Source organism: Podarcis cretensis (genome assembly GCF_951804945.1).
Source record: "Podarcis cretensis genome assembly, chromosome: 5".
NCBI lineage: Eukaryota > Metazoa > Chordata > Lepidosauria > Squamata > Lacertidae > Podarcis > Podarcis cretensis.
The window spans coordinates 60065326-60299931 of NC_137174.1; the positions used below are offsets into that span (position 1 = coordinate 60065326).

The 234606-nt window shown below is 46.8% G+C and overlaps 10 protein-coding genes and 2 long non-coding RNA genes across 20 annotated transcripts; 5 read left to right on the forward strand and 7 right to left on the reverse strand.

The window, feature by feature from the left end:
• Positions 1-38044: 38044 nt before the first annotated feature.
• Positions 38045-39267, reverse strand: LOC307216198. Its single transcript, XR_013838991.1, has 2 exons — positions 39039-39267; positions 38045-38201 (listed from the first exon to the last, which is right to left on the reverse strand). It is a non-coding gene; the product is annotated as an uncharacterized lncRNA (long non-coding RNA).
• A 60-nt stretch (positions 39268-39327) lies between these two features.
• NKX2-3 (NK2 homeobox 3) lies at positions 39328-42823 on the forward strand. The gene is made up of 2 exons (XM_079976163.1): positions 39328-39817; positions 41632-42823. The coding sequence occupies exons 1-2, from the start codon at positions 39484-39486 to the stop codon at positions 42252-42254; spliced, it is 957 nt and encodes a 318-aa protein (XP_079832289.1). The 5' UTR covers positions 39328-39483; the 3' UTR covers positions 42255-42823.
• A 5476-nt stretch (positions 42824-48299) lies between these two features.
• On the reverse strand, positions 48300-52466 carry SLC25A28 (solute carrier family 25 member 28). Its single transcript, XM_079977095.1, has 4 exons — positions 52011-52466; positions 51058-51286; positions 49822-49878; positions 48300-49253 (listed from the first exon to the last, which is right to left on the reverse strand). The coding sequence occupies exons 1-4, from the start codon at positions 52449-52451 to the stop codon at positions 48736-48738; spliced, it is 1245 nt and encodes a 414-aa protein (XP_079833221.1). The 5' UTR covers positions 52452-52466; the 3' UTR covers positions 48300-48735.
• A 129-nt stretch (positions 52467-52595) lies between these two features.
• Positions 52596-65372, forward strand: ENTPD7 (ectonucleoside triphosphate diphosphohydrolase 7). Of its 2 annotated transcripts, XM_079977093.1 has the most exons (13): positions 52596-53195; positions 53453-53554; positions 54826-55005; positions 58998-59203; positions 59330-59480; positions 60828-60931; positions 61414-61470; positions 61882-62030; positions 62137-62303; positions 62583-62907; positions 62989-63074; positions 63237-63398; positions 64105-65372. In XM_079977093.1, the coding sequence occupies exons 2-13, from the start codon at positions 53547-53549 to the stop codon at positions 64331-64333; spliced, it is 1824 nt and encodes a 607-aa protein (XP_079833219.1). In that variant the 5' UTR covers positions 52596-53195; positions 53453-53546; the 3' UTR covers positions 64334-65372. The 2 variants fall into 2 exon arrangements, with proteins under 2 accessions (XP_079833219.1, XP_079833220.1); XM_079977094.1 differs by lacking the exons at positions 52596-53195; positions 53453-53554; positions 54826-55005 and adding an exon at positions 56646-56867.
• A 523-nt stretch (positions 65373-65895) lies between these two features.
• On the reverse strand, positions 65896-68789 carry ATP6V0E2 (ATPase H+ transporting V0 subunit e2). Its single transcript, XM_079977096.1, has 4 exons — positions 68547-68789; positions 67722-67769; positions 66911-67032; positions 65896-66417 (listed from the first exon to the last, which is right to left on the reverse strand). Exons 1-3 carry the CDS (start codon positions 68648-68650, stop codon positions 66939-66941), a joined length of 246 nt encoding a protein of 81 aa, XP_079833222.1. The 5' UTR covers positions 68651-68789; the 3' UTR covers positions 65896-66417; positions 66911-66938.
• A 1739-nt stretch (positions 68790-70528) lies between these two features.
• On the reverse strand, positions 70529-76886 carry COX15 (cytochrome c oxidase assembly homolog COX15). Its single transcript, XM_079977246.1, has 9 exons — positions 76727-76886; positions 75344-75531; positions 74773-74895; positions 74367-74553; positions 73911-74078; positions 72783-72864; positions 72340-72494; positions 71762-71875; positions 70529-71212 (listed from the first exon to the last, which is right to left on the reverse strand). The coding sequence occupies exons 1-9, from the start codon at positions 76796-76798 to the stop codon at positions 71081-71083; spliced, it is 1221 nt and encodes a 406-aa protein (XP_079833372.1). The 5' UTR covers positions 76799-76886; the 3' UTR covers positions 70529-71080.
• Positions 76887-76916: 30 nt separating this feature from the next.
• CUTC (cutC copper transporter) lies at positions 76917-85174 on the forward strand. 4 transcript variants are annotated; one of them, XM_079977247.1, is made up of 9 exons: positions 76923-77106; positions 79097-79168; positions 80048-80107; positions 80748-80957; positions 82295-82330; positions 82652-82788; positions 83560-83587; positions 84319-84424; positions 84761-85174. In XM_079977247.1, exons 1-9 carry the CDS (start codon positions 77061-77063, stop codon positions 84870-84872), a joined length of 807 nt encoding a protein of 268 aa, XP_079833373.1. In that variant the 5' UTR covers positions 76923-77060; the 3' UTR covers positions 84873-85174. The 4 variants fall into 4 exon arrangements, with proteins under 4 accessions (XP_079833375.1, XP_079833373.1, XP_079833374.1 ...); XM_079977248.1 differs by having other exon boundaries at positions 82655-82788; XM_079977250.1 differs by lacking the exon at positions 76923-77106 and adding an exon at positions 77347-77418.
• Positions 85175-87269: 2095 nt separating this feature from the next.
• On the forward strand, positions 87270-123841 carry ABCC2 (ATP binding cassette subfamily C member 2). Its single transcript, XM_079977239.1, has 32 exons — positions 87270-88052; positions 92069-92242; positions 92899-93045; positions 96571-96705; positions 97009-97131; positions 97603-97658; positions 98972-99206; positions 101581-101756; positions 102583-102760; positions 103278-103532; positions 104138-104203; positions 104619-104756; positions 104842-104988; positions 105528-105612; positions 105781-105847; positions 106121-106247; positions 106366-106542; positions 107378-107545; positions 108764-108950; positions 109726-109852; positions 110780-110903; positions 111491-111710; positions 112328-112482; positions 114424-114579; positions 116458-116657; positions 117442-117568; positions 118388-118489; positions 118600-118743; positions 119086-119244; positions 120784-120950; positions 121094-121288; positions 122918-123841. Exons 1-32 carry the CDS (start codon positions 88011-88013, stop codon positions 123045-123047), a joined length of 4689 nt encoding a protein of 1562 aa, XP_079833365.1. The 5' UTR covers positions 87270-88010; the 3' UTR covers positions 123048-123841.
• On the forward strand, positions 114590-116451 carry LOC307216735. Its single transcript, XR_013839286.1, has 3 exons — positions 114590-115430; positions 115522-115758; positions 115986-116451. It is a non-coding gene; the product is annotated as an uncharacterized lncRNA (long non-coding RNA).
• Positions 123842-124205: 364 nt separating the features above from the next.
• Positions 124206-174321, reverse strand: DNMBP (dynamin binding protein). 2 transcript variants are annotated; one of them, XM_079977240.1, is made up of 17 exons: positions 174201-174321; positions 158636-158789; positions 155093-155215; positions 152851-154716; positions 134279-134472; positions 133202-133301; positions 131554-131701; positions 131088-131105; positions 130146-130345; positions 129449-129579; positions 129254-129358; positions 128916-129044; positions 128090-128422; positions 127073-127255; positions 126709-126907; positions 125767-126197; positions 124206-125361 (listed from the first exon to the last, which is right to left on the reverse strand). In XM_079977240.1, exons 2-17 carry the CDS (start codon positions 158781-158783, stop codon positions 125176-125178), a joined length of 4494 nt encoding a protein of 1497 aa, XP_079833366.1. In that variant the 5' UTR covers positions 158784-158789; positions 174201-174321; the 3' UTR covers positions 124206-125175. The 2 variants fall into 2 exon arrangements, with proteins under 2 accessions (XP_079833366.1, XP_079833367.1); XM_079977241.1 differs by lacking the exons at positions 152851-154716; positions 155093-155215; positions 158636-158789; positions 174201-174321 and adding an exon at positions 149079-150152.
• Positions 174322-179341: 5020 nt separating this feature from the next.
• CPN1 (carboxypeptidase N subunit 1) lies at positions 179342-192346 on the reverse strand. 3 transcript variants are annotated; one of them, XM_079977242.1, is made up of 9 exons: positions 191890-192346; positions 189318-189514; positions 187536-187691; positions 185977-186159; positions 185637-185748; positions 184702-184841; positions 183618-183717; positions 182429-182547; positions 179342-179631 (listed from the first exon to the last, which is right to left on the reverse strand). In XM_079977242.1, the coding sequence occupies exons 1-9, from the start codon at positions 192131-192133 to the stop codon at positions 179500-179502; spliced, it is 1383 nt and encodes a 460-aa protein (XP_079833368.1). In that variant the 5' UTR covers positions 192134-192346; the 3' UTR covers positions 179342-179499. The 3 variants fall into 3 exon arrangements, with proteins under 3 accessions (XP_079833368.1, XP_079833370.1, XP_079833369.1); XM_079977244.1 differs by lacking the exon at positions 191890-192346 and adding an exon at positions 191570-191704; XM_079977243.1 differs by lacking the exon at positions 191890-192346 and adding an exon at positions 191557-191694.
• A 2290-nt stretch (positions 192347-194636) lies between these two features.
• ENTPD1 (ectonucleoside triphosphate diphosphohydrolase 1) lies at positions 194637-226845 on the reverse strand. 2 transcript variants are annotated; one of them, XM_079978664.1, is made up of 10 exons: positions 226699-226845; positions 204907-205031; positions 203653-203770; positions 203371-203521; positions 201867-202026; positions 200861-201097; positions 199604-199864; positions 197757-197864; positions 196672-196809; positions 194637-195816 (listed from the first exon to the last, which is right to left on the reverse strand). In XM_079978664.1, the coding sequence occupies exons 1-10, from the start codon at positions 226712-226714 to the stop codon at positions 195610-195612; spliced, it is 1521 nt and encodes a 506-aa protein (XP_079834790.1). In that variant the 5' UTR covers positions 226715-226845; the 3' UTR covers positions 194637-195609. The 2 variants fall into 2 exon arrangements, with proteins under 2 accessions (XP_079834790.1, XP_079834791.1); XM_079978665.1 differs by lacking the exon at positions 226699-226845 and adding an exon at positions 205709-205877.
• Positions 226846-234606: the final 7761 nt, after the last annotated feature.

Genomic DNA, 234606 nt, shown 5'->3' on the forward strand with positions numbered 1-234606 from the left:
CATGAACTATGAGGCTTTGACATCTGTTTGGGTAGAAGGCCACATCATGAAGAATTTGTATCTGGTATCTGGGTTACGGTCAGAGCTCAGTGGTAGAGCACCTGCCTGGCATGTAGAAGGTCCCAGGTTCAAATCTAGGGTTGTCATATTTCAAGAAGTATAAATCCAGACACAGTTGCTGAGCTTTTTTCCAGTGATCATCGAAAGTTGTTAATCAACTCCTAGTGCTGTCTCAATACAGTTGCATGCTTCCATTGTGGGGCTCCATTGAAAACAGCTTCTGCACATCAACCAGGAAATGATCTCTCCAGACAAGGGAACAACTCTTCTTACCTGTGCTGCTGCGATCTGCTGGGTGATGCAGACGCCAATAGGCAGTAGAATGAGCGTGCATACTCTTTCCATTTCCCTCCCTCCCACCCCCTTTGCATGGCCCGGGGTACTGGCAACCCACACTACACCACTGCACTGAGACGGCTGTGCTTTTGAACATTGCCACCACGTGAGCAAAATATCAGCTGCATGTGGGAAGTTCTTCTCAGCTGTGCCACCCCTGCGGGTCACTTGCTGCAAGCCAGCTGACAACTAGCACGCTAGCTAACCTTGATGTATTTCACCCCACACTTGTTAACCCAGACTTTTAGCAACAAAATTACTTGTGCACAAGGATAACCATGATTTTTGTGTGTGCTTAAGGAGGGAATTATATATTAGATCAAAGAGGGGAGAGTTAAAATGAGGAGCAAAAGTGCCGCTCTCAAGCAGCTGAATAGTGGCACACTTTAAGAATTCTCCGGCAAGAACTCATTTTATGGTCTCAGACAAGTCACTTACTTGGCAGCTTTCATAGAATCATAGAATCATAGAGTTGGAAGAGACCACAAGGGCCATCGAGTCCAACCCCCTGCCAAGCAGGAAACACCATCAGAGCACTCCTGACATATGGTTGTCAAGCCTCTGCTTAAAGACCTCCAAAGAAGGAGACTCCACCACACTCCTTGGCAGCAAATTCCACTGTTGAACAGCTCTTACTGTCAGGAAGTTTTTCCTAATGTTTAGGTGGAATCTTCTTTCTTGTAGTTTGGATCAATTGCTCCGTGTCCGCTTCTCTGGAGCAGCAGAAAACAACCTTTCTCCGTCCTCTATGTGACATCCTTTTATATATTTGAACATGGCTATCATATCACCCCTTAACCTCCTCTTCTCCAGGCTAAACATGTCCAGCTCCCTTAGCCATTCCTCATAAGGCATCGTTTCCAGGCCTTTGACCATTTTGGTTGCCCTCCTCTGGACACATTCCAGTTTGTCAGTGTCCTTCTTGAACTGTGGTGCCCAGAACTGGACACAGTACTCCAGGTGAGGTCTGACCAGAGCAGAATACAGTGGCACTATTACTTCCCTTGATCTAGATGCAATACTCCTATTGATGCAGCCCAGAATTGCATTGGCTTTTTTAGCTGCCGCGTCACACTGTTGGCTCATGTCAAGTTTGTGGTCAACCAAGACTCCTAGATCCTTTTCACATGTACTGCTCTCAAGCCAGGTGTCACCCATCTTGAATTTGTGCCTCTCATTTTTTTTGCCCAAGTGCAATACTTTACATTTCTCCCTGTTAAAATTCATCTTGTTTGTTTTGGCCCAGTTCTCTAATCTGTCAAGGTCGTTTTGAAGTGTGATCCTGTCCTCTGGGGTGTTAGCCACCCCTCCCAGTTTGGTGTCATCTGCAAATTTGATCAGGATGCCCTTGAGTCCATCATCCAAGTCGTTGATAAAGATGTTGAATAAGACCGGGCCCAAGACAGAACCCTGTGGCACCCCACTAGTGACTCTGCCCCAGGATGAAGAGGAACCATTGATGAGCACCCTTTGGGTTCGGTCAGTCAGCCAGTTACAAATCCACTGAGTGGTAGCATAGTCAAGACTGCATTTTACCAGCTTCTTTACAAGAATATCATGGGGCACCTTGTCAAATGCCTTGCTGAAATCAAGGTAGGCTACATCCACTGCGTTCCCTTCATCTACCAGGCTTGTAATTCTGTCAAAAAACAAGATCAGGTTAGTCTGACATGACTTATTTTTCAGAAATCCATGCTGACTATTGGTGATCACAGCATTCCTTTCTAGGTGCTCACAGACTGTTTGCTTAATGATCTGCTCCAGAATCTTCCCTGGTATTGATGTCAGACTGACTGGGCGGTAATTATTTGGGTCCTCTCTTTTCCCCTTTTTGAAAATAGGGACAACATTTGCCCTCCTCCAGTCTGCCAGGACTTCGCCTGTTCTCCAGGAATTCTCAATATGACTGCCAGTGGTTCTGAGATCACACCTGCCAGTTCTTTTAATACTCTTGGATGCAGTTCATCTGGCCCTGGAGACTTGAATACATCTAAACTAGCCAAGTATTCTTGTACTATCTCCTTAGTTATTCTGGGCTGTGTTTCCTCTGCTGAATCATTTGCTCCAAATTCTTCAGGTCGGGCACTGTTTTCTTTATCGGAGAAGACTGAGGCAAAGAAGGCATTGAGGAGTTCAGCCCTTTCTGTGTCCCCTGTTTGCATTTCACCATCTTCTCCTCTGAGTGACCCCACTGTTTCTTTGTTCTTCCTTTTGCTACGAACATACCCATAAAAGCCTTTTTTGTTGCTTTTAACCTCTCTAGCAAGCCTGAGTTCATTCTGTGCTTTAGCTTTTCTGACTTTGTGTCTACACGTGCTGGCTATTTGTTTGAATTCCTCTTTGGTGGTTTCCCCCCTTTTCCATTTTTTGTACACATCCTTTTTTAATCTTAACTCAGTTAAAAGTTCTTTAGATAGCCACCCTGGCTTCTTTAGGCACCTTCCATGTTTCCGTCTCATTGGTATTGCCTGAAGTTGTGCTTTTACTATCTCCCTCTTAACAAACTCCCAGCCATCATGAACTCCCTTTCCTTTTAGTATTACTGTCCATGGGATCTCACCCAGCACTTCCCTAAGTTTTATGAAGTTGGCTTTCTTAAAGTCAAGAAATTGAGTCTTAGTATGCTTGGCTGCTTCTTTCCGCTGTATAGTAAACTTCAGAAGAGCATGATCACTCGCGCCTAATGATCCTTCCACTTCTACCCCACTAACCAGGTCATCAACATTGGTTAGGACCAGATCTAAAATGGCTGTTCCTCTTGTTGCTTCTCCCACTTTCTGGACAATGAAGTTGTCTGCAAGGCCAGTGAGGAATCTGTTTGACCTTATGCTCTTGGCTGAGTTTGACATCCAACAAATATTTGGGTAATTGAAGTCCCCCATTACTACTATCTCCCTTCCTTTTGCATGCTTGGCCATCTGTTCCAGGAAGGCATTATCTATGTCCTCCATTTAGCTTGGGGATCTATAGTAAACTCCCACAATGAGGTCACTGTTATTCTTCTCTCCCTTAATTTTGACCCAAATGCTCTCACTTTGGCTTTGAGGTTCTAAATCTTGGATCTCTTCACAGGTATACACATCCCTGACATATAACGCCACTCCTCCTCCTTTCTTGTCTGGTCTGTTTCTCTGAAATAGATTGTATCCCTCCATTATTACATTCCAATCGTGGGACTTATCCCACCAGGTTTCAGTGATGCCTATTATGTCATATTTAGTTTGCTGTACCAAGAGCTCAAGCTCATCTTGTTTATTTCCCATGCTTTGCGCATTAGTGTACAGACATTGAAGTCCATTAATCATTCCCCCGTGTCTCTTATTTAAGGATTTTTTCCTCCCACCACTAGGTCTGCGTGCTGTTTGCTCCATTTGGTCTATGACATTTGGATGATCAACTTCATCAATTGATAGACTCCTACCTTCAGGAGCACTGTCTCCCTCCCCCACATTAGTCAGTTTAAAGCCCTCCTGATGAGGTTTCTGAGATTTTTGGCAAAAACATTCCTCCCAACCGTTGTGAGGTGCAGCCATCGCTTGCCAGAAGTCCATCTTCAAGAAACTGCAGTCCGTGATCTAAGAATCCAAACCGTTCCTGTTTACACCATTTGCGAAGCCAGCTGTTCACTTCCACTATTTTTCCCTCTCTCCCTGGGCCACGTCGTTCAACTGGGAGGACAGATGAGATGACAATTTGTGCATTTAATTGCTTCAATTTCCTGCCCAGAGCCTCATAGTCTCTTTTGATCTTCTGGAGGCTATTGCTTGCAGTGTCATTGGTTCCCACATGAACCAAGAGGAAGGGGTATTTGTCAGTGGGTTTTATGATTCCTTGCAGTCGCTCAGTTACATCTTGGATCTTATCCCCGGGGAGACAGCACACTTCCCAAGACATCTTGTCAGGCCCACAGATCACTGCTTCTGTTCCCCTCAGTAGGGAATCCCCTATCACCACTACACACCTCCTCTTAGGTTTGGTTGGGGTTCTTCCGTGAGCTGTCCATTCCAAGGTCGCCTGCACATTCCCTGAGGACTGACTTTGCTGCTCGTCTTCATATACCTGATCGACTGTAATGAGGGAGAGATCCTCAAATGGAGTCTGCTCTTCGTCTTCCATGCTAGGGGAGAGGACCTCAAAGCGATTGTGTATTTCTAAACAATCAGAGTGAACCCTGGGCCTCCTACTTCTTTGAGTCATGTTTCTCCATATATCTGGCTCCTGTGTTGGTAAACTAGCCTCCTTCTCAGGGGAGTCCCCTGTCTCCTCCTTGGTGGAGACAGTGTGCTCTGTTGCTTCCAAGAAGAGCTCCACGTCTCTAATTCTTTGGAGCGTAGCTACATGTTCCTCCAGTTGCTGGACTTTGTCTTCTAAGAGGGCAATCAACATGCAATTGCTGCAGGTAAAGCTGCCTGCAACCTTTGGCAAGATGGCAAACATTGCACAGGAACCGCAGGCGACTGCAGCTGTTCCCTCACCCTCCATCTTGAGAACGTGTCGTTGGGGATGACTACAGCAGTCTTCCATCATAAAAAGCGTGAAGACAGGACAAATAATTCCCCCACCAAAAAAACCTAGGTCTCCCCCAACAAACATTTGAGACTAGCTCCCCTAAATCTAAAAGATGGATCAAACGCCGTGCCAGACGAGGACAGCAAACAAGATGCATGTCCTGCCATCCAAGTTGGCCATAAATATGTTACAAAGCACAGAGCTGCCTCAATTTTTGAGCATACGTGACATTCTCATTTGTCATGAGCTCTATATAAATAAGCAAATAACTTAGATGCATGGAGAGTTATGTCTGCTGTGTAAATAGTTACTTACATCATAATTGTTTCCTGTTTTATGATAATGACTATGATAAAAACTGTTCTGATGTTAATACCATTAATTCAGCGGTGGGCAGAAGATACACTGGGATCTACTGGTAGATGTCTGCATGATTTGCAGTAGATGTTTCTGACTCCCAGCTGTCATCCCCACCCCCCACCCCGCGCAAATAATTCTGGGCCCTGTGGTTTGTTAAGGGTTGCTGTGAGGAATAAACTACAGTATTCATAATTCTTTGAGGTGGGAAATGTGCTTTAAATGTGCTTTAAAGGTATAGTGTGTATGCAGCCTAGCAAATGATAGTCCACTGCCTTCTGAAACAATCTGTTGGACTACCACACGTGTTGTATCATCAGGACATTATTCTTATCATTTAGTCAAAATCCCCTCTCTTCTAATTTGAACCCATTGGTTCAGGCCCTACTCACACCTGAGCAGCAGAAAACAAATTTGCTTCACCATCTTCATCCTTTCAGATATTTGAAGATGGCCATCATATTGACTCATAACTGACTCTTCTCCACGTTAAACATACCCAACTCCTTCAAACTTACCTCAACTGATTTGTTCTGCAAGAATGCATCTCTCAAACTTATTCCTGGTTCCTTTTCCTTAACTTTGATGCCATGGTGGCATTCTCTTTATACTGTGGCTGCAGTAGGACTCCAATGCTCAATGAAGACCAAACTTTGAACCAAACAGATGCCCACTCAGATTGGAGCTCTTAAGTTCTTATGCCAATGGAGGCCTGTGCCATAAGCTCTTTTAGCTCTCCTTCTTGGAAACTCATGACATAGAAGAAGGCTACGGGTCCCTCACTCCTGATGAGTTTATTGGGGAAGAGACCTTCCCCATCCTCAAGGATTATTGTGTTTGAAGTAGGAAATGGCTAGGTAGGTTTCTAACAAGGTGAGCACGAGCACCTCTAACAAGGTGGCAGCAAGGATTTGCAGAAGGATGCCCTTAGCAGACTAGGCCAATCTCCACAGCTGTCTTTCCTCAGAACTAGCAGTCCAAAGGCAGGCCAAGGCAGGCCATGCTTGGGATAGAAATGGAGGAGCGAGAGCTCCATTGTCCAGGATTCCTCATTTGTATATGCCTGCTCCAGGACAAGAACCAGAGACTCAAAGAGAGCAAAGCTCCAATGTGTTTACATTCCTCTGCCTGCAAGTACTTTCTCTGTGAAAAGGGAAGGGTGGGGAGAGATGGAAGCCACTTCTGTGGAAAATGATCATTCAGGATAAAAGAACCCCCTGATCTGGGAATGCAGCAGCCTTGTGGTTTTGCGTGCAATGGCAAAAGATTTCAGTAGTGGCTGCATACACCATTATATCGGTGGAAATTATTCCCCCAATATGAGCCCATGGCCAGCCCCACTCTTAAACTAAGTGAAACGCCTGTGTCAGGTGACAGATATAGGCCATCATTTCTTAAGTTGTTGTTGTTAATTCACAAATATGTTACATATAAAAACTACTAGAATTTTTTTTTTAATAATGTTTTAACACTTTTTCGAATGCATTGCTTTGGATTTGTTTGCAAACCTGGACTCCTTCAGGAGGAAGGGCAGTATGTAAATTCATCAATAATAAAATAAGTAAATATGTGTGATATTCAAATTTGCAGTTCAGAGCCTCCCTTCATTTTATCATTTACTTCTTCCTCTATCTAACTAACTAGAGTTATATAATGCTTATTCCACAGAAACTGCCAATTAATTTACATAAAACAACATAAGACATTCATTAAAATATACTGAGAAAACCAAGCATTAAAAACAAGTTGACCATAAAATTTGTAAATAAAATTAGCAGGGGTTTAAAAAAACACCCCAAAGTTACATTAAAAACTACATCCTCTAGTTAAAAACAAACAAACCTGAAGTTATAAATTGCCAGACAAAAAAATTCCAAGTTTTAAAAATCATTTTAAAACCCTTCTGTTTTGCCCGTGATTTCATAGGTTTCTATTTGAATGCTGTATTTGAAAGGTTCAAAAGAATGTTCAAACTTGATTCATAAGTGAGAAGCTTTATTCAAACTTTTTTGTCTTCTGCTAGTGACTGGACTGTGTCTACAGTTAACACATAAGAAACAGGAGGAGGAAAAACAGACAAGCAGAGAATTGAGATGATTAGATAGCTGAGTGTATCAGCAGGGGGATAGACAGTGACTGGAAATATGAGCATATAACAAGCCAATGAAGAAAACTGGCGGATAAGGAAGAATCAGGAGTTTCCAGGCCAAGGCTGCACTGGATCCCAGGATTTGTCTGTCATCGCTTGAGGGTGATGATAGCTCAAAGGGTTTACAGAAGCTGCAAGACTTGGAGGCAGTGACTAGAGCTGAAACAATAAGCAATCTTGTGTGTTTTTTCTCTATCTCTGTTTCAGCCACTGCAGGAACCTAACCAACTGGCTCTTTGGCTTTTCCATACTGAAAGTTGAATCCACTTGAATGGAGTACTCAGAAGATCACCCAATGTTAATGGTATTTTTTCCAGCACTGCAGAGTTAAACTTGATCTGATGTGATAAAGGTAAAGGTAAAGGTACCCCTGCCCGTACGGGCCAGTCTTGACAGACTCTGGGGTTGTGCGCCCATCTCACTTAAGAGGCCAGGGGCCAGCGCTGTCCGGAGACACTTCCGGGTCACGTGGCCAGCGTGACATCGCTGCTCTGGCGAGCCAGAGCCGCACACGGAAACGCCGTTTACCTTCCCGCTAGTAAGCGGTCCCTATTTATCTACTTGCACCCGGAGGTGCTTTCGAACTGCTAGGTTGGCAGGCGCTGGGACCGAGCAGCGGGAGCGCACCCCGCCGCAGGGATTCGAACCGCCGACCTTTCGATTGGCAAGCCCTAGGTGCTGAGGCTTTAACCCACAGCGCCACCTGCGTCCCTTCTGATGTGATAGATACTGGTAAATAAAATGGCTGCGAATCAGAAGTGAGGAAAGTGCTGTTACACTCATGTCCTGCATGCAAGTTTCCCCATGGCATCTGATTGGTCACAGTGAGAACTGGTTGCTGGACTAGATGGGCCTTTAGTCTGACGAAGCAGGGCTTTTCTTATGCTTCTGTGAAGCTGACGTCTTCCTGGAATCTCCTGATGGAAAAGAACAAGCAATGTTGACTTAAGGGCAAAGAGAAAGGTCAGGATCTATTGCAAACAATTTTCTTTCCCATGCACCTGGAATCAAGGGTCAGAAGACTGGGTGGGGGTTACATGTTTTCTCAATTTTTCTGGGGGTGTTTTCCTCATCTTTTTGAGACAAATAAGGAAAAATTGGAACCAAATTAGTTTCCTCCAGTGTTTCCATTTCCTCACATCTCTAGTGTGGGTGAGGTAGAGTTTTGATGCACTAAAGCTACAGGTGCTTTAATCCACTTTAATTGTGCATTTCTAAATTTCCTTGTATATGCTGGAATCTCTGCCGCAAAATACTGACAGACTGGAGGCACCCTATGCATTCCTAAAAATATTAATCTGATCCTAAGGTGAGCATTATAACCAAGCACTGCCTTGGATGCACAGACAATAGCAGCTGCTGAAAATTACCCCCACTTTATCCAATAGCCCATTCCTCCTTTGTCACAACCTTGCTGCCCAGTCTCCCATGTGAGGTCTGACATCGTCTGTGGATGATCCCTGAATAGCACACCCAAATCCTTATAGATAGAGCAGGCAAGAGAGGGAGCAGAAAAAACGACCAGGGAAGGAACTGGCGGCAGAAGCTGCAGCTGCCTCATGTTCGACATCCTTGGTAGTTTCAAAGCTTCAGTGCGGTTCTCTGGCGTGAAACCTGCAAACATTAGAGAGACCAATATATGGACTGGGGGGGGGGGAATCTCTGAAGGGTCCAGGAGAAAACTGGGGGTTCTTTCAGAAGCTCAGCTGAGGATTCCAGAGCTGGTGCTGGGAAAAGAGATGTTGAGACCTTACTGAAACTAAGACTGCACATGGTTTATATAGTATTAAAAATAAAATACCCACATCCCCTTGTTTGGGCAGAATCAGCCCAAGCATTTAGTCATCCAGGAATTCAAACAAAAGTAGCCTTGCCCTTCTAGGGGGTCGGGCAGTGGGTGGCCATGTCCATCCCAGGCTCACAAGCCACACTGGGGTCATTCACAGGCCTCATGACATGGCGTCACCAATTATTTACCAGAAATGTTGGAGCAGGACATACAAAGCGTTTTGACATGCAGAGGCATCTGGGGAAATAGCAATCACTCTGAGACTAAGGGATGGGGCCCTCCACAGACTTTGAATATTCCCATTTCTTGGACTGGACACAAGGTATATATTGAGGTCTAGAGGCAACCTGTGGCTTCATTCCCTTAATAGGAACTGGAATGGTGGAAAGCATTTGATGCTAGAATGATTCCATTGCACATCACAACGATGTTTTTTATGTGTTGGTGGTTTATAAATACATTTATAAACAAAAATTAATTTAGAATAAAATAAAATGTATTTTGCTTATTCTGGTCCTGGCACAAAGCTGGCACCACGCTAGTTTGGATGACCCCTAGCTTTGCATTAAAGCATCGGGGAAACGCATCATAGCTCCAGATCAATGGATTCCTGCTGAGCTCTATTTTATCTGGAGATATTCTGCAGCCTACTTTGCCACAAAGAGAACACACTTAGTGATCTTAGGAGCAATGGGAAGCCATCTGCAAGTGAAGATTCCTCATCCTATAGCTACTGCCAGTTCCAGGGGGTCCTTTGGCAAGATGTTCTCAGTAGGCACCCCTCACCTGCTCTTCCTTGCCACTGCTGTCACAGCACATTCCCTTCCTTCCCTCTCTCTCTCTCTGGCCCAACTGGCACCACCAGTGGGAGGTTCCTGTTCTACCTCCTCACTCCTCTTATTGCTCACTAGGAAAGGCAAGTGAACCAGCAATAGAAGCAAGGATATGGGCACAGCAGAGCCAAGAGGCTCTGGGGACTGGCAGCGCCCCCCCCCCCAAAATGAGCACTTTCTGATGTGTCCAGCAATTCCACTCCCTGATGCAGGCCCTGCCTAAAATTATTCTCCTGGGCAGTGCTGGGGGGGGGCACTCTGGCTACCCAATATGAAGAAATACTGCCTGCTGAAAAGTGAAGGAACCCTGCAATTGAGACAGTGCTGGTGTGGAACTGGAAATGCATGAAGGAAACAGATGAATTTCAGCCTCCCTCCCCTCTCCCCCCAGCCCAGTCTCATATTCCCTTATGGGTGGGGGGTGGGACTGCATTGTGTGCTGTTGCCACTGCATGGAGGTTGACAAGTCTGAGTGCCGCTTGGCTCTGGAGAAGCCTGTTCCTGTGTTTTCAGAAAACAAAGAGGTGTAGCATGACCCAGGAAACCTGGTGAGATCCCATGAGATAAACTCCTGCTGGAATACAAAAGCACTGACATGTCCCTCCCTCTGAGGCTGCCACATTCCCACAAACACAGCAATGCTTTGCTGGCAGGAAAGTGCAGTCCATGTTCCCAAAAGCCAAGGACTAGTTATCTCCACAAACACCTGCCATGCACTGCCTAGATGCCAAACTGATCCTTGACATTCATCTCTAGTCAGGAGGTTTGCTATGTCTGGATTATTTTTTTTTAAATTCCCAGCACGAGCTGAGAGCCTCAGAACATGTGAAGAGTTCCTTTCCTTAATAAAAAGAAACCTGATTGTTTGAGTGGACCAGGTGTGTGCGATGAGGTTTCTCAGCAGAGGGGAGAATGCACAAAATACTTTAAAGACAGAAAATTATTGACACCATCAATAGAAATGTATAAAACCTACAAGCACAATATTTGGCAAAGTGTTTTACACATTGCAGACTGTAGCTTGCCTTCCAGTCCTTCAGCCATATTCACAGGATTTTAAAATGTGGTAGTTAAGCACTTTTCTGACTCCCATTGGTTTGGACGAGTGAATAAAAAGCACAGGCTAAAATCCCTCCCATTTAAATACATGGGATTAGAAAGTGCTTATCTTTGACTAGGTTATCCTCAAAGATGTAGAACTAAATGATTAACAAAGCTATAATTATGATAGTCAAATTGGAAAAGGTAGGAACTTTTGCAAGTTAAGGATTTGTTTAGGCCAATTCATGTTTCGGAGAAATTGTCTTCTGAAACACCCTAGAATCATGGTTTTACAATATCACAGCATTGGAGAATGGGAAGGTGCATGTAACAATTACCGTAAGCTTTAAATTATTTATTTTTTAAGCTATGTTCCTGCTCAGTCTGCTGCCCAAGTGCTAAGTATTTCTGGGCAACTCCAAAAACCCTGTCCTCCCTTCTTAGGGTTCTTTATCTTCACCCCAAATTTGGACCTAGACAGACTTTCAAATAGAAGATGCCTTCAAATAGAGGACAGCCCTCTATAAAGTAGGACACATAGCCTACTGCGTGTGTGTGAAACAAAAAGAGGTTGACAATTTGGAATATGAGAGTCGGCTGAAGGTCTCTCTGGGGACCTTATGGAGAATAGAAGCTTCTGCCTTGAAGGAGCCCCTCTTTGCCTTCACTTATGCTTGTTGGTTTCTAAACAAAGCAATTGTTACAAGCAGGGCTTTTTTCAGCCATAGCTCAGCTCTGGCATCTCTCAGGTGGATGCCATTGTCATTCTAAGAGAATAAAAAAGTTCATTGTGAGCTCTGGCACCTCTTCTTTTAGAAGATTAGCACTGATTACAAGCACATCTTAATTCTCCAATGCTGTCTTCCATCCAATGGGAAATTACCCCAGTAGCCCTGCCCCTAGAACTTCTCACCAGATGGGAAAGTGGGGCACATGTAACAATAGGCATGGTAGCCATGAGCCTAACTGATGGGTGTAGGACTGTGAATCCTTCACAAGCTTTGCCTGAGATCCTAGGGGGAGAGGATGAGCCAGATGGTGAGTGTCTGACATCTCTCCCATGTCCCCTAATAAAATCACGTCACAAATACTCGGGAAAGATCTCAGTAAACACCAGAAGAAAAATGAAACCATGAACCATAAGCAGGATGGGGACTGTAAATAACAGACCAGGCCAAAGAAAACAAGCAACAACTGTTTGGGAGATAATGTCAAGATTATTGAGGGAAGGGGACCCACCAGCTGTCTGGGAGGCAGCCCAGTGCACACATACACCCCTGACTGCTCTGCATCACACATGGATTCTGAGGAGCACATTCTGGAAGATGCTTGACTCATTAGCTAGAAACTGAGCCGCTGCTTCCAAGAACACCTTCCCTTCAGGGACCATGCATAGGTGCTTCTGAAGCTCTCCCCCGACCAACCATTATACAGTGGTACCTCTGGTTACAAACTTAAGTCATTCCGGAGGTCCATTCTTAACCTGTTCTCATCCTGAAGTAAAGTTCTTAAGCCGAGGTACTACCTCTGGGTTAGCGGAGTCTGTAACCTAAAGTGTTTGTAACCCGAGGTATCACTGTACCCTACACAGGCTGTTTTTATGAGATTGCAAAGAGGAAACATGATCGTTCCACCATGCCGAGCTGTTAGAGCTGCAATGTGCAAATTTTGTAGGGAGAAGAATATGGGAACGTAACGACCTTAGCACTTGGAGATAATTCAAAACATGTTTTAAGATCTATTGTTATTCTCCATAATAATAGACTTGCTGAGAGCAGAAGGGGCTATCTCATTGCATGTAAAGCACAGCATATTTCTGTTAATTCTTGGATTACCACCATTTGTCACAACTGTTTGGAAGAACTACTTTGAAACTAGCCCTCTCCAGATGTCCTTTTCTAAACATGTAAAGGAGTCAGTGGGAACGTTTGGAGTTAGCCCCACCTCTTTGATGATGGTGATGATGATGAAGAAGATGACGCACATGCCAGCAATGCTCCACAGTCAATGCAACATAGGCTTGATCAGAACAAGGCCACTTCAATATGTGTAGGGTTTTCTCCATTGAGACAGAAACCCTGACCAGTTAGGGTTCACATTCTCATGTGAGAAACCCTACATGTGTAGAAGATGTCCAGCTTCAGGCTAAGTCAACTGCACACCTTTCATTTTTATGCTTTTAAAATTTTATTAAATTTTATTTTATTTTTATTGTTGTAAGTCTTCCTGGGTGATGCCAATGCATTAAGAAAGAAAGGGGTATCCTAAGTAAGTAGCCAGAAAATTGAGAAGCTTGCTTCAAAACACATCCTCAGTTCTCTGAAGGAGAAGCATCAGAAAAGCAAAATATTCTTATCTTTTTCTGAATGTGAATCTTTCAGAGAACTGTAGGTAGGACCAGGGAGTCATCTTTTCCTAAAACATGGATGATGCACAAGTCCTCTGGAACTCTTTGGTCCACATCCCTCTTTCTGCACTGGGCAATGAGGAATGAAGAACCCTGCCTTAGGAAGGGACTGATCTAGCCCAAGTGGATTAGTTCTGTGTCTATCCTGCCCTTCATCTAAGGAGTTTGAGGCAGCAAAGTCACCAATGAGAGGAGTTTGAGGCAGCAAAGTCACCAATGAGAGTAGGGAATTAAACCTGGGCCTTTCCAATCATTTATTTGACATCCTGATTACTACACTAGTTTGATGTCCTCTGTTCTCTTCTCAGTCTGTGATTTGATGTTTTTTATTAACTAAATCAAGTATTCAGGATAAATAAGGATCTTCTGCAGACTCTAACACAACGTTGGTCATTACCCACATTCTGTGTAACAAATTGACCACCTTGTAGCTATAAATATTCAGGCAAGCGTGGCAATATAATCTCCATTAACAACACAGAGAGATAGGCAATGAAATTGCCTCTTAGATGTACAAGCATGAAATTCCAGAGGAGAACAAGATAAAGAAACAAGTGTCAATGTAATTATGAAGAAGACCTCCAACTAATGGCTGTGAAGGGCACATTAGCAGTACACAATGAGGAAGTAATACGGTGCCAAGGGGCTTTCTATAGCCCTAGTCATTTGGTACATTAAATGTATGTCTCTCCAGTGGCTAGAGTAACAGAAAGATGCCAAGAAGCAGAAAATCCCAAATACAATGAGAATTTGAACTGAATACACTATCAGGGCTGGCGTTTGTTTGCTTTGCTTGTTTACTCTTCATTGTATCATACAGCAAAGCAGTATACCTGGTGAAAAGTTCTACAATTCATTAGCAAAAGAAGAAGAAAAACACTCTCTGATGTGAGTTTCATATTTTCCAAAGTCAAAGTATTTGAAACAAGTTGTTTTTGTTAAAAACAACATGACTGAATTTGTTTAAAACCAGCCAAATGGGAATGTTAAAGGCTGCCTACACAATATACCGTTAAAGTACATTCAAAACACATTCTTTCCCCCAAAGGATCCTGAGCGCTACAGTTTACCTCTCATAGAGTTACAATTCCCAGCAGCTCTTTAAATAACTACAGTGACCAGAGTTTTTTTGAGGAATGTCTTAAATGTGATTTAAAAGTATAGTATGTACCCAGCCAGAGTAAGGCCTGACTTCGCACATTGTTAAGACTGTCACTGCTGCTGATGGCATGAATAAGTGGTCATTCCTTAAAGCCCAGTGTAAATGATATATTTTCACTAATCCTAAAATATCTGAAGGAACAGCTTACTATCCTTATAAAAACTGAGACAAATGTGGCCTTCAGCACATCCTTCTCCAAAAGATGGTGCCAGCAAGGAGGGAGAGAGCATCTGAACATCTCATACAAACACACACACACACACACACACACACACACACTTCTCCATCCATTGTTCAGGAAACCATTGTCACTGTCCAAGGACATTCCAGCCAGGCAAATGCACTCAAGGAGGTTGCAGAGCAGGAGTGCAGCCTGGGGAGAGAGTGTGGCTTTGAGAGAGTCCTGAGGGCCAGACATCAGATCTAAGGTTCCACAGCCCTGTTCTCAGCAGCTTATTTTACAGTTTAGGCCAGGGGTCAGCAAACTTTTTCAGCAGGGGGCTGGTCCACTGTCCCTCATACCTTGTGGGGGGGCCAGACTATATACTGGAAAAAAAGAATGAATTCCTATGCCCCACAAATAACCCAGAGATGCGTTTTAAATAAAAGCACACATCCCACTCATGTAAAAACACCAGGCAGGCCCCACAAATAACCCAGAGATGCATTTTAAATAAAAGCACACATTCTACTCATGTAAAAACACACTGATTCCCGGACCGTCTGCGGGCCGGATTTAGGAGGTGATTGGGCCAAATCCGGCCCCCAGGCCTTAGTTTGCCTACCCATGGTTTAGGCAGCTTCCTATTCACCTTGCCTGAAGCCTCTTTTGACTTTGGCAGAGCAAGCCCAGGCTCTTAATGCAGGGCCTGCATCTCCATCAGCTGAGTGACTCAGTCTCATTCCTAGAGCTTCACTCAGCGCTCCTCAGCCTCCTTGAAGGAAACACCCATGTCTTCCCTTTGTCTGATGAGACGAGATGCTGCATTTGGCCAATTGCTGGCAGAGATTGACAAGAGAATGTCAGCAAGCCCAACTTCTCATTCAGCCACAGGAGAGAGGCCCCCAGGCTATCATCCCAGACAAGCAGAGTCATGCCCTGCTCCTACCACAAAGTGGGAACGCTCTGCTCACTGGCATATATATATATATATATATATATATATATATATATATATACCATGCTCGGAGGAATATCCCTGCCTACCATTCAGGGGAGAAGACATACCCTTTCCATTGGCAACCTAGATCATTCAGAGGGGGGAAGCTGGGCAAGCAGGAAGCGGTTGAAAATAGCAGCTCTCCCTCTCAGAACTTTGCTATTCAAACTCTCCCATGTTAACTGCATGAAGGGACAGAGGAGAAAGCAGAGGAAAAACCCCAAACTGCTATGAATCTGAACTCTGATACATCTGATTTCAACTTGGGGAATGGAATAACAGAGGCTGCACACAGCAGAAGTTAAAATATCATCCTGGATAGCAAAGCAATTTGTGAAGAAGAAGTGGTTGTTGAGAGGTGTCTAGTGGGCATTGGAAAGGACAAATACAAGGTATGTTTCATTCAGATCAGACCTATAAACCCCTGGGGAACATGGAAACAAACAGGAAACAAGGCCTACAGTATTTTAAAAACAAACTGTATTTTTAAAACCAGAATGAATGTGGAAACAGCTGTGTACAAACAGTGAATTCTTGCACAGATTCAAAGGTGGAAAGTTGGTAGATAGCCATTGACTGAACAAGATGCAGATGACTAGCTTGTTTAGGAAGCATCTGCTAAGCAAGAACACTGTAGCATGGGATTAAATTAAATGTTCAGATGCCTGACAGATGGGTCCTACACTAGAGACAGGCATCATACACACAGGTAGGGATATAAGAAGCTGCTATTTTCTGTTCTGTCTGAATTCATCTCATGAAGCACTGTTTCTATTCCACTGCAGTTCATCTTCCACCACAAATGACATTATTCATCTCCCTGTCCACAGCGGTGAAATTTTGTAACCTATGTAAATTACATAACTTATTTAATTTACATTGCTCTTACATTCTTCCACCCCATTCATTTCAATGCAAAGGAAATGCAATGCAAATAGAGGGGCATAATAAATTGTATATATCATTTGCAGACTGAAAGCAATAGCAGCAGCTAGTCGTGATCATATTTTCTGGATTGATTTCCATTCTGGACATGGGACAAAGAAGTGAACACCAGCAATTTCTACCCCTGTTTTCATCGGAATTCTCTGACATCCCTAACCACAGATGCATGCAAGTGTCAGAGATGCAACTGTTATGCTCTTATCCTACTCAAGCTGAGATAGTATAATCATTTATCATTACGCAGAAAGGCATTGGCAGGTGCAGGGAAATTCAAAATGAGCCAGAAGGCAGGTTACAGAGGTAAGGAGCCTCTCCATATGCTGTTGGAATACAATCCCCATCACCCCTAACCATTGACCATGCCAGGTGGAGCTGATGGGAGCTGGTTTTCAACAACAACAGGTGGACCACAAGTTCCCCATCCCTGGCTGAACTCAGTTGGATTGTGACGTAAACATGCACAGAACTGGGCTATTAGGCAGATAAATATTTAGTAGAATGAAACTGAATTCAGTGAGTGAATCACAGAAGGTTAGCCTCTAAAGAGAAGGTCTGTAAATCTGAGATTGCCAAATCAGACTCTGGGTCCAGGAACTGACAGTTCTGTTAGTCTCTGTGAAGATATATAGTGAAGTAAAACAAAGGGCATGCCCATAAATATTAATTCTTAAACTGACAGGGCTGTATGGAAGGAGGAAATCATTCTGACTGCCATTCACCAGAGTCTTGAATATTAAAGTTATACGTTTAATCTACATAAAATGCTGTGTTTGAATGCATTGTATTTAAAATGCTGTAATTGAAGTTTATCTTAGGCCAGGCATGGCCACTGGTGGAGGAAGAGGAGTGCAGGGGGAGCATACCGCCCCCGACAGCGCAACCCCGGTGGGGTGCCATCGCGGCTGCCCACCCCTGTCCTGGGTGCCACGCCCCCAGGATGTGCGCCAGCCCCGCCTCCGCCTGCTTTCCACCCCCCGGTCCCAGAGCATGAAGCTCTGCCACTGGGCATGGCCAAACTTGGCCCTCCAGATGTTTTGGGACTACAATTCCCATCATCCCTGACCACTGGTCCTGTTAGCTAAGGATGATGGGAGTTGTCATCCCAAAACATCTGGAGGGCCAAGTTTGGCCATGCCTGCCTTAGGCAAAAAGGTTCCACTCTGGCAAATGCATCAGAGAAAGCATTTTCCCATTAGAGTGAGATAAGCTACCTGATGACTCATCTCCAGAGACAGGAGCTGCAGTGCGCTCACAGCAGGAAGCTTGAGAAACTGTGTGTGTGGTTGCTTGGAGATGGCAGGTAGAAGCAGTGGGTTGCAGAGATGTTCTGCAATGATGAACAAGCTTAGGATTTCCCTCTGGGACCCGAAAGAGGAAAATTTACTGAACCTCATAAAGGACAACCTCATTGCTTGCTTGCTGTGGATTGCTTTGTTATTTCGTAACATGTATCACATTGTAAATAGTATTTAAGACTGTTTTGCAGTAAAGCTTGGAAGCGCATTCTTGCAGTGGAAAGAATTCCAGATCAGGGATTTCACTGAACAACTCTAACATTGAGCTGCTACCGTGAGTGCTCATCATTCCAGATGCCCAGCAGAATTTCATTCTACTCACCTGCCAGATCCCAGTGGCTGGGGAAAGAAAAGAACTGAGCTGGTTCTGCTCATTGTACCTGAACAGAGGTGAGGAACTTCAATCCTGGGGGCCAGATGTGACCCTCCACACCTTTCTATCTGGCTCTTGAGGCTCAAACTCCACCTGAGACACATCACCTCTATCCAGGCATCATCCCTCACCAGCCCTACGTTTTGCCTGACTAAAATGTCCCCTTGAACTCTTGGTTGCCTCTTGATGATGCCTCTTGGTTGCCTTGAGGCAGGGTAGAGAGGGGTGTGTGAAGAAGCTGCCCTACTTTACAAAGGTAAAATTTGCATTAGTTACTTTGCTCATTTTTGCCACACATGGGCCCTGGAAGGCTGCTGCAATGAGAATGTGGCCCTAAGTTTGAAAAAGGGTCCTCACCCCAGTGCTGGAGCTACAACTTCTTGTCTTTTCTTCCCAAGACACAGACACCCTAAGAGAACTTTCCATCTTAACTGGCAGACATCTCAACTTTCTAAAGGTTCTCAAACAGCAACAAAATGCAGCTTGCAGTAGAATTGCAGAGGAAAAAAGCAACACACGAAGAAGAAACATTGAGCATCAGAGCAGAAAAGCAAAGGGTGGGCAGTGTTAATTTGCAACAGAAGGAATTTTTGCATTATATGAATTGTTGTGAGCTGTTCATGGAAGCCACCTTGAGGCTTTGTTAGAAAAGCAGGGTGAGATTTGGTTTCACTTAATCATCTTGAAACAAGAATGGGAAACGCATCTCCATCACCATATGCCACGCCTACCATGCGGTCTATTATTCTGTGTAAAGGGATGGAGTAGTGCTGCAATCTGTCCTGGCATTGTAAAATGGTATATAGCTGTTGTAGCTGAGACTGGCCCTCATTTCTACCAGCACCAACTCCTGGAGTGCTTTTGCAGGGGAAAAGATTAAATTTAAGGGGAAATGGCTTTATGGTCTCAGATAAAGTCCGTATGAATGCATGACCCTTTCATAATTACAGCATGTTGTGGGAAACCCATTTAATGTACAGCTGCGCTATAAGGTGCACAGGGTGATAAAGGAACTGAGGACCCTGTTTCCTCTGTTTGGGCTGATGGATTGGACTCCCTGCCTCCAGGGCTGACTCAGCCAAAGTAAAGGCAGGGGAGGATAAGGGCATGGCAGCGCACTGTTCCATTGGGAGCAAAATTCATCTTGCAGTTTCCTTGACAGATGAACTCTGTCCACGATACCAGGACTCAGAGACCGGCGCTCCCTGTTCAACAGAAGACCGCTGCACCAGGGAGGGATTGTCATTGACAGCCATTAAACAATAGAGAGTATTGGTTATTTATTTTCTAAATAAATCAGCACACCCTGGAAAGAGGTAATTTAGAGCAGCCCTTCCCGAATCTTGGCTGTTCCTTCAGCTGCCATCAGGCTCCAGAGAAACAGCAGCAAACTCTCACGCAAACAGCCTATTAAAAAGGCCTGTCAGAGGCACCTTGACCTGCAGACTCGCTCTGGTCCTCAGCTCCCCAGCAGCCCTCCCCTCACATGATGTATTTCCCTTGCCATTTTTAGAGCTGCATTATGTTCGCTGCAGGAAACAGCCTCTTCCTTCTTATAAACACAGGCCTGGGTAACTGACCAGCAGCTCTGCCACTCCACAGCCACTCTCCGCCCATCCATCACATCTTGCTGTCACCCTGGCAACATTTCTCTCGGATCGGTCCAGCTCCAGAGATGGCGGGGGGGGGGGAGCAGCCCGATTCCAGCCTGCTGACTAATTCCTTGGAAACTCCTAGATAATACAATGAGAAATTCTTTCCAGTGGCTTCTAGAATGTCCCTGGAAGGTCACCCAAAGGTTGGTGCAAGGACACGGTGGCTGATTTCCATTCTGTCAGCAGGATTTGGGCAAAGTGCATTCATGGGTAAAACCATGTTTGTTTCCTTTTGTACAGGGGTGCCATGCTATGTTCCCAATTAGCTAATTTCTGAGGACCCCCTGTTTTTCAAAAGCCAAGCCATGGACCTCCTGGACTTTTGAAAATTTTGATAACTTTATGGGAGTTACCTCTGCAAAGCAATGTTTTGAACAAAATGTGGGGTGGCCCCTAATAAGCAACGGATTTTAGGTATACAGTGGCACCTTGGGTTAAGTACTTAATTCGTTCCGGAGGTCCGTTCTTAACCTGAAACTGTTCTGAACCTGAGGTGCCACTTTAGTTAATGGGGCCTCCTGCTGCTGCCACCGATTTCTGTTCTCATCCTGAAGCAAAGTTCTTAACCTGAGGTACTATTTCTGGGTTAGTGGAGTCTGTAACCTGAAGCGTATGTAACCTGAAGTGTATGTAACCCAAGGTACCACTGGACTAAAAAAACAGACTAGGGCTGAGCGATACCTGGTTTTCAACATTGTGATGTATCAGCAGCTAAACATGGTATTCTGATATATCACGATGCCTGAAATTGGAGATCAGGTGTGGGGATGAGGTAAGCAGCAGCCGCAGAGATCGGATGGGTGCGGGGAGAAGAGGAAGTGGAATCACCTCCATCACATGGATTGTGTGGGAGGGACAGCCAGTGCTGGCAGTCAGGGCCGTAGCTAGGGGGTGGTGAGGTGGGGCCCTGCCAGGGGCACAGGCGAGGGGTGTGTGCAAAATCGGCTTTAAAATATGCCTATAAATAAAAATATTGATTATTGCCTCATAAGAAAAGGTTTTAAATGGAGGGTGAATTGAATGGGGGGGGTTGGAAGAGAGGCGGAAAGAAGAGCTAATTTGTCAGTGGCTGGGGGCGCAATCTGCACAGTTCTGCCAGGGGCGCAAGATCACCTCGCTACTGCTCTGGTGGCAGCTGGTGAAGGTGCAGATCCACAGTGGCTGCTGCTGCTTTCCTGTGGACTGAGAAAAGGTGCTTCACCTCCATGCCAGGGGAAGGTAGTGCCATGGTGACTTAAAGTGAGGGTGATCAGCTGCCATGTTCTCCCTCATCATGAGGGGAAGGGAGCGCCTCACAATTGGCTGCCCTGTTTTCCCTCAGTGTGAGGGAAGGCAGCTCAGATCAGCAGCGTTATCAGCTGAGATAATACTGCGATATCAGCGATGCCTTGAAACTGGCTGCGCTGCTCTCTCATACGAGGAGCAATATATCGCTGCATGTTGCCTGGTCAAAATCATTATCATTGTGTGATTTCAAAACAGATTTTGGCCCAGTATATTGAAAAATTGCAAGGCGCTAAAACAGACCATAAAATTTGTGATATTACCATGCAGAAATGACAAAAAACTAGTTGGGGGGAGGCAAGGGATGGGGCCGCAGACTCCCTGGGTGCATTCTGCAGACTCCCAGAGGTCCCCGGACCCCTAATTGGGCACCACTGGTGTACACAACCAAACAGCCAGTGACTTTCACACAAGGATTTGTCCTTGTAGTGCAGGTTTCTGATTTCTGAAAAAATACAAGATTTTAAATTGCCATGGCATAAAGCGGGGTGGATGGGTGCGGGGGATAGAGACTACTGACTAGTTACAGAAGCACCTTGAGCTCATGGAGAGGTGAGATGTACCAGTATTTGAGCTCAAGGAGAAACAAAGTGGGGGTGCAGTAGGAAAAACTGAGAGAAATAAAGCAGAATGGGATGAGAAGTTAATGGTATAAATAAGAGCAAAGCCACTTTAAAAAGAGAAAGGCCATAACTCTGTACCATGTTTTGTTCCAAGAAGTTGGTTGTGAGCAAAAATGTTTTTTGCTGATATTCTAGGGCAGCGATAGCCAATGTGGGGTCCCACAGATGTTCCTAGATTGCAGCTCTTGTCAGCCCCATCCAGCATGGCCAATGGGCAGGGTAATGGGAGTTCTAGTTCACAGCAGCTGGAGGGTACCATGTTGACTACATCTGTCCAAGGGCCACCGATCAAAATGTCTACTTTATGGGAGTTTGCTCTTGTAACCAACACATTTAAAGTGACATGGAAAGCTACTGGTGTCTTCTTCACCACTGAAAACTACTTTGTATGGCAGGAAAGCATAAATATTATATGCAGTTATTCAGAAGGTGATGAAAACAGAGAACAGCGAGCTGCAAGTTTCTCAGAAACACGTATTTCCTCTTACCTTTGTCCTTTATATTGTCTGCAGGGATCCTTCACATCCACAATGTATCCGAAACGATTCCCAGGAAGTGGCACGTAATGTTGGTCTGTTTATACTGCAAATTAAATTTAGCTACCTTCTCTTCTGCATGACAAACAATTCCTTGGGCTTTCGAGCTTCACAGCCTGGGAGCCAAACCATGACTAGGATCTCCCACTCTTAAAAAAAGATATTAATAGTAGCTTCTCTCTGCACTGTTTTCTCAGTGTTCAAAATACAGCCGTTACTCCAGGTCATGCTCGTACATGACTTGAGCGGGTGGATGTACACAGAGCAGAAGGGTTGCCTCCTTGTTTCTGGTAGGGCTCCTGTGCATTTTACAGCTGCATGACATTCTGCAGGTGAAGCCTTCCCCATCATGCTCCCTAGTGAGGATGGCTGGACATGTTGACCTTCCTTGTGTTGGCTGGGGATGATGGGAGTTGTAGTCCAATGCCATCTGGAGGACAGCAGGTTGGTGAAGGCCGCTGTAGAGCAACAGAGCCCTTCAGTTGTAGAAACTTAAATTTCCAGTATGCAACGGAATCCCTTTCAGAAAATAGTGATGATTGAGAGGTTGCCTCCTTGTTGTTTTTGCTGCAAGAAACTAGCCCAGGTATGCCCCTGGAAATAAATAAATATGCCACTGAGTTACAGCCCTTTCCCAATCATAGGGACCACCTTCTTTCACTCTTGGTAGTCACCTGAGGCAACACTCTTGGTAGTCACCTGAGGTCCTTCTCTGGATCTCCTGCACCCCGACAATTTAGGCAAGTGGGTACACAGACCAGGGACTTTTCCAGCCATTGCCTCTGGCCTTTTAACTTACGCAGGTCTGGCCTTCCAGCATTATGTCAAAACATTTTTGTTGTTGTTCAGGAAATTTTTCTTTTTGTCTGCTGCATTATTTACTGCTTAGCATTCTTTCTTTCCTTCTTCCTGCTGTTGATTTTATTTTTATGATTATTTTTATTGTGTTTCATTGTCTCATTGTTTTTACATCTGGTTTTGTGTATGTGTGTGTGATTGTGTGAGCCTGTTTAGATAAATAAATAATGGGCCAAAACAGCCACTTACAAGCCTGATTTGTCCGTAGACTTTTCATATGCCCTTCTTAAGCATCTGGAGCCAACCATAGACTGTGTATTATATTGCTGCTACTTAAACGGCCCTTTCCTTCACACTTACCTGTGCTATTTTCACCTGGGATTCAACCACATACCATCAAATCCAGGTTGCACAATTAAAGCCAATTGGGGGTCTTGCGCAACAAACATGCTTCACCGAAAGATAGGATGTCTTGTAATAAGGAAAGTGATGGGAAAATGCACTGGAAAACGCTTTGAAGCAACATCATTTTAACTCCTTGCAAACAAATCAGAGTGAATCCTCTTTAAATAGCCAACATCATCTACCCTTCCTGCAAACAAATCAAGATGGATGCTCAATAGACAGGATATCTGGAAGCACCAGCTAGAGGAATCAGGACTATAGTTGCCTCGTGAGAAAGAATGATGGGCAGAAGGACCATGGAGGCAGAAAATACTCTCCAGCCATCTCCAACTTCTTCAAGAGAAGAGAAAGGTGGAGTCTCTGAAGCAGCATCTGGCAGAGAACCCACCAACTACTGTACACACAGCAAACTAAGCTGTGCATTTTATTGAACAATAAAACACTCACCAGGTCATTTACATTTTTATTGGCTGAAATTCCCATCCTTCCTCCCCCCCACTCTGACACATGCAGACACTGTTCTTCCAGTGCTTTCAACAAACTGGTGCCAAATTCAGCCTAGTTCAGTTTACTGCTTCCATGCAAATTGCAGGGTTCCCCTTGCTCCCCCTAGGGCTGCTGCTGTGTACCTATTAGCCCACCACCACCACTGGGTTCCTGTACAACTGAATGAATGGCATAAATTCTGTGAATGCTGCCTTGCCAGGCAAGAGAGATGCAGCAATGGGGAAAACTGACTCTGTTGCCTGCTATGCAGCTGTTGAAAGCACAGAGTCCTTACGTTGGCTGCTGTCACTCAACTCACATCAACCATTTCTCATAGGCCTCCTAACTTCAACCACTTGGTTGAGGCCGGTGAATGCTGAGTGAGCAGCAGGCAGCTGGGTCCTCATGTACTGTAGTGTGCTTTATGGGAACTGAGCCTCCGACACTGGAGAGCTGTGATCTAACAAGCTGCTCAGATGTGATTTACGAGCAACCCTCTTTCAGAAGAGGAATAGTCTTAACGGGCTTTTAACAGTCTGTAACTGGGAGGTTGCATGGAGCTTGCATATACAACTGGCATGAAATATTCCATATAAAATCAGCCAGCAGCGGCTCCCTGGTGCAGGCATTTCCTACCCTGCTTTGACTCAACGACAACGTGACCTTTTCGCACTCCTGTAATTGGATTTTGACGACAGCTTTTACACATCAGCTCTGCCCACCGTCACTAATGTTATTGCAAGCACCCTTAAAAAGCTCTCTGCCCTAAGCCCTATTCAAAAATTTCTAAAAATAAACCCTTAAAAATAAGGACATTCCCAGCCACCACAAATAAATCGGATTCAACCTGACATGCATTTTCCCCTACAAGCTTCTTATTGCATTTTCCAGTTTGCACAGTCCAAGGTGAGCAAAGAATCTGTCAAACGAGGAACTGAGAGGGTTGATGAAACATATCTACTGCTTCATCCTTTAAGTGAACAACTGGGAGACTCTCTTCCTTAAACAAAGTCTCTCTCTGCCCCCCCCACCCCAACTTGGCTTTCTTTCTCCTTTCTTTTCTCTTCCCTTTTCTCTGGGATGTGGTTTGAGGGTGGGTGGGATGCCGGTTTATCCTCTTCTGGAAAGGATATTGGATGTATGCTTATTTTTTATTTATTGTATTTATATTTCACCTTTTCCTCCAAGGAACTCAATGCGGCCTTCATTGTTCTTCCCTCTCCCCATTTAATCTCCACAACCGCCCTGTGAGATAGGTTAGGGCTGAAAGGCTAAAAGGGGATTCTATATTTATACTTGTTTTCACTCAGGCCTTGAGTTTACCTGTCTTAGTCCACACCTTGCACTCTGCCAATCAAAGTTTTGAACTTTTTTGAATCTGGGCTTATATTCTCTCCAAGCTCAGCATGGAAGATGCATCGGGGGCAAAGATAACTCAGTAGAAGATGCAGTTGTGCCATGTGGATTTTAAAAGATAGCACAGCAGTGCCAGTGGATTCTGGTACTGAGGAATTTTCTACCCAGTTGCCTGCTCTGCAGAAAGTGATATTTCCTTATCCATCAAGGAACTGATATGCTTGGAGACACCCTGATTTGCCTCTCCTGGCCTTGCTGTTCCTGTGCTTTTTCACTAATGGCCAAAGTAGGTGAGCCAGAACTACCAGATGGAAGAATTAGAAGTGGTGTAAAGCTGAGCCAAATGTTGAAGGAAGAATATTAACCCCATTTCCCAACCAGTAAACCTCATAAGCCATTTCTGTGGTGAAATGCTCTCCTCAGAGAGTCTTGCCTGGTACCTTCCTTACATATCTTTGGACGCCAGGTAGAAACATTCCTCTTCTCCCAGGCCTTTGGCTAATTAAACCATATATGACCTTTTAAACTGTGGTGTGGGGTACTGTTTTTGTTTGTTACTATGTTATGTATTTTTGTGTTTTTATATTGTAAACTGCCCTGTGATCCTTGGTTGAAGGGTGGTATAGGAATTTACTAAATAATGATAATAATTTGCCTGACCAGTAACATTAGTTTAGGAACAAAATGGATAAGGATTATTAGTATGTAAATTTGGTCTGATTTTTTAATTACCAGGAGCCAACATAAAGCAAATAAAGCTACTAGTAGTATGTAAATTTGGTCTGATTTTTTAATTACCAGGAGCCAACATAAAGCAAATAAAGCCACTAGTAGCCATCTTAATTTCTGCTGGCTGAGAATTGACTGAGCCAGTGTGAGGGATTTACACTGCTGTATCTACAGCTGGGTCGGGGTGAGAGACTTCTACCAGCATAGCCCCAGCTGAGCCCTGGCTCAGCGTGGTGGGGTGGGGGTGAGGGGGTGGGAAACAAGACCGACCAAATCCAAACTGTCATCCTGACAGATCTTGGGTTTGGACTGTGCTGTTATTATCCTCAGTACTCAACAGATACACCTTCCTTTGTATAGGAACGAAATCAGTTTTATTTATTGTTTTACAACTGCTGAATGAGCTAAAGAAAGAGCCACAGTAATGAATCAAAGAATGGGCTTCTTCTCCCAAGACAGCTCGGTTTAAGAAGCAGCTTCTTGGACTGTAACTCCAGAGAAAGCAAGATCTCCAAAATGCAAGGAGAGATCATCTCAGGGGGGCTAGACAGGCTTGGGCATGTGCAACTGCTGCTTATCCCAAAGCCTTTAAAAGGCTGGGCCTTACGAAAGAGCTCATCTCACTTAACTCATCATATTGTACATTTCTAACATTTTCTAGAAGACTGCAGTGGCCTGAAATGTTTGGTGGTTACCCTGAATAATTCTGCCGTTTGTGATCTCCATCCAGATCCAGGCAAGAGAAAGGCCACTTGGTGTCATCTCTCAGGAAGGGATTTCCCATGTCATTGACTGTCCCTTCCCCAATGATGTGTTAAGAAATGTCCAAATTTGAATGCTGTCAATAAATTTCAGAAAACTTGAGAGTGATTTTTCCAGAACTGATATACTTCCAATTAGCATGAAGAACTGGCTAAGCATTTGGGCTGGGCTAGATATGCCTCAGTGTTCATTGAGTGGCCGTTCATGAGAAACGTGCGGGCTGCCTTAGGAGACCAAGGTACCACACATAAACACATTGTATGAGCTAAAGAGTCTATAGCAGGGGTTGGCAAGGTTTACCTCACCTGGGCCGGTTCACTCCAGTGGAGATCCCTCCGGCGTCTGTGCAGACACAATTTACAGTGTCTGCACATGCACAGACACAATTTTCAGTGCTGCGGAAGCAAGTCGCCATGCCATGCTGCACCGTTTTAGTGCAGCGCATGGGAACTCGCCGAGCGAGCGGCTCAGTTTGGGGGCGACTCGTGGGCTGATTAAACGACCCCTGTGGGCCTCTTGTGGCCCATGGGCCTTAGGTTGCCTACCCCTGGTCTATAGCAGCAGAAAACCTCAGGCTTATACAGGTTTTTCTTTCTTTAGTACTAAAATTGAACTGTCCTGGGTCCAGCAGTCATAACCCCAAAGCAATGGGACAGTGGGAATAGCCTTGCCATGTTGCACGTGTAAGTTGTTTTAAATGTTTTAAACACTGTGTTTTAATAGTTGTAATCTGCCATGGGACTTTAGGATGAAGGGCAGGCAGATGATGGTGGTGGTGGTGGTAATAATAATGATGATGGTTATGATGATGCAATGGGTTTACATATTTTCCCTGTCTTGTTAGTATTGCTTAGAATTGCTAAGGAAAAGAGTATGATCCACTGACTTTTGTTGCTGCTGCTGCTGCTGCTGCTGTTCAGATGAGTGTATCCATAGGAATGATAGAACAAGTAATGTTTGGCTCCTTTAAAAAGGTCAGTTCTTTTCATTAAAAAAATTAATGCAGAAAGTTATAACACAGAGTCTCCCTCTCTCTCTCTGTCTGTGTGTGTGTGTGTGTGTGTGTATGCATGGTTGTGTGTGTATGTGTTGTTTCTTATCTGTGATAACACAAAAATGAATAAACAGGTGATCCTGACATGCGACTATAGTTCAAACTGCATAAACTATTGCAATAAAGGGCCTCATTTAGGAAATCATTTTTCTAATTCAACACTGGGTAAATGAGATTTCTCTGCAAAAGAAAGCAGTTGAACAAAACAACTGAGTTGACTTGGAAATGGTTCTTAATCTTCTTACTGGTGCCAGGATCTGGATAGCATGAAACTGGGGTAGTGGGCTCAGTAGAATATGGAACATAGTAATATTGCCTAAATTAATATAGTACAGAAGAATGAGTAATGACAAGCAACTGAATATTTTTGTGGAAAGGCGGATTTTATCTGTGATGTTTTGGAATAAAACGTTTCAGGACCATCTTCAATCTTGTCACTCCTTTGCTTTATTTTAATCACAAACATAGATAACTTCTGCATAAATACAGACATGTACGATTCCTTTTTAAAATAACAATGCAGAATGTTATGGTGCAGACTGCGTGTGAATTCTTCATTATCTGTAATGATAATGCAAAAACTGGTCAGCAGATGATCATGACATGTGACTCCACTTCGGACTAAACTACTGCAGTAAGTGGGCTGGTTTGGGAAATCAGGTTTCTTGTTGGGAGGAATCAGATTTCACTGTAAAAGGTACCAGTTGGGGAAACTACATTTTCGTCTTCTGCAATAGCTAGGACAGAGTGAGGCAGCAGGTGATGTGAGGTAGGAAGCAGTGGCAGGAAGGTGTTGGGGAATCAGCTGGTGTGTGCCATGCGATCTGCTCTGTCTCAAAGAATTATGAGCATTGTAGTTTGTTAAAGGGACGCGGGTGGCCCTGTGGGTTAAACCACAGAGCCTAGGGCTTGCAGATCAGAAGGTCAGCGGTTTGAATCCCCGTGACGGGGTGAGCTCCCATTGTTCGGTCCCTGCTCCTGCCCACCTAGCAGTTCGAAAGCACTCCATTGCAAGTAGATAAATAGGTACCGCTCAGGCGGGAAGATAAACAGTGTTTCCATGCACTGCTCTGGTTCGCCAGAAGCAGCTTAGTCATGCTGGCCACATGACCCGGAAGCTGTACGCCGGCTCCCTCGGCCAGTAAAGTGAGATGAGCGCCGCAACCCCAGAGTCGGTCACGACTGGACCTAATGGTCAGGGGTCCCTTTACCTTTAGTTTGTTAAAGGCTGCTAGGATTGTAACTCTGTGAGGGGTAAACGACAGTGTTCATAATTCATTGAAGGTGGGGAATGTGTTTTAAGGGCATATATTTTTATTTATTAGTGTTACACCCCACCTTTCTCTTCCAAGGATTTCAAGGTGGTTCTACATGGTTCTCCTCCACCCCATTTCATCCTCACAACCTGTGAGGCAGGTTAACCTAAAGGATGGTGATTGGCCCAAGGTCACCCAGTCCTAGGTCACTCCCAGGTCATAGTCCAACGCTCTAACCATTATGCCACACTGGCTGCCCCCCTCCAGATCCTGCGGTCGGTCCACATGACCAGTGTTCTCTGCGGAGATGGCTGCCAGAGGGGCTGGACTGCCTGGCAGCGAAGGCGCCCACCCGAGGGCCTCCCTGGGCTTCGCAGCAGTTGCTGCTGCTGCTGCCCCCCGTGGGCGCGTCCGTCCACATTCCCTCGTGAGGTTCCCACATAAATCAGCGCGGGCGGAGCGCCGGGAAGGGCACTTTCTCATCGGGCGCTGCTGACAGGCAACGACAAACAGACCGGCCTGAGAATAACCACGGCCCGGGCCGAGTTTACACAAGGGCAGGCGCTGTGTAAATATGGAGCCGGGATGGGAGGGAGGGAGGGAGAGCCAGCGCCGCCGCCCGCTCCAGGCGAGGTCCTTAGACCCACTGGACGGGATGGGGGGAAAGAGGGGGCACGGGAAGGGAGGGGACGCTCCAATTTATCTCCTCGGGGGGCTGGGGGAGACAATGCCCCGACGGCTGTGGCCACGGAAGTGCAATGCATTAAAATCCAATGGGGCTCACAGGCCGTGGGGACACGATCCAGCCCAAAGCAAAGGGCTTCAATCCGGCCTGGTCCATGGTCAGGGGTGATGAGAGTTGTGACTCTCCAGACGTTGCTGGACTCCAAGGCTGCCCAACCACTGCTGCGCTTTCAGGGTGCGATGCTGTGCACGTTTACCTAGGAGTAAGCCCCTCTGAACTGAAGGTCCGGTGAGGTGGTAGACCAGGCATAGGCAAACTCGGCCCTCCAGATGTTTTGGGACTACAATACCCACCATCCCTGGCTAGGGGTCATGGGAGTTGTAGTTCCAAAACATCTGGAGGGTCGAGTTTGCCTATGCCTGTCATAGACTCCTTCTTTGAAGGTTTTTGAACACAGGTTGGATGGCCATCTGCCATGGATGCTTTTAGTTGAGATTCCTGCATCGCAGAGGGTTAGACTAGATGCCCTGGGGGGTCCCTTCCAACTGTGCAGTTCTATGATGCTATGATTCTATGAGCTGTGGAATGCCCTCAGGCGACAACAGGTGGAAATGTGCCTTGTTGGTGGTGGCCCCTGCCCTCTGGAGCGCCCCCGCGCTCCTCGACTGGGAAAGCGCTGGGTGCTTCCGAAGTCCATTAAACACCTCCTCTCTGATTCTACAGCCCTCTACTAATGTTGATATACGTTGTTGTTGTTATTGTTGAATAGCCGGATTATTCTCCCTTGGTATAACACGGTCCTTGTTTTGTAACCTTGTCTTATCTAACGATTATGTTTTAATCGCTACTTTCCACGCAGCCACATACCCGTGGTTTATTTAATGTTGGTTTTGTTTCATGCCTGCTGTTATTGTTATTGTTGTTATTATTATTATTAAAAATGGAACGATTTAAATGTTTCAATGTGCTTTTATTTCTTCCTTCGTAAACCGCTTCTTTTATTTATTTGTAATGGTAAGCGGTATATAAAATATAAATAAATAAACTGACTGTCTACAACCTACTTTTGAGTAAACGCGCGTCAGTTCCCGCTTTCAGGGGCAAAGGCTTTTTAAGTATCTGCTTAATTTCCCAATGAAATCAATGGAAATTCAAAACTCTTCCCTTTGGCCAATGTCTTGCCAACCCTCTGAGTGAATTTTAGTGAGGAACAGTTAAGCCAGTATCAAACCGGGGGCTACGCCTGTGTTTCAATCCGCGTCGCCTGCCTTAACTGCTCCAGGGATGCCCGCTAGCAATTGCTCGGACCTCACGTGGAAGTCTTTTAAATGCAAGGAGAGAGCAGACTAAGCCAAACGAAATTCGCCAAAGGAAATGCTGCCCTATTCGCTTTTTAAAAACTAACCAAATGAACCAGCTCTGCTCTGGGTTCCAAGGTGAACAATGCCGGCTGCGAAATCGAGAAGCTAAAGCCCATTAGGCAACCGCTGTCCCGAAAATACAGATACCTGTAATTTAAAAATGATTCTCTTTTGCCTTCCAGCTTGCATGAACAACATTCACACGTCTACGCACACAATCCGAGAGCGAAGGAGAAAGAGATGGGTGTCCCTTTCCCATAGGAATCTAGTTGCTTCCAAACCACCAGATTTTCCCGTACCTATTTGCTTGCATGGGAAATCACATTTTGCTGTGGGATACAATCACTGCAACGTTTTAGCATTCCTGCTTAGATATCTGAAGCAAACACCTAGTGAGAAGTTGTTCCTCCCCAGATAAAGAGTTTAGGTTCGGGTTATAAAAAGTCAAAGGGTCCTGATAAAGCAGCGACCCGATCTAATCGGTGTTAAGCATGGTGAAGTCTCACTGTTTTCAACAGGCAATCTTTAAACCTCTTTAAACTGTCGCTTTTGAATCAGTAGGACAAGAAAGCGCTTAATTTTCTCTCTTCTGGATCGCGCGGATTGTATCGCTCTGACCATTTCTATGCCTTAGTTTATTAATTTCTTCCGCCTTTCCATACCATGTGCTGAAGGAGGTTTGCAATGAATGTCAGTGGCGCAAATACTAACCAATAAAATAATAAAAATAAAACTAATAAGATTCGTGGACCGGATTTGGAAGGGGGAAGGAGCTGGAAGATTGAGCGGTCTCTGAAGGTGCGCATGGCTGCATTAGATACGTGGGGCTGTGGGCGCAGAGGTCCCGGGACTGATGGTGGGCGGGGGGCGCTCAGTCTTCCAAAGGGCGCCCATTTCAGAATTCAGATGACTTGACAGGGCTAAGTCACCCGAACAACTTTTCCAGACCCTGCGTTACTCACAGTTTGCGCGCCTTAGACAGCAATCCCATGCATACTGACCCAGGGCGAGACTCGAGTCAACACCGAACCCCGTGGGACTTTCTTTCGAGAAAGCATAACATAGGATTGCAGACACAGAATTAATTTTCCCGCCCTTCCAATTAGGAGGGAAGTTCGAATTCTCGCGGAAGATTTTTGTGAATGGGTAGCAGTTATTTTTAATTAAGTACCCCTAGGGCTGCAACGGTAGTCCGGCAAATTAATCCACTGAGAATATTTTGATGAACTAAAAAAATGCCTCAGATTAATTGGTCTACGTCGCGTTTGTTTTAATGTATCATTACCATAAGACTGCAGGAGGCAAGCGCTATTTTGAAAGAGGCGCTGCCTCCTGCGTGTCAACGAATAAGGGGTGCCTCTTTTTAGGAGAGAGGTCTGCTCCACACACGTTGGCACATCTAAACAGAAATATAACATATATGTATATATTATATAATGGAAAAATATGACCAGTCGAAAAAACGCCGTCAGTTTCAAGGGAACTTTTGGCTTCCAAGAAACCCTGCTTAAGATCTACCTTGCCGTCTGCTGGAGAGAAATCGGGGCGACCCTCTGTGCAGCCCTCCAAGATCGGCTGTTCTCCCCAGATTGTTAGACGGGGAGGGCCGAAAGAATCCTAGCTTTTCTAAGGCCACCTAGTGAGATGCCTCGTCTCGCGTTCCTGGCTTCCAGGTTTACAGACCCGCGGAAGCTTCCCGAAGCTGATCAAAGGCGCCGAGCTCGCTAAAATGGGGGGACTTGGATGTTGTTTGTTTATTTGCTTGTTTGTTTCGGGGCCATTAGCAGCCGGACGTGTCGGCTCTGCCGGGTCTTCTCCCCGGCCTGCGGGGCTGATGGAGCCATTAGAGGCCACGAGGGTGGGGGATCCCTTCTGCGGCGACAGGGCTTCCTGCTCCGGCCGCGGCTCCAACCAACATCCCCCTCGCTTGGGCGGACTCCGGCTCCATCCATTACCTTAATCCCTTGTCTAAACAGTGCGCAGCGCGGCTGGGACAACAGGCAGCGCTCAAACCAGGAGCGGGCAGCGAAAAAAAGCTAATGGGCTCGAGACAATAACCATTAAGAGCAGCGCCCTCCGTGTGTTCCCCCACCCCACCCCCCCAAAAAAACCCCGACCCACACCTAGCGCGAGGAGGCGCGCAAAGAGGGAGGCTTGGAGACAAGGGGAGCGTGGCTTCTTCCACACCCCTCCCCGTTCAGCCTCAAGAGTTCGGCAAAATGATAGGGTTTTGTTTTTGAAGCAATTTTAAAAGTAGTACGGTTTAAAGGTTTGAGATCCGAGGTGGAAGAAAGTCGGCGACGCGCATAGATGGGATCCAACAACAAACTCTCCAAGTCCTGGCGAAGAAAACAGAGAGCCTCGTGGCGCAGATTGGTGCCATTCAAACCAGTGAGAGTGAAGCAGCTGTATTTTAAAAGATGCAACCGATGTGCGCAAGAAGGTCAGAGATATCCGGTGGGATTCAGTTTCTTTTTATTTAAAAATAAAATATAATTATTAGAATCTCATATATACGTTTTCCTGAAACTCAAAATGCGAGCGTTAATGTCATCTGACTCTCCAAAGATGTTCAGAATTTCCAAACAGCATTGAATTTCTAATGCTAGCGTCCTAAGCGGGCCTACAAGGGAGTCGACGTAATGAATCCAAATGCAAACCTCGGTTTCCTTTGGGACTTCCTTCGAGTATGATCTGGGTCAGGGCGCAAAACAGAAGGGAATATATTACGCAGGCCGTTCAAGTCAGTGCAAATAATAACAGCAACGTTTACACAGCACTTTTAAAGCGCGATCCTACGCATGTTTGCTACATGAAAGTGATTGCGCTTTATCACTGAAGTACGCTTCCGTGACTCCTACTCCCTAGCTCTTTAACATGCATGGATCCTTACTGACAGCTGGATATTATTGTCCCCATTTTGCAGATGCGAGACTGACGCTGGGAGAGGGCAGCTGTAAAAAGCCACCCAGTTAGTTCCTAGCATAGGTGAGAGATGTGCACCAAGGACTTACCTGTTCAACAAATACCAGGCGCGGGTGATCAGAGCTCTGTATTCTTTCAATATCTGGTTTGTTTGAGAGAGTTTTCGCAAAAAGCCCGAGGTGCTCGACTTGTTTCCCGCTCATTTATCCCTTCAAAACATTTATCCAGGCCTACACGAAACAGCAGGAGGAACCCAGCGCAGGGCCTAGCGCGCAAAGAACACCATCTGAAGGGCCAGGATAGCCCCCCGGGCCTGTGGAAAGAGAAACTTTGCCAGGAAGAAGAAACAGCTCTTCTCAAAGATGAAGGGAGTGGTTACAGCCGAGCCTTGGTTTGGAAAGAGCCTGGAGGTGCCGAGGAGAAGGGTAAGCGGAGGAGAAGGAAAGGGGGCCCGGGGGCGCAAACTCCAGCCCAAACCACCCGAGCAGGGTGCTGTCCTTTCTGCAGCCTGGGCTTACTCTCTGCAGTCCTCGACGGAAACCATCCAAGTTTCCACAACCCCCCCGCCCCCCTCTCCAGATTGTCCCAGGCGAGAAAGACGCATTATTAATTTTACGAGTACTTTCAAAATACCTCCTCTGCACGTCTCCTCGCTGCGGTCGACGGCGCGGTTACAAAGGACGTTTGCCGGGCCAGGGCGGTTGTTTTGTTGTTGCCGTCGTTGCTCTCCAAAGGCAATGCAGGATTTCTGCTTCAGGCTGCCCGTAGGCAAGCCCCAAGGGGCCCGGCGGGAGAACGCGGCCTGCCCCGCGCGAGTCTCTGCCCAACTGCCTGGGAGCGCGCAAATCCTCCTGCCCAGATACGGGCCTTTCCGACTGCGTTATGCTGGCCTGGCCCGGCGGAGCTGAACAATCCGGCTGTTCCAGCAACATTTCAAGAAACCTTTTCCCCCAACTGTGTGGTGGCAGTCAGAGACAGCAAGCCCACCATAACGGGGTCCTGCGTTCGGTTGGGAAAGACCCACTGGCCAGACCTTCTTTCCCCATCCCATGGCGGGCTGCTTGGCTTGGACGCCTTCCTCCACCCTGTCCCCAGACCCCGGCAAATGAGGACCAGGTAGCCCTGAGCAAGACGGCCTCCCTCAGCAAGCAGGAGGAGAACCAGCGGGATCTGGGCTGGAGTAGGTTAGTCTTGGCCGAGGACGGAACCAGGAGGGGCCAAACCGCGAGCCTTTGTGCGGCGATAAAGTGCACATTTTAGGTCTCCCCAGGAGATGCTATCTGGATGGATATACTCCAGTGAAAGAGAAACAACAAAGAAACTCGCGGCACCGGATTAAAGGCTAACGCATTTATTGAAGTCTAAATCTCCTTGGGCCAGAACCCACTTCCTTAGATGCACAAAGTGGTTTCCTAAGTGGATAAGTATATATAGGCTGAACGCAGAGAAAGGCGCGGGGGCAGGGAGAGATTGTCGCGGGGAGTTGAGCTTAGATTTTTTGGAAAGGGAGACCAGAAGGTCAAGCAAGAAGCAGTGGTAAGTGGGTCACGGTCCTATCCAGAATACAGATGACTGCCGTGCGCCAGCCCGTATTAACTCGGGCAACGCTCTTCGGGGACCAAACAACAGTAGCCGTGCCCGCCATGGATCCTTGCTCTGCGCCGCCTTCTAACGCGATGCCTTCTGTCGTCTGCCAACAATGCCCCGCTGCTATTGGCTTGAGCCAGATGGGTCAGTCTTCGCGCAAGAGAACGAACGGACACAATCCAGATACTAAAAAAGGGGAATATCCTCAAACCAGGGAGAGCGTTTAAATCCCCACGAAAATGCTGCGGAAAACCTCAAGGATCTCCACATACTGAGGACGACGCTTCAAATGTTGTTCCCGGCATAAAGCTGCAATAATCGAAATTAATTAGCTAATTTGACGCTGTGGACCATCTCGGAAGTGGTCAGTTGGCTTCAGAAGTTAATTAGATGCTCTAAATGAGGTGTCAATTGATAGAGTAAAATCATTTTACACCATCGATCTCCAAATGACTATTCATCACCAGGCACAAGCTGCTTGGATAGGGTATTCATTTGACCAAGTCCTGATGCCCAGGGACGGCTAACCTTATCCGGCCCGCGGGCCGCATTGACGACCAGGCCTCCCTCCGAAGGCTACATGCCAACGATGTATTCGCTGTGCTTGCTTTGACACATCTGCTGCTGTTTTGCATTGCCACGTCTTTTGTTGTGTGCCTGTAGGTTAATAAAAAAACAACCACAGCATTTATTTATTTTTGCATACACCCCCCCCCATCGGCTTCTTGGGCGTCTCGGCGTCTCCGTGGTGAAGACCCAAGTCCCAGAAAGTTTTTGGCCACAATGAAAGTATTCCCGCGTTCAAGGTCCACGGGGTACTTTTGCGTTTGTTGCAACCAGTTAAAAGGGCTTTATAACTTGTCCCGCGAACTAGGCTGTTTTCTCACTCAATCTGCTGCTGTAGATTTTCAGCCGATCCTAGGCCTGTTTACTGAAAAGGAAATAGCGCTGTTGTTCAACTGAACTTTAAGTATTCTTCGGGCTGCCGCCCAAGCAGCAAATCTAAATTGTCAGGAAATATCTGGCTCGAGAGTTGATCGCGTTGGCTTCCACAATAATGCGCTGCGGACAAAAGGTAGGTGCAGATTGCTGTGCCCGTGTCTCCTGGTTAGTTCGTCTACTCCATTGAGTTCAGTTAGGAGACATTCCCGGTCGAGTGTGTGCAGAATTGCAGACACGTAAATGCTAAAGTTTTTCCTTATCCGATGGTAATATCTACAAGTTTTGCAATAAACGTTTATATTGCAATAAACGTTTATATTGAAGAAATAATAGAATATCATGCAACCTTGCAGTAAACTAATTTCACCGTGAACTAATCGCACTGCAAGCTTATCGTTATTTATTTGCATCAAATCTATTTAGAGGAATTGTTTAGTCAACGTTCCATTTTTATTTTTTATTTTTAGCCTTGAAAAATCTGTTCCACACCTTCACCTCTAATCTTTCAGTCCTTAAAGGAAGGAGGGTCTTCGGCGTTTCTTGGGCTCCATCAAAACACACAAATGGAGGGGCTGTGAAGCCTCCTTGCCTCATAACAAAATTTCTTGACAGGCCGGCAAAAACCGAGGCAGTCGCAAACCTCGTACAATAAAAGAGTGTCTTCCGTTTATATTGCACAGACACCGAATATGAATGCTACATCGATGGTTGGATTGACTAAGCGATCACCGCCTGATAACAAGCGGGCACATAAAAATCCGTTGGTTTCAACGGGAACATTAACTTTTTCGGATTGAAACCTCGTAGCTTATCCGAGCCGAGGCCACCCTCGAGGGGAAACCCCTTGCCCAAGAGTCCCCTAATAAAAGATAAAAGCCTTCTTTAATCTGTTATTGAGTGGAAAGGGAACTTCCACTGGGTTACCGCACTACTTACAGTGGTCAGCAGTCCCCGTCCCCCCCGCCCAAGAAATCAGGAGCAGTGACTTGATGGCTTCTTATATTTGTTTGGGGGGGGACCGGGGCCTGGGAACAATCCACCCCCCTTACCGGGCTCTCCGGCAGAGCCTCCCTAAGCTGCCCTTTGCCACCCCTGTTACTATTCCCCAGAGAGGACGGAGGGACCGGCGCTTAGGGACAGTGAAGGAGTTTCGCACGAATTTCAGAAATGGTCATTGATACTAATCACGAAACCCTTTTGATCGCTTTTATTTTAAGAGAGCTCCCCGGAAGAGCCAGAGTGGTCTACCTTCTTTTGGGTTCCCTGAAAGACAGACAGAAGCGCTCGCCGGAGCCCAACAAAAACGCACACCTTTTCCTCGCGAATGTCCCCGGGGAGCCACTATAAGAAGAAATAAAGAAAATTAAGATGCAGGAGGAAAAAACGAAACTCAAGAGCCATTTTAACTAACCACAGACACATAATAGGAGCAAGAAATAAATAATAATAATAATAATAATAATAATAATAATAATAATAATATCCCAGTACGTAAGATCACGAGCTTAGCTTTGAAATGCCGCTTTCGCAGACTGTTTTATATCCATGTTATACAAGCCATCCAAGGTGGTGGCCATAACCACACATTGCAATAATACTCGCCTCTGGATATTACCTGGATAATATTACTGCAACCTATTACTACTATTATTGCTACCTATTATTACTACTTCTACTAAACTCATGCATATCTCGTCCTAGGCCCACATTGGTAATGCTGCGTCCTAGGGTTTGTCTTGCCAAAGGTATGTGAAAGACCTGCTTCTCCTCTCGGGCAGGTGACCGCCGGAAGAGACTTGGTGCTCCCTCCACAGGCCAGTTGCCAAGCGGATGTTGAATGTTATATTGGACAGATTATCTTGGCCCTGTCCCTATATTTACTGCGCCCCGCGACAGGACATCTCACCCCACGCACCCCGCGCGCACACCTTCCCGCGTTTCCTTGGTCCCATTTGCCCCAAGAAAGGCGAGTTTCCTCTTGGGCCCTTTCCCCAAGGAGTTCCTTTTCTTTCAATTCCTCCGAAGTTTAAAAAAAGAAAAACCGCGAGTGGTAAGTCCCCAAGGGACGAGATGGAGGTAGATCCGGAACCAGAGGAAGGGAAGGCATTGTCAGCGCTGTTGTCCAGGGAAAGGCGGAGCGGGGGGGTTGTCTAGCCATGGGGAGGGGTTGTGGGCTACCTCGGTTCGGACTCCCCCGTGGCGCGGATTTTTCTCCGCCTCCTCTCGCCCCCGACGGCTGTGCGCCAACCTGTGTGACCCGACGGCGTGGGCGCCTCGCGTAGCCTGCCTGTGCAGCCCAGCCTGCAGATTTCTCTTTCCGGCAGGGTCTCTCTGTGTGTGTGTCACTTAGGGGGCCGGCTCTAGGCTCCCCCGCCTTCCAATGGGGGCGCAGCCCGCGCCCCAGCCCGGCCCCTCCTCGCCGTGACGCGCCCGCCCTGGCCGCAGAGGCGGCTCCGAGTCCAGAGGCTGCAGCTGGTCGGCGCAGAGGCTGCGACTGCAAAGGCGGAGCGGCAGCCTTCCCTTCGCATGGACGCCCCTTAGCCGGGCTTGGCTGGCAGGGCGCGGCGCTCCTGCACCCAAGCCGGCTCGCTCCCCTCTTTCCCACGCACCCGCCCCCCTCCCAATGATGCTCCCCAGCCCCGCCACCTCCACCCCCTTCTCGGTCAAGGATATTCTGAAACTGGAGCAGCAGAGTCTCGGGGGCTCCCTCGAGCCGCCCTTCCCCGTCGCCGCCGCCGCCGCCTCCTGCCTGCTGGGGTGCCGCAGCTTCTCCGACGGGGAGGACGACGACGAAGACGACGAGAAGCTGCCCTTCCTCAGCTCCATGGCGGCGACGGGGAAGAGCGCCGCGGATGGGGGGCTTTCCCCAGGGAGCTACGTGCAGGCGGTGCTGCGGGGCACCTGCGAGCCCAAGGCCCTGGCGGGAGAGGGAGAACCGGTGCTGGATTCCGGAGCCGGTGAGTACCAGCGAGAGCGGGATCAGGACCCCAAAAGGGAGGCATTATTGGGGAATCGTAGGGCCAGGCGGGCGCCCAAGTCCCTCTCGGAACGCGGAGCGATTCCCAATCTTTCACATTGCCAGGATAACTAATTCCGAAAGTTTCTCCTTCTGGATCGCAGCGTGGTTGCGCGTGTGTGGCTTGGAACCACCGTTTCTCCAGCCAGATGGGATGCTGAAAGTGGGACACGCGACATCCGCGTCTCCAGGAGCACGTCGGTAACGGTCCAGCGCTGCTCAGAAGTGCTTGGGCACCGCCAAACCCAAGTCGCTTAGGCGGACGCCTCTTCCCTCCGCTGCAAAATATTTGTGGCTCCAACTAACAAAGAATAAGAGGATAAGTCCCTTGGAACTTTGAAAGACTTACTTCCGAGTAAACGTGCTTAGGCTGCTGTCCGCTCTACGCGTCTCTGAGCCTAAGCCTCCCTGAACACAACGGGACTTGCCATTGGGTAAAATGCACCGGACTGGGTGGTCACACTGCAGCCCTCTTCGTCTCGGATGTAAAATCTTGCTCAGTTAGTCCCGCTTCCCCATTGCAAGTTTGCCTCGGAGTGCCTCCTAATGCCCCTTACTTGAGAGCAGGTCCTGTGGACCTGGCTTACAAGAAAGCGTCCTCGGTTCAGCCGGAGACTTAGGCAGAAAGGGGACGACACGTTTGGCCACGCCGAGCCATCCACATCCCCAAACAGGCAAGGAACCGCTCTGAGGCCCAGCCTCGCAGCCTTGGTGGTCTGGCGGCCAGGAGAGCCGCCTTGGTGGAATGATGGTGCCGCTGGCTCCAGGCCCCCCTTAGGAAAGCCCCCAGGGTGAGGTGGAGCGGAGTGGGGCGGTCAAAGCGCGAGGGGATCTAGTTGGGGACCCTTCGCACCAAGGTTTTGTCCGAGGCGCGGCAAGCAAAGCTCTTGCTTGCGCTGTCAATCAGTAACGGGCCTGGCCTGGCTTCCCTCCCTCCCTGGAAGGGAGGAGATCGTGTTCGCACTGCGGGATCTTTGGGGGCATAAAGACTACCGTCTGCTTCCTAAATGGGCATAAATCCATTTCCCAAGTCCTTGCTTCCTTCCGGCTGCCGTAAGCAGTCCTGGTGGCACAAGGGGAAAACACACACACTTCGCTCCCGCAAGTTTTTCTCGAGTTGGCTGAGCTCCTGCAGAATGCCAGGCGGCGCTGGCTCCTTCGTTTGCAAGGCCGGGAAGCAGCGGCCATATTCCGTTGCGGAAGACTCAACTTTCTATATAATAATAGTAATACTATTACTATTAAAAATACTTGGCAAACCGTGTTTCTAACTTGCTCCGCCTTTCGAATTACAGGCGCGCTTTTCTGCTGCAGGCTTATTTTGCGGAAGAATAGTTTTGGGGTTGTTGCAGCTGTGTCTTTATGCCCTTTAAGGCTGCGGTTATACGCAGCCTTAACCTTAACCTGGGCGTAAGTCCCACTGAACAGAGCGGGACACTTCTGGGTTACCCTGCCTAGGAGTGCCCTGTAAGACACCGACGGAATTATCTTGTGACCTAGCATTCGGTGCATCAAAAAAGAAAACGAAAACAGATGTCGGCCCTTCCAGGTGCCCGCGCAGCGTGTTCTCTCCTCTCCCTTTAAATAATGTATTAATCTGTCTTGAGAAATGCGTAAATGAGAGGTTTCTGCAAGGTGATAAGGGGTGTGGGGGTGTCAATGTGTTGTACCGGTCCCTTGTACCACGAGCGAGCGCAGCACGCAGCTCCCCGGTTCTTGACTGGAGCATCTCTCTCCGTTCCCCGTCCTCTGCAGGGAAGGAGCCCACGGAGGAGTCGTCGGAGCGGCCCAAGGCGCGCGGCCGGAGGAAGCCTCGGGTGCTCTTCTCGCAAGCGCAGGTCTTCGAGCTGGAGCGGCGCTTCCAGCAGCAGCGCTACCTGTCGGCCCCCGAGCGCGAGTTGCTGGCCAGCAGCCTCAAGCTCACGTCCACGCAGGTGAAGATCTGGTTCCAGAACCGACGCTACAAGTGCAAGCGGCAGCGGCAGGACAAGGCCCTCGACCTGGGCGGCCCGACGGCGGGGATGCCTCCGCCCTCGCAGCAGCCTCCGCCTCCGCCGCGCAGGGTGGCCGTGCCCGTGCTGGTGAGGGACGGCAAGCCCTGCCTGGGCGGCTCGCAGGCCTACAGCGCGCCCTACAACGCCGCCGCCGCCGCCGCCTATCCTTATAATGGATTCCCCAACTACGCCTACGGCGGTTCCCCCGCGGCTGCTTACGGGGCCGGCTACGGCTGCAGCTACCCGGCGGCCAACAGCGGGGGCCCGTCGGTGCCGCCGCCTGCGGGGCCCTACATGAACATGGGCGGCTTCGCGGGCGGCGCGCAGCCCTTGCACCAGGGTCCCGCGGGGCCTTCCTGTAGTCAGGGCATCCGAGCTTGGTAGCCCCGGCCCGGCCGACGGAGAGATCGAGCAGCGAGCGCGGTTCAGAGCCACGAGCCAAGTCCCCGGTAGCTGGCTGGGGCCCGGCGAGGCAGGCGGGCAGCCGGAGAAGCGGCGCTTCCTCGGACGGGGAGACCCGGCGACCACGCAAGAAAGTGCGCCGCGCTAGCACAGGGAGCGGCTCCATCCTCCACCCTCAGTACCTTGCCAGCCGACAGCCAGCCGGGCTGCAGTCCACGCTGCTAAACGGCCTCGATCGCCACGCGGCGGCACTGGCTCTGCTGGACACTCTTCCCATTCATTTAGACTCTCTTCCCTCACTCCCGGCGGAGTGCCCGCAGCCCAAGCTCTCCTGGGGAAAGGGGCGCGGCGGGAGACTCCGCGCCAAGGCCGAGCAGGGACGGGGACGGGGGGAGGCCAGGCTCGGCCAGAAAGCAGCTTCGCTTGTACAAAGCCAAAGCCGGGGGGGAGGCCGCCGAGAGCCACCCCTTGTTGTTGTTGTTGTTGTTGTTGTATCTTAAAAGTGTATCGATGTAGCCACCGCTGCAAGGAAGTTAAACGATCCAATAAACCAGGTGCAATATCCATCGCAGGCTTCGCGCTGGCGGGGCGGGAAAGACAGGCGAAAGAGCGAGCGAGATCTGGGTTCCTCCTCTGGCCTAAGCGTCCCTTCCAGGTAGAGCTCCTCTCCTGTTGCGCAGGTTCTAAACAAACCACGCTGCGCACCTCAAATGCGCAAGTGTTGCAGGAAAAGTCGAAGCCACAGAGCCGCTTTGCCATCATAGACGGCTGTCTCTGAAGCTTCTCCCTCCTTCCTCCTCTCTTCCTTCGACGGCACCCATTTCCCCCTGCGGTGCAACAGAGTCCACCTCAGATCCATGCAGCTTCTAACTGTGGGACAGTTATTCCTCCTAACCCAGCAGCCGAGGTAGATTCATGCCGCCTCCAGCAACCTGGAGGCACGGAAAGTGGGGGGTGTAATCCGGCCTATCTTAATCCGGAGTCAGTTCCTCCGGAGGGCAGGCAAGCCCAAAGGAAACCCGCCCTGTCAGGACCCGGAGCTGCTTCAAGTAGCTCGAAGGCCGCGAGGGCTGCGGAGCGTGCGGCTCTCCAGACGCGGCTGGACTACAACTCCGAGCACGATGGGAGTTGGAGTCCTGCAACCTCCGTAGCCCGCAGGCTCCCGCTTCCTGAAGGGAGAAGGCAGGCCCGTTAGCCCGTCGACGGGCGTTGGAAGAGTCGCCCAAGGTCCCCCCTCCGCCTCCCTCCGCCTCCAGCACCTCCGTGGCCTCGGCTCTCCTAGCATTTGGAGGCGCCGCGAGAGGGCGGGCTGCGCGGCCGGGTACCTGCCCGCGGCCGGAGGTGCCTCCTTCCCTCGGGCCTTTAATAGGTGGCCAGCCGGCCGCTGTAATCCCCTTGTCCCGGGCGGGCGGGCGGGCGGGCGGGGAGAGGGTGCCAAGGGGCTGAATGGGGCAGCGCGCGGCGCCGAGAGGCCCATTGTGGCGGCCGGGCCGGCTCTGAAAGGAAGCGCCTGGAAGCGGCGCTTACTGGATTGGGGGACAAAAGGCGGGCCGAGGGGGGCTCCGGACAAAGGGCGAGATTGACGGCCCGCGCTGCCTCCCCCGCTGCGCCCGGGAGGGCGGGGGAGCTGCGGTTTTGTTCCCCTTTTTTATCCCGGGGGGCGAGCGGGGGATTAGGAGGCGCAGTTCAATGTCGGATCCGCCCCCGCCCTGAGTCGGGGTCGAGGAAGGTGGGGAAGCGGGGCAGAAGCAGACAGAGAGTGTCTATTCCCCCCCCCCCCCCCAGGAAAGGAAAAGCGCTGCTGTGTGACTCAGGCCTGACGTGAAGAAATGTGCCTGGGTTACTTAGTGGTTGGGAAAAGGTACTCTGCACATGCTTGAAAGACGCCTCGCCGTCAGTTGTGCTTTGGCCCCGCCCCTCCGCGATGCCCTCGAGTCATCTTTACCTCCCTTGCTGCGGGATAGATGGGGTAGCCTTCACCAAAGGCACCGCCGAGGACCTCCCCTCTCGGTCTGCCCGTGCTGGGGACCCAGCTCACTGGGACGGGCAAGGCACGTGGGGAGTGTGTGCCCGCCCATTCCTTGCTTCAAAGCGGGGTTGTCTTTTCCCACGTGAACAGGGGTGCCACATTGAATAAAGTATGGGGAGGGAGTAAGCCCCGCCCCGCATAACCGATCACATGATGTGGTGCACGCACACATTTGAATGGCAATGCCCATCCATTGGGGGAGGGAGCCTCCTCAAGTATTTTAGGGGGGGGCCGAATACCCCCTCGGCCCCTAGGAGTTGGCTCCTATGCACATGAATGGCCGCGAAGAGATTTCTTACTGCTTAGAATAGCCGGACGCAACTGCTGCGCAAAGGGGAGCTGCTTCGAACCTGCGCGAGCTGGGGCGCCTTGCCCCGCAAGAGACCCTGCGGACTGTAGCCCCGGCGGGGACCGCGAACCAACGGCAGCCGCCGGAGGTGAGCCCTTGGCGGTTAAAATGGTCTGGAACAAGAGCCTAGCGCCGAAGGTGCCAGGTTAGCTAGAGGCGGCGGCTCCATTAAGGGTCAATGGGGCGCTGCCTCCACACTTGCAACCGGTCCAGAGCGTACAGGTTTGTGGGTTTTTTTTTGCTTCGGTTCTGTCTACTGTCTGGGCTTCCTGCTTTCTTCCCTGCCTGCTGTAGATGGGCACCACCATCCGCCCGCCACTGAATTAGTTGGCCAGGAAGACAGAATGAAAAAAGTACAGTAAGTTTGGTGAACATGGAAGAAACCACCAGGGGGCGCACCCAAATAGACCTCCCGGATACTGTACCAGCAGTTTGCTTAATGCTGCCCACGATATTAACTGAAGGAATGAAGGGGCTGGGCGGGGCGGGGGGAGCCATATAATCACAGAGTTGGAAGGGATCCTGAGGTAAAAAGTCCAATGGGTAAAAAGAGATTGCATTTGCTGCCCACCAGAGGGAAAACTTTTAAGGATCTGCTTATCACTCCGTTGGTGGTGGGGTTACTGTAGGAGTCGCTTTGCCTCCTTTCTTTAGGTCTTGGCGATCCTGAGGAAGTTGGGGTGATGGGAAAAGAGGCGGTTGTCACTCCCATAACCCTGAATCACAGTCTGAGTGTGCTGTGAGGCAGTGACACACATCCCTTTGACCAGATTTTAAACCTCTGTGATGCAATTGATCAGTGCCTCTGGCTATTAACCAAAAGTTGGTGGTTCCAGCCAACCCAGGAACAGCTGTGGGTGAGATTCTTGCATTGAGGACATTGGACTAGATGACACTCAGGATCCCTTCCAACGCTACTCTATGATTCTATGATTCTACCCCCTAAAGACGTTGTTAAATAAATAAATAAATTTTTATTTATACCCTGCCCTTCCTGGTTCTGAAAACTGGGCTCAGGGCGGCTAACAACAAAATTTAAAACACTTAAGTGATGCAACAAAACAGCATAAAATACTGTACAAAACGTGAATAACAGTAAATTCAGAATTCAAAATCAATTTAGGGGGAAATCCATCCAATAAACATTAGATGATCACTAGGGCTAGCTGGCTAAATTAGTCCTATTTGGGCCAGCGAGGAGACCAGGGGAGAATTAGACATAAAATTTTAAGGAGGAAGGGGACAGAGGAGAGGTAAGGAAGGTTTCTCCTTGAAGGGAGAGGACCAGAAGAGGTGTTGAAGGAAATCAGAAAGTGAGACAAAAGTTTACTACTGTATTTATTATTAATACATAAACCTGGAATAGAATGGAAGGGAAATAAGGCTGCACTAATTATAATAGAATATGATCCAGATAACAGATCCTATTCAGCTCATTTCTTCTGCTTTAAGGCAGGGTAGGGAACCTCAGGCCCAGGGGGCAAATGCAGCCCTCCGGGCCTCGCTGTCTTGTCCTCAGAATACATCATACCCGGCTTTGCTCTCCAGATGTTGTCTGTATTGAACTGCTCTGACTTGCAGCTGCTCTCTGGAGTTTTGGATGGCTGACATCCTCAATCCCATCTAGCGATGTTGAGGACTGAACCTGGAGCTTTTACCTGGCACTGCTCTTCTGTCTTTTGCAGCAGCCTGTCAGTAATTAAGCAGGTAAAGTCCTCCCCACCATTTACCTTAGTCCCAGGGAAAGAGGGGACAGGGAGACTCCCATTGCCAACCAAATATCTGTCAAGGGGTGCCAACTTGAATAAAATACCCTCATAATCGATCACATGACATGCACACACACCATTTGAATGGCAATGGCCATTAACTGGGGGGGGGGGGGAGTTGGTGCCTCTGTTAAGTCACTACTGCAGGATGAGGGACTTGGAAGTTATGTACAAATTCCAAGCCACGTCCATAGTTTTCCTGAAAGAATTAGCAAAAGCCATATGCCAGGAATTCCACTAGTGTGCAGGTACTCTGTTTTTCCTGTTGCCCTGCTACCCAGATCTAAGCCATGGCTTGACTTAGCATTATGTCCATACTGAGGTTCATGGTTTGTCTTGCTCCTGACAATGCACAAACTGCAACTAGGGGTTGTTCTTGGCTTACAAATTGTGGTTTTCTTGCAGAAGACAAGCCACAAGGCCAGGCTTGGATAGAACACTAAGCCAAACCATGGCTTAGTTTCAGGAGTGTGGCAGCAGGATTTCCCACCTGTACCTGCATGCTTATGCATTCTTGTTTATTCATGGTTTGAATTACATGTGAACTGGGCCACAGAGAAAATTTTCCGCAAAATTAATGTTTACACCACCTCAAAGATTGAGGGGAAATGCCAGTCAGGGAGCACCAGGCTCTTCTCTGCATTGCTGCAACAGGTGAGCCTTCTTGTCAACTTTTCTTTCCCAGGAAGACAAGAATTTCCTGTCAAAGTCTACCCTTCCAAGACAGGTCAAGTCAGCAAGAAGCACAGCTAGCAAAACCATATATGAACAGGCATTTCGAACATAAGATCTATTTGCCCTTTTGGTTCAACTTCACAGCTCTAAAACATCAATTATCTCTTCATCACTCACATAACCCTAATGCAACAGAAAGTATGCATTAGGAAATCTAAAATTTGGCTACATCCATCATAAGCCAATGAAGACAGATGTATTGTTTTGAGGTTTCACTTTCCTTGCTGCAAAAGGCAAAAGGCACACGTAGGAAGCAGACAGGCTTTTCAGTAAGACACTGGCTCAGTCAGAGATTTATATTTGCCTCATTTGTGTATTCTTCCTTTTCCTAAATGACACATTCCAAATCTTGGGATCAAGAGAAGGAGGAAAGATTGCCACACTTCCCCCCTAAGAAGTAAGATGAAGCCCATTAACACAGTCATCTTTGTTGCCCATTCAAAGTTAAAAGTTACCTGGAACCTAAGTGCCGTACTTTTGGAGTTCCTGAAACATGGAGGGGCCAGCATCATACGACAAGGTAAACAGAGAATGCATGCTTTATAACTGCAGATGGTTAAATGGTATTCCCCAATATCACCTGTCTGCCTGTTCTCAAACTACAGCCTGACTCTACTCTTTCACATTGCTACTCTGTCTGGTGTGATAGAGGATAATAGGAACAAGAACTATTTTTTTTACATATGTACACACATGCACCTGTGTCTTTTCCATCACAGTATATATATTACTGGAGGACACTGCAAGCCAGTTGAAAGAACACCCGACTGAGGCAGACACTGCATCTTTTCCCCTGCTACTATAAGAATGTGTGTTTGAGCTATGTTGGTAGGTAAGAATACTGCTGAAATATATATGGGAGGAACAAGAATCACCTAAAGCTGTCAGTTGTCTGGTGCCGGTATCCTGTAGGAACATAAATGCTCTCCAAATATAATGACAATAGAAAGCTGGTTCTTCATGGATATTACTCATACAAGATGCGGCATTATATGATACTAATCTCACTTCTACTCTCCCACCTACCACAAGAGGAAACAATTTAGACCATCCTGCTATAGGTTGGGCTAACTTACCTGTAACAAAGCCCTATAGCTGCTAAAAAGAGAGCAAGAGATAAGGAGAATAATAGCAAACAAGGGCTGTGACGATAAAGCAGACTTTATTGGAGGTGCCAAGGGCCACAACAATCAAAGCCTTCCCAGAGAGCATGAGGTTTGTGTGTGTGCTACTAGACAACAGCTCAGCTAACACTTCCCCTGCCTCCATCACCACGTTGTCGTAACAGCAACCCGTTCAGGGTATGCAGGTCATCACCCCAAGTTCCAGTGTGCTCACGGTAGCTCATGGTAGTCTCCACCTCTTTTAAGGGAATACAACTTTTGGGGCAAGGGAGATGCTTGTTAGGTGACAGGCTGGAAAAGGGCAGGCCAAGCTGCTGCTCATTGTGTACTATCCATTTGGGAGAAGGATGATGGGCTGTGCAAAATGCAGCAGCAGGCAAGAGGCGGCATCGTTATTCCAAAGGCTTGCTTGTCATCTGAGTCTGGCACCAGCCAATCCAGCGGGTGGAGTCATATTTCACTTCCCGGCCAAGCGTTCCTCCTTTCGCTTGGTAAGGATGTATTTGAAGAACTCATACACAGACCAGGCAATGGCTGTGGAGGGCATCTGGTAAATGACACGTGCTTGTACCCCTCGAAAATAGGCAGTCAGCCCACCCACGCGGTACACCGTCCTGAATGCATGAGCCATGCCTGTAATGTGCCCACTGATGTTGGTATTCAGTGCCAGGGCCTCCTGGGTATTCAGCAGTGTCTTGCAAACGTCCAATGGGGTGGTGGCAGCAGCAGCAATGGCCCCTGCACAGGCCCCTGCCACCATATGGGAACTAGGGTTGTACTGTCTGTGAGGATTGAGGTGTTCCTGCAAAGATTCATATGCCATGAAGTGGATGGCCTGGAAGGGGATGTTCATAGTCAGCTGAGTGGTGTAGCTTCGGTAGAAAGCTCCTGGCCCTTCATTGCACCATACAGCACGTACACAGTCTGTTGCTCGCTGGTATGGAGAGTTGTACATCTGCATTCTCTGCTTTACCACTGATCACAAGATGACAGCAGCAGCCCAGCCATGGAGACGAGAGAAGGGCAGGGAGGAGCAAAGAAAAAATGTATAAGTAAGTGCAGTGATCTGAACAGTGTGCATTCTACATAAACACTTTAATAGATTCAGGGGCCCCTGCATCCCTCAAACTTGCCTCAGTGTGATCTATCTACCCACCCAACAAATCCTGCAGAACTCCACAACTCATGAAAAAACAGTAATGCCCCAATTCTGGAATTGTGAGACACCAAGTAAAACGGGGGTTACTGAAATGTGATCTGATTATGCCTACACAATGTAGGGAACACAAATATGAAAGACAAGTTGCAATATTGTTTTTATGTCATTTTTCAACACCAAGAGCAAGGGCAGACACACAAATACCTTCTTTGCTTCAGCCAAAGTTTTGTCCACCACCCACCCGCTGCATCCAAAGAACCCTTGTAGCAGGTAAGGCTGCATGTCTGAACTGTATCACAAGCAACATGAAAGCACCCCCTGGTGACAAGAAGGGAGCAGCACAAGCTGCATGAAAGTTGCAGGACTGCTGGGAAGCAACATTACCTTCTGCTGGGTTCATGGCTGCATCATGAAGCAATGTTGCCACACAGCCTGCTGCGCCTGCAAAACAAGGACTATTACATGTGAAAAGTGGGAAGAAGACCTAAGGAGCTCTCACAATGTGCCACCGGAGGAGTGTATGCGAGCAAATAGGGACACCCCCCTCCCCAAGAGAGAATGAAAGTTCATTGAGAAGTTAGCATCAGTTTTCAGAAAGGGAATATCAGAAATATTCAAGGCTTCAGTGCAGGCAATATTTATCATATTAATCTCGACCCACATTGGAAGGATTGGGGGGGGGGTCAGAAGACTAAGACTGCAATCCTAACTCCACTTACCTGGGAGTAAGTCCACTGAATTAAATAGGACTTACTTCTGAGTAAACATGGTTAGGATTGCACTGTAAATTATCTATCATCTTTAATTCCTAGAGCAGAGAAGAGCCAAGACCGTCTTGCAGCTATTTAGGATTCTTGCAGCTATTTAGGATTCTTCCGCCATCCTGCTACACATCCAACAAGCTTCAGTCAGGTGAGTTAGTTCCAAAATTCTAGGATCTCCAGCTAATTGGGTCTTCCTATTATCTGTCCAGACTATCAGAGATGAAGGAGCCTCAGAAGCATGCTAGTGTGAAAAAGTAAATATAAGCAGACCAGACTCTACAACACGTTACAGCAAGCTTGGGGTTCTCCCCACTCAAAAATGAGGATGCTAAAAGGACAAATGTAAGAGCAGATACGAACATGAACATATCTGGGACAGCTGCTTCAAAGGAAGAGCACTATATAAAGTCAAAATGAAATACAAACAGCAACACACCCATTCTTCTATCATATTTCAAACTATCTTCACAATACAGAAAGTTTGTCTGCTCTGGTGGAAACTGCAGCTATCTGCCCCATATTCCCACAATCCCTTCTCATTCACGAATTCCTTTCAAAAGTCAATGAGAAATCCTACATTCCTAATTATCATAGTTAGATAATGCTTGGAGTGAAGCAGAACACAGCATCAGGGAAGAATGTCAATAGTAAATAGGATTCAGAAGTTAGCAATATTACAGCAGTAAGAAAGAAGACAGGAGTGCCTGGCGTGCTCTGGTCCATGGGGTCACGGACACGACTAAACAAGAAGAAGAAGAAGAAAGAACCAGGCATCCAGTTCTTCATTTCACTAACAGTCCTAGCTGGGAACATAGGGACCCTCAGGGTGGGGCAAGGAGGCAAGAAGGGACAATACCGTTGGCCACGTGACTATTGCCCCCAGCATGGATAATGTCGGTAAGTGTCTTTTTCAACTTTTCGTAGCAGGCGAAATACAAGGCATGAGCAGGGCCTGCCCCTGTGGCTGTGATGTTCAATCCACGCATGGGTCGCCAGATCCCTTCAGTCCGCACGATCCGCCACAGGGCCTCCAGCACATTCCGGTAGCGAGCAGCAGGTTCCGGTTGCAGGCTCTGCATCCTTGTCTGCCAGCGCAGGGAGGGGAGCAGGTTAGATATGCCAAGGGACTTAGCCTAGTAAGCGCTCCACACCCAGCTCTCCCAACCCAGGACACTCCTTCCTTTCAGAGCCATTCAGCTGCATTTGATGGCTGCACACAAATGAGTGCTCGCAGGCGACCTTTGTAGGTGTCTGCAGATCACCAGAGGGCCTTCGCGTCTGCCAGGACTCTACCGTATGTACAACACCCCCACACACACCTTACCCCTTTCTCCCAACCCCATGACTGAGACCAAATATTTCTGGAACCAGGTCGGTCGCTTTGGCGGCAAAAGTGAAGGCCTGAAACGTGATCAAGGAAACCGATCTTGCTTCTTGTCAACTAGTGGCGGCAACACATAACTCTCCTGTCAAGTGATCGTTCGTTGGCACCTCTGCCATTAGCCAGCAAAAGAGCCGAGAACGTGTTTGATCCATCCCTCCCCGAAGTCGTTAGCTCCATCGCATTCATCGGGGGACACATCCTTCGCCTTTCTGTCAACTCTGCCCCCCCCCTTTTTGCTAAATTCGGATCTAGTCGGACCGTCCGGTGATGCGGATTAAAGTGCAACACTAATGAAGATCGTGTGCCGGTTAAACGCTCTCAGGTCCTGCCCAGGGAGCCCCGCGTCTCGTCTCGTCTCCCCCCGACTCCCGCCAGCACCCGCCCTGCTCCCGGAGGCGCGAGAGCAGCTCGGCGCCCGTGCTCACCTTGACACAGTCCACCGGGTACATGAGGCTGTGCTCCAGCACCCCCGCCACAGCCCCTGCGAGCATGTGGGTGGAGGCGGCGGAGCCCCGCGGGAGGGCCTCGTAGTCCGGCTCCGGGCCGGCCTCCGTGTCCGTGCCAGTCCCTCCCGCCCCGCCACCCCCCGCGGGCCACGCCCAACCCGCCCCTCCACCGTCGCCCCCGCCCAGCAGCAGGAGGAGCTGGCGGCCCGGCTCTGCCCCACCGCGCTGCCCGGGCCCCGCCGCGCCGCCCGCCCCGAGCTCCATGGCACCGCCGTCGAGTCCGTTGCGGGCTGCACACTCGGTCCTGCGGCTCCCGCTCTGTCCGTCCCGCCCATGGATGTCACTCATTGGCCGCGGACGGTTTTCGCGCCGCCCCGAGCCAATGTCCATTGGTAGGCTGCGACTCACGCTCTCTTCCATTGGCTAACGTCCGTCCTGTCTCCCGCCTATCCAGAGAGGATATTGGGCAATACCTCTTTGACCTTTCGTTCGTTCCTCACCCGATTGGCTACTTTTCCGCTTTATTCGAGATACGTGAGGAAAAGGAGAAAGGTATTGGCTACGATGCCTGCCGTTCAAACTGACAGGCTTGTAATAAGGCTGCGCAGTTTTCTATGGTGCGTGGGGTTTGTTTGTGGATGTTGGTTGGCTTGCTTTCAGTGATGACGTTGCCGTGGGAAGAATATGCCTGTACATTGGTGGACCAAACATGCAGTGTGAGAGTTGACTGGGGGCTGCGAATGGGCAACAGGGCGCCTGCGCGTTCCGGCGAAGACGAGGCCCACAAAAAAAAAAAGGAGGTGTACGTTGAAAAGCCACCCTTGGGCCTACGAATTGGGCAATATACGCATGACGTAACGAAAACCCGCCCGAATAGCCCTCGCCGGGTTGGCCCAGAGCTTGTGACGTGTTGGAAATTACTGAATGACACTTGAGGAGAGTATCGGGTCCCGTCCTGGAAAGCGCGGCGTGCCCTTCGGAAAGCGCAGCTGGTTGGCTGCCCGCCGCGGGAGGCGGAGCCCAGGCCGACTCGGTTCCGTTGCGTCAACCTTACCCGAGCTCTGCCATTGGCTGCCGCCCAGCCCGGTCGCCCTGGGGACGTGGCTGGAGCAAAGGGCCGACGAAGTCGTGGCGCCGGACGGCGAGCGCGGGGCGAAGGAAGCGGTAAGTCGGGCTCTCCGGGGAAGCGGGGGGAATGAGCGCTGCCTGTGTGGAAGGGGAACCGCGGCACTGCCGGGCGGAGGAGCCTGCTCTGCGGCCAGAGGCGCGCCTCTCTCTCTGTGAAGCTGATCTCAGCATGGGATGAAATGTGGAGCATTAATTGACGGACCAATTTTGTGGCCCTTTCAGGGGGTAGAGGCGGGAAGGTCGTCGGCGCTGATCCCTGGTTTAACCACTCCGTCTCTTCCTTCCTTTTTCAGGGTCCAGGATCATCCCGCAACTTGGAGGAGCCGAAAGAGATGCTACTTCCTCCTGGGACCCGCACTGGAAGCTGACAGACTGCGGGGCGAGCACATGGCCAGGTGAGGTGATGGGATCGCGGGTCCCACTACGAATTGCCCACACGGTCTCCTTTGCCAGCTTCCTCCTCCTCCTCCTCCTCCTCCTCGTCGTACCCCGTGGGCGTGGGCTGCTTCCCGGCTGCTAGGCAGGGCGGTGGCGACCTTGATGCCACTGGAAGAGCAGGTGCGCTGTGGGAGCCTTGGGGCCTGGAGTTTGAGACCCCTGACCCACAAGCGCAGGGGGAGACCAACAAAGAAATGGAAGGATCTCAACAAAGAACTCTTGATCTGAAAACCAGATATAGCCCAGCACTGATCTGGGTTCGAGGTTGCTTGTTGATTGGCATGGCTTTGGGACAGGGGTTTTGCATTTAGAACAGCTTTGCTGCAGGGATTCTTCCTGAAAGCTTTGGCGTTGCCTTTTGATTTGTGCTCATGGCACGATCTTCTCTTGCCGCTCAGAGATTGGGATACACACAGCGTTATCTACCCTTCTCTTCTGCTCCCTTTCCCCTGATGACCCTAGTTACAGTGACGCTGTCAGCCTCTTCCCTTGCTCCCTCTGTGAGGCTGGTATGTCTTAAAAACCTCTGCTGTTACAGCCAACCTGGCTAGCAGCCACTTAAGTTCAAAGATCACAGCTTGGTGCTAATCGGTGCAGGGTAGAAGGGCAGCCTGAGTGTTTCCACGTGGTCTCTGCAGAGTATCTGTGATTGTTTCCCAGCACTTTAACCCCATTATTATTCAAGTCCCAAATGAATGGTTGGGAAAGGGGAAGTGGGAACGAAGAACAGAGTAGCAGAGGCTCACCTGCAAGTTAGGAAAGATTGAAAATGTGCAATGCACCCATCGTGTGTGCCCTTCCACAAAGATGTGTTAATGATTATGGCTGCAATCCCAGGGAGTAAGCCCAGTGAATATAGTAGGATGTACTTCTGAATGAACATGCATAGGCTTGCATTGTTGGTGATTAATTGCAAACTATTGCTAGCTGACTCTGTTGGCTTGTTTAGATGCAAGGTTGCCAATGCCGTTAAAATGTCCTTTTAAGACTGCAGTACTCCGTACTCACATGGGTCCCATCTGCTCCTTGTTACATTCCCAGCTGCTTTAGAAGAAGGATCCTCCTGTACCAAACTTCCAGCTGTAGGCTATGCTGGTTTAGCTGTGTATGTTGGAAGCTTCAGCACTTGGATTTCTAAGATCATTTTGTTGGCAAGGACCTGTGGATGACTGATGAGGCTTTGCTAGACGTTTAACAACTGTTTAATCTGATTTTCCCCTTCTTCCAGGATCAGTTTTTCCTGTCTGTGTCCAGCATCTTGGCACTTCACAGTGCCTTCAGTGAGCCTTTGTCTCCGTCAGCGGCTGGGCCTGCTGGGCCTCTTAGTTGCAGCCAGTATTTTGCTGTTTGTGGGAATCACAAATCTATGGCATTGGAAAACTAGTTCTCGGGACTGGAAGTCTGAAAGGTGGGTGAATGTGACTGCACTGGCATGAAGCATGCTGGGATAAGACAAAAAGATGCTTTCAAAGGAGTCAGTCAACTTCCATTGCTTGTATTTCCAAGTTAGCTAAGCTTTAGCAAAGCATTCTAAATTAATTGCTTCTGAAATGGCTTGTTCATATAGGCGAAAAGGCCACTTTGTACCCTACAAAACGCTTAGAGAGATTAGTTAAGAATACGGCACAGTACTGCTCTGAGACAGCTAGGGCAGCCAACAGACTTCTGAAAAACAGTATGTTCTAAAGTAAGGTACAGCAGCACAAAATACCTTTTTTGCACATCTTTGTGAGATAAAGCCAGATATAATTATTTTTTTTCCTGCTCTAAAATAGAGGAGAGCTGCAGGAAATGAAATGGGTTTAAGGAAGCAATTGTCCAGCAAGACAAATTAGTTTATGCATGAAATAAAACCAACCCTAAAGGAAAGTGCTACGCTGTATGGCGTATATTAGGTGTCTTCAGGGTCAGAAAGTACTGTGTGCCTTTTAATCAAAGCTAAGATTATTCTGTACTTTGGGTGTTGTTGGACTCCCAGATCCCATCATGCCTAGCCAACATGACCAATAGCTGGGGATGATGGGAACTGAAGTTCATCAACATATGGAGAGCCAAGGGTAGCTACCCCTGCTCTAGATGTTGGACTACAAGGCTCATTGTTCCTGACAATTTACAATGGTCACTGTTACTAACAGGAGCTGGGAGTCCTAACACCACCTGGTGGGGGGGGACAGGTTCCTCACCCTTGCTATACATGCTACACATAATGTAGAATCTGGTTTCCTGGGGAAAGGGGGGGGGAGGGGAGAGTTAGTGGCACCAAACAAGGTGGCAGTTTCTATGGCACACAAAGTCCTTCTATCCCCCTCCTTTCCCCTCTGTTCTTCTACGATCTTGGTCTTGGGTTACAAAATTGGGCATATATTTCTGCATTTTTTGTGTAACACAAATATAGCAGTAGAAAGGGAGATGCTTGATGGAAAAAACTGCAGAGGAAATGGCAGGGCGTATTTCACAGTTCCCATCCAACAACAAAATGGGAGTGATGGGAAGAAGCCACATGGACTGAGTTCAGCTGGCATTTCCCCACCAACAAAGGCTGAAGCCCTTTTAAGCTGGAGGGGGAGGAGGAAGATGCTGTGCTAGTCCTGCTGGGCAGTGCTTTCACAGGGCTTCTGTTGGCGCTCTTCATTTAGTGAAATGTTGGGAATGAAGGACTGTCAGCGTGTCAACATAGGAACCCAAGGTTTAACTGCTGGGAAGTCCCAAATTTTGCCCTTAAATGATTCCCAACCCACACATATAATGCTCTTCAGTATGTTTGCACAGGGACTGGCAATTCTGCTGCCAATTGGTGTTCTGCAATTGGAAAGTGTGAGGTATCTGGCACAGAAGCAGTTGCTTGAACTGGTTTGCCCACCACCTTTTACACAGTCCCTCTTTGGGTATTCAGGCTTCACATGTAAGCAAAAATGTGAGGAGAAGCTGGAGAACTGTGCTGCCAACCCCTCTCCACAGCATCATCTGTACAAAGTTCAGAGCTTTCTCTCTCTCTCTCTTTCTCTCTCTGTGTGTGAAGTCCTGATTTAGCAGACTTCTAAATCGCACAAGGAACTGCCATGAGGAGAAGAGGCTTCCCACTTCAGACACCTCACTTTTCCCTATACCCACTCCTCTTAAGATGAGTAAAATTTCAAAATGACTAGATGTGTGAGTTGAAGTATTAACACCAGTCTGCTGTTCCTAAAGAAAGGAAGTTGTCAATAAATATAACACCAGAGAGATAGGAAAGCATAAAAGACAACAAGCAACTCGTAAAGAAAACAAAAGGTAAAAACAACAACAACAAAACTTCTTAACATTACTAACTGGTTCTTCATTGGTGCTAAATATGCTGGGCAGATTACTAAGAATTAAAAATTACTAAACTAGGAAGTAATTATTTACATTTCTGTTCATAAGATGACAAGGAACAGTTCTTTAAGTCAAGGATGAAAGCTGATGATTTTCCATAGGCAATACTGCCTGTCCCCCAGATGTATCTTAAGAAATGAGGGGATAGTTTTAAGATTCTAAGTTAGGATCCCCCAATCTGAACCAGACTTCTCATGGTCTGCTGGAAAATGACAGTACTTCTTCTGAAGCCATAATTTTATTTGATATGCTAAAGAGGGTCTCTCCAGCTGCGGTTCTTTATAAGATTAACAAGTCTAGACTTGTTGATGTTATCACTTTAAAATGGGCCATTAAGATAAAGGTAGGGTAAATGTTTTGGCAAAAGCCAGCTATTTGCATTTGACAACCACCTTAAACAAGTCATTTTCAGACCAAAGGAGAGATTGGTAATTACTTTTAAATTCACATTTCCTCTAAACTATACATTCACATTGTATACATTCTCTCAGCTTCCCTTATGGCTGGTAGCAACTTGCCTTTAATTTTAAAAGGGCATTTCTGCTGCAGCTTTTGTTTGCATAATATCCAGTAACATCCAGCATTTATTTGCATAACATCCTGCAGTAATTATATTTATTAATTATGGAATGTATATCCTGCTTTTCTTTCATCGTGGAACTCAAGGTGGCATATATAGGAATCCAAGGTGAGCCCATCCTGGCAATAATAATAATAATAATAATAATAATAATAATAATAATAATAATAATGCCCTGCTCATCTGGCTGGGTTACCCCAGCCATTCATCAGATGCACACCAGCTTACCTTCAGCAGGTTCATTGCTGGACTTGGGACCAATGCTTGTGCCTCTTCTTTCAAGAGCAGAGCTGATCCTACAAGATGCATTTAGCTGCATGGCTTTTATTTTTTCAATGTGATGTGGATTGGACAGAACTTTCTTGTTGGGACAGACTACCAATTACTGTACTCAAATAATGTGACATTCAATGGCTCCTCTAGAACTCAGACCCTGATAAACTTCTTGTCCCACCTGACACAGTTCAGAGGGCCTGGCACTGCCTCAGCCATGGTAGTCCTACCACATGGCAGGCCTTGGGTCTTCCTGCTTCTCCTCTTCCTTTGCCCTTTCCTCCTTCCATGAATGCTGATTAACAGATGTAAACAAAGACTGATATAGTGGCTTATGCCTCAACTTTTGTGACCTGACCTGTCTGTGATAGGTCTGGCTTCTCCTCCCTCTTGGATTAGATGCAATTGTATCTGTGCATCTCTTGGCTCCTGTGTCCATGGGGAAATCCAACTGGAATACTTGGGGTGGTGCGTGGCATTTGTGAGAGCTGCTGCTCTAGCTGAGTGCCCAGGGAATCTATGCCCTCTTCTGCAAAAGTCAGGATGTTGGAACATTTGGCCCTGTGGCAGTTGGCCGTGGGATGGCCTTCTTCAAACCCTTGCTTTGTTCCACCGCTGCTGCTGCTGGGTGGGGGAAGCAGCAGAGGCTGTGCTGACTGAGCCAGAATTTCCTTCAGTGCAAGAAAGGGGAGCAGGATCAATAAAAACTGTGGTGGCATGAATTCTCTGTCTAATGGATCTGCAAAACCCACTAATTTGGTTAGCTTTCTTCTTAATGGCTGGACATGGTGTGGTCTCTCAGTCCTGTTTTCTGATTGCACCGATGAAATGGCACAAAGTGGGTAGGTTGGGATGTCTGCTTCAGTTCTCTGGTTCCTGGGGAGCTGAATCCAGTGCCTAAGGGGATTCCAATAACTTTCATCTGGTTTCTAGAAGGGGGAACGAGAGCCTCCGCAGGGACTAGATGCACATGCTGGGTCAGCATCGCTTGAAGCATTTATGGAGAAGTGATATAGGCATTTTGTGTTCCTGTAATTCCTGTTATTGCTGTAGTGCAATAATAGACAGCCTCTGAAAGAGCAGAGCAGGCGTTTTATGGAATGCTGGATCTGCCTTTTTATTTTCTTTTAGGGGTGTGAAGACTGGTCTGGTCTCTAACTCTTAACTCCAAATCTTCCTCATTCCCCTTGCAGGTACCTGGAACGGTTTCATACCTTGGAGGCAACGGACACAAATAACCCATCTCTGAATTACGGGGTGGTTATTGATTGCGGGAGCAGCGGGTCCCGAGTCTTTGTATACTTTTGGCCACCACACAATGGGAATCCGCACGACCTGCTGGACATCCGGCAGATGCGAGACCGTAACGGCCAGCCTGTTGTCAAGAAGATCAAGCCAGGTTTGGATATTTCCAAATGCCTTTTTTGTTGGTGGCTGTGAACCCACAAGCACCAAGCACCTGGAGGTGGGCAGAGTTGTTCTGTAGAGATGGCAGCTGAGGGAATATTCCCTTTTCATTGTACAGGGATCTCTACTCTGGCAGCCACTCCAGACAAAGCTAGTGACTACATCAGGCCGCTGCTCAGCTTTGCTGCTGCCTATGTGCCCAGTACCAAGCACAAGGAGACTCCCCTCTACATTTTGTGTACTGCAGGAATGAGACTGCTGCCTGACTGGTGAGTGAGCTATATTTTTCCAAGACCTGAGCAGAGTAGGCTTGGGACTGGGGAGCAGGAAGTGCCGGGCCTCTTGGAGCTACAGATGGACTTGCATCCTGAAGTGGAAAGGGACAGGGTGTGGGGTGTATCTTCACTGTAGCAGTCAAATACAACATTTCCTGTTTCCTAGAGTGGACACACAGGGGAATGTTGCTCCAGACAGGGAGGATTTCCTGTCATACCTGCTCTGGAGCATCCTCCCCCTGTGTGCGACCAGGTAGATGGGTGTGACCCTAGCAGACCCTATAAAAGGGCCAGTCACGCAGCCATCTTCCTCTTTTGCTGCTCTTTTGCGACTCCTCTGCTGGCTCTTAGCCAGCAGCACATGGCTCATTCTTACAGAGGATGGAAGCCACAAGGTAGAAAGTCTGAGGCCTAGCTCAGACTTCTTTTCTCTACAACTGTAACTGTGACTACAAAATAAAGCCTGCCTTCAGGACAATACTGTGAACTGAATGTAAGTAAACTTTATCATTACTTTTAAAAGAAGACTGTCATGTCATTATTCTTTTTATGAGGGAACTAAAGGGGAAATTTACCAGGAACAATCCAATCTGGACAAGCCAGACTGGATTGCTCAATTCAAATGATTCTAACAAATCCATCAACTAGCTTACAGCAATGTGCAAGGGAATGTGCTCTGCTACTACTACTAATAGTAATAATTTATTATTTCTACCCGCCCATCTGGCTGGGTTTCCCCACCCACTCTGGGTGGCTTTCAACAGAACATTAAAAACAGAATAAAACTTCAGACATTAAAAACTTCCCTAAACAGGGCTGCCTTCAGATGTCAAGGTGTTCCACTGGGTGGGCACCACTACCGAGAAGGCCCTCTTCCTGGTTCCCTGTAACCTCACTTCTTGCAGTGAGGGAACCGCCAGAAGGCCCTCGGCGCTGGACCTCATTGTCCGGGCTGAACGATGGGGGTGGAGACTAGCTCACTAACGTGAGTGAGGAAGGATAATATTTAATCAATATATCCTCTCCTACTATCCACAACATTCCCACACAGGGTTCCCTAACTTGATAGTGAGCAATGGGTCATCTCCACCCCAGGTGGACTAAAAATTAAGTCCTGCTTTTGAAGTTGTTGTGGGTGTTGGCAAATTTGTGGCAGGAAAGAGACCAAGTGAAAAGGGTGACTTGCACAGGGAGACAAAAGGATGGGATTTTGAAATGAGGTCAAGTCTGCTGTTTAGACATCTTGACCATTCGGCAAAGGAGCAGTGGAGAGGGGGGTCATTATATTTCAGTACAAAGAAAGGGAAGTTGCTCAGTTTGTCTGCTTGTGGATCTTCACAGGCAGCAGACGGCCATCCTGGCAGACCTGGTGAAGGATGTGCCCTTGGAATTTGATTTCCTCTTCTCAGAATCACAGGCAGAAGTGATCTCTGGGAAGCAAGAAGGTAGGTGTTGGGCCAGAAAGGCTCGCTCACTCCATCATCACTGTGATGAGGCTGCATTTTAATGTTTCAATATTTTAATGCTGTATTTTAATCTTGTTTTTAAGTTGTATTCATTCAACTTGTTTTTATTATTGCTTGTTAGCTGCCCTGAGCCCGGCCTTGGCTGGGGCGGGCGATGTATAAATAAATAAATAAATTATTATTATCATCATCATCATCATCATCATCATCATCATCTTAGGGAGTTTGGCAAAGGGTGAAGGGAGAGAGGGGGGAAGGTAGGTAGTGAGGCAGCACTGCGCAGGATCTGGGGGCTTAGCTAGCTGTTACACCAGCTTAACTTGCTGTTGGCGGTGCCTGTCCCTTGGGGTTGTTCCCTCCCCTCAAACTTCACAGGGTGCTACTCAAGTCCTGTACCTTCAAGGAACCCAAAACTGCTTTTGATTCTCTTTCTCCCCCACCCCCACCCCCCAATTTCCCAGGAGTCTATTCTTGGATAGGCATCAACTTTGTATTGGGAAGATTTGACCACGAAGAAGGTGAGACTGCGGGAAAGGGACAGTGGAGTTGAATGGGTAGGTAGAAGTTTTCTCTTTTGGCTCAGTTCCCTCTTGAGGGAGGGAATCTCCAGCACAGTTTGCTCGATTCCCAGCAGGAATGGAGATTTGGCTTTCCCACATGACCTGAACTAAGGCCCCTTCCCATTCTGCAGTTTAGCAGGAGTGAAGGTGAGCAAGAGAGACTAGAGCGGATCCCCACTTCTTCCCTAACTTCTGCCCCCCCCCCGCCCCCCAAACCCTAGACATTTCTAGTGTTCAGCCTAAGAAGTATGGGGATGTGCCATCTTCCATCTCCATTGCTTTGGAAACTCACTCTTTCTCTTTCTCTTTCTCTTTCTCTTTCTCTTTCTCTTTCTCTTTCTCTTTCTCTCCCTCCCTCTGGGATTGTAGAGGAAGATGCAGTGATTTCTGTGACCCTGGCTGGCCAGGAAGAAACCCTGGTGCGAAAGAGGACTGTTGGGATCCTTGACATGGGAGGTGCCTCTCTGCAAATCGCCTATGAGGTGCCGACTTCCACGTCCTTCTCTTCCCCGCAGGAGGTGTGTAGTTTGGGAAGGAAATATGTGCTATGGTCCAGGTTGGGCACTGTTTCTTACTCCTGCTCTCCCCCCCCCCCCCCGCCACTCTCCCCTCTGCTACCGACAGGAGGAAGCTGCCAAGAGCCTGCTTGCTGATTTCAACCTTGGCTGTGACATGCAACACACGAAGCACGTGTACCGAGTCTACGTCAGCACCTTCCTGGGCTTTGGGGGCAACTACGCCCGGCAGCGCTATGAAGAGCTGGTGCTGAATCAGACCACCACCCGCAACAGGTGATGTCCTCATGCTGCCAGGTTTCAAAAGGTCTGGCTAAAGGCAGCTCTGGATTCCACTGCCCCCAGGAGTTCAAGGTGTGGCATCCTGGGAGAGGGTGTGTGTTTATTTGTAGGAGGCAGGCTCCCTGAGTGATGAGATCAATGGGAGAAGTTTTTGATGGTCCGTATGCATACCTCTAGCCTGTTTCGGGGTGGCACAGAAGAACTCACTGATCATAACTTGCCGCTGGGGATGTCTGTGTTTTCCCAACCCTGAAGCTTACGCTCTCGTTGCAGGTTGCAGGGTGAGCAGCTTGGCGCAAATGCTGGGGTGCCCGTCTTGGACCCCTGCCTGCCTGTGGGACTGGAGGATGTTGTGGAGCATGGCGGACAGACCCTGCACATCAAGGGCCAGGGGGACTGGCAGTCGTGCGCGAAGCAAGTGCGCCTCCTGCTGGCGGGAGACAACAGAACCACGGTGTCTCTGCGCAACACCTATCAGGCACCAATTGACTTTGTTAACAGCGAATTCTATGGGTTCTCTGAATTCTACTACTGCACCGAAGATGTGCTGCGCCTGGGAGGACTGTACCACATGCCCACGTTCACACGCGCTGCCCAGGTGACTCTAGAATATGTGATCACTTTGCCAGGATAGGGGGTGTTGTTTCTGTGCCCACTCATGTCTTTTGCCTCCTTCCAGGATTTTTGCAGCCTGAGCTGGTCCTTATTGACCCAGAGGTTCCGAGACCACCTATACTCAGCACATGCAGATCTGCACCGTGTCAAGTAAGAATACATTCTTCCTTTTCACAGAGAATGTGCTTGGTCCTCAACTCTTCTTCCATGGACGGTGAAGGGGTGGGGGTAAGATTGCCCCCCAGCAGTCTTCTCAACTGATGAGCCTCAGTCCAGCGTATTTGTGATTGAGTCTCTATGCTCTGCTTGCAGGTACCAGTGCTTTAAATCAGCATGGATGCACCAAGTCCTACACGAAGGCTTTCATTTCCCCAAGGATTATTCTGGTCTGCGCACAGCCCAGTTGGTGTATGATCGTGAGGTACAATGGACACTGGGAGCCATTCTCTATAAAACTCGCTTTCTGCCACTCAGGTAACCTAAATTGCTGCCCACTACATGTTTTCTCATCTTAAGAGTGGTAGAGTTCTTTTGCTTACTTCAGAATCAGTCTTTCAAACAAGGTCTTCAGTAAAGAACTGGACCATGGCACTTGACTAGGAGTAAAATGCCTGTTTTCTAGCCCTAATTAGAGTGTTCAGTCATCTTAATATGTGAACTTGGGAGTAAGCCTCACAGAGTTCAACATGAGGAGGGCTTACTCTCAATAAGTATGCATAGGATTGAGCTTGAAACATGGAGGAGTTGAGTACTCTGTGTTTAGTCTGAAGTTGCATTTTTTTAAACTTGAGAAAGCAAGTGATCTGCCAGCAGTGCTTTTCTGAAAAAAAACAGAGGAGAAAGCAGAGGCATGCAGAGACCTGGTATGTTTTTAAGAGGTACCTAAAGGAGAGACATTAAATGCACCCTCAATGAAGCACAGAGCCTGCGTGAAAAGGAAGTTGATCCTTTATCAGTAGGCAACATGCTGTCTTAAACCGTTAAAAAACTAAACCTATGTTTTTGACACCTCTCATCTATTTACAAATGGTCTGTAGGGCATAGGCCTGAGAAAAGCCAGGTATTTGGGAATCATACTTAACTGCAGTATCTGGAATGCTTCTGTCTGCTAGTTGCAAGAGATTCAAGCTTAGCGCAGCTTCACATTTTAACTTCAGACTGATTTTTCTTTGTTTTTCAGGGATCTCCGCCAGGAGAGCATCCACCAACCTCGCAGCCCTTGGCTCCGTCTCTCCTTTGTTTATAACCACTACCTTTTCTTTGTGTGCATTCTTGTGGTGATGCTTGCAATTGGACTCTACCTCTTCCGTCTGCGCCGCATCCACCAGAAGCAGTTGCACGTGGCACAGCTGGACCTGCTGTGGCTAGCAGAAGTGGTGCCGCTGCCAGCACAGGAGGCAGCCTCCTGACAAAAGAACTACCTCTCAGTGAACTCTCTCCATGTCTGCCCTATTGGCAGTGGCTTTTAATGGGCCAGAAGCTGTGATTCGCTTGCGGGCTAGTCCAGAATTCTGCAGGACTCCAGTCCAACCCCAGGGCCTAAACAGTGTCTGCTCAGACTTGCCCCTAACCCAAGCCGCTCAGCCCTAATGGACTCTAAATTTTCCTCCATGGCTGAAATCCCCAGCCACTGTGGGAGAATCACGCTGCAGGTGCTGTGAGGCAAGGGAAGCTGATCTCTGTTACCCTTGACAGTGGGCAAAAGGCAGCATAGCTGAAAGTGACCAAAGAAACTTGATTTACTCAGGAAGGGAGGGAGAAGAACCTTGTGTGGCCAAGAACTGGACAGCTCTCCTGCAAAAGGAAAGAAAGTGGTTCTTTCTGGTGCTTTACTATGAGCACGCCCCCCCCCCTACTTCTGTTGATGTCTGTGAAAGGACCAAAAAAGGAGTCGTGCAAACAGGATTCCTTGAGGGTAAGAAATAACCTTTTTAAAAAACCAAGGCAGATATTTTGCTGCCTTCCTTCACACTCCTCCCCACAAATACATTTTGCACAAACTCCTTTCAAATCCCACATTTACCCATCATTCAGTGTGTCTCAGTGCTGTTGTCCCAGCACTGGGGCTTCCAGCAGTTCCAAGTTTCACAGAAGACCACCTTGAACTGTGGAACGCTGTCTCTGGTACTTGTTTTAACAACACCTAGCCCATAAACTCAATCAACTATGGGCTAAGTTAAATTATGAATTTGTTTTCATACTTGAACTCGTTACTGTAGCAATAAATTATGCTGAACTGTGTAAGCAGAGTTTCTTGATGCTAGTTGTGCTGGAAGCTTTTTGGTTGGTGTAGCTGGTTGGTTTTACTAGCTGTAAAAACCATAATTTCTCACCTGTGCTCAAGAATGAGAACCAATCTACAATTGTAGGCCAAAGGAAAAGAACTTGCTTTATTGCTGTATCATCCTGAACACAATAGGGTTACTATCATAAATCCTAGTCTGGAAATTTGCAGTGGCTTAGTTGCTTACACCAGTGTTTTTCAACCTTTTTTGGGCAAAGGCACACTTGTTTCATGAAAAAAATTACGAGGCACACCACCATTAGAAAATGTTAAAAAATTTAACTCTGTGCCTATATTGACTATATATAAAGTAATTCTCTTGAATAGGAATCAAATAAACACAAAGAAAGTATTTTATAATTACTTTATTATGAAATAGTAAACAGAAATATGAAAAATTATAAAATACTTTATTTTAAAATCTTTCGAAATTTTCAATTTTTCCCACGGCACACCAGGCAACATCTCGCGGCACACTAGTGGGCCGCGGAACAGTGGTTGAAAAACACTGGCTTACACCACCTGGATAGTTTACTGAAGTGCTCCTTGTCAGGAAACACAGACCACTTTTGATTTTAGCCCAATACCAATTAGATGCTATGGATAGAGGCTGGAGTATTACCCTGGCTGAATTTCAAGCACTTCTGGGCCCCATATCAGATGCCTTTAACAAAAGACAAAGAAAGATCACATACTAAAAAAATTTATTTTCACGATACCAGTTTACACTCAATAAATACAAATACACAACATTATAAATAATAGTGGAAGGGGGAATTCTAGGCAAATGCATCCTAGTGCAGCAGCCTCACTGCTAATGGACAAAGATAGGGAGAGAACAGATTTATTGGGTGAGCATCACCATGTAAAAGTAAGGAAGGTGTCTTGTATCTTGCCCAAGAGGGTGTTCCAGAGCTCCATCAGCAATTATTCAATCTTAGCGTTTATTACAGGACTTTCAAAATGCAAACATTTTCCCTAACTGCCAAGAGAGGAATATTTAGTTACAACATCAAACCCAAGAGCAGATGCCACCAAGATGCATCAATTAAAACAGGTGGGAGATGGTTAAACAAGTGAAATGGTCCCTTCATATGTTTGGGTCTTAGCCCTATGCTGTGGGGAAATTTAGAGTGCAAACAAAAGATCCATTGAGTTAGTACTGGAAAGGACAAGGGGTGGAGCTGTTATCTAGCATCAGAAGGAAGCCTAGGAAAAAGAGAAAAAGATTTCTTAGTATTGACCTTACCCCAGCAGGATAGAAGATATCTGGGAACAATCAACCTGTTGCCCTTTCAGTGAGATTTACCATAGCTACCTTTTACATACAATGAGAAAGTGACCTGTCCTATAGAACCACAGAGTGGCAACACTATTGGAGACAGATTACAGGTACCTTTCTGGTTCTATTGGTTAAGCCAGGGATGGGACCTGTGATTCTCATGTGGCTGGACTATGATCCCTGACTGGCTATACTGGCTTGGGCTAATAGGAGTTAGAATCCAATAATATCTAGAGAACCATAAGTTCCCCATCCCTGGGCAATGCCGTTGACATGTGAGTCAGGCAAGGAACCCGGGATGGGAATCTTTGTAAACTGGAAGCAAATAGATTCCTTGTTCTTACAAGCAATTAATGAGTTGCATCTAATTTATTTGTGTGTTAGTAAGGTAGGTTAGGTAGCGCTAGATAGAGAAAGTACCTGTTGAATTGGTTGATAGTGGTGCAGTTCACTCCCACAGGAAGCGCACATACCAGATGGTCTCATTCTTCAGCTGGGGTCCAAACAGCGGGTTGGCCTGGGCCAGGAGTGCTATAAGCCAGCTGCAAGGGAAAGATAGGAAGGAGACATATAAACTGGATCACAACTCCTTTTGCACTAGTGCTGAAATACAAAAAGTCATATTTTGCAAGTAACTGCTAGGTCATTTTTGCAAGTAACAGTTATTCATATAAAGAGGACAGTGTCACTGTAGGAGGGATATACAATCTAGGGAGCAAGGTCTTCTAGTTCTTTAAAGGAGATAAGATCTGCCCTGGTGCATTATGCCTGAGAGTGTGTAGCTTAGCATAACAGCTGAGCCAGACAGGATGTTAGGGCAGCTAGAACAGTCTAGTGCTTTGGTGTATGATCAGAGATGGTCTAAGGCTTGTTATGGGATGCAAAATCCACTACTTGTTCATATATGGGGTCCTGGGAGCATCATGCATGAATGATGCTAGGACATATTGGAAGAGACAGTGTACCATGATCCAAGATTACCCAAAAGCTTATGAAAGAGAGGCAGGCTGTTATATGCACCTATGCGTAGAATAAGGACCTGGCAACTGTGAAGCAACTTGAGTATCTCCAAGGTGGTATATACAGGAGAGCTGCTTCTATTTGGGATTCCTACCTAGATTCCCAATATTCATGAAGCAGCCACTTAGATAAAGTTATGAGGGTGGTTGGTTTCCTGCTGGGTACAACCCAGCCCTACACCCACAACCCATCTCCCCTATGCAATACTCACAAGAGATAGCAGGAAATGGCTGTAGTCACCAACATGGTAATAATTACTCTGTGAAGTGAAAAAATGAAAAAGAAAAAAGATTGAGTAAAGCTGCAAGCCTAACCCTACTTACCTGAGAGTAAACCCCACTGAATATATTAGGAATTACTTCTGAGTAGACATGGATAGGATTGTGCTGAAACAGTCAAGCAGGTCACACAGGAGAAAGGATTCCCAGATCAGGCACTCCTCAACGCTCTTCCTCCCTGCTCCCACACCTGGACTCCTATATACCATGTTCATAAGAGAAAAATACCCTAGCCCAGCCCTTTGGCTGCTATACTAGTTTGCAGCCAGGGTCGCTGGTGTTTCCAACGCGAGGTAGCACTCATAAATGTGATTCCCCCCCACTTGGCAGTCTGAAGCGATGCAGAGTCCCCTGTTCACAGCATCCGTAGATCAGGCCTCCTTCAAGGCCAAAGGCGGCTGCGGAGAAGGAAAGCCTGCGAGTGTCGCACCTGCGGGGGAAGCGGGTGCTGGTCCCTGCTAAGATTTTGTGTGTGTCATGTCATCTCCCAATATATCAATATCTCTATATAGTGATCTTTTTGGATATATAGGTCATTCTCACATTATCTATCTATCTATCTATCTATCTATCTGTCAATCAATCAATCAATCAATCAATCATCTATCTAGATATATTCTCAAAGCCTTTAGCAAGGACCACCATCACCCTTCCCTCGCAATTATAGATCACAATGCATATATTGATCTATTTGGCGATGACCGAGAGACCTGGCGACGGATCGGGCGGGCGGAGGCTGCGCGGGCGGGGAGCCTCACCCGCGGTTGGGCCCCTTGGGCACGAGCCACGGCCCGGCGATTCCCACGAGCCCCCAGAAGACGGAGAAGAGGATGATCGGCAGCGCGAAGCTGTGCGCCGTCATAGCGAGGCGGGTTGGGAGCGACCGACGGGATGAAGGACAAGAGGCCGCCGTCGAAACCGCAAGAAGAGTGAGTCTCCGCTCCTCCCCCTGTCTCTTCCTTCGCTTCTGGTCCGGTCCGCAACCAATCAGAACTCCGTGCGCCCCCCCTGGTGTTTCCCCCCCCCCCTTCGCCACCCCGTATTTTGGAGCCTCGGTTCCGAATGGAGCTGCCTGTGTCATACCGCCCCCTGCTGCCTCGGAGGGTGTATTGCGAGGAGCGGAGAAGGCAGGTCGAATCCTACTAGAGCTGTTGCAGGCATAGGCATCGTATAGGCGTCCACTGGGGTTGGGGTAGTTGCTCCCTCTAATGATCCATGATCACCAGATTTACAGGTTTCTACTCCCCACCCCCACCCCCGCTCTACAGAAAGGTTATAAAATTTGTAGACCCAGATATGAACAAAAATGTGCAGGCACCAATCTTCACCTCTATTTTGTGAGAAAACTTACCCCTCCAACCTTTCAGGGTTTCTATCCATTTTAGACCATTTCTATACTACTTAAAATATACAAAAAATCCTCTAAGTGGTGTACAGAAAACAAGCTGATCAGAAAATTTTATGAATATGATGTTATGTATAAAAATGTTGCATTAGTGCAACTTTACTAATACACAGAAACCAGTATCAGTTCCTTCTCCTTCTGTCACCCATTCCCTCTCAGTATCCTGGCTCTCACTAAGCTCATTCATTGGTTTCTAGCTAATGAATGAAGCAATGGATGACATTAAAGAAACTAGATCTAGCCAATTTAATACTTGAGTGAAACACCTGTGTCTCCGCTCTTGGTTTGGTTTAAAGCATCTTAAGCCGGTCTTCACTGCTGGTGAAGTGAATGCTACCCCACTGAAAACAAGTCAGGTATCCAATACTGGCAAGTAATGTATAAAAGAAAAATGTAGCAGTAAAGACAGTAAGTAGTCCATCATCTTTCAAAGTCACATTTCATAGCAAAAAATGTCCCCCCACTCCCCCGCATCTGCAAACACTTTAAAAGATACTCTGCTGACAACCTGCCATAATTATACCAATATTGAAGCAGGCCGGGCTGGGGCTGATTTCATGTTAGGCTCATTTTGCTGAGAGGCAGCGGTAGGGAACTGCAGTAGTGTAGTACAACTCTGAATTGTAGGGTACATGATAGGGCCTTTTAGGGAAATGAAGCAAAGTGGGAGACTGTGATGTTGAGTGCAGCAGCACTGCCCAGGAAAGAATTAAGGGCTTCAGCAATGAGTGAAAAGCCATCTACCCATTGTAGCAGGTCAACCCACTGAGAAGGAAAGGGATAGATGTGTAATACAGTGGTACCTCGGGTTAAGTACTTAATTCGTTTCAGAGGTCTGTTCTTAACCTGAAACTGTTCTTAACCTGAAGCACCAGTTTAGCTAATGGGGCTTCCCGCTGCTGCCGTGCCACTGGAACACGATTTCTGTTCTTATCATGAAGCACTATTTTTGGCTTAGTGGAGTGTGTAACCTGAAGCGTATGTAACCCGAGGTACCACTGTACAAGTTTCTCAGGGGTCTACCCAAGTTTAGGAAGTCACCTGATCCACCAGAATTGTTATATATGTTCTCTGCTGCTAGTTATGTTTATTTACTCATTTGCAACATTTACTCTCCCCCTTCCCTCCCCGGAAAAAGTCCTTTGTGGATGGTGATGTTAATGAAACATGTTCCAAATCAACCCACTCATGTGCCTGCTTGAAAGCTGCCACAGGCAACTGGTTGGCCACTGAGAACAAGATGATGGACTCGATGGGGCCTTTGGTTTGCTGCAGCAGCTTCTTATAAAGGTACACTGCATAGGGACGTTGTAAGAACAGTCAATTTTAAAATACTTATTGAGAAACTTTTTTATTAAATAAGGAAAGGACTGTGGGTCTTCTGCATGGTTAAATTACAGTGCACATTTCAATATTCTAATGCAAAAAATTGCACTCAAACCCCATTCTGCTAAAGAAAATCCACCAACTATGCCACCCATCACCCTTATAATACAGTTTTGAAATGCCTTCATTTGCTGTTCATCCAAATTTCTAGGCCCACTCACCCCATAATCCATTGTCTATAGCGAGCCTACACAAAATGTAAAAGGCTCATGGCTGTAGCCTCATACAGACAGCTCAGCAGGAAGCAAGACACACCTCAAACGACCATCATTCTTGCCAGAGCCCACCTTGTCAACATCACACCTTAAGCAAAGAATGGTGATTCATGTTCACCAAGTTTTGCAACAAAGCACTTCAACTCATGATGTCAAGGTGCTGCTCAGCCTCGCCTTCTGTTTAAATTAAGGCTTTCAGGAAGAGGAGCATACAACACATGGGGCAAAGGCAGCAACCGTGAACCTTCAGCACTAGCAAAGAGGCTGGCTAAATAGGGAAGCAGGGTTATTTCGGGATCCGCTTCAGTTCATGCATCAGCCACAATGCCACACTGAGCAATACCAGGGAACCTGATTGATGAGTGGCTGCTAAAGGAGTTGGGACATACAGGAGAAGTGTGCTGATGCCCAGGGTAACCTGCAGAGGAGCAAGAATAAAAGGAAGTTTCAGATGTAAGCAAAGTTTGCTTATCAATGAAATGTAGAAGTACAGTATGTGCAACTACATTGTATTCCAATCGCACAGAATTATACACAAGAAGCTTCATAAGCAATTGGTACGGGGATTTTTATATGTTTTGTCTCTCTCCCACTGTAAATAACTTGCTACAGGATGAGGTAGCTGTCACAGTGCTTCATGATACAATGCTTCCCCATTTGCCATCTCAGTTTAAACCCAGAAGGCAGAGAAGGGCAGTGACCATAGCACTGTTCAATATTTCCAAAGAAGAGCATGACTGCAGCTCTATTTCCCCCCCCCCTTTGTTCTTCAAAGCCAAATAAATAAATAAATAAAAATTGGTCCCCACCAATTTCAGTTTTAACTGCCTGAGACCAGCAACCAAGATAGCATTATCAGTGACAAGAAGGCAGGCACCTACCTGGAAGGAAGGGGAAACTTGCCATTCCATCAGAGGACACTACTAAGTGACAATTAAAAGGGTGTTTTAAAGGGCATAGTTAATACCTGGAGGTATGCCACAGCCAGTAAGGAAGCAACTGCCATCCTTGTCCTCCGTGGGAGAGGAATCTTCCTGGAAAACAGGTACAGACCTGTAATGGCTGCAACAGAGGAAACTCCCTAAAGGGAAAAGAGTAAATATCCAGTGAGGGAACCAGAGAAGCTTTGCAATGACAACAAAGAAAGGGCTTAGAAGTGGAGTTGGAAGGGATCTTAAAAGGTCATCTAGTCCAAAGGCAATGCAGGAACCTCACTACTACAGCATCCCTGACCATCCAGCCTCTGAAAAAGAGTCGATCACTTCTGGGGCAGTCTGCTCCTCTTTCAAACAACTCATGTCATCATAATGTTGTCCTTAATGTTTAGACTAACCCCGCCCCCTTTTGTAACTTGCACCCTTTAATTAGAGACAGTGGAGATGGAAACCAGTACTTTAGGCATGTAAGCAAGTGCTCTACTCTGAGTTAAGAGTGTGCCTTCCCACACTCCCAGTTACACTGCCACCTGGAATGAACACAAACCCAAGAACAGCAAACCAATTAAAAAGAGGTGTTATCTAAGAGCATAAAGAGGAAGAAACATACCAGAATCCTGTGATCAAACTGCACGGTTGTGGGATTCTCAAATATGTTCTTCAACTTTGGGGAAAAGGCAAGGAGGTCATCAGGGATCCAGCGTTCCCCCATCTTGGGAAATGAATTGTATACAAGACCAGCATCCAGTCCTGCCACAAATGCCCCTAGAGTTCCAGAGAAGAGAGTCTGTCACACCTGGAAGTATGAATGTAATAGAACAAGCCACCTAAAAACCATCACGGTGAGTGTTTCAGGTTCTTCCCTCAAGGCCACAAAACAGTTCCCAGTGATGTTGTCTGACCAGCATGAAGAGGAAGCATTTCAGTAACCTGGAACTGAAAAAGTCTAGACCCTCCCAATGGGAAATGAAGCAAGAAACACACATCCCTGACCATGCTGCCTATTGCTTCTCAAAAGAAAGAGATTGGTGCAAAAGTGACAGGGACTTTTACCTGAGAGGGCAGTGAGAAAGATCAGGCCTGATGTTCCATGAGCAAACCTTCTTAGGCGCAGGAGTTGACGGGTTTCTGGTAACTGTCAAAACAGGAGGAGGATCACAAGAATATGTAATGGCCTTTTTATATATTCTAAAGGGAGTATGTGCAAAGGAAACTAGTGTTCCATAGGGTCAGCATATATACACATTTCCAATAAGATGCCTGACTGAAGAGGAACTTATTTATTTCTCTCTCAATGGCTAATGCAGCAAGGACTTCTGCTCTTCTCACTCAGCTGTTATGCTGCACGGCCCTTAATGGACATGGCTTACATCCAATTATATCTATGAACCCAAATCTACCAAATTTTATAGAAATCACCAGGCGTTCTTGGAAGCAGTCAGATAGCATCTGCATGCTTGATTTAATCCTGCTGTCAAGTCACCATACCCAAGACCAGATCCACAGGCCCCAGAAGCATCTACTGCCTGGATGTGTAGGGCAAAAGTGCATGGCAATATCTTCTGTGGCAGGGATGCGGCCTTGCTAGAACTGGGAAAGTTGTGGCAGACTGCACTGTAAGAAATGGAATAGCTCATGCCAGGCTGAATTCTTCTCAGTCTGCATTTCTCCTGCTATGCTTTCTTAAATAACTACCCTCTTAAGAGGCCATCCTACCAAGTGAACTATGAGAGTGCAGTGTTGTGTGGGCTCTCCTTTCTTCCCTTTTCGTGTGATGCTCCGAAGCAGTGGCTGTGATCACCATAAAGGGATTTGAAACCCTACCTGAGAAGTGAAACCCTACCTAATATGAGAATTGGCAACAGGCGCTAGTTTTGCATGTGATGCAGGAGTGTGTGCCTCCCACTGCAACTTCATTGGCTCCCTCTATGCATGGGAGTGTCAGTGCTAACAGAGTTCTTGACTGGTAAGCTTTGGTGGTGTTTCCAGGAACGTTATCTCTTTGACATTTCCCAAGATTTGTAATTTTCCTCTTCCAGGCTGAGCACATGTAGGATACAGTGGCAGTTTGGTCTGCACAGTGGCAGTGCGCCTCCCTCCAAAGGCGCAATTGGTGTACAGGCTTTCTTGGCCCAACTGGGACTCCATACATGCCCCCGGTCTGCCTCACTTTTCACTTACCTTGTGCTGCGGCAGCAGTAATGAAAGTCCAGTCCACAGGCTGTAGCAGTAAAGAACAAGTGCAGAGCCCAGGTGTGCGGCTAGACGGTACTGACTGACCCGTGGGATATCATGAGAGTCTGGCTTTTCCTCTAATCCACTTTTTACCATATACCAGCCCAATAGGCCCTGCCAAAACAAAGAAAAAGTACCATAGAGGCATGAAACTAAGACCACTTTTGCTCCTGCCAATATCATGTACATTCTCTTCCAAGGAACTAAGATCTAACAACACTCCAAGCACCATGATCTGAAGCTTCTGCTGGGCTTCTGTGCACCAGAGACCTAAGATCACATACAAATCAGCTCCTGAAGCGTGCAAAGGATCAATGCCTTTCATGTTCTATCTCAGTTATCTTGGGCAGAGTAATTTAATGAGTCATTTAACAATTTCAAGGTCCCAGTGATCTTTCCCACCTGGAAGCAGACAAGTCCACAGAGGGCAACGACACGACCCTTCAGGGACCGGTTGAGGTAACCCTTCCTCCAGAAGTAAGCTGCTGGAAGGATGTAAGCCAGTCCAACAAGCCGTCCCCACATTCGGTGTGAATACTCCATGTACCAGATGAATTTGAACTCTGTCAGCGTCATGTTGTGGTTCAGGCTGTTAAGATTCAGAGAGAAGGTTTATAAAACAACAACAAACCCTGCAGTAAGGTGTAGTTGCCCATTCCCCTCTTTCCTTGACAAGTTCTATCAAGAAGTAGCATTTAAGATACTCTTTTTTTCTCATTTCCCTTTTGCTGGGATAGAAGACTAGGCTCCCCCCACGACCACCAATTTAAATTTAGTCTCTAGGAACTTTAGCTCAACCCATGCCTACATTTTAAATTCTGGGAATTGCTGGTAGTTTTGGAATTCTGCTTCCCACTCCTGCTGTGTCCGAGGAGGCTTCATCTCCCGCACGAGATGCCAGTCAACCATTGAAAGCCCAGACTCTGTCAGCCTGAAAAGGAAAGAACAGCAATGACATACCACTGGGGGAAGGTGCTATCAATGTGGGATATAATGGTGTGTGCATGTGTATCCATCTATCTAGAAAAGCAGAATGAAGACACAATGGGAAAATTTAGACACTGGGGGCAATGCAGATGCAAATTCTGACTACACACAAAACATACCGCAAAACATACCGGTCATCAATTTGATGCAAATATATATTGTTTATCTACAATGCATTTATAAAATAAGGGTAGACACAGGCATTCAAAGGGCAGAGAGATACCAGAAGTTAGGTTAGGCCCAAACACTGGCATGACCAAGAGGAAGCAATGCACTTAGGAAGATCTCTGCTGGTTGCAGAAAGATACAATCTATGACAGCTGGAGAACCATAGTGTCAAGGGTAAATAAAATATAGTAAAGGCTTGAAGAGGAGGTGATAATTTTCCTTACCTAGTGACTCCACCCAACACCACAGCTCCGGCCACAGTCCCACTGCATATTAGAAGCCAGCGCCCTACAGCCCGGTTGGTCACAGCATTGGGGACAGGTGGTACCACCACTCTGGGATGGGAAGCAACTTCTGACACTACGCTGTGTTGTGACCGTCTCTGTGGGAGCTGCCACCACCGTTGACATTGCTGAAGACAGAGAAGGTAGTGAGGAGGCTGTTTGTAATTATGCCACCCCACTAAACATACATTTGCAATTCAAGATATGGAAGAGGAGAATTACTCAAGATGAATGAACTCTCTTTACTGTAAAGAGTTCACACCTGTGTTCACTACATCAGAAAGGTTGTATTCAGTGCCAGACATTATTCTACAAAATGCAAGGACAAGGATAAAGGACCAGATCATCAATGGTGCAAGCACAGAAAAACTGGACAACAGGAATTCACTGAGATGCTCAGCAAAACTTATTTTTATTTTCAATATGTTCATATGTGTCCTGCTTGTGGAATATGCAGAAGCATTTGGCTGGCCACCATTAGCAGGTTTTCATATGTTATTAAAACGCTGAAAGCATATGGAGGGGAAAGTGTTCATGTTTTTACAGGGCCTGTGTCCATGTAATAAAATGTGATGTTATATTCATAACTGTTATTTTATTTGTTTAAAACATGTATACACTACTCTTCATCTAGGTGGGACCAGAGTAGTTCATGGTATAGAACCTTAAAAAAAAATCCTTTGAAACATTATACCTCTTGTTAAAGTTATAAATAAAGAGAGAGAAAGCCTGCAACTTACACATTTAACTGGTGCACATTTAGCTATACACGCTTGGCAATTAAAAAAATAATTAAAAAGAGACCAAGTGTCCAAGGAAAAAGACTTTGGCAATCCCAACTGCCATTGAACCTAATGTGTTTTGACTATCTGTGAATTATGATTTCGGCATGATTCCCAGAATGTAACCCACATAGGTTGAGGGCTTACTGTAGGTATACAAGTGAAATATTTTGGCAGTCACCGAAGCTCCTAGAGAAACAAGTTTTCAGTCTGCTCCCTTTAACTGTCTGGTTGTGACAGGTGCAGACAATAGAGTCTGTAGTTTTCTTGAATATCCACCCATAATTAGTGTTCCCCACGTGGAAATGAGGTAGCATTGATTAGCACCTCCCACAGTGCAAAGGATACATAAAGGCGGAAACTCCTGGCATTTTCCCCAGCAGCGTCTCTTAGCGAGCGTGATAGCAGGTACGCAGCCTGCTCGCAAGGCTAAGAAACGAGGAGCCGCGGGGGGTCGCTTCGTTTTGCAACCATCGGCCGACAGAGGCATCTTTGACCTGGTCCCCGTTGCTATGGAAACCAAGCGCCGCCCCTGGAGTACCTGGCCGGGGGACCCCGTTCCTCGTGGGGCCAGCAGCAGCCGGGACCCTCTTAGTGCCGCCCGCAAGAGCATCACTCCTTAAGCTGCAACCCGGAAGCGACTCGCTCTTGACACGGAAAGGAATCCGAGCTATTTCCGGAAACTCCGCGACCGCGCACTCGGTGACCGCGACGCCACGTGACAGGTAGGACGGCGCCTCCTCTCGCGTGTGCGCCGCCGCCGCCGCGCGGGAGCCGAGGCCCCAGGGGTGGGCGGGGCTTCCTCCTCAGCTCAGGGGTGGTTTGGCGCAGAACTGCCGACATCCGCCGCGCCTCCGGAGCGGCCCCGAGGCGGAATGAGGAGATGGGACCGGAAGCAGGGCCTGGCAGAAGGGTGTGAGGGTGAGTGGGCGGAGGGACGGCCGGAAGAAAGCGCCAGGGATCCCGAGGAATCCCGAGGGCGGGGCCGGGGCCGGGGCCGGAAATCCGGGCGGCTTCAAGGCCTCCCTTTTCCCCCTCCACAGAAGCAAGAGGAGCCAGAAATTTTAATACTGTTGTCCCTGGGGGGGGGGGGGGGTGCCTTGTGCACACTCACGGCCGCTATGTGCATTCAGCAAAACCAAGTGGGATAGATTTTATTGTCATTTTTACATATCAGTCCTTTGTGTTTAAAACGTAAAACCCAATTGAGTCCAAAGGGGTCCTTATTCTCAGGTGAGCGTCTGCAGGGTTGTAGCTATAGGCCTGAGGACTGCAATCTTGCCTGCACTCAGTTGGGCTTGCTTGCTCGTTTGCGTATTTATTTATTTAATTTCTATATTTTTAAGGGGGGAGTTGAAGCGCTTTACAAGCTACATTGAAGCATCAACTAAAGCAATCCTGAATAAAATATAACGGAATAAAAACAAATATAAAGTGTACCTTCAAAGCGACAGAGTTAATAGGAAACTAAAACATTACCTTAAAATATTTCAAAACAAAACATAACAAAGGAGGTCAACTACAGAATGCACATTTAATGCACTATGTTACTGGCCAAAGTTCCATCTGTTGTTAGAGTTTCTAGAGTAAGTTCTGCATTTGCCTAAGGGAGACTCAGCAGGTTACAGGCTGGCCTTGCTGTCAGCTGTTCCCACGCATCTCAACTTCATCTTCCTGCTGGAGAACCTGAATCCTCTGAAATATCTGGAGAAAGGTGGAAGGGAAGTCAGACCTGCTCAATTTAGTATTCTGAAAGGAGGAAAAATCTGGATCACCAGCACAGACTTTTTATTCAGAATGTAGAGTGCTACTTTAAAGTGAGTCAGACCATAGAGCCATCTAGTTAAGTATTGTTTGCACTGACTTGACAGCAGTTCTCCAGGGTTTCAAACGGAACAACCTAGCCCTACTTGGACTTACTGGGAATTGAACCTGCGGCCTTCTGAATACAAGGCACTACCACTGAGCTGTGACCCATCCTTGAATTCTCCAAATTGGAGGCCCCTCCCCAAACCCTTATTCCACTTAGATTTGTGCTAATCTGCAGAAATCAGGTTCAAAAGTCTCTTCTAATGATGCAGTTACATTAAGGATCACCTACTGAATAAACTTGCCAGTGTATTAATTTCTCCTGTGCCCCTGTAAGTAATGAAGCTGATGAAGAGTTGGGATAGCGGAGGTTTATAATTCTCTTTATTGGAAGGTTCGCCTAGTGCTGTTTTTTGTTTTTTGTTGGTTTTTTTTTGGTGCCAGATAAACATTTTTTAATTGCACAGGTCTTTTAAAATATTTTAGAATTTTCAGGTTTTTAAGTCTTCTGATTTTTTGTATGTGCCACTTTCACAGTTGCTTTTTTGTTAATTATTTGGTATTCTATATTTATTATTTAATTTTGTATACTACTCTGGGAGACCAGGCTGAAAAGTGACTTATTTGGTAATAAACAAACAAACATATAAACACACACACAGACAGATCTGTTCAGACAATGCAACACAGAGAACAAGATCCAGGGAGAACAAGAAGGCAAGGGGATCAGGAGTTACAGCAAAAGTAGCGTTCAACTTCCCATGTGTTTTTTCTGTACCTATTTTGAGCTGATGCAGATCAAGCTTGATTTCTTTAAATTCGCATGGTGATACAAGTTTTCTGTTCTTATTGTGTGTACCCTTTAAAGCAGCTGCTGACAGGTTAAGGCTTTGTAAGGTTACTGGTGATGGGGAATCTATGAAGCTTTTATTTCTGAGAGCTGGATGTGCTTGGGTGAGCAAGATGAAGGAAGCCAGTTAAAAGACAAAACAAGCGCTGGAGCTTGAGGTGGAAGGAATCGCCTCTCTCAATCACTGTCTGTCACTTTTCTCTGAGACAGAGCCTGATTGCCCCATAACCTCTGGTTGTGTTTCTCTTCTAGGAATGGCCAATGGCTTTCTCATGGAAGTATGTGTTGATTCTGTGGAGTCTGCTGTGAATGCAGAGAGAGGAGGTAATCCCATAAAAAAGATGGAAGATGAAATACTTAAGGATCATTGAGGGGTCTTTCTAGGCCAGGACACCTCTGGGTACACATGCTATATGTATTGAAAAGAGAGGCACACTTACTTCCCCAAGCAGTGTGAAACTCTTTCATGAACCCTTTTAGGCTTGAAAGGTAGGATATTAAATGTTATAAATTGTTCAGTAAGTAAAGACTTCCAAAGTTCTGATCTAGGTTAGTGACACATAGATTCAGGATATGCATTTATATATTTTAATTGAGTAATTAATTTTTAATTACTCTAGCCTTTGAGAGTAGGGCAAACTGCAAATTTAAATGAATAAATGTTAATTGCCTTTTCTTCAGCTGCTTTAACTACTTAAGTTGTCCTGCTCTGTTTTGCTGCAGTGCATTATAAAACATGGGCTGAGATACTCAAATCACCTATTAATTGATTTTCTTTCTTAGTTACTGCCTGAGTAGGGGTTGAAGTCTATGTGGTGACCAATCTCACTCTTGGCTCAAAAATTTCCAGCACTCCTACCCATTGGTTTATTTTATTTATTACTTAAATTTGTTAGTTGCTACTTACAAACAAACAGCATCCCCATACCTTAACACACCCAACATAGATACATTAAAACCAAGGGGGGGAGGGAGGGAATACTTTAAAAAACACTTCTAAATGGCTGCAGATAGTTAAAGGCCAAAGGCCTGCTTATAGAGGAAGGTTTTTGCCTGGCAGCTAAAGACATATAATGATGGAGCCAGGCGAACTTCCCTTGTTGGATTATAGCAAGGACCACATGGTTTCTTCATTATGTAGATCTCTGTTAAAATCTTGCAAACCACTTATATTCAGAGGTTTAATGTGTGACCCTGTTGCAGGTGCTGGCCGCCTTGAACTGTGTGCCAACCTCATGGAAGGAGGAACAACACCTACTATAGGTGAGTTGGCACATACAAGCCAAGATCTAATCCACCATTTCCCTGCAAGATGTAGCACTACTGAGCAGCCAAGCAATGTGGAGAAATGTGTGGACCTCTGCCCTCTAGGCCCTCTGCTCCTGGAACAGAAAGAAAATACCTGTTGCTCTGCTTGCTCTTTTTGTGTTCTTCTGTGTCATCAGCACCTCCTGGTCTTTTTTGCAAGACAGGCTGTTATTTAATCACCCTATTTCACCTTCCCTTCTTCAGCAGCCCCTTCTCCTAAATTTTGCAAAAAGCGTTTGACATCTGTCCTGTTCTCTTCTCACTTGCTTCTCTTAGACCCAGTGCTGATGGTCTAGCTCTGGGATGGGGAACGTGTAGCTCTCCAGGTGTTGTTGGACTCCCAACTCGCCTCAGCCTAAACGGTCAGTGGTCAGTTGATTGGAGTTGTAGTTCACCAACATCTGGAGGGCATCTTCTTGGCTACTCCAGACATAGGCAGAACTGACCTAGATGGCTCAGTGGTCTCCCTTTGTATAAGGCATCATGCTATGTTCCTAAGCTCCTCCGTACCATGTTCTAGGTTTCACTTCTTGTCCATCTCATAGAACAATCCAGTACATAACTGACACCATGTCCTAAACCTGTTTGACTGCAGGCCTTTTGCAAGTGGTGAAGCAGTGTACAAGGGTGCCTGTATTTGTGATGATCCGCCCCCGTGGTGGGGATTTCCTCTATTCTGACCGAGAAGTGGAGGTGATGAAGGCAGACATCCGACTTGCCAAGCAACATGGGGCTGATGGGTTGGTGTTTGGAGCCTTGACTGAGGATGGACGTGTGGATACAGAGCTCTGCACAGCACTGCTGGGTGAGCAGGCTTTACTTTTCATAGGGCTTATTTGGTGCTTGAGTAGTGATTGTTGTACAGTGCCACCAGCTAATAATTCCTTGGTTCAAATTAAGAAATATTTCCTACAGGCAAGAGGCAAGATCCATGAGATACTAGTGCCTGCCTCACTATATTGAGCTATTCATTCATTCCTTTACAGTATAAGAGAACATCTAATCCACCCTTCATCATGTGAAGGGTGGGTTACAGTGGAATAAAAACAATGCAGCACTATTTATAAAAACATATATAAATGGAGCTTATTGCGGGGAAATGGCCATGGTGCTACAGTCTCTTCAGTTGCAGAAGTCACGGAACTTCTGACTCCCCACTCCAAAAAAAAAGAGGCTGGGGAAATATTGAAGTTTCACCTGATGCCAAAATGACAACAGCGCTTTAGCACCAGTCGTGCTCCTAGGGCAGTCTTCACCAAGCTGGTATCCTCCAGGTGTTTGGGGCTATAGCTCCCATTAGTCCCAGCTAATTTGACAAAGGCTGCTCTAGAGGGAGGACATTTCATAGGTCATTCCATAAATGAATGGATTATTCAGATAAAGCAGGAGCCAAATGCTGTGATGGTTGGGATGAGTGACCTTTGTTTGTAAGAAGGGGCACTGTGCAGATCTGATGGAGAGAGTGATAGGTAGCCATAACTTCTGCACAGAAGGAAGAATTATCCAGAAGAATAGGAAACTTTATTGAAAGAATGATAATTGTATGGTTTTTCTGGACCCTCAAAAATGCAAAAAAAATAATTACTAGCTATTTTCTCTATTTAACTGAAACTGACAGTATATCTTCTGATGAAGAATTAGTCTTGCTAGGGGAAGCCTGTCCTCTTCCTACATGTCCCCCCCCCCCCCCGGGAACAGCACACAGGAGGAGGAAAGGTGGGGAAAGTTCTGTGAGGCAAGCTGAAATACAGCAGCTAAACTATTTTAACCAGAAGCCAATATCCATTCACTCCATGGTTGATTATTCCACAGGCTACCTAGGGAAGAGTGGATACATCTTCAGTCTACTCCAGGATTGCTTTTTTAAATAAGTACATAAGCCCAACATGTGTGAGGGGTTTGATACACAAAATGTGAAAAGAAATGCCATTCAAAGAGCTAGCTAGTGGGCAGTCTTGGTGGAAATGAGAAAGGATTATGAATCCATATTGCAGAAATGGTGTCAGATGACTACAGCCACCTTGGTTGAACCATCTGGAGAACTTTCCTTTTATTCCAGGGCCAGTAGCAGAAGCATTGCCTTCACAAAGACAACCCCTAAGCAAAGGTATACTAACCATCTGGGATCTGTTCTTTTTGCAGCTGCTTCCCGCCCTCTGCCAGTCACCTTCCACAGAGGTGAGTTTCTGCTTGCTGGTTTCCCACAGACATCTGCTTGGCCACTGTGAGAACATGATGCTGGACTGGATAGGCCATTGGACAGGTCCAGCAGACTCTTCTTACAGAGCTTGGAGTGGGGAATGAAAGCCTGACTGCCTAATTGCAGGATGTAGACTCAGGCACAATGGCCTTACCTTGGTGAGGTGGGGGGACTATGAGAATGTACTCTGGGAATTGCACATATTAGAACTGTCTACCAGGGATTTGGGACTAGGCTAAAGCCTGGAATATGCCAGTAGAGATTTGGCAGTAAAGACTGACATGCTCCATTTTTATCAGCAGCTTTTGACATGGTCTATGACCCTTCGGCAGCCTTGGAAACGCTAATATCGATGGGCTTTGAACGGGTCCTGACTAGTGGCTGTGATAGCTCTGTTCTAGAGGGGCTGCCCTTGATAAAACGACTGACAGAACAGGTGAGGTGTCATCTCTACCAAATTTGTAACTCTGATACACTTTTCTTGCCTACTTAAGAGTGGGTTATCCAAGGAACTGGACAGAGTGTGGTGGGGCAGAGAAATGCCAGCTAGCAGTCTTTCATGGTCTTCAGATGGGTGAGGGTTTCTCAACGATTAAGGGTAAAAACTGGCCTCCCCATTGAATATACAGAAACTGTGCCTTGCACCTTCTGATACAATAGCTTCTTTCAGTATTGCATGAATTCCCATAGGCTACCGCAATAAATTAGCTCCCATCTTCTCTTTTAAGTATACAATATGTGCATGGCACACCCATATCTCACACCTGTCCAGCAGAATGCACAACAGTCAAAAAAGTCTACGAAGGAGTCACTCGGTTATTTTAAAGTTGCTTCCAGTCTCTAACACTGGGGTGAAGTTGAAGCAGTCCTGCTGATACTGATATGACAGCATATAGTTTCTGAAGTTCAACCATCCCAGGATGGGGGTGAAACTTGGTAGATCCTCAGTTGTTTGACTTTGCAGAGGTGAAATATACACAATGATAGACGGAGTGTGGGAGCATACTTTCCTAGAGGAGCATGTAAGAAACTCAACGTGACAGTATTACTTGGAGCAAACCCTTTGAAAAGCAGCATTAAAAAAATGAAATTAAATATTGCAAATAAATACATTCTACATCTTCCTTAACAGAATATTTGTGCTACCCATTTGGTGTGTTTTCTCCTATAAGCAAGACCACTAAACCCATTTTCTCTTCCTTTTCAGGCTAAGGGCAGGATTGTTGTAGTGCCAGGTAAGACTTTGCAGTGAGTACCACTTGTTGGCATAGATCAGAACTCTAGCACCAACCAAGCATGTTGTTAGGCAGCCCCACTTGCCCAGGTGGCAAGAAGTCCAGGAACAGAGCTTTAGGGTGCAATTCCCTTTGGATGAGAGTGCACGAAAGACTTAATCTTCATAATATTTACTTATTTGCAGATATAAAAACAGACAGAGCGTAGTAGAAATAGATGGATGTCACAACTGCTTGAAACTGCATTAGGTTAAAGGAATAGTGTGGACACCCATGCACAACCCCTACCTGCTTAACTTGCTGCTGTAGACTCTTTGCCTCTGTCAATCCAAATTCAATTTGCTTCTAGCTATCTGTCCCTTCCTTAAACTCTTATAGGTGTGGCATTATGAAGGCAAAGATTTCCAGGCATCAAGGAACATTAACCAATGTTCCCTTATGTGTTCCTGAGTGATCACTAACTGTCAGGCAAAACAAAAGCAGTGGGCCATTTGCTAATCAGCAGCTAAACTGATAAGATAATACCTGATGGTCATCTGCTCCCTTCCAGAGGCATATTTAGGAGCTCTACCTGCTTCAGAGCTGTGAGTGCAGCCTGCATTGACCCTAAAGATTAGCCCCTGGTTCAGAGCAAAGGGATTTCCCCCATCTATTTAATGACCCAGAATGTAGCTCTGTCTATTCCTGCTTAACTTCATGTTTGTGACTGAGTGATGGGTTCTCTCCACCAGGGGGAGGCATAACCGAGAGAAACCTGCAGAGAATCTTAGAAGGCTCTGGCGCCTCTGAGTTTCACTGCTCGGCGCGCTCACTCAAAGACTCAGGAATGAAGTTCAGGTAACTGAGCAAGTTTCTATCCTGACTTACTGAGGGGCCCAAGCCTTGCTTCCATCTCCTGATGCAGCTCCACTGTTTGGGGTAGTAACTTGACTAAGAACATCTGGGGCATTGGAACCTGACAGGTGCATTTAGCTGGGAGCAAGGCATCGTTGCATTAGGGATGGACTTGTGTCTGTAGTTCATAGTTGCAGATGCAATGGGTTAAGGTAGCACCCAAAAGGCAACATGACAGCAGATTATGGCCCAGTGGGTAGGACTTAGGATGGTTCTTTTTCCGGCTCTTCTAGGCCCAGGTTCCAGACAGTAACCAAAGACTTGTTGGTATTCTTTTAGAAACCCTTACATTACCATGGGGGCCTCCCTCTCCACACCTGAATATTCCATCAAGGTGGCCGATGTGGCTAAAGTGAGGACCCTGAATGCAATTGCAAAGAATATCCTGTAGAACAAGCTACTGTGGGCCAGGAAGACCCAGAGCCCTGTGACCTGCGCAATCCATAGACTTAGACATTTCAACCGCATCCTTGCCAGCGCTTAAAGGACATGGGTCAATCAAATGAAGAAGCCTCTGCTTGTTTTTCTCCTATTCCCACTTGCTCCACAGCGTTTTTTCCTCAGATGTCGTAATGCCGTTTTGTCTGTGGGGAGCAAATGACGGGGAGGGGCTTAATTAAAGGGGTACTCGCCATCGGGCAACACTCTCCCTGTTAAGGTCTCTTCTCAAATAAACCCTGAAGCCACTCCGTATCACTGTGGCTTTTCTTCCTGTAGAGGCCATGGCAAGACTTTGAACTGCTCCCAAAGGAAATGGGCGGGGGGGGGGGGGAGAGAGAGCACATTGGGTGTTGCAGGCTTCCTTCATCCCACCTCAGTTTGATTGGAGTGGAAGACTACTTCTTTGAAGTACATAGAGGAAAGTGGTAAAGCACTACAGTGGTGCCTCGCAAGACGAAATTAATCCGTTCCGCGAGTCTCTTCGTCTAGTGGTTTTTTCGTCTTGCGAAGCAAGCCCATTGACGGATTAGCGCTATTAGCGGCTTTTAGCGGCTTAGCGGATAAGCAGATAAGCGGCTTAGCGGCTTAGAAAAAGGGGGGGGAGGGAAAAAAAACTGTGGGAACTCGCAAGACATTTTCGTCTTGCGAAGCAAGCCCATAGGAAATTCGTTTTGCGAAGCACCTCCAAAACGGAAAACCCTTTCGTCTAGCGGGTTTTCCGTCTTGCGAGGCATTCGTCTTGCGGGGCACCACTGTATTGCAATTGCGGGAGGAGGAATCTCTCTGAGAGGGTTAGAGAGCAATCACAAGGTGACCAAGCACTGCAATTCCGTACACCTGACAGCAAAATTTCATTGTTGTCTGGTTCTGGATTCTGTCCTACAGAAGTCATTAGAGAGGGTGAAGTTTCTATGTAATTTATATAAAAAAATTATATACCACTATTCATAAAAATGCCAGAGTAGTTTGCAACAATTATACATAAAACCACACAACAAAAACCATATTGAAAAGTTAAAATCAGAAATGAGGTAGCTTTTACAGAAAGATGTATTCTTGATTTCCTGCATGAACCTGTTAATCCTTATTGGCAGAACATTCCACAGTGCTGGACTGATGATGCTAAAGGCTTGGATGCTTATTGTCAGATTTCCACCAATTTGGGGAATGACCAACGACGCTCCTGCAAATGATATTAGTGACTGAGCTGGGATATAAGGGTTCAGGCGGAATGAGGCCAAGGGAAGCCCCACACAGAGCACATTGCAGTAATCCAACCTCACATTTATCAACACATGGACTACAGTGGCCAGGCTGCAAGGTTGCCCTAAGGGCTTCATTTTCTTGCCCTTATGGCATTTGCCTCCATTTGCATAGCTTCATGACAAGCAGGGCTAGCTCCTCAGGTAAGTTAACCTTCCAGAATAATCAAGTATCTTGAGGAGGAGCAGAAGTTCAGAAAACGTTTGAGGTTTTATCTGACTCTGGTAAGGGGAGTTTAGAGATTCATAGATTGTGTAAGAGATAGTCATGTGGTTTCTGCTGCTAAAGGCCATTGTGGATCTCACACAATGACTCACAAGTAAAGCTAAGCCAAATCATGACTTGGCACAAATTCTCTGGCATACGGAAGAGGAGAGATTGTGATTGCTCCTCTGGGCCTGCTGCTTCAAGCTAAGCCTGGGTCCATGTCTGAAGCAAGACAAACTATGGTCTTGGGCTTACTTTACAACAGCAGGACTAGAGAAGGAGCAAAGCAGATGTGAATTTTGAGAACCTGTGTGTGTCTGATCTATGAAATTCAACTCTGTGTGTCTGATCTATGAAATTCAACTCTGCCCCCCTCCACCTTTACAAATAAAAGTACCCTGAGAAAGGGGAACACCGTTGCAACAGCCTGCCATTAACACCAATTTGTAGGAAAGGAATTATTTCACCCTGTGGTAGAACCACACATTGGTCCTTCCCTGTGTCTCAGCTTAAGACAGAATTGGGAGTTAGAAAGTTGTCCATTATGGAAAGGTGGTCTTCACTTCCCATTTCCTAAGGTTGTGTTGTGTGCTCCTGAATTTTAACAGACTGCTGCCATATAGATAGGGACACTGTTTATAATATGATGAGATTTGATTAACTATCTAATAATTAACCACGAGGGATTTAAATTGCTTGTTCCATGGACATTGGACCTTTTAGTCAGGACTATGAATCGCAGTCGGTTTGGGGTTTATTGATTGTATAAAGAATGAGACAGCAGAATCTCTCTTGGCTTTTTTCAGTTCGTTTCAGAAGCACTTTGGGCAAGGGGGGGGACACAAAATGAGGTCAGTATTACTGCTGGTGGTTTTTGTCTTTTATCCCGAGTAGTATTTTCATAGTTCCCGGCCCCCCACCCCCCTCCAACCTGGTTTGCTCACTCTCAGACCACTTTTTGTGATTCAGTACTTCCCAGTTGAGATCTATGGATCCCCCAGTGCGGTACCAATCTGATGGGACACTAGAACACTCCGTGATGCTTAACTGGCTGTGTAGAATTACACAATGGGGATACCTAGCTGCTGGAATGGGGAAGACTCTGCTGCATACTTTCAGAAACCTCTTGCCCACAGAAATCATGATGCAGAAGAACAATGGGGCAGAATCAAACTGAGACAGTGCTGGAAATCTGCGGAGGTGGAGAGTAGCATAGGAAATTCCCTGGTGTGGAAAAGGGGTCATGGTTGTCTTCCCACGCTTTCTTCCCAGGCATTATTCAACTTTATCATCACTGGGGAGTGGGTCTTAGACTAGTGGTGAGTCAACTTGAGGGATCTCATCCAAGACAGCACATGTTGCTGCCCACCAGAATCCACGCCGCCACCTCTCCTGCAGTGTCTCTGGCCATACCCAGGCAGCTCCTCTGCCTATGCCATCCAAGGTTCATGAATTTGATCCATGGGGCCGACTGCACACCAGGAGTTAACGATTAATGATCTGTTGTTGAGAGGCTGTGCCCAACGCCCCTCGGTTGAACCTGTGAGACTTTCATCCTGCTCAGCCTCTCTGGCTGATAGATAGGTCGGACAAAGGAAGGAGGAAGAAGTGCCTTGCCATGGCAGCAGCCTTGGAGCAGCACTGTGGCTCCGTTTTCTGGGTGAGTGGCGGTTTCTCCCTGAGTGGATGGTAGCTCAGCTTCTGGCAGGGATGTCCCACTGTAAATTTAAAGGCCAGAGTGCAGTGGAATGTCCTGAATTGCGGGAGGATGGCTAAACACCTCTGTTAGGGCTGTTTACTTTGAGAGTTGGGACAGTGGTGGTGTGTTAGTTCTGTGTGCACGCTTAGTAAAAGCAACGCCTGCAGTCTGAATGTAGCAAGTCTGGGGTTTTACAGTGAACAAATACATCATCTTTGTGTTGCTTACTGCTCCAGTGGGTGCACTGAGCATTGGAAGATGGGAGAGAGCTGGACAGTCCTCATGGCTTGTGAGGAGACCCTTCCCAGGCAGAGGGCCTCCTCAGTGGTGGCACCTTCCCCTGTGGAGCACTCTCCCATCAGATGTCAGGGAGATAAAGACTTATACAACTTTTAGCAGGGAGAGACAGGCATTTGGGGGCTTTTTAGCAGGTTCTCCCCATGTTACACAATTTCACTTATACATGTCAGGGCCTGGAACATAAGCCCTATGCAAGTGGAGGGGTCACCTGTATAATAATACCTCGCGTTAAGTACTTAATTTGTTCCGGAGGTCCGTTCTTAACCTGAAACTGTTCTTAACCTGAAGCACCACTTTAGCTAATGGGGCCTCCTGCTGCTGCCGCGCCGCCAGAGCACAATTTCTGTTCTCATCCTGAAGCAAAGTTCTTAATACAAGGTACTATTTCTGGGTTAGCGGCGTTTGTAACCTGAAGCGTATGTAACCTGAGGTACCGCTGTAGTGTCTTAGAGGGCAGGAAGGCTCCAAAGCATTAGTGGAGATGTTAACACTCCATGTATGATACAATCATGACCATTTCACTTGTAACTCTGACTCAAATGATTCACTGTAGAGAAAATAGGAGGGTTCCTTAATCTCACACAGAAACGGAAGATGGGGGCACTGTTAGGTGATCTACATTATTGGGCCTGCCACGTAGTATAGCAGAATGCAACTGGGGGGGATCAAGTGCTTCATTCCATATGTAAAAAAACCCCTTTCCTGTTCATGAAATCTATCACTGGAGTTCTGAATGCGGGCCTCTTCCTCCACTACTCCCTCAGCTGAAATTAAGTCTGAAAGAATCATGATCTTGTAGCCAACAGAACTGGTTGTGCTGTGTTGTGTGTGTGGTGCCCACAACAAATTCTAGAGTTGACAAATATGTCCATCTTAGGCAAAGGGCCCATCGACTAAGTGTCTCTTTGATGTGTTAGCTTCCCAGAGAACATTTCACTTGGTTCAGGTCCTCTCCTGCTCCATTCTGAAGTGGTATGCTCCCAGGGCTTTTGGTACTTGATAATTATGAACATGTAGGTTAGCTGTTGACTTGAGGAGTCTCCAGTCCTTTGCATGATCTATATCATGCCACATCCCTGTGAAGTAAATTTAAATTGTTGCGCCACCCTGTCAGGTACTGGTTTTCTAGTGAATTGCCCAGATCTGTTTCCTTGTCATTGATGGAGAAGTCCTGTGCACCAGGAGATTTAAATTGCTAAACAAGAGCTCATGAGTGAAGCTGACTAAGCTGGTCAGAGTGCAGCTGCCTTTGAGAGTTGTTGTCTCATCTACTGCTTGTAGGGATCTCGGGGCATTCCACCAGAAACAGAAATGGGAGCAGAAATTGCCACAATTTGTATTTTCACACAAGATCAGGAACAGTAACCATGCAAATACAAATGATACCAGCTGTTGTTTATTTAGGTCCATGAATATTACATGCATAATTTTGTTTTTGATGTTTCCCTTTCATTAAAATGCATTGAAATTGGTTACATAATTCACTATGTTAGTTTGGGCTATAACAGATAGCAGAACAAATTAACTTAGGTTATAACTGAACTGTAGCAGAATGGAAACCGTGATGATTGCAACAAAGGCAGGACAGGTGGAAATCACTGTCTCTTTATGTCCTTAGCTACTAGTGGTCCTCTTGGCAAGTAGAGTACAACACTAACTTTTCCTTTGCAGTGAAGGATGTTGGGATTTCCCCTGATTCTGTTCATGCCAAGAGTCTGTTTCATACATAACAGGCAGGACTCTCCCGGTGCCTCCAATAAAATGAGATTTTGTGTTTCTGAAATGGTGATGTCTCCAGCAATTACTTCAAACTGTCAGGGCAAACCTCAAAAGCCCATTGGTACCTGCTTGAAATCTGGAAGAACCACTGCCAGTCCAAGTAGACAATACTGAACTAGATGAGTCACATGACATGACACATGGCTGATAACGCTGTCAAAATATTCCACTGATGTAGTTTCATTGGCAGTTGGGTGTCTGCGGCGCAGCTGAAACAGTGAGGAGTTGTGCGGGTGACACAGGAAGAGGATACATATTCTGTACTCCAGATCATGGTTTTGCCCCTAGTCGCAGTGCGACTTTACACTGTCCTGACCCTTGTAGAAGGAATTTATTTCCATAGATTTCAGTGGGAGGTTTTAATTTAAAACAAAATACAGGCACTCCCCCAACAATGACAACAACTATATTGTCCTGCCCATATTGTCACAGCAGAGCACCCAATTACAGCGCATCATTACTTGTATATAGATCCCATGTTGACAGATTACAACTCGAGTGTACAGCATGGGGTTTGATCAGCTCTAGGGGAGCGCAGTCCACTATTACTTCCAATGATTGGCAAGAGCGCCGGAATTTGGTGTTGTACAGGGTGCCACTGAAATTTGAGACACCAAGGTCCACCACTGCCCTGTGTGTGTTTGTTCTGTTCCAAAATGGTGCTTTCTAGAGGGATGCCCTGGGGGCTGGCAGCAGTGGGGTCATTACTGGCTTTGCCTCCAATGGGACACTTTCACATCATTTTGCATGTTGTACATCATGGGAATGTGTTGTTGTGGGGCTCTCTCCAGTGTAGATTCGTTAGCTGTTTCCCCTATTTAACAATTCACTCAAAAGTTATTTACAAATACAAACCCTAAAGAGTCATGCAAAAATACTAAATAATTATATTTGCTCCATTAAAACTGCTCAACCAAGCTGCTTGCTGAAGTTTCATTAAAGGGAACGTGGGCTGCAATCATTGCGCTGTAAGAAACAGAATTTTCTACAGCTGTTTTGGTAAAAACGAAATCCAGTTTTGTTCTGCAGAAATAATGGTAAATGTTGAATTAAGGGGAAGAAAGGATGTCCAAATCAGTTTGAGAGTTAAACACAGTATCAGCAATGTTAGCTCACACAGCATATACATCATAAACCATCACCCATATAGATATCCCACCAGGGTATCTCTAATTGATAACTGCTTTTATTAGATAGCATGTGCAACAAAGGTTCAACGCAATTACATGCTGGTAGTAAACACCAGTGCTGTGTTATGGTGAATACAAACATTGACTTTTGCCCACTTGAAAATGTCATTGGATTCTAACACAAAGCATCACTAACTGGCTTGATTGCAGGTGAGTCATCCTGAATGGGTTAGCATAAGGATGAGTAAGGGTGGTTGTAAATCAATGGAACAAGAACACCCTCAGAACAGCAGTGGAGAGTGGAGGTGGAAATCAGTTATCCTGGGGTTGTGTTATGATGCATTGGGGCAAATGCAGTAAATCTTTGGAAGATGTTATAGTATTGTAATGTATAGTATCGTTCATGGCAGGTGCTGTGGTATTGGAATTGTGGCAATTGCTGTCAATGTTTACATGCTAATTGTCTGTGTAGATCCACAGTGGAACTTGGGACAGAGATGTAAGGCAGGAATGGGGAACCTGTGTCCCCAACCACCACAGTTGCTGGATTGCAGCTCCCATCATCCTCGACCATTGGCCATGTTAGTTGGGGCGGATGAGAGTTGGACTCCATCAACATCTCGAGTACCACAGGCTCTCCATCAGTGGTGCAACACATAGTGGTGTGGGGCATGGATAGATGTGAAACTATGTCAGGTAATACATGTGGGCTAAAGATCTTAGCAAGTGTTGGCATATGCCTTATTTTCTTGTTTTTGATGCCTCCAGAACTCTTCTTTCCTGGACCGGAATGATGCCGACCTGCCACTCTGCTTTGAACAGACTGTTCTGGTCTGGATCCCCCTGGGCTTCCTCTGGCTCTTTGGCCCAATGCAGCTTCTCCACACTTGCACATCCAGGATGAAGAAATCATCTGTCACAAGAGTTTACCTTATTAAACAGGTGGGAGAGAAAGGTGTGCCCAGGAGTTAGTAGCAGGGTGGAAGCAAAGGGCATGCAGATCAAAGGGCAAAGCAGTTCTCTGGGAGGTGGGTGGTGGTGATGTGAGAAACCCTGAAAGGGTTTAATTGAAGTAGGGATCTCTGCTAACTGGGAAATGTGGGTGGAAAGAGCAGGAAAGCCGGAGGGTGGGATGAACTTAAGTGTCCTCTGGCCAGAAGCCTTTGAAACATGTCTTGCTTATGTAATGCCATCACGATAGTGGTGGTGTTTAGTATATACAGAATTGTTAGGAATCAAGTAGTGTATTTACTGTTGATATAGTTTGCGCTGTGATTGTTATAAAAAGGAATGCTCAATCAAAACTAACAAACATATACTTATATTTATATTTATATTATAAATAACACAGGGATTTTTATATGTCTTTTGAACCCGCTTTGAGTGCATTCCTTGCAGGAAAGGGGCATATCAGTACACTTTATTTTTACTTGACGGAGGGTGTGATGCACGGCAGTGCTCCTGGGCCACTTGGCTCCTGTGGAATGTGGCTTTGCCCAGCATATGTAGCTTCTCCACGATGGGTTTAGAAGCTTGCAACCTTACTCTCCTAGAACGTTGCAGGTAGCAATCTGACACTTCTGCTCTTCCTTTGCCAGGTGCTGGCTGCGCTGCTCTTACTGATGGCCCTTGCTGAAGTGTTTTTCACTGTTGCCGAAGACCTTGGAAACCTCCCGCACTCAACCCCTGTTAGCCGAAACCCAATTGTCCAGTACTTGAATCCAGCACTCTACTTCATTAGTTGGGTGAGAGCTCTCCTTCATTAATCCATGTCCTGGAATTAAAGTGTCCTTTATAAAGAACAAGTTTTTTTCACCACAGAGTTACCAACTCCAGTTTCAGCCCTGCTGTTTCCATTGGGCTGTGTGCTAATACAAGTCCTGAGACCCAGAATAGTATTTTGAAGGGAGGGGGTTACATTAGAGAAAAAACAAGGAAGAAAAGAGTCAAATGCTCCCCCCCCCAAATGCCAGCGCTCTGATCTTCTCTGATCTTTAAAGCAGCTGCCTGAAACAGCTTTTTCTTTTTTTAAAGGGAGATTTAGGATAATAATAAATTTATTTATTTATTAACCCAAACCTTATACCACAACATAAAGGAGCAGACACCAGAACATAATAAAAAGTGATCCCACACTAATTCCCCATCATCAAACTCCCATATTTCCCAAGTACACCATGAAAAGAACAAACTAACAAGGAACATTAAGCTGCATATGAGAAAACAACAACAACAACAGTGGCTGCCCATTGGCCCAAGTCCTCTGGGTGGTTTAAAATACAATAAAAAACAGTGGGACAATCTCAGTACAAATATTCAGTGAACAAAATTTGTCCATCATCCTCATATTACTCTCAAAGTGCTTCTCCACAAGGGTAGATCCCTTTCGCATTGTCCCTTCAATGGCAACCTGCTACCCCAAGGTGCATCATACGCCTCAAGTCACATCTTATTTGGTATGTCCCTGAAGATGGGTACCTGTGTATTTTCTCCTGTGGGGCAAGTAGCAGATTTGAGATGAGGCAGCACTTATCAAGAAAATACTACAGGGAGAAAGGGTTAAAAACAGCAACCAGAACTGACAACCCAATCAGATTCACACCTGCCCAATACCCCTTCCACTGGTATAAAAGTTTTTATATCTATCTATAGATATATATAGATATATAGATATAGATATACACACACACACACACACACACACATATTGACTTTTAATTGTATTTTTATTGCTGCTTCTATTTCTTACATTTTATTTTATTGTAATTTGAATTCTGTCATCAAAAGCCGCCTCTTAAGAAATAAAAGAAGCAATAAAAATACAGTTGAAAATCATACAGCTTCTAGCACAGCACATCATAGGCGCCGACTCCATGGGGCTTGAGGGGGCCCAAGCCCCCTCAAAAATTCGTTTGGGGGGGCAGAGCCCCCCCAATAATTTAAGAAAATTATTACCGTAAATTTCGCTCTATAACATGCAGATTTTTTCTCCTAAAAAGTAAGGGGAAATGTCTGTGCGTGTTATTGAGCGAATGTGTGGTCCCTGGAGCTGACTCGCCGGAGCGCAGGGGCAAAAATAGGCAAAAATCAGGCAAAAATAAGATGGGGGGGGGGGGCGGAGGGAAGGCGGAAGCTGCTGCTTTCCTGCATTCTGCCTCAGGGTCTTACTGCCCACCCGCTTCTGTTGCTGCGTTTGCTCAAACTCAACAAAGAGCAGGGAATCCCCTGCCCTCCTGGCAAGCAGAGGGTTAAGGAAAGGATCGAGTCCTTCCTTCTAATTCTTTCCTAGTCACACTGCGTGCAGGCTCCAGCCCACCACCTCCTCCTCTCCGTGCTCTAGGGACTTGCAGGCAGCCAAAAAACATGCAGGTGGGAGAGAGAGAGAGAGAGAGGGCTGGCTTGGGGGGGGGGACTTTTGCCTTCCTTTCCTCCCCCCCACCCCGTTAAACTCCTCCCCTGCATTCTTAGCCAGCTGCTTCTCCGCACACCCCTCTTGTGCTTCTTGTCCCTTCTGTGTTTTTCCTTCCCTCCCCATTTAAAACGTGGTGACAAAGCACGGATCCACATGGATCCTCAGGATTTTTGCACTGGGTCACCCAAAATTCACCATCAGATAACATAGCATGTCCATGGCTACAGCCTGCACCAAAAAAATCACGCACCCACTGTGGCCTGGGGCCACAATGGTGCAAAAACGTGGTTACAAAGTACGGATCCACATGGATCCTCAGGATTTTTGCATTGGGTCACCCCAAATTCACCATCAGATCACATAGCATGTCCATGGCTACATCTTGCACCAAAAAAATCACCCACCCACTGTTGCCTAGGGTCACAGTGGTGCAAAAACGTGGTTACAAAGCACGGATCCACATGGATCCTCAGGATTTTTGCATTGGGTCACCCCAAATTCACCATCAGATCACATAGCATGTCCATGGCTACATCTTGCACCCAAAAAATCACGCACCTACTCTTGCCTAGGGTCACAGTGGTGCAAAAACGTGGTTACAAAGCATGAATCCACATGGATCCTCAGGATTTTTGCATTGGGCTACTCCAAACTCCAAACTCACTGTCAGATATTAAAAATCTTTATAAAATAGAGAATTAAATACATACAGAATGTTAAATTTTCAGTTTCGAAATATTAGTACTAGTTTAGTACTGTATTTCTATATTACTATAGTACTGTATTAGTTATTTTCAAATACTTAAATATTTTTAGGGTGTAAGACCCAATTAAAGCCCGTTATTTACATACAATATTACAGTATTTACATACAGTATTAGGCATACTGTATTATTAACTGTATTAAAGCATTAACTTTGAGATATTATTTTTATTTAATGAACCCTCAGCCTTATTCAAAGTAAGCTTAAATTAGCTATTTCACTTATTAATCAAAGTGCTATTACTGTGCGACAGCAATATTTTATGTTTTATTCTTTTAATGATAGTTTAGGATTTATTTAAATATCATTTCAGTCTTTTCAGAGCTATATATTCACTGCTCTGTAATAGTCTATAAGCATAATTGTTACAGTAAATTAAATTAGCTTTTTACGAAAATACCGTGCGTGTTTATGTTTTGTTTCTTTTTTCAAAGCCAAAAAGTGTTTCAGGCTTGTCGAGTTTCCCGGAGTGTGGAGTTATAGAGAGTCGAGTTTTCGGGGTTCTAATGTTGATCATATGACTCTAAAATACTTTTAAAAAACTTTAAAACTCACTAATTTTCATCTAAAATTTAGAAAACTTCCCGGGGGCCCCCCCCAATATTTTTTATAAGTCTGCGCCCCTGCAGCACATCACAATTGCTACAACAGGCAGAAAAACCATTAAGTGGTTCTGCCAAGACCCTCAGCAGTTTTCAAGTGCTCTGCAGGCGTAGGTGGGATGGGAACCACTGATTTAGTTTGTCACATTTAATTACACCCTTGCTAACTGATATGATCTGAGCTAGGAAATGGAGGTAGATTTTTTTAGCATTATACAAATTTAGAATTATGAAGGCAAAGGCCATTCTCTTATTTCATCAGTCTGTTTCCAGATCTCATTCTGGAAGCTCGACTAGAAGTCACAAGCCATGTTTTGAGCTTGTCTCAAGTGAGCATGTTCAGCGAGCTAATAAGGTGGATCTCAGGTTCCTCTTCATTATCAAGTTTGATGTCCAGCCTGGTGCCATGAGTTTACATCACACCTCCCTCCATTTCCTAACCCTGAAACCAACCCAGTCTTGCAAACTCTTGGCTCTTTTTCGCTACTGCAGTTGCTCGTTCTGCTGATCCATGACAGCCGCCGCTTCACCGTCCGCAGAGACTCGGGGACTCTCTTCATCTTCCTCCTCCTTTCTGTGCTCTGTGGTGTATTTCAGCTCCAGACTCTCATCCGGCAAGCAATACAGGTCAGAAACACAAGAAGTCTATGAAAAACTAGGCAACCCAGGATGGCAAAGGTTGAGGTGGCCCCAGCAAATCCACCTCGGGGGTTATTCAGCTCTGCAAGCCTGTCTGCTGTGGTTCACTCATTCTAGTTCTCAGGACAGTCTTGAGGCAGGGGGAAGTGGGGAGAAAGGCCAAAAAGAAGCTGCAGGAAGAAGTTGTCAAGGTGCACAGACTTTAGCCCTAACTGCTTGGGAAGAAGTGGGTCCAGCTCCACAATTTGGTTACTTCCACTAGTATCTCCCATTTGCTTTCTTCTCTTGCAGGGCTCCATCACTGATGTGCCACGTTTTAGCTTCTTCCTTGTCTCCTATGGGCTTCAACTTATTTTGTTCTTCATCTCTATTGTTTCCGACGTTGCCCCTGAAATGGAGGAAGCTGCAAAGAAAGTGAGTGTCTTCAGCTGCATGCACTAGACTTGTAGGATAACCTTTGGGACAGGTTACAGATAGGTAGCCGTGTTGGTCTGCCATAGTTAAAACAAAAAATTCCTTCCAGTAGCACCTTAAAGACCAACTAAGTTAGTTCTAGGTATGAGCTTTCGTGTGCATGCACACTTCTTCAGATACACCTTTGGGACAGGAACAGCCATTGGTATTCTGCATGGTATCCCCACTTTGTATAGGTTCTCGGAGTGGGCTTGATGGGATAGGGAATGTTTCCACATACCAGCTCACCAGGAAGCTGGGTTTCATAGGCCACACCTGGCTGCCTGATGCACTGTTTGGTGGGAGTGGTCTTAAAAGGAACATTTGCCATATGTGTCTTGAAGGCTTTGTTTCAAAAGGTGACAGCCAAGTTAGTCACACTATTGTTCCCTGAATTTTTCACCTAGACATTCTGCCTCCCGTGTTTTTCAGAACCCAGAGATTGTGGCCTCTTTCCTGAGCTTCCTCACTTTCCAGTGGTACAGCAGGTATGCAAATCTGAGTGGAAAAGATAAGTGTATTACATCTAGGAAAATAAAGGTTAGGGTCAACTAATCTGTCCCATTAGTGCAAGGATTTCTGCTTATGAAACAGGACTTCCTCCTGCTCTCCTCCCTCTGTGCTTGTGGGAGATTTGCAGTCAAACCTAACAATGCTAATTAGTATATGAAGGGGTTAAGACCACAGAGTTCTAATCACTAGTGTAGGCTCCGTGAGGTCACACCCCCTCTTCTTCTGAGAGGGAGGAAGTAAAGCTTATTTCTTGTTCTTCTCTCTCTCTCTCTCTCTCTCTCTCTCTCTCTCTCCCCCCCCCCCCCCGCTGCAAGCAATGGAGGCGGATGTGCCTCAACTTAACTCCCATCCTCAGACATGTGTCTGAGGCTCCTTTGATGTATTTCAACTAAGTATTTTACCTGCATTATTTTACTGCTGTTGCATAAAGGAAAATGCATGACTGTGACCTCAGTTAAGTATTTTTAAACTTACTTCAGTGTGTGGTCTGTTTCATTGCATGAGGGTAGTGTGGCTCAGCTGCTTCATGCAGCTGAATGGAAATGAAAAAACACACACCCTTTAATGGCCAGTTCCTATGCTTCATTAATCTGCCTAACAATGGGACTTAATACTCTGCTAACTGGGGCTCTCTATGTGCTAGCCCCGTGATTTAAAAACAAATACCAGCTATTTTTTCCATATACTGACAGTTATCCCACACATGTGGATCTCTAAAGGATTAGATATAGTTAATTTCCTCTTACCAGTTCCCATCAGTGCATACCCTGCACCCTCTGGGGAACCCTGAGAACAGATTTAAGGGGGCACCAGAGGAGGAGAATGTTCTGTTGTGCAAGGAGAAATCCTTGTGCTGATGGAATGTCCACTTAGCACTATGTCGGATTCCCCCATATGGGTCTTTAGCTGAGTGTGGAGCAATTGGAAAGTGGGGGGAGCTGAGGATGGGAGAGCTAAGGGTAGCAAGAGCAAAATGCTCTGGATCTGAAATATTTGCATGGTGGGAAATGCCATACTGCAATGTAGTGTTTTAAACCAAGCTCCTATTCCAGTCTTTTATTTCCTCTGCTGTGTCTAACTAGAGGGTCTAGCCTTTTGGAATTCTTCATTCTGTTCAACAAGTGCCAACTGATGGGGAGCTGGCAGCCTCTCACTTCCCCCAAAGCCCCAGTCCTTGGATACTGGGCTCATTTCACTGTTGTGCCTGAGCATGGTCAAAGCAACAAGTTAGTGGGGTGAAGAGCAGCAAGAGTTTTGAGCATCTGAGTAAATCTGCTGTACCTTTCAGGATGGTGCTCAAGGGCTATCGCAAGCCGCTAGAAATTGATGACCTCTGGGACTTGAAGGAAGAACATAAGACGGGGAAAATTTTAGGCTCGCTTGAGAAGAACATGGCAGCTGGAATAAAAAATGCTCAGCGGAAACTGGAGATCCGGCAACGGAAGAGGAAACTTCATTCAGCAGCTACTGACCAGCTCATGAATGGCTTGAGCAAAGCCCAGAGTCAGGATGCATTGGTTTTGGTAACTACTGCTGCTGGGAGAGAGAGTGGGGCTTACATTTCAGATCCAAATGCTGGGCTGAATGGGAGGAAATCTTACACACAGGATCTCCAAGCCCACTGCAACTTAGAGCTATTTGGGGGGCCGGTGACAATATCACTGTGCTTTACAAGCCACATGTTCTCCTGCAATGATTTTGCAAAGTTTTTTGCAGATAAAATCGCTCAGATTCGGGAAGAAGTAGACTCCACCGTGGGAGCAGGGCCAGGGCGGGAGAGTGCTAGAGTTCTGTCTAGTCAAGTTGAGTGGGATCAATTCCAATCTGTTACCTCCGAGGATGTGGACAGGCTGCTTGGACGAGTGAAACCAACCACCTGTCTCCTGGATCCTTGCCCATCCTGGCTTATAAAAGCTAGCCGGGAAGGACTGGGCGATGGGCTTCGTGGGGTGGTGAATGCTTCCCTCCATGAGGGAGCCTTCCCAGACCCGCTGAAAGAGGCAGTTATTAAACCGCTTCTTAAAAAACCATCTTTAGATGCGGCCACAATGGCCAACTATCGCCCAGTCTCAAATCTTCCATTCTTGGGCAAGGTGATAGAGCGAGCGGTTGCCGAACAACTCCAGGCACGCCTGGAAGAAGTGGACCATTTGGATCCCTTCCAGTCAGGATTCAAGCCTCATTATGGGACTGAAACTGCCTTGGTCACACTGGTTGATGATCTTCGGCGGGCTAGGGACAAAGGTGAGAGCTGTTTCCTAGTTCTGCTGGATCTCTCAGCGGCGTTTGATACCATCGACCATAACATTCTTCTGGACCGTCTTGAGGGGCTGGGAGCTGGGGGCACTGTCCTACAGTGGTTCCGCTCCTTCCTCCTGGGCCGTGTTCAGAAAGTGGTGGTGGGGGATGAGTGTTCAGACCCCTGGGCTCTCATTTGTGGGGTACCTCAGGGTTCTGTCCTCTCCCCCATGCTTTTCAACATCTACATGCAGCCGCTGGGAGAGATCATCAGGAGGTTTGGGCTGGGTGTTCATCAGTATGCAGATGATACCCAGCTCTACCTCTCTTTTAAATCAGAACCAGTGAGGGCAGTGAAGGTCCTGTGTGAGTGTCTGGAGGCGGTTGGAGGATGGATGGCGGCTAACAGATTGAGGTTGAATCCTGACAAGACAGAAGTACTGTTTTTGGGGGACAGGAGGCGGGCAGGTGTGGAGGATTCCCTGGTCCTGAATGGGGTAACTGTGCCCCTGAAGGACCAGGTGCGCAGCCTGGGAGTCATTTTGGACTCACAGCTGTCCATGGAGGCACAGGTTAACTCTGTGTCCAGGGCAGCTGTCTACCAGCTCCACCTGGTACGCAGGCTAAGACCCTACCTTCCCGCGGACTGTCTCGCCAGAGTGGTGCATGCTCTGGTTATCTCACGCTTGGACTACTGCAACGCGCTCTACGTGGGGCTACCTTTGAAGGTGACTCGGAAACTACAACTAATCCAGAATGCGGCAGCTAGACTGGTGACTGGGAGCGGCCGCCGAGACCATATAACACCGGTCTTGAAAGACCTACATTGGCTCCCAGTATGTTTCCGAGCACAATTCAAAGTGTTGGTCCTGACCTTTAAAGCCCTAAATGGCCTCGGTCCAGTATACCTGAAGGAGCGTCTCCACCCCCATCATTCTGCCCGGACGCTGAGGTCCAGTGCCGAGGGCCTTCTGGCGGTTCCCTCATTGCAAGAAGCAAAGCTACAGGGAACCAGGCAGAGGGCCTTCTCGGTAGTGGCGCCCACCCTGTGGAACGCCCTTCCAGCAGATGTCAAAGCGATAAACAACTACCTGACATTCAGAAGACATCTTAAGGCAGCCCTGTTCAGGGAAGTTTTTAACGTGTGATTTTACTGTATTTTTGGTTTTTATGGAAGCCGCCCAGAGTGGCTGGGAAGGCCCAGCCAGATGGGCGGGATATAAATAATAAATTATTATTATTATTATTATTACAAGTGGGGGGGGGTTTCTGCATATAACAGAAGCTCCATTTTGCACAATTTAGGAATCAGACACTTAATGTTGCGGTCCCTATCCTTTGAACCCTGCTCCCCTTGAAAATTAGACAGGTGCTGTCTCTATTGTCTTTTTGGCATCTATTGAAGACCATCTTCTTTTGAGGAGCCTTCTAAATTAATAACTTTCCCAGTCTGCATCTGTATTGGAATATGTTTTTATAGTTTATAGCTTCTTGTTTGCCACCCTGGGGCTCCTTTGGGAAGTAAAGTGGGATACAAATTTATCAAATTAATAAATCTTAATAAATAAATACGATGGCTGGCTTTATGTGGCAGTTGCTCCACCATGAGAGTTGGGGCTGCTTGATGCCTGCCAAACCTAAACCCTGCTCTGAATTTAGGAAGAGAAAAAGGAAAAAGGCAGGAAGGAGGCAGACAAGAAAGACTCTCGTGGTGACTACGCGAAGAGCTGGCTGATGGCTTCTATATTCCGAACCTTTGCTGGGAACCTTATGAAATCAGTGGCACTCAAGATAGTGCAAGACCTCCTGGTGTTTGTGAGCCCTCAGCTACTGAAGTGAGTCCTCCTAGCTCCACTTTTTAATTCTGAGTTTTTCTGGTGCCCTGGATGGTGGGCGATGGGGTTTAAATAAGCTTCTGATACAGGAAGATCTTGTCACTGGCTGGAAATCCATATATACGGTCTGGACCATCCACACACTAATGAATTCCTTAAAACATTCTCACAGTTTTAAAGGCACAAACTATGTGCCTGAAGATTCCAGGCATAATTAAAACAATTTCCTTGCACTTCTGCTGTAAGATGGTGCATTAAGATGGCTTTTATAGATGAGGAACATTCTGAGAGAAAGCCAGGGTTTGGATCTGAAAAATGATTTTCCCAGGTCCAGGTTTTAAACTGTGGTTCCATTTTAGCTGTCTCATATTAGTTGTCCACTATAGGGGATAAGTAGCAGAGCTTGCTCCAGGGAAGGACATAGTTTGGTCTCTGCATTGAGGAATAGTTATGAGTTATGTTTTAGACTTAATTGAGATATATCCCTAAGGCTGCTATCACATATATACTTAGCTGGGGCTGGGCATAAGTCTCACTGAGCACAATGGGACTTATTTCTGAGTGGACATGTATACTAAAATTGTCCACTGGAGACATGGAGGTGTTCAGGAGAGAGCCACAAAGGTTGCATGTGGCCTGTGGGTTGTCCACATGTGACCTATGGTTGCACTGCATGAGCCTGGTTGAGGAGGAGCCTGTAGCCTGGGTGTGGAAGAACAAGAGGCTGATGCGTAGGGCTTGTGGGAGGCGGACGTGTTATTGGGGTGTGGTTTGTGCAAGTCTGAGTTGAATTTAGAGAGATGCTCATCAATATTTTCTCTCGCAGGCTGATGATCTCCTTTGTGTCAGACCCAAATGCCTACCTTTGGCATGGCTACCTCTATGCAATGCTGCTGTTTCTGACCGCACTGGTGCAATCCATCTGCCTACAGCAGTATTTCCAACTCTGCTTTGAACTGGGCATGCTCGTACGCACTGCTCTTATGGCTGCCATCTACAAGAAGGTCAGTTGGGTCCTTCGCCTTTTGTGGGTGCTGCTTTCCTTAGTGCTGACCAATCAACTTGGACTGCTTTCCCCTGGATCTTGGGATGGAGGGATCCTTTGACATTCACACTTCTTCGATTTTTTGCAGTGCAGTTATCCAGCCAAGGAATGCATACAAAAATGCATGCACTGGGATAAAGTTTGCACAAAATGCATATATAAGTGATAATAGCACACACAGATGCATTATATTTGGGGAAACAGCTTTTCAGAGATGTGTATATTAGGCAAGTTTGCATGCAAATGGGTGTATTAGGAGAAATTCATACTAAAATGCTGATGGATTTTCATGGATTTTATTTTAAAAATTGCAAACCGATGTGGAGGACTAAAGTGAAGATTGGAAAAGTGAGAAACTGAGAGAGGAAGTCGCTGACAGATTTGCTCATCCTTAGTGCTTTGTGCCCTGGTCCCTAATGGCTATGGAATTATCTGGTACCCCTAGTTTTTACAGCCACTGTTGTATCTGCTTTCAGGCCCTTACCGTTTCCAATGCCACACGGAAGGAATCCACGGTGGGCGAGACGGTGAATCTGATGTCCGCAGATGCCCAGCGCTTCATGGACTTCACAAACATGATGCACCAGCTGTGGTCGGCTCCCCTGCAGATTGTGCTGTCTATAGTGTTTCTGTGGCTGGAGCTCGGCCCCTCTGTGCTTGCTGGGATTGCTGTCATGGTCCTGCTTATCCCCATCAATGCTGTGCTGGTCACAAAGGCCAGAGCCATACAGGTGAGGGAAGGAATGTCCTGGGCGGGTGGGGAACCAGCAGTGCCTTTTTGTTTGAAAGGGCTGTGAGGTCAGTTCTGCTACAGAGGACAAATTCATAGGTCAAGCATGTGCTCCAAATGCTAACCTTGAATTTTGAATGTAACTGCCCTGTGTCATTTTTTGCACTGGGCCTCAGTGAGTAGATTTAATTCTATTAAAAGCAGCCTATTGAAAATAGTCTGTCCGGTTCATTTATTCAAAATCCTGAAGTCTGATTATCCCAGTTTAATGTAGATGTTTCAGAGCTTAGGACAAGACTTAGCATTGTAATCTGTAGAAAACACAACTTGAAAAAAAGAGACAATGCATGTGTGTGTGTGTGTGTGTGTGTGTGTGTGTGTATTACTGAGCACTGTAGACCTCTGTAGAATAAGTCCCATAGGGCACAGCATCAACCCCCCCCCCCAGCTTCACTTTCACAGATCTATTGGAGAATTAAGGGCAAAACTATGGCAATGTGGTGCCTCTAACTGTCAGAGACAAAGCACAAATGACTTGTCCCTGGGCAACATATTATGTGGGGCTGGAACAATGATCAACTCCCTCTTTTCAACTTCTTTGCACAGGTGAAGAACATGAAGCACAAGGATGAGCGCATGAAAATAATGAATGAAATTCTCAGCGGCATCAAGGTGAGTAGCAGAGACCAGATTGCTCCAACACAGTGATGAGTTGGCTGTACTGATGGAAACATCAATGGATTTTTTTTTTAGTCTGACCTTGCATTGCTTGCAGCACAATCCTAGCCACATCTACTGATAATTAAGTCCATTTGATTTCAGTTAGGCTTACTACTCGGTAAGTGGAGTTTGAATTGCAGATAAGGCAGAGGATAACGGGGAGTGTTGCCTCTGATCTCTGCTAGATGCCTTCCCAAAGCAGGCATGCAAGGTCAGCGCCTGCTTAGCCTTTGCCTGCAATGTGTGCGTTGGGAAGGGGCTTGTGCTGGAAATGATACATGGTAGGATGGAGCCCTGCTCCTGCTTTCACTGGATGGAAAGCTCTGTTGAACTGAGCCCCCATATCTGACCAGAAGCATCCTTTCAGATCCTGAAGCTGTTTGCCTGGGAGCCGTCATTTGAGAAACGAGTCGGAGGTATCCGGGCACAGGAGCTGAAGCGGCTGCTGCGCTTTGCCTACCTGCAATCCATCTCCATCTTCCTCTTCGCCTGTGCTCCTTTCATAGTAAGACAGCACACTATTTTTGTTCCTTTTGCTCATTCCTTGCAATGTAGAAGATGCCCCTCACCCTGTGACTCTCCTTCCTTAGGTCTCTGTGGTAACATTTGCTGTGTATGTGATGGTTGATGAAAACAATGTTTTGGATGCGCAGAAAGCCTTCACTTCTATCTCTCTATTCAATGTCCTGCGCTTCCCTCTGGGCTTCCTGCCACTGACATTGTCCTCCCTGGTACAGGTGAGTAGGCTGGTGAGGGACCTATATCCTGTAACTGAGGTGGGAGGCAGAGCCTGATCCCGGTTTTGGTGCTCACACCCTGTTCGTAGAGAGAGGTGGTTGGGTCCTGGGTTGTGCAAATGGCACTGGGGCTCCCTTAGCTTTGGGTTGCATATCATAGACTCCTGATCAGTCTGTATGGCAAATGTCTCTCTCAACAAGCCATGAAGCACCAGAAAGCACCAAGCTACTCCATGCCCCAGTTTTGAGAGGGCAGGTTTACCTGGCAAGGGAGGCAGTCGTGACTGGCAACACTCTGATCATCGCTGGATGGCTGGGTCTGGGTGCTTCAGTTTTAATTTCCCATAATGCCTCAGCATAACCCCATGTCAGAGGCATTGAGGGAAATTGAAAGAGAAGCTCCCAAACCTAATCAGCTGGTGCTGATCATAGCTCTAAAAATGTTTAAAGTGGGCACAGGCATCAGAATTGGATTCTGCAGATGTGCTGGTACCCCAATCACTGCCTGGCATACCTGACTTTGCCTCTACACCTTACAGGTCAATGTATCTACTGAACGGCTGGAGCGCTACCTGGGCAGTGAAGACCTGAACACTTCGGCCATATGTCATGAACCGAGCCCTGGTAATTGAAGGTTAGGGTTTGGAGGTCATAGCAGGCAGAGTTCTGAAGTGAATGTAGAAGGCTGGTAAAAATGCGCAAGAAGTCAGGTGCAACTTGTGTTCTGTAATGGGGCCGGAATCGTTCCTACGCTGTCCTTGATGATAATGTTACCTTTTCTTTCTCCTCTAGGCTGTGCTGTGACTTTCTCTGAGGCCTCCTTTGCCTGGGAACAAAATTCAGATGCCACCATTAGAGAGTAAGTCACCATATACCAGACCAATTTTGTATGTATGTGGGGAGGGGATTTAGGGATATGTCTGTGATCCTTTGCGTTAAAGTTGTAAGCAGGGGGTGTTCCTTTCTTACCCACTTGCCTGTTGGATAAGGCAGGGAAAGGTAAACCAGGCCTTGAACGATAATGAGAATGTTCTGGTAGAGTTTCTCTCAATCGGGATGGTTCCTTCCTGGCCCCAAAGATCAGTCCACTTCCGTATACATGCTTCTTCCATGTGCTACTTTTCTCCTGCAGCATAAACTTGAAAATTCCAAATGGGCACCTGTTGGCCATTGTAGGACCTGTGGGATCAGGCAAATCCTCACTGGTGTCAGCCATGTTGGGAGAGATGGAGAACATCAAAGGACGTATCAATGTTCAGGTGAGAGGAGGTGGCGGCTCTGCTAAGAAGCCCCAGAGAAGCTAATCTCCAATTCACTGATTTTCCCAAGTACTATTGACTAGATAGATGTCTCCTCCTCTTCCTCTTGCTTCTTCAGGGCTCCATAGCCTATGTGTCTCAGCAAGCATGGATCCAGAATGCCACACTGAAGGACAACATCCTTTTTGGGTCACCCTTCGATGAGGCCCGATACCAACAGGTCATAAATGCTTGCGCTCTTCTCCCAGACCTGCAGCTGCTGCCAGGAGGAGACCTTACTGAGATTGGAGAGAAGGTGCCAACCTTGGGCTTAATGGCAGAAGGGGCAGGTGGTAATCTGGGGCGATGGAGCAAGTAGAACAGGGAGGGAGATGACTCTGATATATGCAGGAACAAGGGATGCTGTGGGTGATGGTCCAGCCTTGCAAAGATATCTACAAAAGTTCCTAGCCAAATAGTAATGGTTACTAGTGCTCTTGTGGCCACATGTAGCTGTGTTTTTCTTTCATGGCCCATTGAGAGCCTGGAAGGAAACAAAAACATCCAACTCTGTTCTGAATTACAAAAACTTTCCATGGAGATTCTTAAGAGGTCCAATGGATAGCTCACTTGGTTGGAGTGTGATGCTGATAAAGCCACGTTTGCAGGTTTGATCCCCATATGAGACAGCTGCATATTCCTGCATTGAGTGGAATTGGACTAGGGTCCCTTCCAACTCTGAAATTCTACTTTTCTATGACTGTCATTGAGAGTTAACACTGATCATATTTGGTTATCTTTGGACATCAGTATGAGGTGTGGGAAGAGCACGTGTTAATGTAGGCAGCTGTGCGGGACTAAGGGAGGGCAGGAGAATTGTTATTGGGAGAGTGAATAAGGGTAGGAGAAGTCCTGAAAGGGCATTTGATTGGATAGATGATTACAGGAAAATGGTGAATTGTTGTAGAGTATTATAGTATTCACTGTCATGTGTGAGTTTCAGCAGGACCATCTTCATCAGTCAAGGCTGACCAAGCCAAATGCATTGGAGGGGGCTGCTTCTGACTCAAGTAATCAGAGCTCAAGCTGTTGCCATGCACTGAACCATAGAGAAAGCTCAGAGATCCTAGCTTGGCTGCTTTCTTCTGCAGGGCATTAACCTTAGTGGAGGCCAGAAGCAGCGTGTCAGCCTGGCCAGAGCTGTATACAACAACGCAGACATTTACTTGCTGGATGACCCCCTGTCGGCTGTGGATTCCCATGTAGGACGACACATTTTTGACCAAGTGCTGGGGCCACAGGGGCTGCTGCAGCATAAGGTGAGCTCTTTCCTGCCCTGCAGACCCTGTTTTGTGAAGAGCAGATGGAGAAATGTTTTGTTTGTTAGTGCTACAAGATTGATACTCCACCTTTCTTCCAAAGCGAACAAAAAAGTGGACAAAAATCTAGCCAGTGTGGGAGACTAGCGTTACTGATTCAGGTAATTGAAAGTTGGCTCCAAAAGAAGTCATTGACTCCAAATGGCCTGTGACTGTTTTCTATAGATGGAAGCTTGCCCCTGGTAAAGAGTGTAGAGCTCAACCCTCTTTGGGATTGATGTCCATATTACTTGAATCAGTAAATTTAATCAACTGCATCAGCTGGATTTGGTGTTTGCTTCTGTTTTGTGATGCTGCCTTTCAATGTGTTCTTAGAAAACTGAGGCAGCTGGCAGAAGGTGAAGTTAAAACAAGCAAACAACAATGCTAAATAAAGAGGATTAGATATTCAACATATGGTAATATTAAGATGCATGAAAGCCAAATGTCAGGACCTAACCTAGCTCCAAGAGTGGGTCCTGTTCAGTTAGAGGTGTTCAAGGATCCGAAGGGAAACAGATGTGGCCACAGATGGAGTGGAGGTCAAGCATTGGATCGAAGGCAATAGATGCGATCGTAGGTAGTCTGGAGTTCATGCAGATGAAGATCCAAAGGCCAGAGGCATGTGCAGAGTCAGAACCTGGCAGAAAGGCAGCAACAGGGGGTTGATGGGGTCAGGAGCAGATGTGAGGTAGCAGGCTGTCATCAGAGTCCAAGGAAAAGGAGTTGGTGGAGATCTCCTCAATAAGCTGCTCTACCTAGTGGCTTAGGTTGGTTGCAGTGGTTTTGTAGGGGCTGGCATGTTCCAGTTGGCTTGGAGAGTCAGCTGAGAGTCTTCAAGCTGGAAGCTCAGCTGCTTCTCTTCAGGCTGGAGCTGCGTCCTAGAAATTGTAGCTGCTGGGAGGGGTTTCTGGTGCCTGTGTTTGAAGGAGGAGTGGCTATTTCAGTGGGGAAATAGATATAGCATTTGTTTTTTTCAAGGCTGGCAGGAGGAGGATTCAGGAGGGTTAGTTTAAGTTAGTGAAGTGGGCTTTTTGTAAAGGAGAGACAGGTGAGTCCATGGTGTGCCTGTAGAAGCCTTCCTGAGATAATGTCATAGGTCCAGGGTATGGAGTGGCTGGCGGTGCCATCTTCTTGATACTACCTCCTTAATTTGTGATATGCTGGTTTGTGCCACAGACTCGGATCCTGGTGACTCATAGCCTAAGCTTCCTTGCCCAAGTGGATGACATTGTGGTGCTGGTGGCTGGAGCTGTTTCCGAACAGGGTTCTTACAGCACCTTACTGGCTAATGGTAAAGCATTTGCTCAGCTGCTCAACACATATGGAAACCAACAGGAAAACAGTCCTGAAGAGGAAGCTACAGGTAAGAAAGCATTACATTATACAGCAGCGGTAGGGGAACCTTATCAGGATTGGCCTTTTAAGCCAAATTTGACAGGTGAGCTGGTCTCCTCACCTGTCGCCTGACTTCACAATAAAGCAAGGTGCTGCTGAAACAGAAGAAAACATATTTGATTTAGTAGCGTAATCAGGGAGGCGGTTTGCATTGGAACGTCTACCACAACTAAGGTTTCCCCCCTCTAGCAGGGGTTTCAGTGTAAACCCTTTCCTGATTAGGAAGGGAGTTGAACTGAATCCTGACACATGGAGCAGGATTTAACTCTCCTAAATCTTGTTGCATTGGTTGCACATGCCAATTTTCCTGTGGGGAGCTGGTTCTGTTGCTGTTGGCTGCATGCACTTCACCTGCAGCCGCCCATCCGAGCAATGCCAGCTGATTGACATGGTTTTGAGAAAATGGCCTTGAGGTCCAGGGTGGTACCACTGGCAGGCTAAGATTGGCCTGTGGCCCAGAGGTTCCTCATGCCTTGTATACAGGGTTGAGGGACACTGGTCAAAGTGACCGTCCAGTATGCATCTTGTTCTGGAGTGAGTCACAGTAAGGTGGTGCCATAAATATGATTTGTAACTTCCATGTATCAAAACTCCATTTTGAACAGCCATGAGACAACTCTTGTGGGGCAGGTGGGGCAGGATCCACCTAAGATAATGACCTGATATAGTGACCTTCAGACTTCATTCTTCCTGAACTTGCCTCCTTCCTGAGTTTCATGCCATGGTCTTGACTTTTTTTTTAGTGGGGATGGAAGAGGACCTAGAACTGGATGGGGACACTGAACCTGGAGCTGAGGAGGTACCAACTGATGTGGTGACCATGTCCCAGAAGAGTGAGGCCAGTGTCCACCAAAAGGACTTCATCCGCAGGTTAGGCCTCCTATGAACTCACAGCCACTTTATTTGCCAATTTGCCTTCCTATTCTCCCCATCTTTCTCCCTGTCTTTCTAATATCTCCATTTCCTTTCTTCCGTTTGGAATTTATTTAAGGCTATTGAGCAAGGCCTTAGGGTTGGGGTAGGTGGGGACCAAAGGGGCCCCCTCAAAACCAGAAGTCCTAGGGAAGTGTTGATTCCTTCCTAGAGTCTTGTCTATGATCCTAGCATCTTTCCTCACATGGCTAAAAAACTCGCTCAGCACCACCACATCCAGTCACCTCATCTTTCACACACTTGCCCAATCAACATCCTCATAGGGCTTGCGGGGCCTGGGATCAGAACGGTTTTGTCTCTGTGTAGCTCAAGAATGGGAAGCCTGTGGCCCTCCAGATGTTGTCACTCCCATTCAGGAGGTATACTGTAATAACATCTGGGGGCACAGGTTCTCTAACCTTGGCATAGCTGATACTTTGCTGAGTTTCATCCTGCAGCTGCCTTGAATCCAAAGTTCTGTGATGTTTTTCTCATTGGGCATACTCAGATTTTCAGCTTCATTCCAGAATCCTTGTTGGTCTCAGCCACCTCTGATGGCCTGAGAGAAACCAAATTGGGTGATACAGGGCAAAATGATGAACTGGGATGTTGGGTCATCCCAATGTGCTCTTAGATTCATAAAGGGTTGCAGCACCAGTCACCAGACAACAGGTTTCATGTGTCGTGTATTTTTAGATTGTCACCCTGAGGGCAGGAATCGTCTTAGAACTGATTTTTGTAAAAGGTTCTGTGACCCTTTTTGGCTAAAAGGCAAGGTATAAATACTTTAGAAAAACAAAATGGCAGGCAGGGCAGCACAGTGCCCAGAGCATGCGGGGAAGGACGATAGAATCTCTGTCCCTCATCATTGTTCTCCTGTGTTAGCCTTAGTAACAGCAGTCACAAGTCGCTCACGATGTCACAGCGAATGAAGTTGAAGGAGAAGAAGCCAGTGACTGAGATAAAAGGACAGAGGCTGATTGACAAGGAGGCCATGGAAACCGGCAAGGTGAGAGGGAGGGGTCAAAATGCTCTCCTGCCTCATAATCAGGACAAATGAGGGTCTCAAAGAGATGGAAGGGAGGAGGGCAGTGGAGACCCTGTCCCAGAGCTAGATGGGGAACAGAAAATGACCTCCTTGCAGGAGGTTAGTTGAAGGACTCCTCATTCCATTACCCCCAAGGAAAAGGTATAGTAATGCTGTTTTTTTTAATTAATTAATTAATTAATTAATTAATTAGTATACCACCCTTCATCCGAAGATCCCCAGGCGGTTTGAACAGAAAGATAAAAAATGAGAATATAATAGTGCCCTCTATTTTGGGTTTTGTTAAATTCTTTCATGTTAACCTGCCGCTCAATTTTAAGAGCCATTAAGTGTCCATTAATGAACCCTGCCCCTCCAAGGAACAGTTCAGTCTTTCTGTCCTTATATACTGACTACTGGACTGTTCCTGCTTATTTTCTGGTTAACTGAGTCATATGCCATAGCATATGCTGGAACATAAGAGGTTTTCAAGGGCTGTTATTTCAGAGTTCACGCAATGATCACCCACTACAGCACTCTGTGTCTGATAACAACCCTCTGCCTTGTAGGTGAAGTTCAGCATGTATCTGCAATACCTCCGTGCTGTTGGCTGGTGCCTGTCAACAATGGTCTTGCTTGCCTACGTAGGGCAAGCTGTAGCCATGATTGGCTCCAACCTGTGGCTTAGTGAGTGGACAAATGATGCTGCAAAGTACGCGAACCAGACCTACCCAACTTCTCAACGTGACCTGCGTATTGGAATCTATGGGACATTGGGTACTGGCCAGTGTAAGTCTCTGAAAAACAGAACCACTCGAGAAATGTAGAGTGGCCAGGAACTGCCCTGTGCCCTGTTAGTTGACAAACAATCGGCTCCCAAACACCGAAAACCCGGAAGTAAGTGCTCCGGTTTTTGAACGTTTTTCAGAAGCAGAACATCCGACACGGCTTCCACTTGAGTGCTGGAAGCTCTGTTCTTGAGCTGGTAGCAGTTTTCAAGGTCCAAAGACCTGTGAAATTTGGACCCACAGCTGAAAGCAATAGACCCATTACTGGGAACACATGGGCAGCTATCCAGGGTGGCATTTTGCAGAGGGCACCACTAGAGGTCTATAGAGGTGATATCATCAGGGCACAACACCAAGGCAGATGGAACTGCACCATAATTCAACTAGATCAGAGATGGACAACCTGTTGTCTTCCAGATGTCATGGAACAGAATGTCATGTGCCACCAGCCCTATCCAACATAACCAATGATCTAGAATGATTGAAGCAGTTGTCAGGAAAAGCATCTGGAGGGCCACAGGTTCCTATAACTGTCCTCTAGTACCAAATGGCCTAAGGCTGTTGATGCCAGTATCTCCCTACGCATCAGGTCCTTACCAATGGATGTCTTTGTTCTAGCTCTATTCTTGCTGACTTCAGCCCTTCTTGCTGCCCATGGTGCTGTCCGGGCCTCCCGGGTCCTACACGAGCGGCTGCTGTCCAACATCCTGCGTGTGCCCATGAGCTTCTTTGACACAACACCAACAGGCCGGATCGTGAACAGGTTTGCCAAGGTATGAGCTCACGCTCCGCTAGGCTTGCAGAGACTCAAAAGTAGTTTCCAAGGTTTTTAACTGGGCCAGGAGGAATTGGCAAGTGCCTCAAGTTATAACTTGCTGAGAGTGTGTTGGGAATGGGGGCACCTATGCTGATAATGCATGAAATGCTGCTTTGAGATTCTTGTGGGATCCTATCAGGCTTAGCTTCCAGCCTTCCAGCCTTCCTTGCACAACTGCACATGCACTCACTGCAGATGTATAACCGTTTAGAGGTGCTGCTGGACTCTCAGCTCCCATCAGCCCCAGGCAACACAGTCAATGGTGAGGGATGATGGAAGCTTGAGTCCAACAACATATGGACAGCACCAGATTGGCACCACCCTTGGTTTGGACCATCCCTTCAAGGTGCAGCAGCAGAGGTAGTTTCCAGACACTTTTGCCAGTTGCCCTTGTTATAGCAGCATCACACCCTAAGCATTGCAGTCCTGGTTTAAGCTAACCAAAAAGTTCGGGGTTGGGGGATTCAAGCTGAAATCATGTAAACATGAAGAAGTTAACAGGCAGAGAAAAGATGGGTGCCTTTCATGGTTAGGTTTCCCTGGGCTGTAATTTGTGTAACTTTGGTCTGTTTCCCATCACCAGCCATGACACATGTCTGCCAGCTTTCAGTAAATTGGGTGGTTTTAAAAAAATGTTTCTTTTTAATCAGTGGGACCAAGATAATGGGAAAATAATCTCTCCCCCCCCTCCCCCCGCCAGCACCTGTAGATTTTTCCATTATCAATTTAGATTGTAAAGTTCTTTGCAAGAACCTTTCTGGAGACTTACTTATGTAAAGAACTATTTATACTGATATAAATAACAAAAATACTTTAAAAGCATAATGTTGAATCTTTACAGATAAATTGTAAACAGATAAAAACATTAGCAGGATTATTGTAATAACCTGCAGTTTTATAAGAGTATATACTTACAGTAGATAATTAAATGAGCAAGTTAAATGAATTTGGATATGCAGAATATATTAAAAAATAAATTTAAGGAACCACAGAAAGAGGGGGAAAGAAGTCAAATTTTGAAATGTTAAATTGATTGGAGAACTAATGAAATATATAAATTTGAAAAGCATAAATAAAAAACTAAAAAAGGAAAAGAAAAAAGAATCATAATTTCTTAGAAGAATTCAGACCCAATCCAGCTGCAATTTACATCCTCCACCACCTCTACTCCTGTGTGCCTTGCTCCACTTGGGGAGTTTCCTACCACCAGGCCTCCCTTGAGCAGAGAATGCGATTCACCGATCAGCCCTGAGTGTCTAACGGTGCACACAGAGGTCTCCATTATCTTATACACTGAAATGTATGAAATGGGTGCAGAAAGCTCACAATGCAAAGAAAAGGTGAGGTGCATGTCTATGGTTGTACCAATGGAACTTTCAAACAACAAAACCAGTTTGTAGGTTAGAGAGAATAATGAGAAAAATGTTTAAAGTTAAGGAGAGAGAATTCAAATGACAAAACTTAAGTTCATAATAGAAGAAAAGGGCACTGGTTGAATGAAGTTTAGAAGAATTTTGGCATTTCATGCCCCCCCATCTCAGAATTTATAAACCACTCTACATTCAGGGAACACCCAAGCAGTTTATAGAAGTGAAACATATAAAACATGATACAGATCATAAAAGACTATTAAAACATAAAAAGTGTTTGTGAGCATTGCATGAAGTGTTTGCGTGAAATAATAATAATAATAATAATAATAATAATAATAATAATAATAATAATAATGGCAGAAATAAATGTAAGTGATAGTGATAGACCTAAAAGTGAAACCTTTGTTTCCAACTCGGTTTTGAACCACTCTTGTTCATAACTGGCCACTCATGAATCTAGGTTGTACAGCATGATGCTACCAACTCATTTCTTTTGTCAACTCCCTCCTCTCTGTCCCCTGCAGGACATTTTCACTGTGGACGAAAGCATTCCCATGTCATTCCGCTCCTGGATTAACTGCTTGTTGGGGATTTTCAGCACTCTGTTTATAATCTGTCTGGCCACACCTTATTTTGCAATTATCATGCTGCCTCTGGGTATCATATACTACTTTCTTCAGGTGAGTTGGGGCCCAGCCTCTTTGGAAGCGGACATTCCTATTATTGCCAAGTTGCATCCATTCAGAACTGTTTCTTGAGCCCTGGGGCTTCAGCTCCAATACCTACCTGCTTTACTATTCATTACCACTGAAGTTAATGGACATTACTAACTTGGGTTCATTAATTTCAGTGGGTCTACTCTGAGAGAAACTTGGTCAAACCCTTAGTTCTGTGATGACCAGGGAAGTGCAGAGGATCAAAATCCTCAATATCAGAGCAGAACTATATTGCTATCCAGAATGTCAGTGACTGGAAGGAGCTATGCTCTTGCCAGCTGAAAGAAGAGAGCGACCACGAGACCAAGTGCAGAATAGAACACACCTTTCAGCTTGCAGCAGTGCAAACTGTTTTCTTTAAACTGTTTCTTGTTTCATAGGAGCTTGTATACCTCTTCCTTCTAAAATACCCAACTGTGGGAGGATTCAGCTAATGAGTCCCACTAGTAGAACCCTACACAATGGGACTTTTGCCTCTGTCCTCTGCCCAAAACTGGCTCTGTTGGGATCAGGAGAACCCCCACAATAGCACGCAGAGGAGGAGAGGGGGACATTTTGTCTGGCAAGCTGAAATGCTTGCACTGATGGAACAATTTCCATAGCTGCTATGTCGACTTCCTCCCTATATTACTTATTTTTGAATGATGTAAAACTGCCAATGTAATACCATCAGATAGGTTTCATTTTCCAAACAGGCTTCTTTGCATTTAATGTGCTTACAAACAGGCGCTGTAAGTCACTGCAGATGCCAGCCCTCTGAAATCCATGTTCTTAAAGCACACCAGAAACAATGACTCCATCAAACCTTTCTAAAGGTTTTTTGTTTCCTGCTTGGCAGGGGGTTGGACTCAATGGCCCTTGTGGTCTCTTCCAACTCTATGATTCTATGATTCTATGATTCTAAAGCTCTCCTGGCATGAGCTTACTAGTGAACAACAGATTATGGCTAACACCATTGAAAAACTGATGCTTGGGTATAATAAAGCAAAACTTGAGCCCCAGAATTGATTTAGCATTTCCTCTCAGAAGGCAGACTCACCAAACACCTCTGAAACTGTAGAATGGCATAGTCCTATTCTCCCATTGGCAAAATATGAACTAACAGCTGCAACATACCTGCCAACATTTATCCAATGGAAATAGGTAAAGGTACCCCTGCCCGTACGGGCCAGTCTTGACAGACTCTGGGGTTGTGCGCCCATCTCACTTAAGAGGCCAGGGGCCAGCGCTGTCCGGAGACACTTCCGGGTCACGTGGCCAGCGTGACATCGCTGCTCTGGCGAGCCAGAGCCGCACACGGAAACGCCGTTTACCTTCCCGCTGGTAAGCGGTCCCTACAGCGCCACCTGCGTCCCATCCAATGGAAATAGGGACATCCTATTCAATGGTAATAGTAATAGTAATAGTAATTGTAATAATAATAATAATAATTACTATTTTATATATACCCTGCCCATCTGACTAGATTGCCCCATATGTTGCTTCCAACATTTTTTTAAAAATCTAAAAAACAAACATTAAAAAACTTCCCTATACAGGGCTAACTTCAGATGTCTTCTAAAGGTTATATAGTTACTTTATCTCTTTGGCCCAGGGATGGGTTGCATACAATACCTTCCAACATTTCTTTGATGAAAATAGGGATGTCCTAAGGAAAAGTGGGACATTCTGGAATCAAATCAGAAACTGGGATGGCTTCTGGAAATACGGGACTGACCCTGGAAAATAGGGACACTTGGAGGGTCTGCTGCAAGCAATGATTTTAGGAGTGAGGGATAATGGTAAGGCTAGGAGGTCTCTGCTTTTCTTGTGGCTATCACTAGTCTGTTTCTTTCCTCCTAGCGGTTCTATGTGGCCACCTCCCGCCAGTTGCGGCGTTTGGACTCGGTCACCCGGTCTCCCATCTATTCCCACTTCAGCGAAACAGTGTCGGGGCTCTCTGTCATCCGGGCCTACGGGCACCAGGAACGCTTCCTGAAACACAACGAGGAGCTTGTGGACATCAACCAGAAGTCTGTGTACTCTTGGATTGTTTCCAACAGGTGAGGCTGTGATGTGGAAGGTTTTGGACTATTCTCTAAATCAGGGAGTTGGGAACTTCAGGCTGTGGGACCAAATCCAGCCCTTTGGGACTCTCTTTCTGTGCCTAAGACCTCTCCCCAGGCCACACCCCTCCCTCGCTCCATTTCAGACCCTGAATGGTTTTTGCCAGGCTGGAATGTGTCCTTGAACTCTGGCCATGCCTTTGGTTCTCTGGATGGAGGATGGGTGTTGGGTGTAGGAGTGTGTGTAGAAACTAGCCTGGTGTACAAAGGTAAATTTTACACCCATAGTTCTGGCCACCTTTGCCTCTGCCCCTGCGCACCACTAACATGTGGCCCTTGCAACTTTGCCCAGAGGGGAATGTGGCCCCCAAGCTGAAAAGGTGCCCCCAGTCCTCAAAAAGGGGCCACCAGTCCTCAGACAACACCAGCAGGTGTACTTTTTTAGTTTGGGTGTTACTACAAAGCCTAAAGCAGAGTAGTGTACAGTTTTCTGTTGGCCTGGTGGTAGCCTCTCTAGGTGTGCAGCTTACCCAGGTTACTTCAAAGTAACATGCCTTCCTTTCTCACATGACTCTAAGTGGGCTGGTACAGGCTGAGCATTTGGGAGATCAGGAAGCTGTGCTTAGGCATCACTGCCAGAAGCCAATTGTTAAAATTTGGCTCTGAAGTGAAAGCAGGAACGCCTCTTCTACTCAATGGCAGTGGCTGGATTTGCGATGCTGCAGGTTGTGGTACTGATGGAGCACTCACCTTTCCCTTCCGCATTTGTTCCTCCTTACAGGTGGCTGGCTGTGCGCCTAGAATTTGTGGGGAATCTGGTGGTTTTCTTTGCAGCGCTACTGGCAGTCTTTGCTAAGGATACTTTGGACAGTGGCATTGTGGGACTCTCTGTCTCCTCAGCTCTCAATGTAAGTGACTGAGGCCACAAGTGGCCAGAATAACAGCTATACTGGGACTTTGTAAGGCGCATTGATACACAAGCTAGGAATCTAGTGCCTAATTTGGGGGTTTTATTGCAATTTATTTTTTACCTGTTTTCATAAACCATCAGGTGTTGAAAATAAAGTGGAGATGGAGATGGAGTCTTGTCATGAAGCCCAAGAGCTACTCACTACAAAGCTAGGTGCCAGGTTAAGTTCAAGGTGCTGGTATAGACAGATTGGGATCAGGATACCTAAAATACAATATCCCCTTATGTACCCCATCAGTGATCACTGCACTTCGTAGGTGAGAGCCTCTTGCAGATGGCGTCTTATCAGGTCTATACCACACAATATAGGAACCCAGCCTTTCTTGTTATGACAACTACGCTTTGGAATTTTCTCCTGTTAAATATTTGACGGGCACCATCTCTGTTGCCTATCTCTTTCAACTCTTTCAATAGAGACCTTTCCCAGTCTGCATCTGTACTAGAATTTGTTTTTAGATGTTTTAATTATCACTTGTGTGTTTGCTGCCCTGGATTCCTTCAGTAGGAAGGGCAGGATATCAATTTAATTAATAAATGGTAGTAATGATGATGGTAAGCCTTCCTATTGGGAGTGTGAGAGGAGGCCACTCTGCCTTTAAAAAGGGATTCTCATAAGAAGACATGCTCCTGCGCCTTTCTTCCTTGTGTCTGTAGATGTGGGCAAATGGGATGCAATGGGTTCTCTTAAGTATGGGGCAGGGAAGGGGAAGGGCTGGAGGACCAAGGCTGTTTTAATGATGGTTCCACTGCCATGCAGATCACCCAAACATTGAACTGGCTGGTGCGGATGACTTCGGAGCTGGAGACCAACATTGTGGCTGTGGAGAGAGTGCATGAATACACACATGTGGAAAATGAGGTATGGGGAGCTGTGGTGATGTGGGATGGGGTTTGCAAGATTGCTGTGCTGTGGGAGAGGTCCCAATGATTCAAATATATCTTGTGTGATGCCTGTTCTTTCTCCTGCAGGCACCATGGGTAACAGCCCAGAGACCACCTTCTGGCTGGCCCAACAATGGAGAGATAAGATTTATAGACTATCAAGTGCGGTATCGGCCTGGGCTGGAGCTGGTTCTCGATGGGATCAAGTGTGAGATCCAGAGCAGAGAGAAGGTGAGGCACTGGGGGGGGGGGAGGTAAACAGCTGGTTGAGGCTGCTGAGAAGGGAAGGAAGCACACATTGGGAGAAAAAAGGAGTCACATGTGGGGGAAAGCTCTTATTTACAACATAGCAGATACTGTCCTTTATTTGCTGAGCCTGCATCGCATGGACCTGAAAACCTCTAGGTTGCTCAGCTTCCAAGAATAATTCTCTTAGCTCAAAGTTCAGAACCAACACAGACCTGTCCAACAGGAACCAGAGCAGAGATGCAGCATCTTGTCTAGTTGGATGAATGAACCAGGAGAAATACAAGCAGTTTGGTTTATCTAACCCTTGAGATGCTCTTGATTCAGGTTGGTGTCGTGGGCCGAACCGGGGCTGGGAAATCCTCGCTCACCAACTGCCTCTTTCGCATCCTGGAGGCAGCTGGAGGCAAAATCCTGATTGATGGGCTCGACATAGCAACGCTTGGACTTCATGATCTGCGCCGGAACATCACCATCATCCCACAGGTGAGACACCCAGTAAACCTGGCTTGAAGGAGCTGAGGCCAGGCTTTGGATGCTTGGAGGGAGGGAGTGGAGTACCGATACCAAGTTCTGTGTGGGGTGTCCTCCCTTATTACATTGATGCTGCTGATTCCCGTGGTGGAGGGCTTCCCATGCTGTTATTCCCCACTCTGGCTGACAGGGGTGGAGAATATCACATGGACGACATCAGGTGGCCAGTTTTTGCCCACATGCTGTGCATGGTGCTTTAAAACCCTCAGTAATCTTTTACAGCCCCCTAAGCAGCAGATGGGGACGCAGGTGGCGCTGTGGGTTAAAGCCTCAGCGCCTAAGACTTGCCGATCGAAAGGTCGGCGGTTCGAATCCCTGCGGCGGGGTGCGCTCCCGCTGCTCGGTCCCAGCGCCTGCCAACCTAGCAGTTCGAAAGCACCTCCGGGTGCAAGTAGATAAATAGGGACCGCTTACCAGCGGGAAGGTAAACGGTGTTTCCGTGTGCGGCTCTGGCTCGCCAGAGCAGTGATGTCACGCTGGCCACGTGACCCGGAAGTGTCTCCGGACAGCGCTGGCCCCTGGCCTCTTAAGTGAGATGGGCGCACAACCCCAGAGTCTGTCAAGACTGGCCCGTACGGGCAGGGGTACCTTTACCTTTTACCTTTAAGCAGCAGATGGGGACGCGGGTGGCGCTGTGGGTTAAACCACAGAGCCTTGGACTTGCTGATCAGAAGGTCGGTGGTTCAAATCCCCGTGACGGGGTGAGCTCCTGTTGCTCGGTCCCTGCTCCTGCCAACCTAGCAGTTTGAAAGCACATCAAAGTGCAAGTAGATAAATAGGTACCACTCCAGCGGGAAAGTAAAGGGCATTTCCATGCACTGCTCTGGTTTGCCAGAAGCAGCTTAGTCATGCTGGCCACATGACCTGAAAGCTGTACGCCGGTTCCCTCGGCCAATAAAGCGAGATGAGCGCTGCAACCCCAGAGTCAGTCACGACTGGACCTAATGTTCAGGGGTCCCTTTACCTTTAAGAAGCAGGTGATAATTAGGGCTTCAAAGTGCCATGCACTGCAAACCACTTTTTGACCCAGTCCGTCTTTACTTGCCCCTCAGCTGAGGTCATATATGACATCAGGTGCACATGGTTTGGACAAAACGGTCTAGCAGGCCTTATTAGACCTGTCTCCTCCACTCCTATATTGATGAGATGGCAAATACCACCTCCTGTTTTGTAACGCAGTGGAACAAGGGGGCATGAATAGAAGGGGGTAATTTGCAGGGCCCATCGTGAATGTTCTACACCCCCAAAGCATATATGGCTGCAGACCAAGATCATCCCTAGTGGAAGACCATCCATGCTGGCTTAAACCATAGCTTTTGGATCCCAGAGATGGGATGCTGAAGAACCTTGCCTACTTCACCCTATCCATACTGTAGCTCACTGTTCAGCACTTGGGTGTGGCTGAAAGGAGGAACACCACTTTGGTTCAGCCTAGCCATGCTGCTGCTTCCAGTCGTACCTGCCTTAAGCCTCTCGTGTCTGCACCTACAGGATCCTGTTCTTTTCTCGGGGAGCTTGCGTATGAACCTGGACCCATTTGACCAGCACTCGGATGAAGAAGTCTGGCATGCTCTGGAGCTGGCACACTTGAAGTCTTATGTACACAGCCTGCCTGAAGGACTGTCCCATCTAGTGAGCGAAGCAGGAGACAACCTGAGGTACAGGAAGGGTAATACGGGCTGCTCCCATCCTAAGAGTTGGGAGACTGTTGGGAGAGCATGGGCTGTGATGGTACTTACACTAGCCCCTTGCAGGCAGCTGCATCCATTTAGCTAGTGATGGACTGATCTTGTTTCCACAGCGTGGGGCAAAGGCAACTTGTCTGTCTGGCACGGGCCCTCCTCCGTAAATCCAAAATCCTCATTCTGGATGAGGCCACGGCAGCTGTGGATATGGAGACTGACTACCTGATCCAAGAGACAATCCGGAGCGAGTTTGCAGACTGCACTGTGCTCACCATTGCCCATCGGTTGCACACCATTATGGACAGCCACAGGTACAGTTTGTGGGGTTGTGGGCACGCTATGTGAAATCTGGCATGATTTGGAGTAGCATTCTCTCATCATACACAGCTGTTAATGGTTCAGGGCTTCATGGTCTCACGAAAAAAGCAGCAAAAGTTCCCTCGGCCCACAATGGATGAAGCGCCTACAGCACTTGTTTCCCAAACTTTGGGGTCTCTAGTTGTTTTTGGACTACAATTCCCATCATTCTTAGCTACCAGGACCAGTGGTCAGGGATGATGGGAGTTGTTGTCTGAAAACATTCTGGAGACCCAGGTTTGGGAAACACTGACCTACAGCAACAGTGGAATTGCATGGAGTAAACTGTCATTCAGTAATCATCCCACTAAAACTTCCACTGGGTGCTCCTAGAACTGACAACACATTTGGAAATCTAAATCCAGATAGTTTGTGGCCTGTACTAAATATCCTTACATACGTTGACACACAATCCTGAAGAAAGCCAATATTTGAAGTCCATGAGTGAAAAGCTTTCAAGCAGAATGGTTAGTGAGCATAGGAAGAACCTGCTGGATGTAGCCAAAGGCCCACCTAGTCCAGCATCCTGTTCGCACAGTGGCCAACCAGGTGCCTGTTGGCCCACAACCCATAAGCATGATCTCAGCCCAACAGCACTCTCTCCAACCGTGGTTTCCAGCAACTTGTATTCGGAGGCCTACTGCATACAAATGGCTTTCTTTGATAGTCAAACAAGAGAAATAACTCGGCATGCAGCGCAGTGAAATAAAACTTTAGAAAATAAGCCTGTTGTTTTCCTAAGCCTGCATTAAACAAATGCTTGAAAAGCACAGTAAATGCTGTGCAGGTCAATTTTTTCCTGGGAAAGCAAATCCCTTCTCAGGTTGGCTTTTAGCTGCAAGCACATAAACAACAAGAAGAACAATGGATTTCTAGAAACCTTTTAACAACATTTGGCATCCAAGACTGGGCTGTAAGTTGCTACAAAGCAGATCTGGAAGAAAAGCGATGACCTCATTAAATCTGCTTTACAGTAACCAATACTTCCAAAGGAGAATATAACAAAACAGAGAAGCCTTTGGAGCTGCAATGGCTCCATCAGCCCAACCTTTTGGGACAATGGTTGAGCCTGTGCTTCCCACTCAACTCAGCAAAACAAAAGTTCCTGTGATAGGATGATGACCTTTCAGGGTGAGCAATTGGACACAGAAATCCCTGTATAAAATATTGGATGCATTATTAGCTCAGTGACTCCCATATTTTTTAAAGTGAAGTGGTGAATCGTTAAGGGATGGAATACGTTCAACCCCACCACGCAAGCCAGGTTGACCATCGATGCCAATAATTATTTACCCAGATCAGTTGAAGGGATTCTTATCCTTCCCTCTGGCCACTTTCCCTTTTCCATTCCGGAAACTCCCTCCTCTGGAGCCACCCTGTTGCAGTTTCCACTTCTTTTCCTCGGAAATGTAGATGGCGGGGTCAGTTTTAGAGTTGCTGGTGTCAACTTTTCTTTTGCTGCGGGGGCCATACAGATTGACACCACTTAGTTTCTGACTGCTAACCTGGAAGGTGCAAGGAGCTGTGTGCAACTAGATATGAGTGCTTGTGCTCAATCTCAAATGTCTCTCTGTCCACTCCAGGGTGATGGTGCTTCAGGCGGGAAGGATTGTGGAGTTTGACAGCCCTGATCATCTGCTTAAACAGCAAAGCATCTTTGCAGCAATGGCCAAGGATGCTGGAATTGTAGGAAGCCAGAACACTGCCATGTAGAAGCAAGGGCAGCAAGACCAAGGCCAGCTTCACGCATCCCTGTGGTAGCTTTTCCTGGACTTTTACCTTTGACTGGGTGCCAACACTGTCTGTACCAGCAGTGATATTATGCCTGAAGCACAGATTGTATCATCATACAGTTTCTGGGCACACTGCACTCAACCAGCTTGTATCTTCAGACAGCTACTTGATATTTTCTTTGGCCCTGAACTCAAGCACCGCCTATAAGCCAGCCATGGTTCTGCAGAAGGGGTGCACTTTTACTATCACCCTCCAAGATAGAAAAGATCAACGGAAGCTCTACCACTCCTCCTTTGTTTCAAGACACAGCGCAGAAGTTCCCATACAATTCTCCGTGCTATGAAGTAGGCAAAAACAAGCTGGTGGTGTTTAGTCTTAACTGGTTACGTTTATCGCCCCCCTGCCCCCAAAACCTTCCAGATTCATGTTTCTTTGGGGATACCGGCAGCTTCTGTTTCCTCCTCCTTGCATGGGGTTTCACACCTTCATCTGGAGGTGGGGTGGAGAGGATTTAGGTGACAAATTAGAACTTCACAACATTTTTAGTACACGGAGAAGTGCTAGAAAGGTGCTGACTAATAACTATTTGGGAATCTTGTCCCAAACAGTCCAGTCTCTGTACCCTTCTTTTAAATTTGCTGTCACAAGGTGTATCAAATGTGGGGTGCACTGGGTTTTTTAAAAAAAGTTTTCATACCCTGTCTACTGACCAAAGTTCCTGAGGCATCTTACGCTGTATTTAAAATACAATAAAATGGACAATAATTACTGAAGCGGGGCAAACGTTTCTTGCATGTTCCTGGCCCTAGACTTCCCCCAGGTGCAGCAGGCACTGGGGAAGCAAAGTATGAAAATACAAGTTTACTTTTCTTGCTGTTGGGTGTTCCCACCCTTCCCAGTATTCCAGAAGGATTTTCCTTGGCACAAAGGAAAGTTAGGCATAAGTGGCTCTTACTCTTATAGGTCAGTCTCCCATTTTTGCCGGTACTGTTACCATTCATGCCTGGACCATCATAATATTTGATTGTTCCTGACAATCTTGGTGTTTGTGTGCTTGAGTTGAGGCAAGCTGCTTGCTGTCACAAGGAGAAGGGGCAACGCAAACGGGGGGACTGTGCATGAATCATTCAAGATATGTCAGAAAAAGTTTTTATTTACAAAACAGCAGCTCAGGAGGCACAATGCAGCTGTTATTCTCTGCTCTTTTATCTTGGAGCAGGAATACCCCCCCCCAAAAAAAAACCTCTGACTTGGGGCAAGGTGGTCCTAGCAGTATGTACACACACACACACACACACACACACACAGCGGCATTCAAGGTGTGCCACCAGACCCCACCTGAAGCTGCATGAAGGAGCCCTTATGCACTTTGCAACAGCCAATGCCAAGTAACACTGAGAGAAAGAAAGCGCTCTCGTTTTCAGTAGCTAATCTCCAGCACCCTTGCATACAACATTACAGTCTGTAGGAAAACAAAATTGCAACCTGTCTTTGTATTAGATCCACTACTGAACAAGAGGCCAGCCTGTAGTGGATCTTCAGTCTTGCAACTGTTTCATGCCATGATAGCTACATGGAACATCTAAGTTCAGAGACAGCGCAGACTTTTGCATACCAATTGCTGGGGGACAGATGAGGGGCCATTGCCTGCAGGCTCTGCTAGTGGGCTCCTAGAAGCGTGAGGATGGTTACTGGGAAGCAGGTAAGATGGATCCTTAGACTGATCTGACAGGGCACAGCCAGCCCCCCGGGTTACCATTTGTCAGATGCCTCACAGTTGCATAACCGGCAGCTAGTCTGAAACTTGTTAGTCAAAGGAGACTAAACACCTACTTCAAGGGGGAATAAACTCCACACGGCAATGCTTGAGGCGAGGGGCACTGCCCCTCAGGACCAGGCACAGAGAGGTTCAGTCTCATTAGGGTAAAACAGCAGAACCCCCTGGAAGCACTTCATTCAACTTCACGGGAAACCTGGTTTGGCTCCCCCAAAATGTATCCAATTGAAACCATAAGGGAAGGAGATGGAGAGCACAAGGCCTCCCTCTTCAGCCTGGCTCCAACAGCGATTAAGGCAGCAGTTTCTGGCAACTCCAGACAAACATCCTTCACGTGTACTCAGTCTTCCGAATGTAGCTGGACGGTACGTAGCCCCTCTTCCCGTGTGCCTCTGCCAACCACCACTCCTGGTTCCCCGTGATGTCTTCGAACTGCAGAATCCTTAGTCTCTGATTGGCGGTGACGCTCAGTTCATTTGAGTTCCGTCCCGTAAAAGTGTAAACAGCATAGTAGACCTCAAAGTAGAAGGAACAGGGAAGAGATCAGTGGAAAAGTAGGAAGAAAGATGCTACACCATTCAAAGCCCCACAGAACAAGTCCCAGGCTGTCCCCCCCCCCCCCCACTTTTACAGACTTGGCTAACCCAGAAATAGTACCTCGGGTTAAGAACTTTGCTTCAGGATGAGAACAGAAATTGTGCAGCAGCGGCGCAGCGGCATCAGGAGGCCCCATTAGCTAAAGTGGTGCTTCAGGTTAAGAACAGTTTCAGGTTAAGAACGGACCTCCAGAACAAATTAAGTTCTTAACCTGAGGTACCACTGTATGCTCATTTTCAGAGGAAGCCTTGGTTGTGCCAGCTAGCTAGTCGAATTAGAAATGGCCCATTAACAGAGACAGAAATATGCCTCTTCCCCACTCACCTGGTTCCCCTTAGACTCGCTGGTCCTCGGCCTCAAGTTGCCATTCTCCAGCAAAGGTGTCGCCCTGGCCTTGGGCCGGGCCGGAAGCCCATTGCGTGGGTCGGGGTTACTGTATCGGCGGGATGCCGGAATGGCGCGGGGGGGCTGAGCAGAGCCTACAGGACCTGTCTTAGGTTGGTCAGCAGCATCCACCTCTGAAAGGGCCTGCAAGGAGCTCATTAAATCCCCTTGGAAGCCAGAGTCCTGCGGAGGTTTCTGAGGGCTGTTCGCAGATGTGTTACTCACTATGCTGCTTGGCGTGCTGCTGCCACGAGATGAGGAGCCGCTGTGCTCGGATTCACTTGAGGAATGGCTGCCCACAGAAACATTTGAGTGGCTGCATCGTGGGTTGTATGGCTTCAGGAAGGAGCTGTACACAAAGCCCTTGGTCACTGTAGAGGAAAGGTTGGAAATCAGAAGCACAGACAGGGCATGGCCAGTGCACTGGGAAACAGCTGCATCAGGTGTCTCCCAACACCAGATTTCGGTATCATTGTGGACACTGGACCAACACTGAACTGGGGAGGTGGAGAATGTGCACTGCTGCTGTGCGCACATAAAAAGGAAAATACTTGTGGCATTTTTAAAGCCATGTGAAAGGAAAAGAACTGGGGCCTGTAGGGACTCAGCAGCCTGCTTAGCAGTAAATATAGCTCCTGAGACCACTAGGGAGAGTGATAAGCAGCTGTCATTAAAAGAGGAATTTGAAGCTCTACCAGAGTGACTTTGATTGGTATCTGGAAAGAACAGGTGGTTCCTTTAGAAATTAAAATAAGTGCACTTAGCGCCAGATTGGGTGGGAGTGTGGAACCCGCACAAATTAAAGAATAGATACAGAACAAGCTCCTCCGGACAGGAGGTGTCTCACGATTTGCCTGGAGCCCGAGAAAGGCCTCCACTCACCTCCATTGTCAATGAGCCAGCGGTTCTGACTGCCCATGGGGTCCTTCTTCTTAAGCACCCCCACCAGGTCACCCTCCAGCAATGAAATGTCCAACTCTTGAGCGGCGTTGACGTTGCGCTCAGCCTGGAAGAGCTTGTCGGGGGGGTACCGAGACAGCAAGGCGGTGCGGAGGTCGTCCGACTGCAGCATGTAGCTGGGCTGCGAGGGAAGCGACAGCACCGAAGAGTGACTGGGAAGGCGATGCAGTGACACACAGTGCTCTATGCCTGGCTCTGGTTCCTCAAGCCAAGGCCGCCCACCACAGGACAGTGCCCATGTTGAATGAGGAGTCCCCCGCCCATCGTTGCCCCCACAGTTGCTCACCATTCCCAGAAGTGGCTGCCTCCGTGCTGACTGGCGCTCCAGGCTTTTCCTCTCAAAGGGCTTTTTGGCAGCGGGGGTGCTCTCGGGGAAGAAAGTGAAGACCTGCAGCTGCTGGAGGACGCGGCTATGCTCTTCCTGGAAGATGGCAACCAGATTGCCCTCTTTGCCAACCACCTGCAGCAGCTAGGAGAGAGGAGGGAGGCAGGGCCATCAGAACAGTGGAAACGGGGAGCCCGGCTAGGCACAAGAGACAGGCCACTATGAAGCCATGCTCCAGGAAGGGAAGACCCAGAGACGGCTCTAGAAACCCAGGACCTGGTGCCTTCTTTTCCTTACTAATAGAGCCCATTATCAAGAGTTATGTCCTGTGTCAAGATCCTCATCCCAAGGAGCCTTCCATTTCAGAGGGCCTGTAAGGGAAGGGCTATAGCTCAGGGGCAGAGTACATGCTTCAGATACAAAGGGTCACAGGTTCAATCCCTAATATCTCCAGGTAGTGCTGAGAAGGGCTCCAGCCTAAAACCCTTGAGGGCCACTGCCAGTCAACGTAGATAATACTGAGCTAGATGGACCGATGGGTCTGACTCAGTATAAAAGGCAGCTTCCTTTGCTCAACAGTGCCTTCCTGTTGCCATTTCCCCCAGTGGCATTTACAGCCTGGGGCAAAGAATAAACTCATGGGAATTCAGAGATTGTTAAAGGCACAACGGTCACTCACAACCATCGGACTAGCGGAGGGGATTTGAGGATAGAAGGTCCAAAGGCACTAGAGAGAGAAAGCAACAGCCAATATGAAATCCCAGCACAGAAGGAAACTTTTAAAGAGTACTGTGCTGATCTAGTGTGTGCCTTTTCTTCTCCCCCGCCCCCAACTGGAGAGTGCATTCATTGAAAATATAGAGCAAATGCAACGGGGCAGCAAATCAGGCAGCCCTATATGCTCTTTCCTTCTGACCCTCGCTAGTCTCCAATCAGGATGGGCAGCCTGCATGGTCCTGGCCTCTCCTGCACACTTACGGAAAGCAGAGGCTGCAGTTCCTGCAACGCCAGGTGCACAAAGTCACAGTGGGCCTCCGCGTAGCCGCGCAGGCAGCTGGTGAAGAGCTCCTTGGCGCAGCACTGGAATTTGGGCAACTCATCCAGCAGCTGCGTGTTCAAGGCCTCGTAATTGTTGCGAGCTGACTGCAGTTCTTCCAAGGTCCGCTTGTCCTTCAGCCTTTCGGCCCGCTCCGTGCATGTGTGGAAGTCCAGGAGCTTGTCGAAACGTTTCTGCACAAGTTTGTGAGGCCCGGCAAACATGTTCAGCAGCTGATTCAGAGGGGAGAACACCAGCCGCTCTGTGCGCTCCTTCTGCAAGGGGCACAAGGACACCAAAATAGCATGCTCTTTCCCCCCCACATTTCTGTAGCAAATCATTATTTCATTATAGTTTCAGTACAAGCTGTACTGAAGGAAGGGTTTTGTTTCTATCTTGCTGCAGAAAATTCCTTGGGAGTAGGAAGAGGAGGAGGAAGACAATACACATTTGTTTGTAGTGTCAACAAAGGCAGAAGGGCACCTGCTCTGCCCAGTACCACTCCATATGTATTTCAGGAGAAAGCCCATTTTTCAATATCTCTTCTATCCCAGCTCCTTGCCACAACCTCTCCTCCACCAACCAATGGCTTCATCACCCTGAAAGGCTTCCTCCTCCCCACCTCCCGCTATGCCTTTCCCTCATACTGAAATATTTTTCTAGCCTCTTCCAAAGTTCTTTTCCTTCTGTTTCTGCAGCCAACTGATTCTGTGCCCAGAAAGTAGGAGGAAACACCTGACCCAGGAAGGAAGCAAAGACCTCACTCACGAAATCAGAGAAGAGCTGGTCGCTGATGAGACGGTGGACCTTCTGGAACTGTTCCAACTCAGCACTGCCTTTCTCCATGCACAGGTCCCACATACTCAGTGCTGCTGTCACTTTAACACAGGCAGACTCCTGAGGGCAGAGAGACACAGACCTCAGCAGGGCTAAAGCAGTTTGCAACCCCTGCAAGTCCAGCCACAACCCGAGCCAAGATTGTGACACAGAAACTTCTGCCCAAAGCTAGCCAAGGCAGGACCCTCAAGTTTGTCAGTCACTCAATCCCCTCAGTCTCCAATTCTTCACAAGGTCCTGTCCCATCCCCTACAAATATGTTTATTCACCCGGACATGCTGAAGGTAGAGAGAAAGGTCCCGGATGAAAGATTTAATCAGCCGCTCCTGCATTCGGAAGTTCTTCTCGGTCTCTTCAAAAGCCTCATCTTTGAGCTGTAACAGGGAGGAGGAGGAGGAGATTTGATAGGTACCGTGGAGCTTGTGATGGATTCCCATAGACATGTAGCCAGAGTGAGCATTTACCTGCGGTGCAAAACCTGTGAGGTGCTTGAGGTGGCTGCTGACACGATTGGATTTCTTGATGATGGAATGGAAGTTGAGCTTGGAGATCTTCTCAATGAGGCTGTCATCATCAGTCTTCCGGTACTTCAGCACTGAAAGAGAGTGGTGGAAGCAAGAGTCAGCTCCTAAGAGTCGTGGAATAACAGGGTGTGGTGAGGGACAACAATGGTCACCTGGTCTAATCCCCTGAGAGTACAGAAGATCCATTAAAGACTGTGCCATCCTGGGGAGTTTCTCTCTCAGCCAAGACACAATCCTCTGTCAGTTCACTTCTAGCCTACAGTACACCACCACTTCCAAGCACCAGCGGTAAGTGGCTCATTTGCCTTTCGACATTTGTCTCTTTGTAAGGGAGCAATAACTGGATAATGCATCCTGCCAACTAAGCATGACTGGGTTAAACCAAATGGACTTTTGCTATTACACCCAGCAGCCACTAGAAGGTGCTTCACCTTTCTCAATCTCCCCCCTCCCCCCCCCCCCCCCGCAACAGGCAGCCTGCTGTACACTCAGTCTCCATAGACGGTACCCAACTCTTCCACACAGAGATGCTTGGCTGCTTTCCATCTTCCCCATGTGGCTTACTCGTTTGTCTCAAGCGGGTGCTTGTGCTGCTCCTCCCCTTCCCCCACATTGTCTCCCCTGCCCCACAGCTCACCCAGGTCCTTTCGCCTTTTGGACTCATTGATGTTGCAGTTGATCTCCTTGACAGCAAGGACAGCCGCTGCCAGGGGAGCACGGTCAGGATGAGACTCAGGTGTGGCGCCCAGAAGCTCCATCAGCAGCAGTGGGTAGCGCATCACACGCTGAACGGGCTTGATCAGGAAGGAGCCCAGGTCAATGTAGTTGGTGCAGCCCCTGAGAAAAGGGGTGGGGGAAGTTAGCACAGAGGATCCCATATGTTGTCACCCACACTCTCACCCCACAAATGCTGCACCCCAGGAAAACCAACCCCCACCTTCCAACTGCTCTTTGGCTTATGTGCATGCACATGTGAGATGCTTTGTTTAAAAATGTTCTTACTAAATCGCCTATGCCACCTTGAAAAGATATTCATCTTTTGAAAGGTAGCCTACACATTTATTAAATAAATACATTGGGACACATACTGAGGCTGGACACTCCACACCTGTCTTCCTCCCCCAAAAGACTATATATCACCAGACAACATAAAACCAGCTCATCTCATTCGTCCCAAACTCAGTCACTTCTTCATCCTCTTCTAGCTGTTTGCTAAAAGCCAGCCAGCCTAGTAGCATTCCTGCCCCACATCTTACTCAGTTCCTTCCCCATCCTGAGCAGGCCAAGATGGTCACAGCAGTCTGAACTCCTTATAATCTCTTACAGCCCTCTCTTCCCACTCCTGTAGGAACCCCATTCCCAGACATGCTCCTTGCTCCTGCCTCAGAGAGAGATGCACAAATACTCAAACCCTTGTATTTTGGTCTATGACCATAATAAAGATTTGAATGATTGACCCAAACCCTTACTCGTACTGTACATTTTTTGTGGGTAGGTATGGACAACAAAGAGAAATCAGGCACAGAACGTAACTGGGGAACAGCAAGAAACAGACTGATGGTATAAAAAGGTCACTTACCATTCAGTGTACAGACTCCTGACAGGAAAAAAATAAAATAAGAAAAAGCATTAGAATGGTTGCTGCCCTCTCCACTTTCTAAGCAAAAGCCTAAGATGCACTCAAGCTAGGAAACTCCTAGCCTGGGGGGAATGGGAAGCTGAGGATGTTGCTGGACTACAACTCCCACCATCCCTGACCATGAAACATGCTGGGAATTGGAAGACTGACAACATCTGGAGGGCCACAGCTTCCACACTTCTGCCCTATTTTGGTTGAGGGTCAAGTCTGGAGGACATGTTCAGTGGTTGGGCAGCACCTGAAATTCTGTTCCCAGCACAAACCAGCGGAGTCCAGTAACAAACAAGCAGGTTCTTCTGCTCTAACTGGGAAGGAGAGGGCATCAGGGCCAAATTATCCCTCTGTGTCAAGAGCACAGCAGTTGGGTGGGATTGTGAGAAAAGAGCCCAGGCAGCTGCCTTCTCACCTGAGGCTCTCCAGGGACTCCAGCAGATGCTTCTGGACCCGCTCATCCTTCTCATAGGCCTCCAAAAGTGCGATGGCCTCGTCATGGTTCTGGCAGTAGACTTTGTACACATCCTCCAGCTCAGCCCGAAATGCCAGGAATGTTGGCCCTTCGGGGGAGAAAAGGCACATGTCACTCAGCAGCTCTCTTCCTGATGGAAATGGCTCTTAATGGCCAGCCAGTAACAATATTCCCTTCCCACACTGCAGCAAAACCAGAAGGGTGGGGGAGCAGACAGGGTGTCACCCAACACTTACACGTGGGCGCCCAACAACACATCTCTCTGCCTTTTTACATACCCATGGCTATACTGATATTGAGAGATACTCTTATGTATAAGCCCTCAAGGGCTTGGGATCAGGATACCCCAAAGATCTGCCTCCTCTGATATCTACCTGCCCAAACCTTAGTGGCCCTGTTTCATATGGACCAGGCAGGTAAAGTGAGGTGAGTAGCACCTTCTTTACAATTTATTCATCACCAGATGAAGTTCTTATTCTCCCAGATTTTTAAAAACAGAGATTTTAAAATCGGAATTTTAATCCCACTTACTGCATATTTGGGTTTTAGGTCGCTTTCTGCTGGAATTTTTTATGCTGCAGTTGCGCCGTGATCTTTAATATGGTACTACATCATTTTATCTTTGCGAGCTGCTCAGAGAACTGTGTTATTGGGTCATCAATAAAAATAAATGCAACTGCATGTGGCTTGTGAGCATGAGGGTGGGTTTTGCTTACACCCACCAGCAAATTGCTTTCCCCTCTTCCATCCCGGACACCATGAAACGAGAAACCAAGAACAGGCTGAAGGCTAAGCAACTGCCATATTTAGAGCCCCCAAAGCAGGAAGGAATGATTCCCTCATGTCCTATTGACTGGTGACCCATTAAAAAACCTTTCCTTATAGCTTGATTCACTTGCTCAAGCCATCTGGAGTTACTTTTGCTTGCAAGCAGAGAAGAAGGTGCAATGCCTGCCTTGGGCTGTACTGTGCAGAGTCATTTGCTTAACCTCTGATTTTAATGTACTTTGATATGCCAGACTCCATACAGATCAGGCTGTAGGCTGGCAAAGGAACAGTGACTCTATCCCAGCCCTACTGAAGCCAGGAGACCTCAAAAGAAGAGAAGAAGAAGAGAAGAAGAAGAAGAAGAAGAAGAAGAAGAAGAAGAAGAAGAAGAAGAAGAAGAGTAATAGTAGTAGTAGTAGTTTGGATTTGATATCCCGCCTTTCACTCCCTTTAAGGAGTCTCAAAGCAGCTAACATTCTCCTTTCCCTTCCTCCCCCACAACAAACACTCTGTGAGGTGAGTGGGGCTGAGAGACTTCAAAGAAGTGTGACTGGCCCAAGGTCACCCAGCAGCTGCATGTGGAGGAGCAGAGATGCGAACCCGGTTCCCCAGATTATGAGACTACCGCTCTTAACCACTACACCACACTGGCTCTGGTTATAAATTAAGGAAACAAAGGGAAGTCAGGCCCAGGCATTGGACTTGTTGGAATAGACCACTTGAACTGTTGCCTTGTCTATGACCACTTTAACCAGCATCCTTTGCTCCACTCTTATTCCTAGGGTCAGAGATGCCCCAAAGTTTTGGGCAAAGCACCTACCAACAGCATCTGCAGCTTTCAGGGTGCTCAGCAACTGCTTAGAGAAGGCAATGACACCATGGATGTTTCCAAACAGCCCCTCACAGTCTACCTGTGGCACCTAGGAAGCAAGGGAGTGTGTTGAAGCAAAAGGAAATTGTTTTCACAGAGGACTCTTATTTACAGATAGGCTGCTCCCAAGGACACACCCTGCTCACACGAATGAGCTAGTCCTTGGCAGCTTTCCTTCTCTCTGAAGACACAAAACATTGTGGGAGAACACCAGAGTTCTCCAGGTCTTGATGCCCAGTGACATCCCAGTATATACACAAACTGGCATCAGCACTGCCAGCATGAGCACACGCAGGCTTGAAAGCAGCCCTTCTAGCTCCTAAGCGTCACCTAAATGGGGAACCTGTGGCTCTCCAGAATTCAACTCCCATCAGTCCCAGCCAGAAGGGCTAATGGTCAGGGATGACGAAAACATCTGAAGAGCCACAGGTTTGATTTTGATTTAACATTTCTATTCCGCTTTTTGCAAAAACAAACACTGAGCTCAAAGTGTCTCACAAGAATCACAATAGCAAAATAATAAACAATAAATAAAAAACAATAAACCTTACAATCACTGTACTATCAAACAAAGTAACATAAAATAAAGCAAAGTAATTCAAAATATCGGAAAATATAAAACACCATTCATCAAAATGATTAATACAATTCAATAGGGTCATAGATTCTCTATCCCAGACCTAAACAGTTTTTCTCTGCACCCACCACACCTTCCAGGGAATGTCAACCATCAGCACCTCCATTTCACACAATATTCTGTTATCTTTTTATCCTCCAAGGAGTTGAGGGTGCATATAGCACCCCCTTTCCCCCTCACAAGGGGGAAAGGGGGTGCTATATGCACCCCCTTCGAGGTAGGTCAGGCTGAGAGACAGTATGCTTAGAATTAAGGGCAGATATCTCTGGTTAAGCCCAACCCTCCATATCCAATGGCTCCAAATAGTGCTAAGTCACACCCCATCCCTGGCAAAAACAAAAAGCCAACTGAAAGCCCACCATTGGCTGCCACAAACCGGCCACTCCCACCTGTGCCTCCTGCAGCGGCACCAGGACCATCTGCACAGACATCTCAAGGTCCCGGATGTAATCCTGCTCTGTCTGCAGCAGCTCTTCAATGACCTTTGCCCTCTTCTCCAACATCCTTTGCTCTGGGTTAGGAGTGGTGGCTGCAGTGGCCGCAGACTCCAGTGATGCCGGCTGGGAGGAGAGCAGAGTCATTTCTGAAAGAGAAGCAAATGGGATCAGGACAGAGCATCCGAGCCAACAGCTCCTTATAAAGCAGTAGTGGCAAGCTGGAAGTCCATGGGCCAAATCCAGCCTACAGATGACTTATCAGCCGGCTTCCTAGTGGATGAAAGAGGCTTTTAGTTTTGGACAGCCTCCTCACTGCTGGCTTCAGGGTAGGAGGAAAGCGCCAGAAACACACGAGCAATAAAACCCACATGTTTCCGGCAAGTCTCCCGCCTTCTGAGGACAGGGTTTCCCGTCAGTGATGACTAGCTGGCTGTGGCACGTAATTGAGAGGGGAAAGGGAAATAACTTGCCCCCTTGCCTTTGTGCTAGTTACGGATTTATTGCAATTATATCCCACCTCTTTCTCCAAGGAGCTCAAGGTGGCGTAGGTGGTCCTCTCCCTCCTCATTTAATAACACAACAAGCCTGTGATGTAGGTTAGACTGAGAGGCAGCGACTGGCCCAAAGTCACCCAGTGTCCCAAGGTCCTGGTCTAACATCCTAACCACTATACCACACTGGCTACACTCTAGGTTAGACAAAGAGGTTATCAAGTTGACCACAGCTGCATGGCCACACATCCCACAAGTCAGGGACACAATATCTGTGGAAGGTACAAGTTGAATGACTACACCACGGCTGCATGGCCACACATCCCACAAGTCAGGGACACAATATCTGTGAAAGGCTCTAGCCGGGGAGGGCGGGGTATAAATAAATTATTATTATTATTATTATTATTATTATTATTATTATTATTATGTCCTCCAATAGAGGCATGTCATGACGGAGCCAGTCAGAAGAGAGGCTGCCTAACCAACACATTTTTAACGCATGCTTTATGCCCTATGAGGGACGCGGGTGGCGCTCTGGGTAAAACCTCAGCGCCTAGGACTTGCCGATCGCATGGTCGGTGGTTCGAATCCCCGCGGCGGGGTGCGCTCCCGTCGTTCGGTCCCAGCGCCTGCCAACCTAGCAGTTCGAAAGCACCTCCGGGTGCAAGTAGATAAATAGGGACCGCTTACCAGCGGGAAGGTAAACGGTGTTCCGTGTGCTGCGCTGGCTTGCCAGATGCAGCTTGTCACGCTGGCCACGTGACCCGGAAGTGTCTGCGGACAGCGCTGGCTCCCGGCCTATAGAGTGAGATGAGCGCACAACCCTAGAGTCTGGCAAGACTGGCCCGTACGGGCAGGGGTACCTTTACCTTTTACCTTTTTATGCCCTACATATTTCTCACTGGGTTAATTGTATTACTTAAGAAGATTGTGCAACAATTGTGGGCTGCTCAGCTAAGATTTTTTCCCCCCAATCCAATGCACTGCAGCCACCACAAGGCAAGTAAAACATCTGAGGGAGGGTTTGTGGTTCAGTGGCAGACCACAGACTTTGCATGCAATAGGTCCAGGTTCAATCTGTAGCATTTCCAAGAAGGGTGAGAGAGATCCCATCTGAAGCCCTACAAGGCTGTTGCCAGATTGATGGGCCAATGGACTGACATGGTGTGTGTGTGTGTGTATATGTGTATACCTATATACACACATACATATATGTTTGTGTGTGTGAGAGAGAGAGAGAGCGCTTATTTTGTTCCCAACATTTGAGGTAATTTGAAAAAGGTTTTAAAAACAATACGTGCCCCACCCTCATACAACATTTCAGTCACCCCATGCTACAACAGTTGTAAACAAACTAGTATAAGAGCAATAGGCAGGAGTTTGCAATGTATGTCATACAAAAAAAGGTGTGAGAAAAAGATCAGAACTCCTCACAACCCAATCCTTTTATTCAGAAGCGAGGTACACATAGTTCAACAGGCACTGCTCTCAAGGAAGAACACATAGGTTTGAACCCTCAGGCTCAAAAAGGAGGATTAAGGCTGCAATCTTATACCCACTTAGCTTGCAATATATATGCCTCAATGAACTCAGTAGGACTTACTTTTGAGTACACATGTTTAGGATTGCACTGTAAAAGAATAAGGTTTCATTCTGAAGAATACAAAGTTCATTTTAAGCCTTTCCACTTAAGCACTGCATCGGCATAGGAAGACTGGAAAAAGAAAATATACTAAGGAGCTTATTCATTTCTTTATATCATTCTAGAATGATACAATACACCAGTTATAAATTAAATTAGTACATGGTATCTCTCAGATGCAGCTGACCTATGGAACTGTCTGCCACCAGAAGGCACAATCACCAACAGTAGCAACAGACAAAAATGAGTTTGTAAAGGATCCAAGCAAGCTAACAAAAATTTCAAAACATTGAGAGCTATAATAATTAGAGCAAATGCTCACCACATATTCACAGGCAGAGTTGTTCACCTGTCACTTTACGCTATAGGGCAGGGGTAGGCAAACTAAGGCCCCGGGGGCCGGATGTGGCCCAATTGCCTTCTCAATCCGGCCTGACAGAATCAGCATGTTTTTACATGAGTAGAATATGTCCTTTTATTTAAAATGCATCTCTGGGTTATTTGTAGGGCATAGCAATTCATTCACCCCCCCCCCAAAAAAAATATAGCCCGACCCCCCACAAGGTCTGAGGGATGGTGGACCGGCCCTGAAAAAGGTTGCTATAGGAGTCATGACTTATTAGGGGAAAGAATGTTCCTGATTCTTTCACATGCCTATGGACCGGAATCAGGTACTTTAAGGCTGCCGTTTTATACACGCTCACCTGTAAGTCCCAGGGAACTCCAGGGGGCTTGCTTCTGAACAGACAAGCATAGCATCCTACTGCAATAGCACAAGAGGAAAACATACAAAGCTCCTTGAAGCAAGTGGATCATTATGTGCCGCTGCGAGAGGACAGGAAATGGAGCTGGATGGGTCATCCATCAGTTTGATCCAGTAAAACTAAAATTGTATTTACTACTGCAAGACTCAACACACCACTGTCGTCTAGGAGACTTGAGAGAATGGGTAACGCCAGATCCTATCTTTTTTTTTGCAACCATCTGCTAAGCTAGAAGACATCCCCAGCCCCCAAATCACTTGGCGTGCCTTGCCTGATTTTTAAACAAAGGCACCCACGTCCACTGGAAGGGGAGGGGGAAGCTACTAGCCACTCTTAGAACCACGCGATGGGGAAGGGTTAGGAAAAGTGCAAGTTAAGGAGGAGTTGGAGAAATCCTTTCATTCCACAACAGCAATGAAGTCCGTAATTGCAGTAGAACAACAACAACAACAACAACGGGAGTTCTGTACACAAAAGCACTGCCGAGTGAACTTTCGACAGCTAGTGCCCACTTTGGCAGGGACACAAAGCGACCGGGAAGGCCATAGGCGTCGATCAGGAAACAACAGGGGGGAGTTATGCAGAGTGGAAACCGTGCAATGCGCGGCTCAAGCTCAAGCTCTTGCCGGCGGCTGCGGACTCGCGGCGAACTCGAGAGGCAGCATTCCACGCCGCGTCCGTGGGGCTAAGGCTGCGACTTCCCTCCCCGCGGCGGCAGGAGAGAGGGGAGAAGAGGGGGCGTGGCTCTGGGTAAGAGCCGTCCAGGCAGGTGCTGGAGAAAGAGGATCGGTTCCGATCCAGCACCGCGCAGGATAAGAGCAGCAGCTGGGGAGGGATCGATAGGGGGATCCCCAACCGTAACCCATCTCCGACCCCTGCCCGCCACTCCCTCCCCAAATTCCTCACCAAGCCGAGCTCAGAAGTCATCCCCGGCCCCACCTGCTGCTGCTGCGGCTCCAGATGGGGGCCCATCACGTACGCAACCGGCAGGGTAGGCGGACGAAGCTGACCCCGGCCAGCAAAGCCCCCGGCCCTTCGGGTATTAGCATCTCAATGGTCTTAAGGGAAGGAGCGGCCACCCGGGGTCGAGCAGAGCCAAAGCCCGGCGCTGGGAATCCGGAGTGGAGGAGGACCCTCCTTCCTTTTTGCAAAGGCGCCTCCCCAGTCTGGCTACCCCGCTACGGACTGCGCTCGTAAAGTCCCCCCCCCCCCGGCTGGTTCTTGGCGCAAAGTCTGCTGCGGTCAGAGCGAGCAGAAGGCCAGTCTGCTAGGCAGCTGAGCTGTTGCGCCGAGGGAAAGGAGAGGACGCGGGAGACAAGGGACCAGGTGCCAGGCAGGTCCTTGCACAGCTCAGCACCCCTGGAACCGCAAGGCAAAGCTAAAAAAGGAGAGCGGCAGGAGGAGGAGGCCGGGAAATTGGCGGCGGCAGCAGGAAAACAGCGCCGCCCATACCTGCGTCTTCGTGACCCACTGCCGTCTTTGCCCTTGCATGCAATCACGGCCAAATCTGGGGCACAACGAGGGCGTGGCTGCCTGCCCGGGAGGCGACAATAGCAGCCCTCTTCCCAGGGCGAATGGAATCGGAACTGGGAAGAGGCGCCTAAAACAGGTGCCCATCCAGTCTGGCGCAGCTCGTGGAAGTTCGGGCAGGGCAGAGCCGGCTCCTGGTTTTTTATCTCACCTGCTGTTGTCTTGACTCCGGCCAGCCCCCTGGCTCAGATTCACAGGCTGATTCCTGGGGCCCAGCAACCCCCAGGCCTGGCATTTCCCAGGCATTTGCTCTTTTTTAAAGGGAAAACATCCAGCAGACTCTTTCTCTCCCCGCAGCATTCCTTTGTGACCCATCAGCTCCAGCCGCCGCGCAGAGAGAGAGAGAGAGAGAGAGAGAGAGAGAGAGAGAGGCACTTGTGCAATGTTTGGTTAGGCAAACAAGCAATTCACAATACAGTAGTAAGCGGGGATGCCAACGGAAGGCATGTATTTCCCTCTGTGGCAGCTGAAGAAAACTTTATCAAGCAGAACAAGCTTTCCCTCTTCCCTCCAATTAACTCCTTCCATGTATATATCTTGACCCCCACCACCTTTAAACTGGTCTTAAAAAAACACATGCATTTATTCTCAACAGTTTGGTAAACAAATAAAGCCAACCCCAATGGGCACATAATCAGCTGGCACAATGAACAGGGTTGATGTACCCCACCCCGATCTGGGTGCCAGATCTCACGATTCTGTAAGCGTGAGCTGAATTTTGATGAGCTGAGCCCACCTCTGTGTCTCTGCTACTGGCTGGGCTGTTGTTTTCCCTGGGCTGGAAGCTGATCAGCATGCATTTTAAGTCCCACTCCCACTGCCTGTGTGACAAACACTGTTCTTGGCAGAGGAACACACATGCATGCCCTTTCAACCATAAGCCTGCTGTGCATAGTGAGGCAGCCCAAAATGCTAATGCGTCATTCCACAATAGTATGACAAAGGGCTGGAAGAAGGCCATCCCAAAAGGGCAGAATTTGCAAGGCACTGAGGCATCACAGTGCTACAGTGTGCTTTACACAAGCGCATTGTTCATCCATGGACTGCTCCTCACTTGCTCAGCAACTCGCTTACCTGCACCAAACCTTGCATCTCCCACCACTCCTGTGCCTGTTTCCATAGCTTCAAAATAAGGGGTCAAGATACTAAGTCTGAAGATTTGCACCCTGCCTTTCAATCAAACAGTTTTCAAGGTTGCTTACAACAGGTTGCAATAATACACATGGGCTCCCAAGCTCACACAACCCAGCAGCCCTTGCTTGGGCTGATAGATAGGACCAGAGTGGGCTGCTCTTTGGTTCTGTAGTCCCAGAGGCCTCGTGATATATGGACTCTTCGCCTGGGAGGCACTAAATTCCATCCAGAGTTGCAGCCCTCCATCATGCTTCTCTGGTACAGTTACTATCTGCATGATAAGATCAGTGCTAGCTCTCCAGCATGGGACGCAGGTGGTGCTGTGGGTTAAAGCCTCAGCGCCTAGGGCTTGCCGATCGAAAGGTCGGCGGTTCGAATCCCTGCGGCGGGGTGCGCTCCCGCTGCTCGGTCCCAGCGCCTGCCAACCTAGCAGTTCGAAAGCACCTCCGGGTGCAAGTAGATAAATAGGGACCGCTTACCAGCGGGAAGGTAAACGGCGTTTCCGTGTGCGGCTCTGGCTCGCCATAGCAGCGATGTCACGCTGGCCACGTGACCCGGAAGTGTCTCCGGACAGCGCTGGCCCCTGGCCTCTTGAGTGAGATGGGCGCACAACCCCAGAGTCTGTCAAGACTGGCCCGTACGGGCAGGGGTACCTTTACCTTTTTTTAGCTCTCCAGCAATAGCTAAAATGTTCTCTACATCTGGGTGCTCGTAGGAGGAGTGGCACAGATAGGCAAAATAACTCTGTGCACCACAAGGTCCTCAGAAAGATTTTCAGTATCTGTGGAGAGACACAATCCTCTCCCAGGGACATTGACATAGAATCATAGAATTGTAGAGTTGGAAGGGATCTTGAGGGCCATTCTAGTCTGAGAGCCTGCAATGCAGGAATATGCAGCTGTTGCACATGGGGATTGAACCTGCAATGTTGGCATTATCAGCACAACACTCTAACCAACTGAGCTGTCCAGGGTTAGTGGCTGGCTCAGGGAGCCCAAACCCCAGGCATTTTGCAGCAGGCTGCATCTCTCCTGTCCTCCCCACTCTTAAAAACTTATAGAGTAGCTGGGGTGTGTAGCAGAGCACAGTAATGGTGAGACTCCAGCCACTCACTTCCTTAATTTCATGGTACATATAAATTTGTACAAATTTGTGTTACGGGTCTATGCCTTATACTATACGTGCCTAGAAATAACCTGGGTGCACGTGTGTCAATGCCACACATAGAACTGCAGGGTTTCTCCTTCCAAGCCCCAAGATATTTCACATTTTCAAGAGGGAGAGCACGCCTCCAAGTTGCCTTTCATCTGGCTGACTCTGGTGCCTTTGATGGCTGTATGACAGGGTGCTTCTGAGCTATCACTATTTTTGGACAGGATTCAATCACATACTGCGCAACAAACCCCCTTCCCCCGAAGAGCAGACTTGCGATAAGCAAAGTGACAGAAACATGAGCTGGAAAGCGTGGATGTTGCTTGATACAACATCATCTAACCTCCCTGTGAACAAATCAGAATGGAGAGCAGACATCGTCTAGTCTCCTTGCAAATCAGGGTGCATGCTTAATAAACAGATGCAGTTTTGCTCATCATTGCACAATGTATTTCCTTGATGGCACAGGTGTCTTGCCAGAAAACAAGGCAGCAGAAAACAAAGCAGATCCCTTTTACCGGAAGAACCTAGGAAAGATTTCACTGGCTAAACAAAAAGCTGATGGGGTCTCCTGGCCCAGACAAGAACATGTTGCCTTTGGGGGTGGGGAGCGCAAACAGGGCTCCTCAGAGGCCCCCTGTTGTTGCTGCCTCAGCCACTGACTGACTGCCCTGCCCACCCTCTTCTCACTCACCTCCCTCCTTTTTTCAAGCATCCAATAGCAGGTGCATTGTTTGCGAAATCCAGGCCAAGAAGGTGTGGCCCCTGCTGGAATGCGCAAGGAGACTGTGTGGTGCGTAAGTACCCAGAAACAACGTGGCAGCCCAGCACAGTAACCGCTGCTGCCTCTGCAGAAAGTAATTCCCAGGGCATCTGGCCAGCGCATGGAAACCATGACCCAGAGGACAGAGGACATTCCATTGGTGTGACACACAAGCTGCCGCCATTTCCAAATGAAAGCAAGTTTCTGTTTCAGACTTCGCTGCTTTGTTGCCTTGCAGCAGCGGAGCAAAATAGAAGAGAAAGCAAAAAACAAAAACAGCCTCAGGAGCTTACAGTGGGAGGCATGTAGAAGAACTAGACAATTGATAAATAGCTGAAGCTGGCACCCTGGTCTGTGACTCAAGAGCCTCCTGCCTCAGATACTGGGGTAATAAATTCATGAGAGCACATGTGGGACCTGGAACGAAAGAAGGCACTCCAAAATGCTCCAGGGTTCCAAACAGCCAGGCACACCCCTTTCCAGAATATTCTGTTCTGTCACCCACTCCCTCTTCTTCCCTGCACCAGTCAGACAGTCCTCCCCATCCACATTCAGGAAGGAAGTTCACCTGCTGATGTCACTGGCCTCAAACACCCAGCCTCAGTCAGCATGGCGAACCACTGGGGATTATGGGAAGTTCAATCACACCTGGAAGGCCTCAGGTTCGCTCCAAATCTCCTGGCTCCTCCTCCCAGCAGCTTAATGTAGATGTTCAAAGCCAAGAGGGACACAAAGGCTGGAATTCTCAAAATTAGTACTGCTGGGCAGAGCAGCAGTCACTCAACACTATCATCTGGGACCTGCCTGATAAGTAGAAACAGAACCACAGCAAAGTATGCCTATAGTTCCCAATCTTGTCAGACAGCCCATGAGCCAGATAACTAAAAACAACCCCAAAGTCCAATGTAAGTGGTCTCTGAAAGCAGCTGAGAGATGGAGAGGAATCAACAGTCGTATATTCCCCCTGTCTATTTCTAAGCCTAGAAGATCCACCAAAATGTCCAAGGAGATTTCAGAACCAAATGTGGACTTAGTTGTTTATTACATTTGTATCTTCCCCTTCCTCCCCAAGGAGCTCTGAGTGGCAAACATTAGTAACCTTAAAACCAGTAACTGCATTTTATTGGTTTTAAATGTTTTCAGATATTCAAAATGTTTTGGGTGTTTTTAACTGTTTTGCAAGGTTTGAAATGCATTAGGGAGGGGGTTCCACAAAAGGGGAATGACCACCAAAAGGCCTTGCATGGGTCAACTGGACAGTATCTAGAAGCCATCAGAGATGGGAAGCCTCTTGCTCTTCCCTGTCAATGGGCTGCATTGGGCTACACATCTGTCAGGGGCTTTATACTGGTAGTGTGTAGGGGTACATCCAAAGCTGGGTGGGGCACCTGTTCTCTCTCTCTCTCTCTCTCTCTCTCTCTCTCTCTCTCTCCCACCCCCTTTCCCCATTACCCACTCTTCTTGCCACTTACATGAAATTAAGCCGGGGGTCACAGGTTGCCCACGCTTGCTCTAGATAACCAGTTTCATCCAAAAACTCATGGAGCTAAATGACACAAAATAATCACCTTATCCAAGAATGGCTACTCTGAAACTCACTGAGTTATTCATGTCATAGAGAGTTGAATCATTAAAAAAACAAGGAAAAAGTTCCAGGTGGCATAACTGGTAGATTGCTGATATGCCTCATAGTGTATCATGACAACAAGGTTTGATATTGTCCCCTATGTTTTTCAACATCTGGGTGAATCACCCCAACTTATTCATAGGCTATGTCCACATTCTCAACTGGGATCGACTGACATTAATCTAAACACTGAGCACTAACCAAAGCCCTGAGCACTTCCTGCACCATTATGTGTATGAGTTTGGTTGCCTTGATTACTGTGAACATGTCTATCACCAGACAGCTAAAACAGGGCTAGGGAACATGTGGACCTCCAGATGTTATTAGACTCTCATCAGACCCAATAGGTAGGAATAATAGTTGTTGTTGAACAACATTTGGAGGGTCACAGGTTCACTACCCCAGGGACTTTCAACAACAGAATGTTCCTTGTTGACTGGAACGCTCTCTCCTCAGACTTTGGAAGGGGAGACCCTTCAGAGAGTGGGAGAAGCAATGTCTGAATATGGGAAAGACAAAGTCAGTTAAAGCTGGAGTTCAGCTGGGTGGAAACTACTGTGAAAGCTGCAGGGGTCCACACATTTGTTCTTAGAGCCAGATGCGGGATTAGTAGTTGGGCAGCCTGTTTTGAGGAGCCTGCTTCTCTGTTTACAAAACCTGTGCTTGTATATTAGTATATAAAGAGATCACTGACAGCATAAGCCTCCAAAGAAAACTAAACCCTGTAACCTTGCCTCTGGATTTCTGATTGTTTCAGGAAGTGGGAGAACTTAGCATTATACTTAAGCATTATATTCATTAACCTCTTTGGGCCTTTTGTAGCCAGGCTGGACTACTGAAGTGTTACAGAAAAATATAAACAGTGCCGAGCCAGATGGACAGACGGCTAAGGAAGGATTAAACTTTAGTTGAGAAAAGATTAAAACCGCCAACTTCCACTAGCTAGTCTAGCAAGGAGCGATAAGGGCTGCACCCATTTGCTCACGGGGAGAACCAATACCATTTCTGCATTTTTCCTCCAGCAATGAATGACTAAGAAGTGCCTAAACACTTTGCAAACATCGGAAGGGCGAGAACTGTACTTCAGGCTGCAGATACCAAGTTGCTTGCTTAAAGAAAATCAAGATAACTCTGGTGGTTCTGGAACGTGCTGGTGGCATGGCAGGGAAAAGCTAAGGGGAAGGCTAGCTAGATATGCAGTGCTCCTCACAATGAGATATGCCTAGCATGAAACATAGAGGGCTGTATATAGAGCAGAGCCAGCCCTGGTGCAGCAGTAGCTACATTTCCTCTCCTCCCCCAATGTGCCCCCAAATCTTCTCCAGTGCCCCTCAACCTTCTAGAGCTGAGTTGGGGGGGGACACTGCAGGGGAGATGAGAGATGGGGAAAGGTCAGTTCCACTAGTGCAGCCCTTGCACTCTGTGCGCCCCACCATGGTTCTGATACCTCAAGCATGCAGCATATGTATGTGAGCCCTCAACAAAATGCATGACATGGCAAATCTTGGCAATGAGGCTGGCCTCTGCCTTTTTGTAGCCTGAAGCCAAGGCTGAGGTCATCATGGAGCCTGAAGCTAATTTTCTGACTACTTTCTGACGATAACTGATCGTCAAAGCAGAGACAGAGATGGAGAAGATGGGCTGCTGACAGGCAAGACCACCAATTCCCTTTTGAAGAACTTCTTTCTAAGCAAGACAGGACGCAAGCCCTTTCCTCCTGGCTCTTTTAAAGGCATGCAGAAATGTAACATTTAAAAAACAAACAAACCAAAAACAGATTTCGCATGGATTTTTCTCCCACTGAGCCAGGCTGGCGTCCCTCCCGCATTCATAAAACAATTGATAGGCAGACATATCAGCAACTCAAACACTGATTCAATCATTGGCATTGTACCAAATGAGGGATGCATCTATTTCTTGTCTGTGTCTGTAGCACATATTTATTCAAAAGTCTGTCCTATTTCCTGTCAATCTGTGATGATGATGATTATTTTTACACACAAAAATGTGCATTATTTCTGAATGCATTTCCCTCACAAAATAGGTATTTTAGTACACATTCCACCTTAAAATGCATGCGTCACTATGTATTTTATCCAAAATTAGAGGACTGCATCATTGAATTTTGAGAAATGCAACAAAACAGAAGAATTGTATTATCTGCCTATGGAAGTGCAAGTCAGAATTTGTATGTTTCAAAATGCAGAAGAAATGACACCCTGAGACCTGCTTCCTTGCTCCTCTTCCTCCTATGTTTCCAGCGAGGCTATTTGCCTTTATTTTTTGCTAAAGCATCTTTTGTATATTTATGCAATTAAAACTGCATTTCCCTCCTAACTTTCACCAGCCTCCCCATTTTTTAAAAGCTGAAAAGCTGCTCCAGGAAGGGAATTACGGGAAGGTGGGCTTGTGAGGTCATAAATTCCAGCTAATTAGCAAAATGCCCACCCAGCTCTTGCAGCAACTGAGCTTAATCCTGGAGAGAAGATTGTACAAGACTGAACAAAATGTGTTGAGTAGGCTTCACACTGTCCAAATGATGTGCATTTGAGTGTACTCTTGGGGTTCTCACAACCAAGCACCATCATCTATGGCACCTAAACTATGATCCCTGCAGCCGGATTAGGACTTTGTAACATGACCAGGTCTCCTCAATTGCTCAGATCAGCAGGGAAAGGTGCGTTATACAAATGTAACTTAATCAGCAAGACAGACTTGCCATGTAAATAGCCACTTATGTCACTTATCCACTGTGTTTCTCTCAGGGAGCACACATAACATTTGGAAGCTAAATACGTACCAGGAAGCTGTAGTCAGCTATGGCTCCCCAAAGTGTATCTAACCCACGTGTTTACATACAGCACTAATCAAGCCTGGACATCAGACATTCAGCAGTCTTGTTTTCTACATATTTGTTCAGTGGGAGGGTTGAATGGATGGGGGGGGGGAGAGATATTTGACAAGTGGGGGAAATCTTTGACCCTCCAGATGTTGCTGAACTGCAGTTCTCATCATCCCTGGTCATTGGCCATGCTAGATGGACCTGATGGGAGTTGTAGTTCAGCAACATCTGGAGGGCCAAAAGTTCCTTAAGCTTGGCTTAGGGACTTAAGTTTTCCGGCATCCTTATTTGCACAGCTCTAATTAGTGTATTGCAGACTCTCTTGTGTGTCTGTTTTCTGACCTTTTGTTCATCCTTGAAGAATGTCAGGAGCCAAAGTTCATGTGGTTAAGTGGTACCCAGCTCTGCCCGGACCAAAGGTACATATGACAGGTCTACTCTACAGCGTCTGCAGCATATCAAACAAATCCCACATATTATTGCATCCACCAACCATACATAGAATCTCCACGCTGTTTACTGTGGGTTCCTTATCTGCTGAGCTCAGCACCAGCCACCGGACTCCATCTGCAGCTCCCTCTTCCCTGCTACAGCCACCGGCTTTACTCCCTAGAGATTTTCCAGGATAGCAAGGTCTGTGCTTATTTTGCAAAGTACAGAATTTGGTTTGGCCACCAAATTTAACACCCTGATTACTTCCATCATCCTTTAAAGTTAGGTTTTTTGGAAAGGCATTTTCTAGACATTAAGGCTGCTAAAAATAATTTTTCCTGTGCCTGAACAGAGGGAAGGAGCATCAAGTAAAACTTTAAGTAGTCAGTGACTGGGACTTCTATGTCCTTCATATGTTGTTGTTGTTGTTGTTGTTGTCTCAAAGCTTTTTACAAAATAGTACTAACAAACACATCCCACCCACTGGAAGAGGCCACAGACATCTAAAGTCCTGCAAAGACAAGGTTGAAGGTCCAGGTAAAAATAAACTTTTTATCTGTAGCTATTTAGCACTCCCCAGTGACTAGCAGAAGCATTATAAATGAGCCCCAATAAGCAAAATTGCTTAATATGTACACAGCTGCATGCAAAAATCGGTTTTTTTAAAACTGGGATATCTTAGCTCAGATTTCTTGTTTACTAGTACAGATTATCAATTGCCTGATGACAGCTAATTCTGCTTTCCCTTTTCTAGCCCAGGGTCCAGCTGATGACAAGGCTGCAGGAACACTGAGCAGCAGAGGCTCCCACTAGCAGCAGCAGAAGCAGCAGTCAACAAGCCTGCCCCACCAGTTTTCCACTGTGCCAAGTTTTGTCTTGCTACTCTAAAAGCCAAAAGAAGTCTGCTGGGGAGGGCGACGGATGTGCAAACCCAGAGGGAAAGAGCCTTCCTTTTGCTAAAGTTAAGCACTATGCACACCAATGGTGCTATAATAGCAACAACATTCGTTTGCAACACTCCATATACACCCCACATTTCAGCATAATTGCTGAAGAATGCAACTGGGTGGTTCCTGCTGCTTTTGAACACAGGAAAAAACAATAACCTTGCTTGACCTGAGGCAACTTCCACAGAAGCTGTAAGATGCTGCTAGCTTGGGATGCAGAGTGACAGAAAAATGTGTCCCACTGCAATTCAGCCACCTTTCATAAGGAATACAAACTAACCACACCAAGATGGGAAAGGGCTGTAGTTCAGGGGTAGAGTATCTCTTGTGCATGGAGGAAGTCCCAGGCTCAATCCACAACATCTCCAGCTAAGGCTGGGAGAGATCCATGCCGGAAATCTTACAGAGCTGCAACTGGTCAGTAGAGAATACTGAGCTGGATGGACCAATGGTCTGATTCAGCAGAAGGCAGCTTTCCATGTTCCAGAAATGGCTAGCCCAAATATGCAAGAGTTACTGAAAAGCCTGTAAGCCACTCCTACTAGGGCAAGTGTAAACACGGCCACCACAGCACTGAGAAACCAAGGGACACTAAAGCAAGACCTCTTGCAGCAAGAGTGTCCCACTCGGACATATTCTGCACTTTCCTGGAATTGCGCACGAGTGTCACTCCACAAAATTCCAGGAAAGGGCACAATCCGTCCCTTGGTTTCTCAGTGCTGTATGGCCATGTTTGAATTGCCCTAGTAGGAGCAGCTTACAAGCTTTGCAGTAACTCTTGCACCACGTAACAGCATAACAGAGATGCAAAGGCTGGTTTCAAAGAGCTGCCTAGGGTCTAACCCTGTGCTTGAAACCTGAGCATCTAGGAAGCCAGGCTCATGCCTGGGCAGGGAGCATAGCAGGGAGCCCCTGGCAGGGCAACAGCGCATTGCAAACCTAACAAAACGGCACAAACATTCCTGGCATAAGGGACTTGACTGGCAAATGCCCAGCCCAAGAGGGGAAAAACAAGGCACAGCCACAAAGGAGAGCCTAAGGAGAAGGCTGTCAATTAACACACACTGAGAAAACAACAATTAACCTTCATAATATCCCAGATGATTGACATAACAGGTGTTTTCTTTTCAAGTGCTGCTGCAGGGAAGGGCTGTAGCTCAATGACAGAACACCTGCAGATCTCAGGTTCAATCCTCGACATCTCCAGGTAGGGATGGGCAAGATCCCTCCCTGCAACCCTGGAGAGCCACTGCTGGTCAGTGTGGACAATACTGCACTAGAAGGACCAATGACCTGATACCATACAAGGCAGCTGGCTGTGATCCAAAGCCCTGCTGTTCACATGGGGCTGGCTGACCGGAAAAGGTGTGGAAATCCAAGCACATGTAGCCTTATCGCCACCACACCTTTCCCTGTCCAACCTACCTTGCTTTTCTTTGACGTGGTGCCTCAAGGCGCTGGGAGCCGTGCGCCGGTACAAGCTGTTCCGCTGCCAGGCTTCACCCTCCCAGTCCAGGCTCCAGTCTGACCGCCCTGTGCGTGTCCTTGGACATCCACCTCTCCACACCTGCAGTCCCGGTGCTCCAGACTGGCCAGCCACAGTTTCTGCTGCGCCAGAGTCCTCGTCCACCACGTTACGTGGCTTGGCCACTTCACAGGCAGGCGCCAACTCCCCACTGCTGCGCTCGCATCCTAACGGCCAGGACACTTGGTCTTTTGGACTGGCAGAGATGTTTCTACAATCCACAGTGCTGTTCTCAAATGTCCTTCCAGAATTCTGGGCATCGTGAAGGAGGTCTCCATGCAGCACATACTGCCTCTCCTCCTCCTCCTCCTCCCGACATTTCCGATGTGTTCTGCTGTGCTCCACGCACCTCTCACCTACCTTCTTAAAGTCTGCATCCAAGCGTTGATCAGCTGTGCACCAACCATCTCCCTTCCCATAGTCATCGTCGCTGCCACTTTCTCTCCAGTGGTTTGCACCCCAAGCATCCACGTTCCTCAAAGCTTTGATGCCAGCATCCACGTAAAAGCCTTCTTGATACCAGCTATAGGGCTTCCTGCAGGCTGCTCGGGTGGCTTTCTCACTGTTTGTGTAGTAACCAGCTTCTTCCAGGTGACCACTGCCTACTGCCTCGTGCTCCTCGTACAGCTTGTTCCTGGTTCTCCTCCTCCGGTCGGTATATTGTCCACCTTCTTCCCCATAGTCCCTGCAGACTCTGGCCATTTCACGGTCTCTGTACCAGATCTCCCCCTTCCTGAAGTGACCACAGGCTCTGCCCACTGGCCTGGTGGTGCCATACAGTTCCCTGCTCCTGCGCTTGTTGTCCCAGTCACAATCACCATTCTGGCCAGTTCCTCTGGCACCATCTCCTTTCCTGGCAGTGGAATTGTAGTCCTCATACTCCCAGCTTGAGAACCAGAGGCTCCTTGCCTCGGGGTAGGTGCACATGTTCCTCTTGGCGTGCCCCCACCCCCTTCCCCAGGGTTCAGTTTCTTGGCGACATCCACCCCCCCACACACCTCACCCCACACCTCACCCTGGGACTCTGCTGACTAAACACCAGCAACAGAGAAGCAGCATAACCTTCGTACCCAATAGGCAGCAAGTCCAGACAGCCTCACCCACCTGCTGGCAAGTAATGAATAACCAGAGTCCCACAGATGAGAGCTGTGGATTGGACAAGTTCCCTGCCCAAACCGGCTTCTCTGCTTTCCAGTGCTGAAGGCAGCAGCCAGTGACCTCTCTCTCTCTCTCTCCCTCCCTCCCTCCCTCTCAGGGCTCCTTAACACAGGGAAACAGAAAGCCTGTGGCTTAAGTGGCCACACCCCAGGAGTGCTTCCCTGGGGCAAAGGAAAAGGGGGATATGCACGGCACTGGGGAACTACAGGCTGGACCCACCTGGGCTACCTCTAATCTGCTTGTGGGAGAAACAAAGCCATCCTTGGTTTTTAAAGGTAGTGCTCTGTGTTTTACTGCTTTATTTTCTGTATGGTTTTTTTTTATGGACACCACTTAGAAATGCTAAGGATTAAATGGTGCATGAATACCTTAAATAAATAAAATCAATAAATATACAGCCAACTTGTATATATATAAAATCAATATATATACAGCCACCCTGGGTCACTCAAGAATGCACAAAAACGCACACATTTAAAGCTGTTCTGATTCCACACATACATCACAAGACTGTATTGTTTGATCCGTGAGAACCTGGAGAAACCAATGATTTTAGAGCCCCAGGCTCTAATAGGGTTCACATTTCAGGTCAAAAGTATTTGCCCCTGGTCAAGTCACTATTTCACAGATTCAGTCCCGGTAACTTGAGAAATATACTGCAAGCATCTAGGAATTTGCATGAGAAATATTAAGCTCAAGGGACAAAAAACCTAGTCCAGCAGACTTCAACAGCTTGTGCAGGAACCTGGTAGCCTCAGCAACCAATAGTTTTCATTCCAAAAGAATGCAGAGAAAAACCTGAAACCATGTTGGCAGTTTTTGCTAATTAGAGAAAAGGAGGGAGGGAGGGAGGGAGATATCTGGGGAGGGATTTCAAGGGTCACAAGACACAATTACCAGCCACTCCCCTTGGATCCCTGCCCATATTTTACCAAGACTACTATGATATCCTCAGCACATTTTTTCACATATAACTCAGTCCTGTTTTTCCAGTTCTCTCTGACCCCTCCCCACAAAAAGAGAATAAAAGCAATGCCATCAGCAGGACCAGAGTGAGGTCAAGAAAATGCACAGGACTCCACTTCAGCATCCTGCTTCTTCCTAGAGAAGCATCCTTGAGACAAACTGTTTGATTTTGGTGGCTCTATTTTGTAAAACGCCAATGGTGCTGGCATGTTTTGCCTTTCACCTCACAACAGCTGACACAGGCTGTGTCTGTCAGTGAGGCACTTTACTCATTCAAGTGGAGTAAGGCCTGTGGAAAGGAGATACCTGCAGGACTACAGGCCCTGAGAAAAGGCAGCAGAAGTGCCCTGAGGTGGGTGGCCAAGTAATGGAGGGAAGCAAAAGACAAAACTGGTATTTTGGAGAATGAGTTGTAGTGGTTAGAGTGCCAGACTAGGAACTGGGAGACCAGGGTTCTAGTCCCTACTTGACCATGAAGCTTACTGGGTGACACTGGACCAGTCACAATCTCGCAGCCTAACCTACCTTATAGAAACGTTGCAAGGATAAAATGGAGGGGGAGGACTACATACGCCACTTTGAGCTTCTTGGAGGAAAAGTGAGGTATAAATGTAATAACAATCATAAAAAAAAACGGAAAGACAGAGGGAACAATATAAAATAAAAACAGTCAAGAAAAAAATATATACAGTGGACACTTGAGTTGCGAACATGATCCATGTGGGATGCACGTTTGCAACCCGCGTCTGGGCGTCTGCGCACGTGCAGATTGCAATTCAGCGCTTCTGCGCAAAGCACGGTTTAGTGCTTCTGCACATGTGTGACTGCCGAAACCCAGCAGTAACCCGTTCTGGTACTTCCAGGTTTCGGCGGTCCACAACCCAAAAAAACGCAACCTGAAGCGGCTGTAACCCAAGGTATGACTATAAGTATTTCTTTTCTTTTTTTGTTGTCTAGCTGAAGCAAGGAGAAAGACCATTCTTACTATGCTGCCTCTGCAGCGGTCAAAAGGAACTGTGTGAGAAGACAGAAGCCACACATCCTTGAGCATATGCACTGAGTTTAGGAGCAAACTGCTTGTCAAAATGCTAGTCCAGTGGCAGAAAGTTCCAAAACAATGTCTGTGCAGGTGCAGAACCCAAGTACAGGACTGGCCAGAGACCACGAAGAACAAAGGCAGAAAACCTGGGGGACAATAACCATGCAATTGTGGGAGGCTTAGAGGAAACATAAGCCAGGAAGCTGGGCAAGAAATCTATCCTCTCTCTCCAACAAGAAAAAACCAGCAAAATGAAAGCTCCTGACTCCACCCAGCTACCAGTAAGTCCAGTGCCACCTAGCGGCTAAACTATACGATGACACTATCCACCCACAAGCAAATTTGCCCAATCCTTTATTCACTCAAAGAATTTGAGAAAAGGTTTTTTTTTTAAGTGCATCTTCCCCAAAGCTCAAGTGGTAATGTCCTCACACACTGGATTACTGGTAGAGAATTGCATAGCATTCTACACGTCAGAACTGATAAATACAGAACCGATCTGTACTTACCTTTCAGCTCTTGCAGTTCCAAGTGCAGGCTGGACATTTTGCAGTCACAAAACTCCAGGTTTTCCAAAGTCTCCGCTCGCCCAAGCCCACCCTGTGGCTGTTCCAGCATTGTGCTCAGCTCCGCACGGGTCTTGCTGTAAACATCCAGTTCTCGCTCCAGTTCCTGGATACGGTTCAGCAGGAAGTGGCACGGAGATGCACCTCTAGGCTCGTCGCTGCTGCCTTGTCTCTCTTTGCTGCCTGGCTGCAGCTTGGCAGGAGCTGGGCTCCTCCTCTGGCTGCTGGGAGGTGGAAGCGGCGCTGGCCTGGATGGCCTCACAGAGGTTGGCAGAGCCTGAGAGGGAGATGTAGTTTTGGGGCTGTGGCCTGCGGGCGAATGAAGTGAGGCAGAAACTGGGGTGCTAGGCCGGGGAGGTGGTGGCCTCAGCACCTTCCTCCTCGGTGGAGTGTGCTGCACTGAACCACGTACAATGTCCTTCTCAGAGCTGAAATCCAGGATGGAAAAGTGCCGGGAGGTGCTATCGTGCTGGGGGGTCCCGCAGCTGCCATGGCTAATGGGGCCTGCCAGGCTCTGCTCAAACTGAGCCAGCTGCTCTGTCAGTTTGGAATCGAGGTCTCCACAGCTCTCCCCATGGAGCACTCCTTGGGGGCGCTCGGCCCGAGCACCACGACAGACAGGCCAAGTGTCCAGGCCCTCATGGGTCCCACTGAAGCTGGAAGAGCGGGATTTGGGCTTCCGACGCTGGATGTCCACGTAAGCAGCCAAGTCCTCGCAGAGCATGTTCTTGTGGGAAGGACTGTGAGCCTCTCTGTCCCACTCCAAGGACTTGCAGGCCTCTGAGTGACTCCATGAGGTCCTTGAGCTCTGGTTGGACTCTGCGTTACTCACCTGACCACAGAGTTGGCCCTTTGGCTGGAGAGCAGGCTGAGGTATGAAGGAAACTCCATTTACAGCTTGGATAGGGTCCACAGAGGGAGAGCTTGACCTATCTGGGGGAAAAGATTCTAGGCAGCCTTCATTTGGGCGGCTGAGCATTTCATTCTCTTTGAGCTCAGAGTCCAAATGGTCTTCATGTACAGCAAGGTGTCCAGGCTTCTCCTCAGTGCAGGCCGGACTCTGTCCAGGCTCCTCCCACATGGCAGGAGGACCTGCTTTGGAGGCGCTGACCACCTCAGAGTCCATGTCCTTTGGCAGACACCCAGGTTCCCATTTCTCCCTAGTTGGAGAACTGCTCTCCTCCAACCTCACAAACCTGTGAGGGAAGATCCCACGTCTCCCTCGAAGCTCCCCCTCCAGCCAACCATCTTCTAGGACTTCCAGAATCCGAATCCTGTCTCCCACCTCAAAGTCCAGCTCTGCTGACTCCAGGGCTTGGAACTGATAGAGAGCGATCCCATAAGGCCCCAGAAACTCCTCACCGTCACTCCATGCCTTCTCCTCAGGCTGAGGGTATGTTCCTTTCACCCCATTAACACTGTGGATTTCTGAGGTCCCAGGCTCCTCTGGACCAACCTTGGCTTTTAGCGGACCCAAAAGCTCTACAAATCCCTCAGGGAAGATACCTTGGCGACCCCCGAGCTCTCCTTCAAACCATCCAGGCTCAGGGATCCCCACAATGGTAATCATATCCCCTTCCCGGAAGTCTAGCTCCTCCTCCAGCTGGGCTGAGAGGCTCATCAGCGCTCGGGCCTGGCCCAGGGCATAGGGTGGCATCTCCAGGGTGGTGCCGTAAGGCGATCGAGGGCCGAAGGCTGAGAGGCAGAGTTCTTGCACGCATGATGAGGGGAAGAAGCCTCTGGCTCCCAAACAGCTTCGGCCTTGGGGCCAAGGAGAAGACGCAGAACCTTCCAGAATCACTAGGTCTCCTGCAGGGATAAAGGATATGAAGTCAGGGGATTTCTAAGGTGTGACCTACAGCACCCCCTTGCTTAGAACCCCTCAGGGGTTCCAAAGCCACAAGGGCTCACAGCAATCTAGACGGCACTTGCCAACAATGGGCATCACAGGGATAGGAAAGGTGGGCCATGGCTACTATTCTGGGCACTTTCTTGCTATCCTAGGTGCTCAGAGCTCAACCCCAGCCATGGCAAATGCAGCAGAGCATGAAGCTGCCAGCAGTAAAAGTCCTTGGATCATTGTAGCTGGAGTTCTGGGGAAGAAGACACTAGGAAAGGGGCTCTTGGAGAGAAGGACCAGGCTGAACAGGCCCCTCTTTGACTACCCGATGGATTCCACCAGTACCTCTCTGCAAGCTGAGGCTGCCAGGCTCCTGGGAAGTAAAATTGCTGGTGCAAACAAACAGCTTTTCTCCTGGTTTCAAAGCAGGAACTTCCATGGGTTCCACAAAGCTGCTGGGAAACTGTCCTAGAATGAGAGAGAGAGAGAGAGAGAGGAGGAGGAGAGAGAGAGAGGGAGAGTGCACATTGTCAATAAAAGGGAAATGTTCCCGTGGACACAGATTACACAAGTGCCTCTGCACCAATACATCCCACTGTTCTCTAGGACATGCAAGCATCTCTTTCCAGGGACTCAGAAAGACTGGTAAAGAAAAAGAGTTTTATATGCATTGTATATGCAATATAACACCGTGGCACCAGATGGCACTGTGGAGTCTAGTCTTTCCCAACTGGATTTCCAGTATGAGTTTACAATGCTGTCAGGGGCTCAGGAGCAGAAGCACAGGGAAGAGGGGAGATGGAGAGCGAAGGGGAAGAATCTGAGGGCAGCGTAGGAGAAGATGACAGTGGCCCGAGAGATTCCATGAGCCTCTCCAGCGAATCGGAAGATTCACAGAAGGGGGCGCCGGTGGCCAGGGCAAGGGGGGTCCCAAGGGGGACACTCCAGAAGCAAGGGGCCAGCGGGGACTCCCAGAGCAGCAGTTGGAGATCAGGACCAGCTTCCCCACCTGAGCATAGTGGGGGGGAAGAGTCCCAGGTATTGGGGGTAGCGTCTCCCCCAGCAGGGAGAGAAGAGGAGTCAGGGCTGACCACGCCTCCATCGGAGAGTCAGGCAACGGAGGGGAGGTCAGGTCCAGCTAGCATCCCGGAAGAGGGAAGCAGTGACAGAAGCAGTGTAACGGTCAGGAGGAAGGTCACTGGGTTGGCGCGAGAGCCAAGTTCAAAAGTACAGGCGCGCAGGGCAGCAGAGAACGAGGATTGAGAACCGGGTCCTAAAGCCCGCCGGAGGCAGGGGGAGGAGTCAGGGGACTCAGCGTCAGAAGAGTCCAGAAAGGGGAATGCCCCAGCGGACAGGAGGACCCAGAGGAGAAGAGAGCAGAGGAAGAGGTGGAGCAGGGCTAGAATCTTAAACTGGTGTCAGGGGGGAGGAGATTCAGACGGAACTTCGGCGGTCTAGGGTTTAAGACGTAGAGCTGCGCGCTACGGCTTTGGAATGGAAACTGAACTTCAATATAGACTTTTGTATATAACGACGACCGGGCGTTGGTCCTTTGTGAGCTGGGACCTTGGGCAGCTCTGACAAATGCGTTTAACTGAATCGCATCGTTGACGTGTCTAGATCCAGCCCAGGGGTCTGTAATTCTCACTGAACCACCCTTCATTAGGCTAACCAAAACATCACAAAATAGCATGTAAGCTTTCAAGTTCTGCAGGAATCTTCAAAAGGGGTGAAGAACTTTCCCCCCTTTCCATCTAGCCAAATGAAGAGTTCTGAAGAAAACTGTAATATTTAATTTGAACTAACCTTTCTGAATGGCTTTGTTTAATATGTTTTAAACATTAATATGTTTAATGTATCTTTTATAAAAGACCCATCCATCATGATGTGTTTTCTTTTAATGAATCCACCCTGTTCCTGTGACTGTAATTTGTTTTAACTGTTTTTAATACTGAATTTTAAGCTGTAACCCACTCTGGGACTTCTTGATGGTGATGGACTGGTATTATTATTATTATTATTATTATTATTATTATTAGTTGGGAGCCTGTCTTGGTAAGCCAGGAGGCCGATCCAGATGTCAGAATCCATTCAATACAAAGGCCACATCCTAGCACCTAGACAGCTGTAGGATCCCAGACCTGCAGGATCCTCTTCTCTCCAATGAATAAGCCTTATTTTACTCCAGTTTAAACTTCAGCATTGAGAACAAAGTTGAAATGATCCATTTTATTTTAATGCATTGAACAGATTACTCCACAGCATGTAGCTGGAACTTGAAAGGATTTTGAGTTGAGGTGATAAAAATCCCTCTATGCTGACACGTTACCTCCAGCTAAGAAGGCCTTGCAAAACTTCCATGTTTTGTAATGGAAGGAGTAAAGACAGGACTGCTATTACAGATCCGGCTTTAAGCTTTGCCCTGTGGTGCACACAGGACGAGAGTCCTGAGGGAGAGGGAAAGGAAAGTTTGAGAATGGCACCCTCTCCTGGCCATTAAGCATTTTCTCTCTCTCTGGTACATCTCATTTACACTGGCAGTTGCTGGACAGCTATACAGCTTGCTTCAGGCTCAGTCTAAGGATTTAAAAAAGGAGAAGTGAGATTTTCAAGCTCCAGTGACCTGCATCCTGCCAACTTGACAAGACAGCAGCCACTTTGTTCATGCCACAGTAATGTGGACAAGCTTAAAAAGGTAAAGGGACCCCTGACCATTAGGTCCAGTTGTGGCCGACTCTGGAGTTGCGGCGCTCATCTCGCTTTATTGGCCGAGGGAGCCAGCCTACAGCTTCCGGGTCATGTGGCCAGCATGACTAAGCTGCTTCTGGTGAACCAGAGCAGCGCACGGAAACGCCGTTTACCTTCCCACCGGAGCAGTACTTGGTTATCTACTTGCACTTTGACGTGCTTTCGAACTGCTAGGTTGGCAGGAGCTGGGACCGAGCAACGGGAGCTCACCCCATCACGGGGGATTCAAACCGCCGACCTTCTGATCGGCAAGTCCTAGGCTCTGTGGTTTAACCCACAGCACCACCCGCGTCCCGTGTGGACAAGCTTAGAGCAGTGGAAATGATAAGGGAGTGAGAGCAAGGACTGGCGCTGCATTTTCTTCTTTCCCCAGGGCTGAGGGCAAGAGACTTCTCCCCAAGTGGCCAATTGCTAATGACAAAAACTGGCACAGCCAGGGGAGATGTGCACTTCCACTGGCAGAGACACCAAATGAGCCTTTTCAAGGCACAGATCAAAAGGTGGCTCTCAAGGGAAGACCCAGCACTGCAACCAGGACACCAACTGGCTTGCTGGTTTCAGTGCTTTGCCATCTGCTATATTGTTCCGGGGCCTGTTGTCATGCTAATCACACAATATGAGAACCCTGAGTATGTTGAGACACACATCTTTCTTGTTGAAGGAAACTGAGAAAAGGGAGCAAAGCAAGCTTTTGGACATAGATAGGTTCCAGCTGAAGGTTTTGAACACCTTATGACTGCATACGGAGGCCACATCAGACCACTTCATGTGGCGGCTGCTTGTATAGTATCTTCCGTTTGTGTGTAGTTCACCAAGTTCATAATCGAGCCCATTTCCTTCATGGCACTGCAAATGCATATTACACAGGGAGCTCTTATTCTAGTGTGTCAGTAACTGCAAAATTGACCCTCAACTCCTTAACTGTGTTATTTATCTCTCATCTTCTGGAGAGACTGCTGGGGCCACCAAGGAGATATCGGAGGCCTGTTTCTGGTACTTGGCGGGTATATTCAAAGCTCCCAGTTAGAAGGGGGGCATTTACATAGCTTTAATCCCCACACACCCTGAGTTTTGCTTCATGCTGGCTTGCTTCTAATCCAACCATTCCTATGAGCCCAGCGCAGGCCTTTTGACTCCCACCTGTGACCCCTTCCTTCTTCCCAAGGAGCCAGAATTCATCTATGACTGCCAACACTTCTATGACATCCCCCACAAACAGCGGCAATTCTTCGGAGACACTGGGGCAGAAGTCAAAGACAGCCCGTACCACAGAGCCTGCCTCCATCATTGGGATCTGCAACAAAAGGATACAGCGTCAAGGCCTGGGAAACAGTTATGTCATGTCACAGACTGCAAGGGGAATTTTACATAGGAGCAGAGATTCAGAAGCACTAAGCAACTCCAGAAGTAGCATGGAGGTTTGCATCAGTCTGGATACAATGGGAATGGGGAATGTATGACCCTCCCTATTTTGTTGGGCTACACCTCCCAATGTCCCTGACCACAGTGACCAGGGCTTATGGGTGTTGGGAGTCTAACAACATCTGGAGGGACACATGCTCCCATTCCTCAGATACAAGGTCACATTTGTGTAGTATTGCAATCATTTGCACCCAAAACCCATGTGGCCATCCTGTATCTCAAGTTCAGCATAAGGGAGCTCCATATGCTCTATCTTCTCAGCCAGCTCCATTCAACAGGACTGAATGGAGCCACCACTAGACTGCTATCCTTTCCTACAAATATCTGTGGTCAGTGCTTGGCAGTGACCTTCATTCTCTACAAACACTTCACAGTAAGAAGTTAGACTTTGTCTGAACAGCAGTCCATTCTGACTCCTGTTTTTTTGACCTGATTCTGTCATACCCTTCTTTTCTGCTTATGTCAGCTGGTAGGGTATGAGACTCTTAAACACAGGGGTATGGGTTGAGCAAAAGGTTCCTGCATTGCATTGCAGGGGGTTGGACTAGATGAACCTTGTGGTCCCTTCTATGATCTATTATCCTTTTAAATGTTTCTTGTATGTTGACCTTCAGCCCCTCCCCATCCATTTTTCCCATGCTTTGCCTTCAAAGTTTAGTTCTTGATGAGTTTAGCTGTTCCTCCACCCTGTTGCAGCTTCACTTTTGACCTTGGATGGATTGGGTGGCAACCTCCATATCTTATAATTACACACAGCTGCCAGTTGTATAGCTAGGGACTGGGAAGCAGTGGGGGTGGGGAACCATAGGTCAATGGAAGACCACTTGTTTTGTATGTAGAAGGTTTCATCCTGGCACCTCCATATTTATTTATTTTGTGATACAGTACCTGATGGTGGGAAAGGGCCTCTGCCTGTGAGCTTGAAGAGGCCCTGCCAGTCAGAGCAGACAATACTGGATTAGATAAGACAATGAGCCTGACCTGGTATAAGGGGGCTGACTACGTCCCTATGATTATCTGGTATAGGTTCTTGGTACTGAATCTGACCCAGCTTCCACCAAGCCCTGGGATTCTGCAATGTCTCCTGCAAAGATTCTCCTACAGTCCAAACTGCCTCGATAATTCACAGGGAGCAGTTAACTTCCTTGGTAAAATGCCATCCAGCTCAGAGGGCTGTTCTCCATCAACTGCATTACAGGAAGGGCCATTTGTCCTTGTCAATGTATTTATATTTCCCACAAGTAAATCTGTGCTCAAAGCAGTTCACACAAAAAAACAACAAAGTCTAGCTGTAGTGCAAAATACTACATAAGTACAAAATACGACATATAATATCACAGCAACATAACACTAAGAAAGTAATAACCAAAAATTAGCTCAGTTGGTTAGAGTATGGTGCTGATAACACCAAGGCCGCAGGTTTGATCCCTGTAAGGGACTGCTGCATATTCCTTCATTACTGGACGAGATGAGCCTCAGGGTCCCTTCCAGCTCTACAATTCTATGATATACAGTGGTACCTCGGGTTAAGAACTTAATTTGTTCTGGAGGTCTGTTCTTAACCTGAAACTGTTCTTAACCTGAAGCACCACTTTAGCTAATGGGGCCTCCCACTGCCGCCACGCGATTTCTGTTCTCATCCTGAAGCAAAGTTCTTAACCCGAGGTACTATTTCTGGGTTAGCGGAGTCTGTAACCTGAAGCGTATGTAACCTGAAGCGTATGTAACCCGAGGTACCACTGTACATATAATTAGCAGTTCATTTACCATATATAAACATTTATACCATATATAAACATTAAGTAATCATACAAATAGGTCAAGTTCAAGTATCTATTTGGACTTCATTGCTGGGGAAGTGTTTCTCCCCAGCCCCAAACAATTTTGTACTTGTAAATGAAACAAACAAAACAGGCACTTTCTTTTTTAGCAATGTGAGGGGAGAAAGAAGCACAATACTAGGACTAGAAAGCCACTCTGAAAACATTCATAGTCCAGACTGTGTGTTAGATCCAGACAGCACTATGAGGACTTTATTTTTATCTCTCTCTTTTTTTAAAGGAAAGGGAGGATTGCTCGGGTAAGTCCAAAGTATCAGCTGGGACAAATATCATAAAAAGAAGAAAGATGAGTGACCCTCGTTCATAGATGGTGTGCAAACAGATCAGATACTGTGATAGGAAAGAGAGAATCAGGCAAGCGACCTCAGTCCCACCACTGAACAGGCTCCTCCTCCGAAAGATGCACTGTTTGGGCTGGCATTTTCCAAATGACCAGACCACCAGAAAGTTTGTTGTGAGAAGGCAATGGAAGTGGTGGGCACTGAGGAGGGGGGTAGCCATTCTGGACTATTCTCCCAAGCTCCAGAATCAGGCTGTGTGAAAGGAACCAAGAGTGCAGGGTCAGGAGAAGGAGGAATTCCTGTCAGGAAGGGACAGCAAGATGGAACGGAAACTTAACATTTCCCTGACGCACAGAAACTGGGCTCTGGGCTGCCAGCAACCAGCAAGCTATGTGCAAATGGTGACAGGCACAAGCTATACAAAACCCAGGAAGCAAACCCCTATATTGCCACTTCAAAAAAAGGGGGGTTCCTCCTGACCCTAGTAGGGTGACCAACTTTTTTACGGGTTCCTGCTCCTGTACCTGCAACAGCAACTCAATCAGCAGATGTAAGCAGATGGTAAGGCTGTTCCCAACAGTATGAAAAGGTTTGTCTGCTGTTTCTGCACATCAAACTGCTGTTAAAAGCACAGGAGGGCCAGATGCCCTTTCAGGTCAGGTGGAAACCCTATGCTCAGTACCTTTAGAAAAGAGAAAATCAGCTCTATCCCAGGGCACTTTATGCCAGGAATACAGATTGCCTGAGCCCCATATACTGTGAAAGCTGATATACTGACATAGCTTTGATTCCTGCATTGGAGCAGGTTAGACTGGATAACTTTGGGGTCCCTTCCCACACTATATTTCTATGATTCTACTCCCCACTGCTACCAACATCAGAAATCAACAGACACAGAAAACATGGTTACACATTAAATGGCACACTTGCCTTTTCTCAGGCAATGAAGAGTACCGTATGCTACCCCCCCCACAAAAACCCCCAAAGCCCCCTGAGATAAACATGCACCTCAGAGCAATGTCCAGGGCACTAGGTGCTTAGATTTGGGGAGGAACAATTGGGATTGTTTTTATAGAAGTGTGTGCATAAACCCATAATACAGGATGGATGAGCGAAAGAGCTAGAGGGAACAAATGTGTTTTGCTGATGGCATTGGTTTTTTATTATCAGGCACTAGCAGCTTCACTCATGGCAACAATGTGAAGCTGGCATTTCTCAGAAATGCTGCCTTGGCAATTCCCAGTGTTTAAGCCCCAGGCAAACCCAGAAACATGCCATAGGTTACACTTCAAATGATACTCTCAGGCTGCAGAATATGTACACTGAGTTCTTCCCCGGACCTCTGTGGAGCACATCAGATCAACACTTCCCACCCCACCAACCTGTAGACTTGCTACAGGTATCTGTCCTAGAGCATCAGTAGCGACTGGGACCCATTTTCCTGCATGTCTCCTGTGTCTCAAAACCCCAGGAAAAAGGAGAAGTGCTCACTTGCAAAACGGGGTGATGAAGTTTCAGATTCTGATGCAAAATGCTGTCTATTAAAGCAAGTCAAAGAAGCAGCGCAAGTTAAATGTTATACTGTACCTCTACTATTTCAGTACAAATGAATGCTGCAAAATAGCAATGCTTATCCTTCAATATCACTGATCTGAGCTCAAAGTCAATAAAATGCTGCTGCTGCTGCTCTGTAGAAGGAAAAGGAGCAAACTAACAAATTTCTGCAAGCTTCATGTTCTTATAGCTCCCACATCCCTCCATGAAGTCTGTGTTTTCCAGTTGTCAAGAAAGAAACTGTATAGACCAAGTTCTCAAGTATCATGCCTGTGAAGCTGTGTACACGCTTCAGTTCACTCTGCTTCCAGTGGTTTGGAACATACAGCATTAGCTGCAATACACACCTGTCCTGTATCTTATGACATTTCTTATGAAATACTGAGTTTTTATAAGTTTAGCCCAAGCCAGCTTTGATGTGAATTAAGAAAAAGAAGGATCTATCTGTGTTTTAAGATGGCAATGTGTACACAGCTGAAATCTCTCAAATTAATGTCCTGAAGTTCTTTGAAACAATTTAAAATGGCCAACAGGGTTCCATTCAGTTTCACTAATCCTTGTTCATGAGCGTCTAGAAATCACCACCACAAACACAAAACACTTCCATGAAGTAGCATGCTAAACCTTAATTACTCGCTATACGGCAGGAACAAAAGACATTCTTTGCCCATTTGTTACATGCTAAGAAATCTCAGCCCACTTTGCACTGAGGGATGATTAAGCACAAGCCACACCTTGTGTCTGTCTTGCTTAGAAAATTGCACAGGCCAAAGGTTGTTTGTTTGTTTGTTTGCAATAACATGCTACAATGTAGAGAAACCAATGTTTAAACGGTGTTAAAACACAGAGCACAAATTAACACAACCTGTCACAAATACAGCCCAACATCACAAGGTGCAATCCAGGACTGAACAGGAGTCCCTGGGAGATTTGGACCAACACTCACAAAAGCATCTGACAGACTTTAAAACAGGATAGGATACAAGATCTGGAATTTGAGATGGTAGAAAAAGAAAGGAGAAAGGAACCACCATATAGATACAGACTGAAACTGAGATATGGGATATGAGATATAGGCAGAGAAAGATAGAGTTATTTATGTTTATATATAAACGAAAGAGCTGCAGCTCATTGGTAGAGAACATATTTAGCATGCAAAAGTTCCAAATTCAGTTCCTGACATCTTCAAGTTGAGCTAGGAAAAATTCCTGCCTGGAACCATGGACAACTACTGTCTCTCAGTGCAGACAATACTAAGCTAACTGGACCAATAGCTGGCTCTTGGCATAAGCAGCTTCCCTTTCCAAGGAGGAAAGGTCTCCTCCACTACTGTAAACTGACAAGAATCATACCCCCTTCCTCAGAACAGAATTTGTTGTGACTGTCAAGAAAGGTGGGGGAAAACAATTGGGGCTTGAGACAATGGGGATACTTTGGCATGCCTTGTGGAAAGCAATTAATAAATAAAGCAAACAAATTAATGATAATAACTGGATTTGGGAGCAGTTCCAAGCCTGCCATGAAGCATAAGTTATGCTGATTCCCCTGCACTCAAGGGGTTCTGATCCCTAATAGCAATAGCTACTGTCTTCCAAGTGCCACTAGACTCAGGTACAGCTTCTGGTTTGACATTTTCACAGCAGCTGATGCAGCAGGATGAACGCTGAGGAAGGAGCCCTGGTGATGCTCCTGATTAAAAAAAGTTCAGTCAGCTGGACAAGGCATGTGGGTGTTAATGAGTAAAGAATGTCCTAAATGGAGGAGGAGGAGGACTGCTGAGATAATGCCAGGACATTCCTTCAGTTACTATACGCCATGGGGAAGGAACGTGTTAAAAGGGCAGCAAACAGCAACAACAACACTCTACAGTTCCTACCACACTCTCATGTGTAAGGTCTGCAAAATAATGAAGAGAAAGAGGGTCCACCACAAATGCAACACTTCCAGTGTTGCCACAAACCATCCCTAGTTCTGACAGTGAGGGTGGGGAGAATAAGCAGGCAGAAACCTGGGATTCTTTCCCTCTTGCAAGATTATTTTAATGCACTGTGGAAAGATCTCCTCCACTTCTGGCGGGCTGACTCAAAAGGGCTTGCTTATTCCACGACCGGGATGACAGCACAGTGTTGTCTTCTCAGGAACATCTGCCTGCCAAGCCTTGCTCTAAACTTATGCCTGGAGGGAGGAAACAACCTTCCAGCTCCATCCGGGCTGCATCATTAGACAGCCCTCCTTCTGTCCCAAACAGCAAACTGTTCCCAGATTCCGTGCTTTGAGCCTCCTCCCCTTGGCCAGCCATATCCGTGCCAAGTGTAACAGCCCTGCACATGCTGCAGCAGGAGGCAACGATCCAAGGGAAAGCGTTTTCACCCACCCACAGGCCTGGGGTCACGGATGAGTCACACGCCTTGCTGGCTTGCCAGCACCGCTCCCCTTTACCTCTGGGAGATCTGCAACTGAACAGAGATGATAAAGGGAAATGGATCTACAGTAGAAATCCATCTAACATAGCAGTACAGGGAGGCCTGTTAAGTCAGCTAGAAGCCTCTATTCTCTTAGCAAGCTTCCATGTGGCAAGACTCTCCTGCTTCCAGTCCCCTCAGTGTCCAACATGGTGCAGATATCTCTCTGGTTCTTTAACTGCTTCTGGAGGAGGGGGAATCCCAGCCGCATGCTGCAGCATGCACAGAAAGGAAGCCAGTGCAGTATATATCGCCAGTACGGGAAAGCCAACCCATGGCCTGAGCAGCCAAGTTAAACAAAAGCTGTATGAAAGAGCCAGCTACAACCAGGGCTGAACGTGAGGCTGTTCAAACTGCATTTGGAACCACAATTTGGGGGGTTCTAGCATAAGTCATCTGGATAGCCATGGTTGGAAATATAATGCTGGATTCAGGGCTATTTTTCTAGAAAAAGACATGCCAGAACTCACCATGAACGGCTCTCTTATTCTCCTATAATGGCAATGGTGCCCACCTGAGAGGCGCCAGAACTGAGTTTCGGTGAGTTCCTGCTGAAAAAAAACACCCCTAGGGTTGAGGCATCATCAAAAAGTACCTGAAACTGTATTGCTGTCGCCTGCTTGTTAGTTAGTTAGTTAGTTTCCCCCAAAAAGGGGAAATTACAGAATAGGCAGCAGTTGGAAAGGTTATCAAAGTGATGCTATTTTTTTTTTAAAGGCAGGTTTTGATCACCTCTTGTACAGGACATAGGATCTCTCTTTACCTCAGCTAACCGCCTTTGTAAACGAACCCCATCTGTCACTGAAAGACAAGGGCCTGAATCTGGAGCAACAGCGGACGCCTGCAGTTCTCCAAGTATCCTGTCAACATCCGAGAACAAAACATGCTGAAAGTGATCCAAGCAGCAACAACAAGAGGTTGTCAAGGAGACCTCTGACTTGGACACTCTCACAACTGTGCCTTCCAAGCTGGACCAGAGAGGAAACAGCTTCACAAATGTGTCACAGCCGCCTGTAGATTTCTCCCCTTCTGGGTGGGCCATATCTGGGGGCATCTGCTGTTCCTTCATCGGCAAAAACAGCAACAACCCTCCTGGGTCAACACTCCAGGACTGATGGATAGGAAAGAATTGCTTGCCACATCAACCAACATAGCATGAGTCAAATGGACTGAATAAGTCCAGCTTATTTCAGCATGATGTTTCAGCCACCTGTGCTCTAACCATGACAGGGAGAAATGTAAAGTATTGCACTTGGGCAAAAAAAAATGAGAGGCACAAATACAAGATGGGTGACACCTGGCTTGAGAGCAGTACACGTGAAAAGGATCTAGGAGTCTTGGTTGACCACAAACTTGACATGAGCCAACAGTGTGACGTGGCAGCTAAAAAAGCCAATGCAATTCTGGGCTGCATCAATAGGAGTATAGCATCTAGATCAAGGGAAGTAATAGTGCCACTGTATTCTGCTCTGGTCAGACCTCACCTGGAGTACTGTGTCCAGTTCTGGGCACCACAGTTCAAGAAGGACACTGACAAACTGGAACGTGTCCAGAGGAGGGCAACCAAAATGGTCAAAGGCCTGGAAACGATGCCTTATGAGGAACGGCTAAGGGAGCTGGGCATGTTTAGCCTGGAGAAGAGGAGGTTAAGGGGTGATATGATAGCCATGTTCAAATACGGTATATAAAAGGATGTCACATAGAGGAGGGAGAAAGCTTGTTTTCTGCTGCTCCAGAGAAGCGGACACGGAGCAATGGTTCCAAACTACAAAAAAGAAGATTCCACCTAAACATTAGGAAGAACTTCCTGACAGTAAGAGCTGTTCGACAGTGGAATTTGCTGCCAAGGAGTGTGGTGGAGTCTCCTTCTTTGGAGGTCTTTAAGCAGAGGCTTGACAACCATATGTCAGGAGTGCTCTGATGGTGTTTCCTACTTGGCAGGGGGTTGGACTCGATGGCCCTTGTGGTCTCTTCCAACTCTATGATTCTATGATTCTATGACCCCAAATTCTTGAAGATCTCAACTCCCTATGTATTTGAAGGAAAGGGTTAGAGCACCCAGAAGCCCTTGCACCAATGGCCAAAGTCTGTATAAGGCAGCTCCTTATAGATTTCAGGTGCCATCCAGATGTTGCTCCCATCCTCCCTGACCATTGCCTTCATAAACTGGGACTGGTGGGAGTTATAGTCCTACAAGTTACCTATCCCAACCAATCAGCAACCTTTCAGCAAGGCCAATGGGCTGGATTATGGTACCTTGATGCCAAATATCATGTCTTCATTCCTGATCAGATCCTGATATTTGAGGAAGTGCAGCACAACACAGAGAATGTCTGGCAACACCAACAGAGAGCCCTTATGCCCTGCTACATTTCCCCATCCATCCTGGCTCTTACAACTGACTCTTGCTTTTATTTTGCTTTTATTTGTCCAGTCATCTTTTTTTAAACCCAGTTTATATCGCATTGCCAGGAAGGAACAATGATACACTCACCATATGACTGAGCCCACCCCACTGACCTAGATAGGAAGGCCACAGAGACACAGGCCTGAGAAATAGCAAAGGGAGATGCCTCTTCCACAGCAGGGAGTCCTAAGCAGTGACAGAGTCTCATGCGGGGAAATAATGGCTCAATTTGCCCCTCAATACATATATCGTAATAATAGACTTTGAACTTTTAGGAGGGAGTGCTCCTCTGCAGCTACTAGTGCTAGGATAATCTCCCATCAGGCTCTGTGTCACAAAATTAATACCAAATGTATTGCTAAGTCAGACCTAAGATCTTGCATCACTTAAGTGCCAAAACCAGAAAATCAAGGGTTTCACAAGTACAATGAAGCCTATGTTCCCCATTCCACCGATATTCCGCTCCATACAACTGGACCTAATTTTCTCAGAGGGACTGATGACTCAACTGTACAGCAATGCTGCTAGAAACTGGAGGATGCCAAGGGAGATTCTCAGCTGCAGATTTGATGCAAGCAGGAAAGATGGTCAAGTAAGTCCCTGTCATCCTTATTCATTTACAGAGAACATTCAAAAGGTACCTTCCACCCTTGGCAGTATATTTAAGAAAGCCAAATCACGCCTCTTCAAAGCCTACCTCATGTGGCAGCTTCACTGCATCCTTCTAGCACCGATGAGGGACCATATCCCAATGAATGCCTTAAGCCTTTACATTTGGACTCTCTCTGAGTGTCACTCTGAGTCTGCAGCAGTTTGTTTGACTAGTTCATGCCATACATATACTTTGGCTCTGTTCCTGAAATGCACTGAGAATCTATTCTCTTCAATTTTTGGGTGCAAAGCCTGCCACTTAGTTTCTATCTGCGTGGGCACCGATGTGCCAGTGGTGAAGCCGAGTGTTACATCAGAGGTACAAACTACCACTGCAAACAATCCTGAAGCAGACCGAGAGTGAAATGCTGTACTTTGTGCCCATGACAGAGCATTCAGAAAAAGATAACCGCTTCCACATAGTCACGAGAAATGTCAGCTCAGCCAAAAAGGGTGGGTCACCAGATGTGGCCCAGAATCACATCAATGAATGAAACTAAGCATTATGGAGTAGTATATATTTTTACTTCTGTTGATAACTGGCTTTTGGAGGCTCTTGGAGCTTGCCTAGAGGCAGGGCATGTTCCTAGATACAAATTATATATTCCCTTCCCATCTGCAATCACCTGGATTTTAAAAGCCACACCACAAACAGGTGACATCAGCACGTACAACCACAGGAAGCTACTGATGATAAGCAGGGAAAGGATTTACCAAACTCAAGGCAGAACTAGCTTTGTCATCCATGCTCCTTGTCCTACAAAGTTCTAAAGCAATCTCCTCTCCTGTGCTGTCATGAAAACATGAGTTCACTCTGGTGAGAAAGCTCAATGATATAGCTTTCACCCATACTAAAAACAACTGACCATAAATCTACAGATGGAGCTACCTACACCTGACTTAGGAACACAGACCTGCCTGTAGCTTTTGGGTGACAAAATTCAGTGCCAGTTTGTGTGCTGGCTCTTCTCAAAGTCCTGAATGGACAATGGCTACAAAATCAAGGTCATGGTGCTATTGAAACCAACTGGGCAGTGCAATCCTAGGCACGCTTACTCAGAAGTAAGTCCCACTACACTCAGTGGATCTTACACCCCAGATCGCAGCCTGCATTTCAAGAGCTTGTTTACTTGTGGCGGGAAAACATCTCTACATACCGCAGTGTACTGAAAGTCTCTTAGAAAAAAAATCAGAGAGAGAGGTGGGGCATGTTATAAACTCACAGTGCAATGCAATGTGACTATTTTGAACACCTATTTAATAACATGTAAGTACCCTCAACAGGGACGTGGGTGGCGCTGTGGGTAAAACCTCAGCGCCTAGGACTTGCCAATCGCATGGTCGGCGGTTCAAATCCCCGCGGCGGGGTGCGCTCCCGTCGTTCGGTCCTGCCAACCTAGCAGTTTGAAAGCACCCCCGGGTGCAAGTAGATAAATAGGGACCGCTTACCAGCGGGAAGGTAAACGGCATTCCGTGTGCTGCGCTGGCTTGCCAGATGCAGCTTGTCACGCTGGCCACGTGACCCGGAAGTGTCTGCGGACAGCGCTGGCTCCCGGCCTCTAGAGTGAGATGAGCGCACAACCCTAGAGTCTGTCAAGACTGGCCTGTACGGGCAGGGGTACCTCTACCTTTACCTTAAGTACCCTCAACAATACTGTCAAATCCCCTAAAACTTCAAAGGGTTAACTTAAGAGAAAGGGGAAAAATGGGGATGGGGGAGAAGAGAAAGGATAATAAAGGAAGACAATAACTCAAAACCTGTTTATCTGGAAGAAAATCAGCCAGCCTAACTGGCTTCCAAGTCAGTATACTTGGGGTTTAGGAGCACAGCACATCCATAAGCCAGCTAGTTCGGCACTGTCAGCTATGACTAGCAGTAATTCTCCAATGTAATACTCAGATATAATGGGAGTCAAATCAAAAACTTTACCTATGTAACACATGAGCAGTTCCTTTATGCCAATAAGTAGTTTTGCAGTCAAAATCTGAAAGCCACGGAAAGACACAGTAGGCAAAACTCTTGAGAGCACCGGGCCAGTACAATTCACCCAAATAACTTGTGCATACTAGAGAAAACATTTATGGAAGTTGCGGGTGACAGGGATTCGAACCGCCGACCTTCTGATCGGCAAGCCCTAGGCTCTGTGGTTTAACCCACAGTGCCACCCGCGCCCCATATGACTATAAGTAGACCCTTGTAAATCCTTGAATAATAAAAGGGCCCTAATAATGAAGGAAGTGGGGGTTTGGATAATAGCTGGGATGAAGGACACTGTGTGACATTTGTCCAGATAAAACAAGAAATGTTGCAAGAAGGCTAGCACCTATTTAACAACGGACAAAGTTGGGAACTGACAGTGTAATCCTATGGCTATCTACTCAGAAGTAAGTCCCACTGAAGTCAGCAGGAACTCCTCCTAGGTAAGTGCCTATAGCACTGCAGCTGAAGATGGGTCACATGATATAATAGGGGCTCTACAAACCTTTTAATGACATAAATGTTTTCATCTGCACATACCCTTAAGAATGGCACTGCTGCAAACATAAGGGCATGAATAAGCAATGTTGCTTATTCGGTGCTGAAAGCCTAATGCTTACTTTAGGGTATCTTGGCAAAAGTGTTGCTGTGAAGATTTAGGAAATAGCTGTACTGCTGTTCTCAGCACTGGTGTGGCCCACCCGGTAGGCTTGACAGCTGCTCTTCGCAGCAGGTCCATATGGCAGAAATGCCCCCAAGCTCTTATGAAACAGCTTGAGCCAAGTAAGGCCAGCACCAGCTAAAGCTGCACGCAAACGCAGAGGAGAGCGCTTTACGTGGGCGCCGGTGACACCGTTCTTTCCACAGTGAGAGGAAACTTGTTCTGAGGAACGCACTCAGCAGAGCTTTGTGGTGAGGCCTACATCTCTTTGCAACCCTATCCCTTCCAGACTACTGCAGGCTCCCTAATTCCGAAACTCAGGTTTAAGAAACCCAGAATTCACTCTTCCAGCATCCTATATGCTGCTATGATCCTTTTCTAGTTAGATTAAAATATTAGGCCATTGAATAAGCAATGGCTGAGCTACAGCTCCTTTCCTCAGCCTTTTGCCAAGGAAATGACAAGCACAGGGAATATGAATAGAGACTAAAAGCAGCATTGCAAGGAATGTAAAACTGAAGTCGCTCAGGCTCTGTTCACAGGTTGTAGAATGCCTACATGCAAGTCACATATAGTAGCATGCGATGATTCTACACACAAGCGCAAGCCGGGCTTCAGATTTTTTGGGTGGCATGGGCAAGCTGTTCAAGGTGGGCACCCCCAGTGCCAACTGCAGTCCCCATGCCAGTCTCTCCCTCACACACTTGTGAATGAACCTTGGTGTTGCCACCAGCTTCTCCCCCTGTGGTTGTAAGTGAGGGGGCTGACCCCAGTGTGGGTGCCAAGCTATTTTGCACCCTTGGTAAGGCTAACTACTTGCAGCAACACCACCACTCAAAAAAATTGCTAGCTTCAGTTTTCAAAAACAGATGTCTTGTACAAATGATAAAATTCTTCAAAATATAAAACTACAATATTATCAGAAATTTATAAGCTATATCTAAAACTAATCTGTATAAAACTGTGCTCCGCAAAGGTCTGTACTGCACCCCTTTGAGAGCTGTGCCCAAGGCAGCTGCCTAGTTTACCTAATGATAGTACCGGCCCTGGCTTATTTTCATTTATTTATTTTTATTAAATTTATATACCGCCCTCCATCACAAGATCTCAGGACGGTTCAAAGAATAAAATGCAGAATAAAAACAACTAAATAAGTAAAAGAAAACAGCAAAACAATAACCTCCCTTCCCACAGACACATTAAAAAAGCCATGGAATATTAATCAACCAAAGGCCTGGTTGAAAGCATCTAAAGATGTATAATAAAGGTGACAGGCAAGCCTCTCTGAGGAGAGCATTCCGCAAACAGGCAGCCACTGCAGAAAAGGCCCCGTTCTCGTGTTGCCACCCTCCATACCTCTCGGGAAATGAGCACAGAGTCCAAAGTCAGATTATATGGGGAGAGGCTCTGTAAGGAGCAGGTACCACCATCACGTAACCCCATAAGTAAGTGTGGGGGAGTTAGTGACTGCAGGAGCACTCCACTGAGACGCCCATAAGAGGTGGCCTGTATGTGGGCTAGCCAGGGTGCCAGCCCCAGTAGGACCTCCCAGGGCACCTGAGCACTGGCAGATGCAACAATATGATGCCAGGGCTGCACACACAGATTGTCATCTACACACAGCAATTCCCACACAAGTGGGATCACTTTTGCACTTGAGGACCACATAATTGACGTGCAGGAATTTGGTAATGTGTGAAGCGGGTTCCAGGGCAGAAAGATATGTATCTAAGTTGCACTCTCCCATGCTATTCCCAAGATGCAATTAGGTGACATTTTAAATACTGATTTTAAACTAATTAGAACATGGTAGATGTTCAGTAGGATTTGCTATCCTGCGATGTGCAAACCATGAGTGCTGGACTGTGACCTGGAAAACATGAATTCAACTCTGAACTCCACAGTGGTCTCAATGTACATCCCATTATGTTAAAAGGCAAATTGCCTGGAATATGGAGGGCTCAAGAGACCCACCTACTTGTTCCAGGGAGGTTCTTGGGAGTGAGAAGAATCCAGAGGAAGGCTGCACTGTTGTGTGGGGCAGGAGAAGAATGCTCTTATTTGCTGAAATGTTTCACTTATTCCATCCCAAAGATTCAGGGCAGATACACAAAGAAGTATCCACAATCACAACTAATAATAGACAAGAAATGGCAGTGCAATGGTACCTCGTTTAAAAACAGCCCTGGTTACAAACTATTCGGTTCACAAACTCTACAGTTCGGTTCACGAACTGTAGCTCTAAATCTTGCAATCTTGCAATCGCAGCTCAATATACAGTGGTACCTCGGTTTACGAATAATCCGTTCCAGAAGTCTGTTCTTAAACCGAAACCGTTCTTAACCCGAGGCACGCTTTCCCTAATGAGGCCTCCCACCGCCGATGTCCTTCCACCATTCGGATTCTGTTCTTAGACCGAGGTAAAGTTTACAAAGCGGGACACTACTTCCAGTTTTGCGGACTTCGTAAACAGAGCTATTCTTAAACCGAGGTACCACTGTACATATAACAAACAAAAAACCATACACACAAACTCTTTGACCTTTTTTGGTTGAATTTAGCTGTTACCCGATAGCCTATAGTAGATCTCCAATCAACAAGAAAGCCCTTCCTGCTTCTAATATTTGAGCATCTCTCTACATACCTGTTTCTAGAGTCTAACCATAGGATCTCTCTCTCTCTCTCTCTCTCTCTCTCTCACACACACACACACACACACACACACACACACTTCCCAAAAAACCCAAAATATTCTGATGTAACTTTTCCTTCTGTAAGAAAAGGCCGCCCCATGAGCATCAACTGTCATACTGGAATCCGCCCTAAGGGACATGTCAGTCATGGGTCGTCTGTACTTGGGTGAAGGAGGGTCGGAATGAGTAGCCAGAGTCAGACCCGCTAAATAACAATGCTGTCCCCAGAATTCCTATATAGGGTGCTGTCATCTGGGGGCGGGGAGCAAACTAGTGCTCCTAGGAGTACGAACCATCTTCAGTAGCCAAAAGCAAGATCGCCTAGGTGCGATCCAGACCAGGACCGAGGAGGACTACCAGGGCGTAAGACCCCTGGACGGTGGACCCAGGGGAACTGTGGGAAACCATGGTGATCTGTCCTGGGCGCGCAAGGGCGCGCGTGCTGCCTTAGGGAAGCCTCCTCCGACTCGGAAGCTCAGCCTGGTGTCCCTAAGCCAACGGGGCGGGATGGGTGGGGAGCTGGCCAGGATAGCAACCCGCGATCTCCCGCTGCGGATGGGGAGACCAGTTGCCCACGCAGCTCAAGCCGCGGAGGGAGGAGCCGGGGCCGCGTCGGAGAAGTTTCCACACGAGCCCCGGGGGCAGCGCTTTCTCGAGCGGACGGGAACGAAGTGGAAGCCCCGAGGGCGCGGAGGGAAGGGGGCGCCCAGGCCGGGCCCTTCCCGCTGCCGCGATGTCTCCCTCTCGGCCCCTACCTGTTGCGCGGTCCCTGCAGCCGTCGCAGCCCCGGCAGATCGCCCTCTCGCTTCGGCCCCCAGGAGCCGCCGCGGCCCGGAGCTCAGCTCCGCCCCGGCCCCAGTCGCCGCCCTCCGCAGCCGGCTGTGCTCTGAGCGCCCCCTTCCAGCAAGCGGGTGCAGCTGGGGCCGGAATCCCGCTCTCGGAGCCAGCGAGGCAGCCGTTTCCCACGGGCAGGGGGCTCTGGACCAGGCAGAGGCGTGTCCATTGCTGGAGATCTGGAGGCCAGGGGCGGCGGGCTGGGGACGGCCGCGGGAGCACTCTGCACATGCTCGGCTCCCTGTGCCCCCCTCCGCTCCCTGCGCTGAGTTTCTTTGCCTTGCACTGAAAACTAATCCCAGGGCTTATAAATCTTGGAAGGAGTCCCTGTGTTTTCCCTCTTTATTTAGCATCCGCCTTTGCCATACTGCTGGGATGTATCTTCACCATCGTTTTCGAGTCCCAAATGAATTGGGAAGAAAATGTATAATTGCCGTTAAAACCGAGAACTCTGCACCAGGAATTCGAAACTTTGCAGTAAAGACGCTGCACGTTCTCCAAGCGCTGGAGAAATCACATCTTGCACAAGCCAGTTAAACAAGTAGACAAGTTTGCTTTATGCAGCTGTGGCTGGGATCTCAGACATGCCCGGTGGGGGTTTTGACTATTTTCTTTGAACAAGAGGGTCCCTCCCTTCCCCCGCCTATGCCATTTCTCCCCAGCTGCTTTTTAAAGCCTGCTTTGTTTCGGAAGTGGTTTGCTACGCTGCGTGGAAGGCTGCTGCTTCAGAGAGAACAACCAGAAAGGAGCCTGGGAAGAGGCAGAATGGGGAAGTGACATAGCTCAGCTGTAGCACATCTGTCTTCTATGCAGAAGTGTCCCAGCTTCAGTTCCAGACATCTCCAGGTAGTTTGCAAAGTTCAGATGCATCACATTATTTATTTACTTCTTTCATTGAGAGGAGAAATCATCTTCTGCCTTTCTCAGCAAATGCCAACTCAAGGCATTTATGCATTGCCTGGCAGGATTCCATTAAAATGGTAGTGTTCCTGAACTGCACATTTGTGCCTGGTACCATGTTCTGCACATGCGTGTGCGCACACACAAAATGCAGAGACTTGGCATTCAAAACTGGGTTGCCCATGGTGCCAAATTTATTACAGAACAGAACCCTGATTGTAATCTATGTAACTGTCTGAAATATGAGAAATGCAGTGGTACGTCAGATTAAGAACTTAATTCGTTCTGGAGGTCCATTCTTAACCTGAAACCGTTCTTAACCTGAGGTACCACTTTAGCTGATGGGGCCACCCGCTGCTGCCGCACGATTTCTCTTCTCATCCTGAAGCAAAGTTCTTAACCCAAGGTACTACTTCTGGGTTAGCGGAGTCTGTAACCTGTAGCGTCTGTAACCTGAAGCGTCTGTAACCCAAGGTACCACTGTGTATCTGTTTTCTTTCCTTTGCTGGGCTTAAGGATCCCTATTTGACTACCCTGTGATATGGGAAGATAGTGGTCATGTTGCCATTTATGGAGAAATTCAAAAAGAAAGAAGGGTGGAACAGCCTATAAGCAGCAGGCATGCAGCCTAACGCAGCAGAATCCTATGCATGATTCAGAAGTACGGTAAGTTTCACTGTGATAACACCACACCAAAGCAGGTGGGAAGGAAAACAGATGACATCAGAAGCAAAACTGGCTCAGGGACAACACTCCGTATACAGTGGTACCTCGGGTTAAGTACTTAATTCTTTCCGGAGGTCCGTTCTTAACCTGAAACTGTTTTTAACCTGAAGCACCACTTTAGCTAATGGGGCCTCCCACTACTGCCGCGCCACCGGAGCACGATTTCTGTTCTCATCCTGAAGCAAAGTTCTTAACCCAGGGTACTATTTCTGGGTTAGCGGAGTCTGTAACCTGTAGCGTCTGTAACCTGAAGTGTATGTAACCCAAGGTACTACTGTATTAGCTCTCTAATGTCACTTCTAGATTATCTGTTCATTGAGCAACACCTTCCAGTGCCCTTTCCCATCACTTTCCTTATTGCAAACTGTCTGATTTTAGGGGGGAGTGGGTTTGCTGCACTATCCCTAAAGTGTAGTTGCGATGACACCCACATCCATCACTGCAACTGCTGCTAACTCTCTTGGTTTCCCCCTTTCCTCCCACTGCCTTGGACGATGGATGCATTAGACACAATAGGCTTCAAAGGCCTGTCCAATGCAATTTATTCCATTGAATACTTATTTTTATAAGGTAATGCCCCCAGCTAAAGGTCTTTTTATCACACTTTTCATTCCCCAGTAGGTCAAGGATGGGGGTACCTGTGGCCTGTCAGATGTTGCTGCACTGCAGCTCACACCATCCCTTACTATAGACTGTGCTGGCTGGGGTTGATGGGAAGCCAGCCGCTCTGGAGGGCCAAAGGTCCCCCACCCCAGTAGTACGGTAGGTCATTGTTCCTAGTGTCAACACTCATGACTCAGCTCTTCCACCCCTGCAGTAGATCATTGTTCCTATTGTGAACACTCATGACTCAGCTCTTCCGGATAAGTCATATAATTGGGTTGATTATATGGGAAAGAGTAGATGACAGTAGTTGGGCTCCCCCAGCCCTCTGAAGCAGATTTTGGGGGTGCATGGGGGGCTATAGGAAGGAGGAGAGGGAGAAGGAACCTGCTTACACTGTGTTGGATCTCACCCACAGTTTATTGTGGGAACAAACCATGCTGTTTCTTTTAGTAAGGACAGATCCAGCTCATCAGGTATACAGTTATGTACAGTGTGTGCCTGTTGTAAATGTTTGTGCATGTTGTTTTTATTTCTTTGAAACCATTTGAAGGATAAGTGGGGAACAAAGCAAGGCAAAGGACCGTGACACAAGAATGCTTTGCATCAGCAATCTCTGTCTTTCCAAGTGGGTTGACCTCCAAAGCCTCTGCATTATAGATTGCAATGTTTAACACTATTTGCAGGGAATGTGGGACACCTATGCAAATGAGGGGCAGGCAACAATCGCACAAAGACCTCTTGGGAAACAAAGAGGACATTGCTGCTGCTAAAAGAAGGAATTTGCACCGTTGACAAGTGTGGTTTTTGAAGACTTTTTCTCAAAGAAAACTGAGCTCCAAAGATGGTTGTTGGGAGGTTCTAAAAGTTGAAAGTAATTTGTAAAAAATGAGCCTCTCTTTCCTACATCTTTAATGCTAGTTTCACTGTGACTGGTTTTACATGCTGCGTTTTCCAAATGAGTTCTCATCTGCAGTAAATTAATAAGGTAGGAGGACTCTCTATCCTTTCCAAGATATGTAATCTGGAAATTCTGAAGCCCGAAAGGTTTTTGAGTTGGGTTATCAAATAAATTTGTGGCTGATCAAGAAAGCCAGTGTGGTGCAGTGGATAGCCAAGGTCCCTTTATATGACTTTGGGCAAATCAGCCTCAGTTCCACATCTGCAAAATGTGACTAATAAGGGCCTGCATCTTAACACTGTTGCAAGGCTAGCAAGCATTATACAGATTACAAAGCCTGCTACGGTTTCCATTATAAGGCACTTACCAGTAAAAGTGGTATATAAATTACTGCACTGTATAATGGCTTATAAATGATCATAGCAGTTAACACTAGTGAATACTTGATACGTGAAATTGCTGGGATTTGGGTCTCCCATCCAAATGGCTTCACACTGTCCTCATATGAGCCAATATAGTTGCACCTCCAGTTCAGAATATCAGGGGGAGGGGCACAAGATTGTTATTTTTACTTTTGCTTTTTGTTTTTAAATAGAAGGAAACGCGACATATTGGAAACATTTGAAAAGTTAATTCACATATCCAGGAACCTTAAAAGCATCCTATTAAAGCCTTCCATACCCATGAGCAAAATATTCAGTGGCCAGTAGGGGGCAACATGGTCTTTCTCATTCTGATGAGGAGCGCAATTGAGGTTGTGCAAATGCTATACAGTGGTACCTCGGGTTAAGTACTTAATTCGTTCCGGAGGTCCGTTCTTAACCTGAAACTGTTCTTAACCTGAAGCACCACTTTAGCTAATGGGGCCTCCCACTGCTGCTGCACCGCCGGAGCACAGTTTCTGTTCTCATCCTGAAGCAAAGTTCTTAACTCGAGGTACTATTTCTGGGGTAGCGGAGTCTGTAACCTGAAGTGTATGTAATCTGAAGCATATGTAACCCGAGGTACCACTGTACTTATAAAGCAGATTTGAAGCGGATTCTTTCCTTCTAAGGATTCTGGGCACTGTAGGTTACTTCTCACAGAGTTACAATTCCCAGGAAACCTTTAAAAAACTACAGTGCACAGAACTTTATACAGTGGTACCTCTGGTTATGTACTTAATTCATTCCGGAGGGCCGTTCTTAACCTGAAACTGATCTTAACCTGAAGCTCCACTTTAGCTAATGGGGCCTCCCACTACTGCCGCGCCACTGGAGCACGATTTCTGTTCTCATCCTGAAGCAAAGTTCTTAACCCAGGGTACTATTTCTGGGTTAGCAGGGTCTGTAACCTGAAGCGTATGTAACCTGAAACGTATGTAACCCGAGGTACCACTATACAGGACTTTCATTGCACTATGTGTTTGATTATGGCCATTGCATTTACCATTTTTACATTTCTGAAAACTGATGCTGTTTAAACTTAAAAATAATACTTGTTAGGGAAAATACATAAAATTGCCCACATTGCACTGTGTGTGTATCTTGATGTTGTCATATATATTTTAGCAAGCAGCTTGTAAAATTATGAAGGCTGGAAAAAATAAATTGTGACTTGAACCAGCACAGAATTAATTCTTTTTTGTTTGTTTGTTTGTTTTGGAGTGGGTGAACTTGAACAGTAACTAATTCCTTTTAGGAGCGGGGTGAAATGGAATGAATTTCTTGTTAAAATGAACTTTCCAAGCACTGATCTGAACTAGTAGGTAGTCTTGACAGAATATTTTGGTGTTATATTTTCTGGCTCCTCCCTTCAATCACTACTCCCCCCTGACCTTTTTCTACCATGACAAGTGTGTAGGTATTTCTGTCACCTGTGCACGCACATCATAGACCAGAAGGCTCCAATGCCTGCCCACCCCTTTCTAGAAGAATTTTTTTTTGTCCATAGTGCAGTTAAATACTAGCCATTTAATAAACAAGAAGGTTTAGGCTCATTTCATGTTTATGGGTATCACAAGAGATGGATCTTGGAAAGTTCATCTGTCAGCCTTGTTGACATCTCATGTTCGATATCTCCACCAGCTTTCACCCAGCCGAGGTCTGCCTTCACCGCGGCGTCTCCCATTGGGCAGCTCGTGGCACAACCTTCTTATGCAGGGCTTTACTGTTGGGGACCCTGTCAGAAGCCTTTTGTACACGAGGGCTGTCCACAGTGCTCTGTCTAAGTTGGAAATGCACCTGGAAGAGAGAAGACCACTAGAGTCCACGCTGCCATTCAATGCAAAGCCACCTCCTGTACCATGTGACTCCTGCATTGACTCAATCAAATAAACTCAAATCCAAAACGGGTGTAAAATTAATCATCCCAAGATAGAATATGTCCGTTTAAAGAGGAGCATGCAGCAATGTCAGAGGTGCTGATACTAGGGTGGCCCTGTGTCGTATTTGCTGTCCTCTAATTGGGTTGTGCAGGTGGCGCTGTGGGTTAAAGCCTCAGCGCCTAGGACTTGCCGATCGAAAGGTCGGCGGTTTGAATCCCTGCGGCGGGGTGCGCTCCCGCTGCTCGGTCCCAGCGCCTGCCAACCTAGCAGTTCGAAAGCACCTCCAGGTGCAAGTAGATAAATAGGGACCGCTTACCAGCGGGAAGGTAAACGGCGTTTCCGTGTGCGGCTCTGGCTCGCCAGAGCAGCGATGTCACGCTGGCCACGTGACCCGGAAGTGTCTCCGGACAGCGCTGGCCCCTGGCCTCTTAAGTGAGATGGGCGCACAACCCCAGAGTCTGTCAAGACTGGCCCGTACGGGCAGGGGTACCTTTACCTTTAATTGGGTTGTGCAAGTGGTGCCACGAACTGGGCTGTGAGCTGAGGGGGAGCCATCTCAAAGCCCAGTCAATGAGGCACTGGGCTTTGGGAAGGACGTGTGAGGCTCTGACAGAGTTCTGGAGTCCTCCCACCTCCTTTTCAAAGACTAATCAGCACTTTCCCAGCTTTGGGAAGGAGATGGGAGGGCTCTAGTACCCTGCCAGAGCCTCACACCTTCTTCCCAAAGCAGGGGACTTCCTTATTTGCCTTTGGGAAGGCAGCGCAAGGGCTGGACGGGGGGCCTCCAAATTTTGGCCTCACACAGGGCATCATAGTATTCAAATCCACCACTACACAGTCCAAGATTCAGTGATGGCCTCAAATACACTAAATGCTATGTTTCAAATGCTTGAAGCACAAGAACATGGCTTGCTACAGGTGACAAGGCCTGGCCAGTAACAAAGCTCAGTGAGTTTAAGGGGGAAAGTGTTTATTTTACTCTTTGATGGGACATGGATGTCTTGGCTAGGGATCCAGAAAGTCAGCAATAGGTTTCCATCTCTCCTTCCACCAGCAGGTGGCTCAGCCGAGCTCTGATTCACAGCACTGCCTCATCGCTCCACTCCCCGCCCCCAATACGCTACACCCCCTTGCAGGGTGAGGGTTTCCCTGGCAGTGGAGCCTCTCAGTAAATCATCAGAAATGCATTAAGAGCATTCCAGAAAATCTGGCTGTCTTCTCCCATGAAATGGGGTGGGGCTAAGCTGGGGAAGATCAGAAGCTCACAGAGAAGACGGGCACCTCCACAGAGTCGCAGGAGGGCTGCAGGCTGTTTGAGTGGCAGAATGCAGCCTTAAGGCCCAGGAGGTTGGCAAGCTGTGGAAGGCAGCTCAGTGACTGTCCTGAAGGGGGTGTTAGGCTGCCTTTGCTTCCCTGACATCACAGTTAAATGCCCCTTGAAGTATATGGCTCATTTCACTGAGATCAGTCTGGGCTTCCTAGTCCTGAAAGCCCAGTCCTGTGCCAGCCCCAAGTCACAAGGGGATGGTAAACAGGGACAGTTAACGCAGAGAAATGACCATTCTAGCACCTCAGGACAAAAAGAATGCCCAGCCCCCACACTCCAGCACTGCCAAAAATGGAAACTTGCCAAACTTCCTTCTTTTGTATGGAATATGGTCGCTGAGTTAAAACACAACTGTGTTACACAAGGTCCCGAGGACAAATAAATAGCAAAGCAAAAGGTCAGGGGTGAAGAACATATCTAGAGATTCTCCAACTTTCCATTGCAGACTGGCAGGAGGCCTTCATTCTCCCTAACTACACCCCCTGCTTCAAATACAGTTTTCCAAAGCAGCTAAATAGAATTTAGAGAGGCTATTTGCTACTTGTAGTTCTACGGAACAACAGAATTAGAGCTGAGGTTAAGAGCGCTGTGTAACTAAAAAGCACCCACAGCCTTTAATCGGGGTGGGCCAAGAAAAGATGCAATAACTATTTTATATCTTTGGACAGACATTGCTTAGCACTCTACCAGTTCCAGATTTGGGGCTGGGTATTTCTAAATGGCAACAAGGGTGCTCTGAGCAGTGCTGGGCTAGCAGCCAGTTTAATTTCCTACAATGCCTGAAGGCAACACTAGGTGGGGAGAAATGTGGAAAATTTAAATGGTGGCTAATATCAGCCACCTGGATACTTGGAACTCTGGGATAGAATTAATATTTTTAAAAGGGGGGGCATAGGGCAGTGTCAGTGCTGGAGAACTGGGGCCTTGGCCTAAGGATGTCAGGTGCTGACATGGCCCCAGGTAGCACAGCTTGAGGAGTAGGAGCTGCATGGTTTTCTCTGCCAAGGCTCTAATGGGGCACCTGGAGCACAAAGAGATGCAACCTTACATGAGTGGTCTGCTTTAAACTACCCATCCTGGATTTCTGTGCATCCAATGAGCAGGTCATAGACACGGCTGAGTAAGGCAATAGTTAAGGGAAATGCTGGGAGGTCTTCTCCTTATCAGTCTGGAAGAGAAGGTGAACTTCTGAAGCTGGGCTGGGCTAATGCTTTCCCATACTCTCAATGTTTCCACATTTTTTTTTAACCATAATTCCATGACCCAACTCTCATAGGGGTGCAGGGAAGGTTTCTTCCCACTATCTCCCAGGCGGCCCTATTCTAATTCATGCCTGAAGGCCCAGCTTAGAAAAACCTGGCACCTTTAACCTTTCCCTGACACTCACCTCCGTGGGTGCAGCTGGGCCCACCGTCACCGTCACTGTCTGTGGCTGGTATCCATCCGCTGATGCAGTGACTGTGTAAGTCCCAGGCAGCAGCAGCCGGAAATAGTCACCATGTTCTCCTACCAGAGAGAAAGAGGGGCTGAGAAGGTATAGAGAGCAGAGCCAGAGGACACCACTTGGGCTTGACTTGCCTGGCCTCAACCCCACAATTAGGGAGTCTTAGAGGGGGGGAACCCTGGCCAGAATCAGGGTTCAGTTAGTCCTGATTGTTCCTCTAACAAAGTGCTGAATTATGTATCTGCCCGGTGACACTCACTATGAACACAGCTCAAACTTGCAATGTACTCTGTGCCAGGCCAGACAACAAGTTTATCTGTTTGTTTGTTTGTTTGTTTGTTTGCTTGCTTGCTTGCTTGCTTGCTTGCTTGCTTGCTTGTTTGTTTGTTTCACAATATTTCCACTTACGGAAATCACTGATACTTCCCTGCAGAAAGTGCAGGGAAGGGCAGGGGTTAGCACCCCAAAATTTCAATGGGGGGGATTCTTACTGAGCTCAATGGCCCACTGCTACAGCAGTAGATTTACTGCATCGGTGTGTGTGTGTTGGACTAGATGAACTCTTTGACTACTAAGATATTGAAACTGGCTGCCTAAGAGACCATAAAGTTATAGGCATAACCAGTGCTTTTTTCTGGGGGTACACAGGGGTATGCATACCCCTAAACATTTTGTGAATCTTTGTACTTTTGCCCATTTATTGTATTTATTTTTCCCAATTTGAACTATAAAATGGTGATTTTCTTGAGTCAAAATGAGAGTACCCCTAAACATTTTTTTATAGAAAAAAAGCACTGGACATAACTCATGGCCTTTTCTATTTTGTTTTTGCTTGTTTTTATATGAGAAGCTTATACCCTTTATAGCCCCTGCGTGGGGCACTTGGTCACAAGGAATAGATATCTTCACAACAGACTCTCAGAACCCCTTTTAGTCTTCCAGAATGACTCACTGCGAATGTTGTTAACGTAATGCAGAAAGCAGAAGAGAGTCATTTTCAAAGCAAAAGTATACCTGGCTGTTATATGAAGGTTTTTCTTTCAGATTATAAATGTGGGACATACAAATACAGCAATGCCATTTAATTACCACCTATGATAATAGTCTGGCCTGTGTCAAGCTGGGTACCGACCTGAAGTGACATCATGGGCAATTCCTTTGACTGAGATGACAGCACCTGCGAGCCTGTTGTTGTTGTCATCGGACACCAGACCTTTGATGCCCTGGTGAACCTACAAAACACAAATACCAAACAAATAAGTGGATACCCTTAGAACTGGGGAAAGGGAGTCCACACTGCCTAGATCCAGAATGCAGTGGTTCGGCTTGCCTAGCTCTGTGAACCTCCCTGAGACCTCCGGGTATAGGGAGGTATATAAATTCAATGAAGAAGAAGAGGAGGAGGAGGAGGAGGAGGAGCTCCTGAGAACAGAGCTTGACCCACACCCACAAGTGATGCATTCTAGTTCAGTGATAAAGCACATGTTCCAAATGCAAAAGACCCCAAGGGATCCTTGGTATCTCCAGATAAGGTTGCCAAAAGCCCTGCCTGTAACTTTCAGTACAGTGGTACCTCAGGTTAAGAACTTAATTCGTTCTGGAGGTCTGTTCTTAACCTGAAACTGTTCTTAACCTGAGGTACCACTTTAGCTAATGGGGCCTCCCGCTGCCACCCCGTGATTTCTGTTCTCATCCTGAAGCAAAGTTCTTAACCCAAGGTACTATTTCTGGGTTAGTGGCATCTGTAACCTGAAGCGTCTGTAACCTGAGGTACCACTGTACTCAATTGGATGGACAAGTGCTCTGACTTGGTCGTGGTCTGGTATAAGCAGTGCTTTTTTCTGGGGGGATGCAGGTTACGCATACCCCTAAACATTTTGTGCATCTAAGTTTGGTCTCATTGAGGGGCAGTATTTCAGTATGAGTAAGGAAAATTAAAGTACCCCTAAACATTTTCTTTAAAGAAAAAAAAAGCACTGGGCATAAGGCAGCTGCCATGGAGCACTGGAGGTGAGTCTGAGGAACTAAGGCAGATAGTGCTGATGAGAAATTTAGCTAATGGGCAAAATAAAAACTGACAAATTGCCAAATCAGCGTCCGCACCTGAGGATTGGAAAGTAGTCAATGTAACACCATATTTTAAAAATGGATCCAGGGGGAAATGAGACAACTTTGTAGAGGGATTGGGCAGGATGACACCCTGGCAGCTTTATTACCTCCTCTATGTAGGTGATAAGTGCTTCAGCATTTTTCCGCCACTCAAACACCAAACTGCTCTCTGGTGGAAATTTTTCGCAACTCAGTTCAAGGGTAATCTCAAAGCAATTGGTGTGCAGATAATTGAAATCTTGCATCCCTGCAAGGCAAAGAGATGAGGATATTGATTTGTTCCACAATGGGGCTGAATGCAGTCCTCCAGTCATCTCAGTCTGACCCTTGGGACTCTCCCCAAGCCACACCCCTTCCTGGCTCTGCTTTTGCTTGGTTGGAGAACATGCCCTTGTCCTCTGATGATGCCTCTTGCTTACCTGGGTGGAAGATGGAGAGGGGCGTGCGAGTTTGTGCAGAAACCAGCCTGCTGTACAAAGGTAACATTTATATCCAGTGCTTTCGCACCCACTACCGACATGCATAAGAAGAAGCAAGTTTCCCCTCCCCTGTTTGATAAAATCACCTCAGCCCCTTGCTGGATTGTGGGGGGCCAGGTAAAGAGACGTGCGTAAGTTCTGGTGTGTACAAATGTCTGAGCTTTGCAGGGCTGGAATGTTTTCCACGTTACAAAGGTAAATTTCACATCCCTTTCTGTGCTCACTTTGACTCTGGCCCTGTGCGCCACTGAAATGTGGCCTTCAGAAACGTGCCCATGAAGGAAGGTGCCCCTCAGAGTGAAAAAGGTTCCCCACCCCCACATTTCAGGAACAGATGGAAAAACAAACATATTACAAAGCAGGCTTCTTTAGGCACAGGCGCCATTGGCTCTTCATTTCCTCTTCCAATGTACAGAATTTCCATATGGGATCACATGTATTGTTTCTTCCCTCCAGAATTACCTAGCTGACTCTCTCCCTTTCCTCTTCTCCCAATCTCTCCATCCCCCATTCCTCCTACATGGGCTATTTTGAATGCCCCTGCCTTTCCCCCTTGGCCTTACCCTTGCTGAGCGAATACCAGGAGGCTCCATTGGTGATGCCATCAGGAAAGATATCTCCACAATTTGTGCCTTGGTGCATCGTTCCATGGGCATATGAATAGCTTTTGGCCAGCTGTAAAGAAAGTGCCAAGCTAGTCATAGATTCCTACCCACTCAGTTTCATACGCATTGCAGGGCACAGGCAGAATCCAGATTCAAATTCATTAATTTGTGAACACACTTTGCAACATCAGTTCCCTGTGCTTCCCATCAAGAAGACTTACACTCCAGCACTGTTCAGAGCTAACAAAATCTAGCACCCAGGGAAGGTGCCGTGGCTATTATGTCTGCTACCACTCACCTTCTGGAAGAGGCTGTCATCAGGAGTGGGGCTGTTCTGTGCTTGCCAGACGCTCCGGCTTCTCTGCTCTTGGGATTTATCATATGGGTAGTTGGCAACGACGGCACCACCATGGAGATTGGCCGAGAGAATGAAATTGTAGCTTTTCATCCACTGAATCACAGCAAAAGTCTCTGGTTCCACCTGCGAAGGGGGAGAAGCAGGGAAGTCCAGGCAAGAACCACGTCCTCATTTCCAGCATTCCCAGTTTGGTACAAATATGGGGCAGAGTCCTGCTAGGACCATACCCCTTCAAAATGTAGAGGTAGACTTCCATGACTGAGTGCTCTGCCATGTCAAGTCACCTGGTGTTGGAAAGCTATCGTATCAAGGAGAAAGGTTCTTGCATGGCCTTCCCCTTAATGTGTTCATGGCCAGGTTTTTGAGGGTGGCCCACATAAAACACCTTCAGTGGTCTTCCCCTCCAGCCCCCCCCCCATGTTTACTATATGGTGATAGCAGATGTATTGCATCCTGTGGAAATTAAAATGGAGGCAGGAGTGAGTCCTCCCTAGTAGGCCATAGGCGTGTGCCAGGCTGGAATGTGCCACTTTTATATGGGCTGAGGAGAGGTTTTTATGAAGAGGATCTTCAAATATGTGATTACCCTATCTGCATTGTGAAGTGGTACAGTCCAGGAAGTACATGCTTTTCCTGAATGGGTAGGTTGGCTCCTAGTGAAAGACCAAGAGAATGGCATGTTGAGAAACTGTGTATGTGTCGCTACTCACATAGAGGCAATTAAGGTTTGGCAGATAGCCAGAAGGTCATGTGAAGGAGTAAGTCTGCCTGGTGATAACAGAGACATGGAGATAGCTCCCTGATTGGTCAAGCTCTCTCAAGGGAGTTATAATTAATGGCCTACTAACTGGAATGTGTTAGTTCAGTATTTCAATGGTTCAGTGTGTCAGTGAGCGTAGGAGTTGTGAGTCGTGTCAGAGAGAGCTAGCTAAAGATCCGTGTTCTGTTCCTGTAAATAGTCCACTGTGTATAATAAACACATAACTTCAAAGTTCCTGGTTCCTGCTTCGTCTATCCTGTCTGCATCCAAGTTGCCAGTTGCTTCCGTGGATTCTGCGTTTACTCTACTAGGTCTGGCTAAGGTCCTGCAACTAGTCAGAAAGTTGCAAAATACCAATAGGTTTTGCCAATATGGCAAGGAGAATAAATTTTTCTTCGGCATCACTGCAAGAAATCAACCTTGTGGACTTCACAGCCCTCACTGGTCGGATTGGTGGGTGGGATGAAACCCAAGCACCCCATATGTCTGGCTGCAGCCATGGGTCGGTGACACTGAAACAGAACATCCAGTGTGCTGGATATTGGGAGTAAACTGGGAGGTGGATATTGGATGTAGCAACACTGGAACTAATGTGGGAGTTGAGGCAAAAGAAGAAGAGAAGGATCTTAGAGAGGGGAACCTGAACTGCCACAGCCCTGGAGGGGTGTCCTAAAGCAAGTGTTGTTTTTGTGACACCCAGGCAGACTAGGCATTGAGTGAGTCTACAGTAATGTGTTACCTGACTCCTCCAGTTGTCTGGCAAGGGTATATGGTGGTTGGGTCCACCCTGTTTCTCATTGTAGTACATGACAGTATTGAGGTCAGGAAAGTTTCGGTTAAGGTCGACTCCATTGGCATTGTTTCTCCCAACGAGGTATCCTAAGGGACTTTGGCTCTAGAGAAGAATGAATGGTAAACATGTGAGTCCTAGGCATGGCTAAGTGCACACCAAACCCCACCTTGCCACTTTTGTTGGTGTATGTGTCAATGAGAATTTCAGGAAACACAAGGATATGCAAAAATCTCTGGGCTTCTGAGTGTTAATCCCAGCTGGCAGGCAACTTCTGACCCTGTTTAACATTATCAGCAGCCACCATCATTTAAATTAGATTAGAGTTTGATTTATTTGCTGCTTTCCAACAGACTGTTGCACTCAAAATAGCTCAGAATCCACAGAATTCCCTGCCTCCCCTCCCAGCAGCAAATCCTCATATTTTTATGGTCTGAAATTCTTGCATCTATTTGTCCCCTAGACAACGGAACGGGGAAGCCCAATAAAGGAAAAAGTAATGAAAAGAGCAGCATGACCAATCTGGGTCTCCAGTGAGATTAACTAGGCAGTGCTCCAGGCCCTGTTCAGTGCAGTTTCTGTTCTGGCATTTAAAGGCTAGGAATTACTGACAGTACCAGAGATGAAACCAATGCATTCAAATCAAGGAGCTCTGGGAATATATATTGACACCGCATGAGTTTCATCAGAAATCCAGTGAGAGTGGAAATAAATCAACACAATAGCTAGGCCAATAGCTCTGGGGCTTGGCCCATGGGGCTCTGCTGTTAGTACCACTCTTGACAGATGAAACAAGTCCAGTATCATTAAATGGGCTTTCTAAGCATCTCGGCCTGCTTTGGTTGCCCATCACCAGAATGCAGTGGAAGGGCACAGAACTTGTCTAGAAGCCATGACTAAATCAAATCCCTAAGAAAACCCCCCCAGTGCTACTAGCTTGGCTATTACTGTGCTATGAAGGGTCAATGTGTAGGCTGTCCACTTAGGCAAAAGCATTGCTAGGTACTTAAAAAAAATATTGGGGCACAGACTCATGACACTAATTTGCCTCTGGGCAAATTAAGAGGGAGGGTGACTGTGGTCTCACCAGCACTGTGTTCTGCAAAGTGCCCAGTAAAGCAGAGGTGGCTGACCTGAGGCCCTCCAGGTGTTGTTGGACTTCAGCTCCCATCTGCCCCAGTCAGTCTTTCCAATGGTCATGGATGATGGGAGTTGTAGTCCAACAACATCTGGAGGGTGATAGATTAGCTACCCCTGCTGTAAATAAAGTAAATACACACATACACAGAACCTTTTAGAAGGAGGAAAAGATCCAGCAAAAGACCAGGAGCTCAGGACCCTAACAAAACCCATACACTCATTCATTTAAAAGGGACATTAAAAAGAGGGATTAAAATGTACATATACTAATTCATATATATAGATGCAACTTTAGAAATAATTACTGGTATAGTAATTTAAACATGAGTTGGATCCAGACTAAGTTACTTGAACTTAGTTCCCATTGAAATAAATGTGACTTAAGTCATGATTATCTTAACCCATTGATTTCATTTGGATCCAAGTTCAGTGATTGGTATGAGCTGCTAGTGGAGTCTGATAGACTTGTCCTCCGTGACCCCACCTCCTGCATGTTTCCCCCTCTGCTATTCCTCCCTTTGCCTCCCTCAGACAACCTTCTTCCATCATCACCATGGCTACTGAGATAAGGAAGGGATGCTTGCCTGGTACCTGGGCAGCTGCCACCTCGTATCCATCTGGGTTCATGGTGGGCAAGAGGTGAATGCGCGTCTCATGGATGAGCTGTGTGACGCGCTTGTTGCCATGCTGATACTGTTCACACAGGAACTCTGCGAGCTGAAGCAGCAATTCCCGGCCCAGCACTTCATTCCCGTGCATGTTTGCCACATACTTGAACTCTGGCTCCACTGGGAAAGTGAGAGATTTGCTGATATTAGAACAGTGGCTGGAATAATACCCAGGGTTGGTTGGTGCTCTGGAAGCGTAGACACTGGGAAGAAGGAAGGCGGGGGCGCATGTTCGCCATTGATGTCCCACAGGGATTAAACTCTAGCTGTGCCCTTTTGTGCTGCTGTGAAGAGTCTCTCTGTGGGGGTCATCCACCATCTACTGCAGGCTTCCCCAACCAGTTCCAGCCAGCACAGCTGATGAGCGTTGGGGTCCAAAACATCTGGAGGGCACCTGGTTGGGAAAGGCTGATCTAGTGTATCACAGAGTCACAGACAACTGCTGATGCCTTAGGCCATTTCGTGCCATTGGTCCACCGAGCTTGATGCTGTCTACATGGACTGGTAAATGGCAATGACTGGGGGTATTCTGGCATGCAAAGCCATTGACAATGACAAAGCTCTGTCACTGAGCTGTGGCTCTTCTCCACCTTGCTGAACCCCGCAAAGAACTGTGGAGTCAGGGTGGCGCAACCCCTGGGAATTTGTGCCCCAAGAGAGTTGCAAGAAGCAATGGGAGTGGTGTAATTTTTTTTTGGGGGGAGAAGCATTTTCTTTGATTCAGGACTGATGAGAGGGTCCATTCAAATCAGAAAGGTCAGGTTCTCTCTATGCCCTTATTTTGTACAGCCAGTCCCCGCCCCTTCCCAGTTCCTTCATCTCCTGTCACTGCTATGTCACATTCCAGACTTCAAAAGCCTTGAGGGGTTTTAGACTGAACTGCAAAATCAAATCAATCCTTCATCTTGGCCTGGCCTCAAATTCTTTCCTCTAAAACCACTCCCCCCCCCCCATAAAGCGGCCCCTTTAACTCCATATGCAAGACAAGCAGCATTCAGAGTGCAGGAGGGCGAGGGCTTCCTCAGGCTGCAAAAGGACCCTACCTGCTGCTCAACCCCACAGTCAGAGATGGCACTATGGGGTGAAGAGGACAGTTAAATTGCACATTGGAGAAATGGAAGGGTGGCGTGCTTGCAACAACTTTCCCAGTCCCAAAGGAAACAAAACAAGGTCAAAGGGAATCCTAACGTATCCAGACACCTCTTGTGCAATCTGGCATATGCAGACAGCCCTTTCCCTTTCTTATCCACTCTTCCTCAGCTCCTTGTCCCTCTCCTGTGTCCCTATCCTCTGCCCGAACAGACAGCCTGCAGGCATTCTTATGGTACCTCCTGCTGGGTGTTTATTATGGGGTTGGTGCTATAATGATCCCGTTGCCCATTTGCAATATCTCAACAACCTGCTTGCAAATTAAGCACCCATCTAGAAGCACCCCTAGCCAACACTGTATACTGCTGAGCTTGGAGAGAGAAAACACAGCCTCACATTCAGCCTGAAGCTCACTGGCTTTTAGCAGAATTTGCCTTGCAGGGTTGTTGTGCAGACAAAATGCTGGGCTGAATGGCGAGGAGAGGGGGAATACAGGCTGACCATTTGATACTAATGACCTTCCCACAATAAACACTTGCCTGGAAGCACAAAAAAAAAAAAAGTCTTGATCAATTAGAATCAGTTCATGTCAGTTGAAATGCCTGAGTAAATAAAACTGCTTTTGCCTGACACTGAAATGATAGCAATATTATAGGAGATGAAACTCTTTGGGGAGGGCATTCAACATCCAGGGCGTCATTGTCAGATAAAAGTACCCCCCCCCCCCCCCGTTTATGATCATCTCACTTCCAATGGAAGAGGTACTTGGAGAAGGATCTGAGAACTCTTGCCTCTGTCTGACTCTGGTGCCTGTCGTCACCTAGCTATTGGCCTCAGCATCTACCTAATTCAGTGCACACCCCATCCCTTGCTTCTTCCAGAGGCATTAGGCTCCACCAAAGCCACATCTGCCATAGAAGTATGAAAAGCTAGGCAGCCCCAAAAGGAGGTTTCCCACACCAGCCAAGGTTAACCATAAACTTCAGCTCCTTCAGCTCTTCTTCCTAGAATCAGAGTTGCACAGCAGGTAGTGATCTGGACTTGAACCCCGGGGAGCTGGATTTAATTTTTACCTCAGCCACAGACCTCGGACTGCTCTTTGGACACATCTCTCTCCCTCAATTCCTCAAGTGTAAAATGAACAACAGACGAAAAGAAATACACGCCAGGTCGCCATGGCGAGTCTCTGTCAGCTGACACACGGCTGCATCCTGCACAGCTCCTCCTCCCCACAGTCTCTGCTTGCCCTAGCTAGGAGTGCCGTGGGGCTGGGCTTTGCTGGCCACAGGGGTTCCTGGTTAGAAGCCAGGATCTCACTACTCCGGGACTTGGCATGGGGTTGGAAGCACACAAAGAAGCAACTGCTCAGCCACAGGAAAGGGTTACAACCCCAGGAAAACACTTACTGGGCTCATGGCTGCCGGGATTGTCGCTGAACTCCAGCACATAGAGGTGGCGGCCCTGGACGCTGCGCCCAATGCTGTACAGCCTGGTAATGTATGGGCAGGCACCCTTCACATCAAACAGGGCTTGCACCAGCTCCTCATAGCGGTGATGGAAGAAGTTCACTGAGGCTGCCACCCTCGCCAAGAGCAGGACCTTTCCAAGGATCCAGAGCCACTGAGACATTCTCCTGTGGGTGGGCGGCATGCAGCTCTTTGCGCCGAGGAGATGTGAGCACAGCCCAGGCTCCCTGCCTACCAGGAGCTAAAGTGCAAACTCAAACCAGCTCTCTCCAGTTTCACAGCCAAGTGCCAGCCCACTGCACCTGCCGTGGTCATGGTGGGAGGGCTATCTCAGTGAATGCCCCTCACAGCTCAGGAAGAATTTACAACTTGGAGCTCTTGTGTGCTTTCTGTCTGTCTGTCTGTCTCTCTCTCTCTCTCTCTCCCCCCACCCAAAGAGTTCCTGGAGCCAGAATCCTTCCAAGCTTCTGTACATTTGGAAAGTTGTACTGATTCCTGTTCATTTATTAACTCAAGGGCAAACAGGGCCCTAAAGCTGCCTGGCTCTCATTGCAGGCCAGGAGGAACCTGATCAAACTCTTACAAACAAGGGGCGCATTCAGGAGCTGAGGCATCTTCTGCCGAGGGCTCCAGTTGTGCCAGGACTTGGCCATTTTTCAGCTCCAGACCTGAGACTTGGGACTATAAAGAAAAGCACCTCTGAGCATGGAGAGTGCCTCCCCGTCTCCACTGAGGAACTGCACCCTGTCACACCACTTTTTCAGGATTAAGGCGCAGGGCTTCCAAAGCACAGCCGGCATGGCCCTGGCATCTTTGTTTTTAGAAATTAAGCCCTGGTATGGCAGACGGTTTGAAATGCCACAGCCCCATGGACTAATGATGCCAAAAAAAGAAGCCGCAAACTAACAGCGTGTCAAATAAGGTGCCTTGCAGAGTGAATGTGGCCAAGGACAGAGGGCAGCACATTCTGTACCTGTGCCTCTGTCTCCCTTGAAGTAAAGGATTTACTCCTTAGCCTTTTCTTCTGTCCTGCAAGACAATGGGTACAGATTTTTCCTCCAGGTTTGCTCCTGAAGCCTTTCCCATGAATTAGTATAGCCGCAAGGCAGCAAAGGATCAGAGTTTTCCTTCTCCTAGATGGGCTGCCTCACTTCCATCTACCACATGCGCAGTAACCACCTTCTCAGACATTGGACTCACTATTGGTCTCATCCACTAAATCTTCCAGGGCCTGTCTTCACATGCAGGGGAACTTCCTATCTCACTGAACAGTTGGAGATCCATGGGCTACCCTCACCTAGTTTAGCCAGCCAGTTTAAAACAACTTTATTACGACTTTTAAACAATGTTGTTCATCATTATTAATTTGGTTCCCTTAGCTATCTCAGCTGGAATGAAGATCACTTTGGTTCCCTCCTCCTGTCATTCTCCAGATATGGACGGGGTGGGGTGGGGGATGAGTGGAAAGGCTGTCTTCCCAGGTCATGGATAAATGGATGAGATTGTTTTCTGGGAGTAATCAATAGTTCTCTTTCACATTTGAGTAAAGCTCAGTCAGTCTGCCAGTCAATACCTTATCTGCTGAAACCAAAGGTCAACAGCAAAAAGGAAAACTTGACACAGAAAAATAGAAGTCAGGTGAAATTCAGCACAAGGAATATGATGCATAATAGAAATTTACTATATTTAAAAAACAACAATTTAGCATCATCTTTGATAAGATAGCTCAATACCAAATGATCACCCTGACAGAGTACAGCAACAGATAACATACTTGTCTCTGATTTACTCAGTGTCAGGGACCTCAAGTTCTCTTCAGGTAATGAAGCAGAGGACTCAAATCCAGAAGGGGACTGGCACATAGCACATGCCCCAGAAGTGCTGCTGCTTGATGAGCCTACAGGGCCAGCCACACCCACCCACCCACTGGACAGAGATTGCAGCACTGCAATCCTCAGACCTTGCATTTATTTGGTGATCAGATGGGATAAAACAAAGCATTGATCAAGTGTACTGCTGCCTCTCTGGAAGTCTACTTGTTCATCTGCAGTCAGTTGTTGCCTTTCTACTGAGCTTCTAAATCATCAAGGGGGAAAATGGTCTGCTTTTTAAAGGCTGCATCCAAACAGCTAATCAGGGCTCACCAACCTGCTTGTCCTGTCCCTAGAAAGCATGGGTCCAAATGGCTTTCCGCTTGGCCCATGTTTCCTAGGCACAGGTACCAGAGGTTTTCTGTTTGCCTCCCCGCTTTCCCTGGGAAAACCCACTCATTAACGCTGAATCAGAACATTTATCTGCAGAAAACCCAATTGGTGTTTGTACCGATTTAGTGGTAAAGATCAGGTTTTCCTGGGGGAATGTAGTAGGAGAAGCAGAAGTCTGGACGTAATTGCGGGAATCAATCTTACCACCTTTTTGTGCACTGGGATGCTGAATTCCCAGTCCTTCGCACCGATTCATGACATTACTGGCCAACGGGAAAGGAAAAAGATAACTGCCACACCCCTTTTCTTCTCCTTGCTGAGAAACTATAAATACAATAAGCCTTGCCACCTATGGCAGGTATGGTCAAGTCCTGCTCCAACTGTGAGGTCATTCCTTTTTCTCTGAAGGCCACTTGGTTTCTCTTCTAATAGCACCATCCCATCCCACCTCCTTTGGAAAATTACAAGAAAATTACACTGGCATTAATCAAAACATCTTTAATATTTAATACAAATACAGAGCTGTACACATGTGTGCAAAGTGAATAGTTGGTTTCATTTGGACCAGGATGCCAAGGCTGGGGTTTAACTGTCCCCAGAGACCTATACTGTTGACATAGGAGGATGCTTTAGGAGGAGTGTGCCACGTCAGGCCTCAGTGTTCAGAATCCACACAGTCTGTAGGGAGCGGCCGCCTGCAGATCACCTTGACTAATCCATTCAATTAGCAGGCAAGTCGACCAGTCAGCACAAGGCCTATTGCCCAGGTAGCAGCCATGGCACTTAGGGGAAGAGTTCCTCTCTCACAGACCAATTTCTGTGAAATACACATTTTTGCTCAGAGGCCTTCTCTGGATAGGGTGCTTTCCACTGCTTTCTCCTGGCTGGTGATTAGTTATGTGGACAGCCTGTTTTGTCAAAAGTCTCGAAGAGGGGATCTTCCCCAGGAAATGACATGCCAAGTGCTAGCTGATTCGCCATGAACGTGACAGGTACCGCCGGGAGGTGGTTTTTTTTAATGAATGACTGTTGACATTTCCAATGGAGCAAAAGAGGATGTGGAACCCTGAGAGCAGCTGGTCCTTCCAGGCTAGAATCTGTCCCTGCGTTGTCCAGCCGGCCATTTTTTGATTTGGTGCCCCCCTCCCCCACATGTTTCATTCCTAGGGCTGAGGCAATGCACAGAGGGGTGGACCTGAGAGAAGCAGTTGTTCTTCATAGGGCATGTGAGCCCCACACCAATCAGCTCCCCTCCCCCCACCAAGGATCAGGATGGGAGGCGGATCTCCAGGATGGGGGAAGATGACAGAAGGAAAGCACGCTGCTCTCCTGGCATCTGTCGGTGGCTAGAGAGAGTGGCGCAGAAGGCCCTGGTACAAAGTCAGCCATTTCAGCAGAACACTGGGCTCTAGTGGTCTTTGCTGTGTTTTTGCTGTGGGCTAGGCCAACCCCAGTTCTAAATTACTTCCTTTTTCAGGCACTTTGGTTTGCGATAGCTCACGTAGCCTATGACGAGCAGGCAGACCACCAGAATGGAGCAGATGGCCATGAGGGTAATATAGCTAGACTGAGACAGCGGTTGTGTATAGGGTTGCTCCGCAGGGATCATGTTGGTGAGGTTCAACATGTAGCCCAAAGTCCACCCGGCGTCACTGCTGCCAATCTGAAATAGATACGAAAAGAAGAGGGAAGGGTCACTAGCAGCAGGAGAGATGTAAAGCACAGAGGAACTGCTAAGGGAAGTGAGGAATGGGGGCAGTGACACATTTATTACGATTACCGTATTTTCGCTCTATAAGACGCACCAGACCACAAGATGCACCTAGTTTTTGGAGGAGGAAAACAAGAAAAAAAATATTCTGAATCTCAGAAGCCAGAACAGCAAGAGGGATCGCTGCGCAGTGAAAGCAGCAATCCCTCTTGCTGTTCTGGCTTCTGGGATAGCTGCGCAGCCTGCATTCGCTCCATAAGATGCACACACATTTCCCCTTACTTTTTAGGAGGGAAAAAGTGAGTCTTATAGAGCAAAAAATATGGTAATTAAATTTGTATACCACCCTTCATCCGAAGATCCCAGGGCGGTTCACAACAGAAGAATACAAAATACATAAAAAACCCCCAAAATAAACCAATAACACATCCCCCAACAAACACATTTAAAAAGCAAGAGAATGCTAATCAGCCAAACCCCTAGTGAAGAGAAATGTTTTCGCCTATGTATTGGAGGTGCCAGGCGAACTTCCCAGGGGAAAGCATTGCACAAATGGCAGGCCACCACAGAAAAGGCCTGTTTTTCTGCTGCCACCTGCCGGGCCTCTTGCAGAGGAGGCGCATGAGGAAGGGTCTCAGATGATGTTCGATGAGTCTGGGTTGGTTCATTTGGGGAGAGGCAGTCCTTGAGGTATTGCGGGCCTGTATGCGGCTCCCTCTCCACCAGTGAGGAAGGGATGCTTCTCAGCCCTCCCACTCACCCCCCCCCCCGCCATTCCCCAGCTCCTGTCTCTGCATGCCAAGATACCTTCCCCAGGAAGTGGATGCCCTGCCATTTCTCCTTGGTGAAGTTGTATCTCTGGCTGAGCAGCGAGAAAATGTAAGTCGCTGAGAAGCAGTATTCGCTCAGGTACTTCTCCTTTACTGCAGGAAATTCAGCCTTCACCTGGACAGAGAGAAAGGAAGACAGTTTATTTCCAGGCATCTTCCTTTTCCTGGAAGCAAAGTGCTCCATCTTTCAGATTTATACAACCATCCCTGGAACAACCACGACTGAGCTGTGTGTTTCTACATGAAGTTCCCTTTCATGTGTCAACAGAAAGATAGATAAAAAGATAGATGTGATTTTGCTTTAATCTTTGTACAGTGGTACCTTGGGTTACATACGCTTCAGGTTACATTCACTTCAGGTACAGACTCTGCTAACCCAGAAATACTACCTCAGGTTAAGAACTTTGCTTCAGGATAAGAACAGAAATTGGGCTCCAGCGGCGTGGCGGCAGCAGGAAGCCCCATTAGCTAAAATGGTGCTTCAGGTTAAGAACAGTTTCAGGTTAAGAATGGACCTCCGGAACAAATTAAGTACGTAACCAGAGATACCACTGTATTCCGCTTTTCCAGCAACAAATATTGAGCTTAAAGGGGTTCACAATAATAGCATCAAAAATTAACAAACATTGCAATCACTCTCTTGGTATGTGTATATTCTTTGGTGATCACTGGTAGCCAAGTAAGATTGTCTTCCATGAACACGTATATATACTGGCAAATACAGCTCTTAAATCCAGCAGATCTTGTGTTAGGACAAGTGAGGCTGTGGGGCTTCTCTTCTACAGCCAATTTGATTTTGGATTTGGTGCATCAAGCAGCACTAATGCCAGTAGCAGCTGGTGTGCTGGGGAAGAGCTGCCCTCCCGACTCCCCTAGTGCTGCAAATTGCCTAGGCAGGGCTGGGGCAGTGGCAAGGGCAGATCTGCCCAGGAAGGCTACAGCAATGCTGGTGTTGGGTGCGTGGCTCTACACCACCAAACCGACCATGACTGATGCCAGATGGAAGCCACACCTCCTCAGAGTCAAGACTCATATTCCTCCCGGTTTGGGGAAATGACATACCTGATTCCAGGGTTTGGAGCAGAAGTTCTTTACTTCTTCTATTACTTGGTCCATAGGCTTTTTCGTCACATTTAGAAAGTTCATTACATAGTAGAAAGCAGAAAACGCCTGAAGAACAAAAGACATGAACTTGTTTGCAAAAAATGCAAATGAAATGGAGCCCAGGACTCTGCCTCCATCAGTCCTCACTAGTCTAGGGAGAGAGATTTGCAGGTACAGTGGTACCTCAGGTTACAAACACCTCAGGTTACAGACTCCGCTAACCCAGAAGTAGTACCTCGGGTTAAGAACTTTACCTCAGGATGAGAACAGAAATTGTGCGGTGGCAGCAGCAGGAGGCCTCATTAGCTAAAGTGGTACCTCAGGTTAAGAATGGTTTCAGGTTAAGAACGGACCTCTGGAATGAATTAAGTTCATAACCTGAGGTACCACTGTAGTTGGCTATGGGTTGTAGACAATGAACTCCCACTTCATCTAATCCGGGGCAAAAGTTAGAAGGCTACAACTCCCTTGGCTCTCCATATAGACAGAACACCACATGGCCTAGCAAACAAAGTCAATCGGGCTGCCTCCTGTGCATCTCTCTCACCAAAAATGAAGACATCTTTATTTTGAAAGACTTTTTATGCCTAACATCTAGGCTTATTGCTGCCATTTTATCTTCTACCCTGGATGATTTTAGGTTGTGGCGGTGCGTTAAACACTCTTTGTTGTTTGCTTGTATATGTACTTTTATGATTATGCGTATGGTTTCATGATTATGCTGTGTACATTACTCTGGGTATGTTTAGCAGAAGAGATAGGTAATCTCTAGCTCACTAACTAATCAGCTATTATTATCAACAGTTCTTTGCTGTCTCCAACATAAATGACCCAGTATTTTCTGAGGGTAGGCAGGAAGCCGCCTTATATTATTGACTCATCTGGCTCAATATTGTCTACTCTGGCAGTGGCTCTGCCTTTTACATCCTAGGGTGCAGGCTCCTTTTACCTGGAGATGCCAGGGATTGAACCTGGAACCTTCTGCATGCAAAGCTCTACCACTAAGCTCTACCACTTCCCGCTGTGAGTTCCCATCCCATCCAATAGCAGTAGACCCCATGGACACTCCCCATGCTTCATGCCCAGCAGGGCTTCTCTCCTTCTGCTCAGGTAGCTGTTCTATGCCAAGAAGTCAGGGGCCAGCAAACTTTTTCAGCAGGGGGCCGGTCCACTGTCCCTCAGACCTTGTGGGGGGCTGGACTATATGGGGGGGGGAATGAATGAATTCCTATGCCCCACAAATAACCCAGAGATGCATTCTAAATAAAAGCACACATTCTGCTCATGGAAAAACACCAGGCACGCCCCACAAATAACCCAGAGGTGCATTTTAAATAAAAGGACACATTCTACTCATGTAAAACCACGCTGATTCCCGGACTGTCCGCGGGCCGGATTTAGAAGGCGATTGGGCCGGATCCGGCCCCCGGGCCTTAGTTTGCCTACCCATGTGCTAAGTCAATCTGTTGCTTTAACTGGGTGCTAATGAAATCTTAAGAAACCTTCATGTTCTTGTATGGTTAAGTGTAGCTCAGCTGGACTTTGCCACCTAGTGGCAGACAGGGGAAGATAACAAATTGGTGCACCTAGCAGAGAAACCAAGCAAAATGTCAGGGGAAGAGGGAAAGAATCCATCTTTCCTTTGCCTCCATGTAATTCCTGCTCACATCATGGCTACCAGGCTACTGTTTAAATACAAGCCTACACTAATGGGACAGGCAAATTGCACTCCAAAAGTCCTTCCTCCAGGGTAAAGCCACCAGTTTCTGCCTGGTGGAGAGAGGCAGGTGCTTATATGGACTCACCCCAAAATCCCCAGATACTGGAGGCAAGAAAACACCATTAAATGAGCAGCTGGAATAAGGACAGTGGACAATATTGAAGATTTTCTCAATGCTTGTCAGGCACTTTTCATAATCTCCATCACCCTCAATTTGGAGCTGTGAGGAGCAGGGTAGGGTGATGTTTGGAGCTGTACAGGGGCTTTTGCACAGGTTGGAAATATTAAGAGTCCTTTCATATCCTTGATGGAAACATGGGTCTCTGATTCTGCTACTCGATGAGTCCTGCAGTGAAAAGAAGAAAAAGGGTGGATGGGCAGTTATACACACCGACAACTAGTTATGACACAAGACAACACAAAACCTGGATCTAGGCAGGAATACGCTCACAGCAAGTAATATCCATATTGTTACTATATTTGCTTTTGCTTTTTTACTTTATTACCAACTTAACAAAACAAAAACACCAATGGATGGCCAGAAGGAAATATGCCAGGAAAAATATTGAAAAGCATGCATGTGGGTCAGCCATTGGGAACCTCTAGACTAGGAGCTAGTTTCAGACAGCAGGGATCCTAATTTGACCTGCAAGGCTATTTCCCCCAAACCACACTCATCTGCCCCACATTTGTGATGTCTGGCATGGGCAGGTAAACTTGCGGCTGCAAAGGAGCAATCAGGCGCTTACATGGCATTCCTGATTATCCCTTGGAAACTGAGGCTCTCTAACAGCACTGAGTGGAGCTGACTGCATACCCCTTTAAAGTTGTGTGTTGGCAGATGCCGTTTGGATTCCACCTAGAGGTGGACATTTGTCCTTTGTAGAGAAGCTCTGCAGACAGTTTTTCTAACCTGCAGAGGAAGAATGTCCATTTGCAGGTAAAGAGGCAAAGTGGGACCGAGCGTCTCAGCAGTCAGCTGATTGGTGCTGAGAACAAGGCCCTTTAAACTTGTCGCCTGAATTCAGAATGATGCCAAAGTGGCCCAAGGAGTATGGGGGAGGTAGCATCTGGCCCAGCAGCTGGACAAGGTTCCCCACTCCAATGTAGGTTGTTAAGTGAAGAAGTCGTAGGTGCAGTGGGACAGGGCTGCTTTGGTAGACAGCGCGAGCCAGTCTGCTGTTCTTCTTAATGTTCCTGTACAGCTTTGACCTTGCCGCCACCCTGCTCTACTGCTTCTGGTTTAGTACGATTGCAACCAGAATAATCTTCAGATTGATGAAAGCTGGACACAACAGACTTGGAAGCTGGGCATGCAGCTTAAGAGTCACCCCAAACTTACCAGAACGTCTTGGAGCAGCTTGAGCCGGAGTGCTTGGTCCTTCCCGTAACACAGAAAGCTGTGCGTATACACAGTGTACTGTTTGCCGTAGAGATAGAAGTTTGCTGTATCTGCTGGTGACTCCAGTGTCTCCTGGTCTGGTACAAAGGTGATCTGTGTGGAAGCTCCACCAAGGTCCAGCGCCCCTATGGTTCCAGTTCTGAAGAAGATGCGGGGCAGGAATTTTGGCCAGATGGACTGCAAAAAGAGCACACCAGGTGGGAGGAAGCTGTGTGAGCTTGTCAAGGGACAGAAGACCCATCTTATGGGAAATGCAGCACAGGATGCGACCCAGGAAAATGGAAGCATGGAGTCAGGGGAATCAGATGGTTAGAGGTGTGCCAGCACAGGCAAGAGGTGGGTTAGTAAGGAATAGACATGTTGGGAGAAACCAAGGATCATTCAAGTATGAGATACAGTATGGGAAGGCCAACAATAGTTTGTTTAAATTGCAGGGGGGAAGGTTGGAGACTTCTTAACTCAGTATTCTAGCAATATGTATTTCAGCAAAGAGTCTTGTGGCATCTTAAAGACTGAAGCCCATTTATTCAGGCCTCTCATCAACAAAAGCATGTGCCACAGTCAATCTGTGCATCTTTAAAAAGCAGCACAAGATGCTTTGTTGTTTTTGCACCAATGCATTATATTTCCATACTTAACAATTGTTTTGGTGGTTTGGATGGCACTAGAGTGTTTTGTTTTGTTTTGTTTACAAGAGCCATGATCCTTTAGGGGCAATCTTTTGAGGGATATGTGCTGCTTGGTGGGCAGGTGCCAGAGTCAAAAGGGATGGGCTATCCCTTTCTTTCTCTCTCTTCCACTTCCATCCTCCCCCCTCCTCTGCCACCACCATGAAATGAGGTTGTGGGGTGCATGCAGCCCTTGGCCACAAGTTTTGCCATCCCTGCTGTAAGGAGTCATCACTATTAAATTGGAGCAGTGTTTCCTTTCTGGCATGGCATGTTACCTCTTTGAAGTTGCCCAGCAGGTAATTAATGGTGATCCAGCCATAGGCACCTTCTTCCTCACCAGTGAGGATCCTGGCACCCTGGAAACGGAAGGGGTATGAGCGCAGGGTCTCCTCTACTGCAGAGAGGACCTTTTTAGCAGTGTTCTCGTTCTCCAGTCTGCATGTAGAAAAGAGGGATAGGAGTTACATTGTGCTGTCTTATTATATTGTATTTTTATCATTCAGCACTGCCCTGGAAGCTGTTTGGATAAAGAGCAGTTCATCAATTTAAAATAAATTAATCTGCCAGCATTCCCTGCTACTTGAGGCCAGATGTCTGATAGTTCCATTTCCTTCTTTGGCTTTTTAAAAGTGCATGTTGGGAAGTGGCCAAGAAATGATATAAGATGTGCATGTTTGTGACAATGGATAAAGCAGATGCTTGGATATGACATGCAAATTATGAAGAATGACCTGAGAGGTTTGGAAGGTGCAGATCTTACTTATATCTGGCTTATCTAACATTGCTCTAGGGCAGGCACCTTCAGCCCTTTTCTGGCTCCTTCCATACTACTTCCATGTGATTTTACAAACAGGAGCAGGAAAAAAATGTATCATAGACTTGTAGCATTGGAAGGGACCCAAAAGTCATCCAGTCGAAGCCCCTGTAATCACATCTAATCAGAATCAGAAGCAGCCTTCATTCTATTGCACACATAGCTTCCTGACCAAGAGCACCTGATATACCAGGAGGTTTTGCAAAAGTCGCCTTCATAATCTTCGTAACTATTGCAGCGTTAGCACTGTGGATTGGGCACAGAATAGTTGTGTGAGTGAATGATGGCCGTTATGGAGATCCTGATTTATCCAAAGCTTATGGCAACACCTCTGGGCATCACAATGTACAATAGTAAGTGAAGGAAATAGAGAGATGGTCTCCATAAGCTGGGGATCCAAGCACACAGAGCAAATTAGGCACTTTGCATCAGTGTGTCCAGGCAGAGATACATGTTCCGGTTTGAACTGTCATCTACAATGGTACCTCTGGTTACAAACTTAATTCGTTTTGGAGGTCTGTTCTTAACCTGAAACTGTTCTTAACCTGAAGTACCACTTTAGCTAATGGGGCCTCCCGCTGTCGCCACGCCACCGCCACGCGATTTCTGTTCTCATCCTGAGGTAAAGTTCTTAACCCAAGGTACTACTTCCAGGTTAGCGGAGCCTGTATCCCGAAGTGTTTGTAACTTGAGGTGTTTGTAACCTGAGGTACCACTGTATATGGACCAAACTGAGCAAACAACAAGGGACTGAACGCAGCAATGACATGTTTGTGAAATGCAGACACTGTGCGGTGTCTGTATGTAACTAAATCTTCCCAGGCATGAGAGGAAGAAAAGACAAACTGGGCCAAGTTTGAGTATCCCTGTCAACTCCAAAGAAACCTTTGAAAACTGAAATTTGCGATCTCACCCCTAGCGAACATGATATTTCAAAGAGCGCAGATTGTATCCTTCTTTGGTACCTCAGCAGCCGCATGCCAGCTGTTGCTCCCAGGTAAACTGGCGTCTCTGGGTGTTTCTCTTTTGGTACTATTTCCTTTGCCTTATCCATGCAGTGCCTTAGAGGGACACCAACTTCTCCCACACGGTCAGCATATCCTGAGATTCCTGGACCTGGAAGAGAGAACACAGAACTTTTGTCAGCCAGTTTTAGTCTGGTGTTTTCCTAAGCGTGCTATGTTCTACCCTCTTCACTCCACTATCATTTCAACATCCTATTAGCCCCAACTTTCCCACTTTCTTACCATCTACTTCACAGACATGCACCTGCTGCACAACTCCTGTGTCATTCTCCTTCTCTGCCGGCCATTCATATACATACAAGTTAGTGTGAGAAGAACCAGCATCCAGCACAATCCCATACTGCAGAAGAAACAAAACCACAATTTTTGCTCAGTAAAACTCAGCATATTGGGAAGATGAGATGGAGACGCATTTCTGTTTAAGCACTTAATTATAATTTGTTTCTCCTAGCTACCATAAAAGCCACGTGTGTGTGTTTTAAGCAAACATATCCCTCTCATTTCCTATCTTTTTGCAATCAATGTTGTATTTGCAAATAAATTAGATTCAAGTCATTGCATCCTTCAGATGTGCAAATATGGCCTTTACTTAAAACTGGGACCTTTTATAAATTCTTGAGTGATCTGCCCACATGATTGTGGTTTCAGACATAAGTCCATCTGCGCTGAATGTAAGATGCTCAGGCCTAAAATGAGAAGCCATGGTAGGCTTTTAAAGACGCACCTGTCTCTGGACCTAATTTTACCCTCAGCAGGCTTTGCAGGAATTACTAACATTACCACTAATGGTTTTTTGTTTTGTGACCAATAGGAAGGTATTTGACTTGACATCGGAACAGGGCAGGATAAATTCTGCAGCAGAGATGTTTGGTAGAAAAGATGAATCAACCAGACCATGAAAGCACAGCAGGGAGGGGGCACGAAGAGTCATGGTATCTTGTAGCTCAAGAACTCAAGCCAGTGCTTCCTAAAGCTTTGAAACCTGGAGCAAAAGTGTTTCATTTTTGCTTAAATTTGAAGGCACTCTTTACTCTTCTATTCTGAAAAATACATATATCTTTTCGCAGATCACCCATTAGAAGAATGGACCAGCTATCCTTCTTGCAAATGCAGGTAATATTATTCAAAGTTGCTTCCAGGTAACCCACCCTCCTCTTTGCCTAGGCATTCAGGACACAGGTTAAGGAGCATCCTTTGTGGGCAATGATGAACCTTCTGGGATTGCCCTCTAGCTGCAGAATGGATAGCATAAGAGAACCCTAGTGCATCCTTGCTCCCTCCCTCAAAATGTTGCCACTACCGGCAAACTGGTGGAGAAAGGGAGAGATTATTTCTGTTCCAACATGCACGGGGAGCGGTAGATGCATCCAACATGCTCCGTTTTTCGCATTAGCCCTTCCCATGCTGCACTAGTGCAGGGAATCACTGGCCTAAACCGTTCACAGTGCTTCCGCAGGAGGCTCTCCTGTGACTTACCTTTCTGTTCTTGGTGGCAGAACTGTTCTGCGTGACAGCCACAGTGATTAAAGCAATTATAGCCACTATTAAAAGAAATCCCATGGCAGCATATTTTGGATGGAAACGCTTGCACAGCTTGGCACCTGCAATCGCAGCAAAGTGAAGACGGCATTACAAACCACACAGCATAAGAACGCCTCTCTTGGAACAGGACAGTCAAAGGCCCATCAAGTTCAGCAACCTGCTTTCCTACAGTGGCACCAGATGCCTGTAGGAAGCCAACAAGCAAGCGGTGTATGAACACAGCAGTCTGTTCCCATTCATGGTCCCCACTGCAACTGGGGATCTGTGAATCTAATCCTCTTTTACAGCACGTCTAATTTAGTGGCCATCACCACATCCTGTGAGACAGGATTCTGAAGCCTAACTAGGTGATATATGAAGAAGCATTTTCTTTTGTCTTTCCTGAATCCCCCACCATTCCGCTACACTGGATGACCTTGGGTTTCAGTATTATTGAGAGCTGGAGAAAAACTTATCTCTACCCATGCACCTCTTTTGGTGGTCCTCCTTGCTCACCATTTTCTTCTAAACTAAAGAACCCAGCACGTTGTAATATTTATTTATAAGGAAATTGTTCCATCCCCTTGATAATTTTAGCCACAATTTCCTGCACTTTTCCCACCCTTTCACCAGCTATACTGCAAGGCTGATTGTCACTGCCTGATCTGATGCAGCTACAGAAAAGGAAGCAATCCCACTCCTCTTTGAAGCTGGAACACAGCGCGGCAAAGCTTGCCAGGAATCAGCTGCCACTCACCCCACTGCTAGTCCAGATGCTAGATCTCTGCCCAGCTGCACAAGCCTCCCCGGCTCTGCTTTTATTTTTGGTCTCTGTGTTTCTGCAGAAGCTATTCCTGGAGTTCTAAAATTCCACAACAAATCAGTTCTGGGCTCTCCAGTCTGATTACACTGCTGCCAACAATTTGAAATGGATGCAAATTCTGCCAGAATGTCTTTCAGGGACTGAAGCACATTCAGTGAATGCAGCACTGTCAAGTCATGGGTTTTTGAAAATCCATAATAAGTTAAAGGGTTATGCTTTATTAACTTAATACTTTATTTGTTGATAAGTAGACTTATTAGAATCTTCTTTAAGCACAAGCCTAAAGATAGGAAGAATGATTCTCCTTTCCTCCTTATCCTGCCAGCAAGTCTGAAGTCAGTGCAGTTGTCCTATTGTACACAGTGGCAGAGTTAGAGCTTTAATGCAATAGAACAGGAGTAGACAATGTGGCACCCTCCACGTTTTGGACTACAACTCCCATAATCCTCAGCCAGCATGTCCAATGTATGCTGTAGTCCATAACATCTGAAGGGCACAATATGGCTACCCCTGCAGTAGAACAACTGGTGTGTGGTATATCTAATAAGTATAATTTATTTTAACCCAGTTGCAAAATACTGGCTGTTAGAGCATGCTGTTGCAACCTTAGATACCAAGCATATTGTTTTGCTAGCTGACAAAGAGGAAATAAAAGTTGAAAATAGAAACCATCAACAAAAGAGGAAGGTGGTGTTAGTTGGCTTTAAAAAGCTTTGGTTATGAGTTTGCTGTCTGATTACGGTGGGCTTATCCACACTTCCTCTTCTCCTGCTGCTTCCCCTGGGAAAACTACTTTTTAGTGCTCATTTGGAGCAAATCTACTGAACACGGAGGCAAAGAGAAAGGAAGAGCGATGAGATGCCTTCCTGAAGATGAATAACCATGGAAGGAGCTCCCACCTCATAGGAGTGCCTCCTGCTTGCTTATACCATGCATGCATTTTTGTAAATGAAGCAAGTACTGTATGCCACCATTTTCCCCAGTGCTCTTTCATCCAAAGGAAACTCATAGTGCAAATCTACATCTGTCTACACAGAACAAAGTTCCATTGAGTTCAATGGAACTGATTGCAGATGTATATAACAGCCTTCTGCAACCAACTGGCCTCCAAATATTTGGGACTGGAGGGCATCTAGAGGGCAGCAGGTTGAAGAAGGCTGTGATATAGGATTGCAAGCTAATCCTGGTTAGTGCTGCACCTGGAATGCCTCACTATGCAAAGCAATGGCGAGAGCCTTCTGGTGGTTCCCCCATTGTGAGAAGCAAAGCTACAGGGAACTAGGCAAAAGACCTTCTCGGTAGTGGCACCCGCCCTGTGGAACGCCCTCCCATCACATGTCAAAGAGATAAACAACTACCTGACATTCAGAAGACATCTGAAGGCAGCCCTGTTCAGGGAAGTTTTTAATGTGTGACATTTTAATGTATTTTTAATCTTTGTTGGAAGCTGCCCAGAGTGGCTGGGGAAACGCAGCCAGATGGGTGGGGAATGAATGAATGAATGAATACAATATATAGGCTTCAAGATTATCATACAGAAGCAGAAGTCCATTGAGAAAAAAGATCAAAAATAACATGCATATGTTACCAGGCTGAGAGAGGGAATACTGAAATAAGTTCTCATTTCTTATCCTAAAGGTGTCAGAGCCACCTCTGTTGGTTTGGAGTACCTGGGTTTTATATTAGCCACAACTTAGACTCAGCAATATTACAAAGTCAAGATTCAGCATGTGTTAAGTAATAAAAGAAGATGGGTACAGTTGAAGGGCCTCTTTCCTGCATTGAAAGAGAGTTGGACTTGAGGACCTCTGAGGTGCCTTTATAACCATTAACTAACCCCCACACGTCCGACACAAAGGGCAGGACTTCCAGGTCAGCTCAAGCTAAGCATCTCTCATTTTGGAAATCAAGGTTCACAGTGCAGCATTTTGCCAAGCAGGCAGCGTTTGAGGCCCCTGGCTGAGGTGATTTGTAGCAACAAATAAGGCAACTAAATTTAAACCCTTTGAAGGAGAGTACAATGCTTCCCAGTGTCTTCCTTCCCACCCACCCCTTTGACACACACACCCCACTCAGAACAGGGGTGGAATCTATTCTTGTCCTTGGAGCTGCGTGGTGCTGGCCGGGGATGGCAATTAGCATGGTAACGATGCCTCGAAAGGCTGGGAAACGGAATGATTAAATCAGGCAAGGACTCCAGAGCAAAGGGAAATCCCAGGGTGGCTGAAAGCCACCTCCTTGGCTGTCCAACAGAATAGGAGGAAACTGGGCATTGGGCCTGTGGGGTGGAGGAGAAGGAGGAAGTGGCTTAAGTGCCGCAGTTGCACATCAACACTCCCTGTCTGGCTGGAATCAAAGATTCACCAAATTAACTGAGCAGAGAGTCAGGGCCCTTCCAAATGTGTGTGGGGTTTGTGTGTGTCTGTGTGTATTCTGAAACACGTCACTGGTGCAATTATAGTGCATTAGTGGAGGGTTTATACTGGCCCATCCACACACCGTTCTGCTATATTAGTTTTTCTGCTATGCTTCCCCAGTATTACAATATTATTGCTGTCTGGAGGGGCTTGCTCTATAACATGACAAAAGTGGGATAATAAATCCCTGGAACATTTGTAGTATAAAAAATTACAGGACACACAGCATTAGAAATAAAGTGGTAGGTCCACCACGAAAGTAATTTGGTGGGCAGCCTTCCACTTTTGTTCAAATTAAGTTAGTGCTTACGTTTGCTCTGATGATTCGAAGATAAGCACCTGGGTGAATATGAAAATATAACAGAAGCACAACAATCCCTTTTACGATCAGATCACATTTCAACACACTCTCAATAGTTATTACGGTAAATATATATATATATTCAGTTTCATTTAACAAACAGTAACATTAACAGAACCGAAGGCAGACTTACAGCTCATTTTGTTCCTTTTACAAACAGTATCAGCAGAGAGATCTCATTACAATCGCACCAAATAAGAACGTGCAGATATCTCACAAAGAAACGCAGCAAGCAGGGAACCTCTAGCTATCATTCCATAAAAGGAAACAAGGTCTCCTGCCTACATGCTTTCCATCTGCATAGAAAATTAAGCTATACCAATCTGTAAAGAAGGCACAGGGTTTTGAGTGTTCTCGAATCAGTATTATTTCACCAGTAGTTTTTCAGCTGAAAAACTGTATTGAAGCCATTGTTCCTGAGATAAAGTATTTGCATGCATGTTTTCTTATTTACATTCTCTTCCGAACCCCACTTTGTGATATGCAAGTACTTGGAGCTATGCTCTCAATGCAGAGCTTAAGAACACTGCGTAAGATGTTCCTTGTAGGATCAGACCCACCTAGTCCAGCGCTTCGTTCTCACAGAGGTCAGCCAGGTGCCTATGGGAAGCTGGCAAGCAGGACCTGAGTGCTCTCTTAACTTGTGATTACCAACAGCTGATGTTCAAAGGCATATTGCCCCTGACAGTAGAGCTTATGTGTTCTTATATCTGTTGGAGGCCACCCAGAGTGGCTGGGGAAACCCAGTCAGGTGGGCAGGGTACAATTATAGTGTTGGAGGAGACTCTTGAGAGTCCCATGGACTGCAAGAAGATCAAACCTATCCATTCTTAAGGAAATCAGCCCTGAGTGCTCGCTGGAAGGACAGATCATGAAGCTGAGGCTCCAATACTTTGGCCACCTCATGAGAAGAGAAGACTCCCTGGAAAAGACCCTGATGTTGGGAAAGATGGAGGGCACAAGGAGAAGGGAACGACAGAGGACGAGATGGCTGGACAGTGTTCTCGAAGCTACCAGCATGAGTTTGACAAAACTGCGGGAGGCAGTGGAAGACAGGAGTGCCTGGCGTGCTCTGGTCCATGGGGTCACGAAGAGTCGGACACGACTAAACAACTAAACAACAACAAATTATTATTCATGCATCACCTTCTCTGTTTCTGATGCTAAGGCACAAGCTTGTGCTCAGGGCTCCACTGAAACCATTGACCTTCATTTTCCTCTTCCCTTCAGGTGGGAAACATATTGTAGCCTGAAATTCTCAGGAGTAAAATGAATAAAACATCAACTTCTTCTCCTGACAGAAAACCTTGAGAAACTGAAGGATTTTGAACATTTGGAGACCAAGTGCAGGTGACAAAAAGCTGAGGTTGGTGTTAAACAGAACACCCTTGCTCATCCTTCCTGCCTCGTGCATTCCATACATTTACAGCACACAGCTTCCAGCAAAGGGTCCTTGGGTGCTGTAATTTACTAAACTTCCCAGGGTGCTTTGAGGGAAGTTTTGAGCTTGAAATGTATGGTGCGTAAGCAGAATATGACGGGCAGGCTGCAATTCCAAGCTGTGAGGCTGCACCCGTTTCTATAGTGAAGGAACAGCTAAGATACGACCCCACACACAGACATACCGCATCCCAGTCCCCTTTCCCACAGAGGATCACACCGCCCGGAAGTGAGCACACAGGGGCTTTGTGCTCAGCGTGGAATCCCAGCTTTTCTGTTTGTGTTGGCAGCAAATCGAGGGTTTATTTCTGGCAAAATGTCGTCGGGGAAGGTTACAGACAGGAATTCCCTGTGACCCAGCCAGCTCGGCCTGACAATCCCCCCATTCACCACATCAGCACCAAGCGCATTCCTTCCATCTGGAGACGGTCCCACAGACTCGGTCCTTACTCCAACAGTGCAGACAGCAGCTCCCAGCTGCATCCCCCCAAGTCCTGCTGACACAAAGCTGGAGCAATGGCAGCAGGCAGCAATCCTGGCAGCAGAGATAACATCAGGGCAGGACTTTGGGGCAGAGGCCCCGGACCCCACACAGCAGAATCAGCAAAAGGGCCCCCAAATGCAACAGGCTTCCCACATTTTGAGAAAAGGATAGTAATACCCAAATGCCATTTTAAGAACCCCCTACTAGAAAGATCAATTATTTACATAACTGCACCACTGTCAGGGATCTCCCAATTTTCATAACATGGGCTTAATCAATGACATTCTCCATCCCCCTGATTCCGTTGTGAGTGGCCCATTCAGGAAAATGAAATGGTTAGCCTCAGTGTTTCTTAGATGGTGTTGACAGCCAGATGCATTTGACATATGTCTTGCGGCTGGCATGTCACATGGGAAAAGATAACGGAGCACAACTGACTTTGACAATGGAGGTGGCAGAACCCTTGTCAACTTTGAAGCCTGCAGAATCCCACCTATACTTCTACTGTTTTGATATAGAAACCTTTTAGCAATGGAATTCACTGATGCAAGATGTGGTGATAGCATCTTTTTAAAGAAGGATTAGACAAATTTACAGAGCATAAAGTAAATAGCGCTTTGCAGAGAGCCAATAGCAACTGGGGAAGGGCAATTTTCAGCAAGAACCAACACAGGACACTGATCCCTGCCCCAGTTTGCCCCTCACCCTTGGTTGCTTTTGCTTCAAAGTAAAAGAGACCAGCATAAGCACACTTAAAAGAAGCAGCAGCATGAATAGCTTAACATGTCCTTTGGCTTGAATCGCACTCAAGGGCAACCACAGACAAAACATATTCACAGTGATCTACTTGGGCTATGTATGGCATAGATTTTTGCATAGTGTTATTTTCTATTGTTATAACAATTTCCCGTTTTTTCCCGTGAATAAGATGAGGTTTATTTATTATAAAGAACTGTTAAAATTGGGGGTCATCCTATACACGGATAGTGCATAGGGGGACATGCTATTGGTGTTAGCCGTGAGCAGCAGATTTTAAGCGGCATTTGGGTGGGTGATTGTTTGCTGCAGCAGCAAGTGTGCATGTGATTGGCAGTTGTTGGCAGCTAACGGGCAGATTGGTGGGTTCGTCGAGTTGTGAGAATGGCAGGGGTGGTCAGGCGGGTGAGCGATTGTTGGCACCCTCCCCCCCAAAAAAAGCTTAAGAACTCTGGCCAATCTTCCCCCATTTCCTTAATTTAGAATCCCAAAAAATAGGGGACGTCTTATACACGGGGGCATGTTATACACGGGGGAAAATGGTAATTTCTGACTTATTTATACCGTGGTTTTTTCCTGTGTGTAGATCCACTCTTGCAGAGGCCAAGGGGATCACCAGTACAAAGCCTTGAGAGGATGTGAGCAACTTTGTCTGTAGTGCAATTAAGGCTTGTTGTGGGCTACTGTGTGTTTGTATGGTTCTTGACAGCAAAAAGCTGAGCAGGCCTTTTTGACAATCTGAAATAGTTGTGCTGGGTAGCATTGTACAGATGCAAAGCTGCTGGAAAAGCTAAGATTGAATTGCTGCCTATGCTATCATGGAACAGGCTTTCAAATGGACTATCACAAACCTTCCTAATGTGGCTCAAAAAACAGCAAGCAAAAACATGATTTGTCCTCATCATGACAAATTATTCAGATGATCAATTTTCCATGCGTGTAGTATAGTCCAGGCAATCTCTCAGGCAGCCTGTCCATCAAAAAAATAGATTTCCAGTTTAAGAATTTGGGCTTTAATGGCTTGTAACGGAAAGAACCCAGCCCAGCAGCCCCAAGTCAAGCTCCAAACCCTCAGGCTGAAATGAAACCAGCCGCACCCCAGTCTGCCTTTCTTCTCCGTGGACTTTGCTCTTTAAAGCCTAGATTGATCTCCAAGAGGTCAGCTTCCATAGTGGGACTTCCTAGAAACTTAGGAGGTCAGTGGATGTTGTTCAGCATGAATATCCTGCTCTGTGCTCCATATTGCTCATATTTCCATTCCAAACAATCATGAACAAAAAGTTCTGAAGTATTTTTAAACAAGAAGTGGTAGGGGGTGGGGAACCAAGGACAAGAGCCTATTGTAGGGCACCAGATGAAAGTCCTTATACAAGTGTGGAAGGAACCCCCACATCACAGCAGCTCAAGTGTGCGGGGGGGGGGGGGAGAGAAGATCTTGAGGAAAGGTTGCCAAATGAAATGGATTTTCCTTTTTTGTGAATGAGCTCTTACACAGAGACCTATTTGTTGTCCACAAGTAGCAGGTGCAGTGATGGTGTTTTGAAAAGAGACCAGAAGTCCTAGAGCTTGGAGAAGTCATGTTGACAAATGGCTTATTTGTCAGATTTATATCCCACCTTACTTTCAAGGAGATTTGGACAAGATGGGATTTCTTCCTAGTCTACACTCAGTTATGTAAGATTGTTGAGAGACACAGACAGCATACGCCCAACATTTTGCTCTTGAATCAATGGAGAATGAGTACCGTACTTGGTTTTGCTACATAATCTAAATCTATTGCCTATTTTTTTCTCCCTGAAAAGTTCTTCTTGGGAAACTAGTCTCATTCTGAAAATAAAAGCTCACTGCCGATTGATTCTGTATTTACCATTGTTAATATTTCAGCTCGAGAATATACAAACTTTCCTGGCCATAACACCATTTGTTCTGATTAATTTCATTTCAAACAGTGCCTCTTTTTGGGGAAACTCACATTGTGGCAAGGCCATAAATCTGTGTCTCCTGCAATCTTGGTTACATAGTAGGATACTTTCACAGACACACCCCCTCTCACTATTTTATTGCAAGTCCATATTCTGTGAAAGTTTCCACAGCACAGTGAAATAAGACACAGAAGTATAATAGTTTTTTCAGTGGGCTGTTCCTTCTTCTTTGAGTATCCCTAACATTCAAACAAACTGCCCCACAAATTAAGGAATGAGGCGTTTCAAAGATCTGCTGCCGCCAGTAACTCCCTGCTCTGATTACGATAGGAAGGTCACACAAAGGGAGTAAGGGAGGTTTGGGAAGGTTGCTGTTGGTTGTTTTTTTAAAAAAACAACTTATTATGTGACTTCACTACACTACACTGATAAGGTAAGATTCCAGTCTCAGCCAGGATTTCAGGCTAATTCATGTGGGAAGACTTCCAGTTTTGAGAATGAGGGAACAAAGGCAGTGCCGGCGCTCATCACATTTCTAGAACTGGCTTTCCAACCCCAAAATAATAATGGCCAGTGCAGTATTTTAGTTCCAATAAGAAACAGAGCTAAGTGCTTTAAGACAGTGGTAGGCAGAAAGTAGATGAAGATCTATGGCAGTTCAATAGGGCAAATGGAGCAGTGAAACCCCATCCTGCCACCAGCCAGTCCCCACCTGCCTGCCCTCTTATAAACTCCCCAGGAAGCGACACTGCCTCTTGGCTTCCTACTCCTCATTCTCACTGTTGTAGAACTCATCTACAGCAAAACTAGAATCAGTGGGCTCTGACTGTCCTTGGCTGCGATTGCACCTGCCGTTGGCTCTGACTCTACCTACTGTTGACTTCCTGCCTTCTGCCCTACCAGTCTCAATAGGCACTAGCCACCACTGGCCCTACTGATCTTTAATTCTTTCTGTATGTCATTCGCACTTGGTTCCATTTGGTAAATTGTGGGGTTCAAGTAAAAAGCAAACTGGATCTGAGAAGCCAGAAATCTGCCCAGCTTTGCTTTAAGGCAGACTTTCCCCCCCCTGGTGTGCTATTTGGGTGTTCTGAACTACAACTCCCTGTCATCCTTGACCACTGGGCGAGGCCAGCTGGTGCTGATAGGAACTGCAGTTCAAAACATCTGGTATGCACCGGGTTGGGGAAGGTTTAAGCTAAGGCTAGCCAATGTGGTGGCCTCCAGATTTTGGGCTACAACGCTCACCAGATTCAGCCATCAAAGTCCATGATCTAGGGTGATGGGAACAGCAACATTTGGAGGGCACCTCAGTGGTTACCCTTGGTTTAAGCCAAGTAAATATGCAACAGACTTCGTTGCTAATAAGAGTATTCTTATTGCTGCTGATCACTATGTGTTATGGGGCTTACTCCCAGCAAAGTGTACATAGGATTACCGGTATATCCTTAAAGCAGGGGTGGGGAAACTGTGATCCCCCCATATGGAGGGGACTCCAAGGCCCATCAGCACCAGCCTACATGGTCAATGATCAGGAGTGATGGGGACTGTAGTTGAACAACATCTGGGGGACACCAGGTTCCACATCTCTGTGCTAATAACTCTCCAACCCACACGGATGTCATTCTGATTCCCCTCTCCACAGATGTCGCACATGTGGTATCTGTGGAAACATACCAAAAGTTACCATAGGAACGAGAGTCCCAAGGAACGAGACTCCCGACTTAACACTTTCCACATGGGGTGGGGAACATTTGTTCAAAATATTATGCTGGAAACTATTGTTAGTTGATCTTTCTGTCCTTCACAAACTCTTCTGGACATTTCCCCCCTAAATCCATCCATTTCCCTCGGCAGTAAATTCCATCGTTGTTCACAACAAGGTGGTGGGGGTAGGAAGGCGCACAGTTGTATTTTTTGGAAACATGATGCTTTGTTTTGTTTTGCCCAGTTCTTACTCATTTCTTATCTTCCAAGTGAAGGGGGCCTTGTCAATAGGACAAGGTCGAGAAAATGGAAAGTTGCCAGGGTAGCACTACAAAGGAGGGAAGTTGGAAATCTTAAGCCAGGATTCCAAAAGGCACATAGGAGTCAAAGTTCTGCACACATGATGAGTTTCTGAGGCCCAAACTACACATTGCTTTAAAAGCTTTACAGCAGAGGCAGTCAACGTGGTGCCCCTAGATGTTGCTGGACTACAACGCCCATCACCCCTGACAATTGGCCATGCTGATTGGAGGGGGCTAAACCAGTTCGGGGCACATGGAGAAGATGACAAACTTCTCTCCCCTTACACTGATGGTGGTGGTGGGACTCTCTCAGACCAAGGCTTGGACTCCCTTCTGGGCAACATTATGAGGGTTTCATGCCAGTGGTGTTTAGTTTAGAGCAGGGTTTCTCAAATGTGGGTCTCCAGCTGTTTTGGCACCACAACTTCCATCATCCCTATCTAGCAGGATCCGGGGTCAGGGATGATGGAAACTGTAGTCCAAACACAGCTGGAGACACAAGTTTGGGAAACCCTGCTCTAAACAAAAAAAGCCCCAAAGTCTGCAACGTTACTCCTTCCCATTGAAGAAGAGAAGAGTTTGGATTTGATATCCCACTTTACCACAACCTGAAGGAGTCTCAAAGCCGCTAACATTCTCCTTTCCCTTCCTCTCCCACAACAAACACTCTGTGAGGTGAGTGGGGCTGAGAGACTTCAGAGAAGTGTGACTAGCCCAAGGTCACCCAGCAGCCGCATGTGGAGGAGCGGAGACGCGAACCCGGTTCACCAGATTACAAGTCTACCGCTCTTAACCACTACACCACACTGGCTCCATCATCCTTCTTGGGGTGAGGCAACCAGAGCTGTATACAGCATTCCAAGTTGGATTGCACCTGTATCAAAGTGTGTGGAACTAAGTAAGAGGGTTAGGGCAGCAGTCAGGGAGAGAGAAACGTGGTGACACAGAGGGAAGGCACAGGGGCAGCTACCAGAAAGTGTTTCAGCCCAGAAAGTATAGAAAGAGAGGACGAGGGTCTGAGACAGTTTAGGAGTTAAAGAAAGCTTGTTTAAATAAAGTTCCCTGTTTTTTAGTACTGCTGCCTGATCCTTAATGATAATCGACACCACTTAAAACAGCACCTTCCTGATGTTGAAGTTCAGAGGAAAGTGTGCTCTCGTTTCCTACATGAGCAAGCACCAGATGCACCTCTTCCATGTGTCATGAGGCAGCATCAGAGGTTACAGCAGGGAGACAAATGGGGCAGCAACATCAGAGTCAGTAGCATGCTCCCTCTGGTACAGCGAGATAACAGAGATGACACGTGCAAAAAGTAGTTTCTGCATTTATCTAGGACAGCCGATTCACCTTTTCCTGGGCCTCATGCAGGCCACCTAACAAACTGATCTTTGATCAAAGGATGGCAAACGTTTTAAAAATGAAAAGCAAACACTGCTTCTTCTGTGAAGAAAGCAGAAAGGGTTTATTTCCCCGATTGACCTTTCTCCAAGAAGCACCTCTAGTTCTTCTTAAAAGCTCAGGAATGTGATTGCCCAAAACAGAAATTCTGTACACACATTTGGACCAAGCATACTTACCTTATTAGGGGCATCAAAGAGATTAAGTTGCTGCTGCCTACATAGCAGCTTTATGTAACTGTGTTCAAGTCTGGTGAGGAAATGGGACTTAGTTTAATCAGCTACAGCTGTTGGGACAGGAGTAGAAAGGGCTGGAAATAATCAGCGTGTCTGCACTGCATGGGTGATCTGAGTTCATTGCCTCCACTCACTCATTCATACATCCTCTTCCAATTGTCTCCTTAGAGGATGATTTCCAGCAATAACTGCTGGATCTTATAGGAAGGCAGGAGATTAAATCAGTTAATTTGCTTAATTTGTCATTCTCAGGGTCAGCTCAAGTTTGGAGGAATGGCGGCCAACACAATTTATTTGAAAAGTGTCGGGTACTGGTGTAATCTGTTTCAGATAAAATGACAGTGTTAGTAGCATCACATTGGGGAAATGGCAGAACTTCCGCATTAAAACTATTTTCTTTACATCATTTTACACAGTGTTATATTTTGCAGGAGGTAATGTGGACTAATTTGTCTGGGGGATTTTCTTTTGATTCTGTGGTGGTAGTCTTTTCTGCTACCACCATAGACTCAAAGGAAAATCCTTTGTTGGCATCCTTCTGTCTCAGGAGACAATGGAGGACTGCCCCTTGGTGCGTATATGTTTGTGAGGTCAAGCTGTTGGATGTCAAGACCGATACAGGAGAGATATGTTTTGTTGCAGCTGGGGCAGATGAAGGAGTCCAGTTGGGCTGTTGCAAATGCACTGTACTAGAGTGCCAAGACTCGAATACAATCAAGAACAAAGGACTAAACTGACTTAAATCCAAATCACCTTATTGGTTTGTGGTATATAAGCAGTTTTAAATACTGACCAAAGTGTTCCTAACATATGACACCAGATGCTAAACTTCCATAGCTTTTGTTTACTGTGCATTTTTCATATTTGGTTCTAAATGTCCCAAATAACAATACTCACGCTGTGTCCCTTTTTTCAAATTAAGAGCTACCCATCAAACTGTCAGCAAGCATGTCTCACTCTGCAGGCTCTTTCCAAATCTTAAATGGGGCAATCTCTGTGGCACCACTGAGCACCAGCTTCCATTTCTGCAACAGCAAGTGTGCATACTAGAATATATGCAGAATACAGCTCTGCAATGGTGCCTTATTTCACTTATTAATTTGTATCCTACTCTTCCCACACTTAGGGAGGCTGAGAACAATGCAGTGTGACTGCAATACAATATAAGATATTTTAAATGATAAGACAACAGAATAAAAACCTGGTGTGAATGGATGTGTTGTAAAAATGAAGGGGCAGTCTCTGCAGGATTTTTATGATAATCCTGCTGGAAGGGGGCAGAGGAGGGACAAGTTATTGGTTGGAAATGGGGGGCTTCCTGCACCACTTGTAAGTCAGTGGCTATAGGAATGGGTCTACATAGATAGCTTCTATGTCCAAGGTAGCACTGATTCTAATAACTGACGGTATTTTCCTGTAGGGGTGCCAAGCATACAGATGTTTTTAGTTATGAGCACAAACTTCAGTACTCCTAAAATCTGCAAGTACTCCTTCACAATTCAAATTACAGCACCGCTTAGAGGTGGAGTTTCAGAATTTAACAAACTTCAAAACACCTTTGCAAAATACCCCTAGTTTCAGCTCAGCCACTGGAGAGGAAGAGCAGAAGCTTCCTGGAGACTGAAAGGTGGTCATTAGACACCGTAAGAAGAACAAAGCTTGTCCGGATTATTGCAACAATAGCTGAGTTATGCAGACATTTAAACTGGCAGTTCTTGCAGCATTAAGCTAAAGGTTACTTTAAATATAAACAAAAACAAGGAGTTAACACTGCAAGCATTTTAATCGTTTCATGTACGATGAGGCCCACTCCGTAGCAGTACAAAATCATTTGTAATAATAATAATAAATAATAACAACGTGTGGTGGACAGTTAAAAAGGGCCAAGATATTTCTCTGTTCAGCCCCCAGGCGGTTTTCGAATGTTACTTCTCAGGAAAGTCACGGTATTGTTTTCATTTAAAAGGTTCCTTTTAGGACAAGAACAAAGAGCTCGGAGATGGATTACTCCCATAAGGGGCATTATTTAGTATATTTACCCACAGAGGATAGACTGTTCCGGTCTGTGATAATGTTTGAAAGCAATTCTATTTGCAATATCATTGACTTGTTTGGTTTTGCTCACAATTATTCTTAGGGCATATGGTTCATTGTGTTAAGCACACCACATGCTAATGTTGGCAGGTACAACTCCCAGGCTCTCGGAATTGTTAGTTGTGAGGAACCTGCTTCTGATAATCACCTTGGTGAGGCTGGCAGCTAATCTGAAGCCCAGAAAGATGGGAGGAGGTAATAAACCGAAGAAGAAGAAGAAGAAGAAGAAGAAGAAGAAGAAGAAGAAGAAGAAGAAGAAGAAGCAACGACTTGTTCCCAATTGTTCCAACACTTCAGGTCCTTCCAGAGGAAGTATTTTTCAGGAAAGGGGGTTCAGTTAAGCAGCACAGGCTAGCTCCACCACACACCAGCCGTGACCCTCAAAGAACACGAGTTGAACAAGTATGAGCATAGGTCCTGTGTGTGTGCCAACAGAGATTTGTCAGTGCCCAAGAAGCACCCTTTCTCATCCTCACCAAACACACACCTGGGGGGGCATGGCCCTGCTCCCCCTCTGAGGCCACACTCACAAGAGGCAACATAAACTCTATGATACTGCTTTAACAGCCATGGATTCTCCGCATAGGATCCTGGGAACTGCAGTTTGTTAATTGCAGTTTATGGATCTACAGTTCTCAAGAGTGGTTTAACAATCACTCCTTCTTCCCAGGGAACTCTAGGAAATGCCGCTCTGTGGCAGGGATGGAGTCTCTTAGCAACTCACAATCGCAGTTTCCAGGGTTCTTTGGTGAAAGCCAAAGTGTGCTACAATAGAGCTTTAAATATATGGCATGGATGTGGCCTCCATGTAAGTGGGACGTTCATTTGAACACCCCCCTGGGCAAAAACAGCAATGGTGCTCTAAACCACTGTGCCACAGAGGAACAGCTGGCTTCAGGTTGGGCACTGATGCTGCTGTCTGTGTTGCAGGCCTTGCTGCTGCCCCTCAAGGAGAGCTGCTGGACTGCCTGCAGAGCCACACGGCTGCATACACACCATACACTTAAGGCACTTGACTTTCCCCAAAGAATCCTGGGAACTTTGGTTTGTTAAGGATGCGGGATATTGTAGCTCAGTGAGGGTAAACTACAGTTCCCAGGTTTCTTTGGGAGGAAGTCAAGTACATTAAATGTCTGGTGTGTATATTCAACCGCAGGAACTTACAATGACCAGCAGTGGTCAGCAGATGCAACAGATAGTTCCTGTGCCTAGACTCTCACTAAGGGGTGAGTAAGTACTGCTTTCTATTTTGTGTCCCCTGTCTCTGGCGCCACAAAGTCTTCTTTCGGTATTAGATAATATAGTTACCCTGGGCTGTCTTTAGCATATGTACCACTGGGGTGTGAAGATCTGCCCAGTGCCCCCAAATTTAGATTAGCCACCACCAAATTAACTTTTCTTGAGCTTTTTTGGGGGAGGGGGGAAGCGAAAGTTTCTTTCTGTTTCCTGACTTGGGAATATTTGACGCTACGGAGTAACAGAACGACAAAGGAGGGAGGCAGGGATGTATACAGTAGATATACATTTGGCACTCCACTGAATTCGGTTCACCCCTTGCACCCCCAGGTAAAGACGGCCCTGTAGTCACCCATCGCATGTATGGAGCTGAGGCTCCTGTTGAGTATTTGCATCCTGAGTCCTCCTGAGAAGACATGGGCTAGCAATATGCCTTTCCTTACTTTGTTGTTAGCCCTGGCTGTTTACACAGAGTTTTGTGCAGCATGCCATTTCATCACAGGCCCCATCATCAAAATCCCCACATGTGTGTTCTAAATTCTTTAGACATGAGGACAGGGTGATATAACCCTATGTCATGCAAGATGCGTATGCTCCTTGGATGAGGTTTATAGACCGGCGGTGGTGTGCTGTAATGGACTGTAGAGAGTGAATCAGAATCCTATCCTCCAGGGAATGGAGGAAGAGGAGGCACACCTTCAAAGATCTGAGCATCAACAAAGATCTCTTTCTCTGCAGTTTCTCGCACTGCCTCTGGACATATGCTTTCCAAACAGCTCACTTGCAGATAGTTCAGGTTACAGGGTCCCTTTGCACCCAGCCAATTCTAAGCATTTTTTAACAGCTTTGTATTTAAAATCTTGCCTGGCAGTCAAAGGAGTTCAGGATTTCCATGCAGGTGAGAGAGAGAAATGGAGGGAAACACTGTCCCATCCTTCCTTCTCCAGCCTGCTTGGTTTCTGTTCTACCTACAGAGAAAGGAACATGCAATGGACTAGCAGAGGGTGGGGCAGAATGATCCTGAACTTTTCAGAAGCCGACCATCTCTGACACTGGAGGAAGAACATAGTCATCTGGTTTTGCTGTTGATTGCCTTATCTCTCATGAATTTGTCTAATCCTCTTTTAATGCTAAGCAAGTTGGTGGCCATTCCTGCCTCTTGTGGGAGTGAACACCATAGTTACGCAATGCGTTATGTGATGTGAAAATGCATGCTGCTGGACTCATAGTGGGCCACTATAAAACTTTGCAAGCTAATAACTTTTGTGGGTTTATTTACCATACTGTTTTGTACTGTAATGGGACACAACGTTGGCTCTTTTAAGAACCCCGCCAACATTTCCATTACATTTCAATGTTGTTATGAAATGTTCCTGAAGTATGCTAAGAAGCATGGCAAAGTTCTTGTCAGCTCCTTCCTCATAAAAGACAAATTAATGCTAAATTTTTCCAGCTGCGCTTCACATTGCAGAAATTGAAAATAATGTGAATTCTATATACCGTATATTATTGCATACTGCTGAAGGGGTTTTGGAAAATGGTGGTGTGTTCCTTCCACTCATGATATTTTGTGGGCTTATCATTCTGAAAAGCTGGGGGGAGGGATATATAGGGTTTTTTAAAAGCGTTTGAATTTAGCTCAGCCTCTCCTCTCTTTCTCATCTCTCTCTGCCTTCTGCTTGAAAACGAGACATTTGACACCCTGTCATTTGGATAATGATCATGAATAACAGCCTCTGTTGTTTATTCCAACATGGAAAAGAATTTTTTTTATATAAGAGAAGCATCATCACGACTTTATCAGCCTCTTCCAACCTCCAATCTGTTTGGGTTCTTGCAAAGGACTTGATGAGAACAAGATAACAATTTTGTGGGTTGTCTAACCTGGGAAGCAGACTATGCAGTAAACACTTGCATGATGACTATGTAACATCTAGTCAGACACAAGCAATTAGGGAAATGGTTTGCCAAACACTTAGCATATTTGAGTTCTGCTGTTCAGTGCTATGGGGAGTTTCTTGCTCTCTAGAAATGCTTCTTTCATATCCATATGGAGAAAGAAGGCAGTTTTGACTTCACCACATACTATGAGACACTCTCTGCTTGGTGTCTGGAGTAAGTACTGTCCACAAAGATGCATCATGTGGAGACCACCCAGGAACACACAATTTGCATCTCCTACAGGCACAGTATGACTCCGGCAGGCACAGTTATGTTGAAGACACCACTCCAACAGGATCTAGCCCTCTTTGCTTTCCTCCTGAAAGCAGCAACCAGTTGAGGCAGCTACTTCTCCTGCCCTTCTCTGATGCTCTGCAGTGGTGACCAAGAATAGTTGCATGCAATTGATGGTGAGTTTTCCTTTTCCCCATCTCCAGACCTGACAGGGTTCAAACTCAAGTGGGACCTGAATGCAGGGTCTGAAAGCTCAGTAACAAGACTTGTTATTAACATAGTAGTACTGGAAATTTTATCTGACAAGACTTTTACCTGTCTGTTCATCATCATCATTAAGAGCTGACCGAAGGAAAGAGATAGGGGATTTACAAGCCAGACTTTCAGGAAGTCTCTAGAAACCTGCATGGTAAAACAGATAACGTGACCTGATAGATCCCTGTTGTAGACAAGAGGTTCTAAGGTTTGCTCGTTCTGTGTTCTAAGCAACCAAGGAGGTGAAGCCTCCCTTAAGCCCACCATCATTTCACCTAACTGCACTGAAATCTTCAGGCAGAGGCTAGCCAAGTATTTGTTGGTGATGCTCTAGAGCTGCACTTTTTGCATCCACCAAGTTGAACCAGGGAGCCGACAAGATCCCCTCCTGCTCTGTGATTCTGTGCTCAGACTTACCTTGCTTTAGTTCCTGGGTCTTACCCTCACCGATTTGTCAGAAGCCTGATTGGGCATCTTTCACTGGACAGTTGGTATTGCATGACCATTATGGTGAAGGAAGTTCACAGTCACAGCGTACATTTAAAGCACATTAATTCAACTTTAAGGGTCATGGCTGTCCCCAAATAATCCTAGGAGCTCTTGCTTACTTCTCTGCCCAGCACCCTGGGCAGAGGAGGAATGGTGGAGACCACCTCCCCATCCTGACCCTTTCAGGGAGGTCACAGCTCTGAGGCGGATGAGGAGAAAAGTTGGGAAATCATGGGAGAGCCAGAGCAACAGCTGGCTGACACGTCATTAGAAAAGATTCCAGACCCTCCATCTTCCAGAACCTGGCGAGCCTTAAAAGTAGGAGAGCAAAGAGCTCGAAGACAGAGGGCACTTAGCAGCAAACGTAGAGGCGGTGGTGATGATGATGATGATGAATGAGGAAGCGGGAGAGACGGGGGGGTGGAGATTCACTCAGGCTGGGTTCTATAGCCTCTCTATGTAAAGACTGAAATAAAAAAGTTCTGTAAGAAACTTTTCCTTGTCTTTATACTTTCCTGGGCAATCAGACGGGAGTCACTGACAGCATCTTGACACACCCTTAACAAACTACAGTTTCTGGGATTCTTTAGAGGAAGCCCTGTGCTTTAAATCTCAGATTTGAACCATACATTAAAAGGAACCATGGTTTGCACTAAGTACATCAACACTACTTTCCTACATGCATTTCCCAGCTGCTCAGAGCCTCAGTCTCTAAATGCAGTGGCCTCTGGAGGACGAATAATGGGCATAACTAGTAGGGTTGCTGTCAAGGGTTGGCATTGCCAGGCATCTGCAAAGGGGCCCACACCCCATCAGGGGGCCAGTTGATCCAGGAACAGGCAGATAAAGCTGACGTGATTTCATCAACAGAACCTCACACCCATCTCAAACTTCTTTGTCAGTCATACAACAGTTATCCTCTGGTTACCGCAACACACAGAAGTAATCACTCAAAGGGCGATTTCATAGAAGTTAAGACTCTTCCCCAGAACCTACAGGAAGAGGTTAGCAAAGTATGTTCCTCAAATACATGAGCACTCTTTTTCTGAATACGTACTTCAAACCAACATCTGACTATTACGAGTACCTGTTGAGCAACATATTGGGAAGAGGAGATTGACTTTCTCCTTTTCTTATCTAAGGTGATTGCTGGGGAGAGAAAGGAGTGGGAGGGAGAAGCAGCAGCAACGTCACTGCAGGCAAATTGGATTTCCTTTCTGCCGCACTAATGGCGGAGAGGGTTTAAAGAGGGCAACCCCATCAGCATGAAGTAAAGCTTCCCCTCGTGGCTCCTCCGTTTCCTGTCCCAAGGGGAAGTGGAAGGCCACAAGCCAGGAGACCACAAAAAAGGAGAAGAGGCTTTCTTGCGTCTGCTGCAGGCAAGCCGAATGGCACAACTTTCTGGGCAACAAAGAAAAACATATCATGTGTGGGAAAGGTAACTGACAATTTTGTAACAGCCCAACTTGAGTTGCCAGCAGAAGAAACCCCCAATATAGTCATGACTCAAGAATCAGCCTTCTGTCAGGGAAAAGAGATTACTGCTATCAACAATGCAACTTATAGACAACTCTCACATTCCATTTGCTTTGGTAAATGATGCTACCCTCTATTTAAGGCATAGGCAAACTCGGCCCTCCAGATGTTTTGGGACTACAGCTCCCATCATCCCTGACCACTGGTCCTGTTAGCTAGGGATGATGGGAGTTGTAGCCCCAAAACATCTGGAGGGCCGAGTTTGCCGATGCCTGCTCTATATTCCTATGAAGAGTGTCATTGTGTACATTTGTTACTACCGGCAGACCAATTTCTGCTTTCACAGCTTTCCAGCTCCTCCACAACTCACACCTGTCCCTTGATGCAGCCACTGCTTTCCACCAGCACTTTTTGCAAAACAAACAAAAGCCACTTTGCTCTGACAGCAGTGAAGCCAGAAAAGCCTGAGCTGCTTTGCATTCCCTTCTCAAGTGACTGTAGCAGCAGGGGTTGTGGATTGCATCTCCCATCAGCCTCAGCCAGCCTGGCCAATGGTCAGGAATGATGGGAGATGTGGTGAACACCTGGAGGGCACCACGTTGGTGACCCCTGCTGTGCATGTGCACATAGGTAGAAAACTGCTGTACACTAGATCAGAATTTGGTGATCTAGCCCAGTAGTGACAACAGATCTCCAGGGTCCCAGGCAAAGAAGCTTTCCCCATGACAAAGGGTCTGGAAACCAAGCCCTATGAGAAATAGTTGTGGTCGTTGGCAATGTTTAGCCTGGAGAAGAGAAGAACGAGAGATGATATGATAGCCATCTTCAGATACCTGAATGGTGGAGCAAGCTTGTTTTCAGGAGGCTAGGACCTGAACCAATGGATTCAATTTACGAGAAATGAGATTCCAACTCAATATTAGGGATAACTTTCTGGTTGTAAAAGCGGTTTGATGGTGGAACAGGCCACCTTGGAAGGTTGTGGACACTTCAGTGGAGCTTTTTAAACAGAGTTCGGACAGCCATCTGTCAAAGATTCCTTAGCCATGATTCCTGCATTGCAAGGGGTTGGACTAGATTATCGTTGGCGTATCCCTTCCAACTTTACAATTCTATGACCCTGCCCTATGCTCCCTGACTCTATAAGCAGAAAAGGCAAAGAACAGAACCCAGGACCTTTCGCATGCAAAGCATATGTTTCACCACTAAGCCACAATCCTTCCCTCTTGGATGCAGCGATGACACCGAGAGTGGCAACCCTAGACACATAAAAGCACATCGGAGCCTCTCTCCCAGAATCTGTGTCACACATTATTTTGATTAATGCAATGTGGAGTGCCAAAGATAACACAAAGTAGCCGGTGTGCTGAAGATGGAACAGTTGAATTGCTTGAGCAAAAACACCCCAAGGCAGCACTGTGTCCTCCCCACACCCTCTTACCAGGTTATGGTCATACATACAAGTAGAATCTACTCCATCTCCTTCATTCTCATCAACGATAACAACAACCCTGCGTGGGAGACCCTGCTCCATGTCATCACCTTACATGTCCCATTTACCAGAGTTCATTTCATTGGTTCCTGACCTCCCGAGGCAAGGTCGCCCTCTCTCTGCTACAAAAACAACCACACACACACTTTCATCTCTCGCTTCCCACAGAGCGCAAACTAGGAGCAGAAAAGAACCCATGCCACTTTTACAGACTGGAAGGAATGCAGAAAACCTGCATGTTTCAGGGACTGAACTAAATCTCCTTAACGGTGAACTCATCACCTCGGGAAGCAACACACACACGAGAAGAGACAGGGTTCCCCAGGGAGCTTGTGCAGCCTGCGCCCCCTCCCTGCTTGCTGGGAGACACATTCAGAAGGAAGACGCTTCCACGAGTTCCCTCTTGAATGGCAAATCCGAATGACTATACCCTCCGCATGAATATTCATGAATTCCTCAAACTTTTTTGTCTGAGTGTGTCGAGGCTGACATCACAGCCCGGCAGAGCTGCCAGCAAAAAAATCCTTCTCTCTCTCCACCCCCCCCCCCGCCGCCTTTCAGTTTCTTCCTTTGGGGGAGAGTAGGGGGTGGGGGAGGGAAAGGAGGGGGGGATGCCTGGCTTCTTTCTTCTTCTTCTTTTCTTCCCCCTGTTCCAATTCAGAGCGACTTATTTTGGTTCCTTACCCTTTGGCTCGTCCATCACTGCCTCCTCCTGTGCCCACTTCCCGCTCTCCCCTCTCTCTCTCTCTCCAGTCTCCTTTGCTCAGCTTCGGTTGGCTCTGCGAGGGGCACATTCAGCGGGGCTATTTAACGGTCCAGCACTGTGGGTGGGAGGGGTTAGCTTAACTCCGCATGACTCAGAAGGAACCTAGAAGCAGGTCAGTGTTGTGCTGTGCACTCACACACAGTTAAGGCGCACACACACACACACACACACACACACACACACACACAAAAAATAGATATCTCAGGGTTGCAGCCTGCTCTAGTCCCCCGGGGCCTCAAGTGCCACACACCCCTTTTTTGTTGGCAGCTGAAGTGCCTTTTATCCAAATACTAGCACGCTTTGCCTCCCCAACTTGGAGAGTTGTAACCAGAGGCAGATAGATGCATATCTATCTCTCTGTGGCCGGTCCTTTGCCAGGAGAACAGTGACTTTGCTGTGTACAAAACAATGACTTGCCTGCCTCTGAAGTTGCCTAGCACTCAAGAGACAGTACAGGAGTGGGAGACATGTTCATGCCCAGGCCTCCTGGCCTCCCCCAATTCTGCTAACTTCCAGACTATGGGCGTAGCCAGGGGGGCAGGAGGGCAATGGGGGAGCTCCCCCCCCCAGATCAAGTAAATCAATAACAAATACTTAACTAACTGAGGTTCTGCTCCCCCCCCCCAATATGAAGCCTGCCCACCCCCCCTAACATAAATCCTGGCTACGCCCATGTTCCAGGCTTATAAATATTGCCGTCGATTTATTACCGTTATTTATCCCCCATCTTTCAGGATACAATACCCCCCCGGTGACTTAATAAGTAACAAATAGCAAGGTAACAAGTAACAAGTTACGTAACGAAATTGCTTAACAAGTAACATTTGCAAATAACAAAGCTCACGAACTATATTAATGTATAAATGTAGCATGTGCAAAGATTAGACTAAGCCTATGCTCAGTGATATTGGCCTTCCACCCAGAACACCACCTCCATCCTGGTTTATATCAAATGGAGGTTTATTCGCCATAATTCTTTTTAAAAAATAAAGCAGCAACAAAACCCTTATTTTCATTTGATAAAAATTGCCTATAGTGCAGGAAGGCACTATAGAAACGAAATATAGGATCAGATGCAGAGCGGGGGGGGGGGGGGGGGTAACCACAAAGAGTCTCATGGCATAAGGTTGCAGCCCACTTCATCAAAAACATTCATCTATCTCCTGAGTTGCAGGTATGTCTATGCACTGGGTGTGTGCATAGACAGTGAGATCAGAAGGAAAGGAAATGCCAAAAGGTACAGCCGCCAATAATTACGTTATCAACAGTTGTTGATGACAACACAGACATCCTGGCATTGACAAGCTAATCAACATATGTTGCATGGGTTGTTTTTGGGTTTTTTTTAATCCTTTGTCCTGATTTGTTCCACAAGTGATAGCACTGAACTTCTCAATGGATTGTAATTCAGTAATTTCATATTGCAGTCTCCCTTTGAAGTTCCTTGGTGCCCATCGAACATTTTAGGTTCAGCTATTGTGTGTCCTGGGAGGTTCAAATATACACCCACCAATTTTTGCATACCCTATATATCGGTAGCGTGAAATTTCCAATGTCAGAGTTTTTAAAAATGTGTTTGCTTCAGTGTGTGTGTCCTAAAACTGTGTTTTAAGTCAAGTCTGCACAGTGTTGTACACATCATTATGATCATCCCCACCAGCTTTCCACCCACCCACCCCACCTCCTATTGGTGAAGTTTTCATCCCTCCAACTCTGCCTCACTAGAAACCATCTTTCTGTGGCTGCCATCTGAGAAGAAAAGTCTAAGTGAACACACAACAGAAATACAGTGGTACCTCAGGTTAAGTACTTAATTCTTTCCGGAGGTCCGTTCTTAACCTAAAACTGTTCTTAACCTGAAGCACCACTTTAGCTAATGGGGCCTCCTGCTGCCGCCGCACCGCTGGAACACAATTTCTGTTCTCATCCTGAAGCAAAGTTCTTAACCTGAGGTAATATTTCTGGGTTAGCGGAGTCTGTAACCTGAAGTGTATGTAACCTGAAGCGTATGTAACCTGAGGTACCACTGTAAAGTTTAAACTTATCCCTAGCATTTATAGCCCCTCTTTTGACCTACAGACAACTCACCTACTACCACCTTTTAAAAAGCCAGCAATCTATTTTTTCCCCTCCGGTGAGCAGTGGCTGGTGCAATTGATGTGCTCTTGTGCAGAATGGGGTGTTGTTATTGGCAAGAGAGGCATGGAGGGAGGGAGCTGTTTGGAAGCCCCACGGAATCCAATAGGACATACTTCTGAGCAAACATGGTTTAAAAGGCAGTCTTAGTTCTGAATCAACAGAATTAGGAGAAGATAGCAGGCAGTGGCAGTGGATGGGAAGTGGGGTGCTCCTTTGTGATACCCCACCTGATATTTGGAATGTATGACTACCCCAATAAACATTTTCACTGTATAATTCCTCCTGGAATTCACCCACACATTGTAAAATAAGTGAAGCTGGCTTGAGGAGAAAACTGCGTCAAAGAGCAGTATTTTATATGCTGGTCTACAACCGTAATAAAGATTTGTTGTTGTCATTGCAGTCATTTAGGAAAATAAACTATGAGATGCTTAGAGATTGAGGGTAATATCTAGTGTGCAAAGTGTACATGCATTTAGCATTCCATGAATGAGCCTCATGCTCATGATCTGCCCTCTTCCTCTGGTGTGACTATAAGGAAATTCAGGAGTTTTGCTACTATTTTCAGCTAGTTATGGTTTGTCATAGGCAAACCCAGATATTGTGGTTAGTTTTAACTATAGTTTAAATAAATAATCCAACGTCAATGGCTTCCCTAAACCATTGTTAAGATTAACCATAGTTATGAACCTTGCACATAACAAACCACATCTACAGTTAGTTGAAAATGGGAGGAAAAACTTACGATTTTTCCTTATGCCCGCCCTGGAAGAGGGGAGAACACACAAGCCTAAGGCTCATGCACATAATGCTAAGCTAAAATATGTGTGACTCAGGCAGTTGTTTTCTGACTCTTTGCCTCAGTTTCACTTCTTTAAAATCTTACATAGTCCTGAATGGCTGGATAACACCATCTTTAGTTTAAATTCTCTTCTTACAAAGAACAATACAGGAGTCACATGCCCTGTCCTATTCAACTGACATTCTAGCCTCAGGAAACAGTGGTTTATTCCGCTGTAGGTTCAGAGCACACAAAAGTGTGTGTATGGGGGGGAATATGCTATTTCCCACATGAGAGGGTAGAGTTGTGATGAGTCAGCTCCACTTCAGGTCGCATGGGTGACATTCATTTATGGACATGTGGTAAGCATAAAATGAACACTGCTCAGCTTGCTAAGCCTTTTCCACAGGTTATGCAGTCAATTGTTTATTTGCTCACAGGGTTTTTAAACCACAAGCCGTCTGCTTCTGCTTGCAAGAAGCTGGCTAATTAGGGCTCTTCTGCATGGTTAGCTTTTTATCCGTTAAAACTGTGGCTGCTTTTATTTGTACTGCACAGTTCATACACCTGATATTGGGTACTGCTAGGCTTATTCAGGAGTCTTTGCTGAGGTACATTGTAAAAAGCATTTTTGGCAATCCCAAGTACACTATGCTTTTCCATGTGAGCTACAGAAGCAGCTCTTTTGTGCTAATTCTCAACATTATTATTATTTTTTAGAAAAGAGAAGTGTCATTTTTCCATCCCAGTACAAGGAGATACTCATTTGAGAGCTGAAGCACAAGTGGCTACACATCTTTGACTGGCAAGCAACTGCCAGGAGTTCTGATCCTTATAGTTGCGTGGCATCACGAGGAAACAATGGTGTCCTCTAGTTCCTCAAGAACTATTTTAGTTAGAAGAGGAAAATGAGGAAGTATAATTAAAGTATATTTTCCTAACATTGGGAAAGCTCCTCAAAGTCGCATTCCTGTTTTAAATTTTGTTCTCTTACAAATTTTGTTCTCTTAAGCTGGACTCTATGGAATGGGGAGGAGCATGGACATGGTACCAGGAGACAAATGCAAAGTTTGTGGGCCAGGTCATTCCCAGTTCACTAATAAAAAGGCAGTCATGCAGTATGAGGCCAAACTAAAAGGTAAAGGTAAAGGTACACCTGACTATTAGGTCCAGTCGCAAACGACTCTGGGGTTGCGGCGCTCATCTCGCTCCATAGGCCGAGGGAGCCAGCGTTTGTCCGCAGACAGCTTCCGGGTCATGTGGCCAGCATGACTAAGCCACTTCTAGTGAACCAGAGCAGTGCACGGAAATGCCGTTTACCTTCCCGCTGGAGCGGTACCTATTTATCTACTTGCACTTGACATGCTTTCAAACTGCTAGGTAGGCAGGAGCTGGAACCGAACAATGGGAGCTAACCCTGTTGCAACGATTCGAACCGCTGACCTTCTGATCGGCAAGCCCTAGGCTCTGTGATTTAGACCACAGCGCCACCCACCAAACTACAGATGGTCAAATTCTATTCTGGTTTTATTTCTGGATCTTCTCTATTAGTTTTTATCCTATCCAGAATCCTAGATATTTTAGTCTGGTTATAATTTAAATGTTTCATCCTTTGCTGGATTTTTGCTACAAATCCACATTACATCTTGGGTAATAAAGACATATCCTTGTATACTCTAGTCTTTGCTTCAGGATCCAGGATCCCTTACCATATAAAAGGGAATTCCATCTTTCTCACAGTTAAATGAAAGCTTTTCTCTTTAGGCAGTGACATGTTTTACAGAAACTACAGGCAATACAGTTTTTCAAAAACTTGCCCCACAACTTGTAGTCTCTTGAGACTAATCCAATCAAGATTGGCTAGATAGGTTAGACAGACAGCAATTCTATGCAGTTACCTAAGTGTAAGTCTCATCAAACTTAATGGGATTTACTACTGAGTAGGTATGTAAATGATTGCAGCCTTCACTAAGCACAAAATATTTCCCCCTTACCACAAACCCTGTATGCTGAATCATCACATCTGGGTTTTTCCTGCTAGTATCCCCCCCGGACGAGTGGCAACATCAACTCATGTTTTTTTAAACAGTTCTCTGGTTTCTAATGGACTTTACTGCACTATCGCTCTTGTTACAGCTGACTGTACAAGGACAGTTTAAAGTTGAACTTGCACAGGGACTTGCCACATGCCCTGTTGAGGCATTGCCATGCCTTTCCCAACTTCCTTATGCTAAAAAGCATGCCTTAAATAAAAGAAACACAGAGCAGCACTACTTTCTAGGGAGAAATGTTTTTCTCTGAACAGTGCCACAGGCAATGTGTTAGAACATAAAGGGACTTTTCATGGCGTCTCAATTTGTAATGTATTTTAAAAGCCCCAGATACACCAGTGATCTGTGCCAGTGAGACTTGAGCTTGCCGTTGTAAATATGAGCTTGTATATAACTCAGGTAGTGCAGAATCCATTAGGGTCGCCTCTAGACCGCCAATATTTTGCAGGGATGATTTAATAGCATACTGGATATTTTGATTTACACAATTAAAGTGGAGCAAAGTGCTCCAGCACAACAAATTCACTTAAAAAACCAAAACCAAAACTGAACTTTGCGGTTCAGAAAGTGCCTGGGAAATGCACTCAAAAAGTGTGGGATAAACAGCTGCTTAACAGGAAGATGCATAGCCACTGTGCAGGCAAGTTAGGATGAATGCTCAATAAACATATTGTCTGGAGTGGACCTATGAAGCCCTGATCTCTAGACCCACCATTCTAATGTGGCTTCTTATCTCTGGGGTCATTTTACAAGAGGAGAAGGGTTTTGTTTTGTTTTCGGTCTGAACATTGGAGGAGGAAAGAGATTACCCTCCTAGAACATTAAAATACATGAAAACCTCAACACTGGGCCTACAGATACTTAGGTGAATGTGCTATGGCCAGCTTGCTTCTTCAAAAAATGCTTTTGACTTGTTTAGGGGTGTTTGTCAAAGGCAGAAAACATTAAACATTTCTGCAAAACTTTGAAAAACTGATCACCGTCCACTTTGAATTCTAATAACTACACAGACAACTGTAGAGGGTGTTTTAGAATAATAAAGAAAGAAGAGGAAATTGGGTGTGGGGTCAATATATGCTCAGTGTCTGGGCAAATAATTAGATCTGGAAGCAAGAAGTGAAAGTCTGACAAATTGCCTGCCAGGCTTCTTTTGCTGGAGCAGCATAAAGTTATCACAAAGCTTCCTGTTTCCAGCTAGTGACAATCTTACAATTGCCGAAGGCTAAAGTCAACAAAGCTCCACCATCGTAATTGGCACCAAGACAGAAGTTGCTGTGTTGGCGCCTAGATTGTGGGCTCGTCCACACTTCTGCCTGCCCCATGCTTTCTAGGCATGGGTCCGAGCGGTTCTGCATTTGCTCTGCAGCTTTCCCCTGGAAAACACGCTCTTCACCACTGCACAGGAACAAATGGCAATCTGCAGAAAACCTGATTCCTATTTGTTCCAAATCAGAGGTAAAGAGCAGGTTTTACTAGGGGAAAGTGGCAGGGCAAAAAGAAGGGGTGGGGGACAAGCCCTTAGTGTTTAACAAAATATTGCCAGTAAGGAAGGATGTAATGCAGGGGATCACGACAATCAGTGAGTTGCTAGAAAGTGGGAATTGGATCTGGGAGCCTTTGTAATGTTCTCCATTTAAATTAGGGTTTCCCAAACTTGGGTCTCCAACTGTTGTTAGACTACAACTCCCATCATCCATAGCTAGCATAACCAATGGTCAGGGATGATGGGAACTGTAGTCCAAAAACAGCTGGTGACCCAAGTTTGGGAAACCCTGGTTTAAATTGATAAGCACATTAGAGGAGTTTAATAAGCTATTTATTATTAAATATACAATAGGTCCTCTCTCTCTTTTAGTTACTTTCTCCCTCTGCTGCTATCCGTGCCTCCAGCTTGGGCCTAATCTTCTAAACTTCATATGGGAGAAGTGCCCTTAGAGTATACTCACATTTATCCTTCTAGCCTTGGGTTAATTGAGAAGACTTTGATAAATCACCATCTCTCATCTTTGGTTTCACCAGGGTTAGAATTAGCAACTCATGTATGCACTAGTCTGTGTGATAAGCCACTAGGGCTTCAGGATGGACAGTAAAGGGTCCCTAACCACCTGATTTGTAAGGGCAATTAACTCCCCCAGATAAGGCTGGAACTACTTCTGGACAACAAATATCTACTGTGCTCCTGGACCTCAGATTCTTGGTTCCCATATATGGCACAGTGGCTGCTGATGCAGTGGTGCAGTCAAGACAGGATTTGGAACAGAAGCCCAGGGCCTCACTCAGCAGAATGAGCCAGAGTAGGGCCCCCCAATGCAGCAAGGTTGGCTTACCAGATTTTGAGACTGGCCATCAGTAACTTTCAGTAATCCTGGAAGGGGTAAGATGCAAAAGGTGAAAAATCAGAGATTTCTGATCTGCTCCTGAAAGACAGAACCATCAGGAGGGAATTTCAATTTGGGTATCTAAGGGATGCTTGGACAGATGGATCTCTACGAAACTGGGTTTTTGAAGATACATGGCATTTTATTCTCAGGTCCTTCTCTGCACATACTTGCCACTGCAAAAGCATGTGAGATAGCTCTTTCCTTCGTGTCTCTTGACCATTAGCCAGTACCAAGACAACAATGTTCCAAATATTTATGTCTTATCTTCTTGTAGACAGAACATAGCAACAAATGATGAGGAATATCTTCCAAAACTGCCTCACCATGATCCTAACATCCTCCATGCAGAATTGTAGAGGTCTTCTGCTGGAAACAAAATGTCAGGGCTTTATCCCTTTTTGTTTGTCTATGGAAGTATTTTCTTCTTTACATATACACAAACATTAAATAAACACATTCCACAAATGTTCACTG

Excerpts from the sequence above, each read along its gene's own strand:
- NKX2-3 (XM_079976163.1), top strand. The coding sequence starts at position 39,484 with ATGATGCTCCCCAGCCCCGCCACCTCCACCCCCTTCTCGGTCAAGGAT. Across the intron at positions 39,818-41,631 it reads GGTGCTGGATTCCGGAGCCG|GGAAGGAGCCCACGGAGGAG; the intron begins GTGAGTACCAGC and ends CGTCCTCTGCAG.
- SLC25A28 (XM_079977095.1), bottom strand. The coding sequence starts at position 52,451 with ATGGAAGAGAGCGTGAGTCGCAGCCTACCAATGGACATTGGCTCGGGG. Across the intron at positions 49,879-51,057 it reads CAATAGTCACGTGGCCAACG|GCGCAGCAGGCTGTGTGGCA; the intron begins GTATTGTCCCTT and ends CTTGTTTTGCAG. Across the intron at positions 49,254-49,821 it reads AGCCATGAACCCAGCAGAAG|TGGTAAAGCAGAGAATGCAG; the intron begins GTAATGTTGCTT and ends TCTTGTGATCAG.
- ENTPD7 (XM_079977093.1), top strand. Across the intron at positions 55,006-58,997 it reads CGGGACTGGAAGTCTGAAAG|GTACCTGGAACGGTTTCATA; the intron begins GTGGGTGAATGT and ends TTCCCCTTGCAG. Across the intron at positions 59,481-60,827 it reads ATGAGACTGCTGCCTGACTG|GCAGCAGACGGCCATCCTGG; the intron begins GTGAGTGAGCTA and ends GGATCTTCACAG.
- ATP6V0E2 (XM_079977096.1), bottom strand. The coding sequence starts at position 68,650 with ATGACGGCGCACAGCTTCGCGCTGCCGATCATCCTCTTCTCCGTCTTC. Across the intron at positions 67,770-68,546 it reads CCCAAGGGGCCCAACCGCGG|AGTAATTATTACCATGTTGG; the intron begins GTGAGGCTCCCC and ends TTCACTTCACAG. Across the intron at positions 67,033-67,721 it reads GCCATTTCCTGCTATCTCTT|CTGGCTTATAGCACTCCTGG; the intron begins GTGAGTATTGCA and ends TTTCCCTTGCAG.
- COX15 (XM_079977246.1), bottom strand. The coding sequence starts at position 76,798 with ATGCTCTTGCGGGCGGCACTAAGAGGGTCCCGGCTGCTGCTGGCCCCA. Across the intron at positions 74,079-74,366 it reads GTGGACTTGTCTGCTTCCAG|GGCCTATTGGGCTGGTATAT; the intron begins GTGGGAAAGATC and ends TTGTTTTGGCAG. Across the intron at positions 72,865-73,910 it reads TACTGCTGCCGCAGCACAAG|TTACCAGAAACCCGTCAACT; the intron begins GTAAGTGAAAAG and ends CTGTTTTGACAG.
- CUTC (XM_079977247.1), top strand. The coding sequence starts at position 77,061 with ATGAGGAGATGGGACCGGAAGCAGGGCCTGGCAGAAGGGTGTGAGG. Across the intron at positions 82,789-83,559 it reads TAAAACGACTGACAGAACAG|GCTAAGGGCAGGATTGTTGT; the intron begins GTGAGGTGTCAT and ends CTTCCTTTTCAG. Across the intron at positions 83,588-84,318 it reads CAGGATTGTTGTAGTGCCAG|GGGGAGGCATAACCGAGAGA; the intron begins GTAAGACTTTGC and ends TCTCTCCACCAG.
- ABCC2 (XM_079977239.1), top strand. The coding sequence starts at position 88,011 with ATGGCAGCAGCCTTGGAGCAGCACTGTGGCTCCGTTTTCTGG. Across the intron at positions 102,761-103,277 it reads TGGCTGCCATCTACAAGAAG|GCCCTTACCGTTTCCAATGC; the intron begins GTCAGTTGGGTC and ends ATCTGCTTTCAG. Across the intron at positions 109,853-110,779 it reads CAAAAGGACTTCATCCGCAG|CCTTAGTAACAGCAGTCACA; the intron begins GTTAGGCCTCCT and ends CTCCTGTGTTAG.
- DNMBP (XM_079977240.1), bottom strand. The coding sequence starts at position 158,783 with ATGATGGAGGCAGGCTCTGTGGTACGGGCTGTCTTTGACTTCTGCCCC. Across the intron at positions 155,216-158,635 it reads GAAGAAGGAAGGGGTCACAG|GACAGTTTCCCAGCAGCTTT; the intron begins GTGGGAGTCAAA and ends CTCTCATTCTAG. Across the intron at positions 129,045-129,253 it reads TCTACCTTCAGCATGTCCGG|GAGTCTGCCTGTGTTAAAGT; the intron begins GTGAATAAACAT and ends CTCTGCCCTCAG.
- CPN1 (XM_079977242.1), bottom strand. The coding sequence starts at position 192,133 with ATGCCGCCCACCCACAGGAGAATGTCTCAGTGGCTCTGGATCCTTGGA. Across the intron at positions 189,515-191,889 it reads TCCCGGCAGCCATGAGCCCA|TGGAGCCAGAGTTCAAGTAT; the intron begins GTAAGTGTTTTC and ends TCACTTTCCCAG. Across the intron at positions 183,718-184,701 it reads TTATCACCTACATAGAGGAG|GTTCACCAGGGCATCAAAGG; the intron begins GTAATAAAGCTG and ends TGTGTTTTGTAG.
- ENTPD1 (XM_079978664.1), bottom strand. Across the intron at positions 203,771-204,906 it reads CTGCCACCAAGAACAGAAAG|TATGGGATTGTGCTGGATGC; the intron begins GTAAGTCACAGG and ends TTTCTTCTGCAG. Across the intron at positions 199,865-200,860 it reads AGCTGCTCCAAGACGTTCTG|GACTCATCGAGTAGCAGAAT; the intron begins GTAAGTTTGGGG and ends TTTTCACTGCAG.